Source organism: Mobula hypostoma, chromosome 25 (assembly GCF_963921235.1).
Source record: "Mobula hypostoma chromosome 25, sMobHyp1.1, whole genome shotgun sequence".
In the NCBI taxonomy this organism is placed as follows: Eukaryota; Metazoa; Chordata; class Chondrichthyes; order Myliobatiformes; family Myliobatidae; genus Mobula; species Mobula hypostoma.
This window is the reverse complement of record NC_086121.1, coordinates 19,267,243-19,553,120: the sequence shown is the minus strand read 5'-3', so window position 1 is coordinate 19,553,120 and position 285,878 is coordinate 19,267,243. Positions and strand designations below refer to the sequence as shown.

General features: G+C 43.3%; 2 protein-coding genes and 1 long non-coding RNA gene across 8 annotated transcripts; 1 reads left to right on the top strand and 2 right to left on the bottom strand.

Moving 5' to 3' along the window:
- Positions 1-28,227: 28,227 nt before the first annotated feature.
- On the bottom strand, positions 28,228-40,587 carry LOC134337813 (ERBB receptor feedback inhibitor 1-like). 3 transcript variants are annotated; one of them, XM_063033072.1, is made up of 4 exons: positions 40,450-40,587; positions 33,662-33,857; positions 32,821-32,906; positions 28,228-31,775 (listed from the first exon to the last, which is right to left on the bottom strand). In XM_063033072.1, exons 2-4 carry the CDS (start codon positions 33,781-33,783, stop codon positions 30,733-30,735), a joined length of 1,251 nt encoding a protein of 416 aa, XP_062889142.1. In that variant the 5' UTR covers positions 33,784-33,857; positions 40,450-40,587; the 3' UTR covers positions 28,228-30,732. The 3 variants fall into 3 exon arrangements, with proteins under 3 accessions (XP_062889142.1, XP_062889141.1, XP_062889143.1); XM_063033071.1 differs by having other exon boundaries at positions 40,446-40,578; XM_063033073.1 differs by lacking the exon at positions 40,450-40,587 and adding an exon at positions 39,795-40,402.
- Positions 40,588-142,000: 101,413 nt separating this feature from the next.
- LOC134337881 (uncharacterized) lies at positions 142,001-258,826 on the bottom strand. Of its 3 annotated transcripts, none has more exons than XR_010016102.1 (4): positions 258,783-258,826; positions 159,409-159,480; positions 142,426-142,523; positions 142,001-142,239 (listed from the first exon to the last, which is right to left on the bottom strand). It is a non-coding gene; the product is annotated as an uncharacterized LOC134337881 (long non-coding RNA). The 3 variants fall into 3 exon arrangements; XR_010016104.1 differs by lacking the exon at positions 258,783-258,826 and adding an exon at positions 167,784-168,119; XR_010016103.1 differs by lacking the exons at positions 159,409-159,480; positions 258,783-258,826 and adding an exon at positions 167,784-168,119.
- A 121-nt stretch (positions 258,827-258,947) lies between these two features.
- Positions 258,948-284,203, top strand: slc45a1 (solute carrier family 45 member 1). Of its 2 annotated transcripts, none has more exons than XM_063033461.1 (9): positions 258,948-259,122; positions 261,987-262,418; positions 262,951-263,043; positions 268,149-268,373; positions 268,549-269,243; positions 272,968-273,121; positions 277,266-277,442; positions 279,548-279,753; positions 280,851-284,203. In XM_063033461.1, the coding sequence occupies exons 2-9, from the start codon at positions 262,025-262,027 to the stop codon at positions 281,112-281,114; spliced, it is 2,208 nt and encodes a 735-aa protein (XP_062889531.1). In that variant the 5' UTR covers positions 258,948-259,122; positions 261,987-262,024; the 3' UTR covers positions 281,115-284,203. The 2 variants fall into 2 exon arrangements, with proteins under 2 accessions (XP_062889531.1, XP_062889532.1); XM_063033462.1 differs by lacking the exon at positions 258,948-259,122 and adding an exon at positions 259,265-259,465.
- The last annotated feature ends 1,675 nt before the right edge of the window (positions 284,204-285,878 follow it).

The following is a 285,878-nucleotide window of genomic DNA, read 5'->3' as shown; positions in this document are numbered from 1 at the left end:
ATACAGTACATGCTTCGTTTTGTTCCATAATGCCACACAACTAAATGGAGAAGAGCCTCACTGAGAAAACAGAATTTTCTACTTTTAACCCAACATATCATTTTTCCTTGGATCCTACAGGGATCTTCTTAATTTGCCATGTAGAGCACCCTGCTAAAATCCATATGTACCACATTAAATGCAATACCTTCAGCAACCTCCTTGTCATCTTCTCAAAAAATTTCACATGTTCTCAGAGAGGATACCCTTCTTTAAATCAATGCTTAAAATTCTACCCCTTTAGCCAAGTTTCTCTTGGTTTGATCAAATAATTTATCCAGTACCTGCAATTGTCTGATAAAATTCAAGTGAAATACCTTGCTATCTTTTTTTGGGCTCAACAGTAGTTCAATTGCAAGATATGTGGTTGCTGGAAAATGGGCTTCAAATCCTGGTCTGCACTGTGCTACCAAGCATGTTTGTGACACCTTGATAATCAGATTACACCTCTGTGTTACCTTGCCTGGATTCTCCTTTGCCTCACATGCAGTGAAGTCTGAATTCTCTTCTTCTCAAAATGATCAATACTTTCACATTGTGTCGGAACTCTGTGGTGTATGGAAGATACATGCCAAAAATAAAAGTAGATATATGATATGGAATTTGTATTGCATTTTCTCATACAAGGGGCTACTTCTTTCTGGAAATCAGAACCCAGGGAATGGTGCTAAAGAACAGAGAACAGAGGCAGATAAAATGTACTGCCCTGAGGAAGTCCTGCATCATTGCTGTATGGATGAAGCTATATAAATCCACCCAGTAGAGTCATTTGGCCCATATAGGGCACGGTTTCAAATGGAATAACCAGAACAGATGGAATCCTGTACTGTTTATGGAATCTCACATCTACAGTGCCGTGGGATATTGTTTTACAGGGTGCAGGGATTATCTCACAGGGTTTGAGTTCTAAGGGGTTCTCACATAAGTAGCTCCAGAAAGACTGGGCTCTGCCATGCCCTGTGAGCTTCTGATCTTTGAGTATTACCTTTCCTGGGTCCGAGTCTTAGGCCCCGACAAATCTCCAGTCCCAGCTGCAACTGGGCTCCCGATCGTGGGCCCCAGGCCTTGCATCAAGTGGGTCCTGAGGCCTGCACTGGATGAGTATTTGACAGCACTGGTTGGATTCTGCAGATCTGGACCTGGCACTGGGCACTAGGACTTACTACTGGCCCCACAGACCAAATGACAGTCGCAAATGTCAAGTCCTAGTACCTCAGGGTCTGCAGCCATGGTCACTCGACCGCTCTTCCTGGTCCACAAACAATTTTGCCCGATGAGATGAATGGCAACTTGTTTTAAGAAGATGGAGTAAATTGGGATTCCCAAGAATGTTGAGGCCTAAGTCAATGTCAGACATCCAAAACAATCACACTTTCAGGTTTGAAAAATCCTCTACCACAGGATGCTGTGGAAATCCCTTGGCTGAAGCCAGATCTGACAGAGCTGACTTGTACCTAGGTGTGGTAGTCTCAGTGGTTACATGCCTTTGGGTAGTCTCAGGATTTCCAGTTTTTCAGGATGCAGAATCACACCAGTATAGTTCTACAAAGCATTGATTCATAGCCGACAAGTTCTTGGGGCACAGAACCACAATGCCCTGGCTCGGTAATTCCCTTGGTGATGAGGGTCCAATTTGTAATGTTGTTTGTGTAATAGACAAAAGCTCTCCAATTTCCAAATTAAAGGCAAATTAAACCTGATCCTCACGAACTTTAGCACCAGTACAGGTACTTTGCATAGGTCATTCTCCCACATTTAAAACAAGTGTGATTTCTACCAATTTCTGTTCTGTAACATTCTGGATTGAAGAAAGCAGCCCACGCAAAAATAACCTATCAATGGGGATGTAGGGTTTCAAGGTTATATAGTTCTGGAGTCCTTATTTTGAGCTGCGCTCCACTGGGCTGTGGCAGCTCCTGAACGTATGACTTCTACTACCAATACATGAAAGGGCAGCAAGTAGATGTGATACCCTTGCCTATGGGAACATCACATACGCTAGTTCCCAACCACACAGCACACCAACCTGACTTGGGAATATATCAAAATTCCTTCATCATCACTGGCTCTATATCCTGGAGCTACCTCCTAGCGGCACTGTGGGAATACCTTAATCAGGGCAAAACGCATTGCAGCAGTACAAGTTCAGAACAGCTAGGAACGTGGCATAAATGCAGATCTGGTCTGCCTTGTTCTTATCCCAAAACTAACTGAAGTCAAATTCAATTAGTCCCACTTCACCTGTATTTTTCTTTCATTGCCCTGCAGCTGATTTCTTCTCATATATTTTTCCAGTTCCTTCTAAAAGTTGTGACTAAAGCTGCTACTGCCACATTTCTGTTAAGAAAAACTTCCTTTATTGCTGCTTGTTATTGTTGCTAATCATTATGAACCTGGTTACTGCAGTCAGCCTACCATTTCAGATCCGGTGCCCCAACCACCCTACAATGATCTTGGAAACAGGTTATCAGTGAGATTTGTTTATGCACGATTCAAGGTTCAAGATTATTTAAGGTAATTTCCTATACACATGTGTAAGGAGTACGAAATAATTGTTACTCTGGATTCGATGCAACACGAAAATAAACACAATAAAATAATGAACACAACAGTAATAAAAACACAATAAATATAAGTACATAATAGAACATTTATTGTATGACACTAGGCTGCATATAAAGTGATTGACAGGAAATAATAAAGTAGTGGTGGAGTTAGTAGGTGGAGGTGTTGATCAGCCTTACTGCTTGGGAAAGTAGTTTTTTTAGTCTGGTGGTATGGTAATACAGTGAATTCCAATTAAATGGGCCATCAGTTATTGGGGCAGCCACTTATTTGGAACAACGCCTAAAGAACAAAAACTAATCGAGAAAATAGCCAGGATTCCCTTTGTTTATTTGGGACACTATGCCGCTCAATTGGGACAGGAGACTGTTGCTGAACAGTTTCTAACTAGTGTCAGTCATGTGCATTTGTGTGGCAGTTTGACATTACACCATACTTAAAGCAAAGCAGTTTTAAATAGCATCACTTGCACGTGTTTGTGATCAAAAAGCAGTGATTTTTGTCATTGATAGTTGGTGGAAATAAGCAGTGGTATTATGCATTCTGACTTGGAGATGTCAGAAACGGACAAGAGTGAAAATGGAACAAGTTCACCACTTACAAGAAGTTAGGAACTATGAATAATTTGAAGGTATTAACAATCATACTGAATGTTACAATGAAAATGAAGATTTTGCAGATGCAAACATCGAGCGCATTGTATGAAGGCAATCTATTATCTATCCAGGGAGGGGCAGCACCTCTGGTGAAGGGGCTTGTTGTGTCCATCCTGGGGCAGTTCATTCATATTTGATCCCCACCAGACACTCAGCTCAGACCTGTGGGTCCAAGTAGCTGATTGCATGCGACAGCAGCTGCACCCCAGTATTGCACTTCAACAGGCAAGCTAAACGAGGTGAGGATAGCCAGCGAGCCTCATGCTCCAGTGAGGTAGGAACATGCCTCCACTAGACTGCTCAGCCAGCTCCAGCCGATCGGGCAGATGGGATCGACAGGAAGATTCTGCAACGCTTTGGGGAGAGCGAAGGGCATGAAAAGGCACAGAATTCATGGTCATCCACAGCAACTGAGGAAATCCCCAGGTTGTGTCAACTACTTGTACCACTGGACTCAGACTTCCGAGTCCAAGAGAATGGAACTGCCCCAGTGTAATGGCTTTTCCACCTTAAAGAACTCTGCCGCACAGCTCTCCTGTCATTGACAGATACGACCAACCATCTGCACAAGGTGTCTGCACTGATTTTGTTCATTTAGACCATAAGACCATAAAACAAAGGAGCAGAAGTCGGCCATTCGGCCCATTGAGTCTGCTCCGCCATTTTATTATGAGCTAATCCATTCTCCCATTTAGTCCCACTCCCCCGCCTTCTCACCATAACCTTTGATGCCCTGGCTACTCAGATACCTATCAATCTCTACCTTAAATACACCCAATGACTTGGCTTCCACTACTGCCCATGGCAACAAATTCCATAGATTCACCACCCTCTGGCTAAAAAAATTTCTTCGTATCTCTGTTCTGAATGGGCGCCCTTCAATCCTTAAGTCATGCCCCCTCGTACTAGACTCCCCCATCATGGGAAACAACTTTGCCACATCCACTCTGTCCATGCCTTTCAACATTCAAAATGTTTCTATGAGGTCTCCCCTCATTCTTCTAAACTCCAAGGAGTACAGTCCAAGAGCGGACAAACGTTCCTTTACATTTACTGTAAATAAAAAAGACAGCAGCATACACCTGATGAATTCCTCCGTCTATAACGATTCGGAAATAATACACAGTTTTATAGTATTGCTAGTATTCTAAATTGTTCTGTACTTCATTTCAATACATAATTTGTTCTTCAGTTAAACAGTAGTTTGTCTTTTTTTATACCTATTTAACTATTTTACTAACTATTTAACTATTTTGAGCAACTGTGGCTAATTAGGGCAGCTGCTTAATTGGGCCAAAATGTACTGGTCTGGCTGTGTCCCAATTAACCAGAATCCGGTGTACTATCACCAGCTGTGGGTGAATCATCCTACATGGTGAGCACTCCCTGACTCCTAACATTCTGAGGTCTTAAATTACTTCAGATTTGACTTGCAGAAGTCAAAGATCAAGTACACAGTGGAACGAAATAAATACACAAAGTCAAGAGAAAGAAATGAAGTCATTTATTTGACAAGTACTAAGCATCAATGAATTCCCCAGCCTTTCCTTCAGAATTTCAGTGAAGTTATCCAAAGCAATGGCCATGTCATGACCCTGAATCTGGATTACTAGTTTACAACATCCGTTGGCTAAATGCTGCTAGAAATACTCGGCTAACAATAAAACAAATGGGAAACACCAAGCATTACTCTGTATCTAATCTGCTTTGAAATTACAGATACATATGCCGATAAATCTCTTCCTTCTACTCACCGTCTAGGTTTCACACAAGAACCCCCTGAATTGGATGACTTGAGTTCCCAGGAGAGATAGAATAGGCTGTGTTTGTTTTCGCTGGAGCAGAAGGGGCTAAGGGGTGAAATGATAAAGGGGTATAAAACTGTGAGAGGCATGGATAGGGTAGGTAGCCAGTGTTTGTTTACCATAGCAGACATAACTAAAATATGAGACCACAGTCTTAAGGTGAGAGGGAATAGCTTTAAAGGGGATTTGAAGGTCAAATCTTTCACACAATGAGTATGCATTTGCAAAGAAAGCACAGCAGTGCCTCCACTTCCTTAGGAATCCTCCGAGATTTGGCATGTCATCAAAAACTTTGACAAACTTCTACGGATGTGTAGTGGAGAGTGTATTGACTGGCTGCATCACAGCCGGGTATGGAAACATCAATGCCTTTGAACAGAAAATCCTACAAAAGTTAGTGGATTCGGCCCAGTACATCACAGGTTAAAGCCCTCTCCACCATTGAGCACATCTACATGAAACGCTGTAATAGGAAAGCGGCATCTATCGGTCAGCGATCCCCACCACCCAGGCCATGCTCTTTTCTCATTGCTGCCATCAGGTAGAAGGTGCAAGAGCCTCAGGACTTGCACCACCAGGTTCAAGAACAGTGGCAATCGTTCAACCATCAGGCTCTTGAACAAAAGGGGATAACTACACTCATCTGCCCATCCATTGAGATGGTCCTACAACCAATGATCTCACTTTAAGGATTCTTTATCTTGTTATTTCATGTTCCCATTATTTATTGCTACTTATGTATATTTGCATTTGCACAGCTTGCTGTCTTCTGCACTCTGGTTGATCTTTCATTAATCCTGTTATAGTTGCTATTCTATAGATTTGCTGAGTATGCCCGCAGGAAAATGAATCTCGGGGTTGTAAGTGGTGACATATATATACTCTGATAATAATATTTACTTTGTACTTTAAACTTTTAGTTTGTATTATGAATGAGAAGTTGGTGGCGGCAGGAACTGTAATGGCATTTGAAAGGCACGTGAAAGAGCGAGACATAGAAAGATATGGAATTAATGAAGGTATGGCATTTGTATCAAAAGTCATGATGATTGACATAAACATGGTGAGATGAAGGCACTGTTCCCTTTAAGCTGCAGGGGTGCATAGCCACACGATAACGGAAATGCTCCCGCACACATAGCCTTTGATGCCACACAACTTGTTTTCTTTTATATAATGTTAATATAATTTTGAAATTATTTATATACTGTACAATACTGAAATATAGGCTAATATAATTGTGAAATATCCTATAACTAATTATGTGTTCATGAATGTAATTGAAAAATTTTTATAAATAATAAACATTTACTTTGAAACAGTTTAGAGCTTCAACGTATTTACATTGTTCGTGTTTCAAGTTACAATACTGTTACTAATTGTAACAGAATGGAAGTCGGTGGCTCATTGTTCATAAATTGCTGGCCTGCTCAATACCAATGCTGTCTAGTCAAAGCATTTTACTTTTGCCATTGTGCGTGTCAGTTGGTTTTGATTGCCTGACATCATTCACCTGTGTTGTAACTGTGGTTTGTGTTTGTTTGGTGTAAAAAACTCTATATTCTGACATTATGATAAGTAATCTTTAAATTCTAAATATTCATAGTATGCATGTTACAAAAAAGCCTGCCATGTAGTTTTCAGGCCATGTAAAAATTTCCTCCTCAGAGCAATGGTTGGTCCGCGCAGCTGTAAAAAATTAGAGGGAACTTTGGAGGAATGGTCTGCTTTGATGAAGTAAAAGTCTATAGCTCTAGCACAGTGAGATATAGTGGAGAATATAGAAACCAATCCCAGTGAGAATCAACAAACAGGAGAGGAAATCTAAAACCCAGCAAGTGTCAGTGCCTACCAATGAACCCATCAAAGTGAGTGTGTAATCTGAAATGGAAGGGAACTGCAGGCATTCAGGCTTTAAAGTTTAGTGAGAATGTCATTATTTGTGTGTTAAATTTTATCTGGACTTAGCTGCAAATGAAGAAGTGGCAAGTTGCTCATAACACTGAAGATGTACTTGGCCTTGTTTGCTCAGTGGTTAATCAGTATCTATAACCACATGCAATATATATTGATATGTTAATCATAATTCTATTTCCCACACATTAACCACTGGAACTTTATTGCATTTTACACGACTGTGACCAAGGGGCAAGTTACTCATATTTCCATACAACCTCGGAGGGCATTCAACCCATCAAGACTATACCGGCTCGCTGCAATTCCATGATTCCCTATAACTTCAAGTTCAAGCTAACTGATATTTAAGTCATCTATGAGACACCCAACAACACAGAGTATTTTTGCTGTACAGATTGGAACTCGTGTCTGGCAACCTTGCAACCTGACCAATGCCGAAGCGCGGATAACTTTTTGTGTTTCGTGTTCACCAATCCCTGCAATCCTGATCTTCTTCTATGAGTTGTCCAAACAAAGGATCATTTACAGCAGCCTGGTGACCTACTTCACTTCTCTGGGCTGTGGGAGTTAGCCGGAGAACCCAGGCAAACCCATGCGGTCACAGGAAGAAAGTGCAAATTCCATTCACAGAAATTGGGATCATTAGAGTTAAGTTGCCACAGCAGTGTAATGTGCGTCCCCACACTGTCACCCATGGCAGGTTCCAGGAAAGTGAATCGTTACAGAAAACATCCATGAGAATAGCAAGGAGATTAATTGTACGTAATTGTACTTAAACATTATGATCATGAGTAAGAATGGGCAAAATCAGCAAGTGTTAGTCAAAAACGCTCAAAGAGAAACATGAGATGCTCAGATATGATGAAAATGGAAACATGTCTGAGGAAAGCCCACCCACCCCATCCCACTGGCCAAGCCGCAGTGTTGTGCTGGATTAACGATTCCAATCAACAACGTCCTCAGATGGCAAACCTTCTAAATTATTTCACTTTTTCTACGCCTTCTGCTTGTTCTTTTTGTATTGCTTGTGTTAGGGAAACTGTTGGTGTCTGTGATGTACAGTTTGCGTCTCGATTGAAGGACCCAGTGCTATGCTCTGTCCGGAGAGCTGACTCGTGGAGATCAAAGACAAGAAGCCGACAAGGGCCGAGAACACAAGCTGGCTCGTGGAAAAAAAAACAGACGGGACGCAAGGTCATGAGCGACTCCATCTTGAAGCGGCGATGAAGATTGAAGCATTGAGGTGAAGGTGTTTGGACCTGGTCAGTGAGTGACCGGGCTGAGGCCACCAGGATGATGGCATTCAGCTCGATCAGTGATCACTCCCAACAGAGCCAAAGGGTCAGTGATCACTCCTAACAGGGCCAAAGGGTCAGCAATCATTCCCAACAGAGGCCAGAGGGTCAGTGATCACTCCCTCCGGAGGCCACCATTCAGACGAGGCATGATTTCTGAGTCATAGAAGAACTGTTCAATGTTCTGAGATTTATGTGATTTGACTGAACTTTATATTGGTCTCCTTCAGTTTTTTGGTGTTTTCTTTCTCGTGGCCGATTGGCGGGTGGGTGATCTTCATGTGTCGGGGGGGGGGTGTAGGGATTTGTTGATGCTACTGTCACAATTTTTTTTGCAAGTGAGTGGGTTGGTTGCTGTTTTATTCTGTTTGGGTGGGGATGTTTTGCTATTGTCGCTGTCTTTTTTTCTGCAAGTGGGGTGTTCAGAGATTGTATTATTGCTGTTTTTTTCTGTGGGGGAGGGGGTCGGGATTGTTATTGTTGCTGTTTTTTCTGCAGGCTGGGAGTTGGGGATTGTATTGCTGTTTATTTTCTGTGGGGAAGGGGTTCTGGATTGTATTAATGTTGTTTTTTTCTGCGGAGGAGGGATTGGAGATTGTTCTTGTCGTTCGTTTTCTGCGGGGGAGGTGGCTGGGGGATACTGGGGTCTGCGAGTTTTGTTTCTTTTACTTCTTCATAAGTATTTCATAGCTATCTGGAGAAGACAAATATCAGAGTTGCATACTTTGACAATAAAATGCACCTTGATTAGACTGCTGATCCTGCACACATGCACGCGATCACTGGTTCTTCAATCACAAGCCTTTGTTTTTCCTGCCTTTTGGCCTCTCACGTTATAACGGTTGAGCTTTAAACTGCTTCCGGCTGTACTAGGTTTCATTTGCACTACGGACTGAACTTCATGCTATATAAAGGTATCCTGACGAAGGGTCTCGGCCTGAAACGTCGACTGCACCTCTTCCTACAGATGCTGCCTGGCCTGCTGCGTTCACCAGCAACTTTGATGTGTGTTGCTATCGTTTTAAACCAGGTTTAGAAGTCAATACAGGACAGAGCTGACATCGGTACATTTAGGCATTTGCTGGAAAGTGACAAGAAATATTTGCATTACTTAAGTTACAGGCAGTGACTCGAGTGCATTTAATGTTTCAGTAGTATTTGAGTAATATTGTAAATATATTGTTTGATTAAGCATTCTTTGGTGTTTAGATAATTCATATGGGTTACCAGTAAAAAGTACGTGAATAGCATATGTCATTACACCACCATGTCATATGTGAGTGCCTCACTAAGAAAAACTAAGTAGACAAACCATACCTGGCTCCTGTGTTTTTCATTTGATTAGTTTCTGAAGTTATAAAACATAATAGTGGCGATGAGGACATTTTAAAAACAACTCGAGATGACTACCTACCTGTTGAAGCGCAGTATGTTTTTTTTTCTTCGGAAGGGGAGAGAGACAATCAAGTTTAAAAAAAGGCAGAAAATGGACGAAATTAATAAGCAGTGGGTATAGCCACGAGCTCCTAAACAGTGAGTTTTTAAAAAGCAGAACTGACTGGCTACATTAGAAAGGTAAATGTGTTCAACTGCATGACAGATAATTGGATGATGTATACTGAATGAATTGAACAGTATTTTAAAGCAAATGGAATAGCCGATAAGAAATGAGTGCCAGTGTTGCTGAATGTAATCGGAGGAAAAACAAAGTTTGCACAGACGTCTGACAGCTCCAACCAAAACCAGCCAAAATGAACTTTGCTGATATTATGAACGTAATGCAGGAATGTTTAGAACCAAGACCATTCTTGATTGTAGAACACTTTAGGTTTCATAAGTGGAGTCAAAAGGAAGGAGCGTCCACTTCAGTTTATGTGGCTAAATTGAAGAATTTGTCTGAGCTACAGTATGTCAGTTCGGTAATGGGCTTAAGGATGGACTGAGAAATCATTTAGCTTGTGGAATCTTATAGGGAAGCATTCAAATATGACTTCTAACTGAAGAAAAACTCAAATTCAAAGGAATAGTTGAAATTGCTGTATCAATGGAAACAGCATCCAGAGACACAATTGAGTTGCAATCTGGAATGAAAGTGAGTGTGAACAAAATTGCAAGGTCAAAACAGAAACCAGCCTGGCTGAGCAAATTGTGTTAGCAATGTGGCAGAGGCTCATATAACCCAGACCAACGCAAGTTTAAAGGCAAAAAGTGCAGAAAATGTAAGAAAGTAGCACACATACAAAGAGCATGTCAGGCAGACAAAAATAAATGGACTGCTCAGGGCAGAGGAAAAATAAAAAGTCAAGTTGCTGTTTCAAAAATAGCACTAATCTGCATGCTGTTGATGAAAAATCTGATAATGATGAGAGGGATATATGACTGGGTAGCCTTGAGATTTACAATGTGAAAACTAACAAGAGGCAAGCAATATGGCTCACACCGCAAGTGAACGGTAATTAAAATGAACTTGGAAATTGGCTCAGCTGTTTCAGTCATTACATAAAATGAGTTTGAATGGCATTTCAAAGATACAGGAATATCCTGCAGATATCCAACTAAGAACTTAAACTGGAGAAAAGGTAACTCCTATGGGAAGTTAATTTGTAACAGTGAATTACAACAACCAACAAGCTACATTGGGCTTGCACGTGGTAAAAACAGATGGGCCAGCATCTTGGAGGCATGATTGGCTGAGACAACTACAACTTCATTGGAGATCCATCCACCATTTGCATGCCACAGCCCCTGCAACAAAGTCAGCAGAAAGCAAATTAAGAAAACTACTGGATGATGCCACAGCAGTTCAAGGATGGGATTGGAAAACTCAACGGTAAGATAGTGTTAAGTGAAAATGCCACACCCAAGTTTTTGCAAAGCCCATTTGCTGCCTCATAACATCCGTGAAAAAATAGCCAGGCAGCTAAATCACGTGGAGACTCAAGGAATCATTTCGGAGGTTGAGTGGAGCCCATGGGCAGTGTCAGTGGTTCCAGCAGCCAAGAAAAATGAATTTGTCAGGATCTGTGCTGATTTTAAGATCACCATCAACCCAGCACTGAAAGTAGTTCAACACCCTCCACCCAGGATAGAAGATATCTTTGCGAACCTTTCTGGAGAGAAATGCTTCAGCAAAGTGGACAGCTGAGACTTGCCCACGGATGGAGATAGAGGAAGAGTCCAAAGTGATTCTTGTCATAAATGCTCACAAAGGTCTTTATCACTATAACAGGGTTTTTTTTGAATAGCCTTTGCATCTACACTCTGGCAGAAAGCTTTTGACCAGGTGCTACAAGGCTGTCCAGGCACTCAGTGTTACCTGGATGACATCATTGTTATCGGTGAGGATGTCAAGGAGCATCTCCAAAATCTCAAGAGAGTGTTAAAAAGATTAGAAGATTAGGAGCTCAGGGCATGGCACAACAAGTGTGAATCCTTTAAACCAAGTATCAATTACTGTGGTCATACAATTGACCATTGACGCACAAGGGTTATGCAAGGGTGCCGAGAAGATTAATTCAGTGGTGGATGCCCCGAGGCCAAAGGACGTGTCACAGTTATGGTCCTTTTTAGTATTTGTCAGTTACCGTAACAGGTTCCTGCCAAACCTGGCTACTGTGCTCCACCCGTTGAACTCATAACTACTGATTGGGAAGAAATGACAATGGACAAAGCAGTGTGAGGTGGCTTTCCAAACGATAAAGGAAATGGTGACTCGCACTATACTCACACATAATGATGCACATTGTCCAGTGTAGCTTGCCTACGATGCCTCTCCTCATGACATAGGTGAGTCATGTCACGTGGTATGAGTGACGTAAGTGTAGTCTTTGTATCATACTCCCTTACTGCTACAGAGAAAAAATATGCACAGAGGCCCTGAGTCTGGTTTGAGGTAAAGTGTTTCAACCAGTATTCACATGTTAGAGAGTTTACCCTCATTACTGATCACCAACCACTAGTTCCACTAACAGCAGCAGCATAAATGTAGAGATGGGCTTTGTTTCTTGGAGGACATAACTACAAGGTCAAATTCAAGAGGACGACCAATCATGGAAATGCTGATGGATTGTCTCATTTACCCTGGGAAAAGGAAATACCTGAAAAATTTACAAAAGAGGACATTCCTCTTGACATATTGTCCATATGGCAAATTGAAAGTCTCCCGATTTCAGCAGAGATAGTCCAAAGAGAAACCAGAAAAACCCCACACTGTCTCATATCTACATAGCAACTCGAAATGGCTTTAATGTGCAGTAGAAACTCCAATTCTCCCGTTTTTACCAACAGCAGGATGATCTTGTCCCTCACCCAGGCTGCCTTATGTGGGGATTGAGAGTTGTGGTACCATCTAAGCTGAGAACTGAAGTGTTGGAGGAGCTAAATCTGGTCATCTACATGTGTCAAAGTGGAAGCGTTGGCTCAAGGATTTGTCTGGTGGCCTGGGAGAGATCAGCACCTCGAGCAGCTTGCCATGTACAGTTTGGGATGCCAACAGATCCAGAAGATGCCAAGAGCAGCACCTCTCCATCCCTGGGAATGACTTGCACTGCCCTGGCAGAGGATTCATGTGGATTTTGCTGGACCACTTATGGGCACAAATTTCTTCTTAGTAGTGGATGCAGCCACCAAGCGGCCAGAAGTGTTCCTAATGGCCTCCACTCCTCGCACACTGTTGATGTGTTGAGAAGCCTCTTCTCAAGGACTGGTATTCCAGAAAACTTAGTCAATGACAGTGGACCACGGTTCGTGGTGGAACATCTGAACTGTGCCATCCAGTTATAAATGGCTTAACGGAAAGGTTAGTCCAGAGTCTAAAGAACACACCACACTGACACTGAGTCAGAAGCTCGCCAATCTCCTCCTTGCCTATCACAGTGCCGCACACTCCACATCCAACAACTCACCAGCTATGCTGTTCCTGGGTCGTCCCTTGTGCTCATGCTTGGATCTCCTCAAACCCAATCTCAGAAGGAGTATGCAGGACAAACGGCTGAGACAAATGGAGGGCTCCTCAAACAAGGAGGTTCGATGTTTCGTTCCTGGACAAGCAGTTATGGCAAGGGATTGCAGAGGTGATCAAAAGTGGGTACTTGGAAAGATTAAGGTCAGAACTAGACCACCCTCATACTCAGTGGAGATTGCGTCTGATATCGTCTGGAGACGGCACATCGAACAGTTGAAAGGAGTGGAGTCTGTTGTTAGAGAAGAAAGGTGTCCAGAGCTGTCAGAACCTTTTCCTGCAGACAACTCAAAAACTTTTGGGAGGCCCCAAGACCCGAGATTGATTTACAGCAACAAGTCTCACCTGTGAAGCAGAGAAACCCCTGCCCCACTCTGTCAGGAAAGATACTATCCCACAAGAGTAAGAAATCCTCCACAGTGATTAAATATTTAGGTCTGAGTGGGACAATTTAAAATTTACTATGCTGCGGATGTCTACATAGTAGTTGTGTTATATAGTATACAGTATAGATATGACTTGTGAGCAGTGTGTTACATATTTGAGTTCAGATGCATTCTATATCGAGTTGGAGTTTATAGGTAATCAGGAAGGAGTGCAGTATATTTAATATTTGAGTAATATTGTAAATACATTGTTTGATTAATTATTTGTTGTTTTTTACATAATTCGTTATGAGTTCTATGTAAGAAGTACATGACTGGCGGATGTCATCACACCAGCACATCATATGTGGGTGCCCCACTAAAAAAAAACTAAAGTCAAAACTAAAGGCTGAAGTCTTTTGTCTTTAGTCTCTAAAGACTAAAGGCAAAACTCACTGAAGACAAAACATATCCCCGATCCTGCGTTTCTCTTTCAATTTGTTTCTGAAGTTACAAAGCAGGACAGTGACCTTCTCCAAGAATCTTACCACCTGTTCTTAACACCGTCTTATGGGCGCCGATCAGCATCCTGGGGAGTCACCATTTATTGGTAAATTAACTAGATCAACCGCAAGCTTGTAACGATATTTAAAAGCAGAGAATGGAAAGTGAATCGCTCCCTGAGAGCTGAATACTTTCTACTATTTACATGGTATATTAAGATTGAAATGAAGCACATCATATTTATCTTCAGAGTGCCAACAATCTCAAGAAGTCATCCAGGATGTAGCAGCCTTTCAGAGTGGCAATCCAACCACTGACCTACACATTCAATCCCACTAGTGCAACACAGCATAAATGTACATTTACAAAACGTATTGCAGCCAATGCCTGTCGCTCATCAACTAGACCTTCAAGCCCCACGATATCTTTATTTAAAAGGGAAAAGAGCAGCAGGTGCTTTGGAGTGCCCAGCAGCTTTAAGTTCCCAACAGGTCACACCCTATCCGGACTTGGAAAGATATTGTCATTTATTTGTTGGACTGGATGTAAATCCGGGAATTTCCTATGCAACCATTGCCTTTTAAAGGGAAATAAGGAATGAGCAAAATTGTTGGCCTTCCAAGTGAAATGGATCCAGTAAAGAAGAATTTGATCCACAGGAAAAGGACCAGATTTACCTTATATTAATGGAAAATATGAATGCTGGAATAAAGAAGTGAGAAAATAATCAAGAGTTGTTGAATGAAGTGGTCTACGATAAGGTGGTGAGGACCGCAAGAATTTTAACCAAATCACGATCACTTACACTGAGTGCCTTAGTCAGTCTAACTCGGTGATGAATAACAAACCAGCAGGAAAAAAATGATTTGGCTGCAATTGTAAACCAGAGGTAGAGCACAACCAGCCCTGATTCATTCGGCTACTGTCAAGTGGTCTGAGTCCGGGGCCTACCTAAATCAGGCCTTGGACCAAAGACCAAATGTGCAAGAATCATACTGAATCTTGTACCACAGGACAATGCTGGGCTATGGTACTGCCATCTTGACACTGATTACAGTACTGGTCTGTGCATGGTTGTTTCATATTTAGCAGAGGGATACAGTGATGCTGTACACAACATGCTTAGTTGCATAAACTGTGGTTTCAAAGAGCTCTTTTAAAATGTTGGCACAGCCACAAAGAGGTATATGAACCATTCAATTTGATACCATCCCTAACTTCCTAATTAGCTGAGGATAGTTCATCTTTCTTTTGAAATCTCCCTTCCTCACTAGTACTGTTGAGATTTATGAGATTTTTGCTGACCTCCCATTTTAACCTGTAATCTATCCATATCCAGATTCCAGACCTAGTTGGGTGGGGAAGTGTATTCGTCAAGCCGCGGGGTGGGGAGATGGGGAGTGGAGCCTTGGGACTCTAATTACACGATTGTGATCTTGTGTGTGCTTACTGTGTGTGACTGTTGGTACCGTGTTTTGCACTTTGATCCCAGAGTAACGCTTTCTCGTTTGGTTGTATTCATGGGTATTCATGTATGGTTGAAAGACAATTAAACTTGAATTGAATTGAACATGCTTAGTTGCATGAACTGTAGTTTCAAAGAGCCCTTTCATAATGTTGGCACGGACACAAAGAGGTATATGATTCATTAAATTTGACACCACCCCTAACTTCCGAATTAGTTGAGGATAGTTCATCTCCCCTCCTCACTAGCTTTGCTGAGGTTTATGACATTTTTGCTGATCTACCATTTTAACATGTAATCTATCGAGATTAATGTGTTCAGCTTCCTGATCTAGTCGGATGGGAAAATGTTTCCCTTCTAAGGAGAACGTCTGAACAATTAGACTTTGAAAAAAAACCTGTTACATATTTTGCTCAATGGCTTGTACAAATAAACTGTTTCTTGTGAATAAGCATTGGAAGTAAATAATCTGCCACCACCTGAATTTATGCACCTCTGATTTAAACTGAGAAACCAAGTCGAGGAAACACATCAAAGGACCAGATGTAGAGATTGCTTGCACTCTGTCACCTAATTTAGGAAACACTTACATGGAGCGAACATATCCAGAAGCCAATTACACCAAAAAAATTGAAGCAAGGTGCACAAGACTGCGAATCTGTAAGAATTGATTTGGGGTAAGTTAGATGTAAGGCAAATCTATCAATTTCTTTGTTGCACTTTAGAGAAGTATAAAATATGTACAAAAAGTATATTTTCGATTTTCCTAAGTGTAATATCAGTTGCTACAATCCACTGTCTAAATATCCCATACGAATCTTGTTTTGATCCCTCAGGTTGTGATAAAATCCCAATTATTATTGGCACTTTATTGCTGGCAGTCTTTTTTTCAACTGTGGAAATTTAATTGCATTGATGAGAATTGCAAGTTATACATACTTTCCAACACAAGGTGCAGGACATTTGAAGTACTTAGTTGAGGTCGGTTTAACCTTGTTGTCACTGAGATAAACTTGGTTACAATAGTACAGAGGGAGAGAATGAATCATGTTCATATTTGTACAAGCTTTGTTATATTTTTCTTCTCCTGGATAAGATTAGCATGGACATTGTGAGCCTGGAGGCCCATTTCTGTGACATATGTCTTTATGAATCTATGACGCCATCATATTATGTACAAATAAGTGTTATCTGCCTTGTACTGCGAGTAACAATATGTGAGTTATATTGTCTGTAAATTTTATGAGTAAATTATATTTCTGTAAAAAGATTCTTCGTGAATCTGATCGACTTAATATATGCTGCCATCTTGGATGATCCTAAAGTGGGATTAATTGGGGTATCGGTAGAAGGAATAAAGACATTTACTATTTTCTAAATGGGGAGAAAATTCAGAAATCAAGGTACAAAGGGACTTGTACCTTGTAAAAGTTATCTTGCAGGTTGAGTCAGTGGTGAGGAAGGCAAATGCAATATTAACATTAATTTCGTGAGGACTAGCATACTGTATGAAAGCAAGGATTTAATACTGAGGCTTCGTAAGGCATTGATCAGAGCGCACTTGGAATATTGTGAGCAATTTTGGGCTCTTTATCTAAAGGCATTACAGACAGTCCAGAGGAGGTTCTTGAGAATGATTTTGGGAATGACAGGGTTAATGTATGAGGTGTGGTTGATGGCCTTGGGCCTGTACTCACTGGAGTTTAGGAAAATGAGGGGGGATCTCATTGAAACCTATTGAATATTGAAAGGCCTATAAAGAGCAGGTGTGGAGGGAATGTTTCCAATAGTGGGGGAGTTTAGGACCAGAGGGCACAGCTTCAGAAAAAAAGGACAGAGATAAGGAAGAATTTTTTTAGCCAGAGAATGGTAAACCTGTATAATTCATTGCCACAGATGGCTGTGGAGCCCAGGTTACTGGTATATTTAAAGCAGAGGTTGATAGATTCTTGATTAGTAAGGGCGTCAAAGATTATGCTGAGAAATCAGGTTGATAGGAATAACAACTCAGCCATGGTTAAATGGTAGAGCATATTCGATGGGCCAAATGGGCTACTTCTGCTCCTATGCCATGTGATCTGATAGTCTTATATTTGATGGTTGTCATAATCTCAACTGCTAGTGAAGTGGGAAATCATTTATTTATACAGTGCTTCAGTATTTCATGGTTGCCTCATGTCAAAGTATCCATTTAAAGTTTTAACATTTTTCATCATTGTTCTAGATAACAATGTATATATTTGGCCATTTTTTCATCTGTTAAATATTCTACATGTTCAAAGTTCCATGTTATCTCTTTGCACTCTGCTGAGACGTCTTTAAATGTATTTATTACATGTATCAATGCTGTCCAAATCTTGCCCCTTCTGGATCACCCATATGACCATTTGACTCCCTTGAAGAACCTGTCAAACACCTACTGTTGCCTCCATGATTTTCTCCTTGAGCAAACTTGCTCCCTCAGTCCCCTCTTCTAATGAAACCCTTTGCAAGCACCCTTTAATGCACAAACCTTGCTTCTGGTGTGTTTCCTTAATGATATCCTTTCGCTACAAAGGTAAAAATTCTAGAGGAAAGACCCATTGTGCATCATGTGTAGCATAATATTTGAACCTCCCAATCAATAAGCCAAGTCCAAAACCACTGCAAAAGAAATTCTCTCTATGTGCACAATAGATTGATGATTTTAGTGTATACTAGCATGTGCCAGTCAAGACTGTTCAGCCCATCTTGTCTATGCTATCCTTTTCTTGGGAAGAAGCACCTCCACTGCAGGTAACCGGGAGAGGAATACAAATGAGGAAGGCCAACCCACGCCTGGATGTTAAGAGTAGCACAGTGGTTACAGAAAGAGCAACTTGTTAATGTAAAAGAGTAAGACTTGGCCTCTGATCATTTAAACATAGAACACCATAAGGGGCTGAATAGGTACAACACCTCATTGATATCTACGCAGAAGAGCATATTGAGGATGCTTTATACCAGGTAGTATAGCATGGAGTTTAAAAACTAAACAGTTCTACAGTCCTCTCATTCTACATAGTGGCCTCCATAATGGACCATGTAGTTTGGTTGTTAACTCTGAAGTAACAAAGACCATCCAGTCATTTAAGAAGTGTAGGACAACCAAAAGGAAGATGGACTTGTCTATGGGGAACTGCATTGTGCGGGCCATGCTGAAGAGATATGTTTAGCATATCTGAATTCACGTTAATAGGTAGCATATGATTCATATCATCTCTCTCATTAAGATGTAGAAAGGTCAGAGTGAAAGTTCTTAGAAATCAGTAGCCATTCTTATTTTTAATTGCTGACTTATGATTCTAAGATTATTACCAGTGGGTACAGATTTGCTCCGGATCTCTGACAGCATTGTTGTGCATTCCTTGCATGCAAGTATGTGATAGATGTTCGCACCAAAATAGGCTCTTTTGGGAGCATTGGGGAATCTGCAGTTGGGTCCAACTTCTTTACGTGCACAAACACAATACAGTTCAAGTTCTTGGATCAAATGACTCCCAGTACATGAATCTGAAAGTTGGTGTCGGGAACCGGAATAAACTGGAACTTGGTCTGCATGCGAGTCTAATCTCCACCTCGTAGCACACCGCATGCTTCCATTGCCGTACGATCATACTAAGAGGACATAGCCTTTGTTTTGAGTTGTAACAATGAGCTTTGTAGTCAATTGCTTTGGAACTATCTTTGATTGAATTCTTTTTATTTTTCACTGTGTATAGTGCGTCTGTATACTCTTAATGTGATAAGATTTGTAGAAATTTCAGTTGTGGTCATAGAGCAAGCACACAAAATGCTGTAGGAACTCAGGGGGCAAGGTAGCATCTACGGAGGGGAATGGACAGTTGATATTTTGGGTAGAGGTCCTTCATCAGAGTCTTGATGAAGTGAGTCGACCTGAAATATTGACTGTCCATTTCCTTCCATAGCTGCTGCCTGACCTGTTGGAGTTCCTCCAGCATTTTGTGTGTTTGCTCCAGATTTCCAGTGCCTGCAGCCTCTCTCGAGTCTTCACTTGTGGTCATGCTGCAGATACTGGACACTAGGGGATGCTGCAATATCACAAAGCGGGAAAATACTCTTCAATTCCCATCGTGAAACTATCCAGTTTTGTATTTTCCTCCTACACTGCAAATACTTCAGTGAAGATCCCAGGTGAGCTCCATGCCTTCCATTTTCGCTTTGACCATCAAACCATAGAAGACATTCACAAGCTCCCACAGCCCACAACGACTGTGATATCACTCTCTGAGGCTGACGTGAGAGCATTCTTGGCCGAGTACTGAAGAACTGTGTTGATCGACTGGCTGGTGTGTTCACCAATATCTTTAACCTCTCGCTTCAGCAGTCTGAGGTAACCCATCTGCTCTAAGCAGGCTTCAATTATTCCGGTGCCTAAGAAGAACATGGTAACATAATTCAATGACTATCATCTGGTAGCACTTACATCCACCGTGATGAAGCGCTTTGAGAGGTTGGTGATGAAAGGTATCAACTCCATTCCAATTTACCTTTGGCACAACAGATCCACAGCAGATGCTATTTCATTGGCTCTTCACTCAACTCTGAACATCTGGACAGCAAAGGTGCATACATCAAGATGCTCTTTATTGACTACAGCTCGGTGTTCAATACCATCATCCTCTCAGAACTAACCAATAAACTTCAAGACCTCGTCTTCAATGCTTCTTTGTGGAATTGGATCCTTGATTTCAACACCTGCAGACTCCAGTCAATTCAGATTGGCACCAACACCTCCTTCACAATTACCATCAGCAGAGGTGCATCCCAAGGCTGTGTGCTTAGTGCCCTGCTCGACTTGCTTTATACTTAAGCACAGCTTCAATGCCATATTTAAGTTTGCTGACGACACCACTGTCATTGGCTGAATCAAAGGTGGCGACGAATCTGCGTATGGGGGGAGATTGAAAATCTGCCTGAGTGTTGCCATAACAACAGCTTCTCACTCAATGCCCGCAGGACCAACAAGGAGTAGGTTATTGACTTCCGGAGGGGGAAATCAGAGGTCAACGTGCCATGAGCCATCCTCATCAAGGGATCGGAGGTGGAGAAGGTCAGCAACTTTAAATTCCTCAGTGTAATCATTTCAGAGGGTCAATACCCTACAAAAAGTGGTGGACCCGGCCCAGTCCTTCCCACCATTGCACACATCCACACACAGCACTGTCAGAGGAAGGCAAAATCCATCATGGCCATCCAGGCCATGCTCTCTTCTCACTGATGCCGTCCATTAGGAGGTACAGGAGCCTCATGACCCGCACCATCAGGTCCAGGAACAGTTATTACTCCTCAACCATCAGGCTCCTGAAGGAGAATGGATAACTTCACCCGCACCATCACCGAACTGCTCCTACAACTTATGCACTCACTCTTAAGGACTCCTTGCCTCATGTTCTCGATATTTATTGTTTATTTATTATTATTATTATTTCTTTATTTTTCTTTGTATTTGCAAAGTTTTTTGTCTTTTGCATATTAGTTGTTTATCCATCCTGTTGGGTGTAGCTTTTCATTGATTCTATCATGTTTCTTGTATTTATTGAGTATGCCTGCAAGGAAATGAATCTGTGGATTGAATATGATGACATATATGTACTTGATCGTAAATTTGAAATACATTTGTCATTTTAATAGCTTAGTGCCCAAGTTACTAGACTCGATTCATGGATTTCTGACTTAGAGGCATAAGCTTGCATTTCAATGTAGCTGAAGTAACTAAGTACACCTGGAATTGTAAAGAGTTAGTTTCAGAAATGGGAACAATGAAGCTTTCAGATTGTTGTTAAAGTCCATCTGGCTCACCAAGATCATTGCAGGGAGAAAATCTGCGAAATCCAGCATGGTGTAAATCAGACTGCAGATGCAGGAAACATTGACTCGCAACTATTTCCTCTCAGAGGCAGTAAGGGATTTATTCCTCTTAGAGGCAATAAATGTGGTCACCCCCACCAACGCCCACATATTGTGAACAAATAAATGTAAACAAAAATCCTTCCTAATATCCCTGTTTGAAATGTTCCTTTCCTCCTTTTTTGCTAGTTACTCTTCTGCTTGGTAATTAGAAGTCACTTTAAAGTTAAGTAGATGGACTTGCTCAGCAGTAATGAATGCTGACTTAGGTTACTATATAATTGATGGATACTGGGTTCTATTTGGATGTCACGGTATAGGCTGATCCTTTTTTTTATCTCCTCCTCAACTCCAGTTCCCGGCCTTCTCCTGTAACCTTTGACGCCATGTCCAATCAAGAACCTATCAATCTCTGCCTTAAATACACCCAATGACTTTGCCTTCACAGCTGCATGTGGCAACAAATTCCACAGATTCACCACCTTTTGGCTAAAGAAATTTCTCCGCATCTCTGTTTTGAAAGGGTGCCCATCTATCCTGAGGCCGTGCCCTCTTGTCCTAGACTCTCCCACCATGAGAAACATCCTTTCCACATCTACTGATGAGAGGTGGTGAAGAAAACAGAGACTGGATATGGCCATGTTGGAAGAATGGGAAAAGCTGCAAAGAATTTAGAGCATAGGGGTCTGTTCAAAGACAAGATTTGTTCCAGATTTAAAAACCTAAACACGAGGAATTCTGCAGATGCCGGAAATTCAAGCAACACACATCAAAGTTGCTGGGGAACGCAGCAGGCCAGGCAGCATCTCTAGGAAGAGGTACAGTCAATGTTTTGGGCTGAGACGTTGACTATACCTCTTCCTAGAGATGCTATTTGTTCTGGATGATTACTTTGTTCATTAGTATCAGTGGCTTCTGTGAATGTATCTTTTATCCTTAATGTTTCACTGCTTGGTGTCCAATTACAATAAGATATCGCTCATTACCAGCCTTTCACCAGCCTTTATACTCTGGGCTCCACCTCCCACCCCTCCCACCCTCAATCATTCTCAACCAATGTTTCTATTTCTTTTGTTTTTGTTTTGTTTTAGAGCATCAATTACCTTAAAATACTTAGCACTGATTCTTGGTCAACAGGTTTCTGAGATACGGTTGGATCAAAGTCATCTAATTCTGGACTGGAGGTCTTGAGTAATGAGACTGGATAAACTGAAACCCATTTCTGGAGTGAAAAAGACTGAAGGTCAATTCAGTAGTAACACCTTTTACATGTTAAACAAGGTCCTTTCCCTGAAGACATAGAGAAATACTAACAGTAACTGTGACATATACTTACGTAATTCCTTGTTGGCACAACGTGACCTCTTTGCACCACTTGCTTACCAACAGGAAAAGCACTCAGCAAAATGATTGGGGGAAGCAACAAGCCATAATCTACCTACACACCAGATCAACTTGTTTCTTGAAGGAACACTTGTCAGTCAGGGTTCCTGTTCATTGTAAATGACTAAAATTGAAAGGGTAGAGCAAGGTTACTGGCATCCAGAGGGAGCTTTGGTTCATCTATTTATAGATACGTTGGGTTGGGGTTGATGAAGGATTGTGGGTGACATGAGTTATAATCGTGTGATACTGGCCGCATACTTTAGGACTAGTCACAATGACATACAGAAACAGGTTACAGTTGAAGGGTAAGGCAGAGCAGGAAAGAAATGGGAGTTTCCTAATTACTATTTCCTTAAAAATGGACACTAGTATTTTCATAACAACATATTAAGCTAACTGGTCTTCTCTCTCATTTCCTTTTCTAGATTATAGCCATTTGCAGTTTCTCATTTGACTGGGTCCTTTCCAAAACACAGGGTACAAGGTGTGTACTCTTTTCCCCACTAATTTACCTTTTTAACTACTGACCTTTTTGTTTTAGGTTCCTTCTTTTTTCACATTATTTATTATTTCTTTGTTTGCTTTTTGTGAGCTAGGAAGACAGGTACCAAATGTCTGCCATTTTCCTAGATAATTGCCTTTATTTAAATTGAAGATCCTAGTATGGGACATAATCTTTCAAATTTAACTTCTTTCCATAAACTACTATGAGATCATCAGTTCATCTCATCTCATGATCCATGACCAAGTCTAAAATAATCTGTCCTCTGTATGGAGCCACCGTGCACTGTTCTAGGAAACTATCTTGAATGAGTTTTAAGAAATCAACCTCAAGATTACCTTTCCTAATGCATGTGAAGATTAAAAAATCAGAAATTTCAGATGCTGGGATGCTGAAACAAACTAAAGAAAGATCAGAATCAGGTTTAATATCACCCGCATGTGTTGTGAAATTTGTTGTCTTTGTGGCAGCGGTACATTGCAATACATACATAAAATAGTTAAATTAAAAAAGTAGGCAAAAATAGAGATAGAGATTTTAAAAAGTAGTGAGGTAGTGTTCATGGTTCAACGTCCATTCAAAAATCAGATGGCAGGGGGGAAGAAGTTGCTCCTGAGTTGTTGAACGTGCACCTTCATGCTTCTTCCTGATGGTAGCAATGAGAACAAAGTGTGACCTGGGTTATGGGAGTCCTTAATGACGGATGCCCCCTCTTTGAGGCACCACTCCTTGAAGATATCCTGGATACTACAGAGGCTAGTGCCCATGATGGAGCTGACTAAGTTTACAGCTCTCTGAAGCTCACTTTGAACCTGTACAGTAGCCCTCTCTAATCCCTTCCCCACCACCACCACCCCACTCACCAGACAGTGATGCAGCCAGTTAGAACACCCTCCATGGTAGAAATTTGGAAATACTCCACAGGTAAGTCAGATAGCTACAATGGAGAGAGAAATGATTCAGCAGAGCTGTGGTTTTCTAACCTTCCCCATTTCCTTTGAAAGGTCAGTAGCCTTGAAATGTTAACACTACTCACCCCACAGCTGCAGCCTGCTCTACAATTCTGGGAATAGTTTTTTGTGTAAAGTCATTCACAATTTTTGCATGATCTTTATTTTGAAAACCCTTGATTGATTTTATGTTCCTGTCCCTGACCAATGGATTATTTGATTAAAAGTCTGCCACTTCATCAAGATTTTATTAAGTAAATCTACATTGTAATTTGGTCAAAATCTGTAACAAAATCTCTAAAACTGTTGGTGTCCAATAAGGTGATTTAAGTAATTTAAGATTACTTCCACTAGTGAATTCTTTCCTTTGTTAGCTATTAACTACCTACACTATACGCTCATTTTCTGAGCTAAGACAATCTATTACTATAATCCTTATACCACCCTGTATTATCAGAGCATTTGGTTAGAACTGGGGTTATTATTGTAGCTTCAAATTTCCTGGAATATTCTATTCCCAGCCTTGGTCACCTAAAATAAAAAGGAACTTTGACTTTTTGCCAATTCTGTCTGCTTTGACACAAACTCTTCCCCAGGTTACAGCGGCGTTCCGTTCCTGTGAACTGTTGTAACCTGAACAGCTCGCACATTGGAAACGTGGTCTCAAACCTTCAGCTCAGAAGGCAGAAGATGCCTGCAGCAGCTGGCAGATACATACTGCTAGTCTCCCAAACACTTGTTTGTACGTATGGGCTATACAGAAGTCAGATATTCATTAATTGGGAAGGACCTGCATATCAAAATAAATTCAAAGTTCAAAGTAAATTTATTATCAAAGTACATATATGTTACCATATACAACCCTGAGATTCATTTTCTTGCGGGCATTCTCAATGTAATTTATGGAATAATAACCATAACAGGATCAATGAAAGACTGCACCAACTTGGGCATTCAACCAGTGTCCAAAGGATAACAGACTGTGCAAATACATACATACATACATACATAAATAAATAAATATCCAACCAACCAACCGATAAATATCGAGAACATGAAATGCAGAGTCCTTGAAAGTGAGTCTGTGGGTTGTGGGAACATTTCAATGATGGGGCAAGTGAAGTTGAGTGAAGTTATCCCCTTTGGTTCAAGAGCCTGATGGTTGAGGGATAGTAACTGTTCCTGAACCCGGTGGTGTGAATCCTGAGGCTCCTGTACTTCCTTCGTGATGGCAGCAGTGAGAAGAGAGCATGTCCTGGGTGGTGGAAGTCCCTGATGATGGATGCTGCTTCCCTGCCACAACGTTTCACGTAGATGTGCTCAATAGGGGGGAGGGCTTTACCTGTGATGGTCTGGACGCTATCCACTATCCTTTGGAGGATTTTCCATTCAAGGGCATTGGCGTTTCCACACCAGGCTGTGATGCAGATTATCTACTTATCTTCCTTTGCTTTGTCCCTTTGTGTTATTCTCTGTTTATTATTACCCATTTCAATGCAGCTGTCACGTTCTCCCTTTCTGCTTAACTTCCAGAATTTCCCCTTGTCTCAAATTAACCCTCCCACGCCCCACATTTCACATCACATAAATCAGTGATGATAAATCTGATTCTGATCTATTTAAATCCCAATCTGCAACATATGTTATTCAAATCAGACAAATGTGAAGTGTCGCATTTTGGTAAAACACAGGAGGGCAGGATTTATGCAGTACATGGTAGGGCCCTGGGGAGCGGCGAAGAACAAATCTAGGAGTGCAGGTACATAGATCCTTGAAAGCGGTGACAGAGCTGGACAGGACGGTGAAGAAAGTATTAGGCATGTTTGCCTTCATTGTTGAGAAAATTGACTACGTATAGGAATTGGAATTCCGTGTTTCAGCTGGACAAGACATTGGTAAGGCCACATTGGGAGTATTGTGTACAGTCCTGATTGCCCCACTAGCGGAAGGATGTTACTAAATTGGAAACAGTGCCATTACCAGACTGGGGATTTACAGTTATAAGGAGAGGCTGGTTAGGAATTCCCCCCGGAGCAAAGAAGTTGAGAAGCTTATAAAATCATGAGGGATGTAGATAAGCTAAATAACCACAATCTTTACCCCAGGGTAGGGGAATTCAAAACTAGGACATAAGTTTGAAGTGAAAGGGAAAAGAGATGCGAAAGGTGACTTTTTCTAAGCATTGTCCCTATATAGAATGAACCTCCAGAGGATGTGGCAATTATTACATCTACAGGTATATAAATAGGGACAAGGCCCAAACACAGGCAAATGGGACCAGCTCAGTTAAACAACTTGGCCAGCATGGTCAAGTTGGGTTGAGGGGCTTTTTTTTCCCCCAATTCTGTTCAGCTTCATGATTCTCTTCACCATAACTGTAGTCTCAAAGTAAAGCCAATTCCAATAGGACAGCCTCCTCTTTCTCAGTAGAGGTACCAGTGCCCAGAAATTGAAATTCCTTTTTGCCAAATCACCCTTTGAGCTGTGCATTCACACTGGTTTAGTTTGACTCCTCTGTTATTTTGTATGTAGAACTAAGATTGAGCCACAGATGCTTTGTAACTCTGCTTATGGACTTAAAACTGTCATAGAATTTTTTTTTTGCTTTACCCATATAAGTGGTTCTCCAAATCTTTCTGTAATCCTGAGACCATCACCGTTGCCCTGATGCTGGGTAGGCAACACAGCTTTTGGAACATAGTTGAACAGAACAGCTTCTAGCAGAACTTTCCACATGATAAAATGCTGATAATCTAGTATCTGCTTATTCAGAAATCCATCTGTATGGATGAACATCTGGCTCACACATTACTCTTCTATTTCCCTCAGATAGGTTGGATTCACTGGAAAATTTATTATGCTACTGTGTATCATTTAAAAATAACGAAATAAACAGATGTTTGGTTAATAATGTCCCAAAAATGTTTCAGTCCACTTTCAAATGTCCTATGGGTGCCAGATTTTAATTGGAACATTGGAAATTGATTGTACCCACTACATTCATGACTTTGACATTCACTTGAAGTTGTACACAGAGTTTAGTACAGTTATGATCCAGCAATACTGCCAGATTAGAAATTCAATACTTAGAGAGCATCAGCAAATGGCATGGTGTAATCTCTGATGAATTATTGGGTGAAGAGTCAATTCTACTATGATACTAGAGTTGAATGATATATCAAAGGAGGTCTACTTAGCTGAGCGTTCCAAGGAGAATGCCTGACCTACTGAATTAAGCCATTTTCAGAACTCATTGAGCTCTTGCTGGAGCTTCCTGAATCCCATTGTGAGATGAGAATGAAAGCTGGAATTGGACAATGGGAGGGCATCAAGAAACACATAGAACAGTACAGCACAGAAACAGGCCATTCAGCCCACAGAGTTGTGCCAAACCAGCTGAAAAGCAAATCAAAAACACTCAAATACTAATTCCTCCTACCTACACAATGTCCATATCCCTCTATCTCCCTTACATCCATGTGCCTATCCAAACACCTTTTAAAAGCCTCCAATGTATTTTCCTCTACCACTATACCAAGCATCCATGACTCTAAAAAAAAAACTTACCCCTCACATCCCCCTTTGAACCTTCCCCTCCCCCCTCACCTTCAATACATGTCCTCTGGTATTAGACATTTCAACCCTGGGAAACAGATACTCTCTACCCACTCTATCTATGCCTCTCATAATCTTGTAACCCTCTATCAGATCTCCTCTCAGTCTCCGGTGCTCCACAGAAAACAACCCAAGTGTATCCAGCCTCTCATGATAGCACATTCCCTCTAAACCAGGCAGCATCCTGGTAAACCTCTTCTGAACCATCTCCAAAGCCTCAGCATCCTTCCTATAGTAGGGTGACCAGAACTGTACACACTTATTGAGTCACTTCTTCACATTACTGTCATGAAGAATTTTCTCTGCACAAATTAGCTTCCACTGTATACCAGCAAACACATTTCAAATGGATTGTTAAGTATTTTAGAACAGTGAATAGCACCTTTTTTCTTCTTTTGACCCAATACACACTTAGAAGGAATGAATTATTCTCTTTCACGACATTTAGCTCACGTGTACGCATTTTATTCATTTCCTGTACATCTGCAGACACCAAGCAAGAGGGAACAATTGACTCCTGTGCAGCTGGCTTGTTTTAAAAGGCCCACCCTAGCACATCTGTAATTCATTGCTCTCACTGCTCTTGCCTCCAATTAAACTACAAGAGAACAGAAAGTCTTTAACACGCCCCAAGGGAGATACTTTTCATGAATCATTTACAGGTCAAAGTCAGAGCTTGAAAAATGTGGAGGTGCACTGCGGATCGTGGTCTGAATTTACATTAGGTTGTCACAGTAGCAACTTTATCACCAAATTATGTCGAAAGAGCGGATGTACAAATCAAAAGCCATGAGCAAACCACACACTTTAAAATAAAGACAGCTGAGATTTTTTTTTGTTTAAATATATATAATAATACTGCACAGACCCACAGAAACATTGTTCTGGAGCTTTCCAACAAATATTATAGAAACAAAATATGTTACAGCCAGTGAGTACACAAGAGCAGAAATATAGGCCTTCATTTATGTTACATACAGTTAATTGATTTCTGACATAAAACTTTCCAAATGAGTACCTGCATGATTCTTCATATAGGTTCCTAGTCCAGTCCAAACCCATGTAAACTAGCTTGTAGGTTAGTACTGAACCTCTTACTATGCTTGCCTTTACTCAGTCTACAAGTTTGAGACACAAGCTGTTTTTCGCTACCATTTCCCTCGATATGCTCATAGTCATACATGGGGAGGAGGGAGAATGTTCTTTTAAACTCCAATTGAAGCTTCTTTCCTTTTCATTGGTTTTCAGCAGGGAGGTGAGTCAAAATAGGAAGGCCCAAAACCTTTCCCTCACCCGTTCTGAGAGTCTTCTTGCTTCTCCTTCCTCCTCCCCCTCTCCCCAATTCCAGACGATAAAGTGATGCCAAAGTACCAGATTGTAAGGGTCCAAGCCTTGAATCACTAAGGGGCAGACTGATAGAAATTGTGTCCCTCCATAAACAGTACTCATTTTGGGCAGCAAGACCTCCTGGAGGGTGACTATTAGGGACCTTTGAGGCTCTGGCTTCAAATCCAGTGTTTGAACACAGACACACTATGTATAAAGTGGCAGGTTTGGGCTGTACTCATGCCTTTCATGATTCATTTTATATCATCACCAAGAAAGGGTATTTATACATGATATCAGAGAGTAGCTGGTCAAAACTACACCTCTGCAGTCTTATTGCCAGCAGGGTCTTGGCTACAATAACTCCTGTTAACTGCCATTGGTTATCTACACTTTAAAAAAATATACGTGAAAAATCAGATTGTGCATTGTATTTGAACATGGTAGAACAGGCAAGCGTCCAGTGCTGATATGCAGAGAATAATGAACAATGTGTAGAAACCCTTTCCACCAGCAGCCCCCCACCCTCAACATACCCTCCTTCCTCCCTCAACCTCATTTGGTTTCACTTTTTAAAAAAAAACAAGGAGGGAATGAAGAAGAAATAGCAGCATGCAGATTGCTAACCTTCCGGGAAAAATGGAATACCCACTCCCTTCCTTCTGAACTTTGGGATTTTCCACCACTTAACACAATGCTGCAAATCATTGAGTGGATGGCGAAGAGAGGCAGAAACATGAATTTGTGGCAGTTGTGTGTTTTTAAAAAGTCTTTTAATTCTTTCCCTTCACTTGAACATAATACTTTTTCACTTAAATAGCCATTAAGTAAGAGGTGACCTTCATTAAGCATCCCTGAGCTGAATTGACACCAAGCATAATTGCTTGTACACTGCCCTGTAACAATTGCCAGTTTCTCAACCAAAAGGGTCTCCGAACAGTTATGTAAAGAAGTTTTGGCCAGAGAAACTAATATTTTCAGTATTAGTTTTCTACAAGGTTCATGGTTAATGATGGGCCAAAATAGGCAATGCACCTGCCAGAATATCAAAGGGCATTGTGGCCATGCCCAATGTCTAGTTCATTGTTCATTGCAAAGTTCCAGAAGTAGATAAAGTGCAATATAAACAACAGAGACATCCTGATGAAAAGGTCACAAAAAAATCATATCGCAAAAACCAAAGCAGGCATCCTGTTCACCGTGGATTGTTCAAGGTCTTCCAGTTTATAGATAATGGTCAAGTCATATTCCACATATACATATGTAATATATGGAATTTAGCTGAGGTTTTGGGATCACATTCCGCAATGCTGTTTATTTTTCTGTGGATCCTGCAAGCCAGGAGCCTTAATAAGACTGGGATTATTCTTTGCCACCTTTTTTTTTGTTGCAACTGAGAGGAGTCAACATTGGAAACAAGTTTCTGCTTTACTGTCTCTGGTTTGGTGATTGCAAATGTCTTGAAGTGTTGCACTGTGCAATCAGTTGATTCCTCAGAGGCCTGGGCTTCCACAAATTACTTCTGAAATTTGTCTCTCAGGAAGCAGGTAGTAATGCGTGGAACTCACCTTCTTCCCATCTTCAATGATCGGTAAAATGCATGGTACCCGCAAGGTCGCCCCGTCACTTGCCTGCCTCTGGAGGACTTTGTTGCTGACGTATTTGGGATCAGGTGCAAAGCTTCGTGTTGGGGGCATCACCCCATTGAGGTAGGCTGGGAGACTTTTGGGACTTGGGGTGCGTGAATTGCTTCCGGACATGGGTTCTCGTGGCGGAACCTTCGGTGGTTTGTCCTCATCACAGTGCATTACCTCTGCAGACCACCTCCTGTAGTCATGATTCACTGGGCGTGGGGGTATGGGCACTCGAGGGGGAATCTCAGGCTTCACCTCAATGGAATCTGGCGATGAACTTGACAGGCAGTTTGCATTTTTCAATATGGCGGGCTTGTTGTACGATCCAGCTGGGCCCGAATGCGAACGTCGCAATTTGCGGTGGGGGCGAGCACGATGTTCAGTGACCTCTTTGTTTTCCATTTTAGTATCCTTTATAACGTGGGAACTCTCTGGCACTCGACTCTGACCGACACTCTCAGAGTAAGCATAGTTTGTTTGCCCGCACCCACGGAAGCTCCGTCTGCTTGGAGCTCCATACCTGAAGCTTAGTGGTCTGTAATCCTGCAAGAGCAAGTCAGTTTCCGAGTTCGTGATGGACTCGACCTCACTGTCCACGTCATCGAAAGACACATCGCCCGAGAAAGGCAGTGGTGGAAGTGGCTTGGAGCTTCGGTCACTGGAGCATCCAATGTTAATCAGTGCAGTTGCTCCCCTTACTGGTGTTTGAGGTGGTGCCAGCATATTACCGTTCACTGAGAGTTTATTAAACTGAGGCAACAGCTGATCCTTCTCCAACTGTACTAAAGACTCCTCGCAGTTTTGCATTTTCAGAGGTGCTGCTTGCACCTTGTGGAAGGATGATCTGAGGCAGCTTCCAAAACAGCAGTCTCTATTCAGTCCTAGTGGCTCTGTTTCTTGTCCTGTTCAAAGGGAGGGAAGGAGTACTTTTTTTTAAAAAAAACGAATGTCAATGCCTATCTCAATTTTCTCCCTCCCCTTTACAAAGCCTCGCCTCTTGCCAAGCTGTGTGCTCTCGAGCCACTGGTCATCCCAGTACCTCATGCAAGGTGCCTTTGAGGCCAGCTAAGAATTATTGTAATTGAACAAAATTCAAGGGACCAGGCAACAGTCACAAGCAAGCGGACCTACCTAAAGGAGATAAGTTGTCTCAGGTCAGAGCTAAGATGGCCTCAGACTACATGAAACAGAGTTATAACGGATAGGGAAAGAGTTTACCAAACTGATACACAGAGTAACAAATCAAGACAGGCAGTCCCCAGGTTCCATTCCCAAGTTAGTAGTGAACAAAAGCAGTGTGTGGGAGAGGACCAGAGAGATAGTTGCGACAGGAGGGCAGGCATGTGAAGAGCAGTAAATGAGCGAGTCTGCCCATCTCGGCCCAGATCAACGCAGACCCGAATTTGCGGGGCGTGGGGGGAGAATAGAAAAGTAGGTGGTGTTGGGAAGAGAAAGCACATGGAAATTATGGTATCTGCAGCCCTACAGAGGTTGGCAAGTCATTTCCATTCATCCTGCCAGGATCTAAAATGCTTATTCATATGTGCAGAGTACCCATAAATCAGGCACTTCTAACCCGAATCTATCCATCCCCGGCTGTCATAACAAGCCTTCTTGAACCAGTGGTATTGTACTGTGATAAAGTGGTCTATTGGGCCATTCAAAACACAGTTCAGAGTCAACTAATTTAAAATGTAGTAAAGGAGTCTAATTTGTGTCTGATTCAAGGTCAGGAACTCCCCAGCCCCTACAGAACGCAAGACGAATTTATGATTTTTATAACACTGAGGGGGACTCTGAGCTGCAGTGACGTTTGGAAATGGACAATCAATGTTGGCATTGCCAGTGGCACCCACACCCCATGAGCAAATAATTTACTAAAATCAATTTCTTTATAAACCAAGTAAAAACTTTGGCATTTTTATCCCTTTGAGGTGAAATACGTACTGTTGGTTGAAGGTACAATGTAGGACTGTTTATGGGGAGCAGCGTTCAAAGCACAGGTCACGGCTGTGGCTTCGGCAAAGTAGATGCTAAAAACAAAAGTAACAGAAAAACATTTGTCAAGACTGTCTGAGTAAAGGGTCCATCCTTAGAACACGAAGGCTTTTGATCTCTTCTGATCCCATCCTTCAAGGACAGTGGACCCCATCTCCCTCTTCCCATTATGAAATCCAAATTGTTCCTCAGATGAGTCCTGGGACATCTAACAGTGTCGATCAGGTTTACCTCTCAGGATGTTAAGTAAACACTTCAGGGGTTTGAAAATCCAAAAGCACCATCACAGCTAATCCCACTTAATCCTAGGGATCAGGGATCAGCCCTATTATTTTACTCTGCATAGGAAAATCTCATATTGGTGCAGGCATATCAAGATCTTAACTGTCTGAACCCTGACCAGGGTCATTCATAATATCAGGTCAACTTCCATAACAGTATTACTTTATTGGCATGTTTATTGTATTATTGATGAATCAACCCTTAAACTCTCTAACTTCCCTATGGCCAAGTTTTGCCTTTTTTGTGGAATGTCTTGCTTCACATTCATAATACTGTTTACAACAGCTGCAGTGAATTTTATCTGCTCTCAATCAACCCAGATGTATTCCTAATATAAACCCACACCACCACACTGGGATCTCACCTGTGCTGATAGACACTCAACTTGTTTGCCAACATCTCATTATTTTCTGAGAAATGTTTGCTGGTAAAATTACGCCACATTACCTCCCCCTATCAGTGAAGATACCACCACCCAAACCAAATGGCACACTGTTACGCAACTCACTTGTCCAAAGTACTTGACTGATTCCAGCAGCTCTTGTTTCCGATGACACCATGAGTACCATGCATGAAGCAGTTACTCAGTGGACTGCGGATCTCCTGTGCTGCTAGCCCAGCACTCGACATCTTGGCAATTTAGGAAAGACACCAATCCTTTAAAGTATGTGTGCTGTCTTCAAGTTGACAGGAGTCTTGCATTCCTTAATAAAAGATAATTTTTGAATTATTCATCTGCTCATTTACCTTATTTTAATCAAGGAAGATCAGTTAACAGAGCCTTGAAGTATAGCGCTTTCTCATTAACTTAAGGTTTTTTCTGGCTAGTTGAGATAATACACTAAAAGCATCTGGGAAACCTGATGAACCAAGACAAAGGATAATGTTGATTTCATCCTCTGCATTTCATTTCTGGCAAAAGGTTATTTGTCAACAATAGTATCGGTAGAAATTACCACTGCACAGCTCCTGAAAACAAAAATCCATCTTCATATTTTGGACAACGTCCATCACGTTTTATGACAATCACGCTAAATGGGATAAACTCAGAACGCGTATGGCAGCTCAGAACCGGACATTCTTGGGGTGCTACTCAATTGTCTGTAGCAGCAGAGGTGTAGGTAACCACAATCTGCAGCCTTGTGGCACGGCACAACATCACTCAAGTTTCTGTCAAGTCAGAGGCTCAATCCTGCTTCAGAGTACACAAGAGCATTCTGGGAGCATTGCCAAAAAATCTCAAAACCACAACACTATACTAACTATATGCTTGCTAAATAGTCAAAAACAGCATGCAACAGATCCCATTGTAAATTAGTCCTAGTGTGCAAGTGATTGGCAGGATCAGTGGATGGGGAGGGGATGGGGTGAGACATAAATTGGTAGAAGTGTGGGGAGAATGGAGAAAACAGGTTAGCATGCTATGTGTAGATATATGCATGATAACTTAGACAATCACTGGAAGCCAAAGAACTTTTTCCATGCCTTATGACCCTGTCATGCTAAACTCTTCGATGATTGGAATTTCCTTGGGCAGTTGCTCCACAGACCCGTTGTTTATTTGTTAGGAGGTATTGACGAAGATGTTTTGCATTTCCAGAATTTTATCTTATTTGAAAGACTTTGATCATTTTCATTTTGAGATGTGGGTCTTTTTTGGAGACTGATTTCAACAGCCTTGTGCTGTAGGGTGGAGAGAGGCAAAAAGCTTTCCTCCAACTATGCCATTAATTGTGCAGCCCAATGTGTGCTTTCTAAGGTGCACAGTGGCACCCTTTGGAACAGTAATGATATTGGTCATAGAAAATAGTTATTAACGTTAAACATTCTTTAGTATAGAAAACAGATGAAGTGGATTACAGTAGAGGACTGGACAATAAAATATCTAAAAGACCAGAACTCCCATGAGAGTGAAGTTTCATGCTAACGTCCAGCGCGTTCTCTTTCGATTTAGCAACTTGTACTCAAAAGTCCTTATTTCAAAATAAAGGGATATATCACAAGTTTAAGATCCAGAAATGTATTGTAGGAGCCACGAGCTATGATTTCAATAACAGATTTGGATCTCAGGAAAAGGAAAATTCAGCAATGACAATAATATTGATAATAGAGAGGAAGTAGAAAATATGGAGAAAGAGAAATCACTTTTCATTTCCCCCCTGAAGTGCCCACTAGGTGAAACTTGGTCTATTTTTGGTGTAGATTGCCAATGTCCATATTTCAATGTTTGAAGTAATCAGGTGTCCAAGTTTACAAAGTTTCCTATATTATCCTAATAATTTATTTACTGCTAGGGTATCTTTAAGTTCAAGTCTCTGGGATCCTTGGTTATAAGGAACAAACTTCAAAATACTACATTTCAAAGTACAATGAATAATCTTTTTGTGGAAAGGCCAGTGATGTCAAGGGGAGTGGCAGATTACAGTAACACTACTCACCCACACTTGTGAAGTGAATTTATTTCCTTTCTGTCAGCTGCATTTGCATGAAAGTACAGTATACCAGCTTTAAAAAAAAATCAGGCTGCTGAGAGAAAGCGGGGCATGTGTGGTTTGGGGAGTGTTGCATTTGTGAAATAGTTAGAGCAAGGTGGAGGAGAATGTAACTAGAATCTAAGGATACTTATTGTGTTAGGTATATGTGGTGCACAAATGACATGGAGCCCAAATCCAATCCTATGGTCACAGTATCGTAACAGATCAAATCCTAGGCACTGAGCCAGTATGGCAGACTTATCACAAAATACAGGTGGAATCTCCACAGGAAAATGAAGACAGGTGCAACTTCGATGGAAACACAACATTACGACTTTTATCCTGCTGCTCCCTTCCTGCCCAGGGGAACAACAATAAGGACCCACGTGTCAGAAACGCATTCCCAAAGATCCATTTGCACATTTTCAAATTAGCTAATACTTTCTATTACATCTCCTCATACATTCCATTATTACTAAAACTGAGACACTAATGATATATGGTCCAAAGGAAATTTATTATCAAAAGTGCATACATGTCACCATTTTTCACAGTCTAGGCTCTGCCTCAATTTTCTTCTTAAACCTTTCTCTAATGCAGGCTGCCTTCCCTAGCTTGGAGACCTGTGCACCCGCATATTTCACTGATTTCCCCTCAAGTGAGGTGCATGTCATAGAACTACTGACTATTTCAGGTTCTTAGGCAAGAAGAGGGGTTGAAGTTTCTAAATAGATATCAAAATGAGTAAATTTAGTTAGGAACGGGGTTTAGAATTACAATGCTGTGCAGGAGTTAGGGAACTATGAATATTTTGCCAATCTTTATAACAATATGACTTAATATTGAGACCAGGTTGCTCTATTCTGAGTTTATATTGCAAAGTTAGGGGAAGATAATATTTACAATTTTAAGCAAGAGAGAATCAGCTGGAGATTCAAGCAGCAGTTAAGTTTTAGAATGAACAATCAGGATTTAGACACCACTAGTGAGACCACTATTTATTATCCATCCAGAGAAGAAGCATTCTCCATGTTAGAGAGCATACTGCTGTAATTGATGTAAATAAGATTGCTCGTTTCTTTCTAGGTATTTGCAACTCAAATAAAAAAATGCATTTCTTTAATGTTTCATACAATCTTGCTTTAAGCTGCCTCTTTTAAGTTTGCACTTTAAATAGTCAATAGTAGTGAACAAGCAAGGACAGAGATCGGAGGGATGATACCCAGGGAACAAGCAAGCAATGTCATCTTGGAAAGGGGGAAGAATTTGCAGTCAAATGTGGAACAAAAACTCCCAACTGCAAATTGGGAGATTTTGTTCCACATTTGACTGTGATTTCTGTTGGATTTCAGGTAAAACGAATCAGGTTCTAAATTGATCACGTAGCTTGCTTACAGGGTCTCAGCTTACACGTTAAATGTGTCTATCCGGGCAAGATTCCAAAGAGAGCCGGCAGCATACTGTGATTGGAGATAAAATGGGAGAGCAGAAAAATACCACAAATGTAGAACAGGGGGTACCCTAAAGATCCATACGCACGTCTTCAAACTAGCTAAACACTTTTCTTTTCATACATTCTAAACACTAATGAGATGTTTTTAATCTGGACTAATCGTTTCACCCAACTCGATCAAATCAGTGCCACTCAACTGGAAAAGATCTGCCAAGCTGACAGCAGCTCCTCAGTTTAGAAACATGGTTACAGGCAAAGCTGACAATGCTTGATTGTCAGCTGAAATGCTGCCAGCAATAGATTTAACTTTATTAATTATAGCTTCTGAAAAACAGCAATATTAAGCCCTCTCCCCTCAGTTTAAAATAGCCTGGATGCAGAAATCTGTGCAGTGCAGAAGCCAGTTCATCCCGATTGCTGTGTTTGGATCTAGGCTTGTCTCTATTAATTCAAACACAAGATGAGCCATCCGGTATGGGGGGGGGGGGGGAAACGCAACGATGCCAGGTAATTTGTCACACCTCAGTGAGAAAGAAAGCTGCCAATTTCTTGGTATTGAATACCTCTTTACAATCTCCATTACGCTGGCGAAGCAGTGCTTTTCTCTGACTGATCTTGATGAAGCAATAACAGAGTGTGAGTAATGGCACCAATAATGTCCTGCATATCCAGTGTGGGTGTTGCAGTTTATTAATACTAACAGGAAAAACAAAACCCAGATGACAAACCCTGAGCTGCTCAATGTATCCATAAATGACATTTCCTCTCAAGAAGAAAGGTTTGACCATGAACCGTAAAGTGACCGGGGGAGAGGAGCACAATAATACACTTCAAAAGAAATTGAATTGCAAAGCTCTAGGAAAATATCAAGAGAAAATGCTGGAGGAACTCAGCAGGCCAGGCAGCATCTACAGAAGGGAATAGACTTTCAATATTTAGGACCGAGACCCTTCATTAGGATCTCAGCCTGAAATGTCGACTGTTTATTCCTTTCTCTAGGTGCTGCCTGACCTGCTGAGCTCTTCTAGCATTGCCTGTGTGTGTGTGTGTGTGTGTGTGTGTGTGTGTGTATGAGTGTGTGTGTGTGTATGAGTGTGTGTGTGTGTGTGTGTGTGTATGAGTGTGTGTGTGTGTCTGAGTGTGTGTGTGTGTCTGAGTGTGTGTGTGTGTGTGTGTGTGTGTATGAGTGTGTGTGTGTGTCTATGAGTGTGTGTGTGTGTATGAGTGTGTGTGTGTATATGAGTGTGTGTGTGTGTGTATGAGTGTGTGTGTGTGTGTGTGTGTGTGTGTATGAGTGTGAGTGTGTGTGTGTGTGTGTGTATGAGTGTGAGTGTGTGTGTGCGCGCGCTGCTCTGGATTTCCAGCATCTGCAGAATCCCTTGTGCTAAAGGAGTGGGATTAACTGTAAAACTCAAAGATCTGTCACTCGCACAGTGAAGTAAACAGTTCCTTTTTTATTTTGTTCCAGATTCCCTCCATGCTACAGGTCAGGAAGGAGGTACTGAAGCCTGAAGGTACACACACTCAACGATTCAGGAACAGCTTCTTCCTCTCTGCCATCCGATTTCTGAATAGACATTGAACCATGAACACTACCTCACTACTTTTTATTTTATTTCTATTTTTGCACTATATTGGTTTTTCCCCTTCATTATCATGTACTGCTGCCGCGAAGACAACAAATGTCACGACACATGCCGGCGATATTAAACCTGATTATGATACTGCTAGACCTACTGAATTCTTCCATCAGGTAGCTTGTCACTTCAGATCCCGGCATTCAGAATCTATTGCTTCACCCCTTATCCTAATCTAGGGCACCCTGTACTATAGCCAATTTAAGCACTCTCCGCCTCAAAAGTACAGTCGTGTGCCATTCATTCTATTGCTTGGTTTTAAAGCAAACATTCACTTTCAAGAAAGATTCTCAACATACCATTGGCAAGGCAAGTTGAATGCGTTTTGTGGTTTATCATTGCAGAAACAGTCACTACACATCCAAAATGTCCCCATGTGAGCGATGGTGATTGAAATTGATTAGGCTCCTACATTTATATTGACAGTCCTGTTGTACATACTATTTATTATAAATTACTATAAATTGCACATTCAGACAGAGATGTAACGTAAAGATTTTTACTCCTCGTGTATGTGAAGGATGCAAGTAATAAAAGTCAATTCAACTCTCATTACTCTCGTACTCCTTTTTTCAAGAAATGTTAAGCAAAAATAAATTCGGATGTTTTGGTCCACTCACTGACCGTGCTGATGTTCGGGGTTTAGGCTCGATCGCTGTGCCAGAAGACATCTATGGGAATATTCTGCAACCAGCACTGCAGCATTTCCTCAGGGCACCCGGGGAGGACGATGAATGGCTTGTTATAATTTTTTTAAATTTACTTATGCCATGTGCTCTGAGCTGGTGTATCCGAGGATTAGTAAAATTTATTACTCTCTTAAAAATGAATGCATTTAGGTCTGGTGGAACATAGCCAATAAAAGCAGAAAGCAGACGGCTTAAACTGTATCGTTAGTAAACATTTTTTTAAAAGCAGGCAGCTACAGAAAATAGGTAGGGGCGAGCAAGCCACTTTAAATCGTTATTCATGAACAGTTTCCAAGCCTGAATAGCTTTGCTACTGGGGCGGAAAAACTGATTTTAAAATACCTCATCATACATTAGAAGGAAGAATCTAATCGTGAATTTCACTAACCTTTAACTCGCCTGCAACGATTGCTGATAGATTTACTCTCCGATTGCCGGCTAAAAACGATCGGTAGAGGGACCCGGTCGGAACAGGGAGCGTGCAGATCTGATTGTGCAGACCCTGTAAATCTGCAGGCTGCAGGTAACAGGTTTACTCATTATAACTCAGACTGATTTTAGATCCAACTCGGATGCAAAGAACGTTAAAGTCGGTAACAACCGACTGAGAGAATACTGAATTTTCGTGTACAAAAGTCTGTGGTTAATACGAAACCAGCTTTAATAAACATCAGCTTTGAAAAATTCACTTGCAACATTTTTGCAATGAAAAGTTTTCGTTTTGGAGAGAGTATTGAAATCGTGCAAAGCACTTGCAAGCTCGGGTTATATATTAAACAGATTGGAGTAGCTCACGGCTAATGATTTATAGGATATTTTGTTCATTTGGCAGCGCAATAAACACAATGTCCTGTCGTGCTTCTTGGAAAATAGTGTAGTTTTAACAGAGTAATTTGCAGAAAATTAAGTAGAAGCCGGAAGGCTTTAGTATTAATAAATAGAGAAAGATTTTTTTTAAAGGAGAATTTATGGGTGAGCTTTTCCGATTTGGAACGAGGGACCTGAGACAACAGAGAGCAGTGTGTGGCGAGAAACTTACCTACCTCCTGATGGGGCAGGAAATCCGGCGTAAATTCAACAATCGTTCCGGCTCAGTGCAGCAGTGAATATATCAACATTTCTGCAGACTGCATTCTATCTCTTACTCGCTCTGGTTCCTCACTCAAATTAAATGTATCTCTGTTGCAATATGCCCCGCAGTTTGCTTAATAAAGGCGGGCTCTGGATCCTGATGTCATTCAGGACGTTCCTCCCGCCCACGGCTTCAGTCAGCACACTTACTTACCGCTGTCTTAAAGAGGAATTATCTTTTCAAAAAAAGACGCAGATAAAAGCATCAAAGTTTAAGTCTGTGACAACTTGTACTTCAGCTTTATTTTTAATGCTACGTATGAAAAATTCGCGGGGAAGAGATGAGTGAAGGCATTTTTTTAGGCATAATTTAATTTAGTGGGGCCCACCATTATCTATTACCACAGCTTAAGCCTCGCAGAAGCCAAAACACAAAAGCAGGTTTAAACAACGTTTCTTCAGAGGTAGGTGTTGTGATTTTTAGATAAGTATAAAAATCATGTAACAGTACATTAAGTGTTTAGTCAGCCAGATATTTCTTGGCTGAAATTTATTATTCATATAGTCATAGAATAAGAGAAACAGTCCCTTTCGCCCACCATATCCATACCGATCATTTCATTCATCTATACGAATCCCATTTGCCTGCATTAGAACCATATCTTTCCGTGGCTTATCTATTTTAGGCATCCGTTAGTCTCGTGAGACCATGGATTTGTGACTTGGAAGGTTTCCAGGGCGCAGGCCTGGGCAAGGTTGTATGGAAGACCAGCAGTTGCCCATGCTGCAAGTCTCCCCTCTCCACGACACCGATGTTGTCGAAGGGAAGGGCATTAGGACCCATACAGCTTGGCACTGGTGTCGTCGCAGAGCAATGTGTGGTTAAGTGCCTTGCTCAAGGACACAACACGCTGCCTCGGCTGAGGCTCGAACTAGCGACCTTCAGATCACTAGACCAATGCCTTAACCACTTGGCCATGTACCAACACTGAAGGTAGTAATAGTGATTGATTTACACTACCTCCTCTGGTAGCACACTCTGTGCAAAGGGGTACATACCATGTTCCACCTTCCATTCCCCACTCCGAACTTTTACCTCTTCTCACCTGCCTACCACTTTTTACCACTCCCCCCGCCCCCAAGTTCCCTTTCTCCTACGGTCCACTCTCCCCCCTATCAGATTCTTCCTTCTCCAGCCCTTGACCACTCCGGCCCAGCTGGCTTCACCTATCACCTTCCAGCCAGCCCCTTTCCCCTCTCCCCAGCATCTTCCCCCTCCCTTCTCAGTCCTTGTCTATTGTCGATTGTTTACTCATTCCCATAGGCGCTGCCTGACTTGCGCCGAGTTCCGGCAGCATTTTGGGTGTGTGGATGTGCCTTGAAGGGTTATGTTAAATCTGAAAATAAATCCAGAAGCACTATGCAATATTGCCTGGAAAAGTGTGCAAACTAACATGTATACCATTTTTTAAACCCTACCCCCCCACCACCGCCCCCCTCCAGCTAAAACAGGACCTCTGCAGTTCCTTTTGGGAATTGCTCGGAAAAACTCACACCTTCATTTTCAGTGCCATTTGGGTCACTGCAGATGAATGCCTGCAGAAAAGGCATTTTGGAAGTGTAGGGAAAAGAAGAGAAGAACACAGTAAAGTTCTGTGTTGTTTGATTCCATCCATATGATTGTTGGCTCCTGATCGCCTCCTGTGCTACAAGGGCCATTGCACCGTTAGTGTGTGGGATCACTGTGCAGTCAGCGAATGCTTTGTGCATCTCATTTGTCATTTATATAAGAAAGGCTGCGAACGATGAAGGGACCAAAACTGATGTTGTAATCCTGAGCACTGGAAACTGGGGCTGGCAAATGCTGTGTGCAGACTCAAATCGAAGGCCCTTTAGTTGAAGTCTTGTGATCATTCTCTGCTCCTAGAGTTTCCATGAGTGTTCAGTGACAGTTGAGGTTCTTTGAAAAACCTGTACGTCCATGGGGAGGGGTGTATGTGCACTATGTGACCCGTGACATTATTCCTTGAGTAACTGTCAATGGGGAAATGTCCGCCTTGTTGGAGTGAATTCGCTCATTGAAGCACACTGGTCAAAATCTTGATGGCCATGATTTCAAGAAATGAACTTTTTTTTTCTCTTTCTCTAACCCTTTTCAATTATGACAAAAGGTCATTGATCGGAAGCATGATCTCCGTTTCTTTGTAGGTGTTTCCTAGCCCGCTGGATAAGTTCAAGTTGAATTGTCGTTCAACCGTACATGAATACCCATGAATACAGCCGAACGAGACAGCGTTGCTCTGGGGCCAGGATGCAAAACGCAGTACCTGTAGTCATACACAGCACAAGGCAGGCATAGCAGATATAAGATAGCGGTAAATATACAGCTACACAAAATATAGTCAGTCATAGTCATACTTTATTGATCCCCGGGGAAATTGGTTTTCGTTACAGTTGCACCATAAGTAACAAATAGTAATAGAACCATAAATAGTTAAATAGTAATATGTAAATTATGCCAGTAAATTATGAAATAAGTCCAGGACCAGCCTATTGGCTCAGGGTGTCTGACCCTCCAAGGGAGGAGTTGTAAAGTTTGATGGCCACAGGCAGGAATGACTTCCTATGACGCTCTGTGTTGCATCTCGGTGGAATGAGTCTCTGGCTGAATGTACTCCTGTGCCCAACCAGTACATTATGTAGTGGATGGGAGACATTGACCAAGATGGCATGCAACTTGGACAGCATCCTCTTTTCAGACACCACCGTCAGAGAGTCCAGTTCCATCCCCACAACATCACTGGCCTTATGGATGAGTTTGTTGATTCTGTTGGTGTCTGCTACCCTCAGCCTGCTGCCCCAGCACACAACAGCAAACATGATAGCACTGGCCACTCCAGACTTGTAGAACATCCTCAGCATCGTCCGGCAGATGTTAAAGGACCTCAATCTCCTCAGGAAATAGAGACGGCTCTGACCCTTCTTGCAGACAGCCTCAGTGTTCTTTGACCAGTCCAGTTTATTGTCAATTCGTATCTCCAGGTAGTTGTAATCCTCCACCATGTCCACACTGACCCCCTGGATGGAAACAGGGGTCACTGGTACCTTAGCTCTCCTCAGGTCTACCACCAGCTCCTTAGTCTTTTTCACATTAAGCTGCAGATAATTCTGCTCACACCATGTGACAAAGTTTCCTACCGTAGCCCTGTACTCAGCCTCATCTCCCTTGCTGATGCATCCAACTATGGCAGAGTCATCCGAAAATTTCTGAAGATGACAAGACTCTGTGCAGTAGTTGAAGTCTGAGGGGTAAATGGTGAAGAGAAAGGGAGACAAGACAGTCCCCTGTGGAGCCCCAGTGCTGCGGATCACTCTGTTGGACACACAGTGTTGCAAGCACACGTACTGTGGTCTGCCAGTCAGGTAATCAAGAATCCATGATACCAGGGAAGCATCCACCTGCATCGCTGTCAGCTTCTCCCCCAGCAGAGCAGGGCGGATGGTGTTGAACGCACTAGAGAAGTCAAAAATCGTGACCCTCACAGTGCTTGCTGGCTTGTCCAGGTGGGCGTAGACACGGTTCAGCAGGTAGACGATGGCATCCTCAACTCCTAGTCGGGGCTGGTAGGTGAACTGGAGGGGATCTAAGTGTGGCCTGACCTTAGGCCGGAGCAGCTCCAGAACAAGTCTTTCCAGGGTCTTCATGATGTGGGAGGTCAATGCCACCGGTCTGTAGTCATTGAGGCCGCTGGGGCGCGGCGTCTTCGGCACAGGGACGAGGCAGGACGTCTTCCACAGCACAGGAACCCTCCGGAGCCTCAGGCTCAGGTTGAATACATGGCGAAGTACTCCACGTAGCTGAGGGGCACAGGCTTTGAGCACCCTGGTACTGACACCATTCCGTCCTGCAGCTTTGCTTGGGTTGAGACGTTTCAACTGTCTTCTCACCTGTTCAGCTGTGAAGCCCACCGTGGTGGTTTCGTGTGGGGAAGGGGTATAGTCATGAGAGCAGGGTGGGGGACTGTGAGGAGGGGTAGGAGGGGAGAGTGGAATATGTGCTCTCTTGGGTGATATATATATATCACCCAAGTGTCCTAGTGACATGTCCTGCAACTTGATGGTGCATGGGCAAGCCCACTGCTTTCTGTTTTTACTACACGTACGACCATAAGATCTCCCAGTAATAGTCGAACCCATTGCTCCACCTTCTTCCTATATCACTCAATTATTTCTCTATTCACTGAAGGCATCTTAACCTCAGTTTGGTTCCAATGCCTTCCCTGTTAATCAATTCCATTTGAAACACAAGGGACTGCAGACGCTGGAATCTGGAGCAGCAGAGAACAAGTTCCGATGCAGGGCTTTGACCCAAAACATCAATAATTCCTCTCTTCCCATCAATTCTGCTAGACTTGCTGAGTTCTCCCAGCAGGCAGTAATCAATTCCATTGCACCATCATGTCAGCTTCTCTGAGAAATAATCAAAGATAAAAAAGCACAAATCCTCGAAAGCTAAAATAAGAATAGAAGATGCTGGATAAAAACAATAAAATCTGTTAGCATCTTTTCACCTATAATTTGATTCCCTCCTGCTGGGATTTAAACTCTTACCCCTTGCTCACGAGTTGATTCTGTTCATGATCTTGCAATCTTGCTTTTAATTACCTTGAGGTCTCTTTTTTCCAAGGAGAATAAATCCATTCTCTCTTTATTTATAGGACATAAATTCTCAGTGCTTTTGGAATATTCTTTCTTTGACGCTCTGATCTGTCTCCAAGTTTAAAGTCTCGTTCCAATTATTGAATGGCTTGAACTACAGGCAGTGGCTACGAAAAGAAGTGAGTCTAACATGTTAGAAGAATTAGGATACTCGGAGTAGAAGGAGAGAAGGAAACGGCTGGAGAGGTGAGTTCTACAGTCCACACTCAAGGCCGAGTTACCAGTCTCCAGTCAGCTATGCATCTTGCGTTTCCCCTGAGAAGGAGATAAAGAATCTTCTCTAGGGAGCCTAACTGAATGAATTTGGCTCGAGAAAGGCTGCGGTTTGCCATTTGCTGTTTTGATTGTGACTGTTCAAGAAACCAAAGAGGAACAATATTTATATTTATATATTTATTTATATAAATATAAATATTTGTATTTATAGATAAAGAAGCTACAGAAAGTTGTAAAATTAGTCAGCTCCATCCTGGGTGTTAGCCTCCGTAGTATCCAAGACATCTTCAAAGAGTGGTGCCTCAGAAAGGCAGCGTCCATCATTAAGGACCCCCACCACCCAGGACATGCCCTCTTCTCATTGTTACCATCAGGAAGGAGGTACAGGAGCCTGAAAGCGCACACACAGCGATTCAGGAACAGCTTCTTCCCCTCTGCCAGTTCCTAAATGGACGTTGAACCTGAGAACTCTACCACACTACTTTTAAAAAATTATTTCTCTTTTTGCACTATTTTTAATTTAACTAATAAATGTATATACTTACTGTAATTCATTTATTTGTTTCTATATTTATCATGTATTGCATGGTACTGCTGACACAAGCTTAACACATTTCACGACGTATGCTGGTGATATTAAGCCTGATTCTGATCTATGCTGCAAACCTGAAGCGTGGTGGGGAAAGGATGCAGCATTACATCACAATAGATCACAGACCCTCCAGCCATCAGGATATTTCTGAAAAGGAATCCAGTTTGTGCTTGCTTTAGTTAAGCTGATGGGTTTCACTCTTGGAGGAATAGCAACGTCAGTATCATTAACAAGGGAAAGTCTGCGGATGCTGGGAAGTCCAAAGCGACGCACGCGAAATGCCGGAGGAACTCAGCAGGTTAGGCAGCGTCTGTGGAAATGAATAGGCAGTCGACGCTTCGGGCCGAGGCCCTTCTTTAGGACTGAGAAGGGAGGGGTAAGACACCAGAATGAAAAGGGTGGGGGGGGGGAGGAGAAGCAGGCCAGTTGGAAGGGGGGTGGGAAAGGTCAAGGGCTGGAGAAGAAGGAATCTGATAGGAGAGGAGAGTGGACCATAGGAGAAAGGGAAGGAGGAGGGGACCCAGGGGAAGCATTAGGCAGGTGAGAAGAGGTAAAAGATCAGAGTGAGGAATAGAGGAAGTGACTGGGGAGGCTGGGGGAGTGGGGGACTGGTGGAATTTGTTACCGGAAGGAGAAATCGATCTTCTTGCCATCAGGTTGGAGGCTGTCCAGCCAGAATACAAGGTGTTGCTCCTCCACCCTGAGGGTGGCCTCATCTTGGTACTACAGAACTGACGTGTCGGAATGGGAATAGGAATTGGAACTCTCCAGCTGGATAATAATCTGCCACAAACACAAGAAAATCTGCAGATGCTGGAAATCCAAAGCACCAAGCACAAAATGCTGGAGGAACTCAGCAGGCCAGGCAGTATCTATGGAATTGAATAAACAGTCGACGTTTCAGGCCGAGACCCTTCATCAGGATAATAACCTGCCTTTTATTTTTCTTATTGAAGTGTATGACCTGCCACTTGACCATATTAAAATCCATTTTCGGTCTTTTTTCCACATACTGAATCTGCCCATATCCCATTGCAGGATCACAGTATCCTTACTGTAACATGCCTTGGGGAGACTGAGGTCCTTTAACATCTGCCGGACGGTGCTGAGGATGTTCTACGAGTCTGTGGTGGCCAGTGCTATCATGTTTGCTGTTGTGTGCTGGGGCAGCAGGCTGAGGGTAGCAGACACCAACAGAATCAACAAACTCATTCATAAGGCCAGTGATGTTGTGGGGATGGAACTGGACTCTCTCACGGTGGTGTCTGAAAAGAGGATGCTGTCCAAGTTGCATGTCATCTTGGTCAATGTCTCCCATCCACTACATAATGTACTGGGTGGGCACAGGAGTACATTCAGCCAGAGACTCATTCCACCGGGATGCAACACAGAGCGTCATAGGAAGTCATTCCTGCCTGTGGCCATCAAACTTTACAACTCCTCCCTTGGAGGGTCAGACACCCTGAGCCAATAGGCTGGTCCTGGACTTATTTCATAACTTACTGGCATAATTTACATATTACTATTTGACTATTTATGGTTCTATTACTATTTATTATTTATGATGCAACTGTAGCGAAAACCAGTTTCCCCCGGGATCAATAAAGTATGACTATGACTATGACCTATTTTCATATCATCAACAAATTTGGAAACCTTACACAGTGTTCCTTCCTCTAGGTCAATACGTAAATAATGAAAGTTTGAGGGCCAAGAACTGATCTCTGGGGCTGTCCACTAGTCTGAAAAGGACATTTATTCCCACTCTTTTTTTTCTATAAGATATTCAGCGTTCTGCCCACTCCAAAACAATTACATGAGCTTTACACCTTGTCAAATGCCTTTTGGAAATCTAAATACCCTCTATCCACAGGCTCTCTCCCCCCACCCCCACCATCAGCTCTCCATTACATCCCCAAACAATTTGAACAAATTTGTCGAATGTGACTATGTTTCCTAAAACCATGTTGACTGTGTTTAAATATATTCAGCTTTCCTAAATGATTAGCTATTTCCTCTTCCATTATTGACACGAGCATCTTGCCAAGAACAGCTGTTAAGCTACCTGACCTGCAGTTCCTTGCTTTCTGCCTTTCTCCCTTTTGGAACAAGAAACAACGTTAGTTGTTTTCCAATCTTCTGGTACCCTCCAGGAATTCAGTAAGTTATGAAACTTTTCAATGGAGGAATCCACTCCATGTCTTCAAGCAAACGCCAACATTGGCCATGTATGTTTCATGGCAAAACTGACCACAGGTATCAAGTCAAGTTTATCGTCATTTAACCAAATATGTGTGGGCACGTGGCCAAGTGGTTAAAGCATTGGACTAGCGAGATCCAATTGTGGTCGTGAGTTCGAGCCCCAGCCGAGGCAACGTCTGCGACGACACTGGTGCCAAGCTGTATGGGTCCTAATGCCCTTCCCTTGGACAACATTGATGTCGTGGAGAGGGGAGACTTGCAGCATGGGCAACTGCTGGTCTTCCATACAACCTTGCCCAGGCCTGCGCCTTGGAGAGTGAAGACTAACGGATGCCTTTAATTATACCGTCAAACAAGACAACGTTTCTCCGGACAAGCACAGTAAAACACAATAACTTAGAAAAGTAAGAATTAAATTCACAAATGAATTATGCATAAATAACACAGTGAAGTTGGTAAGTTCAATATTGTAGGGGACAGAACAATTTAACCAGTGACACTTTGAATGTGATGTGGCAGGGAGTTCAGAGGGAAGAAGCTGTTTCCCATCCTGGACAGTTCTTGTCTTGATGCTTTACGCATGTTACGCAGGCCAGCACTTACTGAGCAAGGTTGCCTGTGTCCAGCACTAGGTAGCTGTATGCTGCCGTCTTGCACTGGGAGCTGCATTTTTCCTGGCCAGTAGTGACCATATGTGTCACTGGTCTGGACTGGACACCTTCCTCCTGGGCTCCAGCTGCTGGACTCCTCTCTCTCTACACCATCTGAGCTCTCTGTCTCCTCCTTTAGGATATTTCTTAAAACCTATCGCTGCAGTCAACTTCTTGGTGGCCCGTCTCTACGTTTTTTTAATGTATATAACACAGAACAGTTCAGCACTGGGTAGCCCCTTCAGCCCGCAATCTTAATGTGAAGTTATAGTAAATATTCTCCTCCTATGTACCTTCCAGTTCCATATCCTTACGCGGGCCATCAAATACTTATGTGCTTGCAGTTGGTAAATATTAGGTTTTCTCCTTCCTTCCTTTCCTTTTGTGAGCCGTCCAATTTGAAAAGAACCAGAAACCACTCTTTAATATCCCAGAAGGATGTCTTGTCTGGAGATATATGAATGCTCAACCCAGCTACAGGTTTGAGAGGTGGTGTAGAGGGGATTTGCACTTGAGTAGTGGTGCAGAGGGGGATTTACACTTCTCTACAATGTAATAGAGGAATTGATTACCTTTTCCCACCCTCTGGCTGTCAACATTGCTGTGAATTTTGAAGGGAATTCACAGCTGTTTGGGCTATGGAAAAAAAAAGCATGTTTTATTATGCTTCCAGCTTTTTGATTCCACTTTGCAGCTGTTTTGAATTTTAGAAATATTCAAGCATACAAAACTGGGACCGTTGCACCGTGAATGCTTAAAACAAGATCACATACGTCTGGCAAAAAAGAAAGTGTGACTGAAGTCAGGCAGTTCTCATGAAATGCAACAGCAAAAGGGTTAACGCAGGACTTGTGTTGAAAGGGAATTGACAGCCAAAGATTGACAAAAGCTTTCTCTATGACTGTATTAGTTCACTCCTCAATATAAGGTCGACATCTCTACTGGCAGTACTAGTAATTCGTTTAAGAACACCCCTAACCAAAACAGAACAGAACAGCATGTCCTTACAAAAGGGAAGGTGTGAGGCTGTAGCTGGATTTTGCTTGGGGCAGCTCAAAGGAAGGGGAGGGAGTGGACTGGTACAACTGGTTTAGGGAGAGGAAGGACTGATAGGAATAGAGATACTGAAAGACAAAAAATACCTTACAGCAAAAGTATTGTAAAGAGAGAGAAAATACCATCAAAAGAAAACAGAAAATAGTGAAAAGGGAAAAAAAATAGAGGAGCCACAGGAAGGGAAATAAGGAAAAACAGGGAAAGGGGAAAAGAAAATAGGGAAATTATAAAGGAAATTACAGTAAGGAGACTTGAAAAGGAAAAATAAAATAAAGAGATATGGAGATTGAAGGTCACTGAAATAGAAGCTGAGGGTGAAAGAAAATCAAAAACATACACAAATGCACTAAGTTTCTAGAACATAGAACTGCACAGCACAGTATAAACTCTTTGGCCTACAATGTTGGGCTGACCTTTCAAACTGTTCCAAGATCAATCAAACCACCCCCCCCCCTTACGTAGCCCTCTATTTTCCTTTCATCCACGTACCTATCTAGGAGTCTGTTAAATCTATCAGTCTTTATCATTCTCCCCACCCCCAGAATGTGCACTTGCACGTTCCACACATTTACCACTCTCTGCCTAAAACAGCCCTACCTGTGATATCCCTCTATATTTTCAAAGTTCAAAGTCAACTTACTATCAAGATTCCTCCAGTCACCTTAAAAGTACGCCCTCTTGCATTAGCTGTGGCTGCACTGGAAGTCCTGTCACCACTCTATCTGTGCCTTTTATTATCTTATACACCTTTATCCAGTCACCTGTCGTCCTCCTTTGCCCCAAAGAGAAAAGCCCTATTTTATTCAGCCTTTCCTCTTAAGATATCTTCTCTAGTCCAGGCAGAATCCTGGTAAATATCCTTTGCACCCTCTCCAATCCTTCCTATAAAGAGATGACTAGAATGAACACAATATTCCACGAGCGGTTTAACCAGAGTTTTATAGATCCGCAACGTAACCTCGTGGTTCTTGAATTCAGTCGCCCGACTAATGAAGGCCAGCAAACCATTCACCTTCTTAACCACCCAACTTTCAGGAATCTGTGGATGTGGATCCCAAGATCCCTCTGTTCTCCACACTGCTAAGAAAGCTGCCACTAACCTCGTGCTCTGCCTTCATTTTCAACCTTGCAAAGTACATCATTTCGCGCTTTTCCAGACTCCACCTGTCACTGGTCAGTCAGTTCTGCACCCTATCAGTGTCCCGTTGTAATGTATGCCAACCTTCTGCACTATCCACAACATCGCCAACCTTCATGTCATCTGCAAGCTTACTAACTCACCATTCCACTTCCTCATTCAGGTCATCTATAAAAATGGCAAAGAGCTGGTGTACCGGAACAGATCCCTGCAGAACACCACTGGTCACAAATCTCCAGGGAGAGTATGCTCCATCTAAGGCCACCCTCTGTAGGTGAGCCAATTTTGAATCCACACAGCCAAGTTTGCCTAGATCTCATGTCTCCTGAATTTCTGAATGAGCCTATATGGGGAATCTTACTGACTGCCTTACTAAAATCCGTATCAAAGTTTCAAAGTGCATTTATTATCAAGGAATGTATAAATTATACAACCCTGAGATTTGTTTGCTTACAGGCAGTCATGAAACAAGGAACCCAAAAGAACACAATAAAGAGAAATAAGACAATCCCCCCAGTACCCACAGACAAAGAGAAAGATAAAAACACAAAACGTTTCATATAAACAACAGAAGAAAGCAACAACAACAGCATTCCAAACCAAAATGAATCCTTAGATGAAAGTCCCCAGAGTAGGCCCAAAGCCTCGGTATTCGGTTCATCATATTAGCAAGGCAAGTCGCCACAAAATTCGCAGACACAAACACAGCAACCGGGAGCAGACTCACAGCCTTAGTGTCGCAGAGCGAGACGCCCCCTGACTGTCTGGGCCGGTGTTTAAATTGTCCGAACCTCTCACTAGGACCTGGGCCTAGATCCTACTGCTGAAGGAGCCGTTCTCGACCCCTCCAAACTGGCTCGGCGCCCTGAGCGATTCAACCTCGCCCGACTCTCTTGACACCACTTCCACTGCTCAACCCTCATCAATTTGTTTTGTCGCCACCTTGAAGAATTCAACCTAGATCATGTGGCAAGTAATAGTGCAATCAGTCGAGCCAAGTGTGATGCTCTCCTAAGGGGTTGTCTGTTGGTGGGTCCTCAGGCAGCTGCAGAGGCCAGTCTGGGATCCACATAATCAGAGGCAGTGTGGGCAAGAGAAAGTGGTGGCTCTGGTTAGTGGTTGGTCAGGTCTTTTGGTTGTTGAGTCTCTCCTTTCACAGCCACTGCTTGTTCTCCGTGGCACAGTGGGGATCGCTCTCCCTGTGACTTGCCCCTCAGAAAGACCGTCCCTAATCAGAATATGCTTCTCTAAATGCTTGTAAGTCCTCTCTCTAAGAATCTTCTCTAATGGTTTGTCCACCACTCACGTGTCTATAATTCCCATGATTATCCCCATTGCCTTTCTTGGACAAAGCAATAACATTTGATACCCTTCATTCTTCAGGTACTTGTCCTGTGGCCAGTGAGGATGCAAAGATCATTGCTAAAGGCTTCCCATAGTAACCTGGGCTATACGCAAGGGACTTATAGTATCTATCCTAATGTTTTCCAAACATCCCAGCACATCCTCTTTCTTAACATCGACACGTTCCAGCACATTAGTCTGCTCTATGCAGTCCTCACATCCGTCAGGGTCCCATTCTCTGGTGAATACAGAAGCAAAGTATCTCCTACTTCTCCTGACTCCAGGCACATGTCCTCTTTTATCCCTGATTAGTCCTACCCTCACTCTAGTCATCCTCCTGTTCTTTACATACAGGATCTGTTAAATGCCTTGGGCTTCTCCTAGCTCAGGGCCTTCTCAAGTCCCCTTTTAACTCCCCTAGATCCTTTCTTAAACTCCTTCCTGGCTATCTTATAACTCTCAAGTCCCCTTTCTGATCCTTCCTTCTTAAACTTCTTCCTTTATGCTTTCTTCTTCCTTTAATCTAGATCTCCATTTCTCTTGTCAACTATGGTTCCTTCTTTTCCCTGCTTCAATACAACAAATCTGTCTAGAACTCCGTGCAAGTACTCCTTAAACCTCCACAATTCTGTCGTACATTTTCCCCGACAACATCTGTTCCCATATTATCTTCCAAGTTCCAGCCTCATAGCATCATAATTTGCCCTCCCCAGTGAAATACTTTTTCAAACTGCCCGCTCCTATCCCTGTCCAAAGCTAAGCTAAAGGCCAGGGAGCTGTGGTCATTGTCTCCGAAATGCTCACCCACCACGAGATCCATCACCTGAGCAGGTTCATTACCAAGTACTGGATCCAGTATGGCCTCTCCTCTGGTCGGCCTGTCGATATATTGTGACAGGAATCCTTCCTGGGCACACCTAACAAATTCTGCCCCATCCAAACCTTTTGCTCTAAGTAGGTGCCAATAAATATCAGAGAAATTGAAGTCACCTGTGGCAACAACCCTGTTATTTTTGCATCTTTCCAAAATCTGCCTCCTGACCTGTTCCTCAGTGTCTTTGTTGCTATTGGAGGAGTTGGGGGTGCCTAATAGGGTGGTTGCCCCTTCCTGTTTTAGACTTCCCCTCACACTGACGCAGTGGACAATCCCTCCATGGCATCTTCCCTTTCTGCCGCTGTAATGTTGTCCATCTTCCTCATGAAAGAAATCCTAAAGCAGAAGATCTGAAAAATTGCCAAGGATAAATCATGAACAATCAGCAACAAAGGCTTGTATCAGTGTAGAAAGTAAAACTTCCTGAGGTTTCCGAACGGCAGGAAAATCAGAAGAAATGAATAGGGTTATTGAGTGGACCTTGGAAATTGCGTACCTGCCTGGCAATCTGTTTTGGGGAGTTTAATACTCAATGGGCAAGTACTTTAAATGGGAAAATAAATGCATAACTGAGACAGATGTAGGAACTCAAAGTTCTTGCCTGGTATTAAGTCACGCTAGTCTTATGATGATATTTGTTCACAGTGATCATTCTGTCTCAGTCCAGGATTATTGTTCTTTTTCTGTACAGCTTGGTGACAGTATTCCGTAGGCAACAAATCAGGCAGTTTCCAGCTGATTGCAAACACCTAAAGCAAAACACATTATTTTCTATCTAGGTACCCTCAAACCTGATGGCATGAATACCGACTTCTCCTTCCAGTAAAAAGATTTTTCCCTTCTCCCTCCCCTCTTCTTCTATTCCCCATTCTGGCCTCTTACCTCTTCTCACCTGTCTATCACCTCCCCCTCCCCCTGGTGCCCTATTTCCTTTCTCCTATGGTCCACTCCATTATCCTTCCTCTCCAAACCTTGACCTTTCCCACCCACCTGGCGTCATCTATCACCTTCCAGGGATCCTCCTTCACCTCCCCCCAAATTTTTATTCTGTCATCTTCCCCCTTCCTTTCCAGTCCTGATGGAGGGTCTTGACCCGAAACGTTGACTGTTTATTCATTTCCATAGATGCTGCCTGGCCTGCTGAGCTCCTCCAGCGTCTTGTGTGTGTTGCTTTGGATTTCCAGCATCTTCAGAATCTCTTGTGTTTACTTTTAAAACAAAAGTTGTTCTATATTTCTATTAATATAGCACCAGAGTATTCAAAGGTGTTTTGTGGCCTGTTAAATGCTTTTGAGTGTAGTTACCCCAGAGCAGGGCTTCCCAAACTTCTTTATGCCTTGGAGCCCTATCATTAACCGAGATTGGGAAACCCTGCTTGAGTAAGCTAACTAGTTCGTATGCTTCCATAAAAACATTATGATTATGACAAGGCAATTTTTAAAGTAATGCATAAGGAATAATTATTGGTCAGGATACCACAGATAATTGTACTTCTTCCAAATAGTGCCTTGGGAATATTTATATCTCCCCCAGAGACTAGACAGGAACTGGGTTTAGTTTCTTATCTGAAAGATAATGGCAGCACAACCTCCCTGGTGGTTGACCTCAACGTTGATCTAGATTTTGCTGCTCATGTTTCTGGAGAGAGTACTTGAACCTATAACCTTCTAACTCAGGGACAAGATTTGCGAGTAAGTTTATCCACTATTTGAAACAGAACCAGTGCAAGGAATTGCGCTGAAACAATAGAGGGATTGTGCAGAGAGCGCCTGTCAACTGGAGTCAAACAGGAAGGAGGGACTTGCAGTGCAGCACGTTTACTAACTGCTAACTGCTGCTGTATCATGCAGCATGAGCAAACCAGAGAAGGCTCAGAGCTTTATTTTATTTGCTTAGCATTGAGTAAGAGTTTTTTATACGGTGTGTGCTGTCACGGAAGTCATCATTCCTGCTCGAATGATTCAAATTGGAATCTTTAACAGTTCCTTACCATAACATTGCAGCTTATCCTGCTAAAAAACCAGAACATCCTCTCCACGTAATATCAGTTAGTATAAAATATGTTAGACATGACATTGTAATACAAGCAAAATTATCATTGTAATAGTCAACATGTTGTAATATTAATCAGGCTGTAATATCAGTACATCTATTGTCACATAAATTATGATACTGCAATCAACCTATTGTTATTGCACTCAGTATTGTAGATGAAAATCTTGTTTGGTATGTTATACTATTCATCGATGCAGGTAATAATACCAAGGTGATTGATATATTAAACTGAATATTGTAATGTACTGTAAAATCCTACAATACCAAATCATTAATTAAGCCTTTAAGAACTTAGTTATAACCAAATGATAGAAAGAATGAAATTGTTGGCCTATCATTTCTGTGCTAGCTCTTTAATAGAGCAATACACTGCAAAGCTAATATCTGGTGTCATTTTATTGGTAGCTTACCAGTCAATTTAAATCAGTGGCCTTTTCTTCTTATTAATTTTATAGAACTAGGCATGGTTTTGAACATTGTCATTACAATGTTGATTTAAAATGCTTCACTGGGTGAAAAGTGCTTTGAGACATTCAGAAAGTAATGTGAAAGGCATATTCATTCAAATAATTCCTTTATCAAACACTGTATCTCCTTGTGCTTTCTCGCTGAAGCTGGATCTACCCACGTTCTCTAGTCTCTGCATATCTGAAGTCCCTCGTTTCCACATTCGTGTAAATAGTTTGTAAATCAATCGGGAAATTGGTTGGAATAGTATAATAAAATACTCCAGTGATCTGCGTGGCAGAAATGGTGTAATATCTTTATGATCTCTTATTTGGAGCACAGTATAGCCTAATAGTGACTGTGCTTGGCTGTGTGATGTTGCCATGAAATCTTGTACTTGGCCCTCTGACAAATTAGTATGCTCAATATGACAAGATATGTTCCAAGCATTTTGGCAGGAAAAGAACCGCATTGACATTGGCCTTTGCTGCTGCTTTCGTACTAATCATACCTTGCCAGAGGGGTTGTGTCCCTTATAATCTTGCTGCTGTTGTCAAACAACAGGGTCCGCTGGTCCTTCTCTGGAACATGTACAAGAATTTTTTTTTCAAATCCTCCTTAGCTTATCCAAACCTTCCAAGATTGGGACGTACGGACTGATGACTGATGAATGTTGGTTTTGTGTTAGAATGAGCTGACACGCAATAAAGCATTCATTACTCGGAAGGGATAGTTACTGAGAGATTACTAACTTAAAATTCACTCCTGTGAAGATGCCATTTCTCTTTCCGTTCGCCTCTCCAGACAAAGGTGTACCTATTAGCTTGTTTTTAAAGGCGCAATTTCCGGTTTTCATACCCTAATCAGGGCTGGGGTGTTAATGATTTTTTAAATTCGAATAAATATTATTTAGAAAAATATGTGCAAGAAATTAAAAATACAAAAAAACCTTCCTTAACATTTATTGTGTCTTTCAGTCTTTATGTTCTAAGTGTTATCACTTCAACACATTTATATTGAGGGCAGCTCCATCGACACTTAAGAAGCTGGACACCATCCAGTACCAGGCAGCCCACTTGATTGGTACTCCTTCCACAAGCATCCAATCCCTCCACCATCGACGATCAGTTGCAGCAGTGTGTACTATCTACAAGATGCACTGCAACAACACACTGAAGTTCCTAAGGCAGCACCTTCCAGACCCACGGCCACTACCATCTAGAAGGACAAGAACAGCAGATACCCGGGAACACCACCACTTGGAAGTCCCCCTCCAAGTCGCTCACCATCCTGACTTGGAAATGTATCACCGTTCCTTCATTGTCACTGGGTCAGAATCATAGAATTCCCTCCCTAACAGCACTGTGGGTGTACCTACACCTCAGGGACTGCAGCGGTTCAAGAAGGCAGCTCATCACCATCTTCTCAGGGTAACTAGGGATGGGCAACAAATGCTGGCTCAGCTGGTGATGCCCACATCCCGTAAATGATTAAATTTAAAAAACACATTTATATTGTGAGGACTATCTGTATGCAGAGCAACTTTGTCAACCACATGGGGTTGTAAATTCCTCCCATAGTCGTCATACTCAACATAAGCCCCAGTCAACATAAATGTGAGATTATTCACTTTGGTGGTAAGAACAGGAAGGCAGATTATTATCTAAATGGAGTCAAGTTAGGAAAAGGGGAAGTACAATGAGATCTAGGTGTTCTTGTACATCAGTCACTGAAAGCAAGCATGCAAGTACAGCAGGCAGTGAAGAAAGCTAATGGCATGCTGGCATCATAACAAGGGGAATTGAGTGTAAGAGCAAAGAGGTCCTTCTGCAGCTGTACAGGGCCCTGGTGAGACCACACCTGGAGTACTGTGTGCAGTTTTGGTCTCCAAATTTGAGGAAGGACATTCTTGCTATTGAGGGAGTGCAGCGTAGGTTCACAAGGTTAATTCCCAGGACGGCTGGACTGTCATATGTTGAAAGATTGGAGCGACTGGGCTTGTATACTCTGGAATTTAGAAGGCAGAGAGGGAACCTTATTGAAACATATAAGATTATTAAGGGATTGGACACGCTGGAGGCAGGAAGCATGTTCCCGCTAATGGGTGAGTCCAGAACCAGAGGCCACAGTTTGAGAATAAGGGGTAGGCCATTTAGAATGGAGTTGAAGAAAAACTTTTTCACCCAGAGAGTGGTGGATGTATGGAATGCTCTGCCCCAGAAGGCTGTGGAGGCCAAGTCTCTGGATGCTTTCAAGAAAGAGATGGATAGAGCTCTTAAAGATAGCGGAATCAAAGCTTATGGGGATAAGGCAGGAACTGGATACTGATTGTGAATGATCAGCCATGATCACAGTGAATAGCGGTGCTGGCTCAAAAGGCCGAATGGCCTACTCCTGCACCTATTGTCTCTTGTCAACTAATGAACTAAACAATGCTCCTCTCCCCATTGACCACAACTCAAATGGAATGTAACGGAATACGTCATTGAGGTACGGCGGCAGGCAGGCAAACCTTGTTCACTGTTGTCTTATGAAACAGAAGACCAATGCAATGAAATAATATTACAGAATTTAGTTTACATTTATTGATCTAATCTGGTACACCTTTTCTATCAAGTGTTCCATATCAGTGTGTTCTCCAGGGCAACACCCCAACACTGAGGCACTGGTTGCAACCAGTTAGTTTGGTCGGACAAGCCATGCGGATCACTTGTATATTCTCCAAAGCAGATGCACAGTTCCAACCTCTATTGCAGGAAAGGATGACCAGGGAGAATGGAGGAAAAGATACAAGAACTTATGCAAAGCCTTCTTGAAAAAAATGCAACATCTTCACTGTTTCTTATGAAACTCTTGGCTCGTGTCTGCTCGAAGTGGAAAAGAAGCATTTGAGATGGTATTGAAAAATTGGCTACGTGGAAGCACACAGAAGTGGAGACTAAAACCCCATGTAAATGGCTGTAAGGGTACTCCAGATCACAAATTATTGCACCCGAACTAATATCAGAATCAAAGCCAAGTTTTTTGTCGTTGTCTTATATGACATTGACCTTGTGTTTTGGAGCCCCAGTACAGTGCAAAGACAAAAGATTACTATAAACTAGAAATAGATACGTAGTGTAAAAGAAAGGAATACTGAGGTGCTATTCATGGGTTCGTAGACCATTCAGGAAAATGATTGGTGGAGGGGAAGAAGCTGTTCCTGAATCGTTGAGTGATGGAGAGGAAGATGTTGTTCCAGAATGGAAGCAAGCCATCCTCAATTCCAGGGGATTAAGAAAAATAATTCAATATAAATAAACCTGAATATTGATCTGGCTTTGTGATACTAATTAGAATATTGCCATAACAATGGTGATGCTGCGTACAATGTCATGATAAAAGTGCTAGTATTCTATAATATATTAGTACTCTGTAATAATGCTGACATTACTGTAATGTCAATCACATACCATAACATTAACCAATCTGCTATAATATTAATAAGTATATTCTAATATAGGGCACCACAGTAGATTAGTGTTTAGCACGCCACTACTACATCTCAGAGCGTTGGAGTTCAGAGTTCAGATCTGGCACCCTCTGTACGTCCCCCTCGTGGAATGCGTGGGTTTCCCCTGGGTGCTCTGGTTCCCTCACCCTGTCCGAAGGTGTACCGGGTAGGTTGTTGGTCACTGTAAATTGTCCTGTGATTAGGTTAGGGGTAAATCAGGGGTGGTCGGGGGCTGCTCGAAGGACCAACCCCGCGCCGTGTCGCTAAGCAAATAAAATAAGTAAAATATCAATCGATGTATATTATTCAAAGTTCAGTAGCAGGTGTGGCTGCTCATTTCTTTTACTTTGCCAAGTGGTTATGGAGTACAGGTTTTCTTGCTGATCTCTCCGTGGAGAAATGCAGCACTTGTTCCTTCCGCGCTGTGAGCTTCTTTGAGTTCCTGACTTCATTCATGAAGCTACAAACTGGCCGTTCAATTGAACAAAGAGGGCTCTCGTGCTGCATTGATATACCATGGTGTCATGCGGGCTGCCAGACAGGTTATGCTGCAAATGTTGAATAAATAATTATGGAAGGGTGATCAGGCAGTTTGTTTGATGTTGATTTTTAAAGGCAGATCCTACTATCAGCTGGTAATTTAGCATGAAATCCCCAGGCTTTCCAGCATTGCTGCTGCCCTGTGTCATGGAACTTGATCCCTGGTCCTAGTCCTTAGCTGGATTTCAAAATTGTGCTGCTAAACGTTCAAAGCCGAGGGTGTGTGTGCGTGCGGGCTTGCAGAAACAATGAAACTAGACTGACGCAAACAGCTATCTCAGCTGCAGAAGGTGGCAGTGTTGCTGTGAGAGGTGGCTCTGAAAATGTTGTTCTCAGCTCTGGCAGCAGCAGTGCAGTTCTGTATTAGTGTCAGAGATCTGTAGTCCCTGAGCAGCAAGGTATACTCATTCCAAAGCAGGCCTTAGCTGAAGGATTGCCCATTGCTTCTTTGTTAATTAAAATGCACAAACTTTATCTCGTGTATCCAGGGAATCCAAGACATTGATCTTGTGGTAGATAGATACTTGGTGTTTGCTTTCTTCATTCCCTGTCCCCTAATTTGCTGTTGATGTTGTCTGAGCCTATGTTTGTGTCTCCAATCTATTCTCCCCCCCCTCAGAAAACCTTTGACGCAATTGCGCAACTTACACTCTTCCCAATAACCTGATTATATCTTATCGATGTTGTCCACTTTATTAATGCCCCCCATCTCCACCTCCATCAAAGACACCCAAAAAGGAGCAATAAACTACCATTTACGGAGTGCATTTCAAATCTTCAGGAAGTGATGACAAGTTGTTACATCGACCATTACAGCACAGTACAGGCCCTTCAGCCCACGATGTTGTGCCAACCTTTTAACCTACTCTATGTTTAATTCAGCTCTTCCCTCCTACATAGCCCTCCATTTTTCTATCATCCACATGCCTATCTAAGAGTTTCTTATAAGCCCTGAATGTATCTGTCTCTACTAGCATCCCTGTCAGGCCATTCCACTCACTTACCACTCACTATGTATAAAAACTTATCTCTGACAATCCCCCTCACCCCCCCGCCACCAATCACCTTAAAATTATGCCCACTCATATCGGAGAAAGTCTTTGGCTACCCACTCCACCTATGCCTTTTAGCATCTTATACAGCTCTATTAAGTTTTGAAATGTTCGAGGCAATATCCACATAACAAGGGACAGGGACATTGCAGACGAAATTCAGTGCAGAAAATTATGAAATAATTAATTTAGAAAACTAAACTGATGAGAATAATTGAAATCATACAATGTAACAGTGGTGTAAGACAAAGAAATCAGAGAGAATTAGCTCACTTACAAATTTTTTGAGAATGAAAATAAAGATTCTGCTTAACATGCACAGGATATCCTGATTTTTATAAATATGCAAACATGGGCAAGTTGCAAATAGGAGCTCAACTGGAGTACATTCTAGCTGAAATTCAAAACCATGCAGGAAGTCCAAATAAGTTCTTTCAGAATGTTATCTGTAATAAGGAACTTCATTATGTGAAGAAACTATAAAAGCAGGCACTGTTCCCTTAGAAAAGAGGTTAATGGGGCATGTGAAAGAGGTATTCAAAATTATGAAGTGTACTGATAGACGCAATAATAAACAAACTGAAAAACTTGACTGCGTGGGGCTCAGTGCTTGGTTACTGCGGGTGAGGAACAGGTTTCAGTGATTTTTTTCTTGCCATCTGCCATATTGGGAAGCATTTAAGCACTTGTGATTATCCTGCACACAGAAAAATACGTGGATTGTGATTCAAACAAAGAGCAAGCCTGTCAAATTGCACTATAATGACACAGCTAATGCTAATTGTAAAAATCTCTTTTTAATGTCGGGGTTCCCAATACCATTAAGCAAGGGGTCCCTGTACCCCAATTTGGGAAGTCCTGATTTAATGAGATTGTCGATTTCTTGCTGACTGATTCGTGAAGTATTGGTTAGAGTAAGTTATTATTTATGTTTCCGGGTTTTGCTATAGATTGTGAAGTATAAAGATTAGGAAAAGGCAAAATGATGGAGAATGTTTGAACTTGAAAGCTTCAGCAAAGCCCTGTTAATTGTTGGACAGAGGTGCCGTTTTTCAGAACTGCAATGTAACGGGGAGAATGATGAGAAAGTGCCCCAAACAGAGCAAACCAGGATGAAGAAAGAGGAAGGAGACACTGGCTGAAGAACTTGTCCATGAAATCTATGAGGTGACTGCATTGGGAAGGAGGTCACATTCTGTAAAAGATACCTCATTCCGCATCCACAATAAGATCACAGAATGGATTTTATCATAGCTGGTGCTGTTTGTTCTAAGCCTGTAGTTGAAACAGCATTTACTCAAGTTGCCCACTCCAGCTTAAGCTGGTAACATGTGCAAAAGTTCACAGTTTCCATTGTACCAAAAAGGTCAGAGACGCCACTCCACAAAAGAGAAATGGAACTTATTCTCCCTTGGAGAGGCCACATTACCTTTTCTTGATTGCAGTTTACCAAAGCTTCAAGGTATTATGCATGTTTATCTTGTTTTGCTAGCATTGCAAGTAAGCCACAAGGCACACAGCGACCACAAGGTCTTCCCATTTCAAAATGCTTTGACCATGCCCAATGCAACCTGATAGCATCTGGGAAGCTGCTGCTTTGCTTTTAGTCTGCTATGTCCAGCCAGTTTGGACCACTGTGCCAAACGAAAGAGAGGTCCTCAACCACAAGAGATTCGGCAGATGCTGGAAATCCAGAGCGACACACACACGCACACAAAATGCTAGAGGAGCCCAGCAGGTCAGGCAGCATCTATGGAGAGGAATAAACGTCAACGTTTCGGGCTGAGACCCTTCACTAGGACTTCTGATAAAGAGTGGCAGCTGGGAAAGAAAGGTGATTTTCTCACTAGCTTGCAGCTTTGCAGTTTAGAGTGGAGCCTGATTAGAATTCTGGATCTCCCAATCTACTTCGTTCTGGCCCATGCACTTAATTTGTTTACCCACACTGCACTTGCTCTCTGCAACACTTTCATTCTGAATTCTGTTTTCTTTCTGCTACCACTATGTAATGATGTACAACATAATCAAAATGGATGGTATATTAAACAAGAGCTTTTTATTATATTTTAGTAGATTTGACAATGATAAACCATTACCAATACCAAATACCGTATGCTACATAGCTTCAAAATCATTTAGACTGGCCTTGCAGAGCAGGTGGAAGGGGAAATGGAGGAAAAGGTAAAGAGGAAGAGAAAACTGAACTAGCCACTACACAGTCTGAAACCACTAAAGATGACAGTATAGGTCTCGGCCCGAAACGTCGACTGTACCTCTTCCTGTAGGTGCTGCCTGGCCTGCTGCATTCACCGGCAACTTTTATGTGTGTTGTTTGAAGTTCCAGCATATGCAGATTTCCTCATGTTTGAGTATATTTGGAGGCATTACTCAGCTGAGCCCGTCACAGAAATTTTGTGGCTACACAATTACATCAGGATCCTGCAATGAGTAACTCGCAAAAGAACTTGCTTCACCTGCAAGGTACGATTATGAAGGGGAGAGACAATGTAAATAGCTGTTTATGACTGACTGTCATAATTCAATTTGAATTCAATTCAAGTTTAATTGCCATTTAACCATACATGAATACAGCTAAATGAGACTGTGTTATTCCAGGGTCAAGCTGCAAAACACAGTACCAGCAATCACACACAGCACAAAGCACACACAGCATGTATAAGATAGAAAGATACAGTCCCAACTTGAGCTATCCAATGCCGCCAAAATCTGCAGATGACCACAGCAGAGCTAGTCTTCTGCCAAGCGAACACTAGCGGGGGCCGCGCCAACTCCTGCCTGGGCACCGCACCACACTGCCCCCAGCAGAGGCTCTGGTGCCTCTCTCCTGGCAACTGTAGACAGGCGACACTGCGCCTAGAGGCCTACCCCTCGCACATACACTATAGCAAGCACATATAGGATAAAAGTGTTCATCCTACTGCATTCAAATGCAATTCCATTTCCCCATTCCATAATAGTTCCAATCATACTTTTCCTCTGAGGCTGACCAACAGAGCAAATGCTTCCTCACAATGACAAAATAAAAATCTACTGTACTGTGCAAAAGTACCTAGCTAGGTTGCCTAAGACTTTTGCACAATGCTGTAGTAATTTTATGTATTGCACTGTATTGCTGCCACAAAAAAAAATTCATGACATATGTGAGTGATGACAAACCTGATTCTAATACGGGTCTCAATTCTGGACTGCGAAGGGGAAGGGGACAGGGAGAGGGGAATCACGGTTGGGAAAAGGGGATTGGAGAAGGGAGGGAGCAGGAAGCACCAGAGAGACATTCTGTAATGATCAATAAACCAATTGTTTAGAATCAAGTAACCTTGACTGGTGCCTCAGGGCTGGGTGTGTCCCCACTCGTGCCACTAGCGTTCCTCCTCTGCCACTTGTCCCACACCCCTCCCATGGTGCTGCACCCTGTCCATTCCCAACGTCCTTTACTCCTGCCAGATTTACAAACACGCTGTCTGCTCCATGTTAACAAATACAGGTCTGCCGAAGGGTTTTGGCCTGAAACATTGACAATATATAATCAATAGCTATATATACCTAACTAAGACTTTTGCTAGTGCAGTATGATAAATCAATATCCCAAATAGAAAATGCCAGACAAGCGGCAACTAATGATTCTTGTGCTTTCCCTTGGTGTATACCTTTGCTTGTGTTTGTACTTAAACGCAGTGCACCCTTAGTGTCTGTTGCACAGGTAGTGGAAAGCTATTGAACTTTAATGGAGAAAACAAAGAATTATATCGAAAGACACTGCAAGTTTTCGGTCGTGACACCATATGAGCCCCTTTTAGCTCCAGTTTCCAAAGCCATTCTGGCAACATTTTGACTTTGCATTGCAGCAAACTAAATTTGCATAGCAGAATTCTAACCTTCTACCACTACACCGTGACTAGTGCTTGTGGAGCATTTTGAAGGTAAACATGGTTTGGTCTACAGTTGTTGAAATCAAGGTGACTATCTCATTTCTGCAAAAAAAAAATTGGCTATGGGCTCCCTGACTTTACCTGTTTTTACGTCAGGAATGTTATTGTGTCCACCATCAGCCCCCTTCTATACACTGGCTCATCGTCCCATCTTGAGTCTTGTACTGTTTCAGAAGCTTTGGTGATTGCCTTTAGTACGTCTTGTAGCCATAGTGTGCCACTAGTGGGGGAGAGCAAATATTTCGGGTGTGGATTAGGCGCCAATTAAATTTGCTGATTTGTATTAAATGAGCTGGCTGGTGGTGTAGTGGCATCAGCACTAGACTTTAAGGCAGATGGTCCTGAGTTCGAATCCAGCCGGGTCCCAACCCAGACAGCAGCAGTATCTGTGCGGAAGAAAGGCCTAGCAATCGATTTCCGTATCTTGCCGTGAGAACCCTGTGGACCCATGAGGTCACGAAGAGTCGGACTCAACAACAACAACAAACTGAATGGTGACGAGCAACTTGGGTATTACAGAGTAACAGTCATGTATGCAAGTAGGGAATGCTGCTTCATATTTGTACCTTGCACGTGAAGGAAGTTCTTTTGCGAGTTACTCATTGCAGAAACCTGACATAATTGTGTAGCTACAAAATTTATGTGACTGGCTTAGTAATGCCTCCAGATTGTAAAATGTACTGTCATCTTTAATGGTTTCAGACTGTCATGACTAGTTCAGTTATGGTGAGCTCATTGTCCTCTAGGGCTAAAACATATAGATTAGATTCAACTTTATTGTCATTGTGCCGAGTATAGATACAAAGCCAATGAAATGCAGTTAGCATCTGGCCAGAAATACAAAGAATAGTGTTATATACAAAATAACTGCAAATAAAAAGTAAGTGCTATAGCACACAAGTATAAAAGTATGGGGACAGTACAATATGGGTGCAATACTGCTCAGCGCTGTGATGTGAGGTTCAGCAGGGTCACAGCCATTAGCTTCCCCACAAGTTTCCCCATTAGTGGTTTGCTTCCCGTGCAGCTTGAGGCCACTCTGTCCAGGAACTCAGTGGAAGAATGATTGTGAGAGTTTATAATGTAGAAATCACTGTAGTTTTCTTGCCATTCAGTGTAGGCTGTAGGCTGACACTTGCAGCATATGATGATGTGGTGTCACACATTATGCCAGCTCCCAAGATCAACTCAAACAAAATCATTGGTAGATTAATGATGGAGATGTAGCAAGACAGGTGTGCAGTTGGTGAGACGTGACTTTTGAAGCGAGGTGAGGGCCTCCGTCGTTCAGGGTCATCCATGGATGTTGTGTCCTAGCAATCCGGATACGCAAGTCCGGGCAGTACGATATGGAGAGCAGGCTGTTGCCCATGTAGCAAGCTCCCCCTCTCCACACATCTGATGAACCCAAAGGAACAGCAGACACTGACACAGTTTGGTACCAGCGGCCTCACAGGAGTTGCCAGTCAGTTTTGATCTCAATGTAGGACTGCCTTAGGGACTCCAGCTCCAGATTTTTCCCTCAAGGTTTACTCCCAAAGCCTTCCCATGAGGGGATATAGACGCAAGTCAGTGGAGGTTTGAGATCAGAGTTTACCTTCTCCTAAATGAGCTCCCAACCATGACTGACGAGCCCCATATACCAGAAGCGATTCATTTTAAGGAGCCAGTAACCTGTCTTTTCCCCTTCCCCTGTCAGTAGAAATGGTTACTCTGGGTTTAGTATCTAAGCTACACATGAAGGCCAGGAGCTGGACTTGGTTGTCAGAGGCTATTTGAGGCCCACGCCATCGGGAGCATTTAATAGGTGGTGGAACGTTGTCCCCATTACCTCCCCCGGACATAACAACCTTAAAGAGCCGAGTATGAGGCAATTAAATCTTCATGCCATTACAGCCAGGTCTTTGGGGATACATGTCTGGCATTTACCTCTAATGCTGTCTCCTCCCATTGCTTTTTCAATATGAAGCTGAAGAACCTTCTGGCCTATGCCCTCACAACCACCCATCTTCCTCACCAAGACCTCTCAGAGACAATGTTGAAAAGCTATGAATCCACTTATTTTTAAAGTGTGTTCTTAGCATTTCCATAATAATTGATTATTGTCTCACTTGTCTCACATAACTGTCAGGGTAACTGACTTGTAGTTTTTTCTCTTTCCTCCTTTTTTGTTATAAACTGAGGTCACATTTGCTGCCTTCCAAGCTGTGGTAACTGTTTCAGAGACTATAAAAGTTTGGAAGATGACAACCACCATATCTAATATAAACTATGTATTTCTTTCAAAGCCTCAGGATGCAGTTCATCTAGCCTTTGAAATTTAATGTCTTTCCAAAACCTATTTCTCCAATACTTTCTTTTAACTAATGCTAAAGCTGCTCACTCTGCAGAACCTACTCTCTCCTTGGCATAACGGGAGCTGCAAAGAGAAGAGCCGTCAGGACTGTCACAGTGTGAGTGTGCCTCTTGATGGTTACGAATCAAAAGGTGCGATCCATGGACCAGTGTTGCCGGGACACAAGCCGGGGCCTGGTCAGTTCTGGCTGGGTCGTCTGGGTGAGGGTGTTTGATGTTGAAAGATTCGAGTTACCTGATGACCCCAGGTTACCTCACTAATAATGCGTCCCAGCACATCCTAGGATGTATCTCTGCGTCTGTCAGCTCTTCATTTACTGCAGACTATTTCTGGGAGGTTTACTGTGTATCCATGAAGAGTGATAAAATATTCATTTAATTTCTCTGTTATTCCTTATTCCCCAATTTAGACATTTCCCCCACGTTAACTTTTGGCCTCTTTTCCCCATTTTACACACCTATAGAGATGTTGACGTTATGGTTCTTACTAAATTATTCTCATATTTTGACTTCATTAGCAGTTATAATGGGTGACTTCAATCTACATGTAGATTGGGTGAACCAAATTGGTAAAGGTGCTGAGGAAGAGGATTTCTTGGAATGTATGCAGGATGTTTTTTTGAACCAACATGTCGAGGAACCAACTGGAGAGCAGGCTATTCTGGACCGGGTTTTGAGCAATGAGGAAGGGTTAATTAGTAATCTTGTCGTGAGAGGCCCCTTGGGTAAGAGTGACCATAATATGGTGGAATTCTTCATTAAGATGGAGAGTGACATAGTTAATTCGGAAACAAAGGTTCTGAACTTAAAGAGGGGTAACTTTGAAGGTATGAGACGTGAATTAGCTAAGATAGACTGGCAAATGACACTTAAAGGGTTGACGGTGGATATGCAATGGCAAGCATTTAAAGATCTCATGGATGAACTACAACAATTGTTCATCCCAGTTTAGCAAAAGAATAAATCAAGGAAGGTAGTGCACCCGTGGCTGACAAGGGAAATTAGGGATAGTATCAATTCCAAAGAAGAAGCATACAAATTAGCCAGAAAAAGTGGCTCACCTGAGGACTGGGAGAAATTCAGAGTTCAGCAGAGGAGGACAAAGGGCTTAATTAGGAAGGGGAAAAAAGATTATGAGAGAAAACTGGCAGGGAACATAAAAACTGACTGTAAAAGCTTTTATAGATATGTAAAAAGGAAAAGACTGGTAAAGACAAATGTAGGTCCCCTACAGACAGAAACAGGTGAATTGATTATGGGGAGCAAGGACATGGCAGACCAATTGAATAATTACTTTGGTTCTGTCTTCACTAAGGAGGACATAAATAATCTTCCAGAAATAGTGGGGGACAGAGGGTCCAGTGAGATGGAGGAACTGAGCAAAATACATGTTAGTAGGGAGGTGGTGTTAGGTAAATTGAAGGGATTGAAGGCAGATAAATCCCCAGGGCCAGATGGTCTGCATCCCAGAGTGCTTAAGGAAGTAGCCCAAGAAATAGTGGATGCATTAGTGATAATTTTTCAAAACTCATTATATTCTGGACTAGTTCCTGAGGATTGGAGGGTGGCTAATGTAACCCCACTTTTTAAAAAAGGAGGGAGAGAGAAACCGGGGAATTATAGACCAGTTAGCCTAACGTCGGTGGTGGGGAAACCGCTGGAGTCAGTTATCAAAGATGTGATAACAGCACATTTGGAAAGCGGTGAAATCATCAGACAAAGTCAGCATGGATTTGTGAAAGGAAAATCATGTCTGACGAATCTCATAGAATTTTTTGAGGATGTAACTAGTAGAGTGGATAGGGGAGAACCAGTGGATGTGGTATATTTGGATTTTCAAAAGGCTTTTGACAAGGTCCCACACAGGAGATTAGTGTGCAAACTTAAAGCACACGGTATTGGGGGTAAGGTATTGATGTGGATGGAGAATTGGTTAGCAGACAGGAAGCAAAGAGTGGGAATAAACAGGACCTTTTCAGAATGGCAGGCGGTGACTAGTGGGGTACCGCAAGGCTCAGTGCTGGGACCCCAGTTGTTTACAATATATATTAATGACTTGGATGAGGGAATTAAATGCAGCATCTTCAAGTTTGCGGATGACATGAAGCTAGATGGCAGTGTTAGCTGTGAGGAGGATGCTAAGAGGATGCAGAGTGACTTGGATAGGTTGGGTGAGTGGGCAAATTCATGGCAGATGCAATTTAATGTGGATAAATGTGAAGTTATTCACTTTGGTGGCAAAAATAGGAAAACAGATTATTATCTGAATGGTGGCCGATTAGGAAAAGGGGAGGTGCAATGAGACCTGGGTGTCATTATACGCCAGTCATTGAAAGTGGGCATGCAGGTACAGCAGGCGGTGAAAAAGGCGAATGGTATGCTAGCATTTATAGCGAGAAGATTCGAGTACAGGAGCAGTGAGGTACTACTGCAGTTGTACAAGGCCTTGGTGAGACCACACCTGGAGTATTGTGTGCAGTTTTGGTCCCCTAATCTGAGGAAAGACATCCTTGCCATAGAGGGAGTACAAAGAAGGTTCACCAGATTGATTCCTGGGATGGCAGGACTTTCATATGAAGAAAGACTGGATGAACTAGGCTTGTACTCGTTGGAATTTAGAAGATTGAGGGGGGATCTGATTGAAACGTATAAAATCCTAAAGGGATTGGACAGGCTAGATGCAGGAAGATAGTTCCCGATGTTGGGGAAGTCCAGAACAAGGGGTCACAGTTTGAGGATAAAGGGGAAGCCTTCTAGGACCGAGATTAGGAAAAACTTCTTCACACAGAGAGTGGTGAATCTGTGGAATTCTCTGCCACAGGAAACAGTTGAGGCCAGTTTATTGGCTATATTTAAAAGGGAGTTAGATATGGCCTTTGTGGCTACGGGGATCAGGGGGTATAGAGGGATGGCTGGGGCGGGGTTCTGAATTGGATGATCAGCCATGATCATAATAAATGGCGATGCAGGCTCGAAGGGCCAAATAGCCTACTCCTGCACCTATTTTCTATGTTTCTATGTTTCTATTATCAATGCTTTATTCCTTCTTTGGTCAATTATGACTTTTTTCCCCCAGTCTTTGGGCTCTCTGGTCTTTTTGGCAATGTTATAAGCTTGTTTTAACCCAACATTATAAGCTTACCTTTAATTTATCTAAAGCCTCTTAAATGATCTTGTGAGCTGTTTTTTAATTCTTCATAGGTCAGCCCTGAAGAAGGGTCTTGGCCTGAAACAGCCTCTGTTTATTCATTTGCATAGATGTTGCCTGACCTGCTGAGTTCCTCCAGCGTTTTTTTGTGTGTTGCTCTGGATTTCCAGCATCTGCAGAATCTCTCATGTTTATGGGTTAGCCATTCCTTGTTTCATTATCATTGCTGTTAATGTAGTTTCTCCCAATTCTCTAATGCTAATTCATGCCTCATACCTTCATAATTTGAGTTTTTAAAAGGTTTAAGATCCTGTTAGCAGACTGAACTAGGTCATTTTCAGTCTTTATGAAATTCACTTATATTGTAATCACTCTTTTCTCGTGGTCAAGTCAAATTGAATTCATTGTCATAAGTACAAATACAGGAACAATGAAAAACTTGCTTCTGCAGAATCTCAAGCATGTAGCCACAGATAACACACATAATATAAATTATAAATGTATTTATACATAATCTGACAAGACAGTGAAGAGAAAGACTGTGCAGGACAAAACATTAGTACATGTTTCTATGGTTTCTATAGGTCAGTGGGACTAGGCAGAAAATGGTTCGGCACAGCCAAGAAGGGCCAAAAGGCCTGTTTCTGTGTTGTAGTTTTTCTATGGTTTCTATGGTTTTCTATGTTAGGGCAAGGGGAGCTTCGTCACGTACCATTACTGAGATCAAATTAGATTTCTGCAGGTCGGTTCAAGAACCTGGTAATTGTAGCTGTTCCTGAATGTGGTGGCTTGGAACTTCAAGCTTCTGTACCTCCTGCCCAACAGTAGCAGCCAGAGGATGTGACTTGGACGACGGGGTTCTTAATGCCGCTGCCCTGAGACAGCACCCCATGAGGATGGCAGGGAGGGCTATGTTCATGATAGACAGGGCTGTGTGCACTGGACTTGCTGTACCAGGCCACGGTAAAACACTGGAAGTTAGTTGGAGTACTTGGTGATATGCCAATTCTTAAGCTTTTAAACGCAGCAGTGTCGGCATCTTCATGATTGCATCTATGTTCTGGGCCTAGAACAGGTCATTCAAAATGTTTGCAACCGAGGATTTGAAAATGCTGACTCTCTCCACCTCTGACCTACTAATAAGAACTGGCACATTGTCTCCCACTTTTCCCTTCCTGTAGTCCTTTAACCAGCTTAATGGTCAGATTATTAATTAACCATTTTTCATTGCACCATCTCAGATCTAAAAGCCTGTTCCATCACTGGTTTCCCAGTGTACCAAACTGGAAACTACTTCTAATAGTCTCCATGAATCATCATAATCTGATTTGTTCAGCAAAATTAGATGTAACTCCCCAATGCTTGTTCTGCTACTCTTCTTGCATCTGCATCTAATTTCCTGATTTAATTTATGCCCAGGCTTGCGTATCTAGACAGCTAGGACACAACATCGATGGTCAACGGAAGCCTCACACGCACACTTCAGCAGTATTGTTTGGGGGCCTTAAGATAAGTCCCGATATTTTTTCAGCACCTTATTGTTACCTTAATTTTCTGAACTGAAATGTTTTTTTCTGTATTGTCTCTCTCTCTCTCATCCTTTGTTCTCAGGACTACCTCTCCTCCATTTTCATTTTCTCCATCTTCCTAAAAATTTAAGTATGTGGGAAAACAGTGGATTCCAGTTTATTGGATCATACTGGACCAGGACATTTTGGCCCAATTAGCCAAAGTTCCATGGAAGTAGTTAAAAAGCTATAAAAAAGACAAACCACTGTTTAACAGAATAACAAATTATGTGTTTAGAAGAAATACAGAATAAATTAAAATACGGTACCAAAAATACTACTACAGTACTATAAAACTCAGTTGGACAGTGATAATTAGTTCCTGATAGTGATCAACGGGGGGAATTCATTGATGTGTTCTTATGATCGACTGTAAATGAACAAAGTCAGTACAGACACCCAGTACAGATGATGGACTGTTCTCAAACAGTGATTCTGATGATTGCATCCTCCAAATCTTCACTTTCATTGTAACATTCGAGGTGATTGTCGATACCTTCAAATTTTTCATAGTTCCTATCTTGCTAAAGTTGTTTCCTTCCTGGCCGCTTCTGGCATCTCCATGCCTGAATGCCTGAAACCACAGTGAGCAAAACAGTTCTGAATAGTTTTACTGTTTATTGCTCGGCAACTATCAGTGACAAAAATCACTGCTTTTTGAACACAAGCCGCAAGTGACACTATTTAGAAACTGTTCACCCAAAACACAGTGTAGTGTCTAACAGCCATGCAACGTGCACGCAACAGGCTGACTCTAGCTAGAAATTGTTCAGCAGCAGTCTCCTGTCCCAATTCAGCGGCATAGTGCCCCCAATAAATGAAGGGAATCCTGGCTAATTTCTTGATTTATTTTTGTTGTTTAAGAGTTTTCCCAAATAAGTGGCTGTCCCCAATTAGCCAATGGCCCAATGAACCAGAATCCACTGTATTTAATCTACATCCTTGGTTATACTGCAGCCATGTATCAATGACAGCAATTAGATCATACCTTTTTGTGCTATTAATTCATCAACATGCTGTTCATGCTGTGTACTGTAGAGCAAATAGCCTTCAGTGTTGTCTTTCCGCCAGTTTTCCATTGGCGATTATTGTCCTGTCCTGACAAAATCTGGTTATCTTTGGTTTGCTCACTACTCTGAACTAGTTGCTTGCCCTTTGTCCTTCACTTACTAAATTTTCCTCACGATGCTCTCCACACCATCATTTAGCTTTTGGCTTTACCTGTAGCTCTACTCATTGAATTTGCTCAGGCATTCATCCCAGCCCAGGCAAACCTCGTCACAATGGAACGACTCCCTTTTTCCAGTTAAACCAGTTAGTTACCGGTTCTGGTAAGATGGCAGCGCATGCAATGGCAGCGGCCTCCGGGGGCTAACAAAAGGTGCTTTGCTCTTTGTAAAATTTGTTTTTTTACAATCCAAAGACAATTCGACTCCAAGAACGTCCGGTACTGCGAAGCTGCTCCATCAGTGAGCTGCTTGTCGATCCGAATACCTGGACTGGTGTCGGTGCCAGAGCCGGCTGAGGTGCCAAAGGAGCTGGTTGGGACATCAGAGGAGCCCAACGGGATGTCAGAGGAGCTGGTTGGGATATTGGAGGAGCAGGTTTGGGTACAGGAGAGCTGTCCTGGCTGCAGACTATGCTGCCCGCTGCTCGGGTTGGTGCAGTATAACTGTGGGAGATTGTCGCGGGCTGTGATCACCAGACTCAGTTGGACAGTGATAATGTTAGTTGCTGTAGGCCTGTTACCCTTGTCTGGTGGAGCGACAGGCGACATGGGAGCTATGTAGGCTCAGTTGTAGGGACAACTAGGCCTCAGGCCTCGGGCTTGCCTGCTGCTGCAGACCAGGTGAGAGACGCGGGAGTGCCTGTCTGGGGCCTGGCCTCACCCATCAGTGCTGCCCTCCTGTGTTCAAGCGGTGGGATGACAGGCTGGATTGCATATGTCTGTACAATGCCGGGAGGTGGTACCATTGACAACTGGACAACTTCGCTCAGTGTCTTGGGCTAGATATGTTCTTCTTTTCAAGTGAATATACTTGCTCGATATTTTGAATTACACTACTCGCCATTTTTGAATGTTTGCTTGCTATTTTCAACGTTTTGCATCTTGACCCCAGAGGAATGCTGTCTCGTTCAGCTGTATCTATGTATGGTTTGAATGATGATCAAACTTGATTTGATTTGATTTGATTCTTGCCATCTTCCCAGCTACTGAAACCCACTACTCTCACACCAGTCTTTTAAGCCATGTATTCAACTCTCTGATCTTATCGACCTTCTGCCAGTTTGCACGTACCTCTAGGTGAATCCTCTGTATCTTACTTTGGACTGTAAAGGCTCATGCTTCTTCTGTAAAAGCGTACTAGGTCCTACAAATTGCAAAATAAAAATCACAGCGGTAAGAGGACCTGTATCAGAGCCGGCATAAGAAAATCCAGAGGGCATGCATTGTAGGTGAGAGGGGGTAGGTTCAGAGGGGATTGAGGGATATGGACATGATGTAGGTAGGAGGGATTAGTGTTTGGGTATTTTTGATTTGGTTTTTAGCTGGTTCAGCACAACATTGAGGGCTGAATGGCCTGTTCCTGTACTCTTCTACGTTTTCTTCATTGTCTATCTTTTTTTAATATAATGATTTGTTATGATCTGGAATAGGCTGCTTAGCTTCATTGGGATGGCGTAGCAATAATAGATTGTATAAGTTCATACATGCCTAAATATTCCAACAATCTGTTCAGTTAGGTACTGAGTATTGACCAGGAGGCTACAACAAGCTGTTCCGCTTCGATGAGAGTTCGGATTTTTTACATTCATTTTTGATATCCAGTGGGACTTTAGTGGCACTTTCAAAAGTGTAGCACTCTCTAAAATACCATGGTGTCTCAACCAATATTATTAAAGTCTATAGAATGAGGGGAAACCACTTGACCTTCTGACGTAGAGGGAAGCTGGCTCACATTAATGATTGAGCATCTGACGCTGACCCGATATTTCATGTGTCAATGATTGGTTTGCCTTCCGCTGACCTCTCAAAGCACAACTTGCATAACATCTATGAACTGATTTGTACACATTTCAGCAGATACACTGTGTGGCAATAATTAGATTGTAAAGTGAGACAGTCAATTAAATGTAAGATGCAGATCACATGTCATACTTCCTTCAATGTTGAACTATCTCAGTCAGGACTAAATCTTGTTTTGACTCCAGCTTTCTTCTGCAATTAGACTCACAGCCATTGAAACTCTGAGGACAGCTTCATTCTCTTGATTTAACAACTTACTCTTTGGGAAGGCTGGGTATCATTTTTGTCCTCTTGAAGTTCCTGTTGTCATATATTTAATCATCTGATGTTAAAATCTGGGTGGCAGGGTGGAGATATGTCTCTACCAAAGGATGTATAAGGCGGTCATTCCTTCTGCTGGCCTGCAGGTCACCCTGGGGCAAGGTGTAGCACCCCGATCATGTAAAGCCATGGGAGCAGGTGGTGGATGGCCATATGAGCAGCTGGTGCATATCACAAGTCCTGGTTATACCACCACTCACACCAGGCAGATGGTCTCTGAAGATTATTGATAATGGCTGGGGTCGCCTGTCTAGTAAAGATGCTGCCCAGAAGGCAGCAATGGCAAATCACTTCTGCGGAAAAAATTGCCAAGAACAACCACGATCAAGGATAGGCCACAATCACCTCTGTCATACAATGCGGCACATAATGATGATGTCATAAAACACTACACATAATGATGATGATGTTAAAAGAAAATGACAGTGTAAACCGAATGGAGATGCAAAAAGCCAAAGGACAGATCTGCATCCTGTTTACCAGTTGCTGCTTTAAATTAATTCATGAACTCACAGATACTTTATTCCTTTCTCTCTTCTGGGAAGGGGGCTGTCTTTTGCTGGAATTCAGGAGCAGACCGCCCCTGAAAGTGCTCTCACAAAAGTTCAAGACCCCAGTTTCACCTGAAAGCATAGAGTCCAGCTCGGATACAGATGTCCTTCTCTCCTGAAAGTTTTAACTCTCACTGGGGATTAAGGACTATCTTCGCCTGAGAGTGCTGAGTCCCGATAAGGTCCAGAAGCCTTCCTTTCCTGAGAACTCTGGCTCTTAATACCCTCACATTTCCGGAAGACACTGGTTTCTAGTCAACTCCTAAACTGAAGACACAGACAACATGCTCCAGTTTATTGCTGCTTCTCCAACACTTTCCTTTTCACTACCTCTCATTCACACTCCCATTTTCTTTTCATTGCCCCTCAGACACTGATAATTCCACTCTCTTGGTGAATTCCCCCCCCTCCCCACCTCTGATTAGTATGATCTGAAGCGAGGCTTTGGTCTTGAACAGATTTTAGGTATTTGCGTGGATCTGTTGGAGAGAATACAATCAGTTTCAAAAATATTTTTAAAGTCAGTCACAGCATCATTCTTAATGCTTGAATCACTCATTTCCTGCCTTTAGAAATTCCTGTTTTTCATGGAATTACAATGTTGTAGTCTGGAAAAGAATTTAGTGTTTGAGAAAAGCAGCAGCATGACCGACCATTGAACATTACGCAAACCCCAGGAAGAGGGGGTCATTTGCAAACAGATCCAAATAGAACACCCACCTCAGAGCAGGCAGGACAAATAAACACAAAGAGACAAATGGGTCACTAAATCATACTGATAATGACTGACAGAGTGTGGTGAAAGAGGGGGAAGGAAAAGGAAGGAGTTATTGGAAATAAGAGGAAAGAAGAAGGAAAAAGGAACAGAAAAAAACAATGAGAGAAAATGAGGGAATTAAATCCCAAAATAGAAAAGGAAAGGGAAACAAAAAAACACAAATGTTGCAAACTGGTTAAGCTTGTGTGAACGTTGAGCTTGCTGTCCTAATCATAAGGAGACAGGAAATAATACAGTAGTGGAGATTGAGGGCATGGAGGGGTGAATTAGCGGGTGGAGGCGTTGATCAGCCTTACTGTTTGCGGAAAGTAGCTGTTTTTGAGTCTGGTGGTCCTGGCGTAGATGCTACATAGCCTCCTCCCTGATGAGAGTGGGACGGACAGCCCATGAACAGGGTGGGTGGGATCCTTCATGATGTTACTGGCCCTTTTCCGGCACCTTTCTGTGTAAATGCCCTTGATGGCAGGTAGGCTGGTCCCAGTGAAGCTTTGGACAGTTTTGGCTACCTGTCGCACAGTCTTCCTGTCTGCAGCAGTGCAGTTTCCGTATTGTGCGCTGATGCAGCTTGTTAGGATGATGTGGGTATTGACGTGCAAGGTCCAGCTGTCTTCAGCCTCCTCAGAAAGTAGAGACATTGGTGAACTTTCTTGACTGTGTAGGATGTGTTCTGGGCCCATGACAGGTTGTGTGTGATGTGCACTCCCAGGAATTTGAAACTGCCTGCAGTTTACACTGCTGTGCTGTCAGTGTAAGAGAGGGAGGGGTGAATGAATGGTACGATTTCTCCTGAACTCAATAACCATCTCCTTTGTCTTGCCTGCATTAAGGAAGAATTACCAGGTTATCTGCCTGGTAACAGGCCTCAAGCTCTTCCACCTCCTCTCTGTAGGCTGTCTCGATGTCGTTGGTGACACGCCCCACCACTGGTTCCTATCAGTCTCAGTCTATTGGTCCACATGGGCCAGAAGTTTGCAAAGTTCGTCCTGCACCAGGAATAATCTGTGAATCATACACACGAAACTGGCCTAAATGGCGTTCAGATTTATTTGCATTTGGACAAGAACTGTTTCTTAACATTATTCATAAGGGTGGGTGCTTAGCTGAACTGGTGTTTGAATAGGTGTCACCTGACAGCACACCCAAAGAGAACCTAACCTCTTGCTCTAATTTATTCATCGTGAGATCAATAAGCCTCTAAGAACACTGGATACACTGTGATAGACGCCACTCTTGTTCTAAGGACATGCTGCACCCCAAGCAGCAACCCTAGCTAAGCTGTCCCAGTACACGACAACTTCCACCATCACTTGATAATGTAGAAACTCACCTGGTTACGCTCCTCCATAAAACTCACGACAAGTGCAGTACAGCGTTTAATTGCCTATTTGTCTACGCTGCTCAGTGGCAAAGAAATAAAAAGTATAATTATCAATGCCATCAAGAATATTTATTCGATGATAGCTTGAGCACCGTTATTCAGTTTGGGTTTCCCCTGAACCATTTACTCAAAACCACATTGCAGACCTCAATGAGGTTAAATGAGAGTGACTGTACTTCACATCCAGACAGCGTTTGATCAAGTGTGACATCAGGAACGTTAAGTCATGTTGAAGTTAATGGGGAAATAAAGCTAATTATTGGTTCAAAGTAAATTTATCATCAAAGGACTCATATGTCGCCATATATCCATTATCCAACCCTGACATCCATCTTCTTGCAGGCAAGCACGGTAAATACAAAGAAACGCAATAGAGTCGATGAAAGATTGCACACTACAAGGCAAATAGCTCTGTGTGCAAAGACAACAAACTGCAAATACAAAAGGAAAAAAATAAATAAGCAGTAAATGTTAAGAAAATCAGATGAAGAACCCTTCAAAGTGAGTCTGTAGTGTTACGTTTTGTAGCTTCAAAATATTCAAAGGAAGACATGGGAATCCGTGAACGTGGGTCTAACCAAGCTTCCTTTAAGTGAGGCATGCACACTTCACATAGTAGGTGATGACATATGTAATTAACATATTTTTGCATATAACCCTTAATTAATTATTTAAATGAACAGGAATGCTTAATCAAACTATATATATATATATATACACACACACATACATACACATATATATATATATGTATGTATGTGTGTGTATATATATATGTAAAGGCATCCGTTAGTCTTGCAAGACCATGGATCTGTGCCTAGGAAGTCTTCACTCTCCAGGGCGCAGGCCTGGGCAAGGTTGTTTGGAAGACCGGCAGTTGCCCATGCTGCAAGTCTCCCCTCTCCATGACACCAATGTTGTCCAAGGGAAGGGCACTAGGACCGATACAGCTTGGCACCGGTGTCGTCGCAGAGCAATGTGTGGTTAAGTGCCTTGCTCAAGGACACAACATGCTGCCTCAGCTGGGGCTCGAACTCACTGCCTTCAGATCGCTAGTCCAATGCCTTAACCACTTGGCCACGTGCCCACAATATATATACATGCATACACGATTATGCAAATGTTACTGAAATATAAAATGACTGGAACATATAGGTTGTGGGAACAGTTCAGTGTCGGAGTGAGTGAAGTTCAAGAGCCTGATGGTTGAGGGGTTATAACTGTCCCAGAACCTGGTGGTGTGGGTCCTGAGGCACCTGTGCCTCCTCCCTGATTGCAGCGGCGAGACGAGAGCATAGTCTAGGAAGTGAGGATCCTTGATGATAGATGCTGCTTTCTTATGTAGATGTGGTCAGTAGTGAGGAGGGGTTTACCGTTGATGGACTGGGCTGTATCCACTACTTTTTGCAAGCCTTTCCATTCAAGGACAACAATTGGCACGTTGGTAGGACACCCAACACAAGTAAAGACAAATTTTGGTAAGTAACAACCAGGTCTTTATTTTGTATTCATTAATGTAATAAGGCAAATGTTACTGTATTGTTATTGTGTAGAAGCACTTAACAATAATCTGTTGGATGGTTGAAGGTCAGTCGTTTCAATTTTGGGACTTAAGATCAATGCTTTGGCCTCAGTGATCTTCAATCTCTTCATCAATGCCTTCTCATATAAGGTCTGACCTTGGATGCTTACTGATGTTCGTGCAATGATTCAATTTAATTCAGAATCAGGTTTAATGTCACTGGTATACGTCGTGAAATTTGTTGTCTTCGCAGCAACAGTACAATGGAATACATAACAATAGAAAAAACTGTGAATTACAGTAAGTATATTTAAATTAAATAAGTAGTTCAAAAATAGAAATAAAAAAGTAGTGAGGTAGTGTTCATGGTTCATCGCCCAATCAGAAATCAGATGACAGAGGGGAAGAAGCTGTTCCTGAATCATTGAGTGTGTGCCTTCAGGTTTCTGTACCTCCTTCCTGATGGTAACAATGACTTCAAGACATGACCTGGGTAATGTTGGTCCTTCATGATGGCCACCACCTTTTTGAGGCATCGCTCCTTGAAGATGTCCTGGATACTATGGCGGCTAGTGCCCATGATGGACCTGACTAATTTCTTCAGACAACATTCACACAGGGACCAATAAATGCTGAACAACACATTATATCACACAGGTGCCAAGCAATAACCACCTCCAGCTAGTCTAGCCACCTATGCGTGACATTCAGTGGGATGGAGAGCATTGAATCCTTCGTGACATGTTGAGGATTACCTCAATTGGTGAGTGCAATAATGAATCTGGAATAAGTCATAACTACTGTATGTATCCTGTCTGCACTGACTCACCTGCTGGTTTGTCAAAGTCTTTCCACCATCTACAAGGCACACCAAGAATGGGATGAGATACCCTGTAACACACACACAATATTACCCAAGGCATTGTAGCTAATTAATCATCACTTGCCTCTCCACTTTTGTCATTTGCTTCACTCCTTTCTCACCATTCCCTCCCTTCACCTTAGCTAGGGGGTGTTTATAAATGCATTGCAGCAAATCTTTTCACGGCTTGTCAGATATCACCTCACAATTTTATGACCTCTATTATCTAGAAAGACAAATGACAAGGAGCAAGAGACAAGAGGTAAATCAAGAACAACTCATACAATGGCTTAAAAAGAACATGTTTATTGAATGCAAAAGTCCATTGACTCTCAACTCCCAGTAATGCAGTCCGTTTAAATTACACAAGAAAAAGTAAACTAGGTTCATTGGAGAACGGAGGAAAAAAAGGGTGCGATGCAGTATTGCTTGTCACCGGTAAAGGTCACAGAGGGTGTCTAAATGGCAGACTGCTCTAAACAATGGCATTGAAAAGACAGGAAGGGATTAAAAAAACAGAAATGCCGGAAGGCAGGAGCCATCAGAGGTAGTATGGCATGCTAAATTCCTAAACCAATGCGCTTGTCTGAGACTCTCTTGAAATTATGTGGACAGTCAGGTTTTTGGAAATGACATTCCTCAGGAGTGGAGCATGCACCAGCAGCAAAGAGGCTGCTAGGTCAGAAACAATGAAAATACTCATTGGTTTTTCTGGGTGTATCTGAATTAAAGAGGGTGTGAATGCTAGGAACCTATCAATCTGATGCTCCATTAGGTGTGTTCCTTATGCAACATACCTCAGGCTTGTTTGTTCTGACAATAGTTTTTTTTTGTTCACCTCTTGCCCAAATTGTTGAACATCGGGCTTTGATTAACCCTGCACTGCAGTTCACCGAAATGGGAATATTTGCGCCTTATGGGACAATCACAGCTGATCCCAATTCCACTCCGAATGAATTTTCCTCCACAGTCACTTTACTGCAGAATAGGGATTAGGTTTAGGGAAGCTGGCTGATCTTACTTCCACCAGCTCCGCCATGCCAAATCCAATCAAACCGACATCGTAACACCTTGAGAGTAAGCTAACTCCACAAAGATTGGAATGAATCCTTCATCACATGCCACCCTTGAGTGAGTTGACTGAACCACAGCAGTCCCTGTACTAAAGATGCTGGCATTTTAAGATAAGGAATTCCTGCATTCTGACCCATCCCACAGGATGATGTGTAATATGGAGCAGAATTTGAAACAGATGACCTTGTTCTTCTCATTTGTAGAGGCTGTGGGTAGAGTTGACAAAGAGTGGTGAGTTGCTGTAATATAAGCTGTAACAAGTATGCAGAAATAGACTCAACATCATTTTTTCTCAATTTCTCACTCAAACTCCTAACAAATGTCTGGCCAATGCGGCAGTTCCTAGGTTCTGCTTCCAGTCATTGCCCATTATGATGCAACAGGCCAAGAGAATTTCACTATGTGACTTCGCCTGTGTGTCGATATCCTACTACTGAGTCATGAGGTCTTCCTGTTTGACCTCCAACACAAATCTATAGGCAAACATCACTTGGGATTTTCACATAGTACCAATTTCGGGATGCTTCCCACCTGATCCAATCGCATCCGGCTTACCCTCCGCAATTTCAAATTGAAGTAATATATTGGTACTCAAATTTCCATGTTCATTCACTATATTGACAAAAATATTAATGTTAGTAGAAATACTACCAGAATAATATTGACCGGTTAATATTTCAACACCTTTTATGCCCAATACTTTAAGCAAAAATATATCAAATAATTAAATCACTGCACAAATCTCATCTAAGGCTGTAATCAAGTTAAACAAATAACAATTTTTACATCTGAAAAGAAAAATAAATCATTCTGTATCCTTCTTTCCTCATCCTGTCAGAATTAGGTTTCTGTTGGAGCCCATGATACCTGAAATTATTATGGCAGTATCCTACACATTCATCTCAAGCTGAGGGGTAAGGTGTGAACCAAAATTGTCAATTATCTGTTTTCTCAGACATTTGTTCATGTTTTGTCCTGGAAGTGTGAGCATTGTCAAAGCGAAAATCACTATCAGGTTTATTGTCACATGCTCAAGTAGATGAATATGTTGGTGAAATCAAAATCTTACATGTCGCAGCGTCACAATAACTTTGCGATACAATTTCAGACTTCTTTCACAAGCTACTGACAAACGTAGGGCTCAGGGGCTGGGGAGTGCTAATTAAACCAGGTTGGTGCAGTTGGGGGGCATTGTAAGTTGTTCAAATAAAAATAATGTTCAAATGATCCTGTTCCTCAGAGGGGAATTTGCAGACGACGCTGTTCCCAAGCAACTCCTGCCCTCTTTTCCAGGTGTTGGTGGTAATTGGTACTCTACCCCACTCCTGCTCTGTGCTTTGTAAATGAAAAGGCTTTGGGAAATCAGAGGAGGGTAGCTACACATCAGTGAATACCTAAGCCTGATTTATACTTCTGCGTCAACGCATCGTCATAAGTACTGCGACACCGCAAACCCAGCGCAAGGCTGACGCGGAGCCCTGCGGAAGAGCCCGCGTTGCTGCGATGCGCACCTCTCCCAAAATGTAACCGCATGTCGCAGCAACGCAGACCGTAAGAACTGTGATTGGTCCGCTTGGTAGCATCGCATTTCCTCCTACGCTGCAATAGCTTCCCATTGGGCGACTGAAGGACAGAGAAGGAACTCTGGCTGCAGTGCTTTCCATAAAGCTTTACAGACCTCCAAAATTATGGAGGACACATTTCGCTTTTACGAAAAAAGACACTCGCGTCTTGTTTACCCCGAGAAAGGCTACCATGACCATGAAGCCTTGCGCGGGCAGGTGTGTGCGCATGCGTGACGTGCGCGAATTGCAGAGTGACGCAGACACACCAACGCACAAGTATAAATGCTCACAACGCGTGTAGGCCATTTGCGTAGGTTACGGCATCCAGTTAACGCAGAAGTATAAATCAGACTTTAGCCTTTGAGCTGCTCTTCTGGCCACAGTATTGATGTAGTTAGTCCAGGTCAGTAGTGCTAGCTTGAGACCTTGAGGAAGAGAAACACATGGAAGAGCACAGATTTAGTAAGGTGGTAGTGGAGACCGCAACGTAGGAAAGAGTGAGGTTTTAATTATAGTCTACATATATCCCTGATGTGCTTGATTGCAGCCCGGAAAATAGTTGATATTTTTATAAAGAATAAAATGTAGAAGAGTGAGTTTTATAGTCAGGAATTATATTGCAAAATGGGTGGCTTAGGCAGAGAATAAAGGCACCCAAAATGAAATGGGCAACAGACTGGAATTTAGTCAGGGGGCTTGGATGGTTTATATGTAGACCATAAAACCATAAGATATAGGAGAAGAATTACGCCATTCAGGCCATCGAGTCTGCTCCACCATTCTATCATGGCTGACCCCGGACCGTACTCAAGCCCATACACCTGTCTTCTTGCCATATCCTTTGATGCCCTGACCAGTCAGGAAAAGATCAAATTCCGCCTTAAATATACCCATGGACTTGGCCTCCTCCGCACTCTGTGGCAGAGTGTTCCACAGATTTACTACTCTCTGGTTAAAAAAAAATTCCTCCTTATCTCTGTTCTAAAGGGTCGCCCGTCAATTTTGAGGCTGTGCCCATTAGTTCGGGATACCCCACCATAAGAAACATCCTGTCCACCCAGTTGCAGAATAATTGAGAGCTGGGATAAGCTACAGACTGAAATCTAATTGAGGAATCTGGATGCTTTATGTATACAATAACGAAAGGGTTGATCTACTGGCTAGAGCATAATCTAGGAACTTGGGTGATTTGCACTGAGAATCATGAATATCTAGAATGACTTATGGAATTTTAGCAAGGTGTACATGTGGTTTATGCTTGGAATGAGTAAATTTTTTGGCTGTGAATAGGGAAGTAGGTTTCAGCAGAGCTACTGTACCTCAGAGACTTTTTGAGTAGAGCTTCTTCACCTTTGGACCTGGGCTATAATCAGAGACTTTCACTAAGCATGGATATAGATCTAAAGTCTTGGACTGGACTTTGGTCAGAAAACATTCACTCTGGAGCTGGGTTTCAAGCAAACCTCCTACTCCATTGGGCTTGGATATTGGACAGATTCCATTCACATTTTGGATAAGGCTACAAGCTGTGCCCAGTTACCTCTAGCCATGATCTTTGACCAAACTTTGTTAGCTCTCAGTCTGAGATTCAAACAGAACCCATTCACTTTTTGGACAAGGTTTTTGAGCGGAGCCCATTGACCTCTGGTCCTGGAAGCATCAGCTATCCCTTTTCTTCCACCTCCAGCAGAATTTTTGTGCCCGGTTCCAGCAACTGCAGATTTTTGACTCCCCACCTCTTTAGTAGTGCTGTTCGAGTTTGGGATAATCATAGTATAGTTCCTGGACAATATCAGTGAGAAGTATGAGCCCACAGGAAGTGTGTCCTAGTTTATTGTCTGATTCGGACAGGTTATACGAATGCTTGATGTGGGATGTGTTGGGCTTCGTCCAGTTACCTCAAGGTCGCTAGTTCGAGCCTCATCTGTGGCAGCGTGTTTGTGCCCTTGAGCAAGGCACTTAATCACACATTGCTCTAGTGTCTGTGTGAGGAGTGGTGCCCCACACAGACTTCCAATCTGTGCCTTGTAAGGCATGAAAATGCCCGACGCAGGCCTCTCATGGTCTGAGTTGACATTCCCTCCTGTGATGTGGGAACTGGGAGCCCTCACAATGGCATATCAAGATCAAGGTAACTATTACTGACAAATATTCCCACAACAAATGATCTCACTTTAAAGACTTTATCTTGTTATTTCATGCTCTCGTTATTTATTGCTATTTACCTATATTTGCATTTGCAGTTTGTTGTCTTCTATGCTCTACTTGCTCTTTCATTGATCCTGTTTACAGTTACTATTCTATAGGTTTGCTGAGTATGCCCGCAGGGAAAAGAACCTCAGCGTTGTAGGTGGTGACATATATGTACTCTGATAATGAAGTTTACTTTGAACTTTGAACTTTGAAATTCAAATTGTCTGGGTCCATTTTATCTGAACCTAGGCCTCTTTATTTGAGTAAGAATTCATTGTCTTTTATTGACATATGTCTAATGAGAACTCTAATTACCCACCCTCATTCTGCAGCAGCAACAGCCAACCAAAACCTTTGAAAAAATTGTCAATGCATAGTTATAGTTTCGTTTTAGTCATCAGAAACTCTGACACTGTCTCATGGCATTTAACAGCCTTCTGATTCCTCTGCCTAGGCACCAATGTACTTATAGCTTTAGGGATCAAGGCTTTCAGTTTCGACTGATTGAAAGTCAAATATAAAGCATCCCCAAAGATCAAAGTGAAAGATATTTTTTAAATTATTTATATTGATAACACTCCATGCCAGCAGTAAATATCAACATGCCGAATTTACATTTTCATTCTTGTTGTCTCAGGGATGTTGTAGAAATGGCTCTCAAAATAGTTTTTTTGTACTTTATTTAAAGATACCGCGTAGAACAAGCCTTTCTGGCCCAATGAGCCGCGTCACCCAGCAACGTAGCTATTTAGCCCTAGCCTTAAGGCAATTTACAATCATCGATTAACCTACTGTCCCGTACACCTTTGGAACTGGAGCGCCTGAAGGAAATCCATGCGTTCACAGGGAGGACGTACAAACCCCTCACAGCTGCACCAGAATTGAACTCCCAACTCTGGCACCCTGAACTGCCATAGTGTCGCACTGACTGCTGTAGTACCAGGGCGCCCCATGGTTCTTTTAGATTATTGACCAATGTGGGATACGTTGGTCAGTGGAGTGACTGAACTGATAAAACCCAGAGGAGCTAATGACCAAGAGAAAATAATACTCAAAAGGACAAATTTTCACAATTATGTAAAAGATGCTCTTATTGGAGAAATAATTATGATAAATTCTGGACGAGCCTGTAATAACTTTAGCTGCTGATTATGGAGACTGAAAGTTTTTGCTTCTCTTAAGTGAGCCTTTTTATCATCAAAAAAGCCTGATTTTGGCAAACATTAATAAAATCATTGATCCACTAAAAGAACTCAGCTATTTTTTTTTAATCACATTCTGCTTATTATGCTAGCCAAACGATTCCTGGGAAATGGGTAATCTTCTGCTATAAATGTAACGGTATAAGTTGGCCAAAGGGACTATATCTGTACTCTGCCTTTCTACGTCTCTATAACCCATGCCCAGTTAAATGTAGAATCACCAGCTGTGAGCATATCTCCAGAGATTCCATCATATGGTTTCCGACCTTCAATTGTGCATTTCAGTCAAATGGCCATCATTCCCCTCCTGTAGGGAATAAATATTTTCCAAAAAAAAACGGGAAAAAGATCACCTAATTTCTCTTTCAAATTGACGATTTGCAGTAATACCTTGGCAATTAATCTTTAATTCTGAAAACTCCATCAGAATTAGCATGAATTCTTAGTGTGAAATATACTAGAACACGGAATAAACATTGTGCCAACCTTTTTAGCTTACTCCAAGATCAATTAACCATTCCTTCCTACATGGCCCATGAAACTCTATTCTTCTTTCATCCATGTGCCTAAGCCTCTTAAATGTCCCCGGTATATCAGCCCCAATTTACCGGCACCCTCAGCAGTGCAATTCAGGTATTTACCTCGTTCTGTGTAAAGAGAAACCTACCTCTGACATCTCCCCTAAACTGCCCTCCACCTTAAAAGGATGTCCTCTGGTATTAGCCATTGCTGCCCTGGGGGGAAGGTGCTGGCTGTCCACTCTACCTATACATTATAATCTTAAATATACATACAGATTGAGGGGGGATCTGATTGAAACGTATAAAATTCTAAAGGGATTGGACAGGCTAGATGCGGGAAGATTGTTCCCGATGTTGGGGAAGTCCAGAATGAGGGGTCACAGTTTGAGGATAAACGGGAAGCCTTTTAGGACCGAGATGAGGAAAAACTACTTCACACAGAGAGAGGTGAATCTGTAGAATTCTCTGCCACAGGAAATAGTTGAGGCCAGTTCATTGGCTATATTTAAGAGGGAGATACATAAGGCCCTTGTGGCTAAAAGGATCAGGGGGTATGGAGAGAAGGCAGGTATAGGGTTCTGAGTTGGATGATCAGCCATGATCGTACTGAATGGAGGTGCAGGCTTGAAGGGCCGAATGGCCTACTCCTGCACCTATTTTCTATGTTTCTATGTTTCTATATATCATTATGCTACCACATGATACATGCACTTAAGGTAAAGGCAAAGTTACACCAGTATTGCCAGACCCCCGTGTCTCTCTTTGAATTAGTTTAATGTTTTGAAGTTACAAACCATAAAGTTTCCATTTTTGGAAATTGGACTGCAGCATATTTCAGTGGGGCAGAATTTGGAGAAGAGTGATCATACTTTAGTAGGTTTAGAAAAGAGGAGAAAGATCAGAAAACAGCAGCAATTAAATTTAAAAATATTTATCTGAAGAATTAAAGGACTGAGTCATGGCATAGTGGAATCAAAATGCACTAAATTAAACAATAATTTAATAGTTGGAAGCCATTCTGGAGGACATTATTTAGGTACAGAAACCTCTTTATTTCAAAGAAAAAAAACCCTTGCTTGCTAACCTTTCCACGTAAGACATATTCTCTAATCGAGGAAGCATCCTGGTAAATCTCCTCTGCACCCTAAAGCAGCTAATCCTCAAGGAAATATACTTATTCTGCACACTTCCAATTCAAAAAAAGACAGAGGTGTCCAGCAATATGGGTGTAACCTCATCTTTACTTTAAGTGAAGCGCGCACGCATCATGTGGTAGCGTACTGACATATGTATTTTTGCATATAACCCATAATGAATTATTCAAACAAACAGGAAAGCTTAATCAACCTATATATATAATATTACTCAAATATTATTGAAATATTAAATACACACCAGGAAACAATTCTGCTTTCTTCCGCACTGGGCTGGAAGCTCACAGTTTGAGAAAATTTGAGCAATGATCCACTAAAAGAACCCATCTAAAAATAAAATAACAAAACCACATTCTATTTATTAAAGCTAGCCAAGGTTTCCTGGGAAATGAGTAACCTTATGCTATAAATGTAACAATATGTTGGCCAAAGGGATTGTCTCTTTCTATGACTCTATAACCGATGCCCAGACAAATGTAGAATTACCAGCTGTGAGCGTATCAGAGATTCCATTATATAGCCACCGACCTTCAATTGTGCATTTCAGTCAAATGCCCATCATTCCCCTCTTGTAGGGAATAAATATTTTCAAAGAAAAGGGGTAAAGAAATCGGCCAATTTCAAGAATTCCACCACTTTTCCTTGTCCTTTTAAGTCTATTTAGAACAACTGATCTGTAGATTAATAAATCTTTCTGTCATTTATCTGCAAATCAGCTCAACCATGTTGTGGTCATCTACTGTATCCGGTGCTCCTGCTGCAGCCTCCTGTATATCGGTGAGACCCAACGTAGATTGGGAAACTGCTTTGCCAAGCACCTATGCTCCGCCCACCCAAAAAAGCGGGATCTTCCTGTAGCCACTTGTTTTAATTCCACTTCCCATTCCCATTCCAACATGCCAGTCCATGGCCTCTGCTTCTGTCACGATGAGGCCACACTCGGGTTGAAGAACCCGAGTTATTTTCTGTCTGGGTAGCCGCCAATCTGTTGGCATGAACATTGATTTCTTGAACATATGGTAATTTCCCCCTCTTGACCAGTCCCCACTCCTGTTTCCCTCTCTCACCTTATCTCCTTACCTGGCCATCACCCCCCCCCCCACAGATGCCTCTCCCCCTTCCCTTTCTTCCATTGTCTTCTACCCTCTCTCATCAGAATCACCCTTCTCCAGCCCTTTATCTCTTTCACCAATCAACTTCCCAGCTCTTTTCCTCACCCCCTCACCCTCTCCCTCTTTCACCCATCACCTACCACCTTGTACTTCTTCCTCCCCTACTCCCACCCTCTTACTCCAAATTCTCATCTATTTTTTTTTCCCAGTCCTGATGAAGGGTCTCGGCCCAAACTGTCGACTATTTATTCTTTTCCACAGATGCTGTCTGGCCTGCTGATTTCCTCCAGCATTTTCTGTGTGGTGCTTTGAATTTCCGGACTGCGGATTTTCTTGTGTTTTTGATATAACATGATTTAGGATGGTAACTTCTCTATCATTCCCTAATTCTGACCAAATAGATTCTGTATTTGACCTCCTAATGATTTCTTCCTCTCAAATCTCTTTTGACAACTGTGGCATCCAACCCCCAGTTTTCTCCGTTTCCAGTTTTCCTAGAATATTTTCTAATCAGGAATAGCAAACCCTCTTGGCAACCTCATAAACATCCAAACTGGCAGGGAGAGTTTTTCTTCCTTCTCCCGTCTGCGTGAGATGTGGGACATTTGAGAGACTTTGAACTTTTACTGTGCTCATGGACTTCTTCATCAAGTTATGGTATTGTTGCACTGTTGTAACTATATGTTATAATTATGTGGTTTTGTTAGTTTTTTTCAATCTTGGTCTGTCCTGTGTTTTGTGATATCACACTGGAGGAAATATTGTATCATTTCTTAATGCATGCATGACTAAATGACAATAAAAGAGGACTGCGTGTCTTCATAATCTACAATTGCATTCTCTCCGAACTCACCTTAGCTAGTTTTGCTTTTGGTTCTCATATTCCATCTCCCTATCATCTCAAGTATATTGCAACTGTCTTATTTTACTCTCTCTCTGCTTTCTTTCTAATGTCTCCTCTGCTTCCTTCCCCACACCACTGTTTAGTCTTTCCAGGAAGATATACTGCTCTGTTGAAGTGCAAGCTCCCAACTTTAGCTTTAGAATTGGAATTGGTTTATTATTGTCACATGTACTGAGACACAGTGGAAAAACGTGTCTTGCATACTGTTCATATAGATCAGATCATTACACAGTGCATTGAGGTAGAACAATAACAACACAGGATAAAGAGTAACTACTGCAGAGAAAGTGCGGTGCAAATAAATAATAAGATGCAAGATCAAAGCAAGGTGGATTGTAAGGTCATGGGTCGAATTTATCGTCTAAGGAACTATTTAATAGTCTTCTGACACTGGGATAGAAGGTATCTTTGAGCCTGGTGGTATGTATCTTCTGCCCAATAGAGACTGTCCAGCATGGGTCTTTGATGAATCTGGCTACATTACCGATGCATTGGGAAGTATAGTTAGAGTCCATGGAGGAGAGGCTGGTTTTCCTGATTTGCTGAGCTGTGTCCACAACTCTCTTCAGTTTCTTCAAGTCACGTGCAGAGCTGTTGTCATCCCAAGCTATGATGCATCTGGACAGCAAACACGAGGAATTCTGCAGATGCTGGAATTTCAAGCAACACACATAAAAGTTGCTGGTGAACGCAGCAGGCCAGGCAGCATCTCTAGGAAGAGGTGCAGTCGACGTTTCAGGCCGAGACCCTTCGTCAGGACTGAACGAAGGGTCTCAGCCCGAAACGTCAACTGTACCTCTTCCTAGAGGTGCTGCCTGGCCTGCTGCGTTCACCAGCAACTCTTAGGTGTGATGCATCTGGACAGGATGCTTTCTATGGTGCATTGATGGACAGGGACAAGTCACATTTTTTTAGCCTCACGGGGTAGTAGAGGCACTGGCGAGCTTTCTTGGCCATGACACTTATGTGGTTGGACCCGGGGAGGCTATTGGTGATATTCACTCCCAGGAACTTGAAACTCTCAATCTTCTCTACCTCAACATCGTTGATATAGACAGGAGCATGAGTACCGCCTCCTCTTCCTGAAGTCACTGTTTTGTTGACATTGAGGGAAAGGTTGTTGTTATAGCACCTTGTTACTAAGCTCTCTGTCTCCGTCCTTACTCCAACCTGGTGGTATTATCTGCAAACCTGTAGCTGGAGTTAGAGCAGTATCTAGCTACACGGTCATGGTGTACAGGGAGTGAAGTAGGGGGTGAGGGCACAACCTTGTGGAGCACCAGATGCTGAGAAAAATCGTGGTGGAGGTGTCGCTGCCTGATTGAGGCCTGCTCATCAGGAAGTCAAGGATCCAGTTGTAAATGTAGGTGTTAACTCCCAGGGTCCAGAATACGGTGATGTCTTTTCTTGGAATTACAGTATTGAACGGAGAGTTGTAGTCAGTCAACAATAGTCTGGATTTGTTGCCTTTACTGACCAGGTACTCCAGAGATGAGTGTAGGGCTGTGGAGATTGCATCCGCTGCAGACCTGTACCCTCCCACCTCAAAGCTGAAGGAATCTAAACTTTTCCAATCTGCATAACTTTTCTAGTTATGCTTGAACCTAACTGAAAGATTATTTTGTTATCACAGAGGATCAGCTGTCTAAAGCATTATGAACTTTCATATCAAAATTCAAAACACTTATTATCAAAGGATCTACACCCCATCTACACACGGATCTACACACCATCTACACACGGATCTACACCCCATCTACACACAGATCTTCGCCCCATCTACACACGGATCTACACCCCATCTACACACAGATCTACACCCCATCTACACACGGATCTACACCCCATCTACACACGGATCTACACCCCATCTACACACAGATCTACACCTACACACGGATCTACACCCCATCTACACACGGATCTACACCCCATCTACACCCCATCTTCACACGGATCTACACCCCATCTACACACGGATCTTCAATAGATCACTGGAGCTGTGTGAAGTCCTTCATTGCTTCAAGTGCTCCATTATCATTCCAGTCCCTAAGAAACCCACTATCAAGGGACTAAATGACTACAGGCCTGTTGCCTTGACATCTGTGGTCATGAAATCCTTTGAGAGACTAGTGTTGGCTCACCTAAAGGACATCACTGGCCCCCTGCTGGACCCCCTGCAGTTTGCTTATTGGGCAAATAGGTCAGTGGATGATGCAGTCAACATGGGACTGCATTACATACTACAACACCTCGACAACCCAGGAACTTCTGCGAGGGTCCTGTTTGTTGATTTCAGCGGGGCGTTCAACACCATCGTCCCAGAAATCCTCCACTCCAAACTCACCCAGCTCACTGTCTCCCCCGCCATCTGTCAGTGGATCACAAGCTTCCTGACTGACAGGGTGCAGCAAGTGAGGCTGGGGAGCATCATTTCTAGCACCCGGACAATCAGTCCCGGTGCCCCCCAGGGATGTGTGCTCTCCCCACTGCTCTTCTCCCTTTACACTAATGACTGCACCTCACAGGATCCATCTGCTAAACTCCTGAAGTTTGCAGACAACACAACTGTCATTGGCCTTATCCGAGATGGTGATGAGCCTGCATACAGACGGGTGGTGGAACGGCTGGCCCTCTGGTGTGGTCAGAACAATCTGGAGCTAAATACGCTCAAGACTGTGGAGATGACAGTGGACTTCAGGAGGAGCCCCCCAATACTCCCCCCACTCACTATACTCAACAGTATTGTGTCTGCTGTGGAGACCTTCAGGTTTCTGGGTGTCACAATCTCCCAGGACCTGAAGTGGACACCCAACGCGGACACTCTTATCAAAAAGGCTCAGCAGTGGTGGTATTTCCTACATCAACTCAGGAAGTACAACCTGCCTAAGGAGCTGCTGATTCAATTCTATTCAGGAATAATCCAGTCTGTTCTCTGTTCGTCTATCACTGTCTGGTTTGGATCAGCTACCAAACAAGACAAGAATAGACTCCAAAGAACTGTTAGGGCTGCGCAAAGGATTATTGGTGTGAAGGTGCTTTCGATCCAGGACTTCTATGCATCCAGAGTCAGGAAGCAAGCAAGCAGCATCATTGTAGACCCATCACACCCTGGACATCACCTGTTCCAACTCCTTCCTTCTGGTAGGCGCTTTAGATCACTGTATGCCAGGACAAATAGGTACAAGAACAGTTTCTTTCCGTATGCCATCAGTCTTATGAACACTTGAATTTTAGTCTATTGTAAACCAAGTCCACCTGTACATACACAGGTGTACCTCATTGTATATAGTTCATGATTATTTGCACTATTGTTTTGTTTGCTTTTTGATTCTGTACAATGAGAGCTCAGGGAAACCGGCATCAAATTCCCTGTATGTGTCCACGTACTTGGCGATAATAAAGGATTCTGATTCTGATTCAGATTCTGATATACAACTTTGAGATTTGTCTCCTTACAGGCAGCCACAAAGCAAAGAAACCCAAATAGAACCAATTGAAAAGAGGCCGTCAAACACCCAATGTGTAAGTAGTTACTAGTTTTGTCAGCTTTGTTTGCTATTGATGAAGTTATTGTGCTTTACTAGCGACATTTTAAACCAGAAATCAACGGGCGAAATGAAATAAAACGTTCAAAACTTGTCCAAAACTAAATGCTGACGGTACAATCCCAGAGCAAAGACCAAGAGCTCGAAGAAGGAGGAAGTCAGTAAACTAAGGGTTAAAACGCAAACTCTTGGTTGCTTGGTGACAAATACAAAAAAAAAGAAAGAGAAAATCCCGTCTTTTGTGGATCCAGTAATACCAGTACGGTCAGAACCGAGGCAAAGCACAACTGTGCTTCTAGGTCTTGTTGCGTAAGTGATTTTTTGGAACACAAACAAGTCCAGCGTGGCCCAGCCACCTACCACTTGCATCTGAGGAGCACGCCACACAGACGCAGATAAAAACAAGCAATATGAAATTTTGGATGATGTAGATTTGGCAGCGTGCCCTGGGCACAGCATAACCTGCCACACCAGTCTCGTTGTACAATATACAGGGGTGTTTCTCTGTAAGTCAGCCTTCACCGCTCTGTCTTTATCAAATCATGTCTCCACTGATAAACAAGCGCTGATTCTTGTCTGGTGGTGACTCCACTTGTATTTTTATGTATGCTCTGACAAAGAAGCAGCTAAAGGCTTGCATGTGCTGAAGTCCTTTCATTGTCAGTCGACCACTGGATCCTCAGAATTGCATTCCTGGAAAGGGGAAAATATGACACAGTTTTCAGTAGGTCGAGCTTGTCGGGGAATTATCACTTCCGTATGGCAGTTAGATTTCGTTACTATACCGCTGCGTTATCTGCCTAAGTCAATCGCCCGGCTTCTTGTAGCGCCCTATCACGCAAGGAAGTGTCAGATCAAAGAGAAAGGGTGTCAAGCCAATATTGGACGAGGTGCCCGACAGTGTGCTCTTTGGGCTACCAATGAAGGAGGTGCAGATTATGAAAATGAAATGCAATGAAACAGGGTCAGGAGGAGGAAAATGGAGCAGAAGAGGGAGATAGTGAAGACAGTGGTAGGGGAGGGCATGTGCAAAATTAAGCATTTTGAATAGGGTCACCTTTCAGGGGAAGGTAATTGAGTTGGCGGATTTTGATCACAGAAGAGAAAAAGTTAGAAACACAGGCCAGAAAATTGTAAAATGGTTCTTGTACGTCATATATGGACTGGATGTCTACCAGATCAATGCCACCCCAAGGCCCTTTCTCTAACCCTATAAATTACTGTGGACAACCAAAATTTTGATTCCTAAATACTTTTTGGTGTAACTTATGGATTTTGGGCTGGTGATCATGAAAATCACCAGGAAATTGTCTTTTTTTGAAATTGCCTATATTTGTTATTTCAATTCATAACTCAAGTCAGAATAACTGATGCCAATGTTAAGGAAGGCATTTCTATTGGACCACAAATCAAACAGGCCATCAATGACAGGTAATTCAGAGAACTTCTAGTGGGCCGGTGAAAATCGCATGGAAGGCATTCAAGGATGGTGTTGAAAATTTTCTTGGCAGCTATAGAGCACCAAAATATGTGCAGCTGGCTGACAATACGAGGGGTGATTGATAAGTTTGTGGCCTAAGATAGAAGGAGATGAGTTATACAGCTCTCGTTACATGCACGTGCAGTTTAACTCTTTGAGTGATTATGCAGAAAGTTTGAAGTTAATAACTCATCTCCTTCTACTTTCGACCACGAACTTATCAATCACCCCTGCTGTGGACCACTTTCTGGAGGTCCAAGATGCCGACTTCTACAAAGAAGGGATCCGTATGCTCCACAACCGCTGGACTAAGTGTGTAAATGTAGGAGGGGACCGTGTTGAAAAATAAATGTACTAGGTTTTCTAAAATTCTACTTTAGGCCACGAACTTATCAATCACCCCTTGTATGTTTCAAGCATATAAAACTATGAAGTGCAAAATGTCACTAAAGATTCATTTTCTGCATTGCATTTATTCGACTGCTTCCCTGCACTGTTACTGATGAGCATGGTGAAAGGTTTCACCAGGACACTGCAGTCATGGAGAAACTGTATCGGGGCAACTGGAATCCATCAATGCTGGCTGATTATTGTTGGACACTTAAAGCGAGAAGCCTCGGATCGGACACTGAGTACAAATGAAAATCAACAAAACATTTTTAGCTTAGTTGAACTATTGTAAAGCATCACCGTGGTTATGCAAATAGCATGTTACATTCAATAAAAGTTAATTTTTTGTTTCTCCAAATTCGTACGTGATGCAAGAGGTCTGAAATTGTATTTGTGTTCAGCTTCAAGCAGTCTGCAATTAACAAAATAAGATTATGAGGAAGCAACACTTTTGAAAGAATTTGTTGTCCAGTGTATTTCTCTACTTTCTCTCTTATAAAGCCATGCCTCCACCACATTCGCAGGTGATACACACCAGATTACAGTCATGTACGCATTAATAAGAGATTTTCTTTATAATTAATTCTCTTTCATTTTATTTTATACCTATGATTTCAAGGTCTCAACTCCACCAAAGGCATAGCAGCCCCTCACTAATAGATCACACATCTTCCTATCCAGATTCCTCATCGTTATACATATTCCCATTAAATCTCTCTTGAGCCCTTTTCCTGAAAGGAATCTGTACCAGCCTCATTAATTTATCCTTGTATTTGTAGCCCCTCATCCTATGAGCATCTCTCATAGTTATTTTCTGCTTCAACGTGGTGACCAAATTGAACACTAAAGTTGGGCCAGTGTTTTATAAAATTTCAGCAAGACTCCCTGGTTTTGTTACTTGACACCTCAAATGTTAAAGCTCAGAACATATGTTAATTGGCACTTTCTCAACCTGTCCTCCCTTTAGCAATGATTTGTGCACACAGGTCCCTCTACTTCTATGTTCCTTTTATAACAGTAATCTAAATTTCCTGTCCTAACTTTTGCAGCTAAAATGCAGGAATGGTTGTGTAGGAGTCATGTATCTGTCCGCCATTTGCATTGTATTCTGTGTTGTGCATTTATTATATTTATTATGGTCACTAGTCACATAAGTGTGGGTATGGTAAATGCAAAGGGAATAAGTAAAGTATTCTTGTTTATTTTGTTGCAGTCTGTAACTTGGGACCGGCGGAGGTCATATCTTTTGCTGACCACTGAGATAACGCTCAATAACTGTTAATTGCATGTTTGCTAATTTCTAATACAGGATGGTATAAAGGGTTCAACTCCTTGGAACAATCATTTCATTGGAGCTGTGGGCGTGTCACACAATATAACAACTCTGCGGTTTCGCAGGCTAGCGGAAATTGTATTGTTTTGATTTTAACCATATAACCATATAACAATTACAGCACGGAAACAGGCCATCTCAGCCCTTCTGGTCCGTGCCGAACTCTTACTCTCACCTAGTCCCACCGACCTGCACTCAGCCCATAACCCTTCATTCCTTTCCTGTCCATATATCTATCCAATATAACTTTAAATGACAACATCGAACCTAACTCAACCACTTCTGCTGGAAGCTTGTTCCACACAGCTACCACTCTCTGAGTAAAGAAGTTCCCCCTCATGTTACCCCTAAACTCTTGCCCTTTAACTCTCAACTCATGTGCTCTTGTTCGAATCTCCCCCACTCTCAATGATAAAAGCCTATCCACATCAACTCAATCTTTCCCCCTCATAATTTTAAATACCTCTATCAAGTCCCCCCTCAACCTTCTACGCTCCAAAGCATAAGGACCCAACTTGTTCAACCTTTGTCTGTAACTTAGGAGATGAAACCCAGGCAACATTCTAGTAAATCTCCTCTGTACTCTCTCAATTTTATTGACATCTTTCCTATAATTCGGTGATCAGAACTGTACACAATACTCCAAATTTGGCCTTACCAATGCCTTATACAATTTCAACATTACATCCCAACTCCTATACTCAATGCTCTGATTTATAAAGGCCAGCATACCAAAAGCTTTCTTCACCACCCTATCCACATGAGATTCAGGGAACTATGTACCATTATTCCTAGATCCCTCTGTTCTACTGCATTCTTAAATGCCTTACCATTTACCATGTATGTCCTATCTTGATTAGTCCTACCAAAATGTAGCACTCACATTTATCAGCATTAAACTCCATCTGCCATCTTTCAGCCCACTCTTCTAAGTGGTCTAAATCTCTCTGCAAGCTTTGAAAACCTACTTCATTATCCACAACTCCACCTATCTTAGTATATCTTAGTACCTGTGTGCACAAATCATTGCTAAAGGGAGGACAGGTTGAGAAAGTGCCAATTAATATATATTCTAAGCTTTAACATCTTAGTATCCACATACTAATCGAATTTACCACGCCATCATCCAGATCATTAATATATATGACAAATATTTTTTGGATTGGTTTTGCCGCTACAGGTTGCAAGAATGAGGCGGTACTTTTCTCTACTTTAAACCCACCTGCCTTGTGTCTGCCCATCCGCTTAGGAGAGTGTCAGCAACTTTAAATTTCTCAGTGATATTATTTCAGAGGACCTGACCTGGGCCCAGCACGTCAGTGCAATTATGAGGAAAGCTCGGCAGCACCTCTACTTCCTTAGGGTTTTGCGAAGATTCTGTATAAAATCTAAAACTTTGACAAACTTCTATAGATATATGGTGGAGAATATATTGACTGGCTGCATCACAACTTAGTATGGAAACACCAATACCCTTGTACAGAAAATCCTACCAAAAGTAGTAGATATGGTCCAGTCCATCATGGGTAAAGCATTTCTCACCATTGAGCACATCTACATGACACGTTGTCACAGGAAAGCAGCGTCCATCATCAGGGACCCCCACCACCCAGGACATGCTCGTTTCTTGCTGCTGCCACCAGGAAGAAGATCCAGGAACCTCAAGACTCACACCACCAGGTTCAGGAATAGTTACTACCCCTCAACAATCAGGCTCTTGAACCAGATTGAATAACTTCACTTGCCCCATCATTGAAATGTTCTCACAACCTATGGAGTCATTTGCAAGGACTCTTCATCTCATGTTTTCAACATTTATTGCTTAGTTATTTATTATGATTATTTATTTATTTTTGTATTTGCACAGTTTGTGGTCTTTTGCACACTGGTTGAATGCCTGAGTTGGTGCTGTATTTCATTGATTCTATTATGGTCATTATTCTGTTATGGATTTATTGCATAAGCCCACAAGAAAATGGATTTCAGAGTTTATACAGTGGCATGTATGTACTTTGATAATAAATTTACTTTGAACTTTGAACGTTGAAGTTTAGGTCACTAACATTTATTTTTTTTAAAAACAGCCATATCACCAAATCCTGGATATTGTCAACATTTACCTTTCTTCATTCTGAAAAGTAACCACTTACCGTGACTCTTGGTAATCTGGTCTTTAGCTAACCTTGTACCCCATTCTATGAGTATCCCATCTGCTTCAGCTCTGCTGATAAACTTGCCATATGACACCTTACAAAAATGATCTTAGTGCGCATGTACATTTGGCCAACAGCATTACCCTCTGTTCCCTAACTAAAACAATTCCATCAGATTGGTTGAGCACAATTTGAATTTAAAAATTGGAAACATACAAGCTGAAATTCACTCACTCACAATGGTATGACCATAGAAGGAACTCTTTCAGCAGACTTCGTGATATTTGTGTTTTCCTTGTTATCTACAGAAAGTTTTAGCCTTAAATCTTGCACATAACAATGACTTAGCGTACTTCAATTAGTCTTGAATCTTATCTCATCCCGCTTTAAACTGAGTCAATTTTTCTCATGCTTCCAGAGACTCAGAGTGAGCCAGTCTAACGGTTGCAAAGTTGGCTTGCTGGTAGGAAGCAGAGGGCTATCTTTTCAGGTTAGAGGCCTGTGACCAGTGATATTAATGCCCAGCAGTGTCTTGTGGTCGTAAACAAGACATTTAAAAAAGACAATTATACCTTTGATTGGCCCCATAGAAGCCACAGCATCCGAGCGGCCACTATTTTCCCAGAGGACATTAGAGAAGCAGGTGTTTCAATGTAATAATGAAGAAGATCGTTGAGCCAATGGATATGCTGAAGGTTTAATAACAGAGAGTCATTGAGTTAATTAATGTATGTAGTGCTATGGAAATTACATCCACTGCAGACCTGCCTCAAAACTAATTGATCACGAGGTACTGCTGGACATTAATATCACTAGTCACAGACCTTCAACCTGAAAAACAACCCTCTACTACCACCAGATTGGAAAGGTTGGGTGCGGACCAAATCGAGGCGATGGGCCCGGGCCTGAGAGCATATTGAAGCCACGGGGCCCAGGCCTGAGAGCATATTGAAGCCACGGGGCCTGGGCCCAAGAGCATATTGAAGCCACAGAGCCTGGGTCCAAGAGCGACGAACGAGCCGAGGTTTGGCCAATTTAAGTGCCAGGCCAGATTGAAAAGGTCGGTGTGTCAGATGTGGTGGTGAGAGACAGGCTGGTGTTCAGTTCAGTGAGGTTTACTCATCTCTGCACTGAACGGAGGCCGTGGCCTGCAACTGATGTGCTCATGGATTAGCTGAGACTGGCTTTGTGGCTGTGAACTGTGAACTTCAGTTCTGGATGTTACTTGCTTATCTTTTATTGTTTGCACAAGTTGTTCTTTTTTTTTTGCACATTGGGAGCTTGATGGTCTTTTTTAATGGGTTCTCTTGGGTTCTTTTTTGTTGTTGCCAATAAGGAGATGAATCTCAAGGTTATATATAGTATGCATATTTTGATAATAAGTGTACTTTGAACCTTGGATGTTTTTCTTGTGACCTCAAGATCCTGTTGGACATTGGTAATGTAGAATACTGCAAGCCTAGTTCTGGTTCAGAGGTTTATTGGTGAGACTGACGGTAGGGAAGCTGTGTGGACTTGGTTGTAGGAGAGACAAGGCCTCATGCCACAGTGCCGCCTGTTGCAACCACCCAGGAGAGGTGATGCCTGAGGCGGTGTAGCGTGGCGTCCATAATGGATTGGGGACTGTCCCCTTCCTTTGGTGCTCCCCTTCAATGTTTGCTCAGTGGAAGACAAGTTAGATTGCATTTGTCTGTGGACTGCTACTGGCTTGTTCTTGCCAACAACATCCATGGAATCAGGGACTTGGGCTACATTATATCTTTTTGTGTGACTGCATGTTTGCTACTATCTTATACGTGCTATGTGTGCCTTGTGCTGTGTATGACTGTTGGTTCTCTGTTTTGTATCTTGGTCCCCGAGAAATGCTGCTTCATTTGGCTGTAGAGGTGTCCCCCGCTTTTTGAACGTTCACTTTACGACACCTCGCTGTTACAGAAGGTGTTTTCACTGTTACAAAAAAAGGCAGCGCGTGCCCCGAGCAGCCAAGCTCCTCCCCTAGAACTGCATTCTAGCCGGCATTGCTTAAACATGTGCCTGTGAGCATTTGTGCTTTATGTTGATTTATTTTGAGCATCCATTAGCAAGATGAGTTCTAAGGTATCGGAAAAGCCTAAAAGAGCTCGTAAGGGTGTTACACTTAGCATAAAACTAGACATAATTAAGCGTTTCAATGGTGGCGAACGAAGTAAGGACAAAGTGAGTTTGGCTTGTGGAAGTTGACGAAAATGATGTGAAAAGGTTTTGGCATCCCATGACCAAGAACTGATAGATGAAGAGCTGATGCAATTGGAAGAGGAAAGAATAACAATCGAAACTGAATGCAGTAGTGAACGGACGGGAAGTGAAGTCGTCGGGGAAGTGAACATGAAGCAACTGCGTGAGATTTTCGCTGCAATGATTGCAGAAAAGTACGACTTTAATTTTGAAAGGGTACGTAGGTTTAGGGCATATTTGCAGGATGGTTTGAGTGCTTACAATGAACTGTATGATAGAGAAATGCGCGAGGCCAAGCAGTCAAGCATACTGTCGTTTTTCAAGCCTTCCACATCAGCCACAGCAGACGACGAACCTTGACCTTCGACATCGAGGCAGGCAGACATAGAAGAAGATGACCTGCCTGCCCTGATGGAAACAGACGACGATGAGTTAACAGCCCAGTCTCCTCTACCTCCCACCACCCCAACCCCTGGGCCGCAGACCGATACATTGCCGTGAAGAATGCAGTGGTTCAGCGGTGGTCAGGACACACCCAGCACATCTTTAAGAAAAAAGCCGAAATAAACAAGCTAATTAATTAGGTGCAGCCCGGCACGTAAATGTCGGCCCAGATCAGAGTGCGTTGCCTTTCTTAAAGATGTGCTGGGTGCGTCCCCACTACCGCTGCACCACTGCATGCTTCACGGATTGGTATTGATCCACGGCCCAGAGGTTGGAGACCACTGCACCACCCCAACCTCCGACGACTCAGCCTAACACACCATCATCAGTGTGCTCAGCGCTGTCTTCCCGATTCCGGTAAGTGATACTACACTGTACATACATTATTTCTACTTTATATAGACTGTGTATTTTTATGTGTTATTTGGTATAATTTGGCAGCTTCATAGTTTAAAGGTTACTGGAGAGAGTGTTTCTGCTGAGAGTGCTTGTGTGAGATTTTCGCTACGGTGGACAGTGCGGCTATGATTGTAGAAAAGTATTTCTACTTTATATAGGCTGTGTATTTATCATATCATTCCTGCTTTTACTATATGTTTCTGTTATTTTAGGTTTTATGTGCTATTTGGCATGATTTGGTAGGTTATTTTTTGGGTCTGCGAACGCTCACAAATTTTTCCCATATAAATAAATGGTAATTGCTTCTTCATTTTATGACATTCCGGCTTACGAACCATTTCATAGGAGCGCTCTACCTTCAGATGGTGGGGGAAGCCTGTATTCATGGGTATTCATGTATGGTTGAATGATAATTAAACTTGAACTTGAAGGATGCACTTTTTTATTATTAACATAAGAGATTCTGCAGATGCTGTAAGCCCAGAGCAAAACACGCAAAATGCTGGAGGAACTCAGCAGGTCAGTCAGCATCTATAAACAGTCGACGTTTTGAGCTGAGACCCTTCATCAGGACACAAAGGTGTGGCATTTATTTATTATTAGAACATTTATAAGCAAGTTCCTAGTTTGCTGTTGACAAGTTCAACCCATCCATAAGCTTCTACCTTATATGTCAGTTGAACAATTTTGGATTCCCACTTTAAGTTGGCAACTAATTTCTCTTTCAGTTTAATTGTCACTTCCCCTTTGATTCTCCAGTAAGCACGTTGGTTCTCACTGGTATTTAGAGCCTAGCTTGTCCTAGATAGCTTTTCTTAAAAACTCTATCTTCCTCTACATCTCTGCCATCATTCAGGGGGCCCTGGTTTTGTTTGTTGTTCCTTTGCCCTTTGTGGGCATGTGCCTCGTGTACCCAAGCCCTTTGTTCTACAGGTTTGCCAAGTCAACATTGATTCCAATTTATTGGGGACACATCCAGTCTCATTCAGTTAAAAGCAGCCTTCCTCCAATAAACTATTCTAAATTGTGATTGCTCCTTCTCCTTTTCTGTAGTCAAATTCAATGTTCCTAATATTAGAACTTTCTAAATGTATTTGGGTCTCTTGCATGATAGTTACTTATTGATCTGACATCCTGACTTCACACACTGTTGACTTCTGCTAATTCGCTTTTCAAGAATTGGCCATTTCAGTTTATATTTTTGTCATTTCCCCTGAGGTGGTGGTGGTGAAGCCACTGTCTGAATTCCTTGTGGTAACATAAAAGTTGGGTTAACTAAATAGCTTGCAAGGCCTTAGAGTTAACCACATCACTGTGGGTATGGAGTCAACTATAGGCAAATACAAAGTTCAAAGCAAATTTATTATCGAAGTACATATATATCACCATATACAACCCTGTGTCAGGTCCACACAGGCAGGCACCTCCCAGTTTCCACCCTGCTAACAGGAAGCACCCGCCACTCATTCATTTCCATCTCATCACCTGCAGCCTATTCAAACCCAGCTCTCATCCACAGCCTCTGTTCGCCCATCGAACCAGCCAGCCTCAACCGTTTGCTCCTAGCCTTCGGTTACCTTGCTGCCTGTGTTGTTTAGTACCTGTTCTCCCTTGTTTCATGGCCCTTCGTGGCTTATTTTTTGGCAGTTTATTAATAAAGTCATTGCTCATTGCTAAGTCATCTCCGCTGCTCTGCTTGTGGGTCAAGGCTCCTCTACATTTCCTGACAGGATGACTGAACCAGCGATCGACCTAGCAAGTACGCCCGCCTAAAGGAACTCATCTGTCAACATGAGCACACAATCCAGAGTCAGCAGGAAAGCATTGCCCACCTATTTATCCCTCGCAACCAACTCCCTGTCTCGATACAGCAACCCCGCGCCTGTCTACCTCCACCCTCGGAGCTCCAGTGCCCAAATGTTTCCATGGATCCCCCAACCTGACACCACAACTTCCTGTCCCTGTGCGTCCTGCACTTCGAGTTCCAGCCATCTCTCTATTTTGTGGACGGAGCCAAGATTGTCTTCATCATCTCTTTCTTGACTGGGTAGGATCTAACCTGGGCCACCATTAACTGGGACAATGAAACCACAAACTGAAATAATTATGAGGAATTCACTGCTGAGCTGCAGCGGGTCGTCAACCGTGCAGGAAGTGGAAGGGGAGCAGTGGACTGAATACTTGGCCTGCGTGAGAGCTCATGCCTGGTGCTGAATTACACCGTGGAATTCAGGACCCTCCCATGGAATATGAATAGTATGCTGCTAGACCCATTACCTTCACGGTCTCTGAGACTTCTTGAAAACTGGTCTGTCTATCTGCAAGATGCCCACCGACCTTGAAAGCCTCATCACTCTGGCCCTCCACCTTGACAAGCGTCTTATAGACTGACCTGCTAGATCGCCAACAAGACCCCAGTTCTGTTCCCAGAACCATTTCAGGCTGCAGAACCCTCCTCAGTAATGCCTCCAGAAACCGGGCAGCCGGACAGAGCTCCCTTAATGCCCCCAGAGTGCAAGCTTTGGTGGAGAAAGTATTTGTGTACCTGCTGTGGAGCATCCGACCACCAATTCATCGATGCCCAGTGCTTACGGGAAATGGCACCACCAGTTGGAGGTGAAGCTAAGCTCCCACCAGGCCCTCATTCCAGCACCATAGCCCGACACCCCCTCTGTCTTCCTCCAGACCCTGAGGACTCTGTGCACATAGGAGGCTCCTGTGCATTGTAGGCTCTGTGCATACAGGTTGGGCTTCCTACAGAGCCTGTGTTTCACCCTTTCTGCATAATAGCCATTGATCGACAACCCTTGGGCATCTGGGATGGATAGACCTGTGCGCATGAGCATCAGAGAGCACCACAAGTTCATCCATTTCCTTCTCATCGACTCACCTGACCTGCTGTCATTTTGGGTTACCCCTGGCTCTCCACGCATGACCCTCATTTTGCCTGGTTTTCCGGTTCACTGCTGAGTTGGAGATCCACCTGCCCGCAGCCTCAGTGGACTTCGCCCTGTAAATCCGTGGAGACGGAAGAAACCCTCGACTTCGCCAAGCTCCCACAGAAATACCACAACCTAGCCATCGCCTTCAGTAAGAAGAAACCCTGCACCCTACCACCTCACAGACCACATGACTGCGTGACCGACCTTTGACCTTCTTCTGGGCACAACCCCTCCCTGATGTTCTCCCTCTCCCCTCCTGAGACCCAAGCCAGGAACGACTACATTGCCAAAGTGGTATAGCATGGCTTCATTCGACCGTCCCAGTCCCCAGCTGGTGAAGGATTCTTCTTTGTCAAAAAGGAAGATGGGGATCTTTGTCCTTGCATCCACTACTGTTGACTCAACAAAATCAGCAGTAAGAACTACTCCCTGTCCCTTTGATGGATAGTGCATTTGAAACACTCCACAGGGATTAGATCATCATCCACCAAGGGGGTGAGTAGAAGACTATGCTTATAACATCCATTGGACACTACAAATACTTGGTGATCCCTTTTGGACTTTCCAACATTCCAGCCATTTTCCAAGCCTTCATTAACAAATCCACCGAGACATGCAACACAGGTACGTTTTTTTCAATCTCATCTTCACCAAGAACCCCCAAAGCCATGTCTGTCACATCCGTTCAGTCCCTCAGCATCTCCTCCAAAAACCCACTGTACTGAAAGTTAGAAAAATGCCAGTGCCACACCCCAGTCATTTCCTTCCTTGGAGATGACGGATCAGTTTTGAGGGGATGATAATATTGAATTCTGAGCTGTGCCCAATGCAGAGCATCCTGATGTATTCAGCTTCACTGTCCAGATGTTCTGGGGTTGTGTGAAGAGCCAATTGGAACATGCCCAAATTGCTTCTCAGGTAGGAGTTAATATGTGTCATCACCACCCTCTCAAAGCACTTCATCACAGCGGATGTAAGTGCTACTGCTCGGTAGTCATTGAGACAGGTTACTAGATTCTTACTGGGCACCAGTATAATTGAACTTGCTCAAAGCAGGTGGGCAGCTCAGACTGCCGAAGCGAGAGGTTGAAGATATCAGTGAAAACTCCAGCCAGTTAATCAGCACAGGTCTTTAGTACTCAGGCCGATTCCCATCTGGGCTGGATGCTTTCCGTGATTCACCTTCCTGAAGTATGCTCTCACGTTAGCCTCAGGAACTGAAATTGCAGGGCCATCGGGGAGACGTGGGAGTTCGTGGATGTGCCTCAATGTTTTGATAGTTAATGCGAGCATAAAAGGCATTGAGCTCATCTGGGGGCGAAACAACTCCCAAAGCAGATTTCTTCCATTAATGAACATTAATTAACCAGGTGCCTTTATTTGCAAAGAAAAAAAAAACATTTTTTGTTAAATTCAAAATTACTTGACTAACCAAATTTAAAACTTCACAGCTGCTTTTGGGTGATTTGAATGTGCATTTCTGCAGTTTAATCAATGCCCTTTCAGCATACTTAGACCCCTGTTTTATAGTTGGTTCTGTATCCACCTCAGCAATAAGTTTGTCTTCAACGTGTACCTGTCCTTCGCTTCCTCCAAGTTCCACAAGACATTATTTATTACTGCAAAATCTTAATTCAGACCTGCCAGTTTTGGAAGCTTCTGGCATGAGCTTTCATGTTTTTTTTTGTGCAATTGAAGATCTGCCTTCTCATCACAGTGGGTATGACTGTTCTATGTCACCACGTTCTTGTTCAGGGCGATTTGTACCTTTAACTGTAAAGTGCCTCTCCCAACTGGTACTACTTCTGATAGTGCTGTCGCTGACCTGCTTTGGAAGCCTACTGATCTCAATCCTGAAGCAATCACTGATAAGTCATCGTCGTCTAATTGCAAGGCAGAAATCATGCTCTTGCTACATACATCAGAATCTTCACCAATCTCTTGAATGGTAAATAGCTTTGGGCAATGAACCTCTGCTTTCCTTACCCAAAAATTTTTGTCTTGTAATGTAATTTGCTTGGTGTAGTCGTGTACAACTCTTTGCAATTCTAATGTTTGGCTTTTGTAGCACACAGTACATTGTAAATGAACTTACACCTTTGGTGCTTCACTTGAGTCTGTCTTAGGGTTATCTGTACCTTCAATCAAAAATAGTTTGCAGAATTTCCTGCTGTACATACCTCTACCCTTGACTAAATAATCTGCTGATCTATCAGTCTTTATTTTTAGAACCTGGTTATTTACTTGTAGTTTAATTCTGAAATCTTGCCATTTCCTTCCATTTGTTCCAGTGTTATACACCTAGTCAGATTGGTATTGATATGAAGCTCACTCTTTCCTTAACTAAAGTTGTCCCTCAAATTCATGACTCTGCAGATCAGCTAACTCAGCATAAATTGGTGAAGGGAACTGGAATTTTCTTGACCTATTGAGACTAATTACCAAATATACCGGGAACTGTTTTGAACTAAATCCTAATTACCCAAATTGAGATTGAGATCATGGTATGCCTCTACTGACTCCTCTCTTGTTCTAAGCCTTTTCTTCATATTTTCTTGACAGAAGAATTTCAGCTTATTTTAGGAAGATTTAACACTGGTAGTGTACAGCCAAAAGCAAAATGCAGCGGATGCTGGAAATCTGAAATTAAAAAATACTCAACAGATCAAAGGAATTCAGTTTATATGATCCACAATTCCTAACCAGTTTTTCACATTTCCAGCATTATTTTTTTTCTTCTGTTTCTCTTTCAGATTTCATTCACCTTCTTCAAGTTACACCTCCTCCAGACCCTTTGTCACTCGCTAACCTCTACCATTGTCTTTCAACCGACGCCACTAGGGTTTGTGACACTGAATCGTCCCAGTCTCCACCCTATCAGAACCTTTGTTCATTCTGTTCCTCCCTTTTTTCTCTGTAACTAAAATTGTTTCATTTCTAACTCATCCCAACTTTGACGAAATGTTGACTGCTCCCGTATGCATGCTGCTTGACCTTTTGAACATTTCCTGCATTTTTTGTGTGATCTCGCTGCAGTTAACAGAACTGTCACAGGAAAGGAGCTGTAATTAGGATTATCGCTGCCACCTTTGACCCGTCTGGTCAAAGGTCTTATCTTCATAAAATGGGAAGTCTATGTTTTTTGGCAGAAGTTATAACTATTTTCTGTTTCGTGATTTGATCGACTGAGATAAATCTCCGTGCGTTCCTTAGTGGGTGGGGTATTGATAAACATACGTCACAGTGGTTGAGTCCTACACGTGCCATTGCTCCTTATTTTTATAGCTGCTAACGATTGTTAGCAGTCAGCCCCACCTTTTTGCCGGTGTTAAAGGGCAACAGAGCACGAGAGCAGCACAGTAACTTGAGATTGATGGAATGGAAACAATGCAGGCTGTCCTCTTTCACCGAAATGATATTAAACCTTTCTTTTTACTTTCATAGATTTCTGTGCTAAGTAGCAGGTTAACCTTTGCAACCGAGTGGAGAGATTAGTTTTACCTGTAGCATTGAATCTATGTCGTTGTTTATCAATAGATCAAAGCATCATCCTGCTGGCCTGAAGTGATCAGCTGCTGCTTCTCTGCAACGCGAATTACATTGCAGGATCATGTGACATTTGCATGAAGCATATTATTGGGTTCCAAATGCAGCATACTGTAAATTTTGTTCTCTCCTGCCCCACAGCTAAATTTTATATTACAAAATTAAATCCAATTTTATACATATACATTCGCGTGCATTAACAAATCACACAAAGGCTTAAATTATAGCAAACCACTCCATCATATACATTCCTGGTTGTTAATTATGGGAGAAACTGCAGGCAAAATTTTTTATTAAGTTACAAAAGGATTAAATACGTAATAGGCTTCCGTCACAGATCTATTGTGCAAGAGTGCCCCGCAGTAGGTACTGGGGCTTGAAAAATAATAGGCAGGAAGAATCAGGGATGGTTTCCCCTGCTGGAAGATTAACAGACTCTAACCGGTCTGTGAAGATGCTTTTGTCAAGCTGAGGAGCTTCTGTTTTCTGTTCAGTCACAACGGGCTAACCTTGTTTTCCCAAAAGGGAGGGCAAACAGAATCTCAGTAGTACCTTAATAATGTTTCTGTACTAGGGCTCCATACAATCCCCGAGGCCGCTATACATGAATGAGGCCAGCAGGATTATTACTGCACTGAGAATAGTCTTCCCTCTTCATCTGGATCCTTCTACATAGTCTCTGCATAATTTACCTGTATGCTGACCCATCAAAAACTCCTGGAGACAGCACAGCATGGTTTAGATATAAAGAGAGTCGCTTTCTTCACAGACACACTAAACACTTCCAGATCGATTACAATACTTGTTACACTGACCCAGTAATCTGATTTAGCTTTCAGTTTTGCTTTATTCATGGCATAAACAGTGCAGAAATAGGCCATTCAACCAAAGTTGACAATGCAAGGCTTAAGTTCCATTTGAGTCTACTTCTGTTTTCCCTCAAATTAATCTATCAGCATAACCATTTATTCCCTTTTGTCCTCAATGCATCAAAACCATTCACTCTCTACAGAAGTAAGTTCTACAGGTAGATTCTGTTTTTTAGGCAAAGTTACTTTTTCTGAATTTACTGAAGTTCAAAGTAAAATTTATTATCAAAAAATTTTATTATCATGCACAACCCTGATTTTAAATTTTATTATCATGCACAACCCTGAGATTCATTTTCCTGTGGGCATACTCAGCAAATCTACAGAACAATAACAGGACCGATGAAAGATCAACCAGAGTGCAGAAGACAACATACTGTGCAAACGCAAATTTAAGTAAATAGCAATAAATAACGAGAACATGAGATAACAAAGTAGAGAGTCCTTAAAGTGAGATCATTGGTTGTGGGAATATTTCAATGATGGGACAAGTGAGTGTAGTTATCCCCTTTTTATTCAAGAGCCTGATGGCTGAGGGATAGTCGCTGTTCTTGAACCTGGTGGTGCGAGTCCTGAAGCTCTTGTACCGTCTTCCTGATGACAGCAGTGAGAAGAGAGCATGGCCTGGATGGTGAGGATCTCTGATAATGGATGGTGCTTTCCTATGACAGCTTTTCATGTAGTTGTGCTCAATGGTTGGGAGGGCTTTACCCATGATGTACTGAGCCAAATCCACTACATTCTGTAGGATTTTCTGTTCAAAGACATTGGTGTTCCTATACCAGCCCATGATGCAGCCAGTGAATACACTCTGCACCACACATCTATAGAAGTTTGTCAGATCTATTATGTGGCAAAGTGACGCAGTGGTTAGAACATTGCTTTACAGCTCTGGCTGTAAGGTAGAGGTTCTGTTCCCACCATTGTCTATAAGGAATTCCCCCGTCGCCGTGTGGGTTTCCTCTGGGTGCTCCAGTCCCCTCCCACTTTCCAAAGATGTATGGTTAGGGTTTGTCAGTAATGGATATGCTATGTTGATACTGGAGATGTGGCAACACTTACAGGCTGTCCATCACAATCCTTGCTGATTTATGCATTTCATTGTATCTTTCAAAGTACACACAAGAACAGTAAGAAATAGGAGCAGGTATAGGCCATCTGGCACATTGAGCCTGTTCCATCATTCAATAAGATCATGGCTGATCTGGCCATGGACTCATCTCTACCTACCTGTCTTTTCCTCATAACCCTTAAATCCCCTACTATGCAAAAGTCTATCCAACCTTGTCTTAAATAAATTTACTGAGGTAGCCTCCACTGCTTCAAACTTACCACCCTCTGGGAAAAGCAGTTCCTTGTCATCTCCATCCTAAATCTACTCCCCCAGACCTTGAGGCTATGTCCCCTAATTCTAGTCTCACCTACCAGTGGAAACAACTTTCCTGCCTCTATCTTATCTATCCCTTTCATAATTTTATTTGTTTCTATAAGATGTCCTCTCATTCTTCTGAACTCCAACGAGTACAATCCCAGGCGACTCAATCTCTCAATCTATGCATGACGAATAAAATGAATGTTTGCTGAACTGAGGCTGCGGCCTGCTCTGGCTTCAGGGATGCTTGGCTTCACGTCTGTGGTCTTGCAACGTTTACTCGGCTCTGCGCTGAACTGAGCCTGTGGCCTGCTCCATCTGCTGTGATGTCTGGCTTCACGTCGTTCGTAAAACTTCAGTTCCGAATGCCTTTTTAAACATTCACAAGATACACAAATTTTTATTGTGTATCCTGGTTCTACCTGAATCCATTCAATCAACTTTCATAATTATATGTTAGGTCAACCCTCAAGAGAAAAGAGATCCAATCTGCTCATCCTTGGCTTGGCACATGTACAGTTAATGAGCTTCAAAAATGTTTTATTCATTTATTGCATACTGAGATCATGAAATTACACTGCACAAAGTCAAGTATTTCCTTTTTCCACTGGGCCCTGTTACTCTGATTTCCAATCCTCTTTGGCTGAGGTCAGCCCAGATGAATTTCTGAACAGGGAAAGGAAATGAAGTATCACTTTGGTGACCAGGACCGTTAGTCTGGTTTGATACCAGGGAACAGCAGATCGTGATAAATTCTAACGAGAATATGTTTGTGTGACCTTGTTTTAGAGCAAGTATTTTGCCTGTCATCCAAAGATCATCTATAAGCTTTGTGCAATTAATAGGGGGTAGAGAGAAAGCACTGGTTTCACTGCACGTACTGTGGTACATCTCAAGTATCCCTTGGAATAGATCAGATATTTGGAGAATAAAAGCTCTGTCACGTCCCATTCATTTACGGGCCGAATCATGGCAGCAGGGCCCAGCTCCAGAGTTGTCCGAGAGTGAGGGACAGCCTGATGTTTGGAAGTGCTGGGCCAGATTGAAAAGGTCAGGGTGTTGGGACCAGAGGTGGGAAATGGGTCGGTTCTGCCTGGTTCCGCCCTCTGCTCTGCAACATTTACTCGGCTCTGCGCTGAACTGAGGCTGCGGCCTGCTCTGGCTTCAGGGATGCTTGGCTTCACGTCTGTGGTCTTGCAACGTTTACTCGGCTCTGCGCTGAACTGAGCCTGTGGCCTGCTCCATCTGCTGTGATGTCTGGCTTCACGTCGTTCGTAAAACTTCAGTTCCGAATGCCTTTTTTTTCTCTCTCTCTCTCTCTGTGCATTGGGTATTTGATAGTCTTTTTTAACGGGTTCTCTTGGGGTTTCTTTGTTTTGTGGCTGCCTGTGAGGAAATGAATCTTATACTTGTATAAAGTATGCATACTTTGATAATAAATGTACTTTGAACTTTGATTTGAATAAGGTTGATGAAATGGATGGAAAAGTAATTGAAAAGTAAATAGTGTTTTTTTAAATAAACATTAATGTTTTATTTAATTTATATTAGTTATTTGTGTTTATAATAAAAAACAGTTTAGCTTTTTTTAATTATTTAAATCTATCAGGCTAAGTCTTTATTCCTTGGAACGTATGAGAATGGGCTAACCTTTTAAAAGTGTTGAAGATTATGCGAGGCATGAGGTGGATGGTAATAGTGTTTTCCCCAGGGTAGGGGAGTCCAAATCTAGGGGGCAAAGTTGAACACAGGAATATTTAAAAGACATCCGAGGGTCAGCATATGGAAATGATCACCAGAGTAAGTGGTTGAGGCATGTACAATAGTATCATTTAAGTAGCAATTGGATTGGTATATGGGGGGGGCGGGCAAGACTTGCAGGAAAATGGAAATTGGGAGTTGCTAGTTGAAAGCAAGACTGGTTTGTGGCTCAAACGACAGGAATACTGCAGATGCTGGAAATTCAAGCAACACACGTCAAAGTTGCTGGTGAACTTAGCAGGCCAGGCAGCATCTGTAGGAAGAGGTGCAGTCGACGTTTCAGGCCGAGACCCTTCATCAGGACTAACTGAAGGAAGAGTGAGTAAGGGATTTGAAAGTTGGAGGGGGAGGGGGAGATCCAAAATGATAGGAGAAGACAGGAGGGGGAGGGATAGAGCCAAGAGCTGGACAGGTGATAGGCAAAAGGGGATACGAGAGGATCATGGGACAGGAGGTCCGGAAAGAAAGACAAGGGGGGGGGACCCAGAGGATGGGCAAGGGGTATATTCAGAGGGACAGAGGGAGAAAAAGGAGAGTGAGAGAAAGAATGTGTGCATAAAAATAAGTAACAGATGGGGTACGAGGGGGAGGTGGGGCCTTAGCGGAAGTTAGAGAAGTTGATGTTCATGCCATCAGGTTGGAGGCTACCCAGACGGAATATAAGGTGTTGTTCCTCCAACCTGAGTGTGGTTTCATCTTTACAGTAGAGGAGGCCGTGGATAGACATGTCAGAATGGGAATGGGATGTGGAATTAAAATGTGTGGCCACTGGGAGATCCTGCTTTCTCTGGCGGACAGAGCGTAGATGTTCAGCAAAGCGGTCTCCCAGTCTGCGTCGGGTCTCGCCAATATATAAAAGGCCACATCGGGAGCACCGGACGCAGTATATCACCCCAGTCGACTCACAGGTGAAGTGTTGCCTCACCTGGAAGAACTGTTTGGGGCCCTGAATGGTGGTAAGGGAGGAAGTGTAAGGGCATGTGTAGCACTTGTTCCGCTTACACGGATAAGTGCCAGCAGGGAGATCAGTGGGGAGGGATTGGGGGGACGAATGGACAAGGGAGTTGCGTAGGGAGCGATCCCTGCGGAATGCAGAGGGGGGGGAGGGAAAGATGTGCTTAGTGGTGAGATCCCGTTGGAGGTGGTGGAAGTTACGGAGAATAATATGTTGGACCCGGAGGCTGGTGGGGTGGTAGGTGAGGACCAGGGGAACCCTATTCCTAGTGGGGTGGCGGGAGGATGGAGTGAGAGCAGATGTACGTGAAATGGGGGAGATGCGTTTAAGAGCAGAGTTGATAGCTCCCGATGTGGCCTTTTATATATTGGCGAGACCCGACGCAGACTGGGAGACCGCTTTGCTAAACTCCCGATGTGGCCTTTTATATATTGGTGAGACCCGACGCAGACTGGGAGACCGCTTTGCTGAACATCTACGCTTGTCCGCCAGAGAAAGCAGGATCTCCCAGTGGCCACACATTTTAATTCCACATCCCATTCCCATTCTGACATGTCTATCCACGGCCTCCTCTACTGTAAAGATGAAGCCACACTCAGGTTGGAGGAACAACACCTTATATTCCGTCTGGGTAGCTTCCAACCTGATGGCATGAACATCGACTTTTCTAACTTCCGCTAAGGCCCCACCTCCCCCTCGTACCCCATCTGTTACTTATTTTTATGCACACATTCTTTCTCTCACTCTCCTTTTTCTCCCTCTGTCCCTCTGAATATACCTCTTGCCCATCCTCTGGGTCCCCCCCCCTTGTCTTTCTTCCCGGACCTCCTGTCCCATGATCCTCTTGTATCCCTTTTGCCCATCACCTGTCCAACTCTTGGCTCCATCCCTCCCCCTCCTGTCTTCTCCTATCATTTCCGATCTCCCCCTCCCCCTTCCACTTTCAAATCCCTTACTCACTCTTCCTTCAGTTAGTCCTGACGAAGGGTCTCAGCCTGAAACGTCGACTGCACCCCTTCCTACAGATGCTGCCTGGCCTGCTGCGTTCACCAGCAACTTTGATGTGTGTTGCTGGTTTGTGGCTGAGAGGCTTGTATCCATGCTGTGTAGCAGTATGACTCTATCTCATCTATTTGTAAACCATTATCAGAAACATTTCAAAGCATTAAAACAGTCTGACAATACAAGCAGAAATCTCAGTATCTGCTTCCAGAGGCCCAGTTGCTGTTCACAATCTGTTTTACTCTGCAGACAGTTATGACAATGAGACCTCTAGCCTATTGTGGACCAGCAAAGCCACAAAGTGGCTTTGGGGAGGGGTAGGGTCAAACTTGAGGTGGCTCAAGTACGACCTCTCCAATGAAGTCTTTCAATAAACATAGCAATCTATTGACTCTGCATGACTCAAGGAAGTCATTGTGTGTGGAGTTTTGAAAATAAGGGCCTGAAGTAAGCTGTTTTTCACTAGTTTGTTTCAATGTCCCAATATGAATCATTCATTTACAATATCTTCAAATGTTATCTTACGAAAGGAATCTTATTTGTTGACTCACTTGTGGAATGTGGAGATGATTTCAAATACCTCATCCATATTTGCCCCTGAACTAAGAAAGCAGTGAAGAGTCAATAACATTAACGTCTCTGGAGAATGCATTACTCAGACCTGATAAGGGTGATAGATTTCCTTCCATGACAACTGAATCGTTTATATGAATACACAATAGTCTTATGATTCCAGTTACTGAGGGTATCTTTTTCCTTTACTAATTACATTTATTTAAGTAAATGAGATTAAATTCCCCCATTTGCTACTGTGGTGCTAAATTCATGTCTCTGGATTAGATCCCTGGCTCTGGACTAGTCATTTTGCCACTATTTAACCCATTTACATATTTGAATGGATTGATAATAATTGGAGTTCATCGTCACTTCCTGAAACATACTCCAAAGAATCATCAGTTACTCACTGAAATCTTATTTCTAGGTATATACTTCCAACCACTATTTTGTGACTCCTGCTGGAAAGTTCTCCCAATTTATTGGTTATTGATCAGCTCAGGTCCGATTCATCCATTTCCCTTACTCTCCGCCAAACATTAATTCAGACCATTCAGTCACAATTCTTTCTCCTCACCTTCACAGTATGACCTAGCCCTGAAACTCTCCAAAACTTCAGCACTCTTCCCATTATGGATCTTGGCCATTCCTAATTTTCAGCAATCTACCTGCCACATTGTAAGCTGCAGGTCACCTCAAGTTTTCTCGCATTCTCCCACCTTTAAGGATCTCTTTATAAAACCTCCCACTTTGGCTAAGTTTTTGGCTATTTGTTCCAGCTCTTTGTGTACCTTACTGCAGATTCCATTGCCACTCCTATAAAGTGATCCTAGATGTATTTTAAGAATGATACAGTATTTAATATTCAAACACTATGATTACTGTTGAGTAGCCTGATACAATCTTTGTCCAGGCTTGCAGGTGGTAATTGGCTGTTTGGGTGCGGAACAAGAAGACTAAAGGCTCATCAGAAAAGCTCATTTCCAAGAATACCAACAGCTGAGTTTATTCAAATTTGCAGAGAGTACATAATTATGAGCAAAGTTAAGAAATATTATCCCTAGTGAAACCCAGTTATGCTTTTTCTCCCCTCAGTAAATCAGTAGGTTTGAACCCTTAAGTGTGTAAGTCTCGACATGCATGCTGTAATAACCATTCTTTTGTACATAGATGACCTTAGGACCATTACCTGTATAATACGAATGACCTTCTTGGACTCCATGTAAACAGCAATGTAAATAGAGAGTGGTAACCATGGTCAGAGGGCAACTAAATTAATAAGTGCTGGAAACACACCCAGCAATGCAATAGAACTGAAAGATGTTTGACTACTAATGCATAAGAGGCAGAAGTGATAATCAGGAACATATCACAGCAAACCAGTAAGGCACAAGACAATGCATTGCAGCCAACTGCAGAGACATCGAGACGTGAATTTACTCCACCACACATTGGTGCAAATCCCTCCACTTTCACCAATGGTAAAAACACTCCAATGAAAGTGATTGCGGTACATTCAACACAGATCTAGTAAGCTTGGGTGCACTGTGGGGTTCTTTGCCTACATTTGAAAAGGAAGGTGACGCTTTAATCTCTGTCTCACTGTGGTTCAGTTCCCTCTAATCTCCAAACCCAGTTATCTTCCATATAACGAAGAACAGCCAAATTTCCAAGTAACTCCTGATGATTCTGCCACAAACAAAAAATTCCATTCAAAGTTGATTTTTTTATAAAGAAAAATCTATGAAGTCTATCAGTTGTAAATATATTGGACATGGAAAACTCTGAATGATAGCCAAGAATCATTCAACTGAATATTAAAGAATCATTTTTTCCTATTTTAATAGGGACATGGTGCACTGCATGTGTGGTTACTGAGGTGTAGGGGCAGATCCGTCAGAAGCTGCAGGAATATGTGCAGGTAATATTTGCAACCTTAATATAACCTTTTGAAGGTGTGACAGTTATCGAGAGTCAAATTATGCAATGATTTCTGAAGACCACGTCATGAAATTTACAGAAATTGGAATCCTCAATGTGTCAGCTGGGCAAATATTAGAACTCCCTGGATCATGCGCTTTCCAAGATTCTAACAGACAAGCTAGCAAATAGATACTGAATTCTAATATGACATCAGATATCTGACATCAGCATAACTGAATTAGTATATCAATAGAAACATAGAAAACCTACAGCACAATACAGCCCCTTCGGCCCACAAAGCTGTGCCGAACATGTCCTTACCTTAGAAATTACCTAGGGTTATCCATAGCCCTCTATTTTTCTAAGCTCCATGTACTTGTCCAGGAGTCTCTTAAAAGACCCTATAGTATCCGCCTCTACCACCGTCACCAGCAGCCCATTCCACGCACTCACCACTCTCTGTGTAAAAAACTTACCCCTGACATCTCCTCTGTACCTACTTCCAAGCACCTTAAACCTGTACCCTCTCGTGCTAGCCATTTCAGCCCTGGGGAAAAACCTCTGACTATCCACACGATCAATGCCTCTCATTATCTTATACACCTCTATTAGGTCACCTCTCATCCTCTGTCACTCCAAGGAAAAAAGGCCAAGTTCACTCAACCTACTCTCATAAGGCATGGTCCCCAATCCAGGCAACATCCTTATAAATCTCTTCTGCACCCTTTCTGTAGTTTCCATATCCTTCCTGTAGTGAGGCAATCAGAACTGAGCACAGTACTCCAAGTGGGGTCTGACCAGGGTCCTATAAAGCTGCAACATTACCTCTCGGCTCCTAAACTCAATCCCACAATTGATGAAGGCCAATGCACTGTATGCTTTCTTAACCACAGAGTCAACCTGCGCAGCAGCTTTGAGTGTCCTGTGGACTCGAACCCCAAGATTCCACTGATCTTCCACACTGCCGAGAGTCTTGCCATTAATACTATATTCTGCCATCATACTTGACCTACCAAAATGAACCACCTCACACTTACCTGGGTTGAATTCCATCAAGTGATATTAAAGACCTGATGGAATTCACATCATTGAACATTGGATGTAAAACTCCTTGTTCTATCTATTCTGTGCTTTTCCTACTTTGGGAGAGCTTATACATGATCAGAAAAGTTTGCTGATCATCTACATATTAAAGCCAAAGGTAAAAGACTTTTGCTTTCAGTGTGGTTTTCAAATGTGATCATTCCAGGCCTTAGAAATAGCAATGTCAGGAGGGAGAGGAGATTTTGTCATGGAAGTCAAGTTTCAAGGAATGGGGAACATCACAAAAAGGAAAAGCGATGTTTGGAAATAATTAAAAATTGTGTCCGTCCATCAGTAAGCGATACTGAGGGTGGTGACTGATGTAGGGAAAGGACACACAAGATACAGCTGAATCTGTGACAAGTGATGGAACAGGCCAGTGTAGGGCCTCACTTTTGAAACAGAATTAGAAAATGAAGAAAACATTCAGCAGGTCAGGAAGCATCTGTGGAAAGAAAAGTAGAAGGTAACATTTCAGGTTGAAGATTCTTCTTTGGGATGGGTCTTCGATTCTTCTTCTTGACGGTTATTGTAGATGGGTTGCATTCAGATTAGGTATTTTTGATAAGTGTTTTTTTCCTCTCAGCTAAACGAGATACAATGCCATCTCTGAAATTTACACCACAAATAGGGGCAGTTGAAGTTCAGCCGACAATAAGCCAATACCATAACCCTCAAGATCTTGGTGATATCAGACTGGGAGATTTACCAGTCCATTGGATGTTATTCATATTAATATTCCAATTCACTTTTAATTTACTTTTTTTTTAGATGCTTTAATAGTATAATTTTTATGAGAACCAGCTGAGTTTAAACAGAGCATTGGAAACAAAACCATGTGACAGTAAAGAGGATGAGGGAAATGAGCCCAATAGGATCTATCTGGGCACAGCATATCGATGCAGTTACAATGAAGGCACGACAGTAGCTATATTTCATTAGGAGTTTGAGGAGCTTAGGTATGTCACAAAAGACACGGAAATGTCTACAGATGTACCATGGAGAGAATTCTAACTGGCTGCATCACCGTCTGGTACGGGGCGGCCACTGCACAGGATCAAAATGCACTGAAGAAAGTTGTGAACTCAGTCAGCTCCATCCTGGGCACCAGCCTCCCCTGCATCCAGGAAACCTTCAAGGAACAATGCCTCAGAAAGATGGCATCCATCACTGAGAACCCCCATTACCCAGGACATGTCCTCTTCTCACTGCTACCAATAGAGTGGAGGTACAGGAGCCTGAAGCCACACATTCAACGATTCAGGAACAGCTTCTTCCCCTCTGCCACCAGTTTTCCGAATGGACTTTGAACCCATGAACACACTTTCTCTACTTCTTTTCTCTATTTTTGCACTGCTTATTTAATTTGACTTTTTAGTTATATGTATACTTACTGTAATTTACAGTTTTTTATTACTATGTATTGTATTAGACAGCTGCCGCATGACAACAAATTTCACAACACATACTGGTGGTACTAAACCTAATTCTCATTCTGATTCTCTGAAGGAGCGTTGGAATCAAAGTCAGTGAGTATTGTACATAAGAACTTGGGAAACAGGACCCCGGTGTACTTATAAGGAGTGTGGCAACAGGGTCCTGTGAGTTTTTAAGAAGTGTTGGAAACAGAGCTCCAGTGAATTTATAAGAAGTGTGGGCTGGTGAATTTACAAGAAGTGTGGGAATAGGGCCCCAGTGAATGTTAAAGGAGTGTGGAAAATGGGACTCCGATGTGCCAGATGCTGAACCAGCAGAATTTCTGAATGTTAACAGAGCAGATTATCAGAGTCATCATACATCTTAATAGACTATCTAAATTTTCACCACCTCTTCATGTGAAGCATATCGTTTTGAGTAGGAGAAATAGAGCAAAAGATGAGACTGAAAATGCCTAAATAGAAACTTTGGATTCAGGTGTTAGTTACACCATCTTGTCCCTTCAGAGTATTTTTTAAAATCTCTTTTTTGTGTTCATATCCAATTCAGTTTTGTAAATTATTGAGACTCTTTCTCTATTCATTACAGTCCACATCAATTCAGTGCACAAAACAGATTCTCCTCACCATTTGTCAATTACTTAAAATCTGTGTACCCTGCTTATTGACTTAATTCTTTCTCTGCTAACTCACTGGCAATTAGAATCGATTGTTCCGGTGTGATACAATTTCTTAGTCATAGCATCACAGAGAGATACAGCACAGAAACAGGTCCTTTGGCCCATCGAATCTGTGCTAAGCATCAACCACCCACTTGCACTAACCCCCTACATCAATCATGTGTTTATTCTCCCCAAGTTCTCATCAACGTCCTGTAAATTATAACATTTAGCTGCACACTAGGTGTAGTTTAAAGTGTCCAATTAATTATAGTGTCTCGCCTGCACATATTTGGAATGTGGGAGGAAACTGGAGCACCCGGAGGAAACCCAGGTGGTGATAGAACAAACATGGAAACTCCATGTAGATAGCACAGAAAATCAGGAATGACCCGCACTTCTGGAAGTGCAAGGCAGTCGATCTCCCAACATTGCGACAGTGTCGTTAATTTTTCTTACTTTACATTCCCTTGTTGGTGGCAACGCTATTCACCAGCTATTCACTATCCATCTTAAATATTCACCATCTCTTCTGAATCTGAAGCAAGTCATGATGAACAGAGGAAGGTATGAGTAAAAGATGAGATTGAAGACTTCTAAATTTGAAGTCAGGAAACCCTGGAGTCAGGGGTAATGGTCATGTTTAAAGATCAGGAGGTAAAGTCAGGTCCCTATTCACACACTATCAACCCACATAAGGATGACCTCAATGGAAACACAAGAGACAGCAAATTCGGGAGGCTGGAGAAGCAACCCAAACTGGTGGTAGAACTCAGCAGGTTAAGCAACATCTGAGGAGCAAAGGGATGGTCAATGTTTTGGGTTGAGGCTCTACACTGGCACTCGGAGCATAAAGGGAAAATAACCTGTATGTAGGAAGTGAGAGGGAGGGTAAGAAATAGGCTCGTTATTGATAGGTGGAGTAGTGGGCAAATCGAGCCATGTGGGGTAGCAGGAGGCAGGAATGATGAGACAGAGGCTGGTAGGTGATAGTTGGAAACACAAGAGAGGGACAAAACTATTTTTAGCTAAATGGAACCAGCTGGGGGAGGGGAAGGGTAGAGGAAGAGATTCTTGTGTAATCAGTAGACCAGATAAGGGCAGATGGAATCAGAGGGGGAAACGAAGGGAGAAGATGAAACCAGCACCCCTTTCCATCCCCGCCCTTCCCCTGCAACTGTAGAAGGTACTGCCTTTGTCCCTACAGCTCCTCCCCTACAAACCAGAGAACTTCCAGGTGAGAGGGAGCTTCATGAGCACCTCCTCCAGCTTGGTCTACTACAGTTGGTATTCACAGTGCGTCCTGCTCTACTAGGCAAACAGTTTTGTAGATCACCTGTGCTTTTCCGCAACCTCTATCTTTAGGTTTCCTGTTCTGTGTCATTTCAACCCCTTTCCCCATTCCCACATCAACCTTTCTGTCTTTGTCCTTCTTGACTCCCATGGTGAGGACACCTTATATTCTGCCCAGTGGTATGTACATTGAATTTTCCAGTTTTCCCACTTTCCCTTGTGTCCCATTCCTATTAATCCACCCAGGATCTCTCTCTCTTTGTCCACCTTTATCATCCCTCCCACTCTTTACGAAGACTAAGCCTCCATTACTTCCTGTTACTATTGATGGTGAGGACATGGATGTGGTGAGGACCTACAAGTACTTGGGGTGCACCTAGGTGACCAACATGAGTGGAGCACCAACATGGAGGCTATGTACAAGAAGGGCCAGAGTCGCCTCTAGTTCCTGAGGAGACTGAGGTCCTTTGGAGTATGCAGGCTTCTCCTTCATACGTTCTACCAGTCTGTTGTCACCTGTACAATCTTCTATGCAGTGGTGTGCTGGGGTAATGGCATCAAGATGGGTGATGCCAACAGGCTCAATAAACTGATTAGAAAGTCTTGTTCTGTTGTAAGAGTCAAACTGGACACACTGGTGGCTGTGGTGGAACAAAGGACCCTACAGAAAATCCTGGCAATTCTGGACAATGTTTCTCACCCTCTGCATGCCACCTTGGCTGAACAGAGGAGCACTTTTAGTAATAGACTAAGACAACTACGCTGCTCCAAAGAGTGCTAAATGAGGTAATTCTTACCCTTGGCCATTAGGTTCTATAATGAGTCAACCTCGAGCCGGGGAAGTATTAATCCTCTCCTGTTAGACAGCTTGAGGTAACTTATTTTTTATTCTTTCTTACTTCTCTTCTAATATTTGTATATCTGTGCAGTCGTAATTCTACTGTGACACTGCATTTTCCTTTGGGATCAATAAATAAATATCTATCTGTCTATCTTGTTACCTACATTCATTACATCCAGCACTATGTCCAACTACTATCTCCCATATACCTACCTACTTGGGTTTCTTCTTCTTTGGTCCACCTTTCCCAATCCCCTTCCTACCTGGTTCCACCTACCCATTACTCTTTACTTACCTACCCATCATTTATCTCTTCCCTTCCCTCTCTCCTCCACCACCTGATTCTATCTGCTTTTTTAAAAAAAGTCTCTAACGCTCTCTTGTATTTCCTGATGCAGGATCTCTCCCTGAACATCAGCCATACCTTTGCCTCTTCAGATGCTGCTTCACCCAATGAGTTCTTGCAGCAGTTTATTCAATATTCAGGAGGGATAGACATGAAGGAAGGGGAGGTGGGGTGGCGTTGCTGGTTAAAGAAAAGATTAACGCAATAGAAAGGAAGGACATAAGCCGGGAAGATGTGGAATCGATATGGGTAGAGCTGCGTAACACTAAGGGGCAGAAGACGCTGGTGGGAGTTGTGTACAGGCCACCTAACAGTAGTAGTGAGGTCGGAGATGGTATTAAACAGGAAATTAGAAATGTGTGCAATAAAGGAACAGTAGTTATAATGGGTGACTTCAATCTACATGTAGATTGGGTGAACCAAATTGGTAAAGGTGCTGAAGAAGAGGATTTCTTGGAATGTATGCAGGATGGTTTTTTGAACCAACATGTCGACGAACCAACTAGAGAGCAGGCTATTCTGGACTGGGTTTTGAACAATGAGGAAGGGTTAATTAGCGATCTTGTCGTGAGAGGCCCCTTGGGTAAGAGTGACCATAATATGGTGGAATTCTTCATTAAGATGGAGAGTGACATAGTTAATTCAGAAACAAAGGTTCTGAACTTAAAGAGGGGTAACTTTGAAGGTATGAGACGTGAATTAGCTAAGATAGACTGGCAAATGACACTTAAAGGATTGACGGTGGATATGCAATGGCAAGCATTTAAAGGTTGCATGGATGAACTACAACAATTGTTCATCCCAGTTTGGCAAAAGAATAAATTAAGGAAGGTAGTACACCCGTGGCTGACAAGAGAAATTAGGAATAGTATCAACTCCAAAGAAGAAGCATACAAATTAGCCAGAGAAAGTGGCTCACCTGAGGACTGGGAGAAATTCAGAGTTCAGCAGAGGAGGACAAAGGGCTTAATTAGGAAGGGAAAAAAAGATTATGAGAGAAAACTGGCAGGGAACATAAAAAGGGACTGTAAAAGCTTTTATAGATATGTAAAAAGGAAAAGACTGGTAAAGACAAATGTAGGTCGCCTGCAGACAGAAACAGGTGAATTGATTATGGGGAGCAAGGACATGGCAGACCAATTGAATAATTACTTTGGTTCTGTCTTCACTAAGGAGAACATAAATAATCTTCCAGAAATAGTAGGGGACAGAGGGTCCAGTGAGATGGAGGAACTGAGCGAAATACATGTTAGTAGGGAAGTGGTGTTAGGTAAATTGAAGGGATTGAAGGCAGATAAATCCCCAGGGCCAGATGGTCTGCATCCTAGAGTGCTTAAGGAAGTAGCCCAAGAAATAGTGGATGCATTAGTGATAATTTTTCGAAACTCATTAGATTCTGGACTAGTTCCTGAGGATTGGAGGGTGGCTAATGTAACCCCACTTTTTAAAAAAGGAGGGAGAGAGAAACCGGGGAATTATAGACCGGTTAGCCTAACGTCGGTGGTGGGGAAACTGCTGGAGTCAGTTATCAAGGATGTCATAACAGCACATTTGGAAAGCGGTGAAATCATCGGACAAAGTCAGCATGGATTTGTGAAAGGAAAATCATGTCTGACGAATCTCATAGAATTTTTTGAGGATGTAACTAGTCGAGTGGATAGGGGAGAACCAGTGGATGTGGTATATTTGGATTTTCAAAAGGCTTTTGACAAGGTCCCACACAGGAGATTAGTGTGCAAACTTAAAGCACACGGTATTGGGGGTAAGGTATTGGTGTGGGTGGAGAATTGGTTAGCAGACAGGAAGCAAAGTGTGGGAATAAACGGGACCTTTTTCAGAATGGCAGGCGGTGACTAGTGGGGTACCGCAAGGCTCAGTGCTGGGACCCCAGTTGTTTACAATATATATTAATGACTTGGATGAGGGAATTAAATGCAGCATCTCCAAGTTTGCGGATGACACGAAGCTGGGTGGCAGTGTTAGCTGTGAGGAGGATGCTAAGAGGATGCAGGGTGACTTGGATAGGTTGGGTGAGTGGGCAAATTCATGGCAGATGCAATTTAATGTGGATAAATGTGAAGTTATCCACTTTGGTGGCAAAAATAGAAAAACAGATTATTATCTGAATGGTGGCCGATTAGGAAAAGGGGAGGTGCAACGAGACCTGGGTGTCATTATACACCAGTCATTGAAAGTGGGCATGTAGGTACAGCAGGCGGTGAAAAAGGCGAATGGTATGCTGGCATTTATAGCGAGAGGATTCAAGTACAGGAGCAGGGAGGTACTACTGCAGTTGTACAAGGCCTTGGTGAGACCACACCTGGAGTATTGTGTGCAGTTTTGCTCCCCTAATCTGAGGAAAGACATCCTTGCCATAGAGGGAGTACAAAGAAGGTTCACCAGATTGATTCCTGGGATGGCAGGACTTCCATATGAAGAAAGACTGGATGAACTGGGCTTGTACTCGTTGGAATTTAGAAGATTGAGGGGGGATCTGATTGAAACGTATAAAATCCTAAAGGGATTGGACAGGCTAGATGCAGGAAGATTGTTCCCAATGTTGGGAAAGTCCAGAACGAGGGGCCACAGTTTGAGGATAGAGGGGAAGCCTTTTAGGACCGAGATTAGGAAAAACTTCTTCACACAGAGAGTGGTGAATCTGTGGAATTCTCTGCCACAGGAAACAGTTGAGGCCAGTTCATTGGCTATATTTAAGAGGGAGTTAGATATGGCCCTTGTGGCTACGGGGGGTCAGGGGGTATGGAGCGAAGGCTGGGGCGGGGTTCTGAGTTGGATGATCAGCAATGATCATAATAAATGGCGGTGCATGCTCAAAGGGCCGAATGGCCTACTCCTGCACCTATTTTCTATGTTTCTATGTTTATTTTCCTTTGCTTTAGGAAGACCTTAATCATTGACTATATGTAATTTGAATACCAGCACAATGCAATATAACATTATTGACTTAACAATGACTAAGTGCTTTATTGCTTGGAGACGGCACAATGTTGAAGGATGGACACCTTGGCGCCTGCTGTGTTCATCTAGCAGTCACACCTAGTATTTATTCCCAGATCCTCGAGCAATGTGGTTTTGTACCTAGCAATAAAAAAATCAACAATTTCCTGAGGGAATGATGTGAGTTGTGTGCAGAATGTTAAAACCCTACAATTAGTAATACATCAAAAAGACAACATAGATAGAAGGAAAATTTGCAATTCTTAATTCTTTAACAACTTCGAAGTGTGAAAGTACAGACATTGAAGTATTTTTGAAATGGCATCACTCTTTTAATAGGGAAATGCAACATCCAAGTCAATCTGCTTGAGGTGGATGAATCCTACATTTCTTATCAAAATGAAGGAGACTTGTCTTTCTCATCTAGCAGTCCCATTCTATCACTACTTTTCACTGCCTTCCTCTGCCTGCGCTTCCATTCACCCCACCCGTGCCCTTCACCAGGGGAAATTTAGAGGAGCCAGTTCATATGTTTCTGGCCGGTTGTGTAGTGGTGTCCACATCGGACTTTGAGCCAGTGGTTCCGGGTTCGAATCCAGCCGGCTCCTTGCACGCTTTCCACCCCTGCTGGGTTGACGGCCGCGCTAGCAACTCGGCCTCGTAAAATAAAAGCAGACAAACACTAAAGAAACGGCAAGGTTGCCACCCGATGCGCCACAAGGCACAGAGGGGAACAAAACATATTATTATATTCACCTGTGGCATGCAGCGGAAATCCACCTGGTCACAACAAGAACCTGCAAATTCCACACTGACAGCATCAGAGGTCTGGACTGAACCCAGATTGCTGTCACTGTGAGGAAACAGCTCTAGCAAATTATGCCATGGCACTTCCTTAAATGTTGTATGCTGTGGGGAATTTCCTTTATTTACAACAATGTTAAGGAATCCTTTAAGTTCATCTATAATTTGAATTAGCAATAGAGCCAACATATAACTAGATCAGAAATCTGGTACTCCTCTTCTAACAAAACTGTGCCAAAATCTGTATCAGAAACACAGCAACAGGACAAGAATGCTGAGTTGAGGCCCAGTGAGCAATCGAATTAATTTCCCCAGGACCTTGTGTGACTGATGTGATGTCTAAGTCATTTCTTCAAGGTTTGCAATCTTTCGCAAACACTAAGCTACCAGTGGGTTTTTGTTTCTACAATAGAACAACAAATGTCCGGCTAAAAATATGTATTTAACATGCACAGCACTCAGTCAACCTAATCCGTCACCCTCCAGGAGTAATATTTCACTGTTATGTAGTGTGATTCCCTGGTGATGAGGTTGCACTCTATTCTGAACAATGATTAGCATTAAACAATATCTCAGTTTCATTCATGTTTAGAGTGCAGTTCTCTTCCCAGAGTTCAGAAAGGCCAGCAAAACACAACAAACTTTTATCCTGTTTAACTCTTGTTCAAATTCTTCGCTGTTGGAGGGTTCCTGATGTATAAATTTCCTTCTGTGCCTATGTACCTCGTTTCTAAGGTAATTTGACATTGTTACCTTATCACAATACTGCAACAATGCAAACTTCTTGGCAGGTAGAATAATCAGGACCAAGAAGGGGAAATGAGAAGGCATGCATGCACAGCAGGGAGAAAGAGATGGGTGACATATAGATTAATATTCTCCATTCTCATTCGACTATAAGCACATGTTGATGCAGAGTTAAAACTATGCAGCTTGTTTTGGAGGAGGGCTTGATTTTCTTGCTTACTAAAGTGAGGAGCATAAGCACAGGGAATGGATATACTGACTCTGAACCCAAGGGGTTGCAATTCACCTAGGAAGTACCCTACTTTATGAAACTTTCCTGAGATAGCCACAGCATGGGTTTCATACAATGCAAAGCTCATATAACAGCCAACTGGTTCTCTCAAAACAGATACTGAGGAAAGTTATAGTATACTTATAGATAGTATAACAGGGAATGCTTGCTAGGAAAGTTATATTCCTTACTCTGCCCTCCTACCTCTTCTCACCTGTCTATCACTTCCCCCAGGCCTCCTTCTCTTTCTCTTTCTCCTACGGTCCACTCTCCTCTCCTATCAAATTCCTTCCTCTCCAGCCCTTTACCTTTCCTACCCATCTGGCTTCACCCATCACTTTCTAGCTATCCTCCTTCCCCTTGCCCCACCCCACACTTTTTAATTCTGGCGACTTTCCCCTTCCTTTCCAGTCCTGAAGAAGGGTCTCGGCCTAAAACCTCCGCTGTTTATGCATTTCACAGGTGATGCCTGGCCTGCTGAGTGCCCGCAGCATTTTGAGTGCGTTGCTTTGGACCAGCATCTCGAAGTCTTCTCGTGTTTGTGATATCCTGCATTGACTACTCATTGTGCAGTCACCTCTGCATGTTGGAAGACCAAACAAAGTTTCGGCAGCCTCTTTGCAAAAACACCTTCCTGCGGCTTGCAAGTTGTCCATTGCAGTTGCAACACAGACACCTACCAGCAATCTGGGAGATTGCTCAGGTGTGTGCTGTTCACGAGAACAGGACAACTTCAATTTATATCATAACCAGGCTGAAGAACAGTTACTACCCCTCAAAAACAGGCTTTTGAACAAAAATGCATAACTACACTCAACTATTGAGATGTTCCCACAACCAGTGATCTCACTTTAGGGACTTTACCTTGTTATTTCATGCTCTCATTATTTATTGCTATTTATTTATATTTCAGTTTGCTCTTTATCCTTCATTGATCCTGATTTCAGTTACTACTTATAAATTTGCTGAATGTGCCTGCAAAAAAAAATCTCAGGGTTGTATGTGGTGACATGCATGTACTCTGATAATAAATTTCACTTTGAACTTTGACCATGCTATCAGGCCACTCTTGATCATCAGCGAGCTGATGTAAGGAGTTGGCTGACAGAGGTCTCTGGTGGCAATTACCAAGGTACAGCTTTGGTTCACCAGGATGACCTGATTTCATCACTAACTTGCTTCAAATGTGGAAAGAAGAGTTGAGCTGGGAAGGTGAGGTGAGAGTCTGCTCACCAATGTCTTTTAGGGAAAGAAATCTGCTATTTTTGCCTGGTTTGATCTATATGTGGCATTTAAGACTGACCATAGTGACTGACTCCTTGGCGCCTACTTAGTTACTTCCGGGCACCCAAAATATTCTCCAACCAATTGGCCATTATCTTTGACAAAATCTTAGCGTCAACATTCAGTAATGAAATATGAAGCACAGTCAGTAGGATCTTTATCTTTTTTAAGAATTAAAAAAATAGAGGCCTCATAAAAAGTAGAGGGTAAGTCACCTTTCACAAAAGAATCCTTAAACATTTCCAATATATATGGAGAGAGCAACTTTCCAAATTTTTTATAAAATTCTACAGGATAGCTATCAAGTCCTGGGGACTTACCAGATTGCATTGAAAAAACAGCTTTATGAATTTCGGCTTCAGTAATTTGAGCATCGAGAGCATCACAAAATTTTGTTTTCAATCTTTAAGATGATGTTTTTTTTTGAGGCATTGTAAGTGTTACTTCGATGTACTCATGTTATTTTTCCTATATATGCAATAAAAAGATTTGAAAAGAAAGTTACTTCGGGGCACTAATGGAATCAATAAGTTGCAGAATCAGCAGCATCAGCAGTCCTAAGAAAAAGTACATGGGACCCATCTATAATTTTTGAGAGACCTTGTTAGCATATAATCTTATATATCTGTTTTCCAGTCAAGGGTCATAGAACAAACCATGAAAGCGGGGAGAAACCAAGAAAGGAAACCTTGAGGCCAATTTTAAAACCCCCTAACCTTCTCTTTAATCTTGGTCTTTTTTTCTTACATAATAATGCACCTTGATACACACACACACTCACAGACACGCACACACACTCACACTCTCACACACAGGAACACACACACACACACACACACACACCATACAAAGTTCTGATGCAATGAGAAAAGAGGGAAGGAAGCTTACCCAGGAGGAACGGTTATTGCCTCACTGACTGTGGTAATTCTTGGAGGTGATATGGGTGGACAGGCCAATATCTGTCCCTATCTTCTCAGATTTACTTAAACATGTTGCATAAGGCAACCGGGGTGGAGTTGTGTTTAACACCGTGTGGACGGTTGAGCTTTTTCTAAAGAGAAAGGTATTAGCCATTGACCATATTGCGTAGAGGATGTACTATCAACAGGTAAACAGTTGTTTGCAGCTGATTAAATATCAGTTCAATATTTGTTGTTAGATGTCATCAGTTAATTTAGCAATTTTAGACTGATAAACACTTGGTCGACTTTTCAGCACGATATTAAGATCTGAGCTGTCCAAAACACTTCACTAATGATTTGTATAATGATGAAATACAATACAAAACTTCCAAACAAGGGCAAGCTGGCTGAACTTGAAAATGTTGAATAATATTGGCTATCACTCTTTGCAGTATAATAGACTGAGAGGCCTAATTGCTTAAAATGATTAAGGAAAATTTTTTTTAAATGCTAAAAATGATTCAGAATAAGAAGTCGTCAGCTTTACATTTTTGGGCATTAGCATATTAGGTGACCAGTCCTGGGCCCAGCACATAGTTACAATCATAAGGGAAGCTCTCCTGCATCTTTACTTTCTTGGGAGGTTTGAGAAAGTTCAGCTTGTCACCAAATGTTCCAACAAGCGTTTGCAGATGTACTATCAAACGTATCCTGACTAGTTGCACTATGGTCTGAGATAGCAATTTGAATGCACAGGAATGCAAGAAGCTGCAAAGAGTGGCGGACATCGCTGAACACATCACGGGCACATCTCTCCTCGCCTTCAGTAGTACCTATAAGAGGTGCTACCTCAGGAAGCCAACGTCCATCATGAAATATCCTAACCACCTGGACCAGGGCCATCCTTTTGCAGATACGATTGGGCAGGAGGTACAGAAGCCTGAAGCCCTACCCAACCAGGTTCAAGAACAGTTGCTCCCCTTCAACCATTCCATCTAGAATTAGCTGGCAAAATCTTAATCACCACTGCAGTTCAGCAACACGATGACCATTCTGATCACTTTGTTCCAACTCCCTGTAAAAGTCGTGTATAGTTTATGTTTATGTTGTTCTTGTGAATGCTGCTTGTGTAGATAGAACATCGGCACAGAATAGTTCAGCCCACAATGTAGTGCCGAACCGATTAAATTAGTAATCAAATGGCTAACTAAACTAAACCCTTCTGCCTACACAATGTCCATATCCTTCCATTTTCCTCACATTCACGTCTCTTAAAAGTCTCTAATGTTTCTTCCTCTACCACCACCCCAGGCAGCACATTCCAAGCACCCACCATTCTCTGTGTAAGAAAAACTTGCCCTTCACAGCTCCTTTGAAGTTAACCCCTCTCACCTTAAATGCATGCCCTCTGGCATTAGACCTTTCAACCTTGGAAAATAAACTCCATCTGTCTACTCTGTCTCTGCCTCTCATAATCTGACAAACCTCTACCTGATTGCACCATAGCCTCCACCCCTCCAGAGAAAACAACCCAGGTTTGTCCAACCTCTTGTAGCACATGCCCCCTAAACCAGGGAACATCCTGGTAAGCATCTTTTGCACCCTCTCCAAAGCCTTGACATCCTTCCTATAATGAGGCGACCAGAACTGTATGCAATACTTCGGATGCAGCCTAACTAGAGTTTCATAAATCTGCAGCATAACTTGCTGACCTTTGAACTCAGTCCCTTCTTAACCGCCCTGTCATCTGGGTAGCCACTTTCAGGGAGTTATGAACTTGGACGCCAAGAGCTGCACCCCCCCCCCCACCCCCGCGCATCAACACTGTTAAATATCTTCACGTTTGACCCACCAATGTGCAACACTTCCCGTTTGGCCGGGTTAAATTCCATCTGACATTTCTCACTTTATATGGTGCTATGAGTCTGTGATGTCAAAGGGATTAGCTTTACTTGTCACATAAACACCAAAACAAACGGTGTAATTTGTTGTGTGTGTCAAGTCAATTCATCGAGGATTGTACAGAAGTGTTGCCTCTCTTCCAGCACCGACATAGCCTGCCCACAAACTCACTAACCCTGACCGTGCACCTTTGGACTGTGGGAGAAACCGCAGTAGTACTGCAGAGTGGTCAGGGGGGGAATGTACAACCATAGACAGCGGTGGAATTTGACCTTGACCTTACAGCTAGTGCTGTGAAGCGCTAGCCACAACAATACCGTGCCGCTGCAAGTAAGTTTTCATTGGACCAGGAATTGTACACAAAAGGATAGTCTCAACTTTGACTTTCACTTTTGAATAATCTTAAAATCAGAGCTGGCCATTCAGTAATGAAATCAGTTTTCAGGGAGAAACTGGGTTGGGATGAGATTTGGGGAAAATAGTCAATTCGAGTCATGAAGGGCAATCCGAAGCTGTTGACTGTTATTTTTTAATCCTGCACATCATTTTTTATATTTAATCCTAAGGCTCCTTGTGATGGCAATGTTCTTCATACACACACAATGGACCAGGCAGTCATGATCTGATTGAAACTGGTTCTTGCGGTAAGTAGTAAAAACGTTCAAGGAAGCTTTTGACCCATCATATCCACACCAGCTAGTTTCAGTTTTCAGGGAGACTACATGAGCTGGTCTATTTCCAACTGGTTGTGTGCACTAGAACAGCGGTCCCCAACCACCGGGCCGCGGACCGGTACCAGGCCGCAAAGCATGTGCTACCGGGCCGCTAGGAAATGATATGATTTGGCGATAGGAGTCAGCCGCACCTATCCTCATTCTCTGTCACGCCCACTGTTGAGCTTGAACACACGCGAGGTCATTACCCGCGCGTCATCCATGTCAGCGTGGGAAGAAGATCAACTCCTCGAGCTTGCAAATGACGGCGGGCTGAAAAGTATGTTTGACATAACACCTCTGCCGGCATTCTCAATAAAAGTCAAGGCTAAATATCCTGAGATAGCCACAAAAGCACTGAAAACGTTGCTTCCATTTCCAGCATATCTCTGCAATGAATGCAACGAAAACTAAATTGCGGAATAGACTGGACATAAGGAACCCCCTTCGAGTATCACTGTCTCCCATCACCCCTTGATGGCACCGTCTCGTTGCAGGGAAATAAGCCCAGGGCTCCCACTGATTATGCGATATTCGTGTGCTGCAATGATTTTATATGTTCACACGGGGAAAATATGCGCTGTGTGTTTAATATCCAAACGTTACTTAAAATGTTATGATGCTATTGACTTATAAGTGACTTATAATTGACTTATCACTGTATTATGCGAGGAAAATATGCGCTGTGTTTAATATTAAATTCATTAGATAAACCCTTTTAGAAACGAAATTGAGTGTATTAGCCACTTATCACCTATATTCCAGTTGTGATTAACACCCCCCCCCGAACAGAATCGCCAAAAACGATTTGTAAAAAAAAAATCAGCATGTACACACATGCGCACTGGAGCCCACGCAAGGCTTCATGGTCATTGTAGTCTTTCTCGGGGTAAACACAACGTATTTGACTGCTACCCTTGTCCGTTGGCAACTCTACCCAACCCCCCCCCCCCCACCCCCGGGTCGACTGGTCTGCAAGAATTTTGTCAATAATAAACCAGTCCGCAGTGCAAAAAAGGTTGGGTACCCCTGCATTAGCAGTACTCAATCACAATCAAGTTTTGAAACTAGATCTAGGAGATACTTTTATAGTCTGCTTTCAAACTGGAACGTTCAGAAGTCAGTAGTAACAAGCATCCTTCTATAAAATATTCTAGTAAAATAAATGATTTAATCCAAGACATCGAGGATTTAGGATTAAATCAAACATTATGTGCAGATTAAGGAATAATTTTAAGATCCTCTTTCATGACTTAAATTGACAAACTGATCATTCTTCCCAAATCAGGATATTCAGAATTCATGTGAGCCATTGGATAGGATGGAAACCGGCATAAGCCACCGGCCTGATGGGCCACAAGGCTCGTGACAGACTCTAAAATCTTAAAATTGGATAGGATACTTTGCTTTACAAGTGGGAGTATTCTCATTTTCCACCCCTCCCACTGACCTATTCCCTGCATTATCCCACCAGCTCAAGGCCTTTCAAATTAAGTGAAGTGAGCATGAATGGCTGGGTTGTCCTGTCCGTGGTCTTCAAAGACCTCGTTGGAGGTGGAACAAAATGAATATTTCTTCTCATCAGAGATTGTCCAGCTGATAATTTAATTCCGGAGTCCAACCCATGATAACCTCAGTCACAAATACTGCGAGCTGAGACAAAAGTGCATATGAAAGCAATGGCTCCACTGTGAAAGCTCAATGCTAAAAGTTTGTTCATACTGTTTGTGCAAAATACTGTCCATTATCTTGAAAAGAAAACAAAGTGCCCCACTTTCATTTGCCACCTACAAACCAATAGGCGACAGGTGATTTGATTTCTTTTGCAATTGTGCAATTGTTGCCCTTGTCGTTCTACTGATTAACTCAGTTCAGATCAACAAGAAAATGTATTTGTTCAAAACAAACTTACTGATTTGTTTGTGAGCACCCAATTGTCAGTTAGACTTGTGGTGTGATTGTTGTGTCAGTGCTTTCTGGGTATCACCTCGCTAAGGGTGTGAAGCAAGAAATCATGCCAATTGAAAATCGAAAAAAAGACCTATGGATTCTGAAAATCTAAAATAAAAACAAAAATAACATGGGAGTTCAGGAAGCTTCTATGGGGATAAAAAAACGTAATCAACATTTCAAGGCAAAGACCTTGATCAGAATTTGGAAGGAGAGAAAATAAGTTAACATCAAGCTGCAAGGAGGACAAAGGAGGGTTGGAAAAGACAAAGGAAATATCCTTATTAGGGTGAGGCTAGAGTTACCCAGGAGATAAGGAGTAAACAAAATTGTGTTGTTGGTACGTTAGGAGTGAAATTTAGGAAGGGAGGACATAGTCCTTTGTACATGAAGCATATGATGTTTTAAGAGTGAGAACACAGTAAAGAGCTAAGAGTTACAGAATGCAGAGCCATAGCCACATATCCAGCAGACTGTGGCAATGGAGAGAGAAAACTGAGCTGATATCACAAATGGATGACATGACGCATTCTGATTCTGACAGAGAAAGCCGGTTATCTGAAGCTGGAGAATTCAGTATTAAAACTAGAAGGTTGTCAAGTGCCCAGACAGAAAACGAGGTGCTATTCCTCAAGACGACATGAAAGTTTGCAGGCAGCCTGATGAAGGTCAGAGTGAAAGTGAAATGGGTAATTAAAGTAGCAGGCCATGCAGAAAGCTCAGGGTTGCCCCTATGAACTGAATACGTGCCATTGAAAGCAGTGACCCGATCTACGTTTAATTTCTCCAAGACCATACTGTGAACGCTCAGTGCAGAATGCTAGATTGGAAGATGTGCAAATGAATCTCTGCTTCCCCTCGAATGAGTGTTTGGGTTCCTAGATGGTGGAAATGGAAGAAATAACGAACAGGCGCTGTACCTTCTGTGGTTACATTTGACTGTGTCTGCAATGTCAGAGAATGTGCCTCATAATCTACAAGGACGGTGCAAATGCTTTATGGGTTCTCACAAGCACGTTGCTGCACTTAAAATCCCATTTACTCATCCCTTCTCCGCCTGCCGACCTGCATTTGCTTCAGTTCTGGCAATGCCTTGTTTTCAAAATGTTTCCATTTTTAATAATCTATTCGCGGCTCATTTCCCTTTATTTCCATGGCAGCAATCTCCTGTTTAATAGTCATCAAATCTCTCCCCCGATCAAGACTCCGTGCCAGCTGTATGAGACCAAAACAAGTTATGTTCAAACGTGATGTTGTATTTAACCCTGAGATGAGTTTCCAACTGCATATTCATGGCCTTATAAAGACTATTTCTGTCTCTGCAGCATCATCCAACTCAACCTCGGCCCTTGCTTGTCATGAAACCCTGCTCTGTGTCCATATTAGCTTTTGCTTTAAAAAGTTCTCTGAATGTACTTTTTTCCTCTCCATTAAGTTTAGTGTGTGGGAAACTCTGTGGCCTGTATCTTAACTCATACCAACTCCATTCAAAAACCTCACCTCTATACCTGCTGATCTACGTTGGCTCCATTTAAGCAATCCCTTAGCTTTGACATTCTTAACCATGTTTTAAAACCCCCAGCTCTCACTTCTGATCTAATCAGAATCAAGTTTAATATCACCGGCATGTGTTGTGGAACTTGTTGTTATGCAGAGCAGTACATTGCAATACATAGTAATAAAACCTGTGAATTACAACAAGTATATATATACAAAATAGTTATATTAAATAATTAGTGCAAAAACACTAGCGATGTAATGTTCATGGGTTCAATGTCCAACTAGAAATTGGATGGCAGAGGGGAAGAAGCTTTTCCTGAACCATTGAGTGTGTGCCTTCAGGCTTCTGTTCCTCCTTGCTGATGGTAACAATGAGAAGAGGGCATGTCCTGGATGACAAGGGTCCTTAATAATGGATGCCGCCTTTTTGAGGCATCGCTCCCTGAAGATGTCCTGGACGCTGGGGAGGTTAGTGCCCAGGGTGGAGCTGATTGAGTTTACAACTTTCGGCAGCTTATTTTGATCCTGTGCAGCGCCCCCTTCACATACCAGATGGTAATGCAGGCAGCTGGAAGGTTCTCCACAGTGCAGCTGAAGAAATTTGCGAGTGTCTTTGGTGACATACCAAATTTCCTCAATCCCTTTAATCCTTCAATCTTCTAGGATAAGAATGATCCCAGGAATGAAAGAGTTAATGTGTGAGGAGTGCCTGTACTCGCTGGAATTTGAAGAATGAGGAACGGTTTTATTGAAAACTTTTGAATATTGAAAGGCCTAGATAGAGTGGACATGGAGAGGACGTTTCCAGAGGGCACAGTCTCAGAACACTAGGGCATCCCTTTAGAACAGAGATGAGGAGGAATTTCTTAAGCCAGACGACAGCGAATCTGTGGAATTCATTGCCGCAGATGGACGTGGAGGCCATGTTATTGGGTATAATTAAAGCAGAGCTTGATAGGTTCTTGATTAGTAAGGGTGTCAAAGGTTACAGGGAGAAGGCAGGAGAATGGGGTTGAGAGGGATAGTAAATCAGCCATGATTGAATGGCAGAATAGACTTGATGGGCTGAATGGCCTACTTCTGCTCCTATGATTATGTTCTTATGGATATTAGCTTTACCAAATCTTGTCCCAATTTTAAAGACTTACATCTCCAACTATTAAGTCCCTTGGTTCTGGCATTCCTGCCTTAAATGTCTTTGTTTCTTCACCCTTATCCCTCTTCTAAGATGCTGTTTAATATGTGACAACTCTGAATTGGAAAGGATATTCATGTCATCCAAACCTATTGTATTATTAGCCTTTTCTGGATGAAATTATACTAATTATGAAATTGGACCAGGTCCTTCTCCTCTGCCTGCTCCAAATGATAAAAAAATTGCTTTGCAATAAATACTTAAAGCCTTTTTGATATAAATTAGAGCTTCTGGGTTTAGAACGAGTCCCTCGTTTGGCAGCCATACCAACATGTAAGCAAAATCAACTGAGTTTTCCACTCAGGCACAGGACAGTTCATAAAGCATCTCTGGAATTCACTGGAACCTGCGTAAACATTTCCTCAAGTTCTCAGAATGCCCTGAGGCTGGTAAAGAATGATTGTGGGGGAATTTAATCACTGGGGAGCTTAGTGCAGAGTCATCAATTCAAAGAACTACTATGGCGCAGATGGAAGCTATTCAGCCCATTAAGTCTATGTTAGGTTCATGGGTGCCTGTGGTTCTGTGGCCCACGGGCGTGTTTTATTTCAGCCTTTTGGGCAGTCTCCCCAAAAACCTCTCTTGTCCACGTGGTCTCAATACATTTATAGGCATCTTCTGCTTCATGAAGCATAAAAAACAAATATCCAATATTTTATATATTTCTAAGCTTCATCTATATGTGCTAGAAAGTGGAGGGCAACACCCCGTCATGAGCATAGGTCCTTGCGATGGAACTGCAGGAAAAAGCATTCGTTTATTAATGGCCACATGTACCAAGGTGGGCACGTGGCCAAGTGGTTAAGGCATTCGACTAATGATCAGAAGGTCATGAGTTCGAGCCCCAGCCAAGGCAGTGTGTTGTGTACTTGAGCAAGACACTTAATCACACATTGCTCTGTGACAACACTGGTGCCAAGCTGTATCGGCCCTTGCCCTTCCCTTGTTGTCGTGGAGCATGGGCAACTGCCGGTCTTCGGTCTGGCAGAACTGGTTCTCACCCTCAACAATCTCTCCTTCGGCTCCTACCACTTTCTCCAAACCCGAGATGTAGTCACGGGCACCCGCATGGGCCCCACCTATGCTTGACTTTCAGTTGGCTATGTGGAACGGTATATATTCCAAGTTGGTAGTGCCCCCACGACTCTTTCTATGGTATGTTGGCAATTCTGTTTGTGCTGCTTCCCATGTTGAGTTCATCAGTTTCATGAACTGCTTCCCACTTCCATCCTACCCTCAAATTTACTTAGTCCATCTCTGACACCTCTCTTCCCTTTCTCCATCTCTGGAGACAGACTATCTACTGATATCTTTTATAAGCCTACTGACTCTCACAGCTGTTTTGAGTATATCCCTTCCCAACCTGTCACTTATAAAACTGCCATTCCCTTTTTGCAGTTCCTCCATCTCCATGCATCTGTTCTAAGGATGAGGTTTTCCATTCCAGAATATCCGAGGTGTCCTCCTTCTTTAAAGAATGGGCTTCCTTTCCACTACCATCAATTCTGCCCTCACCTGCACTTCCTCCATTTCCTGCACATCTGCCCTCACTCCAACTTCCTGCTTTCATAATAGGGATAGGGTTCCCACCCCCTCCCCATCCTTCCCTACCAATCCATGAGCCTCTGTATCTAGCACATCATTCTCCATAACTTTTTCCATGTTTTTCATCTTTCTACCACTAAACACACCTTTCCCTCCCCACCATTTCCTGCTTTCCGCCGGGATCGCTCTCTATATTACTCCTGTGTCCACTTGTCCCTCCCCACGGACCTTCCTTCTGGCACAAATGCTACACCTGCCCCTACACCTCCTCCGTCAATCTCATTCAAGGACTCAAATAGTGCTACTAGATGAGGCAACGCTGCAGGTCTGTTAGGATCGTCTGTTGTATCTGGTGCTTTCAGTGCAGCCTCCTCTATATTGGTGAGGTGTGAGGTAGAGTAGGGAACTGCTTCACTCTGTCCACCATAAAAGACAGCATTTCCTGGTGGCCACCCATTTCAATTTGACTTCCCATTCCCATTCTGACATGTCAGTCCATTGCCTCATCTACGGTCATGATGAGGCTACCTTTAGCTTAGAAGAACAACTCCTATTCTCTCTGGGTAGCAACCAAGCTGATGGCTAAACTTCTCTCATTTCTCCCTCTTTTCTCTTTTTCCATTACCTATCCTGGGTCCCCTCTTACCCCTTCTCTTCTCCTCAACTTCCCAGCACTTCTCTTCTACTTCCCTTTCTCCCATAGCCCACTGTCCTCCTCCTTCTTCAGTCTTTTACCTCTTCCATAGACCACAAGACCCCCCAGAACACCCATGAGCTGAATTAGGCCATTTGTCCCATCGAGTGTGCTCTCCCTCTCAACCCCATTCTCCTGCCTTCTACCTGTAATCTTTGACACCCTGATTAATCAAGAACCTATCAACCTCTGCCTTAAATATACCCAATGACTTGGCCTGCACAGCCGTCTGTGGCAAAGAATTCCACAGATTCACCACCCTCTGGCAAAAGAAATTTTTCCTCATCTCTGTCCTAAATGGATATCTCTCATTTCTGAGGCTGTGCCCTGTGGTCCAAGATTGCCCCACTAAAGGAAACATCCTCTCCACATCCACTCTATCCAGACCTTTCAATAATCAATAGGTTTCAATGAGATCCCCCCCTATTCTTCTAACCTCCAATGAATAGAGGTACAGAGCCATCAAATGCTCCTAACCCATTCATTCCTGGGATCATTCTCGTGAACAACCTCTTCCACCTATCACCTCCCGACTTCTAAGTTCTTCCCCCCTCCCCCACGGACCCACCTTCTCCCTCACCTAGCTTCACCTATTACCTGCCAGCTTATCCTCCTTCCTATCCGCCCCCTCCCCGCCACTTCATACTCTGGCCTCTTCCCCCTTCCTCATGAAGGGTCCTGGACTGAAATGTTAACTGTTTACTGCTCTCTATAGATGCTACCTGATCTGCTGAGTTCCTCCAGCGTTTTGTGTATCTTGCACAAGGTAAAATGATAACAGAGTTCAGAATAAAGTGTAACAACACACAGAGAAAGTGCAGTGCAGGTGGTCAGTAAGGAGAACAGTCATCATGATGTAGATTGGGAGGTCAAGAGTCCATCTTATCATACTAGGGAACCATTCAAAAGTCTGAGTAGAATAAAAGTTGTCCTCGAGCCTGGTGGTACAAGATTTTCTGCCCATTTGGAGGAGGCAGAAGGGAGAATGTCCAGAATGGGTGAGGTCTGTAATTTTGTTTGCTGCTTTACCAAGACAACAAGAAGTGCAGACAGAGTCCATGAATGGGAGGCTGGTTTCTGGGATGTGCTGAGCTGTGTTCACAACTCTCGGCAGTTTCTTACAATCATGGGCAGAGTCGTTGCCCATGATGCATCAGGAAAGGATAATGTCTATGATGGCGTCATGTCTCCAGCCTCACTGTCTTCTTTCGGCACAGTGGTAGTTTGTGTGTGTGCGCATGTGTGTGTGTGTGTGTATGCGAACGTGTATGTGCGCATGTGTGTGTGCGTGTGTGAGTGTGTGTGTATATGTGCGTGCATGTGCGTGCATGTGAATGTGTGTGTGACTGTGTGTGCACGTGTGTGTGTGTGCATGTATATTTATGTATGTGTGTGTGAATGTGCATGTACGTGTCTGTGAGTGTGTGTGTGTATGTGTGTGAGTGTGTGTGTGCATGTGAGAGTGTGTGAGTGTGTGTGTGTGTGTGTGTGCGCGCATGCATGTGAGAGTGTGTGAGTGTGTTTGGGTGTGTGTGTGTGTGCGCGCGCGCGCGCGTGTGCATGTGTGCGTGTGAGTGTGCATGTGTGCGTGTGTGAGTGTGCATGTGTGCTTGAGCGAGCATTTATAGTACTCTAGAGATCATCATGAAATATGATATTTTCTTGGCATTTCTCCATTGTATGAGGGTTCCCCCTCCTGGTACTTACCTCATTCATCATCATTTTAATATCTCTTTTAAGAAACCTTGTTTTTCTCATCAGCCTTTTTCTCCTACACCACAGTTGCTACTGTCTGGCTAACATGAGGAATATTCCCTAAAGGGATGAAGTTCTTTTCCAACACTGTAAAGTAGCAACTGCAGCGATGATTTGCGTGAGCTTCAGCGGGGACCATATAATCACAATTTAACAACTTAACAATTCCACCATGGCTTTGGTGGAAACCATAATAACAAACTTATTTTTACAGGCAAATTTCACGACTTTTTCCATTCTACATTCATAGTAGCACACAAAAGAAAAAGTGAAATCTAGTTTCTAGTCTTACTTTTTTGACACAATTTATGTTGAGTTGTCTTAGCGCTTCCTTTGACTGTGTCAAATTTCATCCAATAACATTCCTGTGAAGCATTTTTGGAATTTTAAAGGCAAAGTGTTTATCACTTCTGTTCTCTTTATCACTTCAGTGAAATGCAATGGGAAATTTCATTATATTAAATTTGTAATGTAAATACAAATTGTTGTTTCTGAAGAACTGGATTGATTTATGTATATCATTGTTATATATTTAATTTTCGAATGATTGTTTGTATCTCCTGATGTCTACCTCATTTCCACAACGATTTAATTTTGGGATCCTCCTTGACCTCACTCCCAGCCCTTTTTCACTCACCTGCCAACTAGTAACCTGTTGAAGTTTTGGCCACAATGCCATTCACCCCTAATAACCAGAATAGGCACCAGTGGTTGGATACATTCCTGGAGATTTCTTCACGTAACACCTTTACATAATGACTCTGCATTTGAGGTTTCATTCCCACCACTGTGTGTAAGTAGTTTGTAGCTTCTCCCTGTGACAACTCGGGTTTCTGAACACATTACAAATATGTACGGGTTAGAGTTAGTAAATTTTTGGCATGCTATGTTGGCGGTGTAACCAAGACAACACTTGTGGGCTGCCCTCAAAGCATCTTCGACACAAACTACGCATTTCGCTGTATGTTTTGATGTTTCGACATAGATGTGACAAATAAAACTTACCATTTTTAAAATCTTCTACCACCAGGCAGTTCAGCAGTTTTCCTTTGCATTCATATTAAGAGATATGTGGAGAGAATAGGCTATGGGAAAAAAATGTTAATAAAGGAGTAGGATTACTGTGTGAACTAGTGTAGACATTATGGGCCAAAATGACCTCCTTCAATACCACAAGGAAATATGGTTAGTGAAATTAATTTTTAATGCTCCATACTTTCTTCGCTTGTAGCAGGTGTCCAGGAGACCAACTGCTAACTTCTGAAAACTGTGACATTGACCTTGAGGATGAAAAGTCTTCTTACAATAGAGAGGTTGAAGTGAAACCCAAGCATGTTGTTTTGGTGGTTTCATGGAATTGGAATGGCTGTAGTTATGGGACATATACGTGGCTCATGATATGTCAGCAGGGCAGCAGAAGTCTTAATCTGCAAACTGAAAGGTGAAATAGTGAATTAGGGTTTGGTTTGCTGAGGGAATTTTTTTTAAAACACACAGAATATGCTCCTATGTCTTATAGTCTTATGGAATAACAAAACAAATTGGAAAATAATTAGCTCAGCGGCTGAGACAGAATTGAGTTTTTGCTATATAACGGTGCAAAAGATATCAGCCACTTACCCCACAGCAAGTTCCCTTGCTGAGATTGACAATCAAATAAACTGCAGGGGCTTAAATCCGAAATAAAACGCCGAATCACTCAGCAAGCCAGGTAGCATCTGTGGAAGGAGACATAGAGTTAATATTTTAAGGTTGAAGAGTTTGCCTGATAACTTCTAAATGCCCCTGGTTCATTCTTTCCTGCTCACAATGCTCACCACCTTTCCCTTTCTGATAGGAGGAGCAACATTCACCCAGTTTTCCAGAGCCCCGTGCTCTTTCCGTGTGAAGGAGAGACTTACTTCAACTTCTTTCAATTTGGTGTATTGCAGCTAACCACGGGTCACGTGTACTTAAAAGAGTTTGAAGTGATGTGTCTTAAGGAACATTTCCATTTATCCACATGCATGACCAGGGTTTCATTAATTCTTTATCTCCTCACTTCCCTTGCATTTATGCACAGTTCGAAAGAAGGTCAGTAAATGTTTCAAGGCAATTTACGGCTTTCTGGAAATAATATTGAGTTCAACAGTTGTAAATAATGAATGCTTCTGATATTTTTATTTCAGATATTCAGCTATCACCCGATATTTCTCTATCCCTTTAAATGTCCTCCAGACTCCTGTGCCTTATTATTAATCTCTTATACCTTGCGTTATCACACCCTTTTTCATTTTAGTCTCTTCTGTCTTTTCCCCCTTTGTTGTCTGCTTACCTTTCTCTTTCTCTGTATAGAGTCTGGAGATGTACAGCACAGAAACAGGCCCTTCAGCCCATCTAGAAAGACATTCTTGCCATAGAGGGAGTGCAAAGAAGGTTCACCAGATTGATTCCTGGGATGGCAGGACTTTCATATGATGAAACTGGATCGACTGGGCTTATACTCATTGGAATTTAGAAGATTGAGGGGGGATCTTATTGAAATGTATAAAATCCTAAAGGGATTGGACAGGCTAGATGCAGGAAGATTGTTCCCGATGTTGGGGAAGTCCAGAACGAGGGGTCACAGTTTGAGGATAAAGAGGAAGCCTTTTAGGACCAAGAATAGGTAAAACTTCTTCACACAGAGTGGTGAATCTGTGGAATTCTCTGTCACAGGAAACAGTTGAGGCCAGTTCATTGGCTATATTTAAGAGGGAGTTAGATATGGCCCTTGTGGCTAAAGGGATCAGGGGGTATGGAGGGAAGGCTGGTACAGAGTTCTGAGTTGGATGATCAGCCATGATCATACTGAATGGCGGTGCAGGTTTGAAGGGCCGAATGGCCTACTCCTGCTCCTGTTTTCTATGTTTCTATGTTTCTAGTCCATGCTGAAACCATTGACCTGCACTGGGACCATAACCCTCCATACCCCTACTATCCATGTACCTATCCAAACTTCTTTAAAACACAGACCCTTTTTTTTTATTGTTATGCATTCCTAGTTCTAATAAAAGTCATTAACCTGAAACATTGTCAGACAGCATCTGCAGAGGGAAAGAAAGAGTCAATGTTTCGGTCCGAGACCCTTCATCAGGACTCCTGTGTGTGTTGTACTGCTGGACTGTTGAGTTTTGGATGAGACGTTAAAACCAACATTTCACCTGCTCATCCAGGTGGATGCAAAAGAATTCACAACACCATTTGAGAAAGGATAAGGAAATCCTGTTTCACATTTATTCCTCAATCAGTGTTTCTAAACGAAAAGTGATCATGTCTCGTATCCCATTGATGTTAATGGGATCTTGCTATGTGGAAATCGGCTGCCGCATTCCCTGTATTACAACGATGACTACTTTGAGCTCAGAACATTTTGGAACACTTTGGAAATTGTGAAGTGTGCTATTTAAACACCAAAGGGTTTTTTTTAAACTACCTCAGGTGAAAATGCAATCACCAAGGAAGCAGATCTTCTGGTGAGCTAATCATTTAACACAGCTGGGATGTAAATTATCTTTATGAAATACGTAGACAATTCCTCTCGTGTCCTCTTCTGAAACAGTGGCTACTAAGAAATGGAAGGCAGGTCGTGATCATTGGTCATGTAATCAGTAACTGATACTTTCCACACTTGTTGCTGTCATCAAGAGCTCATCTGGCCAGAGATTAGTAATGATACGTCAAATGTAACTTAGTTTATGTTTAACTAGTTTCTGGTAGTGGAGATAACTAAATAACAGGAAGATGCCTACATGCAACATTAATCACCCTGGTAGCAGTGAACTCTGGAGCAATCATTTTTTCCATCAGTTACCATTCCTCTGAAGGTGGGGCTCAGGTCTTGAAGGTGCTGACTCTCATTGGGGTTCTGGAGGGGATGTAGACGGCGGTAGCCCGCGTTGTTCATCCACGTGTTGAACTGGAGGGGGGAGAAGGGAGGAGGGGAGGTGTCGGTGCTGAGGGAGCATTGGGTGCCTCAGCACCTTGACTGGAGGGCTGAGGGGGGGTGTGAACAGGGGGGCAATTGTCAAACCTGATAAAGAATTGGTTCAGTTTCTCTTTTCCATCGGTGCAGCCTGGCCTGCTGAGTTCCTCCAGCATTTTGTGTGTGGTGCTGGCTTTCACTGGGGTTCAGATCTTCTCTTCCCATAAAGGCACTGACTCTCACTGAGGTTCAGGAGCACTCTTCCGATCATGCCATATTGCTGGAATGATGGGGTTAAGTTGGTGGGATCGTTGACAGTGGATTTGAAAGGGAGAAAGACAGCTTCCAAAGAGAAGATGCAAGGAGAAAAGATGAGAAACGAATCAGCAGGTTTGTAGGAAGTTCAAGGAATCAGGCCAAATAAACATGGTGGGTATGTCAAGCAATAAGAGAACTTTAAGATGACATGGAGTTATGAGTAACCAAGCTACAGTGTGCTGAACATGTTAAAATTGAACGGCAGTTCAGTGCAAGGATCTTTCAGCAATAGATTCATTTTCTTTGACCAGGTGAGGTCATGTGAAATCATACCATCAAGCATGAAATTCTGCTTTGCCAAGGATTTAATTGGTGCAAAATTTTAGTTTCACAAAGGCAAATTTTTTCAAAAATAGACTTTACTCGTAATAAAAATATATTCAAAGGAGGAATAGTGCAAAAACCTGTACGCTCAAGGTTGATACATTGAGTTTTATAAACTTATTTTTAAGGGAATAAACAAATATAACACCATGCCCCACATGTGACCCCCTGAGGTGAAACACCCTTGTCGTTATTTAAGGGGTCTTCCCCCCCCCACCAACTCTTCTCCTCCAAGTGTGGTTGTGAGAGGAGCCTGAACTATGATCTATTAAAAACTGCAGCAGAAGCCACGCACGTTAAAAAGGCATTATCAGTTCATTCCATCTCTCAAGGCTCAGTATAGTATGAGAGTCAATGACTCCCATTGAGACCCAGCATGAACTACGCTGTGTTTCAGTGCATTTCTCCATACGTACCCCTATAGCCGGCATTGTGCATTCCCTTACAGATGAGCATGTTTTGGGTAGGCCATTGGGCATCATTCACCAAGATGATGACATTCCAGCAGCACTTAATGTCTCTCTCACTGTGTTTCCTTGGGAACAACCCACTGACCTGTTACACGGCCGTTGGGGATGAACCCTCGCATCCATCTCCACGCCCTGCTTGTGGAAGAGCAAAGGCACTTGCTCTTCCACAAATGCAGCATCCAGCTGACGGGGATGTGTGCAGCAAAAGAACCAGGCCTATCGCCCACAACACAAGGGGTAGGCAGAAATTTAGCACACGGTGACACCCGATGCCCACCTCCTCCAGGTCCACACACTGCCTGATACAGCCACAGACGAAGGTGGTCATCAGGATATGGGCAATGTTGGGTGCACTTTTGCCCCCAATCTCTGGGAACCGTGACCTGTTGGACTTGCTCCATCCTGGACCCCCAGATAAAACTGGAGGTCGTCCCAGGTGATTACTGAGAAAACGTAACATTGGGAAGGTGACAAAAGACCATATCATGTAATGTTTGCCTGAGCTTCAATGCCTAATTTTATAGTGACAGTAATCATGAAAGTGAGAAGTGCCACATTGACATGCTGGATTAAGTAAACTGCACGATGTCAAATGCCTGAGATATTGTTAATCAGAGTCATTGGCTCCGATACTATTCTGTGCCGAGAGAGATGGAATGAACTGATAATGTGCTTTTAATGTGTGTGGCCTCTGCTGCAGTTCTTAATAAAGTACAGATCCCAAAGTACTATAGATCCTCCCCAGATTATGACAAGGTTCTGTTCCTGTGAATTGTTCGAATGAACAGAAAATAAGAATGTGGGAAAGGATCACAGAAAGAGGTGTGACAAGAGAGTTCGCAGCTGCAAGACAGAGGGCTGCCAGCCTCCTTCACTCACTCACTCACTCACCAAGCCTGCTCATTGCTCCCAGCTCTGCTTGGCTCAGTTGTTGCATCTCATGGTGGTGGAAGGGGAAGAAGATGTGTGGAGGGAAGACATATAGAAGTGTCCCCTTCCCAACCGGCAAAAGGTAGCCAGCAAATCTATCTCACTGCTCTTCCAAATGCACATTCATGCACACAGGCAGTCCATAACCTGGCAAGGGTCTGGCAGATGGAGTACAATGTTGGTAAATGTGAGGTCGTCCACTTTGGAAGGAAAAATGAAAGAGCAGATTATTATTTAAATAGTTAAAAATTGCAGCGTGCTGTTGTGCAGAGGGACTTGGGAGTGTTTGTGCATGAATCACAAAAGGTTGGTTTGCAGGTGCAGCAGGCTATCAGGAAGGCAAATGGAATGTTGGCCTTCATAGCTAGAGGGACTGAATTTCAGAGCATGGAGGTTATGCTGCAACCGTACAGGGTACTGGTGAGGCCGCACCTGGAGTACTGCGTACAGTTCTGGCCTCCTTACTTGAGGAAGGATATTCTGGCATTAGAGGTGGTGCAGAGGAGGTTCACCAGGCTGATTCCAGAGATGAGGGGGTTAGACTATGAGGAGAGACTGAGTCATCTGGGACTGTACTCACTGGAATTCAGATAAATGAGAGGAGATCTTATAAAAATGTATAAAATTATGAAAGGAGTAGATAAGGTAGAGGCAGGAAAGTCGTTTCCACTGGTAGGTGAGACTAGAACTAGCGGACATAGCCTCAAGATTCGGGGGAGTAAATTTAGGATAGAGATGAGGAGGAACTGCTTTTCCCAGAGAGTGGTGGATCTGTGGAATCCTCAACCCAATGAAGCAGTGGAGGCTACCTCAGTACATATATTTAAGACAAGGCTGGATAGATTTTTGCATAGTTGTGGAATTAAGGGTTGTGGGGAAAAGGCAGGTGGGTGGAGATGAGTCCGTGGCCAGGTCAGCCATGATCTTATTGAATGGCGGAGCAGGCTCGACGGGCCAGATGGCCGACTCCTGCTCCTATTTCTTATGTTCTTATGCTGGATATTTAGACTACAGTTATTCATGTGAATAGGCTAAAAAGAAGACAAAGAGTTTCTTTCTATATACTTCAAGAATCACTTGGCTAAGATGGAATTTACAACAAAATGCATGAATGAAAAAACATATGCTATGGATATTGAAATATTCATAAAATTAGGTTAATGTCCACTTTAATATTTTTTTCTGAGATTGTGGTCCGTTTTCACGCTGGAAAGTTCTCTTCTTTCCAATAGGACAACAAGGAAGAAAATGGGGAAAGCCGGCAATTGTTTTGTGCTCTGCACGTGATAACAAGCTGCACATCCTACTTTAAGGTTTTAAGATTTTGACTCCAGCGCAAGGCTCAAGCAAGCCGAGGAAGAAAAGTGACATTAAAGACAGAGAGAAAAGGACAGGAAATGCTCATTGAGTCAGGCAGCCTCTGTGGAGAGAGAAACAGAAAGTGAAAAAAGTCATCAATTTGAAACGTTAAATCTGTTTCTTATTCCGCAAACACTATCTCACCTGCTGTACACTTCTAGCTTTATCATTTCTAAGGTAAGGACATGTTCAGCACAGCATTGTGGGCCAAAAGGCCTGTATTGTGCTGTAGGTTCTCTATGTTTCTATGCTCTATCTGATTTAATTTCAGATTTCCAACATTTGCAGTATTTTCCCTGTGGAGAAGAGCAGTGTGGTAGAGGATTCAGAAGTCTGAATAATGATAAAACTTCATATCTAATCATGCCGGCTGAAAAACTTGCATTCAGTTAGTACATGAATTAATAAGATTAGTCTCAGTTATGGTGACCTTTTTGGCTCGTTCAGCCAGAAAATTAATTTTTTTCAAAGTCGATTTAGTTAGGGGCTACCATTAGGTGTCTTTCTGCTCATAGGGCATTCCCAACATGGTTCTGATAACCCTTTTTGGTTTTTTTGAGTTTCTGGGCATGGCGTTTGGACTGAAATGCAGCACAGACTTTCCAACGGCTGATGGACTCTGTATTAAAAGACTTAGATTTTCTTTTTGTTTACCTGGATGACATACTTGTCACCAGTGAATCCAAATCCGAACACGTATCTCATCTTGAGCACTTAAGCCAACACGGGTTGATTATTAATGCTGCTAAATGCCAGTATGGGTTGTCAACCATTGACTTTCTCAGCCATCGCATCTCTGCAGAAGTTGCAAAACCCGTCCCATCAAAGGTAGCCGCGATTATGGATTTCCCATCACCCCGCACTACTAAAAAACTACAGGAGTTTTTAGGCATGATGAATTTCTATCACCACTTCATTCCATGAGCTGCTTCCCCTGTATAGTGCGCTTAAAGGCAATACTCCTAATCACACGCTTGACTGGTCAGCACACATAACCAGGGCATTTGAGGATATGAACTGAGCTCTTTCTAACGCAACCCTACGGGCACACCCGCTCCCCGACGCACCCATAACAATCACTACTGATGCTTCAGACGGTGCTGTGGGTGCTTTGCACGAACAGTTGGGCAGAGGTGTGTGGCAGCTGTTCCCCTTCTTCAGCCGGCAGCTCCTCTCCCCTGAAAGGAAGCACAGCATGCTTTATCGTGAGTTTCTCAGTCTCCATTTGGCTGTCTGCCATTTTTTGTTTTCTGCCGGAGTGTGGGCTTTTCACAGCACTTGTTGACCACAAACCCCTCGTGCACGAGATGGCCAACATATCATACCTTTGGTCTGCACAACAGCAACGCCTCCTGGCCTACATATCTGAGTTCATAAATGACATACAACATATGAAGGGGAAAGATAATGCTGTGTCTGATTGCCTCTCACAGCCAGCCGTTGATGCCGTACACATAAGGGTCAACTGTGCTGGCGTGGCAGCCGACCAAGTTGCTGGCCAGAGGTCCAGATTTACCAAACAGTGGTCACAGGCCTGGGGTTTGCTGACATTAAGCTGGGGGAAGCTGGGGTTTCTCCCCTGTGCGATGTCTCAACCGGTCACCGTGGCCTCATTGTGCCCACGAACTGTTTTTGACTCCATACATGGCATCTCGCATCCAGGCGGGAAGGCCTCACAGAAACTGTTTGCACTAAAGTTTGTTCAGCAGAGCCTCGGAAAGGACATGCGTGATTGGTCAGCAGGCTGTGTGGAGCGCCAGCGGGCAAAAATTAACCGTCACGTCCAGGCGCCATTGGCACCTTCTGACGTCCCTGAGCGACGGTTTGACCATGTCAAAGTGAAGCCTGTTGATCCTTTTCCCCCTCCCAAGGTTTCACGTACCTTCTTACCGTGGTGGACCGTACCACCAGGTGGCCAGAGTTCGTCCCTCTAGCATTTATGATGGCCGCAGACGTGGCTCGAGTGTTCATCAACACCTAGGTTGCTCAGCTTGGCACCCCATCCGATATTTCCGCTGACCGCGGTCCCCAGTTCATTTCAGGCCTCTGGGCTGCGGTGGCCCAGAACTTCAGCATTAGGCTACATCACACCACGGCCTATCATCCACAGCCCAATAGCCTACGCGAGCAGTTTCACCTCTCCTTAAAGGCTGCTCTGAGGGCTTCCCTGACTGCTGATTGTCTCCCATTGGTCCTGCTGGGGCTCAGAACAGCTCCAAGCGTCGTCTTCAGCTGAGCTGGTATATGGGCAGCTGCTACGAGGACCAGGTGATTTCATTCCTGACACCATGACCCCCTGGTTGGCTTCTCAACAGCATTCCACCCTCGTCAGAGCATTCAATTCCTTTTCACCTATTCCTACCTCCCTTCATGGTGTACAGCACTCTTGGGTTCCTGTTGACCTATGTTCTGCCTGGTTTGTTTTCATCCGCCATGACACACACCAACATCCCCTTGGGCCCCCTTATGACGGCCGGTCCCGTGTTTTGGAAAGGGGAGAAAATACCTTTATCATAGATAAGAGGGGTAAACCTGAACATATTTTGGTAGATTGCCTTAAACCAGCCTGCCAAGATTTGGGGTATTCCACTGACATGCCCCTGGTGTCACAACGTGACCACGAATGTGTCAACACACCTCCAAGTGAGCCAGAGGCACCCGCGGTTCCTCCGCACAAGGAACACAGGACCCGAGCCGGGTGGCGGGTCTGAGCTCCAATCAAGCTCACAATGCCGGTTTTAGTGAATTCTGGGGGTGGGGACTGTGTAAGGTAACATAATTGGGAGAAATGTGCATAATCCACAACCACTGACATTGATTTGGGGTTTCATTTTAAGAGGCCGGTCTAACGACTTGACATTATTACGCAAGGATTTTTAGCGTGCTTTTGTGTTTAGGTTTTGGAGTTCAGTAAAATGTGTCACAGGTTTCATTAAACATAAAATACCTCACTTCGTTTTATTTGCAAAATCCTACACTTTAAACCCACCAAATTTTGTCTTAAGCCTCCACAGCTCTCTTGCGTAGGGAACTCTAAAGATTCAGTAAATTTTGCCACCTTTATTCTCTGACTCCTCTCTCACTGCTGAATGGATCAGTTTTGTTATCCGACAGTACTTTTACTCAAATCCTTATCTTTCTTATCCCTGTTACTTTGCTGATCTTAAAACAAACAGTGCAAGTTCTTTACTTCGTTTACCCTTTTTGTTAAATTCCAAATATTCGCTGTCTTTAACTCAACACTCATCTCCCAGACATGGACTTCAAACTGTAGACTGTGGAGGAGGGGTTTTGGTGGGGGGTGGTGCGGGTGTTATATTCTTGGTGCCACTTGGCTCGTCTTGTTAGTTTTTTTGAGCAGGGGAGGGCGTTTGGGGGATGATGGTGGTGTTGGCGTTCTTTTTTGTGTGGGGGTGGCAGATTGGGGTTGATGTTTTTCTTTGAATGACTACCAAGGTTTTCTTTGTTTTGTGGCTATCTGGAGAAGGTGAACCTCAGAGTTGAATATTGCATGCATACTTGGATGATAAATGAACCTTTGAACCTTTGCGTATGTTTTTGTTTTTATTTCCAAACTGTGATGTAAGATATTAAAGCCTAGCTTACTGTTACAAACATTAGTAATTCCTCTCTTTTCCTTCTCTTTGTCATCACGTTTCCATCAGGCACCGTTCACCTGCCATCTCTTGGGGCAGGTGTGGGTTTCCCAACAGCGAAGGGCCAAAAATGGCCCAACAAGTTCCTGAAAGTTCCCAGTACAAAGAGATGACAATTGAGTAAATGATGTTAATCTTTGCCTAGTTTGGCCCTCAAATACCATTTGGCAGCCAATTTAGGATGTGGAACATTCCTTCAGCACTGATCATCGGAGGTGCATAATTCCACAGGGAAAACAACATGACACATCTACACCAGCGGCAGGGGAACATTCCTAGCAGGTTCTCAGCTTTGGCACTGACATTGAAGGGCTGAGATACCACTATGAATAACATAAACAAAGTACCTTGGCAAGAGACAATACCCAGTAGAAGTGCTGATGATGTAATACGAGGTTTGTGGGCACATGGCCAAGTGGTTAAGGCATTGGACTAGCGACCTGAAGGTCGTGAGTTCGAGCCCCAGCCGAGGCAGCGTGTTGTGTCCTTGAGCAAGGCACTTAATCACACATTGCTCTGCGACGACACTGGTGCCAAGTTGTATGGGTCCTAATGCCCTTCCCTTGGACAACATTGGTGTCGTGGAGAGGGGAGACTTGCAGCATGGGCAACTGCTGGTCTTCCATACAACCTTGCCCAGGCCTGCGCCCTGGAGAGTGAAGACTTTCCAGGTGCAGATCCATGGTCTCGCAAGACTAACGGATGCCTTAAGAAGACAAGGTTTGAACTTCAGTAGCAGTGGATACTTGGAAGAAGGGAAGATTGATGGGAAGTCATCAGTTTAGCATATAGGCTTTTGGGAAAGACTGGGCCACAGCAGGACATTACTGGATGAGTTTTGAGTTTGTTGTAATGCAAGAGGCACAAGAGTGAGCAATGATCAAGTTAGGAGAAACCAGAGAAGGGCTAAGCATTGTTGATTCAATCAAACAGAAAATAGAAGGTCTTAAAGAGAAGTATTAATAGCTTCTTAGTGGTTCATAACACAGCAGAGCTGTCACAAAGTTGTGCCTGTGTTTGCTAAAATCATTTAGCTTCGTCAGTACAAATGAAAGCAGTTGGCTGTATGGGGCACTTACAGGAACACCCTGAACAATAACTTGGATTTCCTCAAATCCTTCAAGGTACTACAACATTGCCATTTCTAATCGGGCTCATTGTCAATTATAATCAGGCTATAATTGACAATGGGCCTGATATTAGGTTTTCAACCCTAGCATTAGGGTTGCAATGCATAATACCAGAGGGCTTGCATTGTAGGTTCAAGGGGGATGTGAGGGGTAGGTTTTATTACTCAGAGAGTGGTGGGTGCCTGGAATGCATTGCCTGGTATGGTGGTAGAGGCAAATATATTAGAGGTTTTTAAGAGACTTTTGGATGGACACATGGATGTAAAGAGCATGGAGGAATATGGACATGGTGTAGGTAGGAGGGATTAGTGTTTGGGTGTTTTTGATTTGCTTTTTAGCTGGTTCAGCACAACAGTGAGGGCCAAATGGCCTGTTCCTGTGCTGTACTCTTCTACGAGCCAAGAAAGAAAGATTAGGATAGGAAGACTGGATAAAGATGTAGATGTTATCAAGTGCAGTAAAGGAAAAGAAGGGAGAAGAGAATGTTTGAAATGAAAATTTCAGAGTTTAAATGTACAAACCCCATTTCCAGAAAAGTTGGGATATTTTCCAAAATGCAATAAAAACAAAAATCTGTGATATGTTAATTCACGTGAACCTTTATTTAACTGCAAAGAAAAGATTTTCAATAGTTTTACCGACCAACTTAATCGTATTTTGTAAATATACTCAAATTTAGAATTTGATGGCTGCAACACACTCAACAAAAGTTGGGACAGAGTTAAAATAAGATTGAAAAGTGCACAGAATATTCAAGTACCACCGGTTTGGAAGACTCCACGTTAAGCAGGGTAATTGGTAGCAGGTGAGTACCCATGGCTGGGTATAAAAGTAGCGTCCATCAAAGGCTCAGTCTTTGCAAGCAAGGATGGGTTGTGGCTCACCCCTTTGTGCCAAAATTCGTGAGAGAATTGTTAGTCAGTTCAAAAGGAACATTTCTCAACGAAGATTGCAGAGAATTTAGGTCTTTCAACACCTACAGTACATAATATTGTAAAAAGATTCAGAGAATTCAGAGACATCTCAGTGCGTAATGGGCAAGGTCGGAAACCACTGTTGAATGCGCGTGATCTTCGAGCCCTCAGGCGGCACTGCCTAAGAAACCGTCATGCTACTGTGACAATTATAGCCACCTGGGCTCGGGAGTACTTCAGAAAACCATTGTCACTCAACACAGTCCATCACTGCATCCAGAAATGCAACTTGAAACTGTATTACGCAAGAAGGAAGCCATACATCAACTCTATGCAGAAATGCCGGCGAGTTCTCTGGGCCCGAGCTCATCTCAGATGGACTGAAAGACTGTGGAACCATGTGCTGTGGTCAGATGAGTCCACATTTCAGCTAGTTTTCGGAAAAACGGGTGTCGAGTTCTCCATGCCAAAGATGAAAACAACCATCCAGATCGTTATCAGCAAAAGGTGCAAAAGCCAGCATCTGTGATGGTATGGGGGTGCATCAGTGCCCACGGCATGGGTGAGTTGCATGTAGGTGAAGGTACCATTGACTCTGAGGTGTATATTAGGATTTTAGAGACATATGTTGCCATCAAGGCGACGTCTCTTCCCGGGACGTCCATGCTTATTTCAGCAGGGCAATGCCAGACCACATTCTGCACGGGCTACAACAGCGTGGCTTTGTAGACAGAGTGCGTGTGCTTGACTGGCCTGCTGCCAGTCCAGATCTATCTCCTATTGAAAATGTATGGCGCATCATGAAGAGGAGAATCAGACAACGGAGACCACGGACTGTTGAGCAGCTGAAGTCTTATATCAAGCAAGAATGGACAAAATTTCCAATTGCAAATCTACTACAATTAGTATCCTTAGTTCCAAAATGATTAAAAAGTGTTATTAAAAGGAAAGGTGATGTAACACAATGGTACACATGCCTCTGTCCCAACTTCTGTTGAGTGTGTTGCAGCCATCAAATTCTAAATTTGTGTATGTTTACAAAATACAATTAAGTTGGTCAGTAAAACTATCGAAAATCTTTTCTTTGTACTTTTGTCAGTTAAATAAAGGTTCACGTGAATTAACATATCACAGATTTTTGTTTTTATTGCATTTTGGAAAATATCCCAACTTTTCTGGAAATGGGGTTTGTAGGTAGAGGATACTAGCAGATGTAAGGTAGTGGACACTAGCGGTATTTATAAATCTCCAGAAGTAGAAGGTACGCAAACTCAGAAGGCTCATCGATGGTGGAGCTTAAGGTATTGGAGAGGGTGAGGCTCTAGATGGATTTTCTACCTGCATCTGTTGTGCTGATGTCCTCCACACTGGTGAAACATGTTTCCAAAGCTTAGTGTTACTTTTATGATATAGATCATGGTTTTAGGAGCTCCCAATAGCAGAGCTTAAAGTTTATGCTCATCAGGAAGCATCAGTCAAAATCTTGGAAGCATGCAGTTCTTTGACACTGTTGTTGCATGAACAAACACACTGGAGAGAGTTCATCAGTAGATCTGAAGTGGTCTCTTTTTTTTGACAAAATGAGACGCAGCAGGCATCAGATAGATCCAATGCTACACGAAATTTTATGTGCTAAAGATCAAAGGACAATTCCATATTTGCAATGCTTCCACAATGCTTTCTTTGAACTACACATAAACTTAACACCTCTCAGTTCACACCCACACCACAGACATCTAAGTGAGTTATAATCAGCATTCTCTGGTCTTCCCATTAACTGTGGTTCACGGCTTTTAGGAACCTATTGTTCAGCGCTGCATTTTAAATTTAATCTACAATCTATATTTAGATTTGATGATTGGTGGCTGAAGTTATTTGCTATGTGTGCTAACCACAAAACTTCCTAACAGAAACATATTCATGATCTCAGGAAGAAGTGTCATGACACCACTTCTTATTCATGCCTATCATATAAAATTCCAGATCCCACAAGCATTCCCCAATTCGAATCAGATCAGTGACAAACCTCATCTTAAAGATTATTCACAAAGTAATACTTTTTCCAGCTGCTATCATCACCTGCTGGGAAAGGAGTGGCACTGCCTCGTGCATCCTGACAACTGTAAAGCCCAGAAGAGAAGGGATATTGACCCTGCAGCAGAAGCTTAAAAGTGTCACTTAACATTGATATTTCATGCCTTTTAGAATTCAGGGACCTTACAGAACTTGGAATTCTGTGAAGACTAAATACCTGATTTGCACATGTAGGAATTCTCTGTATTAATTGAAGTCTCTGATAACTTATGAACATTACTGGGTCTCTCGTGTGAACTCTAGATTGTGTTGATGAGGAGGACCAGCACAAGGCTGAAGAAATTGATAATTAAGGCATATATTTGTTTTAGCAATCATTACTTACAAAGAGGTTGAAAGCACTTAACCTTGTTACAGGTGTTGTAGCTGTTCAGTTTCGTATATGGTGTATGCCAAAATAAAAGTCTGTTTGAACGGTACAGACCTTTCTGCAATATCACACTGCATAGTTTGACCAAATGGTAGAAAGATTCTCCATGCTAACCAAGTGGTAGCAAGGGTCAAACCTGCGATGCATTTGTGGGAAGGCTGTGCATGCTGGTCCAGTAGCAGGTGGATTCCCCACACCGATCCAGTGGCAGGTGGATTCCCTACACCGATCCAGTGGCAGGTGGATTCCCTACACCGATCCAGTGGCAGGTGGATTCCCCACACCGAACCAGAGGCGGGTGGAAACTCCACACCGATCCAGTGGTGGGTGGATTTCCTACACCGATCCAGTGGCCGGTGGATTCCCTACACCGATCCAGTGGCAGGTGGATTCCCTACACCGAACCAGTGGCGGGTGGAAACTCCACACTGGTCCAGTGGTGGGTGGATTCCCTACACTGATCCAGTTGCAGGTCTCACACACACACACACACACACACACACACACACACAGATCCAGTGGCAGGTGGAATCCCCACACCGGTCCAGTGGCAGGTGGATTCCCCACACCAATCCAGTGACAGGTGGATTCCCTACACTGGTCCAGTGGCAGGTGGAATCCCCACACTGATCCATTGGCGGGTGGATTCCCCACACCGATCCATTGGCGGGTGGATTCCCCACACCGATCCAGTGGCGGGTGGATTCCCTACACTGGTCCAGTGGCAGGTGGAATCCCCACACCGGTCCAGTGGCAGGTGGATTCCCCACGCCAATCCAGTGGTGAGTGGATTCCCCACGCCGATCCAGTGACGGGCGGATTCCCCACGCCGATCCAGTGGTGGGCGGATTCCGCACACCAATCCAGTGGTGAGTGGATTCCCCACACCGATCCAGTGATGGGTGGAGTCCTCACACTGATCCAGTGATTGGGCGGATTTCCTACACTCATCCAGTGGCGGGTGGATTTCCTACACTGATCCAGTGGCGGGTGGATTTCCTACACTGATCCAGTGATGGGTGGATTTCCCTACACTGATCCAGTGATGGGTGGATTTCCCTACACTGATCCAGTGGCAGGTGGATTTCCCTACACTGGTCCAGTGATGGGTGGAATCCCCTACACTGATCCAGTGACGGGTGGAATCCCCTACACTGATCCAGTGATGGGTGGAATCCCCTACACTGATCCAGTGAAGGGTAGAATCCCCTACACTGATCCAGTGATGGGTGGATTTCCCTACACCGATCCAGTGACGGGTGGATTTCCCTACAACGATCCGGTGCCAGGAAGGCTCCAGCGTTTAATAAGATACCATGTGGAATAGGCCCTCCAGGCCCTTCGAGCCACATCACTCAGCAATCCCCCAATTTAATCACAGGACAACTTACAATGACCAATTAACCCACCAACCAATACGTCTTTGGATTGTGGGCGGAAACTGGAGCACCCGGAGGAGACCCACGTGTTCACGGGGAGAACGTACAAACTCCTTACAGGCAGCAGTGGGGAATGTACTCATGTGTCTGGCACTGTAAATCGTTGTGCTAACCGCTATGCCACCGTGCTGCCCCGAGGGTGGCCCACTGCGAGAGGACTCTGCTCGTGCCAGTTGGAAGTAATAGTTGTATTGGTTTGAGAGCTGAGTGAAACACTTCCCACTATTCAGCCACTGGCAAAACCCAGCTGAACTATTTGTTTATTCTGACACAAGGCTGCATTTTCTAAATTAGTGAAGGTAAAGCAGCTGAGCCTTCAGCTGGACTTCCACCTTTCGAATGCTTGCAGACAAACTTACTGGTGCAATCTAACTAATTTTAACTTTTGAAGGTGCTTTGTGATTTCTCAAAATACTCAAAGAGATATTTGAAGGCACATCAATATGCCAGTAGAACACGTTTTTGACAAAAATCATTTCTAAAACAAGATGCTGCGAGAAATATTATGATTCCAAAATATTTGTATTGCTTCTCTTCATTTCCGGGTTCTAGCTGGAGTTTACAACACTAAGGTGCTGACTCTCCCAGAGTTGGAGGGGACAAAATAAGAAACAAACATACCCAACAACAATTTAATTTAAAGTGCTTTTTTTAAAATTTGGATTGCAAAGTGTACTTTGTGGTGAGTAGGTAAGTACAAACACTGCAGAAAAATTCAGCATCACCCATTCCTTGCAGGATCCCATGGGATTAAGGAAACGCTAAAATCATTAGGTGGTAAATCCTGGTGTTCTGTAAGAATGGCTGCAGTGAGATTGATGTCCACCGCAATGTGGCCAGAGATTGGCAGCCAGCAGCTTGCTTGGTACAAAGGCTGAAGCTTTTAAAATGCTCCATTTTATATACGTTCTTCTTTTGAATGGAAGTCTGGCATCAATGGATCTGAGTCGAATCTCATCACAATCCTGGACCTTTGATCAGTCCAGCCCTGCGCCCTGCTTAGTTTGCATTGCAAGTTATATTCCAGCATTTGGCTGCCTGGGACAAAGAGGGGGGAGGAACACTGCCAATGTGGAATAGGAGACTACAAATCACCAAGGTTCTAAACAACACACAGCTCACAGGCCTTTTGTATAAGAGGCTGTGCATTTTGTCTCCCAGCAACACAAAGCGAGCAGAGAGAATCTGTTTACAAACAGAACTTAGCCAAAGGGCTTGAATTGGGTACGTTCTGCTGAAGCTGAGGAGCAGAGAGGAAGGAAGGTGTTCAATCGGTTGTAACTTTGGTGTACTATTCATTGCGGTAAACATCTTCCCTCTGTTGTGTTTCAGTACCTCAACTTGGTAACTGCCAATGGGGCCCATCAAAAGAGCTGTGTGAATGAACAAACAAATAGTGATTGTTTGTGCTGGACCAGTGCCAGGGATTATTCATTCTGAACTGTCAGCCGTACCATCACTCCAGTTCACCCTACTGTGCCCTTGGCTTGGGCAGTCAGCCCTTGCCTGATAGCGCCAAAGTAATCCTTCATTGCCTCCTCAGTTCATCTTGGTCCCTAGTGTGGTTCTGAGCCAAACAGGATAGGTTATTGCCCAGCCTGTGCAGAATTGGCTGTAGAGAAAGAAAAAGTTTAAATTAATCCTCTCTTCAAGTACCTTCAGGAGAGTTGAGGGCCTGAACTCCATTGAGAATCAGCATCTTCAAGAGTCACAGAGGAAAATATAAATCTGCAAAGGCAAAACATATTGATAAAATAGAAGGTAATTCTGCTCTGCAATAGTCTAGTACAAAAGGAATGGTGAAGTATAATGCTTCCGGATAGTGTTAGTAGATTTGAATCGTGTTCATTATCTGTTATTATTCAGCAGGAAGACAGTGAAAGAGAAAGAGATTAGTGCTGTGTTCTAGGTAATCATTAACTGTTTTTACTGACAGGCATATTTGGAGCAGATGTAATTATGTCCATAAATAATCTGTGCTGTTTGCCATCAGCTAAATTGATGTGTTATAAAAATATCTGGCACTATCTCGGTTTTGGAGTTTGATATCAGCAGAAGGTGCTTACAGTTGGTGCCTGTCATTCATATCCACATTATCAGGATCCCTTGCAGCCAGATTTCCCTCTCCAACCTTACACCTGTACTTGTTTGTTCTTCCAAAACTTTAACTGCTGTTGATAATTGGGGTTCGGGAATGCCGGTGTACTTTCCCACCAGGAATAATGCCAACTCGTCTGGAGTTTGGGATCACCCATTGCCGCCCCTCAAGTATCTCACAGTCAAGTTCCTAATGTGAGCCCAGGCTAGGGCAAGTCTGCAGGACGCAAGCAGAGGAAGGCAACACAGTCATTGAGCAATCCCTGACTTCACGGAATATCCACTCTCTGGGTACTTTGCAGCAAAGAGCACCCGATAGCAACAGGGAGCAGGTCATGTGGTTTATTGTTTCCTCTCTTTCATGCCAGTTCAGTAATCCTTCAACTACCTTGACTGAGATCAACTGGCTCGATTCACACTGGGATCTGAGCCTCAGCTTTCTGTCATTGCAATGTGAGCGTTCATTTCAAGAAGACGAGAACATAAAAACAAGGATGTAATTTTGAGACTTTATAAAGCACTGGTCAGGCCTCACTTGGAGTACTGTGAGCAGTTTTGGGTCCCTTATCTTAGAAAGGATGTGCTGAAACTGGAGAGGGTTCAAAGGAGATCCACGAAAATGATTCCAGGATTGAATGGCTTGTCATATGAAGAGGGTTTGATGGCTCTATTCACCACAATTCAGAAGAATGAGGGGTGACCTCATTGAAACCTATCAAATAGTGAAAGGCCTCGATAAAGTGGATGTGGAGAGGATGTTTCCTATGATGGGAGAGTCTAAGACCAGAGTACACAGCCTCAGAATAGAGGGGCGTCTTTTGAGAATGGAGATGAGAAGGAATTTCTTTAGCCCAGGGTGCGGTGAATCTGTGGAATTCTTTGCCACAGGCAGCTGTTGGAGGCCAAGTCTTTACATACATTTAAGGCAGAGGTTGATAGATTTTTGATTGGTCAGGGCATGAAGGGATACGTGGGAGAAAGCAGGAGATTGGGGCTGAGAGGAAAAATGGATCAGCAATGATGAAATGGCAGGGGAGACTCAATGAGCCAAATGGCTTAATTCTGCTCCTATATCTTATGGTCTTTTGGTCTTATTAATGGCTCCGTGTACCTTCACTGGTGGAAAGTTCAACTTGCCTCCATTGATCACATCCTCCCAGCACAACAGAAGAACACAAACTTTCCTTTTAAACTGCTGACAGGCAAACAACAAACATAAACTGAGAGGCATTTGGTCCAACCCCCATCAGTTAAATGTTATTTTTACTTTATTGAGAAACAGTGCAGAACTGGCCTCCAAGCCGTGCCACACAGCAACCTCTGAATTAACCCTGTCCGAGTTATGGAACAAAGCACAATGACCAATTAAACTACCAACTTGCATGTCTCTGGACTGGAGGAAACACATGGATCACGGGGAGAATGTACAAACTCCTTACAGGCTGCGCCGGGAGAAATTCCTACCTTCATTCCTCCACCAAAGCAGAGAGAACAAAAAGTTAAGCCTAAATCAGGATGAAATTTGGGAAACTTCTCATCAGCTCCATCAGATAATCAGACCGAATGAGAAATGCCTAGTGGGTTTATCACCTGCTATATGACATAACGTAGACAACTGGGTGGACAATACTTGTTAACTTTGTGTGTGAGTAAACAAAAATAGAATGAAACACAGCTCGACTATATCAATTACAGCTCAGACCTTCATATCCTAGAACAGTGCTATGGAATATCCACCAAGCTTTCAAAACCGTAGTCATATTTCACCATTAATAATCTGTCCTCATCACTGAAGACCAAGACTGGTGTATTGCTCTTCAAGATGCCATCTACTGAACCCCTAAGAACTAATTCAAAGGTCAGCTGAAGGAGTAGCCAATCAGGACTGAGGCAAGCCAAGGGTGGAGGTCTGTATATGTATGAGCACTCCCAGGGAGAAACGCCAACAACTGCTCACTGAGGATATCAGCTCGACTGGTGATGAAAAGTTTGCAAGCTAATTGCCAAGCTCGGCCAACACAGAAATATCCGTTGCTCTCCTTCCTTCTGGAAATGCCCTATCCCCATCATTGGCGGATATAAGAGCTGGCACCATGCCCGTCCCCCACAACTTTCTGAGCCAGTGGTAGATATAAAACAGAGCAAACGTAATCTTAGTGTAGGAATACATTGCTCTGGTAGCACATTCAAGAATGCTATTTACTTTCCCTTTGCCTACCTCACACCATTTGGGAATGATTAGTGATTGTTGGAACCCTGAAAGAGAACATTCCAGCATTTTCTGTTTTTATTACAAATTTCCAGTACTATACTCACATTATTCTTTTGGTTATATTTATTTTTGTGCTGGCTGCAGGATTTCCTAAATTGGCACTGTTTATAAAAACACTTCCAGCAAAGTTTTATTTAATTTTATACATATTTGGTTATGGGCTGCTCTACTTGAGCTGATGTTCTGCAGTGTTCTTGGCAGCCATCGTTCTGTGGTCTTATTCTCCATTCAGTTCAGTAGTCTGCTAAAGCCACCGATTCTGGCTCCATGTGCGCAACTGGTACCTCATTCAAATTAAACAGAATTAATGTCTGACTCTTCAAAGTATAAGCTGGCCATACAACTGTGGCAGTTACCATGAATTAACCCAGTCTTGCTCACATCTGACACACACCTTCATTTAGTTGTGGTGCTTCCAGTTAAACCCTCTTCCCTCCTTCATCAGCATTTAGATCAGTCACTTGCTGTTTGGTCCACAGAAATCCTCTACACCTCATCCTGGCTTCCAACAACAATCTGTTTTTTTTTGAATGTTTAAAATATTATCGATGGGGCTTCTTAAAGAGGAGATTTAGTTAGTCCTGAGAATAAATCCAGGATCATTCAACATTTGAAACCAACAAACCCAGCAGATAAATGGGCATTGTATAGTTCCATGGATGTGCAGGCTCTATACACATCTATACCAAATCAAGAAGGCCTGGAAGCTCTCCATTTCTTTCTCAATAAAATAGCCAACCAGTTTCCCTCCACCACCACCCTCCTCCATCTGGCAAAACTGATCCTCACCCTCAATAATTTTTCTTTTGGCCCCTCCAACTTTCTCCAGACCCGAAGGGTAGACCTGGGCCCCATTATGGGCCCCACCTATGCCTGCTTCTTCATTGGCTATGTAGAAAAGTCCATGTTCCAAGCCTTTCCTGGTAAGAGTTTGGTCCCCAATTCCTCCTCCACTACACTGACAACTGCATTGGTGCTGCTTCATGCACCAATGCTAAGCTCGTTAATTTCATTAACTTTGCCTCCAACTTCCACCCTGCCCTTAAATTCACTTGGTCCATTTCAGACACCCCTCCCCTTTCTTGATCTCTCTGTCTCCATCGCTGGAGACAAACTGTCAACTAGCATCTTTTATAAGTCTACCAATTCCCACAGTTATCTCGATTATATCTTTTCCCACCCTGTCTCCTATAAAAATGCTATTGCCTTTTCTGAGTTCCTTTGTCTTCGCTGTAGCTGTTCCCAGAAAGTGGCTTTCCTTTCCAGGACATCAGAGTTGTCCTCCTTCAAAGCACAGGGTTTCCCTTCCTCCACAATTGATGCTCTCCTCACCCTCATCTCTTCCATTTCCCAAACATCTGTGCTCACCCCATCTTCTAGTCGCCTTTATAATGATAGAGTTTCTCTTGTCCTTACCTACCACCCAATGAGCCTCTGCAGTCAACACAGCATCCTCCACAACTTCCACCATCTCCAAAGGGTCTGACCACCAAACATATCTTTACCTCCCATCATTTCTCCACTTTCCTCAGGGATCATTCCCTCTGTGATTCCTTTGCCCATTTGTTCCTCCCCTCTAATCTCCCTCCTGGCCCTTAACCCTGCAAGTGGCATTAGTGCTACACCTGCCCATTCACCTCCTCTCTCACCTCCATTCAGGGCCCCAAACTGTCCTTTCAGGAGAGGCAACACTTCAGCTGCAAATCTGCCAGGATCGTCTATCGTGTTCGGTGCTCCCAATGGGGCCTCCTCTACACTGGTGAGACCCGTCGTAAATTGATAGATAGATAGATAAATAGATACTTTATTGATCCCAAAGGAAATTACAGTGTCACAGTAGCATTACAAGTGCACAAATACACAAATATTAGAAGAGAAGAAAGAATAAAAAAATAAGTTATCTCAAACAGTGTAACAGGAGGGGGTCACCACTTCCCGGCTAACTCATTATAGAGCCTATAGTGGCGAACCACTTTGCCAAAAGCAGAACTTCCTGGTGGCCAGACAATTTAATTCCGATTCCCATTCCTGTTTTGACATGTCAGTGCATAGTCTCCTCTTCTGCCAAGATGAGGCCATTCTCAGGGTAGAGGGGCAACACCTTATTTTCCATCTGAGTAGCCTCCAACCTGATGGCATGAATATCAATTTTTCCTTCTAGTAAAAAAAAACCTCCCCCTCCCCATATTTATTTTATTCCTTGACCTGTTACCTCTCACCTACCTATCACCTCCCCCTCGGTCCCCTCCTCATTCCCTTTCTCCCATGGTCCACTCTCCTCTCTTATCAGACTCCTTCCACTCCAGCCTTTATTTTTTCTATCCACCTAGGTTCACCTATCACCACCTAGCTATCCTTCTTCCCCTCCCCCTACCTCTTGACATCTTTCTTCTTACTTTCCAGTCCTGAAGAAGGGTCTTGGCCTAAAACATCTGCTGTTTATTCATTTGCATAAACACTGCCTGACCTGCTGAGTTCCTCCAGCATTTTGTGTGTGTTGCTTTGGATTTCCAGCATCTGTAGAATTTCCCATGTTTATAGTTCCTTGTAATTCTGTATGATAGAAGTGAATAGTAAGAGACTTTCTCTATTGGAATTTTGTACAAAAAAGTGAATAGAAACAGATTTGATCCACTGGGATTCTGTACAATAGGATTGGGCCAGTTGAATAAATTTCTATATTCCACCTTATTCTACCTATCACAAGTTGGAGTCTTTCCAAAACTTACCTTCCTATGAATGAACTCACATGATGTCCCATTCAGCCATCATCTTGTGTTCACTGACCCAGATTAGCTTCCATTTAATCAATCCCTCAGTTTCGAGATCTTCAATGTGCTGTGAAATTTCTCTACCTCCAACTCTACTATAACATCTTGCAGAACCCAGTATATTTTTGCCTTCCTGTTTTATTCTCCATTGCATTTCCAATTTCAACTGCTCCACCTTTGGAAAATAGATTAGCGTTGGTTATTTTAGTGTTACATGGCTGAAGATGAATTTAACATAATCTAATGTGTTAGGAATGACCATCAACTCATTTTTGCTAAATCTTGAAACTCAGCAAGTTATTTCTTGGAGCGAATTGCACTTGCAAAGTTGATGTGATGCTTAAGTCAGATGTACATCAAATTATGGTGTATAGCTCCAAGTTGCCCTGGAAGCAAATAAATTTGGCCACTCTCTGGACAATTAAACTTTATAGTACAGTGATAGCATGGGATTTGCTAGGGGAACTTCCAGACATACATTTTACCTCCAGCCTGGGCCTTTTCAACTCTTCGATTGGCTCAAGCCCAACCTCTCCGACCTAACTATCTACCTGATACCAATTCTGCCCTCTCACCTCTACCCCAAGACTCTGTCCCATTCAGACCCATCAATGCTGCTTTCTCTCTCCCTCCAATCCTACCCCATTTTCAGTGGACATAACCTCCATCATAGGAAGCACTTTTTCATCCCTGTAAATTTGTAATACCGTTTCAGCGCTAAATAGATCTGAACTAAACTGAACATTCCTAGACTGTTTCAAGGACTCTGTGGTTTGATGGTTAATATTCTGTGTGTTGTTTGCTCATTTTTTTTTTGCCATGAGCATGATTTGTTCTTTTTTTGTGTGCATTGGGTGTTTGGTTTTCCCTTCAATGGGTTCTATGAGTGTCTGTTTGTTTTGTCGCTGTCCACAGGAAGACAAATCTCAACGTTGTTTACTGCATACTCTACTTGTTTACTCCCATTTCACCACTGACACTTAGGGCAACAGTGAAGGTCCTCCACCTCTATCTGTCCTTGGCCACTCGGATGCAGAAGGATTCTTCATTCATGTATCCATAACAATTTTTTGTTTGACCAGTCAGGGCCGTTAGCCTTGAGCTGAACCCCCAAACCTGGAGGACTGGCAACCACTCTTAGTCTGGCCTCTACCCTTTGACCTGTCTGACATGGGTGACCCTACCAAGAGGCAAAGCATAAAGCCCAGACTCCAGCCAACGTAGCTCTCCGGGTCATTGAGGTACACAAGCCTCCAAACCCAATGACAAGGTTGTAGTTCTCTTGAAGGTCTGCATACATACTTTGATAATAAATGTATTTTGAACTTAGAACTTTCCCCTCCCCCCCCGCCCATTCTCAGGTTGTGTGGGTTGTTAACACAAACAGCGCAATTCAATGTATGTTTTAACCAACACCTAAACAATCATTAAATTATCATCCAGGGAAAGAACGCAGGAGCCTGGGCTTTGATTAGTCACGATCTAGGAAAAGCAGTTTCCACCATGATCCCTATATTGAGGAGAAAAGTGATAACTTTGGGAGAAATTGAAATGAATTTGAAATGGAGAGAGTGGGTCAGCACTCCTAACTTCCCTGTAAATTGCTGAGCCCCTTTAAGAGAAGTTGGAAATGGAGTGTCTGTACATGCTGTGAACCAGAACCACCAACAAAGTGCCGGAGCTGGACCTGAGGGTGTGCTCTGGAAATGAGGTTTTGAGGGTGGGACTCATTGCCCCCCAGACTAAATCACCAGGCAACAGAGAGACGGTGAGTCAGCCGTAATAAACTCTGACATGCAGGAAATGAGGTCATGCATTGGAATGTGCCTCTGGCGCTCAGTGTGGAGACAGTTTTATTTTTAATCCCTGTGCAGTCTTTCTCACTCACACATCACTCACCGGCCCCCACTTAACTCAACCTTTCCCATTTAGTCGATTAAAAGCAGCTCACACTTCCAAGATTCCAGTAACCTGGCCCATTTTGCGTATCTGAGAATCATTTCCTAAAGTTCCTTTGAGGAACAGTAGCTAAAAATTATTCCTCATCTCTGAACTATATTTTAGATTCTGCACTGAGTGGCTTTTGTTTCTGCTGATAGGGAAGTGTACTCTGCTCACATTCTTTCCTTTGCTTTCAATAACCCATCCAGTTTAATTTTACGTTACACCTTATTGTCCTCTGCATTGTTTAATCTGCAAAACAGACAAAGATGCCGTCAGGCCAGTGGCGCCAGGCTCGAGAACGGAAGTTCCGGAGTTCGATCCAGTGAGAGACCGCTCCCGAGCACGCTGTCCATCCGCGCCGGGTTGATATTGAGCTCGCAACTCGACCTCGTTAAAAAAAAACTGCCACCTCCAGTTTAAATTCTCACACGGAATATTGTGGAGGATCAAATACCAATACCCATACCAACTTTTCAAGAGTAGTCTGCTCAAAAGCCAAATCAGGAAAAGCTATTGTCTCCAAGATAGGAGAGTGCTCTCGCTACATATTCCAGAGAAGTTGGTTGTGGATCAGTCAACTTAAATGTTAAGGCCCCTGTCTGGTTTGTGTACATAACTAATATACAGCACAAGGTTAACAGATCAGAATGCTACCAATTCTCCCAGTTTTTTTTAATCAGATTATCTGGATGTAAGTGAAGAGGGTTCCAGTCACCAGGTAGAGGTATAAATTCAAAACCAATAGCCATCCAATACCAAATCCCATCCCATCTCACCTCAAGATACAGGTATCATCAAGGAGCAAGAGTGATCAATAAGCAACAGGTAAATATTCTGCTGCAGAATAGAAGCAAAAACCTAGAGCTATCAAATCAATAATTGTATATACTAGTACCGTACACAAAAACAAGATGGAGTAAGCAAAGGGGCTGGATTCTTTTGCTTACCTAAAGCTGTTACCTTGTGATCTAGCACGTGCTGCTCAGGTACACCTTCTGTAAAGTCAGCATCATGCCAGTGAGTGTCAGCACCTTCGGGCAAGTCGATGACCTGATTCTCATTGGCAGTTAGTGAAAGTCAGCATCTTCAGGATAGAATTGGTTCTTAATCCCAGTGAGTGCTCGTACCTTCATGAGAGGAGCAGGGAGAAAAGCCTGGGAGAGTTCTGTTCTGCGAATTCAAAAGTGTTTTACCCATATTAGCACTTCAAGTGATGTTGTGGCTTGTGGATTAGCCAAGGCCCCTCACCAAAAGCAACCACCAACTTCCTGCCCACACCCCGTTCCACCTTTGCTGTAACCTGCAGTTTTGAGGAGTGGTACGTTCACGGTCTCTGTGTTGATTAAAATGTGGTTTCGCTCCATTTGACTCAACTTCCTGGTCTAAAATTAGATTGCACATACCTGGAACGTGCCTTCTAGCTCACAGTGCAGACCACACTGTCTGTTTCCAAGTCATGCCTGTAGATAGATATCTGTGTACGGTATTAGTTATGAATGTTATGAATAGCTGTTTCACAAAGGATTTAACTCAAGCAAACCATTATTCCTGGAAAAGATTACTCACAGGAATCAGCTGACATAACACTAACCACAAAATATACTTGGAATCTGTTTGCAAGTCTGCCACTGTAGTTTGGATATAGTCACTGAGCTACCAGGGGAGGTTAAACTATCTTACAATATTGGTTCTTGGTAAACCATTTCCTTTCCTGGGCATCTATTGCTCTAAAATTTTATCATAAACAGTGAGATACGAGGGGAATCATCACAGAGGCTTAATATTAAGGATGAGATGCGGTGTGCTGATAAGGACTGGGAAAGGCAAATAAAACCCTGGGTGAAGAACAGTTCAGAAAGTGTAGCATGCCAGATAGAGACTGTGAAATGGTCTAAAATAGATTTGGAATACATCTGTATAAACGCGTGTAGTACATTTTGAATAAAATACACAATATTTAGGCATGTCGTGAAAAGCGTGGTGATCTGGCTCTGACAGGAGAGGATTAGCACATAGTATGAGAAAGTAAAGGAAGTGTGAGGATTGCAGTATTGATCCAAGAAAGCATTGCAAGCACTGATGTGATCGAGGAGACAATGAGAGTCTAATTGGATAGGACTAAGAAACAAAAGGTGAATTACTATGCCACTATAGTCTAACTGTAGGCCATTAAATATTGAGTTTGGGCAAGAGCGCAAACTACAAAAACATGCAAATCGGCACAATAGTGATAATATACAAAAAATGTTGGAGGAACTCAGCAGGTCAGGCAGCATCTATGGAAGGGAATAAAAAGTCGATGTTTTGGGCTGAGACCCTTCTTCAGGACTGGGAAGAAACAGTTGACGTTTCAGGCCAAGATAGAGGGCCTGCAAAGACTTGCTGTGCATTCCAAATGAAAAGCCATGGATGAACCAGGAGGTACATGGTCCGCTGAAGGCCAGATCAGTGGCGTTCAGGGCTGGTGACCCAGACCTGTACTAGAAAATCAGGTATGACTTGCGGAGGGCAAAGAGACAATTTCGAACAAGGTTGGAGGCGACATCGGTTGTACGACAACTCTGGCAGGGTTTGCAAGACATCACTTCCTACAAAGCAACACCCAAAAGCATGAACGGCAGCGAAACTTCACTACCAGATGAACTCAACGCCTTCTATGCCAGGTTGAAAGGGAGAACACAACTACAGCTTTGAAGATCCCCGCTGCACCCAGTGACCCTGTGATCTCTGTCTCCGAGGCCGATGTTAAGCTGTCTTTAAAGAGAGTGAACCCTCACAAGGCGGAAGGCCCCGATGGAGTACCTGGTAAGTCTCCGAAAACTTGTGCCAACCAACTGCCGGGAGTATTCAAGGACATATTCAACCTCTCAATGCTACGGGCAGAAGTTAGAAACATAGAAACATAGAAAACCTACAGTACAATACAGGCCCTTCAGCCCACAAAGCTGTGCTGAACATGTCCTTACCTTAGAAATTACCTAGGGTTACCCATAGCCCTCTATTTTTCTAAGCTTCATGTACCTGTCCAGGAGTCTCTTCAAAGACCCTACCGTATCTGCCTCCACCACCATTGCTGGCAGCCCATTCAACACACTCACCACTCTGCGTGAAAAACTTACCCCTGACATCTCCTCTGTACCTACTTCAAAGCACCTTAAAACTGTGCCCTCTTGTGCTAGCCATTCCAGCCCTGGGGAAAAAGCCTCTGACTATCCACACGATCAGTGCCTCTCATCATCTTATACTCCTCTATCAGGTCACCTCTCATACTCGGTCGCTCCAAGGAAAAAGAGGCCAAGTTCACTCATGAGGCATACTCCCCAATCCAGGCAACATCCATGTAAATCTCCTCTGCACCCTTTCTATGGTTTCCACATCCTTCCTATAGTGAGACAACCAGAACTGAGCACAGTACTCCAAGTGGGGTCTGACCAGGGTCCTATATAGCTGCAACATTACCTCTCAGCTCCTAAACTCAGTCCCACGATTGATGAAGGCCAATGCACTGTATGCCTTCTTAACCACAGAGTCAACCTGCGCAGCAGCTTTGAGTGTCCTATGGACTCGGACCCCAAGATACCTCTGATTCCCACTTGCTTCAAAAAGGTAACAATTATACCAGTGCCTAAGAAGAATAATATGGACTGCCTTAATGACCATCGTCCAGTAGCACTCACATCTACAGTGATGAAATGCTTTGAGAGGTTGGTCATGACTAGACTGAACTCCTGCCTCAGCAAGGACCTGGACCCATTGCAATTTGGCTAATGCCACAATAGGTCAACGGCAGACACAATCTCAATGGCTCTCCACACAGCTTTAGACCACCTGGACAACACAAACACCTACATTAGGATGCTGCTCATCGACCATAGCTCAACACTTAACACTATCATTCCAACAACCCTGATTGAGAAATTACCAAACCTGGGCCTCTGTACCTCCCTCCGCAATTGGATCCTCGACTTCCTCACCGAAAGACCACAATCTGTGCGGATTGGTGATAATATCTCCTCCTCGCTGACAATCAACACTGGTGCACCTGAGGGTTACGTGCTTAGACCACTGCTCTACTCTCTACATACCCATGACTGTGTGGCTAGGCATTGCTCAAATACCATCTATAAATTTGCCGATGATATAACCATTGTTGGTAGAATCTCAGATGGTGACGAGAGGGAGTACAGGAGCGAGATATGCCAACTAGTGGAGTGGTGTCGCAGCAACAACCTGGCACTCAACGTCAGTGAGACGAAAGAGCTGATTGTGGACTTCAGGAAGGGTAAGACGAAGGAACACATACCAATCCTCATAGAGGGATCAGAAGTGGAAAGAGTGAGCAGCTTCAAGTTCCTGGGTGTCAAGGTCTCTGAGGACCTAACCTGGTCCCAACATATCAATCCAGTTATAAAGAAGGCAAGACAGCGACTGCACTTCATTAGGAGTTTGAAGAGATTTGGTATGTCAACAAAAACACTCAAAAACTTCTATAGATGTACCATGGAGAGCATTCTGACAGGCTGCATCACTGTCTTGTTTGGGGGTGGGGGTGCTACTGCACAGGACTGAAAGAAGCTGCAGAGGGTCGTAAATTTAGTCGGCTCCATCTTGAGTACTAGCCTACAAAGTACCAGGACTTCTTCAAGGAGCAGTGTCTCAGAAATGCAGCGTCCATTACTAAGGACCTCCCAGCACGCAGGGCATGCCCTTTTCTCACTGTTATCATCAGGTAGGAGGTACGGAAGCCTGAAGGCTCACACTCAGCGATTCAGGAACAGCTTCTTCCTCCCTGCCATCCAATTGGTAAATAGATATTGAACCCCCGAACACTACCTCACTTTTGTAATATATATTATTTCTGTTTTTGCACGATTTTCAATCTATTCAGTATACGTATACTGTAATTGATTTATTTATTTATCTTTTTTTTTATCTTCTTCTATATGATGTATTCAACTGCTGCCGCTAAGTTAACAAATTTTACGACACTTGCCAGTGATAATAAACCGGACTCTGATTCTGATTCTTATTTATTTCAGTGCATTAGAATGTAGAACGATCAAAGGTAGATGGGCTTCTGTATACTGAAGGACAGAGCTTTCTTATTCTCGTTTCCAGCCCAATGAAACAGAAAGCAATGCTGTATTTGAACTGGGAGTAACGTATGCTGATCATACTACCAAGTTTAAAATAGTTATGGAAAAGGCAGAGTCCAATCAGGCATAAACATACCTAAAAGGAACAGGGTTAAATACAGAGTTGAAATTGTATTTTGCCTGAGAAAGTTTGCAGGTGAAACAGTAATAATAGGTTGCTTTTAATGAGGAGATGGTTCTTGTACAGATTATCCACATCTCATTTTGCGAAATTCTTCAATGATTAGGGATACCAAACTTAATACGATTCAGCATAAAGGGTGAACATTGGATGATGATAGTGTAGGTGGGTAGGATGATCAAAGAAAAGTCAAACAGAGTATGAAAATAGACTGGTATCTAATAGAAAAGGAGACCAGGCGTATTTTTAGAACATTGAATTAATGTAAAAACAGATGAAGGAAAACCAGGGCCAATTTGGGATCTAAAAGGAAACAAACTTGTGGAAGCAGATACGAGGAAAACTGCAGATGCTGGAAATTCAAGCAACACACACAAAATGCTGGTGGAACGCAGCAGGCCAGGCAGCATCTCTAGGAAGAAGTACAGTCGACGTTCATCAGGACTAACTGAAAGAAGAGATAGTAAGAGATTTGAAAGTGGGAGGGGGAGGAGGAGATCCGAAATGACAGGAGAAGACAGGAGGAGGAAGGATGAAGCTAAAAGCAGGAAAGTTGATTGGCAAAAGGGATACAAGGCTGGAGAAGGGAGAGGATCATAGGATGGGAGGTCTAGGGAGAAAGAAAGGGGGAGGGGAGCATTAGAGGAAGATGGAAAGCAGGCAAGGAGTTATTGTGAGGAACAGAGAGAGAAAAAAGAGACAGAAAAAAAGGGGGAATTAATTAATTAATTAATTAAGGGTGGGGTAAGAAGGGGAGGAGGGGCATTAATGGAAGTTAATGTTCATACCATCAGGTTGGAGGCTACCCAGACAGAAATCTCCCAGTGGCCACACATTTTTATTCCACGTCCCATTCCCATTCTGATATGTCTATCCACGGCCTCCTCTGCTGTCTAGATGAAGCGACACTTGGTTTGGAAGAACAACACCTTATACCATCCCTCCCCACTGATCTCCCTCCCGGCACTTATCCGTGTAAGTGGAACAAGTGCTACACATGCCCTTACACTTCCTCCCTCACCACCATTCAGGGCCTCAGACAGTCCTTCCAGGTGAGGCGACACTTCACCTGTGAGTTGGCTGGTGTGATATACTGCATCCGGTGCTCCCGGTTCAGCCTATATATTGGCAAGACTCGCTAAGCACCTACGCTCTGTCCGCCAGAGAAAGCAGGATCTCCCAGTGGCCACACATTTTAATTCCACGTCCCATTCCCATTCTGATATGTCTATCCATGGCCTCCTCCTCTACTGTAAAGATGAAGCCACACTCAGGTTGGAGAAACAACACCTTATATTCCATCTGGGTAGCCTCCAACCTGATGGCATGAACATTGACTTCTCTAACTTCCGTTATTGCCACTCCTCCCGTTCTTACCCCATCTCTTATTTATTTATTTATTTATTTATTATTTTTCCCTTTTTTCTCTCTCTCTGTCCCTCTCACAATAACTCTTTGCCTGCTCTCCATCTTCCTCTAGTGCTCCCCTCCCCCTGTCTTTCCCCCCTAGGCCTCCCATCCCATGATCCTTTCCTTTCTCCAGCTTTGTATCCCTTTCGCCAATCAACTTTCCAGCTCTTGGCTCCATCCCTCCCCCTCCTGTCTTCTCCTATCATTTCAGATCTCCCCCTCCCTCTTTCAAATCTCTTACTATCTCTTCTTTCCGTTAGTCCTGACGAAGGGTCTCGGCCCGAAACATCGACTGTGCTTCTTCCTGTGGATGCTGCCTGGCCTGCTGCGTTCCACCAGCATTTTGTATGTGTTGTGGAAACAGATGACAATACTGGTATACTAAATACGCACTATGAATCTATGAAAAGAACATAAAAATCCCAAGATACAGGACAGAAGTCAGCCAGATGATCCCAGTAGTCTTCTCCACCATTTGTCTAAGTCATGGCTGAACCATCCAATTTCCATTCTAATCAGTACAATCTCTAGACCAAATACTAACCCTAATGCTTGAGACGTAAATTACTGGAATCTAGGGCAAAAAATAAACTGCTGGGAGGACTCAGGAACTGAGCAGCTGCTGTGGAAGTAAAGAAATAATCGACCATCCCTTTGCCTCCACAGACGCTGCTTTGACCCACAGTGTTTTTCCAACTGTTTATTTTTTAATTTCTTGGTCACTCTGAGTTCTAAAGATCTCACCATCTCATCCTTGAATAAGCTCATCTACCAAGCACTCACTTTCTTCTGAGGTGGACAATTTCAAAGATTCACTGTCGTCTGAATGAAGGAAACCCATTTGATCTCCATTTTAACCCTATCACCAGCAACAAGGAAGCTGCTGTCAACCTAGCATTGAAACAGAAATGCAGTAAGGTGCAGAATAAATAGTTTAAAAAGTTACTTGCTTGAAAAGCTCACCTGATTATAGATATTGGGTTGCTACGCGATGTAGAAAGGAAACTTCAGAGATCCTGGCCACATTATACAATCTTTCTTCAATGCCAGGTTACAAGTGGAATTTGAACATTACACTGTTGCACTAAAGCAACAATTCTTCACTCTATCAGCCTAATATCAGAAGTGGGGAAATAGATAATAACAAATCCAAACAATGCTAATTGCTTCTTCAATTGGATCCTGATTCTTGACACTCTTTGGCTTCAGATCAGTATTGTACTGTACTGGCAATACTTTGTCAGATGCTGGTTACAAAGGGATGGGTCTGGGATCTTTCTTTATGACTTCTTTTACTTTTGCCGCGTTGGAATCAAATTCTGTTCTGTTTTGTTCTTTTATCAAGTCACTGTATTCTGACTCTGTGTCACTGTCCAGGACTAATACTCTTTTCACCAAATTCAGTCTCTCACAGGCAGATAAACCAAGTATTGACTTTACATTTTTTGGCATGACCACAAATGAAAGCGTGTGCACAATATTTTTGTGTGATACTTTTGCCACACATGTTCCTTTAATTGGAATGTTTGCACCTGAATACCCAGTCAATTTAATATTTGTCTGATGTAGTTTATGTCTTGGCTTTAATGCATTAACTCAGATTCTGCAAGAATATTTTCTTGTGCTCCAGTATCAAGATTAAACAGAATATTGTTTTGGTTCACTTGCAATGGCATAATCCAGTCACTCTTACTTTGTTTGTTTTCACAAAGTGCATTTATATAAAACTCCTCAAGTTCATTTTCAAGCACTGCATTTGCTTGTTTTATTTTCCTTCTACTTCTGCAACAGCGTGAAAAATGGTTACTCTTACCGCAGTTGTTGCACATTTTCCGATACGCTGGGCACTTTTTTGGTCGGTGGTGCCGTCCACAGCGATCACAAATTTTTTTTCTCTCAGATGACGTCTTGCTCTCTGTCGGTTTCATTGTCGCTTCATTATTTTTTCTAATATGCTCGCGGTTCCCCACAGTGTGTATGTTGTAGTTTTCAATAAAAAGCTCTTTAGCCTGCGACGTCACAGTTTCCGAAGCTTTGCAGAACGCCAAAGCTTTTTCCAAGTCGATGTCTTTTTCTCTCAACAGTCTTTCTCTCAGACCATTATCCAAAATGTCACAAACAATTCTGTCTTTAATGAGAGAGTCTGTCAGTTCTGCAAACTCGCATGTTTTACTGCGGTGTCTCAACTCCGTAACAAATTGATTAATCGTTTGGCCAGTTTTCTGCTTACATGTAAAGAACTTACATCTTTCATATATCACATTATGCTTCGGTATACAAAATGCTTCGAATTTTTCCATTATCGCTTTTAAATTTAAATTATTTCCATCTTCAAAAACAAACTGATTATATACCTCAATCACGTCATCACCTATTACGTGGAGTAGAATCACACCTCTCGTTTTTTCCGTTTTTTATCTGCTCCGTTTGCCAATAAATAAATTTTAAATCACTGTTTAAATCTTTTCCAGTTTTCAGCTATGTTTCCAGTCGGCTGAAGCATCGATGGGGGTTGCAAAACTTTCATTTTTAAAGCTGTTAGCAAACAACAAAAAAGTTTGCGCTCTTTTTTTTCGGTTATCTTCACTTCTCCCATGTTAGCGAAACGTATTATTCTTCCAGACTGACTTCTGACACCATGTTGTGTTCTTTATACGTACTGTGGGTTACTAAGAACAAACTATATTCTGGAAGAATAGAACTAGAACTTCTATTACACAGCTTAAGAGATTACACAGTTAATGAATGAATTAGAAAAGAAGATCGTATTTCATCACAAATGGAAGTGGAAGGAATTACGAAAGCTACAGTACTTGAAGAAGTACAACCAGAATGAGGGGTCACAGTTTGAGGATTCCAGAACGAGGGGTCACAGTTTGAGGATAAAGGAGAAGCCTTTTAGGACCGAGATTAGGAAAAACTTCTTCACACAGAGAGTGGTGAATCTGTGGAATTCTCTGCCACAGGAAACAGTTGAGGCCAGTTCATTGGCTATATTTAAGAGGGAGTTAGATATGGCCCTTGTGGCTAAAGGGATCAGGGGGTATGGAGAGAAGGCAGGTACAGGGTTCTGAGTTGGATGATCAGCCATGATCATACTGAATCATGATCATACTATTTTCGATGTTTCTATGTTTAACCCAGATCATACATGGTCCAAACGGAAGAAGGAGCAGTGTTAAGAAGAAATCGCAAAGACCTCAAGAAAGAACCAACTTCAGAGTTTCAGTTAACTGATGCAGATCAGACAAAACATGGAAATAACAACGAAACACAAGAACTGCGTAAACCACTTGGAAGGTCTACTCATGTTTGTAAACTCCCAGAGAGACTGATAGAGACATGTTAAATTATGTATTTGTTCTGATCAATGTTGCTAATTGTTTTTTTCTTTTTAAGGGAAGGAAGATGTGGTGATATCACGTGTCATGTCTAAGAATGTGATTGGACAGAGTTCAGAGCATGCACAGAAATGACAGAATGAGCTAGAAACTTGTAGGTTAAAAACGTGGTTGCTGTTGCTGTTGTAAATAAAAGTTCTAGTTTTAATTCTTCCAGAATATGGTTTGTTCTTGGTAACCCACAGTACGTATAAAGAACACAACAATGGCAAGTTTTAAAATGAACCCAGGAAGACTATCCATTCGTTGAAGAACAGCGTATTTTTTCTTCACAAGATGAGCGAGCCGGTTGAATATTTGAAAAGCACACCACGTTTTCTTCTCAAGAGGAGAGAAACAGTCAAGTTAAAAAAAAATGCAGCATGTAGTTTCTTTGGAAGAGGAGAGAGACAGTTGAGTTAAAATAAAAGGCAGAAAACAGACTAAATACATGAGTTCATAAACAATGAGTACCAGGTAATTATAATCATAAATTTTTTAAAAAGCAAAAATGGATGACTACATCGGAAAGATAGATGCATTTGACTGTACAAGAGGTAACTAGTTGTTATATACTAAACAAATTGAGCAGTATTTTGAAGTAAATGAAATAGCTAATGAGAAATGAGTACACACAAGGAAATCTGCAGATGCTGGAACTTCAAACAACACACATAAAAGTTGCTGCCTGGCCTGCTGTGTTCACCAGCAACTTTGATGTGTGTTGCGCCAATTTTGCTGAATGTGATTGGTAGAAGAGCATACTGTTTGCTTAGTAGTTTTACTGCTCCAATCAAACCATCTGAAATGAGCTTTGCTAATATCATGAAAGTAATGCAGGAACATTTCGAACTGAAAACATTGCTGATTGAAGAATGCATTAGGTTTCACAAGTGGTATCAAAAGGGAGGGGAGTCCATTTCAGCTTATGTGTCTGAATTGAAGGAATTGAGCATTGTCAGTTCAGTGATGGGTTGAGATATCATTTAGTTTGTGGAATCTCACAAGAAAGCATTCAAAAATGGTTCCTAACTGAAGCACAACTCACATTGAAAAGAGCAGTTGAAATCACTGTATCAATGGAAACAGCAGACAGAGACACAATTGAGTTGCAGAAAGTTAGTGTGAACAAAATTACAACATCTAAACAGAAACCGGCCTGGCTGAACAAATTGTGTTACCACTGTGGCAGGGGCTCGCATACTCGCAGGTTTAAAGGCGAAACTTCAGAAAATGCAACAAAGTAGGACACATACAGAGAGCATATTGAATAGACAAGAAAAATAGACTGCACAGGGAAGAGAAAAAGATAAAAAGTCAAGCTGCAGTTTCAAAAAGAGCATTAATCTGCTTGCTGTTGATGAAAAATCTGATATTGTTGAGAGGTATACAGTACTATGTAGTCCTGAGATTTACCATGTGAAAACTAACAAGATTCAAGTAATATGGCTCACACCAGAACTGAACAGTAAAAAATTAAAATGAAATTGGGCACTGGTTCAGCTGTTTCAGTCATTCCACAAAATAGTTTGAATAGCATTTCAAAGGTGTTGAACTGAAGCTTGCACGTATCCAACTAAGAACTTATACAAGAGAAAAGATAACTCCTATGGGAATGACATTTGTAACACTAAAATACAACAACCAAAAAGCCACGTTGGGCTTGTATGTGGTAAAAAAAAGAAACAGGAGGGGGCCAGCATTGCAGGGCCATGATTGGCTGAGACAACTACAACTTAATTTGAGATCTACCTGCCATTTGCATGCCATATCCCCTGCAATAGAGTCAAATGAAAGTCAATTAAGAAAGGTACTGGATGATGCCACAGCAATGTTCCAGAAAAACTCAAAAATATCAAGGGTAAAATAATGTCAAATGAAAATGCCATACACAAAGTTCTACAAAACCCATCCAGTTCCTTATAAAGTTGCCAACGAGCTAGACCACATGGAGGCCAAAGGAATTCTTTCCAAATTTGAGTGGAGCCCATGAGCAATGCCAGTGGTCCCAGTAGCCAAGAAGAATGGGTCTGTCAGGAGCTGTGGCAATTTTAAATTTGCCATCAACCCAGTACTGAAGGTAAATGAATATCCTCTGCCCAGGATAGAGGATATCTTTGCAACTCTTTCTTGAGGGAAATACTCCAGTGAAGTGGACTTAGATGAGGACTAGCTACAGATGGAGATTGAAGAAGTGTCCGTAGTATTTTTCACTGTAAATACTGGGCTTTATTGCTATAATAGGCTTATTTTTGTAATAGCATTTGTGTCTACACTCTGGCAGAAAGCTATGGACCAGGTGCTACAAAGCTGACCAGGTACTCAGTGTTACCTGGGTGACATCATTGTTATCGGTGAGGATGACAAGGAACAGCTCCAAAATCTCCAGAGAGTGTTAAAAAGATTAGAAGATTAGGGGCTCAGAGCACAACGCAACAAGTGTGAATTCTTTAAACCAAGCATCACTTACTGTGGTCACACCATTGACCATTGACGCACCAGGATTACACAAGTGTGCTGAGAAAATTCAGGCAGTGGTGGATGCCCCAAAGCCAAAGGACATGTCACAGTTGTAGTCCTTTTTAGGATTTGTCAATTACTATAACAGGTTCCTGCCAAACCTGGCTACTGTGCTCCATCCCTTGAACTAATTTCTACAGATCATGAAAAAATGACAATGGACAAAGCGGTGTGAGGTGGCTTTCTAAAAGACGAAGGAAATGATGACAGTAAATACTATCCACATTGTCCAGTGTAGCTTGCCTATGACATCTCTCCTTATGGCATAGCTGAGTCATGTCAAGTTATGAGGGATGTAAGAGTAGTCCTTGCATCATACTCCCTTACCACGGCAGAGAAAAAATATGCGCAGATTGACAGAGAGACCTTGAATCTGGTTTGGAGCGCAAAACTTTGCAACCAGGATTTGTATGGGAGAAAGTTTGCCCTCATTATTACCCCATTAATGAACTTTTTCAATCCGCAGGAGGCTGTTCCACTAACAGTAGCAGCACAAATGCGGAGATGGGCTCTGTTTCTTGGGAGACACAATTACAAGATTAAATTTATGAGGATGACAAATCATGGAAATTCCGATGGATTGACCTGTTTACTCTTGGATTGGTAAATACCTGAAATAGTTACATATAATAAGGACACTCCTCTTGCCGTACTCTACCTAAGGCAAATCAAAAGTGTCCCTATTATGGCAGAGATGGACCAAAGGAAAACCAGAAAAGATCCCACACAGTCTCAGGTCTACACGGCCACCCAAAATGCCTGGAATGTGCAACAGAAATTCTAATTCCCCCATTTTTACTAGCGCTGGGATGAACTTCTCCTTGATGGGGGTTGCCTTACGTGGGAGTTGAGAGTTGTTGCACCATCCAAACTGAGAACTCAAGTGTTGGAGGAGCTACATGCCGACCATCTAGGCATGGTCAAAATGAAAGCGTTGGCTCAAAGCTTTGTCTGGTGGCCTGGGACAGATCGGCAGATCGAGCAGCTTGCCGTGCACTGTTCAGGAAGCCAACGTGTCCAGAGGATGTCAAGAGAATATTGGATAAGAAAGGATAAAGAAAGATGCCCAGAGCTGTCAGAACCACTTCCTGCAGTCCTGGAGTCATCTCCTACAACCACCACAGAGGAGGCTCCAGAACCGAGATTGTATCACAGCCATAACTCTCAGTTGTCAAGCAGAGAACGCTCCCCCACCACCCACCCCTTGTTGGGAGAGGCAGTATTCCACAAATCGTCCACAGCAATTAAATCTTTAGGCCTGAATGAGACAATTCAAAATTTACTATGCTGTGGAACTCTATATAGTAATTATAGTACTGTAATTGTGTTATATAATACACACACACACACACACACACAACACAGAGTATATTAGGCATCCTAGCTTTATATTAACCCCCAGGATTAAATTAACAGGGTTTACTGAAGATTCAGACTTTGCACAGTACTGTATGCAGTGTATCTATGTATTGTGTGTACCTATAAATGTGTATCCGTGACTATGTTTGAACATATGTGTACCTGTGTTTGTGCAGCTGAATGCACATGCCAGTGAGTGTGTTTTGTGTATATATGCGCCTGGGAATGTGTGTAGTGGTTCTTTATGAGCAAACCTGTATATGCGCAGCTGTGTGTGGGCATGCATGCGTGTGGATGTGCATGCATGCATACTGGCATATGCAAGGTATTATCTCCTATCATGATTAATTGGAGGCTTACTGTGGGGACCGTGTCACTATTGATATTAAACAAGATACACTATTCTCACTCTGCAGTAACTTGAGTCTTTTATCAGTCAGAGCAGATACTCTGTGCTCATCACTGAAACTCTGTTGCTTTAGCAGATGCCTGTTTACTTTTCACCAGCACAATTAGAGCATGGCTTGTACGTGAGGTGTGTGCCGTGATTAAAGGTTTACCTTTATGTTGACAGGACACGTAGCCAAGAGGTGGAGCTGGAACTTTTCCAATTAACCAGAGCTATGAAAGGCAAGCAGCAGCAAATGGCAACTGCAGCAACAACTTAACTTCGTAATAGAATAACAAACTTCGTAGCTGTATACATTAAAAAGATTAATCTTGCATGCATGGGACCTTGATTGTGCCACATCAGCAGATTTTCTCTTTTATTGGCTTATGTATTATCTAATTCATGTATATTATACCTGCTAAGAGAAGATATATTGACACTCATAAAACACAGTAGAACAATAAAGTTTCCTATGACTTGGTCATTTTGAAAGACTATCGGAAACAAGGCCACAGTAAGATTCAAGTGAACAACAGAACCAATGCCCTGGTTTGTTTCATGGAGACTTGAAGAGCAGAACTAAGGGGGCTTAAAGTGAGCTCGGAAACAAGGCACTGTTGAGTGAAAATTATACCAGTGCCTAAGAAGAATAATGTGAGCTGCCTTAATGACTATCACCCTCTAGCACTCACATCTGCAGTGATAAAATACTTTGAGAGGTTAGTCATGACTAGACTGAACTCCTGCCTCAGCAAGGACCCGGACCCACTGCAATTTGCCTATCACCACAATAGATTAATGGCAGACGCAATCTCAATGGCTCTCCACATGGCTTTAGACCACCTGGACAACACAAACACCTACATCAGGATGCTGTTCATCGACTATAGCTCAGCATTTAACACCATCACTCACACAATCCTGATTGACAAGTTACAGAACCTGGGCCTCTTTACCTCCCTCTGCAATTGGATCCTCGACTTCCTAACTGGAAGACCACAATCTGTGCAGATTGGTGAGGCGGGAGGAGAAGATGGCGGCATGACGCAGCGCACACAGCTCTCCGGTGAAATTGTATCGTATTTGTAAGTAGGATGCCATGCACAATTCTGATTTGATGGAGACAGACATGAGAAGCACAGAGGAACATCTGGAGAAACTTCTGAAATGCCCAGTTCACTGCTGCTGCTAATGTGTGGTCCGGAATCTCCGGAGGGAAGGCCCCAAAATCCCCAGCTTTGCCTGCTGCTGGCGACCGAGGCTGGGGTCGAAGCATTCAGCAGAGATGATGCTCGGTACTCGGTGTTGGAGGGCTGATCGGAGTTCGAAGTTTTTGGACGACTCAGAGTCGGACTGTGGTCGGGCATGACAGAGAGAGTTTTCTTCCTTCTCCCATCTGCGTGAGAGGTGGGACTTTCGAGAGACTTTGAACTTTTTTACTGTGACCATGGCCTGTTCTTCAAGTTATGGTATTGTTGCACTGTTGTAACTATATGTTATAATTATGTGGTTTTTGTTAGTTTTTTTCAGTCTTGTCTGTCCTGTGTTTCTGTGATATCACACTGGAGGAATATTGTATCATTTCTTACTGCATGCATTACTAAATGACAATAAAAGAGGACTGTGTGTCCTCATAATCTATCTAATATCTTCTCCTCGCTGACGATCAACAATGGTGCACCTCAGGGGTGTGTGCTTAGTCCACTGCTCTACTCTCTATACCCATGATTGTGTGGCTAGGCATAGCTCAAATACTATCTGTAAATTTGCTGACGATACAACCATTGCTGGTAGAGTCTCAGATGGTGATGAGAGGGCGTACAAGAGTGATATATGCCAACTAGTGGAGTGGTGCCGCAGCAACAACCTGGCACTCAACGTCAGTAAGATGAAAGAGCTGATTGTGGACTTCAGGAAGGGTAAGACGAAGGAACACATACCAATCCTCATAGAGGGATCAGAAGTGGAGAGAGTGAGCAGCTTCAAGTTCCTGGGTGTCAAGATCTCTGAGGACCTAACCTGGTCCCAATATTTTGATGCAGTTATAAAGAAGGCAAAATAGCGACTATACTTCATTAGGCGTATGAAGAGATTTGGTAAATCAACAAATACACTCAAAAACTTCTATAGATGTACCGTGGAGAGCATTCTGACAGGCTGCATCACTGTTTGGTATGGGGGTGGGGCTACTGCACAGGACCGAAAGAAGATGCAAAGGGTCATAAATTTAGTCAGCTAGCCTACAAAGTACCAGGACATCTTCAAGGAGCGGTGTCTCAGAAAGACAGCTTCCATTATTAAGGACCTCTAGCACTCAGGGCATGTCCTTTTCTCACTGTTACCATCAGGAAGGAGGTACAGAAGCCTGAAGGCACACACTCAGCGATTCAGGAACAACTTCTTTCCCTCTGCCATCCGATTCCTAAATGGACATTGAACCTGTGAACACCACACTTTTTAATATATATTATTTATGTTTTTGCATGATTTTTAATCTATTCAATATATGTATACTGTAATTGTTTACTTTTTATTTATTTTTTTCTTCTTCTTCTAGATTATGTATTGCATTGAACTGCTGCTAAGTTAACAAATCTCACATCACATGCCAGTGATAATAAACCGGATTCTGATTCTGAAAAGAAGTGCAGGAATCAGCAGCTGATGCACTGCCATTAGCAGAATACAATAGGAAAACTATCTCAAAATTCTGCACAGCAGTGTCCATTGAACAAGATTTTGACACTGAACTATATAATAGCTCTAACATTTGTGGGCAGAGTTGGGTGTTTTCTTTTTATTTTAATTAGATTAATAATACCATTTAAATTGAGTTATATTAGTTAACTGCATTTAATTGAATTTATTATTTTTAATTTGTTGGGAGTGGCCATTGTCAGAGTGTGCCAGTGCAGGAGTGGGATTTCTGAAACTTTGGCTCAGGAGGTTTTGTGAGGAAACACAGACAGAGAGCAGGTACAGTTTTTATTTTTCTTTAATCCATGTCCTTTGACTTAGTGTAGACAAAATAGCAGTTGGGGTAGTTGAATGCTCCTCCTACAAAATGTGGGAAATCAGGGAAACTCACAGTCCTCCTGATGACTACATCTATGAGAAGTACACCCAGCTGCAGCTCTTGACAGACCGGATTAAGGAACTGGAGGTGCAGTTGAATGTACTCACAATCATCTGGGATGCTGAGGACGTGCTAGTTGGGAGCTCCAGTGATGTGGTCACACCCAAGGTGTAGCCTACAGATAGATGGCTCACTAGCAGGAGATCTAAAGGGAGTAGGCAGATATTACAGGGTGGCCAATGTCCTCAGTGACATCGATACCTCTCTGGATGCTACTGGGGGGGAATTACTATTCTGAAGCCAGCACCAGCATTGTGCCAGGTTCTGAGGCAAAGAAGGGAAGGGTGAAGTCAGGCAATGGATTGTGATAGGGGAATGGAGAGTAAGGGATCAATAGGCATTTCTGGGGTCTCAATGAAGACTCCAGGATGGTGTGTTGCCCCCCTGGTGCCCGGGTCAAGGATGGCCCCCAGCAAGTACAGGACATTCTGAAAGGGGAAAGGACTAAGGAGCTGGTGGTAGACCTGAGGAAAGCTAAGGTACCGGTGACCCCTGTTTCCATCCAGGGGGTCAGTGTGGACATGGTGGAGGATTACAAGTACCTGGGGATACGAATTGACAATAAACTGGACTGGTCAAAGAACACTGAGGCTGTCTACAATAAGGGTCAGAGCCGTCTCTATTTCCTGAGGAGACTGAGGTCCTTTAACATCTGCCGGATGATGCTGAGGATGTTCTACGAGTCTGTGGTGGCCAATGCTATCATGTTTGCTGTTGTGTGCTGGGGCAGCAGGCTGAGGGTAGCAGACACCAACAGAATCAACAAACTCATTCGTAAGGCCAGTGATGTTGTGGGGATGGAACTGGACTCTCTCATGGTGGTGTCTGAAAAGAGGATGCTGTCCAAGTTGCATGCCATCTTGGACAATGTCTCCCATCCACTACATAATGTACTGGGTGGGCACAGGAATACATTCAGCCAGAGACTCATTCCACCGAGATGCAACACAGAGCATCATAGGAAGTCATTCCTGCCTGTGGCCATCAAACTTTACAATTCCTCCCTTGGAGGGTCAGACACCCTGAGCCAATAGGCTGGTCCTGGACATTTCCTGACATAATTTACATATTACTATTTAATTATTTATGGTTTTATTACTATTTAATTATTTATGGTGCTACTGTAACGAAAACCAGTTTCCCCCGGGATCAATAAAGTATGACTATGACTATCAGCCAGAGGTTGTGGTTCATATTGGTACCATTGACACAGGCAGGAGCAGGGATGAGATCCTGCAAAGTGGTTTTAGAGAACCAGGTAGAAAGTTGAAAAAGCAGGGTTTCCAGGGTTGTAATCTCAGGTTACCACTCATGCCGTGTAATAGTGAGGTGAGAAATAGAAACACAGTGTCGTTCAATACACAGTTAAGGAGAACCTGCAGGAGGGAGGATTTCAGATTGATGGACTCTGGGCTCTCTTCCGGGCCAGGTGGGACCTTTACAAGCAGGATGGTTTGCATCTGAACTGAAATGGAATGAATATCCCCATCAGGATGCTTGGGAGTGTTAAACTATGGAGGCACAGTGATGACTGCCACAGCAGCAGAACGACAGGGTCAAGGGAAAGAAAGATGAAGTGACAAGTCAGAGGAATAGGCTCATAGATACGTTGGACCGACAAACTGAAATATGTTCATTTTAACGTTAAGAAAGTAGATTCTGGATCAGTACATGGAATTAGTGCTGTTGCTTAATGGATGTGTGAAGGATATGGACTGACAGCTCAACATTCCTGTGTTTTGTTGTTTCAGATGTGATAATGACAGGGAGTAAATGTGATACAGAGATGGGGGGATAGTGAAAACAGAGAGGAGCATGCTAAAATGCATAAATATTTTGATACTGATGAGAAGATAGACATTATCTACATGGATTTTTGGACGGCATTTGTTAAAGTCCCTTGGGGTAGGTTGATTCAGAAAACAAAGATCCACGAGATAAAGGGTGAATTACAAGTTTGCATTCGGAACCGACTTGCCCATAGAAGACCAAGAAACAGGCTGGAAGCCTGTAATTCTGGCTGTGGGTCTGTAACCAGTGCCGTTCCGCGTGGATCAGTGCAGAAACATTGATGAAAGTGTAGATGGATAGACTAGAAAGTCTGTGAATGACACCAGGATTGGTGGAGTTATGCACAGCGCAAAGGGTTGTCAAAAAACACAGTGGTATATAAATCCATTACAAAAATTGGCTGGAAAATGTGAATGGAATTTTATCCTGGCAAGTGTGAGGGGTTGCACTTTGGGAGGTCAATTGAAAGGAGAAAGTACGCAGGTAACAGTAGGTCCCTTATTAGCTCACGTCAAGAGAGCTGACGTGAGTTGGCAACAGCACATGACGAACGTCGAGCTCTATAACAACCTATCAATGCTCACCACTAAAATCTACGCCACCCCGAGCTACCTGCCAGCCTAGTCATCATATGGGAGCCCAAGCACGGGAGGATGAACCCTGGGCGCCCTCCCAAGACTATGGTCAACACGCTCCTAGAAGACAGCGGCGCAGCTAATGTAGATGAACTGAACACACTGATGAGGGAGAGGGAGAAGTGGAGAGTCCGTCATCAGGCCCAACACCCGCCTCCTCAGCCTGAGTCAACGTAGTAGTAGTAGTACCTACTAGCAGTGAAATAAAGAGGGTTCTTGGATCCATAGTTTATTAAAAGTGGCTATGCAAGTGGATAAGGCAGCAAAGACAGCATATGGCATGCTGGTTTTCACTGAGTAGAAAAGTAAGAAAGCTATACTGCAGCTGTATAAACTTTAGTCAGATCACACTTGGAGAATTGTCTGCAGGTCTAGTTGCCCTATTGTATGAAGGATGTGGAGACTGGGGAAAGCGTGCAGAAAAGGTTTATCAGGATGCTGTTTGGATTAGAGGGTATGAGCTGTAAGGAATAATACCTATAACCTGTTAAAACATAAATATTGAATAATTGGTACAGTTTTCCAAAAAAATCTTTAGCAACTAACAGAGACTATGGGGGAGGGGTGTGGGAACTACAGAGGTAAATGGAAGTCTCAAGTGGGCCGCAAGAACTATCACTCTAGTGCATTGGAGGCTAAGAGGAGACTTGATAGATTTTTGTTAAATTGTTAGAAGCATTGAACGGGTGGACAATCAAATTTCAAACAGCAGAGTACAACCTTTTACAGTCAGGGGGTGGATAGTTCAAAGGAGATGTGAGAGGCAAGTTTCTCATACAGAGTGGGGATAGCATTGGGAGCAGGAATTTGGGTTGAGTTTAAGAAGCTGAATATAAAGAGAAAGGAGGGAAATGAATGATACACAGGAAGAGGTTAGCTAATATTAATTGGCATCAAGATTAGAACATCTTGGGTTGAATGTCATGCCCAGAGCTGTGCTGTTCTCTGTTCATGTTTGTATTACATATATGATTTTATTATTACTTGTTTTGTCAATTGTTTCTAAATGTTTCCACTCATTAGTGATATTTAGAAAGAGTGAAAAAGGTCTGTGATTTCACAAGCAGAGTGCTGTTGAATCATCTATGAAAGATGTTTTTACAGGGCTGAAAACCAGATGGGATCAAGAAAATAGACTCCATGTTATCCACCACTCTCATTGGTCACCCTGCTTTGAACTGTGACTCAGAAACAGAGCTTACGATCTCAACTGAGCCCGACTTAATAGTTGAGTTCCACTGTAGCATCTTCTAGATTGTTGTAAAAGATTCTAGGTAGTTTAAGAATATCAATTAGTTTTTACGTTAAATTTAGTAAATTTAATTATACAGGCAATTAGCACATAAGATCTAATTATGGCAGTGTTAGCAGCTCAGGATGTTTCTATTCTGACTAATGAAAACCTCAAGATGGTAATTGTTGCTTTAGTAAAACTTCTGCCATAGGACCAGTTTACAGCAAAAATGTGAGCTGCTTCAAAGGCATTAAGGGATGTTGCAAATCTGTTCAATAATGGCTTAAAACTGGTGCTGGGACCTTTTGGTGCTTAACCAGGCTTGCTGAACTTGCAGGGGTTACTTGGAGTTTCCAGGACATATGACGATATCAACTTAATAATCAGGAACAGAAGATGGTCACTTGGGCCTCAAGGTTGTTCCACCACTTGATATAACTGTAATTTCAACTCCCCATACCCACCAACACTTGGTAACCATTCACCCTCTTACTTTTTGAGAATTTATCAACCTTTGCCTTAAAAACATTCAAAGCTATGCTTCCAGGGAGTGCAGCGTAGGTTCACAAGGTTAATTCCCGGGATGGCGGAACTGTCATATGTTGAAAGATTGGAGCGACTGAGCTTGTATACACTGGAATTTAGAAGGCTGAGAGGGGATCTTATTGAAACATATAAGATTATTAAGGGACTGGACACACTAGAGGCAGGAAGCATGTTCCCGCTGATGGGTGAGTCCAGAACCAGAGGCCACAGTTTAAGAATAAGGGGTAGGCCATTTAGAACGGAGTTGAGGAAAAACTTCTTCACCCAGAGAGTGATGGATATGTGGAATGCTCTGCCCCAGAAGGCAGTGGAGGCCAAGTCTCTGGATGCTTTCAAGAAAGAGAGGATAGAACTCTTAAAGATAGCGGAATCAAAGGTTATGGGGATAAGGCAGGAACTGGATACTGATTGTGGATGATCAACCATGATCACAGTGAATGGCGGTGCTGGCTCGAAGGGCTGAATGGCCTACTCCTGCACCTATTGTCTATTGTCTATTGTCATCACTCTTAGAGAAAGAGAGTTCCAAAGATTCATAACACTTTGACGGAGAAAAAAAAATCTTCTAATCACTTTACTAAATGGAAGGCTCTTTATGTTTAAACAGCAACCTCCAAGTTCGAAGTTCTACCATGAGGAAACATCCTCTCCAATTCAGTCCTGTCAGGACTGCTCGGAATTGTTTATGTTTCAATCAAGTTCTCTCTCACTCTTCTGAACTCAGTTGGATACATGCCTGGCTGAACCAACCTTCACTCAAAAGACAACCTACCCATTCTTGGTATTGGTCTGGTAAACTCTCTCTGAAATGCTTCTGATGTGATTGCATCCTTCCTTTAAAAAAAGAGACCAGTACTGTTTGCAGTATTCCAGATGTGATATCACCAGTACTTGCTTAACAGAAACACATGTCATTTGTATTCATTTCCTCTAGCAATAAACAATAGATTATGTTAACTTCCCTATTTACATAACCAGCAAACTGATCTTTAACAAGTCGTGACCAGAACCACCAAATCACACTGTCTCACTGAACTGCAATTCATTTTGATGACGTTTCCTCATTATCTTTGCTGCCAAAGTAGACAATTTGATGTTTTGCTACATTTTACTCCATTCACAAGATTTCCCCCATGTGTTCCACAAATGTCCCTGTAGCATCCAATATCCTGAAAAAAAAATCATGCCACATTCCTCCTCAATAAAGCTCTATCAATTTATTTGAATGCGTTAGTTAGACAACTATCAGAAATTTATCTTACAATTGACTCAGGAAATCAATGCACTACAAATATGTGCTTTGTTATTTGAGATTAGAGATGGCAAGAACAGAAACGATCCTAACAAAAGAACATCTGCAGATGCTGAAAATCCGAAATGACACACACAAAACAGTGGAAGAACTCAGCAGGTCAGGCAGCGTCTCAGGAAAAGAATGAACAGTCAATGTTTTGGGCTGAGGCCCTACTTTTAGGACTGTGAAGGAGGGGGGAAGATGCCAGAATAAGAAGGTGGGGGAAAGAGGCTAGCTGGAAGGTGATAGGAGAAGCAGATGGTTAGGAAAGGTCAATGGCTGGAGAAGAGAAGAAAGAATCTACACTCCCACTGCAATTCCCTTGTCCATTCATCCCTCCCCACTCATCTCCCTCCAGGCACTTATCCCTGCAAACAGCCCAAGTGCCACACCTGCCCATACGCCTCCTCCCTCACCCCCATTAGTCAAGTCAAGTCAAGTCAAGTCAAGTCAAGTCACTTTTTATTGTCATTTCAACCATAACTGCTGGTACAGAACATAGTAAAAATGAGACAACGTTTTCCAGGACCATGGTGCTACATGAATCAATACAAAAACTACACGTAAGACAAAAACACAAAAACTACACTAGACTACAGACCTATCCAGGACTGCATAAAGTACACAAAACAGTGCAGGCACTACAATAAATAATAAACAAGACAATAGGCACAGTAGAGGGCAGTAGGTTGCTGTCAGTCCAGGCTCTGGGTATTGAGGAGTCTAATGGCTTGGGGGAAGAAACTGCTACATAGTCTGGTCATGAGAGCCCGAATGCTTCGGTGCCTTTTTCCAGATGGCAGGAGGGAGAAGAGTTTATATGAGGGGTGCGTGGGGTCCTTCATAATGCTGTTTGCTTTGCGGATGCGGCGTGTGGTGTAAATGTCTGTGTTGGCGGGAAGAGAGACCCCGATGATCTTCTCAGCTGACCTCACTATCCGCTGCAGGGTCTTGTGATCCGAGATGGTACAATTTCCGAACCAGGCCGTGATGCAGCTGCTCAGGATGCTCTCAATACAACCTCTGTAGAATGTGGTGAGGACGAGGGGTGGGAGATGCACTTTTCTCAGCCTTTGCAGAGAGATGCTGTGAGGGCCCAACCAGTCCTTCCAGCTGAGGCAACACTTCACTTGCAGATCTGCTGGGGCCATCTATAGCTTCCGGTACTCCCGTTGTGTCCTCCTCTCCGTTGGTGAGACATGCTGTAAATTGGGGGACTGCTTCATCAAGCATTTTCACACCATCCACCTCAACCGGGACTTCCCAGTGGCCAAACATTTTAATTCTGGCTCCCATTCCCATTCTGATGTGTCGATCCCTCGCCTCCTCTCGAGGCCACCCTCAGAGTGGAGGAACAACACCTTATGTTCCATCTGGGTGCCCTCCAGCCTGATGGGGAATATCGATTTCTCCTTACGGTGAATAAATCTCACCCCCCGCCCCTTCCACTATTCTCTATTCTCCACTCTGACCTTTTACTTCTTCTCACCTGCCTATCACCTTCCCCTGGGTCCCGTCCTTCTTCCCTTTCTCCCATGGTCCACTCTCCTCTCCCAGCAGATTCTTTCCTCTCAGCCCTTCACCTTTCACACCCACCTATCACATTCCAGCTAGCCTCTATCCCCACCCCCCACCTTTTTACTTTGGCAGAAATGATCCTTCCTGCTCTTGGACCCACATCACACCTAATGGACCCTGAGATAAAACAGGTACAGTTGGTGAGACTTAATTCTTTGTTCGTGCTGGACGCCTTTGGAGGTGACAGTAACCAGCAGCCATCTTGCATGTTTAGATATCAAAGACTGATTCAAAGTTCAAAGTAAAGTTAGTATCATCTACAACCATGGGATTCATTTTCTTGTGGGCATACGCAATACATCCATAGAATAACAACCTTAACAGAATCAATGAAAGACTGCATCAACTTGGGCATTCAACCAGTGTGCAAAGGACAGGTGTGCAAATACAAAAAGAAAGAAATAATAATAATAAATAAATAAGCAATAAATATTGAGGGCATAAAATAGATTGTCCTTGAAAGTGAGTCCATAGGTTGTGGGAACATTTTAGTGATGGGGAAAGTGAAGTTATCCTCTCTGGTTCAAGAGCCTGATGGTTGAGGGGTGATAACTGTTCCTGAACCTGGTGGTGTGAGGCCTGAGACTCCTTTTACCTTATGGCAGCAGTGAGAAGAGAGCATGTCCTGGGTGGTGGGGGTTCCTGCGACAATGCTTCATGCAGATGTGCTCAGTGATGGGGAGGGCTTTACCTGTGACGGACTAGGCCACATCCTCTACTTTTTGTAAGATTTTCTGTTCAAAGGCATTGCTCCTGATGAACGTAGGAATCGAGTTACCCCTGTACTCAATTGAAACTTGAAAAATGCCTAATAAATTTTGGACTCCCATGTGTGAACTAAGGGTATAATATCTGAATCAAGTTTTATTACCATTGACATATGTCTTGAAATTTAAAAACGCAAACATGAGGAAATCTGCAGATGCTGGAAATTCATAAAAATTGCTGGTAAACACAGCAGGCCAGGCAGCATCTATAGGAAGAGGTACAGTTGACGTTTCGGGCCGAGACCCTTCGTCAGGACTCAATGACGGTGTCCTGATGACTCCACTCAGAGTTAAGGGCTTTCTTCTTCTTCTTACCAGTGGTGGGGAGGCTTGCAAATGTTTCAGTTTTACTTTATTATTCTCGTTCAATATTTAATCATTTCCTGAAAGATTAAATAGTACAGATTCAGCTGACCACCATTAACAAAGAATCAGTACCACCCTGCCCTGAAGAGGATGTAGGTGAATATTACCTTAGCTTCAATGTGTTTGGAATGTACTGCTAGATTCAAGCACACTTATTATCAAAGAATGTATAAATTATACAGCCTTGAGATTTGCTTGCTCACAGGTAGCTACAAAGCAAGAAACCTGAAAGAACCCAATTAAAGAAAAAAAAATAAAAAGCCGACACTCGATGCACAAGAGAAAGAAAAAATACAAGTCATACAAACTATTGAAGCAAACAACAGCATTCCGAACCAAAAATGAGTCCTCAGATCGAACCCCAGAACAGCCTGGAGTAGGCCCAAAGCCTTATTTATCAGTTCATCATATTAGCGGCCACAGAGTACAACAACCGGGGCGGTCTTCACAGCCTCAGTGCCACGGAGATGACAATTATGGAGGACAACCGAAATTGGCTCCTGTCCTAACCAACGCTGTCTTTTCTGGGCCGGCGTTTAAATTATCTAAACAGTGAATTGTACCTTGCAATAGGATCCAGCTGTAGCGAAAGGCTCCGGGCCTAGTCCATGCCACCCAGCGACTCGTTCTGGGCCCAGATTTTGCCACCCAGCAACTCACCCCAGGCCTAGACATGCTGCCTAGCAACTTGCTCTGGGTCCAGATTTCATCACCCAGCCCGAAGCTGCTCTCAAGCTCTTCAAATCAGCTCAGTGCCCAAAGCAGTCCAACCTCGCTCTCCCAGGCCAGCTGTATGGGCATCGGAACTCCATCTACAACGATTCATCCCCCGAATCTGCCTCACCATCGCTCGCCCCTTCACTGTTTGCAGCGATAATTTAACACAATTTACCTCAGAAAAGGTATTTTTAGTGATGTTTTTAGTCAGATTGCTTTGCGCTTTGACTACCAGGAAGCTGTCACACACGTTCGGTAGTGCCATCTTAACCAGATATATTTGATGCCAGCCTCACACATCTTTGTCTCTAGCATCGTTTTTCAAAATAGACATGCATCCAAAACCCCAGCAGAATGTGTGCATAGCAACAAACCTCTCTTAACAAACAGCATAATGTTATCGATGTTTATGGAATCATGCTATGTGCAGAAAAGTTGCAGAATATACCTGCAGTTGTTACATTTGAAAGTGTCTTAGATATGAAGGTTTTTTTTTGAGTTATATAAACAATCATCCTTATCTCACTGGATGCAAAACCTGTGTTTAATTTTTCAGTGTTTCAGAAATAGCTATTTTCCTTGTTAAAAGAAAACGAGCCTTTCTCCATTTTGGCTCGTGTTCCATGCATTCATCAATACCAGATTGTTTTTTGTGACAGTAAGTATAATGATGATAAGTTGCGTTGAAAAATGCTGTTTAAATATATGAACACTTCCTACAGTCGAAAAGGAGTCCAGTTGGAGATGGTGCCAGATAAAATGACCTCACAGTTCTAATTCTGAGATTGCCAAAGGGCCTCTGGAGTCCACCAATGATTTCTCTTTTTTATTTCAAAAATTAGCATTATTCAAAAAATATACACAATAAAATCAGTAGATGTTTCTCTTTAATTCATGGTGGCATCAAAACAATAAATTCATTGACTCATCGAGACAAAACGTAATCTTACAGAGCAACAATGCCAATCATGATTCATCTTTATACAGAACACCAGCCAAGTGTTTGAGAGGTTCCTGCGCAGGACCCTGCCTTTTGGTATCCCATGACGACAGGATTTTAGATTGGGGTCTTCCCCACTATCCTTGTAATGACTGCACCAAACTTCTGTGAATCTCTCAGGGTATACTGAAAATGATTCCGGGATTGAAAGGCTTGTCGTATGAGGAGCATCTGATGGCTCTGGGGCAGTACTCTCTGGAATTCAGAAGAATGAGATTGAAACCTAGCGAATGTTGAACGTCGATAGAGCAGATGCGGAGAAGATGTTTCCTGTGGTGGGGGAGTCTAAGACCAGAGGACACAGCCTCAGAATAGAGGCTTTTAAAATAGAGATGAGGAGGAATTTCTTTAGCCAGAGAGTGACGAATCTGTGGAGTTCTTTGCCACAGGTGGCAGTGGAGGGCAAGTCATTGGGTATATTTAAGGCAGAGGTTGATGGATTCTTGATTGGGCAGGGCAGGAAGGGATACAGGGAGAAGGCAGAAGATTGGGGCTGAGAGGGTAAGTGGATCAGCCATGTTGAAATGGTGGAGCGGACTCGATGGGTCGAATGGCCTCATTCTGCTCCTATCTCTTATGGCCTTATGGTTTGATATCCCTGAAAATAGAAACGTGCCATGTTGCAACATTCACTTATGGAAAACAAGTTCCAGGCACACCAAAATGTGTTTTTCACTGAGTCCGTGATCTTCTAGCTGCAGTTGTCTCAGTTGGGATGCATGGCAATAAATTTCTCTGTTCTGCAGCTCCTTGGGGTGAACCTCAACAAGGACCTTTTCCAGACATTTGATTTAATGAATGCTCAATTTTTATTTAAAAATTACATACTGTTTATAAAACTTAAGAAATACAAAGCAGTAAATGTTCTTCATTCTATACATTAGTGATGTCATTCAGTTAATGCATTGTGTGCACAATGTGCCTGGAATGTACGCAGCAACAACATTCCCTGCCATACATCTTATTGTACTAGAAAAACAACAAACTTTTGAGCAGATCAAAGTGCATCTTTCACAAAGCAGTTTCCCTGCTCCGTCTGACAAACTAGTCCTCGAACTCAGCAGTTCCTTCCACAGTCCAAAGACGTACCAAATAGTACGTCATTGTGAATTGTTCTGTGATTAAGCTATGGTTAAATAGGTGGGTTGCCAGCTGGTGCGGTTCGTTGGACCGGAATAGCCTGTTCCGCGCTGCATCTCTAAATAAATAAAAATAAACAAAAAGTGTCTCTTTCAGCTCCTCCCACTTTCTTCAAACCCAAGGTGTAGCCAAGGGCACCCGCATTGGCGTCAGCTATGCCTGCCTTTTTGTCGACTACTTGGAAAAGTCCATGCTCCAAGCCTACACTGGAAATGCTCCCCAACTCTTTCAGCACTACATCGATGACTGCATTGGTGCTGCTTCCTGCACCCTTGCTGAGCTCATCAACTTCATTAACTTTGCTTCCAACTTCCTCCCTGCCCTCAAGTTTACTTCTCTGACCACTCTCTCCCCTTTCTTGATCTCTCTGTCTGCATCTCTAGAAATAGACTGTCTACTGATATCTTTCATAAACTGACTGGCTCTCACAGCTCTCTTGACTACGCCTCTTCCCTCCCTCTCTTTTGAAACAATGCCATTCCCTTTCTTCAGTTCCTCCATCTACGCTGTATTTGTTCTCAGGATGAGGCTTTCCATTCCAGAACATCTGAGATGTCCTCCTTCTTCAGAGAATAGGATTTCTCTTTCTCGACCATTGACACTACCCTCACCTACATCTCCTCCATTTCCCAGACACCCACCTTTACCCCATCCCCCCATTGCCATAAAAGGGATTGAGTTCCCCTAGTCCTTACCTACCACCCCACAAGCCTCCACATCCAATACATCACTCTCCATAACTTCCATCACCTGCATCAGGATCCTACTACTAAACACGTCTTTCCTGCCCTCTCCCTCTCCACTTTCCACAGGCATCACACTCTACCTGACTCCTTTGTTCACTTGCCTTTCCCCATTGATCTCCCTCCTGACGCTTATCCCTGCAAAGTGGGAAGTGCTGTATCTGCCTCTTCTCCTCCTCCCACACCACCATTCAGGGCCCCAAACAGTGCTCCCAGGTGAGGCGACACCTCATCTGCAAGTCTGTCGGAATCATCTCCCGTAACCGGTGCCCCTGGTGCGGCTTCCTCTACATCAGTAATACCCAACGTGGATTAGTCAGACACCTTGGCTCCGTCTGCCACAAAAGGCAGGATTTCCCAGTGGCCAGCCATTTTAATTCTGCTCCCTATTTTCATTCCATCATGGCAGTCCACGGCCTCCTCTACTACAATGATGAGGCCTCTCTCAAGTGACAGGAGCAACATCTCATATTCTGTCTGAGTAGGCTCCAACCTGATGGCTTGACCATCGTTTTCCCTAACTTCAGATAATTTCTCTCCCCTCCCACTTCTGCCTTTTCTCATTCCCTATTCTAGCTCCCCCCTCACACTTATCCTTCTCCCCACCTGCCCATAACCACCCTCTTCCGCCCTTCCTCCTCCCCTTCCTCCCAGGGTCCACTCTCCTATCGGATTCTTTCTTCTTCAGCCCTTTACCTTTTCCACCTATCACCTCCCAGCTTCTTACTTCATTTCCCCTTCCCCCACCCCACCCACCTTTCCCTTCTTCCTTTCCGGTCCTGATGAAGGGTCTCAGCCTGAAACATCGACCCTTCGTAGATGTTGCTGACCTGATGAGCTCCTCCAGCGCTTAGTGTGTGTTGCTTTGGTTGCTAACTCATCAGCTGTAAGAACAATTGCTGAAAATGGGCAATAATGCTGTGCCCAGCTCCTCGAGGGCAGCGACACAAAGTGCTGGGGGGAACTCGCTTCATTTGTCTTGGCCCGCATCATCAATGGGGGGGGGCAGCACGGTGGCATAGCGCTATTGTAGCGCCAGCGATCCGGGTCCATGCGGAGTTTGTCTCCCCGTAATCGCATGGGTTTCCTCCGGGTGCTCAGGTTTCCTCCCACATTGCAAAGACGTATGGGTTAATGGGTTAATTGGGCGGTGCAGACACATCGGGCCAGAAGGGCCTGTTACCCTGCTGTATCTCTAAACAAATGAATAACTAATATGTTTATCCCCTTCCATACATGCAGAGTTCCTCCAGCACAATGTGTCTTTTGCTCCAGATTCCCCGCATCTGCTGAATCTCTTGCACCCTTGACTGCAGCATCTGTGAAGGGTCAAGGCTGTTCTACTTTGCAGTTAGATCGCTGGTTTTAATCAATTAACTGCAAATGGCTGAGCAGAAGTACCTGTAGATTAAATCTCAGGAAGATGCAGGGCTTGTGCAAAAGTCTAAGGTACATATATATAGCTAGGTTGCCTAAGTCTTTGGCACGGTAATTTTATGTATTGTACTGTTTTAAGGCATCCGTTAGTCTTGCGAGACCGTGGATCTGCGCCTGGAAAGTCTTCACTCTTCAGAGCACAGGCCTGGGCAAGGTTGTTTGGAGGACTGGCAGTTGCTCATGCTGCAAGTCCCCCCTCTCCACACCACCGATGTTGTCCAGGGGAAGGGCATTAGGACCCATACAGCTTGGCACCAGTGTCGTTGCAGAGCAATGTGTGATTAAGTGCCTTGCTCAAGGACACAACATGTTGCCTCGGCGGGGGCTCGAACTCACGACATTCAGGTCGCTAGTCCAATGCCTTAACCACTTAGCCACGTGCCCACACTGTACTGCGGCCGCAAAATAAAAAATGGATTTCATGACATATGTGGGTGATGATACACCTGATTCTGATATGGGTCTCTATTGAGTACTGAGAGTAGGAAGAGAAGAGGGGAATCATGGTTGGGAAAAGGGGAAGGGAGAGGAGAGGGAGTGGGAAGCACCAGAGTGACATTCTGTAATGATCAATAAACCAATTGTCTGGAATCAAATGATCTTGCCTGGTGTCTCAGGGCTGGGTGTGTCCTGGCACTCCTTCTCTTCCGCTTATCCCTCATCCCTCCCACGGCCGCCCACCCTCACCATTCCCAACATCCTTTGCTCTCGTCAGATTTACAAACTCGCTCTCCACTGCATGTTGACAAATACAGGACTGTGCAAAAGCCTTTGGCACCCTGTCTTTATATATATATATATATATATATATATATATATATATATATATATATATACGTCCCTTAGACTTTTACACAGTACTGGATGAGCTGTTCAGTGGGGAGCCTCATCCTGTCAACATTTTGATGCCCAGTTTAACATAATGCACCCAATTTAAGTAAAGAAGAAATACTTGCAAATTTCTACCCAAAGAATTACAAAGCAGCAGCAGACCCCAGTCATTTTGAGGAGCTGGTTGACGGGCACTGGGAAGTGACTAGGCGACAGGTGGAGGAAGGGCGAGCATCATTTTTATTGTTGGCTGAATTTCAGATGGTGACGATGAGCCATGCAGCAGTGAGCTTGATCAGCTGGTCGAGTGGTGTCGCAACAACAACCTCGCATTCAACGTCGGTAAGACCAAGGAATTGCTTGTGGACTTCAGGGAGGGTAGGTCCAGGGAACACATACACCAGTCCTCATCGAGGGATTGGAACTGGAAAAGGGTGAGCAGTTTCAAGTTCCTGGGTACCAACATGTGCGAAGGTCTATCCTGAGATCAACTACTAAGAAGACAATGTTTCATTAGGAGTTTGAGAAGACTTGGTACAATATGTCACAAAAGACTCTCACAAACTTGGAGAGCATTCAACGGGTTGCATCAACATTTGGCATGGAAGGGCCACTGCATAGGACCAGAAAAGGCTGCAGTAAACTGCTAACTCAGCCAGCTCCATCGTGGGCGCTAGTCTCCCCAGCATCCAGGACATACATTTTTCTCTTTTTTTTGTTCTCTTTTTGCACTACTTATCTAATTATATTTCTTATTGTAATTAAAGAAAAATTCTAATAATTGATTTTGATTTCAGTTTATGTTTGATCAATTGTTGGTGTTGTTCCTTTCCGCGCATTGTTGGGCATCAGGCGACATTTTTGCAATTTCTGTAGCAATTGACTGTTTTTTTACGTGGCCGAGTTGCTAGCTCGACACCCAACCCAGCGTGGATGGAATGCGTGCAAGGAGCCAGCCAAATTCGAACTCGGGACCATTTGCCTCAAAATCCGGTACTGATGCCACTACACCACTAGGTGGCACCAGTCCTGGCAAAAGGTCTCAGCTCAAAACGTCGACTACTTTCTTCCGTAGATGCTGCCTGGCCTGTTGAGTTCCTCCAGCATTTTGTGTGTGTGTGTGTGTGTGTGTGTGTGTGTTGCTTGGATTTCCAGCATCTGCAGATTTTCACTTGTTTGTGATTCTTATTGTAACTTATATATTTTTAGTATTTTGCATTGTAATGCAGTGCTGCCACATATGCCATTAAACCTGATTCTGATTCTGAGGCTGGTTTCTTCTCTGCTGCTGTTTTTTTTTAACTGGAAGCTCATCTTTGTGATCCAACTTGGTTCTGCCTGATAAATACACTTAGGGTCATTTCAAACTGCTCTCCCAAACAGGATGCCCATCTGTTAAACCCCACAAATGGGCTGGAAGTGGATTGAAACCAACAAGGAGCTTACCAAGTTGAAAGACTATTCAGAATGAACCAGGACACTAAGTTCATCCATCTTTCTACACCACCCGTTACAATCTACACACTACATTGTGTAAGAGCCCACGGGGTGTACCAATATCAATAGGCACAAGTCACCATCATATTTCAAAATTCTTTACACATACACCCCTTTGGAGAAGTACCTCTTCCAGCATATGCATTATGCAATTTCTCCCCTCTAAATCCCAGACTGTCTTATTTCATCATGCTCAGCCTATGGCTTAGTGGATAATAGACACAATTCCTTAATCATAATGCACTTGGAGTTGTTGCAACCAAGATGTTTCACGACTTTGGTGGCTACTAATCTGAAAGTATATGATCAGAGTTGAAATCATCCCATCTTGAAATGAGTGAAATGATGGTAGATTTTGCAGATGCTTGAAACCCAGAGCAACACACACCAAGTACAGGAGGAACTCAGCACTTCAGGCAACATCTATGGAGAGGAAGAAACGGTCGATATTTCTGGCCAAGACTTATAATCAGGACTGGAATGGAAGGAGGAAGAAACCAGAACAGGTAGGTAGGGGGTGGGGAACGAGTACCAGCTGGCAGGTGATAGGTGAAACCAGGTGAGGGGGAAGATGGGTGGGAAGGGGAGGAGGGGAGAACCTCACATCACAAGTAACAGACCGAGTGTACGGTGGTGCATTACAAAATTTGCACATTTTGCTCTCTTTTTATGTCAAAGGAAACATCCGAATACAAACTAATTTCTACCCTTACACCTTAAGAACTGAACAGATTAAACTCGTGGGGCTGTCCAAATCATCATTGTGTGCCGGTTATCTTTTGTGAGCTTGTAATCACCAGTTAGTTATAAGTGTGGGCAGAAGGAAATTATTTGAACAAGAATTGCTGACAAGCAACCAATACCAGTTGATATGCACAAGTCATTGCGGAGATTGAGCAACAAACAGTTCAAGCTAGAGGCAGATCTATTGACTTTAGCTTTTTAATTAATTCTGTTTCAACACAGCTGGGCAGGAGGACAATGTACCTTAACTTACCTAATAGTGTCTTAACTTGCAATATGGTTAGTGCCCCTGAGGATATTGAAGGGAAATACTACAAGCCAGCAGTCACGTATCATGTATAAAGGTAGCTGTTGACGTTGGGTGATGGTGTAAAACAAGCAATATCGAAGAAGCCACACACAAAAGCTGCCTTTTACCAGCAGACCAGGCAGGATCTATGGAAAAGAGCAAATAGTCGACGTTTTGGGCCGAGACCCTTCATCAGGTCTCTGCTCAAAACAGAACTGTTTACTCTTTTCCATCAATGCTGCCTGTCCCGCCGAGTTCCTCCAGCAGTTGTGTGTGTTGCTTTGGATCTCCAGCATCTGCAGATGTTCTTGTGTTTCTGATAATGACATAGCTGCCTGTGTTACAGTTCCAGTTGAAGTCAACGAGGCCATCTAGCCAATTATTACCTCCCCAACCTGAGCACCACTGACTCAACTGAAGGTGATGAGCGGTTGCTGAATGTGCTGTTGCACTACTTGTAGCGAATCTGTGGAACTCATTGCGACATACGGCAGAGGAGGCCAAGAAACTGGGTACGTTTAAAGCGGAGGTTGACGGGTTTCTGATGGGCCAGGCTGTGAAAGGTTACAGGGAGAAGGCAGGAGAATGGGGATGAGAGGGATAATAAATCAGACACGATGGAATGGCGGTGCACACTTGATGGGCAAAATACCCTAATTCTGCTCCCGTGTCTTACGGTCTTATAGTCCAATAATCTACTCGATTTCTCCCATACTATTAACAGCCTGAATCCTGACATAATAAGATGCTGGTAAAACTCAGCAGGTCTTTTGGAATCATGGCATCCTTTAGCTCTTATGCCTCTGTTCCTGTATTGATAGCTAAACTCAAACTAGAACTTAAGAACATAAAATCAATGAATTAGTAGTTGGTCATTAAATTTGGACACATGACTTCAAAGCAATACTGTATTGATTCATCTTAAATCCCTCAAGTTAGGAAATAAAAATAGCCTTGTTAGTCTCGAGCTTATATTTCAAACAAATATTTATACAGTTTTTAGAAGTTTCTTTAACCCTTGACAGATCTAGGATTCTCTATCCATTTGATCAGTATCAAAAGATATGAACTTCTAATCACAAAAATGACACACTGAAGGAGATTTAAGCTGATACTAATATCATAAGACCATAAAACAGGGGCAGAATTAGACCATCTGGCCCAGCGAGTCTGCTCCGTCATTCAATCATGGCTGATCCTTTTTTTGCTCCTTCTCAACCCCAGTTCCCGGCCTTCTCCCCGTAACCTTTGATGCCATGTCCAATCAAGAACCTATCAATCTCTGCCTTAAATACACCCAACAACCTGGCCTCCACAGCTGCATGTGGCAACAAATTCCACAAATTCACCACCCTTTGGCTAAAGAAATTTCTCTGCATCTCTGTTTTGAAAGGGTGCCCCCTATCCTGAGGCTGTGCCCTCTTGTCCTAGACTCTCCCACCATGGGAAACATCCTTTCCACATATACTCTGTCTAGGCCTTTCAACATTCGAATGGTTTCAATGAGATCCTCCCTCATCCTTCTGAATTCCAGCAAGTACAGATCCAGAGCTATCAAACGTTCCTCGTATGATAACCCTCTCATTCCTGGAATCATCCTTGTGAACCTCCTCTGGACCCTCTCCAATGCCAACACATCTTTTCGAAGATGAGGGGCCCAAAACTGTTCACAATACTCACGGTGAGCCCTCACCAGTGCCTTATAAAGCCTCAGCATTACACCTCTGCTCTTGCATTATGGACCTCTTGAAATGAATGCTAGCATGGCATTTACCTTCCTCAACACTGACTCAACCTGCAAATTAACCTTCAGGGTGTTCTGCACAAGGACTCCCAAGTCCCTCTGCATCTCAGATTCCTGGATTTTCTCCCCATTAAGAAAATAGTCCATACATTTATTTCTACTACCAAAGTGCATGACCACACATTTTGCAACATTGTATTTCATTTGGCACTTTCTTGCCCATTCTCCTAATCTGTTAAGTCCTTCTGCATCCTATCTGTTTCCTCAACACTACCTGCCCCTCCACCAACCTTCGTATCACCTGCAAACTTGGCAACAAAGCCATCTATTCCATGATCTAAATCATTTATATACAGCATAAAAAGAAGTGGTCCCAACACCAACCCCTGTGGAAAACCACTAGACACTGGCAGCCAACCAGAAAAAGGATCCTTTTATTCCCATTCGCTGCCTCCTACCAATCAGCCAGTGCTCTAACCATGTTAGTAACTTTCCTGCTATACCATGGGCTCTTAACTTGGTAAGCAGCCTCATGTGTGGCACTTTATCAAAGGCCTTCTGAAAGTCCAAATATACAACATCTACTGCATCCCCTTCATCCATCCTACTTGTAATCTCCTCAAAGAATTCCAAAAGGTTCATCAGGCAGGATTTTCCCTGAAGGAAACCATGCTGACTTTGTACTATCTTGTCCTGTGTAACCAAGTACCCCGTCATCTCATCCTTAACAATTGACTCTAAAGTTTTCCCAACCACTGAGGTCAGGCTAACTGGTCTATAATTTCCTTTCTGCTGCCTTCCTCCTTTCTAAAAGAGTGGAGTCAGAACCTTAGGGTGCAGTTCATCTGGTCCGGATGACTTATGTATCTTTAGATCTTTCAGCTTTTTGAGCGCCTTCTCTCTTGTAACAGTAACTGCACTCACTTCTCTTCCTTCACACACTACAATATCTCATCTGAACTGACTAAGTTCAACATGGCATCAACCAAATATAGGTTGAGTACCCCTTATCTGAAATGTTTGGGATCAAAGTTTTTCGGTTTTCCAGATTTTTTTGGATTTTGGAAGATATAATGAGATAGCTTGAGATTACCATAAATTCTGACTCGGAATTACCAGTAAGCAGTCTTTGCCTTACAGTTGTTTGTCACACATATACACTGATGCAGCCTTTAAGCATGTTAGATTCTCATCTCCAATGATCTTGGCAAACTCATCAATGAATTTCTCTGCTTCTCTGTGATTAGCAGATCACCACAAATCTTTAAGAATATTATGCCATGCCTTTTCTCAAATTTCTGCAACTAGCCTACTGAAAATTGACAATTATCTTCAACTTTCAGTTCATTGTGATAGATCTTTACTTGTTTTATCATTAACATACAATTATGCGACACATGTTCAGTCCGACACTGATAAATCCACTCTTTCAACACACAATCTGGATCTTCATTTCTTGTTTTTTGCAGTGTTTTTCGATTTTTCAGTAACTTCTATTCATTACATATGTGAAATCACTTCTCAGAACTGTCTGTGGTGCACAGAGACCTGCACATCACCTGGGAACCTTCCCAGCACCTTGTGGAATTTTCCATTTATGACTCCACGTCAGCGTTCAAAAGAATTTTGGATTTTGGATTTTGGAGGTTTTCAGATTTTGGAATTTCGGATAAGATAATGCTCAACCTGTACCAATTTTAACTTGCTCTCACTTTTAGACACAACGGGTTGAGGCCAAGATGAGAACTATTAGGCAAACATGTAATGTTAACACAAAGGAGAGCTAATTTGAAATGTAAACACAATGGCTAGAGATATTGAGCAGACAATCGAAGGCAGTGCAGCTTTGCCCAACTAATTCGAGTCTATTTGAGTCTGTCTTTCTGGTCTCCATACTCTCAAGAAGAAAGTGGTAAGCATCCTCACCCATTTTATGGTGTATTTCTCAGTCAACTTTCTTGCTTGTGTTCAGTTACTGATAGCCATGATCTAGCCAGCAAAGGCTCAGCTCCAAGTGTATCAATCCTGCAGTAATGAGCTAGTGATCACCAGGAAAGTTCACTAGGACTCCTTGCAGTCTCATTGGCGACAAAACGGCATGTCAGATGATGGAAGATTCAGACTCTCATTCCCCTTTGACCCATAGTAGTTTTGGCTGGTGAAGCCCCAGTGGAAATTGTCACATTTGTGCTTTTTCAAAGAGTTTTCCCAATTTAGATCCACGATATCTAGATTTAGAGGGAAATCCTGCAAGGAAAATGTGCCCACAATAGTGAATAGAAACACTATTCATGGTGGTCCCTGCAATTCATTTAAAAGAATTAATCCCACAAATAGGATTCCAGATGTGTCAGACACCAGACTATGAACTAAATTAATTTACTGTTTTCAATACCCTCAGGTTAAGGAGTTCCCAACTAGAATGGCCTTGCCTTTCTTCACACTTCGCTAAAATGCCTTGTTGATAGGCTCACAGTAATCATCCCTGTTAGCAAATCTTGCTTATGTTTAAATGAGAAAAATGTGCCAAATGATGGGAGGCATTGAAAGATTTTCAGGACCCAGTGAGTCAGTGCCTTAAAGGATTGAGAGTTCTCCACCTCAGGTGAGAGTCAACATCTTCAGAGGAGGGGGGATGGAAAGCAAGAAATAAATAAACAGAGGTGCTTCTGGGAGAAGGGAGTGTCCAAAAGAATAAGTGAAATATCTATGGGAGAGACGCATAACTATGCTGGGAAGTGAGTAGACCATCGCTAGGAAAGTTTTACATTTTTGATGGGGCAAAGAATGATGCAACCCTGGGGAAAGAGTTACCCCGGGAGCAGAACGTGGGTGCTTACCCCAGGGAAAGTGTGAGGCATTGTTGGAGTAAGAGTGAGGCATCTGGGGTTTGAGTGGCACATCCGTGGGAAGGGAGCAAGGTGAACGGTAGGGCTGACACATCTCCAGATTGGAGTGTGGTGCTCTAAGAGTAAGAATAAAGGTCCCAAGGGTTAGGAGTGACGCATCCTGGGGATGGAGTGAAGCATCACTGGAGAGGACTAATCATTTCACAGGGATTGGAATGCGCCCCAATGTCAGAGTGGGGTGCGTGTTGGGAAAAAATGAGGTATCCATAGGGAAGAATGAAAAGTCCATGGGGCATGTGTGGCTTTCGGACTCTTTCTAAGAGTGGTGAGGACTTCAACCTTTACCACTCTTTCAGGCAATACAAATCCTACCACTTACATGTGGTCTTGATTTTCAAAGCCTTTTTTTAATTGACCAAAGATTACGCTGACACATGAATGACAATGGTAATTTTCGTCATCAATGGCTACTTCAGTTTTGACATATGGGAAATCGTCTACAGTGTTTAGTGTCTTGCCATGAGCCTGCATTGTTGCGGAGAAGTATGGTGCAACAGAGTAGATTGGTGGGGGACGATTGCTTTATAGACATTGAGTATAAAGCTTATCCTCTCATGCTGATCAGTGAACAAGCTGGTGAGGCCTTGGAGCTCAGTCTCTGCAACCACTAGCACTACCTACACACTGCAGCTCGACAACTGAGTTTTGGATAGTCATCGTTTTGGAGTGTGATTGGTGTAGGTTAAATATTTCCCCATTTTTCTGAAGGTTAGCACCACTCCTGTAGAAAGAATTGAATTGACTTTAGGAGGTGAGGTGTAACATTGAGAAAAAATAGTGAGGCTGTGATAAGCAACACACGTCAAAGTTGCTGGTGAACGCAGCAGGTCAGGCAGCATCTCTAGGAAGAGGTACAGTCGACGCTTCATGCCGGGACCCTCCGTCAGGACTAACTGAAGGAAGAGCTAGTAAGAGCTAGTAAGCTAGTAAAAAGGCTGTGATAAAGCCTTTTTTGACACCATCTTTCACTGAGATTGATTCTGCTGGTTTACATGCCATCGTGGAGTAATCATAAATTTGGAGAGTCAAATTTGGGGAAGATAATCCCACCTGCTTGTTGGAGTCAAAAGGCAAAGCAGGCCAACTATAATGGCTGGAGCTACTTCTTGGAGTTGTGTCACAGTGAAGCCAACATCCATTATGTCTCCAGGTTGATGGAAGCCAAGCTGTGATTTCAGAAGCCAGCATTGTGAAAAAGCAATTGAAGAAGACCTTGACATTGACTGTCCCTATAGCAGGCAGCAGGGTGAATCCTGGAGACAGGTTGGAGCTTAAATAATGATAAACATGAGAAAGTCTGCAGATGCTGGAAATCCAAAGTGACACACACAAAAAACTTTGGAGGAACTGAGCAAGTCAGGAAGCATCTATGGAAAAGAATAATCAGTCAACGTTTTGGACAGAGACCCTTCTTCAGGACTTAATGATAGCTGGGTAAAAAGAACTTGATGCATGTAGCTTTTATAATCTAGTACTACCCATTAGCAAGGGAAAGGGAAAATATTAAAATGTTTATTCTCTCTGCACACCTTCAACTTTAGCCCTTATCACAATTCCATCTATATGTAAAAGGGTGAAAAGCTGAACCAGCCACAATCATTGTCAAATATTTTTGCACAAATAGAACAGGCAAAACATTGAGTCATAGAGTCTTGCAGGAGACAATGAGACCCTGTGACCTATCATATCCATGCTGGCCCTTTTACTCACATACTCCAAACCCTGAACACATGAATACTTATTGAGGTTTATGAGGTTCTCCTACTTGTTCATAATTAAAGTGGACAAAGGGAAGAAATTAGTTCTGCCATTTAGACTTTAAGACAATAAGACATGAGAGCAGAATTAGGCCATTTGGTCCATTGAGTCTGCTCCGCCATTCAATCATGGCAGATCGTTTTCTCCCCTCCTCAGCCCCACTCCCCAGTCTTCTCCCCATAACCTTTGATGCCGTATCCAATCAAGAACCTATCAAGCTCTGCCTTAAATACACCCAATGACCTGGCCTCCACAGCTGTCTGGGGGTAATCAATTCCACAAATTCACCACGATCTGACTAAAGAAATTTCTCCGCATCTCTGTTTTGAAAGGGCACCCCTCTATCTTGAGGCTGTGCCCTCTTGTCCTAGACTACCCAACCATGGGAATCATCCTTTCCACACCCACTCTGTCTAGGCCTTTCAACATTAAAAAGGTTTCAATGAGATCTCCCCTCATCCTTCTAAATTCCAGCGAGTACAGACCCAGAGCCATCAAATGTTCCTCGTATGATAACCCTTTCATTCCCAGAATCATCCTCGTGAACCTCCTCTGAACCCTCTCCAATGCCAGCACATCTTTTCTTAGATGAGGAGCCCAAAACTGTTCAGAATTCTCAAGGTGAGGCCTCACCAATGTCTCAGCATCACACCCCTGCTCTTGTACTCTAGACTTCTTGAAATGAATGCTAACATTGCATTTGCCTTCCTCACCACCAACTCTACCTGCAAGTTAACCTTCAGGGTGTTCTGCACAAGGACTCCCAAGTCTCTTTGCATCTCAGATTTTTGGATTTTCTACCCGTTTAGAAAATAGTGGGCACATTTATTTCTTCTACCAAAGTGCATGACCATGCATTTTCCAACATTGTATTTCATTTATAGGGACAAGTGTACATATGTACGCTGCAGTTTTGAATATAATCATATTATGGGAGCTCATTCATATGTAGAGGGTGCCCATAAATCCGGTGTTCTTAATCCAGAGGTGGCCAATATCTAGAGTTGATAAATCCAATTACCCAGCAGAATACAAATGCACTAAAACCCATACACCAATTTTCGTGTCTTATAGCACACCCATTGAACTAATTAAAGAACTGGTTACCCATTTTAATTCAATTTCAAGAATTTGCTATCTCCTTTCCCTCCAACTCCCTCTCATCAACAATATGCTGCGGTTGTTTTGCTCAGTCCTTCAACGCCTTAAGTTGGTTTCAAAGGTTTTTTCACATACTGTGACATTCTATCCCTGTAAGTCCCAGGCTCACTGCGACCTGTAATTACCCCATTCGGGAGTTGCGTTGTTCGCCCCATCAATAGTTTGTAGGGGGCTGAGACCCGGTGTGCGGTTTGGGTTGCTCACAATCTCATACAATTCCATATTTACAATGCTTCCTTTGAATTACACACAACCTTTACACCTCCCTCTTCGCACCCACACTCCAGACACCCAAGTAACAAATTTAAATCAGCATTGATCTTCCAATTAACTTGGGAACCCATTGTTCAGAGTTGCATTTTAGATTTAATCTGCAGTTCATATTCATGTCTGAAACCCGGTGGCTGAAGTCAGTTGCTGAAGTTATTTGCTATATGTGCTAACCCTAAAAAAATGCCCCTACAATTGTTACATGTACCAAGACACTATAAAAACTCAGTTTTTCTTGCAGATCATTTCAAAACATAAGTACATCAAGGTGGTAGAAAAGAAAAAGAATCACAGATTGCAGCTAGTTACAGAGAAAGTACAGTGCCATGATGATGTAGATTGTGAGGTCAAGAATTCATCTTGAGAATTTCATTCAGGAGTTTTAACAATGGGATAGAAGCTATCCTCGAGCCTAGTGGTGCATGTTTACGAGCTGTTTTATCTTTTGCTTGATGGAAGGGGTGAGAATGTCTTTGATTACATTTGACAATGCTGAAATCATTCTGGTTTAATCTTCCATTTCTCTGCAAGGATCCATCTGTGGCAAACTTTAGCACACAAAGTATCAAATGCAGACAGGGTTCGAGTCGCACAGACACAGGCCGCATGGTAGCATAGATTTTAGTGCAATGCTTTACGGTATAGGTGACCCGGGTTCGATTCCTGCCCCTGCCTGTAAGGAGTTTGTATGTTCTCCCTATGACAACTTGGGTTTCCTCTGAGTGATCCAGCTTCCTCCCACAGTCTAAAGATGTACCGGTTGGTAAGTTAGTTGGTCGTTGTAAATTGTCCAGTGATTAGGCTTAAATCGAGGGATTGCTGGGCCCCACAGCTCGAAGGGCCGGAAGGCCCTATTCTGTGCTGTACCACAATAAGTTTTTTTAAAATGGTAGCAACCCTCAAAGGAACATGTACTGCTTGCTTGCCACATTCCCTATAGCACGGTATGGAAGGAGAATCTAAGCCTCCATGCCATGCTTTACGTTCTGCCCAGTAATTTAGGGGTACACTAGCACTGACTGCCATATTGGATCATAAGAGGAACCCAGCAGGTCAGGCAGCATCTATGGAAATGAATAAATAGTTAACATTTCACGCTGAGACTCTTCTTCTGGACTGGAAAGGAGGGAGGAAGACGCCAGAATAGATAGGTGGGGGGAGATGTAGGAGGCTAGCCAGCTAGAAGGGGATGTGAAGCCAGCTTGGTGGGGAAGGTGAAAAGCTGGAGAGGAGGGAATCTGATCGGAGAGGAGAGTGGACCATAGGGGAAAGGGAAAGAGGAGGGGCCCAGGGGGAGGTGATAGGCAGATGAGAAGTGGTAAGAAGACAGAATGAAGGAATAGAAGAAGAAGGGAGTGGGAGGGAATTTTTTTTTATAGGAAGAAGTTAATATTCATGTCATCAGGTTGGAGGCTACCCAGACAGAATATAAGGTGTTGCTCCTCCACCCTGAGAGTGGCCTCATCTTGACTCATGTCTAAACGGGAATGGGAATGGGAATTAAAATGTTTGGACACCGGGAAGTTACGCTTTTGACAGATGGAGCGGAGGTGCTCGATGAAGCGGTCCCCCAATCTACGATGGGTCTCACCAATGTAGAGGAGGATGCATGTAGAAGGAGCCTTCTCTACTCTATTTCAGCAGCTAAGTCTTCAGCCCTTGAGGTCATGTTTTGAATCACTTAAATCCCCCCAGCTTTTCTCACTGCTGCTTCTTAACAACTTTTTAATAGATCAAGCTTTGATCATCTGCTGTAACAGTTTCTTCACTGAGTCAGTGTCAAAACTTTTTCCAGATAATAATCCTCTAAAGCACTGAGATACACTTATTTCTGGAAAAGATACCATTTAAATTCACATGGCTGGAGTGGGTGGAAATGACCTTGACGTGCTGGAGGGTGTTTTGGTTTATTCACCCCCCCCCCCAAAAGGCAAACATGACACACGTCACTGGAGCGGAGTATTGGTCAATAGCAGTCTGTTTTGCAAAACTTTGAGATGGTTCAAGGATCAGAAGTTTAACTTTACTCTACGCAAATAAACTATATCATGATAAACCCACCAAGGACATATTCATTCCAAAACATTTCTTAGGTATTGTTGGGTGCTGTGGATTTCACAGTAGCTTCAACTGGTAGGGCTAAGCAAAGGATTCCTTTTTGCTTTGACAGTGGTTACGGGCTGCGAACATTGATCTAAGGTTTGACTTCACAGATATTAGATTGGACTCTTATATTTTGTGTCTCCACAGAAGTATGCCACAGAGTTTGTCACAGAGAGAAATGTGTTTAATATTATGCCTCAGAAATTTACAAGTTTTTCGTTAAAATATTAACCTATCACAGGCAGCATTCTTCAGCACAAAGTGTAGTGGAATCGAACATGGCAATCATAGAAAATTGGCTACAACACATAGCCACAGAGTAATGAGGATACAGCCAGACTCTTTGACCTATCAATGTAACTTTATTATCAAAGTATAGACGGTATTATTATTATTATTATTTTAGGCATCTGTTAGTCCCGTGAGACCATGGATTTGCGCCTTGGAAGGTTTCCAGGGCGCAGGCCTGGGCAAGGTTTTATGGAAGACCGGCAGTTGCCCATGCTGCAAGTTTCCCCTCTCCACGCCACCAATGTTGTCCAAGGGAAGGGCATTAGGACCCATACAGCTTGGCACCGGTGTCGTCACAGAGCAATGTGCGGTTAAGTGCCTTGCTCAAGGACACAACACACTGCCTCAGCCAAGGCTCGAACTAGCAACCTTCAGATCACTAGACGCATGCCTTAACCACTTGGCCACGCACTAACACATAGACAGTGTACGACACCATATACAACCCTGAGATTCATTTCCTTCTGGGCATACTCAATAAATCCATAATCATTAGAAAGGGATGACATAGGATCAGAAGGTATAGAGTCTCTATGGGTTGAGTTAAGAAATGACAGGGGTAAAAGGACCTTAATGGCAGTTGTATACAGGCCTCCAAACAGCAGTCAGGATGTGGATTACAAGTTACAGCAGGAGATCAAAAAGGCATGTCAGAAAGACAATGTCATGATAATCATTGAGAATTTTAACATGAAAGTGTATTGGGAAAACTAGGCCAGTACTGGATCTCAAGAGAGAAAATTTGTAGAATGTCTAAGGGAGGGCTTTTTAGAACAGCTTGTTGTTGAGTGCACTAGGGGATTGGCTGTGCTGGATTGGGTGCTGTACAATGATCCGGAGGTGATAAGAAAGGTTAAGGAGCCCTTAGGGAACAGTGATCACAAAACGATTGAGTTCACTTTGAAATTTCAGAAGGAGAAACTAAATTCCAATGTATTGGTATTTCAGTAGAATAAAGGCATGAGAGGGGAACTGGTCAAGGTTGACTGAAAAGAGACAGAAGCAGGAAGGACAGCAGAGCAGCAATGGCTGGAGTTTCTGCGAAAAATGAGGGAAGTGCAAGACAGATATATTCCAAATAAGAAGAAATTTTTGAATGGAAGAAGGACACTACCATGGCTGACAAGTGAAGTCTGAGCCAAAGTAAAAGCAAAAGAGAGGGCATACAAGGAAACCAAAGCTAGTGGGAAGGTAGAGGATTGGGAAGCTTTTAAAAATTTGCAGAAGGAAACTAAGAAGATCATTAGAAAGGAAAGGATGAATTATGAAAGGAAGCTGACGACTAATATCAAAGAAGACACTAAAAGATTTTTTAAGTATATAAAGGGTAAAAGGGAGTTGAGGTTAGATATAGGACAATAGAAAATGATGCTGGAGATACTGTAATGAGAGATGCAGAGATGGCAGTGGAACTGAATGCGTATTTTGCTTCAGTCTTCACGGTGGAAGACATCTACAGTATACCAGACATTCAAGAGTGTCAGGGAAGTGAAGTACATGCAGTGAAAATTATGACTGAGAAGGTGCTCAGGAAGCTTAATGGTCTGATGGTAGATAAGTCTCCTGGACCTGATGAAATGCACCCTCGGGTTCTGAAGGAAGTAGCTGGAGAGATTTTGGAGGCATTAACAATGATCTTTCAAGAATCGATAGATTCTGGCATTGTACCGGATGACTGGAAAATTGCAAATGTTATTCCGCTATTTAAGAAGGGTGGGAGGCAGCAGAAAGGAAACTATAGACCTGTTAGCCTGACATTAGTGGTTGGGAAGTTGTTGGAATTCATTGTTAGGGATGAGATTACAGAGAACCTGGAGGCACATGACAAGATAGGCCAAAGCCAGCATGGTTTCCTGAAAGGAAAATCCTGCCTGACAAACCTACAGCAATTTTTTGAGGAAATTACAAGCAGGGTAGACAAGGGGGATGCAGTAGATGTGGTGTACTTGGATTTTCAGAAGGCCTCGACAAGGTGCCACACATGAGACTGCTTGGCAAGATAAGAGCTCATGGAATTACAGGGGAGTTACTAGCATGGGTGGAGCATTGGCTGGTCGGCAGAAACCAGAGAGTGGGAATAAAGGGATCCTGTACTGGCTGGCTGCCAGTTACCAGTGGAGTTCCACAGAGGTCGGTGTTGGGACTGCTGCTTTTAATGATGTATGTTAATGATTTGGACTATGGGATTAATGGATTTGTGGCTAAATTTGCTGTGATACAAAGATAGGTGGAGGATTGGGTAGTGTTGAGGAAACAGAGAGCCTGCAGAGAGACTTAGATAGTTTAGGGGAATGGGCAAAGAAGTGGCAAATGAAATACAATGTTGGAAAGTATATGGTCATGCACTTTGGTGGAAAAAATAAATGGGCAGACTGTTATTTAGATGGGGAGAGAATTCAAAATGCAGAGATACAAAGGGACTTGGGAGGCCTTGTGCAGGATACCCTAAAGGTTAAGCTCCTGGTTGAGTCAGTGGTGAAGAAGCCAAATGCAAAGTTGGCATTCATTTCTAGAGGTATATAAGAGCAGGGATGTGATGTTGAGGCTCTATAAGGCAGTCATGAGACCACACTTAGAGTATTATGTGCAGTTTTGGGCTCCTTATTTTAGAAAGGATATACTGACATTGGAGAGGGTTTAGAGAAGGCTCACGAGAATGATTCCAGGAATGAAAGGGTTACCGTATGAGGAATATTTGGTAGCTCTTGGGCTGTATTCCGTGGAGTTCAGGAGAATGAAGGGGGATCTCATAGAAACACTCTGAATGTTAAAAGGCCCAGACAGATTAGATATGGCAAAGTTATTTCCCATGGTAGGGGAGTCCAGGACAAGGGGGCACGACTTCAGGATTGAAAGACGTCCATTTAAAACAGAGATGCGGAGAAATTACTTTCATCAGTGGATGGTAAATCTGTGGAATTTGTTGCCACGAGCAGCTGTGGAGGCCAAGTCATTGGATGCATTTAAGGCAGAGATAGATAGGTTCTTGATTAGCCTTTTTGTATTTGCAGTTTGTTGTTTTTTGCACACTGGTTAACAGCCTAAGTTGGTGCCGTCTTTCATTGATTCTATTATGATTATTATTCTATTATGGATTTATTGAGTAAGCCTGAAAGAAAATGAATCTCAGGATTGCATATGGAGACGTATATGAACTTTGATAATAAATTTACTTTGAACTTTGATTCTTTCATTCTTGGTGAGATGGTGTGTCAGAATTGCTGTTGCTGAAGCCAGAGTCAGCAATACATTTGAATCCATTAAAAGAGTATCTGATACTCTTTAATAATCCTCTGCCGCCCCCCTCCCCACTCCCTATTCTCATTTGGACTCGCAGACTGCAGATGATATAAGCTGTGCCTTTTTCCTCTCCCATATCCAAGAAGTGCAAACGGTTTTGCTAATGGAGATGGGACAAGGGGATAGTGCTGGTGAGAGCCCACCATCTATCATTTGATTTCACTCATAGCCATCAGCTCAACTTGGGCACTAAGCATTCCTCAGATGCAAACATACAGGATTTATAATGCACTACCAAGCAGATGTATACTTGGAAACAGGGAGCCATAACCCAGGTGCTACATGGCCAAATCTGAAGTCACAGCTAAGTTCTGTTGCAAGGGACCAAGTTGAGAAATTTAATGTCAGGCTATGAGCCATACTGATGGTTTTATATAATGAAATGTTCAGTGAATTGAAAACCCCATCACCAAGCATGGAGGATTCTGGCACCTGCTTGGCACAGGCCTTGATCTGGACCCTGAGGCCTAACATTTCCATCGTGCTATAAAGTCCCAGCTGGAGAGAATGTAGCCCTGGTGAGCTTTTAGCGAGGAAAAAGGTTAATTAGGGTTGCTATACCCAAGAATGGCAGTGGAGATAAGCTCCCACTTATTAAATGCTCCCAATAGTGTGTGTCTCAAATAACCTCTGACAAACAAGTCCAGTTCCTGGCCTTCATCTGTGGCTTACCAACTAAGACTGGTGGAACTTTTTCTACTGGCAGGAGAATGGTCAAAGGCAGGTTACTGGTGCCTTAAAACTAGTCATTTCAGGCAGATGGGACTTGTCAGCCATGGTTGGCAGCTCATCTAGGAGAAGGAAAACTCTAATCTCAAACCTAAACTGCCTTGCAACTATACCCACTAATGGGGAAGTCTTCAGAAGTAAAGCCCAAGGAAAAGTCTGGAACTGGAGTTTCTAAAGGCAGTCCTAGGTTGAGTGCAATGCTGACTGGCAGCTCCTGCGACGTTTGGCCAATGTATCGGTCTCTGCCGTTCCTTTGGATTCATCGGCTGCATGGAGAGTGGGAGCATACTACAAGGGAAACATCTTGCCCTTTGTATCGTACTGCCTTGGCTTGTGTATTGTTGTGGTAGTTAATAGTGGCATTTGTATGCCACGCAGTTAGCACTCACTCATCGGAGGAGTCCACATACTGTACACCCAGTGTTGTCAATAAAACTCAGTTGAATAGTCATAGTCATTAGTCATAGTCATACTTTATTGATTCCGGGGCTGGCATCTGGGTGTGCTCTGTACTCTCCCTCAATATCGAACACAACACGTAGGCATTTAGGATGCAAAATCCATGGTTGACCCAACCAATGAAAGGAAGGCCTCAATTGAGGTAGAGAGAGCTCTCACCAGACATATGTAGAATCTGATGCTATCACACAAGCTCTGATAGCAGCCGTCGTCACTCTGTGGATGCCAGTTTTCAAACAGGAATATCACAGCAGTCCATCAACCTCTCTCGGATTGTAACTCTTCTGAGATCTTCTGTGACTTGTGCTCCTTTGTATGCCACAGTTTGCGTCCTTCCTCTGCATCACGATGCTGCTCACACCTGGGGTTGCAGGGGCAGCATCTTGAGGGAGCAGGATCGATGCGGGGAATACAATATCTGTGTCCATTTACAAAACGCCAGCATTTACTCTCCCAGTTGTGTTGTTTCACCAGCGCCCCCCGTCCTCTGCCACAAATCCCGATTCCTACTGACCGCGCCAAGACGGTGTAGACAGAAGCCAGGCTCCCTCAGCTTGGAGCCACAACAAGACCACCAAAGCTGCACTGAGTTCAGCAACCTTCTATAAACTGTGTGGCCACTGAGGAAGAAACACTGAACTAGTAAAAGGGATGCCGCCTAAAGGAATGCATTAGTGGTTAGAAGGTTTGCTTAAAATGCAGCGTTATTTAATTATTAAATTTGCTTTGGAATGTTTAGTTTGTGTTGGCTTTTATTGATTTTGCAGGGTTTACACAACCTACAACAGACCACCACAATTTTTGAGACCTGCAGGTTTGAATACCACAAGGCCCCTCCAGAACAGTTCAGACAGACGAATCAGTGTGTAGGCTGTTCTCATTTCATTCAAGTTGCGAGTTTGTTTGTGGGGATTCTGTACCAGAGTCACAGCAGTGGCCAGCGCCCGTTCTTTATTTTGCCATGGTGGTTGAAATCATCTGCGGGACAATGAAAGAGGCCATACCTTCTGAAGCCCGACCAGCGTTTGCTGCAGTAAACCTCATTCATTATGGTCTTTTCTAACTGGAAGTTGTTTGACATGCCGAAGTCATATTCCTGCCAGTTGTAATCAGAAATGTTCTGGTTTGTCCAAGGCCTTCATGCCTGCTCCCTGTTGGGAAATTACACGCAGGAACAGGATGGCAGACCAGCTTAGTTCATAATAGCATGCATCTGGCGAGTCTGGTCACTTCCCGGATTGCTGCAGATATTGGCTATTGAGCTGCCATGTAGTAACAGCAGAGTAACAAATGTACAACCAATAGCACATGGAAAAAACAGAGAATCTTGTAAGCCCCCATGGATAGTCCACTAGAGTCGTAAAGTCAACAGCATTGGCCCAACCGGTGCATGTCAACTGCATTGCTCAGTGTGTTAGTCCCATCCACCCACATTCGTCTCATAGATCTCTAAACCTGTACTATTCTGTACGTGTACCTGTTTAGATGTCACTATTTCTGTCAGCTCATTCCAAATGTACCATATGTTCCTTTTAAATCTCTTACCTCCAATCTTAAACCTATGTTCTCTCATTTTTAGCAACCCCACCCTGGAAAGAAGACTATGTGCTTTCACCTATCTGTGCCCCTCCCAGTATTATATATCTCTATCAGATCACCCCTCAATCTCCTGCATTCCAGGGAATAAGGTCCTAGTCTACGCAACCTGTCCTTGTAACTCAGGCCTCCAGTCCAGGCAACATCCTGGTAAATCTTTTCTGCATTCTTTCCCATTTAGTAACATCCTATACATTATAACAGTGTGACCAAAACCGAACACAGTACTACAAGCATGGCCTCAACAATATGCAACATAACTTCCTGCACCTGGAATATTGTGTTCAGTTTTGGATATCAAGGGGAAATATTTATATATAGGCATCCGTTAGTCTCGTGAGACCATGGATTTGCGCCTTGGAAGGTTTCCAGGGTGTAGGCCTGGGCAAGGTTAAGTGCCTTGCTCAAGGACACAACATGCTGCTGCAGCCAAGGCTCAAACTAGCAACCTTCAGATCACTAGACAAATGCTTTAACCACTTGGCCACGCGCCAACACATGGGGAAATATTACTAAACTGGAAAGAGCACCATGCTATCTACCTGTGATGCTACTTTCAGCAAACTGTGTAATTGCACTTCAAGGTCCCTCTGCTCCATAACACTCCCCAGGTTCTTACCATTCACTCACTGTGTAAGACCTTCCTTACTGCTTTTCCTGTTAAGCCTCTTGCATTGAAATAAGGATAAGTCTATCCTAATGACTAAGCTCACTCTCATTGGCTACAGTCTTATTCCTTGATTTCTCATCAGCCACTCTACCGCCCAGAGTCCCAACCCCACTCTCACCCCAGTTAAAATCCTCTCAACTAGCACCACTTGTCTCCGGAAAGAGGGAGAAGAGGGGAACTAGACTGTAAAAGGCTAGATGCTGCACCTATCTCCATCTCCGCATGGAAGAAGCTATATTTCTTAAAATTCAGAGGCATATTCAACTTCATTGCCATTTCAGTGGTCTCCAGATTTAAATGAGAACACTTTCTGAACCTGAGATATTTTGAATGTTGCTTCTTGCTGAGATTTAAGTGGGAGAGTTCCTTCCTGAATGGTACTGAGAGACTTTCCTATATCCTCCATATCCCGACAGCTTGCCTCTTCGTGCCTTTTTGCTCATTCTTCTAATTGTGCTCGGTTCCAAGAGCAATGCCTTCCGGTGCACTCTGCCAGAGGGAAACTGGTTGATGCCCAGGCATTCAAAGTCAGCAAAAAGCACTTTAGCTGCTACCACACCACTCCCTGCAGGCATCTGAAACTTGAGACCACGATGAAAAACACCAAAAAAAATTGCAGAGTTGACACAAAAACCCGAAGAAAGAACATAGCAATTACCCTGATTGTTGATGACCGCCTTAAATAGCATTAGTGGATGGGAAGGGTGGGACAGGAGGATCCCTCATTTGGTGCAGCTACATCCTGCGGTTTGTAATCCCCTGAGTCTCTCTAATTAAAGAAAGATGCGCAAGAGGTCATCGCTGAAGAGTGGAGTTATGAAACAGCAACAGTAGTATGAAACCAAACTAGGACACAGAACAGAACATCACAGGAGCCAGCCTTCAGGACCATGATTCTTTTTTTTTCTTTCTTTCTCTCTTTTTCTTTCTTTCTTTCTTGTTCTCTCTCTCTCTCTCTCTCCCTCTCTATCTTCCTCCCACACTTCCCCCTCTCTCCCTCTGCATGCAATAGGCCCTTCCAGCTCTTTGAGCCACACTGCCCAGCAAGCTCGATTTAATTTTGGCCTGCTGACGGGACAATTTACAATGACCAATTAACATCCCAACTGGTACCCCTCTGGACTATGGGAGGAATCCGGAGAATCCGGAGGAAACCCACGCAGTCACAGGGAGAACGTACAAATTCCTTCCATATAGCAGTGGGAACTGAAGCGTTGTGCTAACCACTACACTGCCTGTGCTGGCCATGATGGCAAGCAAAACTAATTCCATCTTCCTGCAATGATCCATATCCCTCCTTTCCTTACCTTTTCGTGTGCCTATGTAAATATCTCTTAAATTTTGCCATTGTATCTACAGTCCCCTGGGAAGACAACATCGATGAAGCCCATGAGCGCAAGTTAACCAGATATGCAGAATTAAGATCAGAGTGCAGAGACAGAGGGTGGAAGGTCTCATGCTATCCATTCGAAGTGGGCTGCCGTGGATTTATTGCGTTCACTTTCCAGAAGTGGCTGCGTGACCTTGGCTTCACTAGAGAGAGATCAAGTCAACCAGCAGGGCTAGCTGAGGCAGCAGAGAAAGGATCAGCATGGGTGTGGACCAAGTATGTCCAGAGGGGCAGATAGTCAGACAGTGTATACATATCTTGCAAACCATTCAGTAGTTGCATAGACACCTGAAGAGCAGACTCCCTGTTGGATGGAAGTGACCAACAACTCTGATAGAGGCAGATGCCAAGTTTTTAAGCTCACCAGTGGGAGATGGTGCTTTAGCACTGCTGGCCCACCACCTCGAGGGAGTCTTGATCATAAGCAGGCCGAAACTCCTGAAGACAGGTGGCAGATCAACTGATGATCCCACTGGTGATAGCACAGGACAGTTAACATCTTAGTCCATGTGTATTTTAAATTATTAATACTTCCAGCACTTCTCCAGGTAGTGTAATGTAGGCTCTTACCACATTCTGTTTAAAAATCTTTCCTCATAAATTTCCCCTTCAGTTTAGAGCTATGCCCGCTAGTGTTTGACATTATCCCCCTGGAAAAAGACTCTAGCTACCCTATCTGTCTGGCATAATTTTATCAACTTATATCAGGTTGCCCCTCTGCTGATAACACTCCAGAGAAAACAGCCCAAGTTTGTCTAATGTCTCCTGATAGCTAATGCTCTCTAATCCAGACAATGTCCTAGTCTAACTCTTTTGTACCCTCTCCAAAGCCTCTCCATCCTTCCTGTTGTACAGAGAGCAGAACTGCTCACTTTACTCCAAATGAGGCCTAATTAAAGTTCTGCACAACTGCAAAAGATTTCCTGACTTTCATACTCAGCACCCCAAATGATCAAGGCAAATGTGCCATATGACTGTTTTACGGCCCTGTGTCCTCATGTTGCCTCGTTCAAAGAGCCACAGATTTACACACCAAGATCCGTCTGAACATCAACGCTCCTCATGCTGGTGGGCTGATTAGTAAGTTTGCAGGAAACACCAAAATTGGCAAGGTTGTATATTGTGAGGAAAGTTGCCCAAAGGGTCCAGTAGAATGTTGACTAGTTGGAAATGTAGGCAGATTAATGGCAGAGGGAATTTAGTCTGAGCAAAGAATGAGGTAAAACAGAAGAGGAGGGTATACTGGAGTGGTAGGATGTGTAAGATCATTACTGACTTGCCTTGCATCAAAAATGTGCATGTGGGTTGCAATCACCATTTTGTGTCTCTACTCACAGTCGTAAATGTCAAAAACAGGCACTATCAGGAGCATTATCTTGCTGACTACATATCCTAAAACTGTATATGCTCATCTTGTGAGTAGCTACTTTAGGTTGTGAAGTCTCTTGTTACAGTGACGATGCATTGATTCATCTACATAACAAGTTGCATTAAATCTAAAGGAGACTTTTCAACATGAGCTGATATTGAAGGTATTTTAACTATTTGACTTTGTTTACTCAAAATTTGATACTTGTGAATATTTCAGTCTTCCCTTACATTCTGAAACAGGATAGTTATTGAGTTTAAAGAAAGATAATGCAACTAGAAATTCCTGTCTCACACCAACTTCCAACACCTCTTGCGCAATATCTACTGTTTATCTATAGGCTATTTTCTTCTGCCTTGAAACCTTAAATGCTACAATCAACGCATTTTTCCTCTATTGCGATTTTTTCTCTATGCTGGGTGGAAAATCCTACCATAGTGGTGGGTACAGCCCAGAAAAGCCCTCCCACTAGAATCAGAATCAAGTTTAATATCATTGGCATATGTGGTGAAATTTATTGTTTTGCAGCAGCTATACATTGCAATATATAATAATTTTTAAAACTATGAATTACAATAAGAAATACATTTTAAAAATTAAATAACTAATGCAAAAAGAGAGCAAAATAAGAAAAAAATTATTGATGTAGTGTACATGGGTTCATTGCTCATTCAGAAATCTGATAGCGGAGGGGAAGAAGTTGTTCCTAAAATGTTGGGTATGTGTCTTCAGGCTCCTGTACTTCTTCCTTGAAGGTGACAATGAGAAGAGAACAGTTTCTGGGTGATGCAGGTCTTGAATGATGGATGATGCCTTTTTGAAGCATCACCTTTTGAAGATGTTCTCAGTGCTGGGGTGGCTAGTGCCAGTGATGGATCTGGCTGAGTTAGCAACTTTACACTGAGTGCAGTGTTATGTGTTTTACTGAAACGTGGCCGCACGAGGACATACCCGACCAAAGCGTTTCCATAGATGGCTTCCAGAACGTTCGGGCTGACCAGAAGTGCACTGAGAGCGGTAAGCGTAAAGGAGGGGGGCTTGCTGTTCTGGTTAACAACAGATGGTGCAATCCTGGTCATATTTGTAGCCGGATATTGAACTTCTTGCTGTTGGACTCCGGCCGTATTCCACCGAGATGCAACACTGGGCGTCACGGGAGGTTATTCCTGCCTGTGGCCATCGAACTTTGCAGCTCCTCCCGTGGAGGGTCAGACACCCTGAGCCAATAGGCTGGTCCTGGACTTATTTCCATCTGGCATAGTTTGCATTTTGTTGTTTGATTGTTTGTGGTTTTGTATTGCTATATTTATGCTCTATTCTTGGTTGGTGCGGCTGTAACGAAACCCAATTTCCCTTGGGATCAATAAAGTATATCTATCTATCTATCTAACTTTCTGCAGCCTTTTCCAATCCTGTACAGCCGCCCTTCCATACCAGATGGCTATGCAACTAGTTAGCACGTCTGCTGGCAGTGCTGCCACAAGAAAGCAGCACACTCATCAAGGATGCCCGGTATCCAGGTCGTGCTCTCTTCTTGCTGCTGCCATCGGGAAAGAGGCATCGGAGCCTTAGGTCCCACGCCAACAGGTTCAGCAACAGTTATAACCATCAGGGTCCAGAACCAGCATGGAGAACTTCACTCAGTTCAACTCTGAACTCATTCCACGATCTGTGAACTCACTTTCAAGGACTCCACAACTCATTTTCTCAGTGTTATTCATTTACTTATTTATTTAATATTATTATTGCGTTTGCACCCATTTTCTTCTTTTGCACATTGTTTGATGTCTTTATGTGTAGTTTTCACTTTTTCACTGATTCTATTGTATTTCTTTGTTCTACTCAGAACAAAAAATGAATCTCAGGGTCAGTATGTGGTGACATATACTGTACACACTTTGATAATAAATTTACTTTGAACCTTGAACCTTTAGGTCAAAATGCAACTCTTTGCCTTTGATTCTGACTTATTCTGAACCAGATGTAGTAAGTCCCCAGCGGAAGTCTACGCTGTTATCTCTGCTATAACAACTCTTTCACCCCGCAACAAAACAGAGCCCTCGCTCTTCATTACAGTAAAAATTATGGACAATTCAACAACATCACCATTTCCCCTGAATTACAATGGGTCTTCACAATAGTTACAACATCAATCATAAATTGTGATCACTATTTCTAAAAACTTCAGCCTTGGAGATGAAAAGGTGAAACCATATCACTAGACTTAAATCTTATAAATACTTCTATTGTTCTGTGCTTTTGTGGTTTGTAATGTTGTCTTATTTTGTTCATCTCATCCTGTTTGTCATTTAACACCCCAGAGTCTCCTTCCTGTTACCATAGTAATTCAGTTAAGTGTCTTTGTCAGCTGATCGCACCCAATCTACACTAAACAATAAAAAATGGATTAAAAGCGGCCAAATCCACTGGTAATATGTCTGTCATTAATCTCAAGTAGAATGACTCTGGGCATCAATCCTTAAATTAATCCGGAATATAAAAATCAACACAGAAATACGAGATGACTGATGGGCACACAGCCGCACCCAGTGGATGTCATTAATCTCCAAGACAGAAACACACTCCCTTTGTCTCAGAGTCAAGAGCAAGGGGACTAAAAATAAAGCATTCACATTTACTACATGAAATAAGCCTTCAATGTTTAAAATACACAATTCTCTTGGTTACTTAGTTCGAGCTCATAGGGCTAGATGGTTCAATCCCTGTGATCCTAACTCGGGTCATAGCATAGAGATCTTAAGGTGGGGCTGGGTGGGTGGCAGATGCTTCTCAGGGGTCATCAGGTGGGCACTCCTCTTCCCCTTCTTAGATGTTTCATCAGATTAAGCCCACTATGTCACCAGAGGGCTCAGCAGCGCGACCCGGCGTCCGAGTTGCACCCCCTCCCCCCTTCACGTCTGGCCACGCATGGGCCATCTTAGGGCCCAGCTGCCGTCACCCCTCTTCATCCATAACCAGTGGCTGCTTCGCTCGGGTGCCTCCGGGAGTTCCTTTATAGCTTGCCCTGGGCCCTGGCTTCGGACTTCAGCAATCTGACCACAAACCCTCTGCAGCCAACCTCCACTGGGAAAATCTGCACCTTCCATCCACGCTGCTTGGCGTCTGTGACCAGCTCAGTGTATCTATACTTTAAAGTTCAATTGATAATACAGTTTTCTGTTGTTGCTGGCAAGCCAAGGGTTCCACACAAATATTTGTCATCCCAAATTGCACAGGAATGTACTGGATAGCTGCCTTCTGAACCTGTTGTCAGTATGGAAGACAGCAGTGCAGTACTGTAAGTAAAGGCATACATTAGTCTTGCGAGACAATGGATCTGCACCTGGAAAGTCTTCACTGTCCAGGGCGCAGACCTGAGCAAGGTTGTATGGAAGACTAGCAGTTGCCCATGCTGCAAGTTTCCCCTCTCCACGACACCAGTGTTGTCCAAGGGAAGGGCATTAGGACCCATACAGCTTGGCACCAGTGTTGTCGCAGAGCAATATGTGATTAAGTGCCTTGCTCAAGGACACAACACGTTCCCTCGGCTGGGGCTCGAACTCACGACCTTCAGGTCGCTAGTCTAATGCCTTAACCACTTGGTCACTTGCAGTACTGTACGGTGCAGATAAGTAGGGAGAGCAAAGATTTGGATCCAGGCCATTGAAGGAAAGACCATACATTTCCAAATGGAACGTTGTGTGACTTGAGGAGAAATTTGGAGAAGTTGGTGTCCCCATGCACTCAGAACCTTTCTCTTTCATACACCTGAAGGATGGCCTTTAGGACAAAGTGAGTCACTTGGTGCAGAATATTCAGCTTCTAATCGGTCTCATGTGCCCAGTGTTTATATGGCTGGCCACTTTGCCATTTTTGTTGCTGGTGACCACAGGATGCTGATAGTAGGTGATCTGGTATTGAGTGTAAAGAGGAAGTCTTCACCCTCTTCCTTGTTGGAGATGGTTTGTTGTATGGCAGATGAGTAGCCCCACTTGTACTTGCCACCAGGACTTGATGTGTGTTGCATTCATGGACGGCTTTGTTAGTTAAGCAATTTGGAACAGAACTGAACACAAAGAAATCATAACAACATCCTTTCTAACCTTACTGCACAGAAATTCACTGCACAAGAAAATCATACTGGCTAAGAAAAGTCATTCCACCTAAATTCTACATTCCATCTTAGTCCATGAGCAAAAATGAACTTTGTACACACATCCAAATTGTAAATGTGATGAAATATCTGCTTCTCCTTATCTTTCAAGCAGTGAATTCCAGATCCCAACAATCTGGTTGAAAGCATTTCCCCTCAGTATCTACCTGTGGGAGAAGGATAATCATGACTGAAATTGGGATGATCTGCAGCTGAGGTGATTGATCGTGAGCTTCCAAAGACCATTACCTTTGCACAATTTATGACTCCAGTCAATGGAGGATATCTTACTGAATCCATAATTTTAACTGAGGTCTTTGTTTTCAGAATTGGTCAAAAGCTACCTCTTTGCGCCCACTTTCAAATTACTCCTGCCACTGTCAACTCATTCCAGAATTCAGCTCTTCTATTCCTTTACTGGATTAACGTTGTAATGAACCATGAAGCTCAGTGATTCTGGTGGAATTCAACTGAGTATCAGATTAGATTAGACTAGATTATAAGGACACTCAGTCCTTATTTATTGTCATTTAGAAATGCATGCATTAGGAAATGATACAATGTTCCTCCAGAGTGATATCACAAAAAAATACAGGACAAACCAAAGACTAACACTGACAAGACCACATGATTATAACATATAGTTACAGCAGTGCAAAGCAATACCATAATTTGATAAAGAGCAGACCATGGGCACAGTAAAAAAAAGTCTCAAAGTTCCCATCGACTTCCGATAGTTCCGACAGCAGGCGGCAGAAGGAAGAAACTCTCCCTGCCATAAACCTCCAGGCGCCGACAACTGTCGATGCATCGAAAGCACCCGACAACAGCCAACTCTGAGTCCGTCCGAAAACTTCGAGCCTCCAACCGGCCCTCCGACACCGAGCGCTGAGCACCATCTCTGCCGAGTGCTTCGACCCTGACCCGGCCACCGAGCAACAAGCAAAGCCGAGGACTCGGGGCCTTCTCCTCCGGAGATTCTGGATCACACAGTAGCAGCAGCAGCGAAGAAGGTATTTCAGAAGTTTCTCCAGATGTTCCTCCGTTCTCTCACGTCTGTCTCCTGACACGGATTGTGCACGGCACCATACTTGACAGATAACGGATATTATCATTCACCGGAGTCATTCATCGCGCTGCCAGCTTCTCTTCTGGCTTTTGAGGAAAAGCTGCAGAATTGTTCTATTGCTGTCGCCTCTCATAATTTTGTTGATCGATAATAAAATGAAGGAATGATATTGGCAAAATTGATTTCTTTTTGCATTTTATTGCAGTTTGTTACGAAACAACTTTTCCTTTATTGTAATTCTCCCAGAAATGTATGGCTTATTGTGATGCTTCTCTTAAATACTTAGGGAGCTGATGCACGTTGATTTGGAGTTTAGCGTGGCTTCTTGGTGTCAAGGATGGTCTCTCGTCACTGGAATGCAACTATGTTTCCGTGTTTCGATCAAGGCTACTTTGACATCAAGAGCAGAGTGGTTCTGTCCAAAGCCAAACTAGACATCAATGAACAAATTATTGAAGAGTGTGTTCTGTTTGATAGCATTCCTAATGATACATTCCAAGATTTTGCTGACAACTGGAAGTAGACCAGGTGGTAATTTGTTCAATTGTATTTGGTTTTTTTTTTGGTAAGCAAGATACACCTGAGCAATCTTCCACATTGCCAGGTAGATGCCAGCATTGTAACAATGGTCCTTATCTAGTCGCATAGCTCAGCGGTCCCCAACCACCGGGCCGCGGACCGGTACCGGGCCGCAAAGCATGCGCTACCGGGCCGTGAGGAAACGATATGAGTCAGCTGCACCTTTCCTCATTCCCTGTCACGCACTGTTGAACTTGAACATAGGGTTGCCAACTGTCCCGTATTTGCTGAGACATCCCGTATATTGGGCTAAATTGGTTTGTCCCATACGGGACCGCCCTTGTCCCGTATTTCCCCCGCTAAGGTAAAACATTCCTATGAATCCTTTCGTGCTGAAATGGTGTGAAAGGAAGAAGCAATTACCATTAATTTATATGAGAAACATTTCTGAGCGTTCCCAGACACAAAAAATAACCTAACAAATCATACCAAATAGCACATAAAACCGAAAATAAATAACACTAACATACAGTAAAAGCAGGAATGATATGATAAATACACAGCCTATATAAAGTAGAAATAATGTATGTACAGTATAGTGGGGAAGATGAAGGCAAAACCGATTTGTGGGGGAAAAAATCAGCACATACGCGCATGCGCAGACAGGTGCCCGCGCAAGGCTTCATGGTCATGGTAGTCTTCCCTGGGGTAAAGTGGTCTCAGCCCGAAACGTCGACTGTACCTCTTCCTAGAGATGCTACCTGGCCTGGCCTGCTACGTTCACCAGCAACCTTTAAATGTGCTGCTTGAAATTCCAGCATCTGCAGATTTCCTCGTTTTTCCGGGATTTTGACTGCTACTTTTGTCCCTTATTTGGGAGTGAGAAAGTTGGCAACCCTAACTGTAAAAGGCATGTTGAAGTGAGTTTAACCCTACTTGAACACCCCCCCTCCCCCCCAGCCGGCCGGTCCGCAAGAATATTGTCAATATTAAACTGGTCCGCGGTGCAAAAAAGGTTGGGGACCCCTGGCTTAGCTGGTGTAGGAACATCTGTGTTCAGTACTATACAGAATATTGTCTTTGTTGTATCTAGCACTTGGCTATTTCTGATATAACACAGAGTGAATTGAATTGGCTGTAAACTGCTTTCTGTGATGGTGAAAGGACCTGGAGTAAGCTAGGGCCTAGGATGGATTTTGATGAATAGTCTACTGCTCCCCGCAGATTGGGAGAGAAAGAACATGTACACAGGCCTTCATTGGTCAGGATGCTGAGTATAAAAGAAGGGAAGCCAAGTTTCAGCCGTATACTTTATTGTCGCCAAACAATTGATACTAGAACGTACAATCATCACAACGATATTTGATCCTGTGCTTCGCGCTCCCTGGAGTACAAATCAATAGTAAATATTAAAAATTTAAATTATAAATCATAAATAGAAAATAGAAAAGGGAAAGTGAGGTAGTGCAAAAAAACCCGAGAGGCAGGTTCGGATATTTGGAGGGTATGGCCCAGATCCAGGTCAGGATCCGTTCAGCAGTCTTATCACAGTTGGAAAGAAGCTGTCCCCAAATCTGGCCGTATGAGTCTTCAAGTTCCTGAGCCTTCTCCCGGAGGGAAGAGGGACGAAAAGTGTGTTGGCTGGGTGGGTCGTGTCCTTGATTATCCTGGCAGCACTGCTCCGACAGCGTGCAGTGTAAAGTGAGTCCAAGGGCGGAAGATTGGTTTGTGTGATGTGCTGGGCTGTGTTCATGATCTTCTGCAGCTTCTTCCGGTCTTGGACAGGACAACTTCCATACCAGGTTGTGATGCACACTAGAAGAAGCTTTCTATGGTGCATCTATAAAAATTAGTGAGGGTTTTAGGGGACAGGCCAAATTTCTTTAGCTTTCTCAGGAAGTAAAGGCACTGGTGGGCCTTCTTGGCAGTGGACTTTGCTTGGCTGGACATCTGTATAAACCTGTGGTCAGGCTGATTTTGGAGTATCATGTCCAGTTCTTCTCAACGTATTACAGGAAGGATGCAGGGGCTTTGGCGAGGGTACAGAGGAGGTTCACTGGATAAAAGAATATAGGAGAGGTTGGAAAAATGTTTCTTTGGAGCATCAGGGGCTGAGGGGCGACCTGATATAAAATTATGAAAGGTATAGATAGGTTAGATAGAGTCCTTTTCAGGGTGGAAATGTCAAATATTAGTGAGTGTAGCATAATGGAGAGAGGGGGAAAGTTTAAGGGAGATGTTTGAGGCAAGATTTTTAAACAGGGAATGGTAGATGCTTTGAAGTGGTGGAAGCAGATATGCTAAGAGGAATTTCGATAGACACATAATCAGGCAGAGAGATACAATGTTTGCAGGCAGATGGGATTATATAACACAGTAGAGCACATGAACCCACATCAACCCACCACGTCTGCACTGAACAGAATGCCAAATTAAATTAAATCTCCTCTGTCTGTATGTAATCCTCTACTCTTGGCATATTAATGTATCTACCAGTCTCTTAATTGCCACTGTTACAACTGCTCCCCCCTCTACCCTTGGCAGCTACCATTCTCTGTATTAAAAAAAATCCTTCCCGGCCGGCTGGTGGCGCAATGATATCAGGGCTGGACTCGGGAGCGGAGGTTCCCGGGTTTGAAACCAGTCGAGTCCGCTTTCCATCCGTGCCGGGTTGAGTGTTGAGATCGCAACTCGACCTCGTCAAACAAAAGGGGAAAAATACTGCGAAAATGTCTGTGAGGAGGGGCGTGCCACACAGTCTCTCTATCTCTCTCGCTCCGTCCCTTGTAAAAAAAAAGCCATGAAAAAGACTTCATCACGGATGCACGCATGCAGACTCACAGACTCGCACGCACACAGGCACACGCCAAAAAAAAATCCTGACCTTTACCCTTTCCCCCCCTCGCCTGAAGTGTGCATCCTCCTATACCAGACACTTCTACCCTGGGGAAATTATTCTGACTGACTACCCTATTTATACAGCTATCTTCCGCAAGTTCTTTGACAAAGCTGGTCTGGAATGTTAGGAACCAGAAAGAGCTAGTCAGGTGGATTCAAAACTGACTTGGAGGTAGGAAGCAGAGGGTGGTGGTTGAAGGCTGGTTCCCAGAGTGGAAGCCGGTGACCAGCACTGTGCCGCAGGGCTCGGTGTTGAGCGCGTGTTATTCATTATTTATATAAATGATTTCGAAGCAAATGCACAAGGTTTGATCAATAAGTTTAATCAAGATTATGAGGTATTGTTGATAACGAAAAAGGTTATCATAGATTTCAAGGGGATCTTGATCAGTTAGGGATGAGGGCCGAGCAGTGGGAAATGGATTTCAATACAGATGAGTATGAGGTGATAAACAGGAGAAATTCTGCAGATGCTGGAAATCCAAAGCAAATACACAAAACGCTGGAGGAACTCAGCAGGCCGGGCAGCACCTGTGGGAAAGGGGACAGTCGACGTTTCGGGCCAAGACCCTTCGGCCGGACTGGAGGAAGAAAGCTGAGGACTAGACTTGAAAGGTGGGGTGGGGAGAGAGAAGCATCAGGTGATAGGTAAAACCTGGTGGGGAGCAGGGATGAAGCAAAGAGCTGGGAAGTTGATTGGTGAAAGAGAAAGAAGGCCGTGGAAGAAAGAAAAGGGGGCAAGGAGCACCAGCGATGGGCAGGCAAGGAGAAAGGGGAGAGGGGGAAAATGGTAAAAGGGGAGGGGTTGGGGTCATTACTGGAAGTTTGAGAAATTGAACTCAGCAGGTCAAGCAGCATCAATGGAAATGAACAAACAGTCAACAGTTCAGGCCAAAACCTTTCTACAGGACATTTTGGAAATTCACACCCATGTAGGAGTTGTACTGTAAATGGCAGGGCTCTAGAGAGTGTAGTGAAACAGAGGGATTAGGAGCATAACTGCATAATTCATTAAAAGCAGCATCACAGAGAGATGGGCAATGGAAAACGCTTTCACCACGTTGAGTAGGGAACATTAAGCTGCAATTGTTTAAGTCGCAGGTGACGCCACACTTGGCGTATTGTGTACAATGCAATTCCCCGGTATAGGAAAGATGTGGATAAACTGGAAAGAGTGCAGTGAAGATTTACGAAGATGTTGCCAGGACTGGAGGGGCTGAGTTTTAGGGAGAGCTTGGCCAGGTTAGGCCTTGGAATATAGGAGAATGAGAGGCGAAGAAAAGATTATTGGAAGTGGTCTTTTCTCCAGGGGAGGGAAGTCTAAAACCAAGGGGGATAGATTTAGGGTGAGAGGGGTTAAGATTTAAAAGGGGCGAGGGGCAATTTTTTCACACAGAGAGTTGTGAGTATATGGAATGAGCTGCCAGAAGAAGTGGTTGAGGCAGGTATGATAGAATCATTTAAAAAGCACTGGATCAGGTATATGGAGCGGAGGGGCTCAGAGGGGTACGGGCCGAACACTGGATATTGGGACCAGCTGGGTGGGCACCATGGTCAGCACGGGATTCTTGGGCCAAATGGCCTGTATCTGTGCTGTATTGCTTTATGACTCTATGCCCAGTTGGGTGGGCATCGTGGTCAGCATGGGATTGTTGGGCCGAAGGGCCTTTATCTGTGCTGTACTGCTTTATGACTCTATCCCTCTCATAATTTTATCAATTCCTATCAGGGTTTTCCTCAGCCTTCGCCATTACAGAGAGAACCATCCGAGTTTGCCAACCTCTCCTTAAAGTTCATGCTCTCTAATCCAGGTAGCATCCTGGTGAACCTCTTCTGCTCCTTTTCCAAAGCCTCCACATTCTTCCTGTCAAGTTTAGCAACTCTCTCTAACTCTGTTGGCCAGGGCTATTTCATGTCCTCATCTGCATCTTTAATTGATCCTATATCCTCTGTAAACCTCAAAAGACTCTCTTGATAACAATTTCCCACACCTAAAACACACTTCCTTCTTTTTCCTGATTAAAACTTCAATTTCCTTCGCTAATCAAAGTTTCCCAATTTTACTATCTTTGCTTTTTACCTTTTATCAGAATCAAAATCAGGTTTAATATCACCAGCATATGTTGTGAAATTTATTGTCTTTGCGGCAGCAGTACGATGCAAATCATAATAGAAAAAACCTTGAATTACCATTATATATTAAATAGTTAAATTAAATAAGTCGTGCAAAATTGGACATGAAAAATAGTGAGGTGGTGTTCATGGGTTCAATGTCCGTTCAGAAATCGGGTGGCAGAGGGGGAAGAAGGTATTGAGCGTGCTGAATCGTTGAGCATGTGCCTTCACACTTCCGTACCTCCTTCCTGATGGTAGCAACGAGAACAGGGCACGACCCGGGTGATGGCGGTCCTTAATCGCCAGAGCCGCCTTTTTGGGGCATTGCTCCCTGAAGATTCCTGGATGCTGTGGAGACTGGTGCTCATGATGGAACTGACTAAGTTTACAACTCTTTGCAGCTTATCTCGATCGTGTGTGGTAGCCCCCCCTTCCCCCGTACCAGAGGGTGATGCAGTCAGTCGGGGCACGTGCTTGACATGGCACATAATAATGATGATGAGGGGTATACTAACTCTAAGCTCTTTCTATTTGGCTTTTGAACCCCTCCCCTTAATGGATTTTTTTTCCCTCCAGCATAGGTATTCCCAGCCTGGAGGTCACAGACTCCTCAGTTAATGGCAGGGGTCCATGGCATAAAGAAGGTTGGCATCATCTGTTCTAACAGCTACTTCCAGTCTAATTTTCTAGTGACCTGTCTTATACTATTGAAGTCAGTCCTTACCCAATTTAATACCTTAACTAGAGGTTCAGGGCCGAATGGTGGTGCAAAGCCATCAGTGTCAGACCCAGGAGCGGAGGTTCCCGGGTTCGAAACCGGTCGGGTCAACTCCCGAGTACGCTTTCCACGTATGTGAGGAGTGGCGTGCCACACGGTCTCTCTCTCGTTCTGCACCTTGTAAAAGCCATGAAAAAAACATCATCACGGACGCACGCAGGCACACGCCAAAAAAAAATAACTAGAGGTTGAACCTCATCTTTAGTTTAAACTGGCATCATGGTTGGCATGGACATTTTGGGCCGAATGGCCTGTTTCCTTGCTGTACTGTTTTTAGTTTAATACTTCTGACTGGACACAGCTCCAACTTCATCAGTCTTCTATTTAGCGTTCACCCACAGGGATCATTGCCCTTGAGGACAGCGCCATTACACAACGTTATTTAGTTTTTCACCATCATCTGTGTTTGAACATGGCTGATTAGTGCCCTGTTCCAGTTTTACAGTTCGCAGACTGACAACTCCCCTTCAAAAGCATCGCCCTCCCACCCCAAACCACCCATCCTACCTCTGCCACAGACTGACTGCTCCCTTCCCTCTGACCTCATCTCACAGTTCCCCTCTATCCGTAGTCCCACCCCAGTCTCAACACAGATTAACTGCTCGCGCTGTCAGCACCCACTGCCACACCAATTTCTCCATCCATACTGGCTGCTTCCATCAACTGGCTCCACTCCCTCCACTTCCCCCAGCCCAGTCGGCTTGCTTCTCTCACTCAGTACCACTCCCTGATCTTTATCCTCTTCTTGTTCAAATCACTTCACAGTTCAAGCCCTTTGGAGACATGCTCTATTATTTATGATCTGGGAGCTGTTATTGGATATCTGACTCACTCGCTATGTGGGAGGACAAGTCATTCAGGAAATGGTGTACAACACAGAGAGAATTATGGTTTTGAGGGCAGGGGTTGCTTTGAGAAATTGTTTTGAAATTTTCAGCTTGAGTTTCATCTTGATTAAACATCAGATTTCCATTAATTGTTTAAGATCTGCTATGTTAAGATTTCCTCCAAGGGGACCACAACCTTATCGTAGGCGTGTGTGCCTCAATGACCCAGAGAGCTACGTTGGCTGGAGTCAGGGCTTTATGCTTTGGCTCTTGGTAGGGTCACCCATGACAGACAGGTTAAAGGGTAGAGGCCAGACTAAGAGTGGTCCACCGGTCCTCCAGGTTTGGGGGTTCAGCTCAGAGCTGACAACCCTGACGGGTAAAACAGAATTGTTACGGAAACAGCAATGAAGAATCCTACATCTGAATGTGATGGTGTTCCTGACCCTCCAGTTAGGACTTGCATGACTGACAGTAATTAAAACTGAGAGGAAGCTACTGACATGATGAAGGAAGCTCTGAACATCGCCAGAGATGGAAAACCTTCATTGCTGCCCTAAATGCCAGCAGCATAACGGGCTAGAAATAAGTGTAAGGGGGTTTCGACTTTTATGTTACTGCGGAGGCTAATTAAAATGGCGTCTTTGCTATGTTAATGTGGGGAATGCGGCTCTGTTGTGTTAAACGCTGAGAAAGTTTGCGCTAGCAGCTTGTTTTGGTTTAGAGGGTGATAAGAGGGTGATATTAACCAATTGGGATAGTTGTTATGGTTTTGGTGTATTTGAAGATAATGTATGCGCGGGGTTTTGGGGCAGAAGGCGGGAGAGCGAGACAGAGGATGGACGAGGTGCTGTGATGTCCGCTAGCGGGGTCGGACCCCGAGGAGGGCGTTCGGGGAGGATACGGAGACGGACTTGTGTGGAGCGTCTGGTCGACCACCGTTGGTGGTCCCAGGCGGCCGGTCGAGGTGGTCCGAGGGGTCGCAGGGTGAAGAAGAAGGTCCTTGATCTCCAATGGTTTTGTGCACGAAGAGATTGAACTTTGATAAGTGTGGCGCCTTTTATTTTCCTTTTATATTTTATTCTCTTAATTATATAGTTCCAGTAATATCTATAAACTGTAAATCATTTAAATGCATCTGGTGTATTGTCTGTTATTTGGGCGGGGTGGGGTACATCACACAGCATCCACACAAACGAATATCCAGTTTGGCGGGGCCGAGGCGGTTTCCCTAGACGACAGCAAGCCGAGCGACCCTGAGGGTGGCCGGGGGGGGGCTACGTAAGTATATTAATCTTTGCAATGAAATCAAAAACAAAGATCCAGTCACCATTCTTAAGGAGAAGTGCTTAGGCTAGGTTCTGGCTATATCTAAGGAAATGCCCAATTTGGGCTCAGAGTGACTAAAAATAAGGAATAAAATCTGTGTCCCAATGTATAAAGTGCAAGGTTTGGGTTGAATCACTCACGTTGTCTTGAATGCTGCCCTACTGATGATTACAATGGAAAAGAGATGATTGCCCCCCCTTTCTAGAATGGGAAGTGATTTAGAAGTACTTATTGAGACTTGGTGCAACTGAGGAGCCATTAACATGGTGAACAATGCTCTCTGATATGCATGGAGCTCACTGGTATTTCAGAGTATCATGTTATTCACAAATGAATGCTGCGGACCGGCACATATTGAAGAATATGGTGAAATGGGATACAGTGTTTCAAAGGCTCCATAGGGACGGACCACAGTTTAGGGCTCTCCCGCCCTTACACACTATTTAACTGGAATCGGTATCATAACCCTATGCATGATTTGCTGAAAGGTCATATACTGTATAGAAGATAACTGATAAGGCTGGCAATATCTCCTCTTCCCTCTCAATCTTAATGCAGGGTTTCGATCTGAAACATTATGTCACAATGTACACTGGCAATGTCGGAACCCACGTACAGAGGAAAGACAGATGCCGATATAGAGAAGGCGACCAAAGTTTATTCATAGTAATTCCAACAGAACATCGATGACTCATCTGAGCGATGCTGCGAGGCGTAACATTCTCACAACTATGACCCCACGATTAGCACTAATCGGGCATCCGTTTAAATAATACAGGAAACACAGAATCCCCGAGTCTATCAAATTAAAGTTAACAAGTTTATACAGAAAGCACCAGGAGACCGCATTACAAAGAGCAAGTCACTCGATAAAAACACAAGGAAATCTAAATGATTAATAATTCTCATTGAACAACACTAATCAATTCAAGTGCTCTTAAAAACCTTGGAGCCCAGTGCTCTCCGGCGCCCTGCACAGGCCCGAAGAGATCATTACACATTGACTTCCACCTTTGCCTCCATAGACGCTGCTCTACCGGTTGAGTTCCCCTTGTACTGAACTGTGTTCCAGATCCACAGCTGCCATCTCTTTAGTCTTCACACTAACATTTATCTCAAAGACTTGGTTTACTTATTTATTTATTTATTTTTTTTTAGTCTATTTATTATTTTTGTTCTCTTCTACATTATGCATTGTATTGAACTGCTGCTGCTAAGTTAACAAATTTCACGTCACATGCCGGTGATAATAAACCTGATTCTGATTCTGAAATGAAATTCCCAGTACAACCTTAAATCTTTTTCTACTTAATTTAATCCATAAAGTCTCACTATCTCCTTGTTTTTTGTTAGCTCCTTTAATTGAAGTGATTTCATTGTCAATCATCAAAGCTACTACTCCCACTCTATCATTTTACTTATCTTTCCTGTGATGCATAACATGGTATATTTAAAGTTCAAAGTAAACTATTATTGAAGTACATATATGTCACCATATACAACGCTGGGATTCATTCCCTTGTGGGCATACTCAATAAATCTATAGCATAGTGCACCATATCAGAATCAATTAAATCCTGCCCAACTTATTTATCCAACTAGAGTGCAAAAGATAGCAAACTGTGCAAATGCAAAATGAAGAAACAATAATAATAAATAAATAAATAAGCAAAAAATGTGAAGAACATGAGATGAAGGGTCCTTGAAAGGGGGTTGTGGGAACATTTCAATGATGGGTCAAGTGAAGTTATCCCCTTTGGTTCAAGAGCAGGATGGTTAAGGGATAGTAACTGTTCCTGAACCTGGTGGTGTGAGTCCCGAGGCTCCTGTACCTTCTCCCTGATGGCAGGAGTGAGGAGAGAGCATGTGCTGGGTGGTGTGGGTCCCTGATGGTGGATTCTGCTTTCCTGCAACAGCATTTCATGTAGATGTGGTCAATGGTTGGGAGGGTTTTACCTGTGATGGACTGGGCCGCGTCCACTACCTTTTATAGGATTTTCTGTTCAAGGGCGTTGGTGTTTCCATACCAGACTGTGATGCAGCCAGTCAATATCCTCTCCACCGCACATCTATAGAGGTTTGTCAAAGTTTTAGATGTCATGCTGAACCTCCTAAGGAAGTAGAGATGCTGCCGTGCTTTCTTCATAATTGCACTTACATGTTGGGTCCAAGACAGGTCCTCCAAAATTATAACAACTAGGAATTTTAAGTTATTAACCCCCTCCACCTCTGATCCTCCAATGAGGACTGTCTCATGGACCTCTGGTTTCCTTCTCCTGAAGTCAATAATCAGCTCCTTGGTCTTGCTGACATTGAGTAAGAGGTTCTTGTTATGAAGTAATTCAGCCAGATTTTCAATTTCCATCCTATATACTGATTTGTCACCACCTTTGATTTGGCCAACAACAGTGGTGTCATCAGCAAACTTCAATATGGCATTGCAGCTGTGCTTTAAGTGTAAACCAAGTAGAGCAGGGGCTAAGCTCGCGGCCTTGTGGTGCAGCTGGGCTGACGGAGATGGCGGAGGAGAGTCGTTGCCAATCTGATCTGGATACGCAAGTGAGGAAATCGAGGATCCGGTTGCACAAGGAGATACTGAGGCCAAGGTCTTGGAGCTAGTAATCTAGCCAATATACGTCAGTGATGACTTGCACTTCATATCCTCCACATTGTCCCTTTTGTATAAGTTGTTCCCTACATTCCATGTGTTTGTATCAACAACACTTATTGGTGCACGCTTTTTCACTTCCTTTTTCTCACTTAATAATTTCATATCCTTTAGTTTTCCATCTATCTATAATCCCTAAAGCTGACTTTAAGAATTTTAGTCAACTCCTCTCCTTTAGAACAATGCTTAATCGTACCTTGGGTCTCTGCCATCTCCCCCTCCACTCAAGTTGTTATTTCAATATCCACCCTGAAGACTCTTTTGATTCCTTTCCCTCCAAAAGTTTGCCTCACTTTCCCTCTCCTCCTTCCATCCCTTTCCTTTCGACACTATACCATTCTCTGCCACCCTCACCATTCCCACTCCCCTCCCCCTTCCTTCACTCCTATCTGCTCCTCCCTTTGCTTCCTCTTGTCACGTTCCCCTCTTCTCTCCTCTCGCCTCCAACCGTTCTTCCTACATGCTTATCTGAGTATGGGATAGTTATGGACTTGGCACTCTGCAAAAGTGAATCTACCGATTCAGTATCTCCAAGGGAAGAAAAAAATTAAGGACCCTACAACTGTTTCCATAGCTTTGAAGACCCGAAAGAGTTAATTCAGTTCTGCTGTACGCACTTGTCAGGCCCTTGAAGAAGGTGGCAAAAATTGGAAGCAGGAGAGGTGCTAGCAAAAGCATAAACCTTATCATGGAGTGGAGCAATAATTATTCTCCCTCAGGGCGGACTTTGAAATTTATGACCGAACTATCATGGTTAAAGAACTGCACAATGTCCTGATGACAGCTGGGAGGTCTGGTGCAGACACGTGCCAGGGTTACATTCCATTGACTGCACTCAGCCCTATAAGTGAGTCCAGAATATGTACTTCATTGAGGGATAGGTGCAGTTTAGCTCAAAGATGCAGGCAACAGATTAGGAAACACCACACCTAAAACTAAGAAATCGGAATATATTACATAATCAGCTTTGTAAACAGTAAAAACACAAGTATAATGATTAGAGTGAAAAGAGTAGTCATTTAGATTCAAAATAACCTGGGCTAGTAAGAAAGGAAACAAAACCACAGAGATTAGGAGTTGGTTCTCTGGGCATGAAATATCCCAGAATTTAGTGAAAAGACCTAGCAGTTTTGTAATCGATGCTGAGCAAGGTTCATGTGGGAGTCTTAAGTCTATGACGTGAATCATGAGACCACAAAAGCTATATCCATAGATCTCTTGATGGTTCGTGAAGCCTTTCTGGAAACCTGGTACATGTCTTGCCTCATTTCACTGTCTAATTACTTTTAACAAACTACCCAGCAGGCAGCTGTTGCAAAGGTCGATTAGTTAAGCGTATCAAAACATTGAGCTTCACGCAGGCGGAGGTCAAAGGTTATTTTTTAATAGCATGTCAGGTACAAGACATAGTTGTCTCTTACACACCTGTCTACAGGATATTATGAGGACATGTGCCCTAATAACTCCCGCACGCAATCGTAAAAATACCACTTAGCTCTCAGCAGATGCTCTGTGAATACTGACACAGCTGCAGACACCACCACATCCCCTCACACAGCCCCAGGCATCCCCTATAATATTGGCATATTAACAGCCATCATCTGTAATGATTAACACACCATGAGTCACCCCTTATAAATAATGACAAAGCCCCAGCCATTCCCTGCAAATACTGCCAGCATTCTGGTCACTTCCAGTTAATAGTGACACTCCTGTACCAGGGTGTTTAGCTAAGGGAGCTGAGTCGAGAGGCTGGCGACTTCGATGTTAAGGCTGGGTGAGAGGGAGGTTGGACAGCAGATGCAGTGTAATTGATATTGTTCTATGATTATTGAATGTCGAACTGGAACTAAAATGCAATGTAGGTGAGTGAGGGGCTCGCACAAATTTTTCAAGTTGAATTATTGGAAGGATGAGCTTCAGTCATCGATTCTTCCCCTTGTTTTCCTTTCCAAGTGTTTCTTTTTATTTGGAACTTTTGCCTGTGCCAATTATTGGATCATTCTTGACTGACAGTTGTGTCACGGTATCCACTTAGAAGTGAATACCGGATAACAGGATGTCTTTGATCTTAGATTATCAGTTACTGCTTTACAAACACTGCCCCTGCACATCTGTAATTGACATTTCCTGTCATGAACTTACCTGAAAGGCTCATTATGAAAGATTCATTGTACGGGTGAATGCTGCATGTTCTTTCATCTCGAACCTTCTTGAATGTTGGTTTTGCTTAGTCAGTGTAGTGTTTTCCTGTCACAAACAAGAGAAGATCTGCAGATGCCGGAAATCCAAGGCAACACACACAAAATGCTGGAGGAGCTCAGCAGGCCAGGCGGCTTCTGTGGAAAAGACTACAGTTGACGTTTTGAGCCGAGACCCTGCCTGGCCTGCTGGGTTCCTCTAGCCTTTAGTGTGTGTTTCTTGGTGTTTTCCTGATTGCTTCCCTGGTGCCCACTGCCTTACCAGGGCCTTGTCACTGGAATGTCATCAAACCTTTCAGCTGTAGAGAACATTGTATCTGCATCAGATCTTGTCCTCATGCACATTTTTCAGTGACAGTTCCCACACAGTAATCATCATGCTGAATACCCACCAACTTTTTGATGAGATACCAAACCAAATCTCCATTTGCTCCCTAAATACATGAGAATATATCACTTTCCTACATTGCAATAGTGACTGCATGCAGACCGTTAATTGTTTGATGCACTCTAAAGGTCTTGAAGTTATGAAGGCCTCCATAGAGACCCTAACCGTTTTCTTTCCCAGCGCACAGTATAAAATGAAGGTGACATGTCGATAAACTCCTTTAAAGCAGCAGGCATTTAGGATGTAGGATACACTGCTGAAGATAGGCTGAATTGCTCGTGGCAAATTATATTGTTGTGATCAAATGAGAGCTGTAAGAAAATTAGTTTTCAGAGCTACACTAAGAGGGTGATGGAACAGAATTAGCTGGGTAGGGTTCAGAAACTCAGACACATAAATAGCAACATTTCTGCACTGGGTGAGGAACAACAATCAGGAGATGGCCAGCTTAAAGAACAAGATGGTGGAAACACTTTATTATGGAGGAATAACTTGGCGGAGCAACTCTGCCTTCACAAAATGAGATTTACCATCAAGAATGAGCTAACCCAGCACCCCGCTGATAGCTTCTGTGGAACTAGTGAACCTTTCAGCTTGGTTTGACACAGAACTATCATGCCATGGTCATCAGTATATATATACAAAAAGCCCCAAAATTGAAATTTTGGATAAGGCCAAGGAGGACTTCTATTCCAGTCTTCAAAACATCCCAAAGGAAGACAACAGATCATTCTTGATGACTTCAGTGCCACCGTGGCCAAAGACCTAATCCTCTGGCATAGCATGGTTGGCAAGGAAGGAATAGGGATGTTCCTCTCCTCTCCCCACCTTCTTACTCTGACTTCTCATCTCCCTTTTCCAGTCCTGACGAAGGGTCCCGACCCGAAATGTCGACTGTTCACTCTTCTCCATTAATGCTGAGCTCCTGCAGCATTTTGTGTGTACTACATTATATGGAAGTCTAATCTCCGTAGGGCACTTCTCATAGGAAAATGCTCGGAGTAAACACCATGTTTCATCAGAGGATCAAACAGAAGATGTGATGGAAACACCCCTATTTCTAGTTCAGTATTAGCATCTACTAGTTTACCTCACCGTTCAGGTGAGGATCAAGGTACTCACATCATGACAGGTATTAATGATTACTAGACTGACCACTGGAAGTTTAAGACACTTAAAAGACATTCAGGTGCATGAATGAAAAAGCAGGGGTTCGCAACCTGGGGTCCACAGACCCCTCGGCTACTGGTAGGCATCCATGGCATTAAAAGAGTTGGAAACCCCTGGCTCAGAGTGATATGGGCCAAACGCAGGCAACTGGTCAGTCAGGCAAATTGGTCTCCAAGGAGGAGATGAGCTGAAGGGGTTTTTTCCTTACTGATTAACTCTGTGACTCTATGAGCCCTATGACTCTTTAATGCACTCTATTATTTTACTGTAGTTGTCAAAATATCAACAATACAAACCTATGTAATGCGTAATACACTTTATAGAATTAACTGTATATAGAACAATTTATAATATTCACTATAAGGAATGAATAATCTACGTAAAAATAAACATATTGCAATATATTGTATTATATAGAAAAACAATAATCAAACTGCCTATATACATTTGTACATAAAAGCACTATGTATAGGAACAGTATATGTCATACATATACAGTATGTATATACAGCACAGTATGTGTGTGTGTATATATATATATATATATGAAATCAGTAGGTGAATTTGTGTTTTGAAATCTGCACATCTCCCAGATTTTTATTAGATTATTTTATTTTTGGAGATTCTGTGCTCCACATGGTTTTGATCTTGTTGGCTCCCAGTATTTTGGATCCCTGAATGTTTTTCTCCTTTACAGCATAACCAATGACTTTTAGTGTATTCAATATATCTGGAGGTGCTAAGAATGAGCTCAGTGTTAGTCACTGACTGAAAGGAAATGACTATTTCTCAAGTTCTCGACATGAAATGCATCACTTCCAGTTTTGTGAAGAGGGTAATGACTCGCAGTGTAAACTGCTACTATACTGGAGCCAGGGTGAGTCACTCAGTTACTGAGAGAGAAAAATACATTGCAATAGCTCCATCTAGTGCTTATATCCATGTAGACATTTTTATTCCAGACACAATGGGTCAAGAAATTCAGATACATAAGCTGTTTTTAATAGTAACAAATGAACATTCAAAATTGTAGCAGGTGTAATCCACTCAACCCCTCAATCCTGCTCTGTGATTTAATAAAACCATGGTTAATCTGATAGTAAATACAGGGCTACAGTAGGACACTTTGTCACATGGAGTGAGCAGAATTATCTGCAGCTTAATGTGAAAAGACTAAGGAGCTGGTGGTAGACCTGAGGAGAGCTAAGGTACCGGTGACCCCGGTTTCCATCCAGGGGGTCAGTGTGGACATGGTGAAAGATTACAAATACCTGGGGATACGAATTGACAATAAACTGGACTGGTCAAAGAACACTGAGGCTGTCTACAAGAAGGGTCAGAGCCATCTCTATTTCCTGAGGAGACTGAGGTCCTTTAACATCTGCCGGACAATGCTGAGGATGTTCTACGAGTCTGTGGTGGCCAGTGCGATCATGTTTGCTGTTGTGTGCTGGGGCAGCAGGCTGAGGGTAGCAGACACCAACAGAATCATCAAACTCATTTGTAAGGTCAGTGATGTTGTGGGGATGGAACTGGACTCTCTGACGGTGGTGTCTGAAAAGAGGATGCTGTCCAAGTTGCATGCCATCTTGGACAATGTCTCCCATCCACTACATAATGTACTGGGTGGGCACAGGAGTACATTCAGCCAGAGACTCATTCCACCGAGATGCAACACTGAGCGTCATAGGAAGTCATTCCTGCCTGTGGCCATCAAACTTTACAACTCCTCCCTTGGAGGGTCAGACATCCTGAGCCAATAGGCTGGTCCTGGATTTATTTCATAATTTACTGGCATAATTTACATATTACTATTTATGGTTCTATGACTATTTATTATCTATGGTGCAACTGTAACGAAAACCAATTTCCCCCAGGATCAATAAAGCATGACTATGACTATGACTATGACTATTTCTACTTTCCTGCTTACTCCTGGTAACCTTTCATGTGCACTTTGTCAAATATCCATCTATCTCTTACTACCCAAGAATTTTACTAATTTGATTGAGTTTTTTGACAAGGTGATATATGAAGGTAGAGCTGTGTGGATGTTGTCTACATGGATTTTAATAAGATGTTTAACAAGGTCCCACGTGGGAGGCTTGGCCAGAAGATTAAGATGCATGGGATCCATGGTGAATTGGCCATTCGGATTCAGAACTGGCTCGTCCATAAAAGACAGAGTCACGGTCGAAGGGACTTATTCTAGCTGGAGGTCTATGATTAATGGTGTTCCACAGGGATCCGTACTGGGACTTTTGCTGTTTGTAATATAAATGACCTGGATGAAAATGTAGATGAGTGAGTTAGTAAGTATGCAGATCATACAAAGGTTGGTGGTATTGCCAACAGTACAGAAAACTGGCAAAGAATACAGCGAGATGTAGATCAGTAGAAAAATGTGAAGCGCTGCACCTTGGGAGGGCAAATGTGAAGAGAGAATACACTGTTAAAGGCAAGACCCTTAATAGTGTGGATGAACAGAGGGATTTGGCGTCCACGTTCATAACTCCCTGAAAGTGGCTACTCAGGTTGATAGAATGGTTAAGAAGGCAAATGGCATGAGTTCTCAGGAGTTCATCAGCTCTGGAGAACTCCCATCACTGCCACCAAAGACACCATTACTGACATCATCTCTTGGCACCATTTCTCTTCCCAGCTCTAATCTGGGCCATGTCTTCAACATTCCTTCTGGCCTTCCCCTCTTAGAGGCAGAACAAAGGGCCTTACCTTTGCTCTCCTTCGCCCGCACTTCATAGAGTTCCGTGCCCACTATGACTCCAAGCTCTTCTTCCGTTGTCTGTGTCTCCAAACCAACTTCTCTGGCAAGAATTCCACACTCCGCACTGATGACCCCTTCTCCCGTCTCCAACCCTCCTCTCTTCTTGCACACCCCGCTCTGGTTCTCTGCCTACTCTGGATCTTTTCATCTCAAATTGTTAACGAGTCATCAACCATGTCGACTTCAGCATCCCCCTCTCTTTCTCGAACCTTACCTCTCTGAATACACTACCCTCCACTCTCTCCGCACCAATCCCAACTTTACTATCAAACCCGTAGACAAAGGGGGTGCTGTGGTAGTATGGTGCACTGACCGCTACCTTACCGAGGCCAGGCGGCAACTGTCAGACACCTCCTCATACTTACCCCTTGAAGAGGGCAGTAATCCGAACCATCAGAAAACTGTCTCTGACACCATGACTGACCTCATCAACTCTGGAGAACTCCTATCCACTGCCAACAAACTCATAGTTCCCTTGCCCTGCCCTGCTCGCATCTACTCCTACCCAGGCTCCACAAACCTGACTGTCTGGGTTTGTCCATTGTCTCTACTTGCTCCTGCCCCACTGAACTCATGTCCGCATATCTCAGTTCCATTCTATCCCCTTGGTTCAGTCCCTTCCCACCTGCATCCACAACACTTCTCATGCTCTTGATCTCCTCAGTAGCTTTTAATTCTCTGGCTCTGACCGCAACAATTTTTCCTTTCTTAAGGGGTAGTCATGGGCCCCTGCCTCTTCATTGGCTACATAAAACAATTCATGCTCCAAGCCTTACCCAGTAAAGCTCCTCAACTTTTCCTCTGCTACATCGACGACTGCATTGGTGCTGCTTCATGCTAAGCCAACAATTTCATCAACTTTGCCTTTAACTTCCACCCTGCCCTTGAATTCACTTGGTCCATTTCTGACACCTCTCTCCCCTTCCTCGATCTCTCTGTCTCCATCTCTGGAGAAAGACTGTCAACCGACATCTTTTGTAAGCCTACCGATTCTCTTGTTTATCTTGCCTATACCTCTTTCCACCCCATCTCCTGTAAAAATCTATTCTTTTTTCTCAATTCCTTCATCTCTGCTGCACCTGTTCCCAGGATGTGCCCTTCCTTTCCAGGACATCAGAGGAGGGGATGCCCTCTTTCTTCAAAGAACGGGGTTTCCCTTCCGCACTGCTGATCCTGCCCTCAGCCGCATCTCCTCCATTTCCCAAACATCCGCGCTCGCCCTATCTTCCCACTTCCTTAATAGTGTGTCCCATCTGGCTGATATACGCTGCTCCGCATTCACAGGGAACCCTGTAAGCACCAGCTGACCTGAGTCCCAGATTATCTTTGACCCACATAAGCTGTGATTTGAGCTTCCTTACAGGCCAGACGGTGCAAACCCACATCAAGGAGTGCAGGACGTGTATCTGTTTGGGTTCCCAGAGAAATTGGCAGTAGCAGAACTTTGCATTCCCAATGGCCATGGGATTGACTTCAGCAGCAAAAAGCTACTGTACCAAGCCAATGGCTTTTGGGACCACCTGGTAAAGGAAGCCATTGAAATAAAACTAGAGGAAAAGAATTTTAACAAAGATGAAGAACTGGAATTTGATTATAAACAAGGTGGGAGAGCAGAAACCTGACTGGATGAGGACTAACCAATCAGGACGGACGGAGTGCAGGGGTCTAAATACCATCAGACTAGTCATTGCCAGGTATCATCCCTGATGAAGATGGCAGAGTTTGTCATCGAAACGTCATTCATAATCGATACCCGTACCTGGCTGAAAGCTTGAGAAGAATATTTTCGTCATACATGCCGAGAGAGCACTAGATCAGATTTAATTTTAATTCTAATTCCCATTCCCATGCCAACATGTCAGTCCATGGCCTCCTCTTGAGCCAAGGTGAGGCTACCCTCAGGGTGGAGGAACAACCTGGGTAGAATCCAACCAATGGCAAGAATATTGATTTCTCCTTCTGGTAAAAAAATTCTTTTCCTCCCCTCTCTTCTTTTACTCCCCATTCTGGCCTCTTGCGTCTTCTCACCTGCCTATCACCTCCCTGGATTCCCACTTCCTTCCCTTTATCTTATGGTCTCCTCTCCTCTCCTGTCAGATTCCTTCTTCTCCAGTCCTTTATCTTGCCAACCTACCTGGCTTCACCTTTCACCTTCTAGCTCTCCTCCCTCCCCTTCTCCTACCTTTTCATTCTCGCGTCTTCCTTCTTCCTTCTCAGTCTTGAAGAAGGGTCTCAGCCTGAAACATCGGCTGTTTGTACAGCTCCATTGATGCTGCCTAACTTGCAGAGCTCCTCGAGCATTTTGTGTGTGTTGATATGGCAATGCTTGCCTTTGTTAGTCAAGGTATTGAGGTCAAAAGTCAGGAAGTTACATTGCAGCTTTATAAAACTTTAGTTCGGCTGCATCTGGGCTATTGCGTACAGTTCTGGTCACTCCACTGTAGGAAAGATGTCGAAGCTCCAGAGAGGGTTCAGAAGAGTTTTACCAGCATGCTGCCTGGATTAGAGGGCATGTGCTACAATGAGAGGTTGGACAAACTTGAATTTCTTCTCTGGAGCGACAGGGGCTGAGGGGGGAATCTGATGGAGGTTTATAAGTTTATGAGGGGCATAGATAGAGCAGACAAGGGGTATCTTTCTCCCAGGGTTGAAATGTCTAATACCAGAGGACATGCACTTAAGATGAGAAGGGGTTAATTTCGAAGGAGATGTAAGGGGCAAGTTTTTAAACCAGAGAGTGGTAGGTGCCTGGGGTGGTGGTAGAGGCAGATACATTAAGGGCTTTTAAAGGATGTTTAGATAGGCACATGAATGTGAGGAAAATGGAAGGATAAGGACATTTTGAAGGCCAAAGAGTTTAGTCTAGTTGGCCATGTGATTACAAATTTGATGGGTTTGGCACAGCATTGTGGGACGTAGGGCCAGTTCCCTGTGCTGTACTGCTCTATGTTCAAGATCTGTCATAATCACATCTGAACCTTAGGAAGAGGGTAACAAGTCCATGTCTGCAGTTATGACCCTTTGAGTTAAATCACATCTACTGAGTTCACCAGGATTACTTAGAGGAGCTGCCAGACACAATTCCAGCCCACTGTTGGGTACCATTTCAATGTTGGCTCCATTCCTGTTCTGTACTTTAGCTGTGGTCCTTTACTCCGGCCTCCATCCCCAATATCCTGATGACCCCCCCCACCCCCAGTGAAAATGAGCACTGAACCTTCCCTGTTCCCAGCTGTCACCTTGTGATGCAGGCTTCAAATCCCAGACAAACACAAAATCTCTGGGAAGTACCCCACTCACCAGAGATCAATTGGTTCTCCAGCACATACCGCTCAACCCCCAGTAGCCACGTCATGGACACAGGTCCAGCTTTGGCCTTGCTTTGGGCCTCTACTAATTCTGAATATTGAAACTGAAGGCATATAAACTAAACAGATTTATTCACGTTTATTAATCACATGTATATTGAAATATTAGATTATGAGGACACACAGTCCTTTTTTATTGTCATTTAGTAATGCATGCATTAAATGTTTTTCCAGAATGAAACACATGACAAACCGACTGAAAAACTGACAAAAATCACATAATTATAACATATAGCTACAACAGTGCAAAGCAATACCGTAATTTGATAAGAACAGACCATGGGCACGGTAAAAAATCTCAAAGTCTCTGGAAAGTCCCATCATCTCACGCAGACGGTGAACCTCCAGCGCTGCAGACTTGCCGATGCAGCATCCTGGAAGCATCCGACCACAGTCCGACTCCAAGTCCGTCCGAAAACTTCCAGCCTCCGACTAGCCCTCCAACACCGAGCACCGGCCACCATCTCTGCCGAGCGCTTCGACCCCAGCCCCGGCAACAGGCAATAGGCAAAGCCGAGGATTTGGGGCCTTCCCCTCCGGAGATTCTCGATCACACAGTAGCAGCAGCAGCGAAGCAGGCATTTCAGAAGTTTCTCCAGGTGTTCCTCCGTGCTCTCACGTCCGTCTCCATCAAATCAGGATTGTACATGGCCCCCTAGTTAACACATACGATATCATTCGGAACGGCCGCGTGCACTGCGTCGCGCCGGCATCTTCTTCTCCCTCCTGCACCATTCAAATATATAGTGAATGGGTCAGTTGCATTAACAACCAACACACCCAAGGATGTGTTGGGGGCAGCCTGCAAGTGTGCCCACACATTGCAGCGCCAACATACCATGTCCACAATGCGTGGCAGAAAAATACAGAAGAGAACAAAACAGAATGTACCAAACAACCAAGCAACGAAAGAGGAATCAGCCCCTTTCCTCCCTTCCTTGTACACACCCATGCACATACTGTACACAATCCTCTAACCTCAGGACAAGCTAACTTCAGCTTCCACCCTCCGGAAGATTCGTGGACTCTTAGACACTGGGATCTGACTTCCTCAACAGACATTGCAGAGATTCATAGATTTGGCCATTGGGCCTCAACGTCTGGACCTGATCGACCTTCGCGCTTTGATCAGGACCTCTGACCAAACTTCAATCTTCAGTACTGAGTCAGAATGTGCAGATGATGACCAGTAAGGAACCCGGATGAAGTCCCAAACTCCAGGCCTCGAAGGCCGGACTTACCGAGGATGGGACCCCAAAAACTAGGCCTTGACCCCCAGTCCTGCCAATGATGGGACTCCAAACTCCCTTGCCGTTCTATTGGCTCAACATCTGACCACACTCACACTGCTGGATTTCGAACGCAAAGCAGAGGATTTGACTTAGACTTCGACCTAATTTGACCCTTAACTCCCCGCTCTGTTCCTGGGTACTGGTTTCTCTTTCTTTGAGTTTTCTGAGTAGTTTGATCAGGGCGATCGACGCAATCCAGGGTGCTTCAGCTTTGCGGCCAGCAGTGGGCCGACAGCGCGATGCAGAAATGAATTAAACTGAACACTGGACTCCTGGTATGATGTTTGCTATTCCACTGTATGCAGTGTCCACTTGCTCTTTGCCATTTGCGCAATTTGTTCCTTCTTCCCGCATTGGGTGTTTGATGCTTCCTTGATCGGGTTCTTTGTTTCATGGCTGCTTGCCGGAGGACGAGTCTCAGAGTTGTATCGATAATAGACATACTTTGAATCTTTATCCCCAAAACCATTCCTGTGAACCTAAAGAACCCCCTAAAAACCAATCTGAGCCGCAACTTCAATGAAGACCACAGCTCGGCAACATCTTGATTGTTGGTGTTCCATGCAATAACTTTCTAAACACTGTAGGCCAATTATAGGCAGACATAACACCTTTTTGGTGTTCTCCCTTAATACTTTTTTCTGTTTTCTTCCATTTTATCCTGAAGGTGCTAACTCACTAGTATTTGTATTTTCCCTACGGAAAAGTGGTTGGTCTGAAACCTGGTTATCAGATTGTGCTTATTCCATTGGGTATCATCAGGGACGGTATGCCCTGCCAGAGATAGTGGCAGTGTGTGCAAAGAGCACTCAACTGAGGCTCAAACTTCTTTCAATATTCAGCAGCACCTCAGGTTCTTCCTTTGGGTTTGGGTACTCGGTTGAAGTTTACCTAATACCTGATCATTAAGGCTGATCAGATCCTTTGTGTACACGTGTCGACTTTGGAAATATTTAGCCTGATTCCTTTGTCCAGTTGCCATGAGCATTAGTGAGAAACTGCATGTTACTCTTACTGTGACATGGACATTTCTTCCAGTGTTTTCAAGGCCTGCAAATGGGGGTCAGACTCCCATTAGTAAGTAGCCTTAATCCTGAGATTTAAACCCTTCTTTGGTGTTAGCTGGAGACATTAGAACATTGGACTGCACGACACAGGAGCAGGCTCAGCCCATAGGGTCTGTGCTGAAGCATGGTGCCAAATTAAACCAGAGCAAAAGCAAGAAGCACAGGAAAATCAGCCGGGCGGGCAGCATCCATGGGGAATGTAAAGGGTGGAACAAGAGCTGGTGGGTGATAGGTGATTCCGGGTGAAGGGACTGATGGGAAGGCAAGGGAGAGGAAGAATGAGAATGATTTAAGAAGCTGGGAGGTGATAGGTGGATGTGGCAAAGGGCTGACGAAGATGGGATCTCATTTGACATGATGCTGACGATGAAATAAAGGGAAGGAGGTGACGTTGGGAACTGGTGGGAGTGATGAATGGGTGATGGACAGATAGCAAGGGCAGGAGAAGGGAGAGTGGTGGGATGATGAAGCTGGTGAGATAAGGTTATAAAAATGGGGGCATGGGGATAGAGTCTGGAAGATAGCAAAGCTGATGTTCATACCATCAGGTTAGAGACTAGCAAGTGATGCCTCAGCCTACCAGCAGAGAAGGCCATGGGCAGACATGTCAGTGTGGTTTTGGGAAGAGGAATTAAAATTGCTGGCTTCTTGGACATCCCGGTGGTACATCGGACAGTGCGAAGGCGCTCCGCGAAGTGATCCTCCAACCTACTTAAGTCCTCCACTACATTAGTGAAAAGATTCCATTTTCTTCAGCTCCTTGTGACTGCCACCAATCACCTCTCAGCTTCTTACATCATTCCCGATTCCCTGGCCTTTCTATCAACCCCACCCCACCAAGATCCACCTATCACTTACCTGGAGGACAACTCATTTAAACACCCATCCCCCAAATTTTTCTGAGCAGTATTTTGCAGACGGGGCTCTTTTTGTTGTATCCGGTCTAACGCCTAATTTGATGCAGGATAATCTGTGATTGAGAATGAAATGACTGAGGCGGATAGGACATTGCTTGGCCACACAGGATGTACCCTAATACAAACAAGAGAAAATCTGCAGATGCTGGAAATCCAAGTAACACACACACACACACACACACACACACAAGTGCTGGAGGAACTCAGCAGGCAATTTGTGGGAAAGAGCTGAGACTCTTCAGCAGGACTTTGTGTGCTACCAGGATGTACCTTGGTTTTATGGATTTTTCTCATGTTTCTTAGTTTGCTGCACACCATTGTATAAGCATAGTCAGTGATGTCAGGGGAAAGAGATTTACTTACATTTCATTGAGCAAAAGTAATCAGACTAAGAGGCGAACAACAGGAATTCTGCAGATGCTGGAAATTCAAGCAACACACATAAAAGTTGCTGGTGAACGCAGCAGGCCAAGCAGCATCTCTAGGAAGAGGTGCAGTCGACGTTTCAGGCTGAGACCCTTCGTCAGGACTAAGAGGCATGTAGATTTGAGAGGATTGCAGGTGTCCATACATTTCAGGAAGTGACAGACTTCATTTATATGATGCTTTAGCCTTCTTTCAGAATGCAGAGCTCCACGTGAGTTGCAAGGATGATCACTCACTTAGCAAATAACTTCTGGTCAGCTGTAAAAAGTAAGTGTCCAAAACCTAGACCTTCAGCAATGCATGATAATATGGACAGCAAACTGTTGGGCATATCAAATGGTCTTTACAAATTTGGGAGAGCAATTACAAATAAAGACCCTTTATTACCTGGTAAAGGTCTGAAGTTAGAAAAAAACCCTTGAGGTTTCGAAGTTCAATACCATGTTAGTGTGGTTCTTTTCATCTTAGGCAATCTGGTTTGCCATTTTTTAGCTTCTTTTCTACACACAGTCCTGCTTTGTGAAAATTAAGGGATCTCCCTTATTCATAAATTCTGATTCCCCCCAGAACAGCTGGGTAGGAGATCAAACTCTGTACTAACCTCTGCCTCAAGTTACCAGTTGATCCCAATGGTTTGTCATTAATGAAGGACACGGGAGAAATACAGGTTTCCCCTGCTATCCGAAAGTAGAGCCGTTCGTAAGCCGAAATGGCGTAAAGCGAAGAATCAATTACAATTTATATGGGAAAAATTTTTAAGCGTTCCCAGACCCAAAAAATAACCTACCAGATCATACCAAATAGCACATAAAACCTAAAATAACACTAACATATAGTAAAAGCAGGAATGATATGATAAATACACAGCCTATATAAAGTAGAAATAATGTATGTACAGTGCAGTTGCACTTATCAGAATCAGGAAGATTTAGCCAAAACCAATTTGTAGAAAAAAATCGGCACGTACACACATGCTCACACGCCTGCCCGCGCAAGGCTTCACGGTCAGGGTAGTCTTTCTCGGAGTAAACACAAGTTTAAAGCGGGCGCCTTTATTCGTAAAAGCGAAAATCCTCTTCGGATTTCTTTAGGTTAGCAAAAACATGTACTAATGTAGGTCTTTCGTAAAAGCGAAGTGGCGTAAAGCGAACTTTCAAAAAGCCGGGGACACCTGTAGCTTTACTATCTACAGATCTGTTCAAGGATTTCTCAGCATAGAAAAAATCACTCAGACTAGTCAATTAGATTAATTAAAGACCCTTACCGAGAAGTTATATCATTAAAGTTTATACGATTGAGATGGAAATGACACACATACAGTTGTCAGTGATAGAACAAGCTGAGCTTAAAAAGCTTGAATGTGAGATTCTCGGTCATATAACTCAGACTCAGCTCTACTAGCACTGTCATGCGTAGGATAGGAGGTGGAATCTGAAGACACTGCTGTGGGTAGGATAGAAAGAATTTGACTGGAGCTGGTAGGTGGGTATATTTGCCAAAAAGTGAAAGGTTACCAGGGATAAATCCAAATATGGAGATGCAAGAGACTGCAGATGAGATCTGGAACAAAAAACAAACTGCTGGAGGTCAAGCAGCACCTGTGCAGGCAAAAGAATAGTCAACATTTTGGATTGAGACCCTACATCAGGATCAAAGGTATAAAGGAAAGACAGCCAGTAGAAAGAGGTGAGGCATGGTTTAATGAGCATTCGGAGCTGGGTGGAGGAGGGGCAGAGGCAGAGAGGTGATTGGTCAAGACAACAAAAGGCTGCAGAAAGCAAGATGATGTGTGGAACCAGATAAGGGAGGAATGCAGGGCAGCTGGAAACAGAGATTAGAGGAGAGGAGAGGTGGGGGAGGGGAGGGGAGGAGGTTGGAGACAAATTGGATTGCGTGTGAATGATAGACATATGGAACCAGGTAGGGCAGGAGAAAGAAACCAATTCACTTCCAATTCCCATTCCAACACATCAGACCATGGCCTCCTCTACTGCTGTGATGAGGCCACACTCAGGTTGGGGGAGCAACATCTTATATTCCGTCTGGGTAGCCTCCAATCTGATGGCATGAACATCGATTTCTCGAACTTCTGGTAATTGCACCCCCCACACCACCTTCACCATTCCCATTCCCCGCTCTCACTTTATTTCCTTATGTGCTCATTACCACCTTCTGGTGCTCCTCCCTCTTCCCTTTCTTCCATGGTCTTCTATCCTCTCCTATCAGATTCCCCCTTCTCCAGCCCTTTATCTCTTTCACCAAGCAACTTCCCAGCTCTTTACCTCATCCCTCCCTTCTCCTGGTTTCGCTTAACATCTACCACCTTGTACTTCTTCCCCTCCTCCCTCACCTTCTTGCTTTGACTTCTCTTCTTTTTTTCTAGTCCTGCTGAAGGATCTTGGCCGGAAACGTTGACTGTTTGCTCTTTTCCAGAGATGCTGCCTGACCTGCTGAGTTCCTCCAGCAATTTGTGTGTGTTGTGAAAAAACTGATCACTACAGTGGGTGTGTGTGGTTGGAAATAAGGATATGAGTAAGAGGGCTTGCTAGAGAAAGGAACAGAGGTTACATGAAATGGAAAATTCAACGTACATGCTGTTGGGTTGTAGATGACCTACACAGAATATGTTTATGTTTGGGTCTTGCCCTGGCAGTGAAAGAGTCTAAGGATGGACAAATTGGTGTAGGAGAGGAGTTGAAATGGCTTGCAACTGGGAGCTTAAGATGGCAGGAGTGGACAAGGCCCAGATACCTGGCAAAGCAGTTGCCCAGATTGTACTTGGTCTTGCCAGTGCAGAGGAGGTCACGTCAAGAGCACCAAATGCAGTAAACAAGTGCGAATCTCTACCTCACCTCGGACAGTTTTTTGGATCCCTGGGTGATGGTGAAGGAGGAGGTGTGGGGCAAGTGTCCCACCTCCTACGGTTGCAAGCAAAAGTGCCTGGAAGTGATGGACAAGGGTGTGGATGAGCAAACTATGGAGTTATGGAGAGTATGAACCCTTGGGAAAGCAGGAGGTGGGTTGGGGGAAAGGAGATGAGACTGGTGGTGGGATTGCGATGCAGCTTATTGAAATAACAGAGCAGTGTGCTGGATTTGGGGGCTGGTAGGGTGAAAGGTACGGATCAAGGGAACTTTAGGTGAGAGCAGAAGTTCAAGGAATGGAGGAGATGTGAGTTAGGGCTTCATCAATGACTGTAGATGGAAAACCACATTTCCAGAAATGGGGGACACTTCACATATCATGGAATGGAACAATGGTGTCCTTACAAGAGACAGGGTGAGAGAAGGTGTAAGCTACGTAGCTCTGACCGTCGGTGGGTTTATTATGTGTCAGTGGACAGTTTGACTCCTGAGATGGAGGCAGAGAAAACCAGAAGGTGGAGAGAGGTGTCAGAAATGTACCAAGTGAATTGCAGGTCAGGATAGAAGTTGATAAAATTGACAACTTCTGCACTTGCAAGAGGCAGCACCGGCACAGTCATCAATTTAGCAGAGGATGGTAGATGGATATTGATGGAAGAAGAGTTAAGGAATAGTGCCAAAGTAGGTTTGGAACAAGGTCTGTCCCAGGTAGCCAATAAAAAGGCAGGCATATCCAGGGCACGTGTGTGCTCATAGCTACATCTCTAATAGGTACAAAGTGAGGGGAATAAAAAAATAAGTTATTCAGGATGAGAACAAGTTCAGCAAGGTGGAGGAGAGTGTTAGTAGAGGAAAATAGGTTGGATGTGATCTAGAAAAGAACGGAGGGCCTTAAGTCCTTCCTAACAGAAAATAGAGGTACACAGGAACTGGACATCCAGGGTGAAGATGAGGTGGTGGGGCCAAGGAATTGGAAGTTGTTAAAATGGTGTAAAACATATGAAGTGTCCAGGATGTAGGTGGGATCAAAGTTGACAAGGGAGGACAAGTTAGAGTTGAGCTAAGAGGAGATGAATTCAGTGGGACAAGAGTAGACAGATGCAATGGGCCTACCAGAGCAGTCTTGTGTGTAGATCTTGAGAAGGAAGCACCACCATGTCGGAGGCTGTGAGGGAAGATGTGATTAGATCTATGTTACAATGAGAGATAGTAGCCTGCAGTTCATTGGTGAAGCCATGATCCAAGTTTAAGTATGAAGAAGTGTCCAAGAGCATCTGCCTAGGCTCTGCAAGGTAGAGACGGGAATGTAATCCGATCTTTCCTGTTCTGAAGGAATAAAAGACTTAAGGTGCTGAGTGGAATATTCCTATAAGGCCATAAGACATAGGAACTGAATTATGCTATTCAGCCTATCTAGTCTGCTCTGTCATTCAATATTAGCTGTCAACCCCGTTCTCCCACCTTCTCCTCATAACCTTTAATACCCTTACTAATCTAAAACTTCTGCTTTAGATATACCCAATGATTTGGCTTCCATGGCCATTTTTTGGCAGTGAGTTCCATAGATCACAATCCTCTGGCTAAGGAGATTCCTCTTCATCTCTGTTCTAAAGGGACATCTTTCTATTCTGAGGTCCAGGTATAATCTAAGAGGTCCAGAAAGCCATCTCACGGGTGAAGTGGCAATTCCAGTCCAAACCTGAATCAATGAAGGATGCTCGACAGTTGTGGCAGGGCTTCAATACGATCACTTCTTATAAAGTTAAATCAAGTGACATAGGCGACATGGGGTCTGCACTTCCATTTGAGCTCAGTGCCTTCTATGCTGACCTTGACCATCAAATCATGGAGGAACCATCGTGAACTCCCATATCCCCTGATGATCCTGTGATTTCAGTCCCTGAAGCCAATGTGCGAGCAGCCTTCAGAAGGTTGAACCCACAAAAAGCGTCTGATCCAGATGGGGTATCTGGCTAAGTATCAAAGACTTGTGCTGATGAACTGACTGGTATGTTCACTGTGATCTTTAACCTCTCACTTTGGTGGATTGCTATTGTCAGTAGCACTTACATCCACAGTGGTGAAGTACTTTGAGAAGTTGGTGATGAAACATTATCAACTCCTGCCTGAGAGGCGATTTAGATCCGCTCAGATTTGCCTACAGGAGCAACAGGTCCACAGCAGACGCCATCTTATTGACTGTTCACTCAACCTTGGAACATCAGGACAGCAAAGATACATACATCAGGATGCTCTTTATCAATTACATCTCAGTACTTCACACCATTATCCACTCAAAACTAATCAGTAAACTCAAAGATCTTGGCCTCGATACCTCCTTGTGCAATTGGATCCTAGATGTCATTACTTGCAGACCCCAGTCAGCTATGATTGACAACAACATCTCCTCTACCATCTCCATCAGCACAGGTGCACCACAAGGCTGTGAGCTTAGCCCCCTGCTCCACTCACTTTACACTTATAGCTGTGTGGCTAAGCACAGCTCCAATGCCATATTCAAGTTTGCTGATGACACCCCTGTCACAGTCTGATTCAAATTTGTGATGAATCAGTATAGAGGAGGGAGGTTGAAAATCTGGCTAAGTATTATCATAACAACAATCTCTTACTGTCACGGTCCGGTCCGTTGACTCTTCATTTCAGTTAGTTTCCTTTTCCCCGTGTTCCACTAGGCTCCTTGATTAGGGCACCCAATCCTCAGTCAAACCAGCAGCATAAAGACTCCGGCTTACGTCTGCTCGCTGCTGGTTCGTCACCTCAGCAGTGTGGCTATGCTCGTTTCGGGCCGCCAAGAATGAGTCAAGTTGAGAGCCTGCCATCCGCAGTTCCTGGGTCAAGTCGAGAGTCTGCCATTCACTGTTCCTGGGTCGAATTGAGAGCCTTGTGTCTGGCTGAGTATTGCTGGCCGTTTGCCGCTGCTCCAAGCTGTGATACAAATTGTCTGTCATTGTTTGTTTTTGTCGTCTTGTGTCTGGCCGAGTATTGCTGGCCGTTTGCAGCTGCTCCAAGCCGCAATAGGTTGTCTGTCATTGTTTGGCTTTGTTGCTCTGTGTCCAAGTTCGAGTCCAGGCTTGGTGTCCAAGTCAAGTTCGAGTCCAGGCTCGGTGTCCAAGTCAAGTCCAAGTCCAGGCTTCGTGTTCCAGTCAAGTCCAAGTCCTGGCTCCGAGTCCAAGTCAATGTTCAAGTCCGCGTAAGAATCCTAACCTGCTCTCCGTGCCTGTGTCCTGCACTTGCGTCCGCTTCCCTACACTCCTTTGCAACACTTAGTCAATGTCAGCAAGATCAAGGAGCTGATTACAGACTTCAAGAGAAGGAAACCAGAGGTCCATGAGCCAGTCCTTATTGGAGGATCAGAGGTGCAGAGGGTCAGCAACTTTACATTCTTATATGTTATTATTTCAGAAGACCTGCCCTGGGCCCAGCACATAAGTGCAATTATGGAGAAAGCACAACAGTACCTCCACTTCCTTGGGAGTTTGTGGAGATTTGGCATGACACCTAAAAGTTCAGCACACTTCTATAGATGTGTATTAGAGAGTATACTGACTGGCTGCATCACAGTTTGGTATGGAAACACCAACGCCTTTGAACGAAAATCCTATAAAAAGTAGTGGATATGACCCAGTCTATCATGGGTAAAGCCCTCCCAACCATTGAGTGTATCTACATGAAATGCTGCAGCATCCATCATCAGGGATCCCCACCACCCAGGACATGCTCTCTTCTCACTGCTGCCATCAGGAAGAAGGTACAGGAGTCTCAGGACTCACACCACCAGGTTCAGGACCAATTACAATCCCTCAACCATCCTGCTCTTGAACCAAAGGGGATAACTTCACTCAATTTCATTTGCCCCATCATTGAAATACTCCCACTACCAATCGACTCACTTTCAAGGAGCCTTCATCTCATGTTTTCAATATTTATTGTGTATTTATTTATCTATCATTATTATTTCTTCATTTTGTACTTGCACAGTTTGCACTCTGCACTCTGGTTGAATGTCCCAGCTGGGTGGTATTTTGTGGATTCTGTTATGATCATTATTCTGTTGATTTATGGAGTATGCCTACAAGAAAATAAATCTCAGGGTTGCATCTGGTGACATATACATATGTACTTTGATAATAAATTTACTTTCGACTTTGCCCTCTAATCCTAGACTCTCCCACTTTTGGAAACATCCTTCCTATATTCAGTGTGTTTTAATGAGATCTCCCCTAAACTCCCAACAAGTTCTGGTCCAGAGGCATCTCTCTGGACTGTCTCCAATGTGTTAGATATGGGGCCCAAGACTGCTCACAACACGCCAGATGCGGTTTGACCAATGCCTGCTCCAGGTTCGCATACAGAGACAAAGAAAAAGAACCACACAGTCTCTCTATATATGTTTTCATCTTGAAAATAATATAGTGAATTCAAAGGGTGTGAAGATTTGACAGAAGGGAAGGGAAAGAATTTCAGTGTTGGGTCATTCAGTTATACACCATGGAAACTGTTCTTTGACCCAACTCATTCATGTTGACCAAGATGGAGATGATGGGGTTAGTGAATGATGAGGAAGATGTTGATAAAGCTAAGGTTAAAAGGCCGGAAGGGGCTGTTAGAGGTGAAAGGTGTGGGAAACAAAGTGGTAATGGGAAAATGGCGCAAAAAGCAAAGGGAAATTAGGAAGTTGAGCTTATTGCCATGGCCTAATTCTGCTCCTATGTCTTATGGTCATATACACAAGTATGTGTATGCACAGACTCAACTGCACATAGCATTAAAGATACAACATTTACAAAGACATATATTATACAAATTTATGCCAAGAAAGAACACAATTAGAACCAAAAGAGTTCTATCCTAATGCAAAGTGGTCATAGAGTTGTTACGGTGGTAGTGATTAGGATTGCGCCCGATGATTCAAGAACTGAATGGTTTAAAGGCGATAGGTGTAGTATAATACTTTAAACTTCTGTATCTCCCGCCCTATGATAGCTGTAAGAAGACGGCATGGTCCGGGTAACGGGGATCTTTGATGGCAAATGTTGCCTTTTTAAGGGAGTGTCTGAATTGAATACTTTCGACGGTGGGGAGGCAGATGCTGAGGGGGAAGATGACAGAGGTGGAGTGTGTGGTACAAAGAAGAGTTTTAAATAGGAAGCGGTGATATGCTCCTTAAATTCCTTTCTTTTTCCCCTTTCCTGTACCGCGTCTTCCCACGTTAACCTCGCCCACCGCACTGTGCTTTCTCGCCCTGGTCTGTTTTTTTTACCTGTTTCAATTCGGGGAGCTTTGAACGCGGCCGTTCCCTCTGCATCCTGTGATTGGTAACTATGGGATTTATTATCCACCCACAAACTTTGTAACATGGGAGCCATGGGGTCTGAGTCCTGCTTCCCCATTGGTTAGTGGTGCTGCACCTGCCGCTTGTGTTGGATCTGCTCGCGTGTCCGAGACGGGTCTGCCTGCAGGAATACTCGCTGCACTGCCGTGGCATGATGCGTGAGGAAAGGGGACGGCGTGATTAAAGAAAGGAGGCACGGAGAATGAAGAGGGGTCAGGCCAAAGCTCCCCGCCCCGGGGACAGGATGCTAGTAACGGCCTAGTCGGAGGTAATTACAATCTTTATCACGCTGAGCTTTTGTACGCAAGCTGCTGTAAAAGATGAACAGCCGGAGCCAGCGAGAGGATGGGCTGATGGAGGTGGTGGTATGGTACAGCGAGTCTCCCTGTCATATAGGAAAGCGATGAGGGAGCTTCACAGATGGGCTGAGCTTTTTGTTAATTTTTTTTAGCAGCTTGCGGCCACTTTTGATTAAGAACAAGTAAAAAGCTTGAAATAGAGAGAGAGTGGGGGAAGCAGACGGGAGTAGTCAGAGATGGACAAATTCTAGGGGTAGTAGGAAAGACGGGAAGTAATTAGATCAGGATGTGAAATGCCGCTAAGGACACACGGTAAGAAATGGTATCAATTATCACAGGAAAGATTATTTCGCGCTGAAAGGGTCGGTGGCCGATTATGTTGTGAATTCTCAGCGGCGGTTGTATATTTCAAAGGCACTGTGTGTTGTATGCAGCAGTGTCGCCGGGAAGATGAACTGGGATAGGATGCTACATCATAGGCCTGGTCGCTTCACTTGGCCGCTTCCAGTATCCTTCACATACACAATGTGTCAGCTCTTCCCAGGGCAGTCGGCTGTGGAAAGCTGTTAGCATTTCGGACCTGAACTGAAACAGCATTTTATTGGAACCCTGTATATAGCATTATAGGGGCATGTGCATTATAGACCGTACAAGCAGTTAAAGATAGAAAATGTTGGAAACATTCAGCGGGCCATACAGCATCAGTCGAAAGAGAACCACACAGCTAATCCTTTAGGTCAAAGAACCTTAGTCATTTAAAGTCTACTAACACATTGTCCTGAATATGATGTATTCAAATTCTTGCGTGTGTGACTTTGTGTGAGTGTATTCAAGTGTGAGGAAATTATTGTGAATTTCTGGATGGGTAAGGTTGCAGGTATGTGGAAAATGAGTGCACGACTGGCTATGTGTGAATCTGTGAGGTGTGTGAGTGAGAAAATCGCCCAGAAATTGGACAATGGTATTTCTGTTGCGCTCAACGGGCGCTGCTTACAGCGTTATAACAAATCTGAAGCCACGGAAACGCGAAATTGGAAGATGTGATTATTGTGATTTACTCTCTGTTCCTCTGATTTTAAACTCCGGCCTATGCGTGCCACAGACGGCGCTTATTTTCCCAACAGCAGCAACCCGCGGCCTTCGTATTCTGGCCCAAGGGGAGAGGGCGAGCGCTTTTTACGGGATCTCTGGACGGTAAGGTGAAAAACGCGAGGAAGAGGGAGTTAACTGCGACTGGATCTCCAGGGAAGTCCCCTTTTCCCCCCCAACAATAATTGCCCTTTCACCCCGAGTTCACTGAAGTCTGGGTTTTACACAGGGCTGAACGCACCAATTCTTTATGTCTAAAAATAATTATGAAAGGAATTTTGAGGGAGCCATACATATTTTATTTTAAGCTATACATGAATATTGCAAGTCATAATTTGGTCATTAAACATTTAAAAAGAACTGTGCATGTTCATGATATTGATTACATGTAGGAAATGGGCTAGCTAAAATAAACGTGTTAGCCTGAATGATACTAGATTTTCTTTTCACATGGTAGGGGTGTGGATGGTATTCGGGGTGTCCCTGGCAAACATGTATTTCCCTAGGCATAACAGCCCTTGTAAAGATGGGGAGCCTCCCTGCAGTGAAGGTGAAATTCTAAGATTTCCATCCAGTGACTGGAAGGAACAGCAAACCATCTTGGAGGAGAACATACAAATGGTGATGTGCAAGTAGACCTGGTGATAGAGCCCATGAACTTCAGGGGAATTGTAGGAGTAACCTGGACAAATAACTGCAGTGCGCTTTTGTAGAAGGAGCAGGGTGGTCACTGTGCAAGTGGTAGGAGGACTGAATGTTTAAGAGGTGAATTTGATGCCAAATAAGCTGCTGCTTTGTTCTGGATGGTCTCAAACCTCTCTAGTGAGCTGCAGCCAAAATGGCTAATATCCCATCCCGCTGCTGACATGTGTCCATGTAGGTGATGGGAAGTCCTCAAGCTTGCCACAGGGTAGTTAGCCTTTCACCTGACTTTTAAGCTGTATTCATGTGGCTGTTGCAGTTAAGTTTCTGGTCAATAGTGATGTTGTTGGTAGGGGAACTTTGTGATGGTTATACCAATGAATATGAAAGGTGATTGGTTTTACTCTCACTTGTTGGAGACAAAATTGTCTGGCATTATAAACTGCGAATGTCGGCAACTGATGCTATCCAGGCCTTAGTTGGCTGAGGAGTTGTGAATAGAATTGAAGAGTCTGCTTCTCATCCGGCGAGCATCCCAACTTCTGACCTTGTGAATGAAGAAAGATCTTTGTGAAGCAGCTGGAGCTAGGATGTCTAATTGATTCTTGCAGAGGTATCCTGGTGCTTACCAACAGCTCCAACTACATTCTGCTGTGCACAAGAAGGCTCCAAACATTGATACCCATAGATTTCACTCAACTAGACCTAACCAGCTTTTCATTGAATCCATCCTCAACCTTTAGATGTCACAAGTTTTACACTTTAAAGACTTCGCTATCTGAAATATGACCAACCTACACCCTGGGCTGAGCTCTGCCTTTTGGAAACATCATCTCTATGTCTGTGTTAGGAAATCCTTCTTCATTTTAAAGATTTCTGTCAGGTCATTCCTCTTTTCCTCTTTAGAGGATTGAGGCTCTATTGTTAAGTTCGTGGGGAGGAGGAGGAGGAGGAGGAAGGAAAATTCTCTGTGAACACCCTAAATTGGCAGGATTTTTGAGAGAACGTGGAATCTGTAATGATGGTGAGGACTGGATTAGTAGCAGTTGTTTGTGATTGGATGACCCTGTTGATAATTCAGTCTTTGGTCTTTCCTCCGCAGGAAGAAATCAATCAGAAGAAATCAACTGAGGTGATACCATGAGCTCCCCAAATCCGACTACGCCCAGCGATGCCCTCTTCCCAAATCCAACTACTCAGGAAAACTGGTGTCCCTCAACCTGCACCTTCCCCCATTCCACTGCCCAACATATCAGTCACCGAGCCAATAATTACAAGCGACATCCCAAGAGAAGGAAGTTGATCCGGCCTTCCCCTCCACCCCCTCCCAATACTCCAATTCCCATTGAGCTTCTTGACTTCAGTGATATCCCACTGCGACACTCCTTCTGGAAGCTACTTTTTAACGGATGCATCCTCTTTGGGATTGAGTTCAGCTATGCAATGGAGACAGCCTACGTCACCCCCATCCTCCTGCAGATGGGTCTACCAGATGAACTATATGGCATGGTTTGGTTCATCAGTCCCATCTTAGGTACAGTACATTCCACTGTATATATTCCGGAGGGGTAGATCAGTTATTGTGTTGGCCATAGAGCATGGGGTTCTTGCAGCTCTGAACCTGTATACAAAAGAAGTACTTGCAGCCTAAAAAACTTGCATTTTTTAACATCAAGAAGTCCCAAAACACTTTACATTTATTTTGAAGTATTTTAAGTAACTGTAAATAAATACCAATTATTTGGAACAATCCAGACCCATCAGGTGGTCACAAGGAGCCACAGGTCCATTTATTCTCTTGCACACTTCGATTTCTTCATTTTCTTTCTTTAATTCTTTCCTGTGCATTTCTCCCCCCCCCCCGCCCCACTCTAAGTTTTGGCTTTGTTCTGCACCACAAAACAGACACTTTGCCGAACGGTCCAATCCAGAAATGCATGCCTTGTATCAGTCCGCACGTACCTCTTCATCTCACCCTGTCAACTCAGTGTGGGAGGTTCTTGTGGGGGCGATTCACCTTTATCCCTTTGTGAGAAGGTCTCAAGTCTGGTTATTTGTGGTTGCAGGTTTCCTGGTTCAGCCAGTGCTGGGTGCCTGGAGTGATAGCTGCTCCTCTCGTTTTGGCCGGCGCAGACCCTTCATACTTGTGCTGGCTATTGGTGAGTTATAGGTTGATGACATCACTTAAGAAAATTTCAGTCCCAAGAGTAAGTTGGCAGAATTGAACTGGGCTTCTGAAGCTAAAATAGTGTATGACTGGTTCCCAGAAATGCAAGGTTGAAGACCCGGGGACACAATAACAATTAGAGTGAAAGGATACTGGAAAACTTTTCCATTCATAAGAAAATTAAGTTGTGGAATGAATGATAGAGAGAATGAATTTTAGATGGAGGATAAATTGAGTCATGGTGGTTTTGTGTGTGGGGAATGAACCCGAGCATATGGGAAGCAGATAGGAATGTTACTGGGGAGGAAATGGGTTGGTAACATAATAAAAGTGAATCACCCCCACAAGTACAGAAGGCAGCCTGTACCTACAAAGCTCCCCCCACACTTTCTAACACTGAACCATCTCCCGTAAATAAACATAACACAGCCTGTCCCTGAAAATATCTTCCATTGTGACTCATGTCCTAAATATCTCTGACAGTGTAGAGGTGCTGCCATGTAGGAAGGTTAATCGGAGGATAGGGGGTGAAATGGGTAGATGAGGTGAACTGATATGGGAGAACACAGATCGATAGGCTCTCAGGATATGAAGATTAGATGGGGAGTATGTGGAGGAGGTGAATGGATGAAATAGAGGGATTTGGGGGATGGTGGGTTGGTGGAGTTACTCTTTGACAAAGTTTCTGACTGATTTGTGGGCAGTGTTCCTCCTGGCTTAATTTTATTCACAATTGCCCAGTTTTGGTTTTGGTTGCAAGTTTAGATTTAGAAATTGGATCCAAGTTTGATTCAGAAGCTGAGTGTTTTCCCTGCGTTGATTCTTTTTCTGGATTTGAATCTGTTTCTAGGCTCAGTTTTGGCTGAATGTTATCTTCCCGGGTGAGAGTTGTGTTCCAGCAGGCAAGGGAGCAAAAGCTTTCTGTGGTGGGTGTGTCAGGCCTGCTATGAAAGCCATGGTAGTGACATGGACACAAGAGGTACTGCAGATGCTGGAAATCCAGAGCAATACACACAATGTGCTGGAGGAGCTCAGCAGGTCAGGCAGCTTCTACGGACGGGAATAAACAGTTGATGTTTCGGGCTGAGACCCTTCATCAGGACTGCTTCCGGGTTTCCCAAGCAGTTAGGTTGATGGAGTCTGATGATAATGCATGTGACTCAGTTTTACATTAACGGTTTAAAGTCTCATTGTACACATGGCTTTTTTTTTGATTTATGACGCGAGGGCAGAATATGGACTCCAGATTTGTAAAAAAAAATGAATGATGCCTCAGTGGATGTCACTGTCAGAGTTGTAAGGCATCACAGTGACATTAGGTCTACGGGTGAATGGAGAAATTAGTCTTCTAGTATCTCCAAGGAAGCATGACAGGAGGTTGACATGAAAGTGAACAGCAGGAACATGGCACTTCCACTCAATGCAGTGTCTAGTGACTTGATCAGATCAAATAAGGTAAGAGTTCAGTTTGTACTGATCAATTTACGTATAATGCTAACCTTGTCAAAGTCATCGTACCAATGTGCCTTGGAGGTACATTCATCCTTTCCTTCTATGCCCATATTTATTCAGCTAGTGTTGAAAATTACCCTGATCTTTATGCATGTCAATCTCTCTGCCTCGTTATCACCATCAATAGATATTTTTTAGACATCCATTCAATACATTCATCGTTTTTTTTCTCTCACAGTATATTTTGTTGCTTGTGGTAAAGGGAAGTACAGCATACCAAGGAGAGGCAGAGAAATGAGTGGGAAAAAGTCCTTCATTCATCTCACAACTTGCACTTGCTGAGTTGATCCTTGGCATAGCAACATGACATAACTCGTGTCCACCATCCACCAGTTTTGATGCTCGCACTACAATAAATTGGGCAAAGAAAGGGGACTGAGGTTTTGTATGTTGACTTTCACACCATGAGTGAACAAGAACACGTAGCAGAGAGTGGGACGCCGATGAGGAGACCCTGCTTGAGGGCTCGGGACGCTCCAGGCTCCGTGCAAGTGGGTTCAGGTGCCGCACTTTGAATCCCGCCGGCAAGCGAGGTTGTGTCTGGAACTGCAGTAAAGATTGTGCACTCACTGAAAATGATGACAGGAAGAATGGAGAGGTTGGCCTTTACTGTGATGTTCCAGGCCCTTGCAAAGGTATTGTCCTTCATCAAAAGTGTTCCACCAATTTTGAGCTTCAAATGTAGACCTTGAATGAGATGAATGGTACCCTGGCCTTGACCGTATCAAATGTTTAGAAATTCATTGCAAGTAGAGAAGTGGGTAAAGAATCAGAATCGGGTTTAATATCACTAGCATGTGCCATGAAGTGTTTTTGTTTTGTAGCAGCACTACATTGCAATGCATCATAATTTAAACTGTAAGTATATGTAAAAAAATAAATGTAAGTAAGTAGTCTTCGTGGGTTCATTGTCCGTTCAGAAATCTGATGGCGGAGGGGAATATGCTGTTCCTGGGACATTAAGTGCGTCTTCAGGCTCCTGTATGGCAGCAGTGAGAAGAGGGCATGTCCTGGGTGCTAGGGGTCTGTAATGATGGATGCCACCTTTTCGAGGCATCACGTTTTGAAGGTGCTACCCATGATGGAGCCAGCTGAGGTTACAGCTTTACAAGCCACTAGAGAAGCACCAAGGAAGTGCAAGGTTAAGTGCTTCTCGCCCGCTCAACCTCACTCTGTCCCTACCCCACACCTTGCCCAGATTGCTACCTGCCCTGCATAATTGGAAAAGGCCGTTGCAAGATTCCAAAATATAGGACATGAGCCAAAAACAACAGACCTGTACAGCTTGCTGCCACTTCTGCAGAAGTGCTGTATCATGTAAAAACACCAGCATAAGGGAAAATCAAGATTTATAGTTGCTTCTGGATTCTAACTTGGTGTTAAATTTCTGTTCTTGGCCTCGTGTAACGTTAGCTTCTGGTGTGAAACAGGCTGATTTTAACTTGTATGAAATGGTGAGAAGGATTTTTACTGAACATTAAGAGTGGGCGAGGGATATGTGCCGGTTTTGTTGAAGGAAACTGGGGCAGGAATGAGTGGCTGCCATGTGGGCATCACATGGGCAAATTAATGGTCCTGGTGAAACCTGCAGTGATGTGGTTATCCTGCCATTCTGTACAGTGATCTGAAATCTCATCTCACTCTCTCACTCCCTCCTTCCAACCTGTGCGTCTAACCACACTGCAGTGCCATGTGGGTTTTTTTTCGGAACATAATGGGAACAACAACATCCCAGAAAATGTCTTCCTACTGAAGGCTGCTTCTATTCCTGTTAAAGTACCTGAAGCATATCGTAACATGCCGATGACTTTGAGACACAGCCTCAAAATTGAGGGGTGACCTTTTAGAACAGAGTTAAGGAGAAATTTATTTTAGCCGGAGAGTAGTAAATCTGTGGAGTGCTCTGCCGCAGACTGCGGTGGAGGCCAAGTTTGTGGGTATATTTAAGGCAGAAGTTGATCGTTTCCTGATCGGTCAGGGCATCAAAGGATATGACAAGAAGGCAGGTGTATGGGGTTGAGTGGTATCTGGGATCAGCCATGATGGAATGGCAGAGCAGGGTTGATGGGCTGAATGGCCTAATTCTGCTCCTATGTCTTATGGACTTAATGAATGTTCTTGGCCTGCACTGTTGGGCTGCTTTGATTGGGCTCCTCATGACGATCATCAGCCATGTTGAAACTGCTCCCCACTTTTTCAGCAGCCAGCTGGTTTGTCTGTTTGAAGTTTAGGAATATTTCACACACCGGTGTGAATATCTTTTATTATAGGGTAGAGCAGAAACTATTCCAATGGATGAGCAGTAGTGGATCTCCAGAATGCTTGATTACTTGCTGTTAAGATCATCCTACACCTGTGGGACACCAGCTGGAGCTATGAACGCAAAGCCTGCGCATTCTGACTGACCTCATTAAAAGTTGATATGATCAGCTGTCCTTAGAAGAAGACACAATTCCTGCCTCACTTATTTATGCACATTTGGTAGTGAGATGCCACTGAAGTCTCTGACAGAGCATTTGAGAGCAGCAGTAACTTGCAGCCATCAATGAGGTACGGCTACCAGATTCAGCAGGAAGCTAGTCTGAGATCTTCATGCTCCAAAGATCTGCTAACAACTGGTAGCATGAGCCACCTTGTAAACTCCCGCGAGCTGGATTTCTTTGCTGCCCTTTTGTCGTCTTTGCAGCTGTGGGTTTCAAGGAGCTAATGCTGCTGTCCCAGAGGCTCTTGCTGTCGTTATTGACCATTTCTAAACTCACTTGTACCACAGGGTAAAGGTGATGAGGCAGCTGAGCGCTTCAAAACCTACTTGCCTCCCTCCAGATCTCAAAAAAGTTATCGTTTGTAAAGATAGGTAGAGAGATACTTTATTGATCCCAAAGGAAATTACAGTGTCACAGTAGCATTACAAGTGCACAGATATACAAACATTAGAGGAAAGCTAAGAATAAAAAAAGAAGTTACCTCAAACCATCTAACAGGAGGGGGTCATCACTTCCCCAGCTACAGGTTGACTCATTATAGAGCCTAGTGGCCGAGGGCAAGAATGACCTCATACAGCGCTCTTTGGAGTAGCTCAGTTGTCTTAGTCTATTACTAAAAGTGCTGCTCTGTTCAGCCAAGGTGGCATGCACAGGGTGAGAAACATTGTCCAGGATTGCCAGGATTTTCCGTAGGATCCTTTGTTCTATCATGGTTTCCAGTGTGTCCAGCGTGACTCCTATAACAAAGCCAGCCTTTCTAAACAGCTTTAAAGAGCTCCCTGTCCAGCTCCTGTGAAGCAAGTCTTTCACAGGGTCACTAAGAAAACAGGTTTTCATTGACCACTGTCCAATGCTGTTGTATTCTCATCTTGACTTAACCAGGAAGCTCCGGGAAGCTCAGGAAACATGATACGCACCAAGCTGAAACGCCGAAGCCTGTAATTTTGGCCTTAATGAACTGTTGCCTTATTGAAATTGCTAAGTAGCTTCTCCTCAAAGGTTGCACATGTGGCTCCAATTTAAAATACATGTAGGGGGTCACGTTTCCAATTTTGTCAATTTTAGCAAAGGTAAACTTGCCCACTTTGCTGCTTTGTTTCAGGTGCGCTGATCGGCCTCTCGCTGCTGCTGAACGGCAGGGACATGGGCCTTGCAATCGCTGACACAGTCACTAATCACAAATGGGGCATCATCCTGACCGTCTGTGGTGTCGTGCTGATGGACTTCAGCGCCGACTCGGCAGACAATCCAACCCATGCCTACATGATGGACGTCTGCTGCCCAGAGGATCAGGACCGGGGCCTGAACATCCACGCGCTCCTGGCAGGTTTGCTTCCTTCCAGCAACATATCTGTCACTGTTCCGTGACTACAGGCGGGTTCTGGGTCTGGCTAGAAATAACCCTTGTGTGACGTTTCCTTTCCTGCACTCTATAGGAATAGAGTTACTGTAGATTTTCCAGTTTCCTTTGCTGATTATGCCTCTCTTTTGACTTGATGCAGGTCTGGGAGGCGGGTTCGGTTACATCATTGGTGGGATCAAGTGGGACCAGACAGATTTTGGCAAAGCTTTAGGAGGTCAGCTCCGGGTTGTCTACATCTTCACAGCAATAACGCTGACCGTCACTGCTGTCTTGACACTGACAAGTATTCCAGAGAAGCCACTGATTGCACAGGGCAAAAGGAAAAAAGTGATGAAAAGCCCCAGCCTTGCTCTACCTCCCTCGCCACCAATGGCTTTTGATGAGGACAGAGACCAGACCAATAACCACAATATCACCCAAGTCTATAATGGTATGACCAGCCCCATCTCCCCACAGAGCCCCCTCACCCCGAAGTACGGGAGCTTTATGAGCCGGGACAGTTCTCTGACTGGCATTAACGAATTTGCTTCATCATATGGAACTTCTTATATTGACACAGTGCTGATTGACTGCTACACAGGAGCCAACGATCAATACCTCAGCATGCCCAGACATGCCCTGAGCTCCAGCCTCCCCCGGATACCGGATGAGGCGGAAAATGAGGAAACGGGGTCTCCAACGGTCGCTGAGAATCCTGAGAACCTACAGGGTGACGCTACACGAAATTCGACGTCGGGAATTCTCAAGAGGCCAGAGACCTTGAGTATTCCAAACAGTTACCTGGCAAATGGTGGCGACAGCAGTCGGAGGAGGACGGTGACTTTCAGTCAACAGGTACAGGGGGAAAAAAAAATCAAAGAAACGGATAACCTGGTGAGGCATGGGGTGGGGGACGGGAGAGTGGAGGTGTGGAGTGCTTGGCCCAGAGAACTGGCAAATGTTAGGTTTGAGTAGTCAAGCACTCTAATGAGGTTTGTGGTACAGGGCTCATAAGTACAGATCATTGGTCCGTTTTGGAACATATGAAAACCCAACTGGTTTCTAATGATGTTAAAGATATCACCTTTACTTGGTCTGGACATTGTAACTGGCCACTCAAGTGGGTCACTTAGACCTGAACCTTCCCACTCGGTAGCATTAGGACAATCCCTTCTGGTCTGCCTCGTTTCAGGCTTCCCCAGTTGAGGAATTCTATGAACACCCAGTGTCCATGCTTCCGGGAAATTAGGCTACACTCAGCTTGCATCCGGCATTGTCGAAGAATTTTAAAGAAGTCGGGTCTTCCCTCATGAGTTGTCAATCCCACTACAAGTCCACCAGTTCTTGGCAATGTATTATCAGTGTGAAATACAACAGGCCGCGTCTGAAAAACTCAGTAACTGACAATGTTCATGGCACTTTGAATACAGCATGTCCTACTTGAAAAGCAGGATGACACCTCTCTGGAATTTGGGAATTCCATGACCAGTCTTGGATAGTGTCTTAGGTGGCAAACCCATCCCTCCCTGAGTTAGGGACAAAACTATCCCAGGGTCAGGGGAGCAATAATCACCCAGGCTCGCTCATTATTTCAGACCCTGAGCTCAGAACCCTTCAAGTTAGCATGTTCCAGTGCTGTCATATTATGGAACAAATGCAGCTTTTGCAGCCCTGACCTTGAACTCTGTTCGGTCCCAAACTTCGCAATTCCGTTGCGGATTGTGGATGTCGCAGTTCAGCTGAGCTCAGCCGATACTTTCTTTTTACTACACATACAACCTTGAGGGTTCACCTATCCTCCTGGTATGGTTATGGGTTCAGAGTGAGATCTAAGCCCTAAAGAAATATTTTGAAGTTAGTCTTCATCTCTCCAGGTCACTGTCCATTGACTACTTGGTAGGATTATTTACATCTGGGCATCGAAGATGAACTGAACCTCTTGGTCCTATTTTTTGTCTGAGCTTCTGAATCAAGTAATATAGAATAAAATATTGAAAAGATTTAACATTCGCAGGATCAGGCTGATGCGTTTTAGAAACATATAGTACTCTAAATTTCTGATCCCCAGAGCTTCATAATGCATGTACACGATTCAAGAGCTGGATTATGTAATAGTTTGGCTAATTATTGCTTTGTTGTTACTGTGCCAAGCCTGAAATCTGCTGCCGTGTAATCAGCCATCGCGTTATGGGAAAAGTCCCAACGTCGGCAATCTCAGACCTTTAACAAAACAGCTGCAAAAGTGGACATCTAATTTTTTTTTTTGGTTTTTTTTGGCTGGTTTTGTGAAAGGAAAATCATGTCTGACGAATCTCACAGAATTTTTTGAGGATGTAACTAGTAGAGTGGTTAGGGGAGAACCAGTGGATGTGGTCTATTTGGATTTTCGAAAGGCTTTTGACAAGGTCCCACACAGGAGAGTAGTGTGCAAACTTAAAGCACATGGTATTGGGGGTAAGGTATTGATGTGGATAGAGAATTGGTTGGCAGACAGGAAGCAAAGAGTGGGAATAAACGGGACCTTTTCAGAATGGCAGGCAGTGACTAGTGGGGTACCGCAAGGCTCAGTGCTGGGACCCCAGTTGTTTACAATATATATTAATGACTTAGATGAGGGAATTAAATGCAGCATCTCCAAGTTTGCAGATGACATGAAGCTGGGCGGCAGTGTTAGCTGTGAGGAGGATGCTAAGAGGATGCAGGGTGACTTGGATAGGTTAGGTGAGTGGGCAATTTCATGGCAGATGCAATTTAATGTGGATAAATGTGAGGTTATCCACTTTGGTGGCTGAAACAGGAAAACAGATTATTATTTGAATGGTGGCCGATTAGGAAAAGGGGAGGTGCAACGAGACCTGGCTGTCATTATATACCAGTCATTGAAAGTGGGCATGCAGGTACAGCAGGTGGTGAAAAAGTCAAATGGTATGTTGGCATTCATAGCAAGAGGATTCGAGTACAGGAGCAGGGAGGTACTACTGCAGTTGTACAAGGCCTTGGTGAGACCACACCTGGAGTATTGTGTGCAGTTTTGGTCCCCTAATCTGAGGAAAGACATCCTTGCCATAGAGGGAGTACAAAGAAGGTTCACCAGATTGATTCCTGGGATGGCAGGACTTTCATATGATGAAAGACTGGATCGACTAGGCTTGTACTTGTTGGAATTTAGAAGATTGAGGGGGGATCTTATTGAAACGTATAAAATCCTAAAGGGATTGGACAGGCTAGATGCAGGAAGATTGTTCCCGATGTTGGAGAAGTCCAGAACGAGGGGTCACAGTTTGAGGATAAAGGGGAAGCCTTTTAGGACCGAGATTAGGAAAAACTTCTTCACACAGAGCGTGGTGAATCTGTGGAATTCTCTGCCACAGGAAACAGTTGAGGCCAGTTCATTGGCTATATTTAAGAGGGAGTTAGATATGGCCCTTGTGGCTAAAGGGATCGGGGGTATGGAGGGAAGGCTGGTACAGGGTTCTGAGTTGGATGATCGGCCATGATCGTACTGAATGGCGGTGCAGGCTCAAAGGGCCGAATGGCCTACTCCTGCACCTATTTTCTATGTTTTATGTTTCTATGGTTGCAGACTGCCAAGGTGCAGCCAAGCCAAGGCCCTTGCAGTACGTATGTACACAGCACCAGGTTGGTTCATGGTTCACCGTTAACTGCTGCAAAAATATTCAGTTCCAGTGCCAAGGTCCCCAACTTAAGGAAGATGGATGAGAGGTACATGGGTAACTGGGACAAGAATCACTATTGAGACAGATCAGAGAGAGAATTACTCTGCTTCTACAGTATATGCTGTACATGGCCTGGGAAATATAAGTTGAAAAGCAAAAGGACACTACAGTTGCTGAAAGTCTGCAAATAATGCCGTAGAAATACAGATTATTCTTCCATTATGGGTTCAGCTTGAATGGGTCACCTCTGTGAGGACCACAGCCTTGTCATAGGGTTCGGAGGCTTGTGTGCTGGCTTGTATGTTGGCTGGAGTCAGGGTCTTGTGCTTTGGCTCTTGGTAGGGTCACTCAGGCCAAGTAGGTGAAAGGGTAGAGGTCAGACTAAGAGTCCTCCACAGTTCCTCCAGGTTCAGGGGTTCAGCTCAGGGCCAACAGCCCTGACTGGCCAAACAACAATTGTTACAAAAACAGAAATGAAGAATCCTTTTATACAGACGGAGATGGAGGACTGTCATTGCAGCCCTAAAAGCCAGCAGTGTAACAGGCAGTAAGTAAGTAATTTCAATGGGGCACGATTAAATTAGACATAAAAGAGAGTGTGATTTTTTTTTTAACCAATTTGATATTGGAGCTGTGTGTGTAAATAGAATCGGAAATTATTACTTGTCTGGACGAAGAAATTACCTGTATCCTGAGAGGTTCGCCAGAGGGGCTGATGGGTATACTGAGAACTCCAATGAATGTCAGAACCTTCTGGGGAAGAGGTGGGAGAGGAAGGAGGAAGCATAAAGATGCAGACATATAGAATAAGTGGATCTATATATGGACATATAGAATAAGTTTTATATGGTGGAGAAGCTGATATATTCAGATTGCAGTGACTGGGCTTAATCTTGTTACAGGTTGCAAACATCTTGCTGAATGGCGTGAAATACGAGACTGACTTGAATAGCTCAGGAGAATTATCCGAGAGGACGCTCTCCGCATCCGTCTTGTTCTCATCAATTTGTCAGATGCCTAAACCGCTGCGGAATCTGTGTGTCAATCACTTCCTAGGTATAACTCTCACTGTCTGATCAGCTTGTCAACAAGGGCTGTGCTCTAAATACTGATCTGTGGAAGGCCGGGGCAGGAAAGGGGATTGAGAACAGAAATTAAGAGGCAAGTTAAGTATGAAAAATGTGGCCATACTGCAGTTATGTGATATCTGGTCGTCTTACTAAAATGATAGAGAAAGTGCAATGAAAGTTCAACAGACTGATTCCTGGAACGCTGAGTGTATCCCACAGGGAGAGACTATTCATTCTGTGCTACACTCCTAGGCTTTAAGGGAATGGCGATCCCATTGAATCATATAGATCTTTTATAAGACTTGACAGGGATTATATTTACCCTGGTTAGGATGTCTAGAACCACCCAGGACAGAGATGAGAAGAAACTTCTTCACTCAATGGGTCATGAATCTTTGAAGTTCTGTTACCCCCTAGAGCTCTATTGACGCTCAGTCACCAAATATATTCCATTGAAATCAAGGATATGGAGTTAGTGCAGGAAGACAAGGCTGTGCTAAAAACTAAGCTATGATTTGGTTGAATGCTTGAGATGATAAGAGGAGCTGTATGAGTCCATTTCTTATGCTCTAAAACATGCTAGCGAGATAGCAAGGGAAGAAGATCTCTTCCCATAACACTGAGTCAGCCCTACCAAAAGTCACAATGGATATTCTTTCGGACATGAAGCATGGTGCTCAACTGGTACTCAGCTTTGATATGCTTCACTGTGCCTGCCTCTTTCAAAGCCTTTCCTCGCTTGTCCATCCCAGAACTACTGCACTTGACTGTGTGACTGGTTCTATTCTTGCAAATCCATTCAGACACAGCATTTGTAGCTGTGGTTTCACTTCCTGTGTGCACACACAAGCATATGCAAGAGTGTAACCACTTTTAGAATTTCATTTCAGGCAGGTGCGTATTTTACAAGTACAGTGCCAACCTCTTTAATGTGCAAAGTGATTGTTGGGATTGGGAAGGGGAGTGTCGTGACCCTGACCCTGACCCTGCATACTGCTCTGCCAACCTTTTGTCCCAGAATGGCTTCTTCAAGGCTGGGAAACAGCGTACAAGATTATAAATGTCTTTCTTGCACCTTCCAAATTGCACTGAGCATTGTTTCAGTCTAGGAGCCTGCAGACTTGCTACCAAGTATCATCTGACCATAGGAAACCTACCTCCCACTTCATTTGACCATTGACTTTATCCCCACAGCCCACTCCCAGGTTCCATATTGGAAATGTTGCACAACACGCTGGAGGAACTCAGCGGGTCGGGCAGCATCCGTGGAAAGGAACAGTCAACGTTTTGGTGCCGAGACCCTTCGTCAGGACTGAAGAGGGAGGGGGCAGGGGCTCTATAAAGAAGGTAGGGGGAGGGTAGGAAGGAGAAGGCTGGTAGGTGCCAGGTGAGAAACCAGTAAGGGGAAAAATCAAGGGGTGGGGGAGGGGAAAGGAGATGTGGGCTTTTTCCAGCTAAGCCAGCATTTTTTTGCACATCCTTAGTTGCCCTTGAGAAGGTGGTGATGAGCTGCCTTCTTGAACTGCTGCAGTCCCTGAGGTGTAGGTACACCCACAGCAGATCTAAATGCAACACCAACTAAATGCTGGAGGAGCTCAGCAGGTCGGGCAGCGTCCGTGGGAATGAACAGAGTTGGTGTTTCAGGCTGAGGCCCTCCTTCAGGACTGGAAAGGAAGTGAGGATGCGCCAGAATAAAGAAGTGGGGGCGGGGGGAGGAAAAGATGAATGCTGGAAGGTGATGGGTGAAGCCAGGTGGGTAGGAAAGGTAATGGGCTGGAGAAGAAGGAATCTGTTTGGAGAGGAGAGTGGACCACCGGAGAAAAGGAGGGAGGATGGTCACCGGGGGAGATGATAGGCAGGTGAGAAGTCAGAGTGGGGAATAGAAGAAGGGGGGAAGGGGAGAGCGGAAGGGACTTATCTCAGTTCCATTGCAAGTCCTAGCAGCAAAGAAGCTACTCTTAGGTGTCATGAAATGACATGGATAGTCGGATAAAGCAAGGCCTGAAGACTTTTGATGCAGAACTACCCATGCCTCTGGCCCAACTGTTTGAGCACAGTTACAATACTCACATCCATCTGGTATTGAGGAAAAGTGCCCAGATATATCCTGTATTTATATAAAAAAAAAAGCAGGAACAAATCTAATATGGCTACATTTGATTCCATCAATCCTGTCTCAATCATAAGCAAGTGAATGGAAGAGCTTGTCAACAATGCGATCTGAAGGCACCTACTCACCGATAACCTGTTCTGAGTTTCAGTTTGACGGCTTCAGCTATAGATTTAAAATACAGGCAAAAGAGCTGAATTCCAGAGTGATAACCCTACACACAGACACAGTCACACCTGATAGTGGCTTTAAGGAGCCCAGGTAAAGCTGCAGACAGTGAAGATCGGAGTACAGTGTTCTCATGGCTGTGGTTATTGAAGATCAATATGAGCCCCAGACTATCACAAGGAATTTCTCAGGCCATTGTCCTAGACACAGTTATTCTCAGCTATTTTATCAATCACCTTCTATCCATCAGAAGATCATAAAGTAGAATTGTTTGCAAATGATTGTGCAACATTTAATGCCATTTGCAATTGATCAAAACATGAAGCAGTCCATATCTGCAACCAGCAAGCTCTGTCATGAGCTGATCATTTAAAAGTAATAGTTGGGCCAGGTAATGATTGTTTCCATCCAGAGAGGGTCTAACAACCTGTCCTTGGTATTCAATTCCATCACCTTTGCTAGCTCTCCACTATAAACAGCGTGGTAATTACTATTGATCAGAAAAATAATACACAGATATTGTGGTTTCAAGAGCAAGTTAGAAGTTGGATGTTCTATTACATGTTGCTCATAATCTGATAGATCAAAGCCTTTCCACCATGAATGATCACAAATCAGGAGACTGATGAAATATTGTCCATGATAAATGCCCCTTCAACATCACTAAGGAATCTTGTGCCTATTTAGCACAGAGCAGGCCTCGACTGACAACCCACTCCTCACCCTAAACATTTATTCTTCTCACTATGTCCCATCAACAAAATGCACTGTTGATATTCACAGGGGTTATTTTTTTAACATCAACCAAACAGTCAAACTTGTAAAAGGACAAGAACAACCCCTTCAAATGTTTGCCATTACTGCAGGTTCCCCTTCAAAGTACATTCCATCTTGGCTTGAAAACACACCAAGAGGCCACTCTATTAGGTACTTCCTGTACCTCATAAAGTGGCCAGTGAGTGCATGTTCATGGTCTTCTGCTGCAGTAGCCCATCCACTTGCAAGGTTCAACGTGCTGTGCATTCAGAGATGATTTTCTGCACACCACTGTTGCAATGCGTGGTTATTTGAGTTACAGTCACCTTTCTGTCAGCTTGAACCAGTCTCCTCTGAACTCTCTCATTAACAAGGCATTTTACCCCACAGAACTGCTGTTCACTGAATGTTTTTCTTTGTTTCTTGCACCATTCTCTATAAACTCTAGAGCAGAGCTTCCCAACCTGGGGTCCGTGGACCCTTTGCTTAATGGTCCATGGCATAAAAAATATAGAGAACCCCAATCTAGAGACTGTTATGCGTGAAAATCCCAGGAGATCAGCAGTTTCTGAAAATACTTAAACCACCCCATCTGGCACTAACAATCATTCCACAGTCAAAATCACCGAGATCACATTTCTTCCCCATTCTGATGTTTGGTCTGAAAAATAACTGAACCTCTTGACCATGTCTGCAGGCTTTTAAGCATTGATTTGCAGCCAAATGATTGGCTGATTAGATATTTGTGTAACCACGCAGGTGTGCTTAATAAAGTGGCCACTGGGTGTATATTGCCATTCCTGCCTCATTACTGAGTCCAAGTGTTAGATCAAACTTCTCAGGGGAGTGCTTTCATCCACTGGGCTGAAGGGGTCCAAGAGGTTGTCTCACTACCTCCTCTTGAGGAGTTAGGAGTGGTCAATACATATTAGCTTTGTCAGCAGTATCCACAGGCTGTAGATAACTTTTAAAGTGGCTTTCAAATGGTCTAACCTGTCCGTATGTCTCGTTCTGTATTGCATGTTTAAGTGAGATTCACTGAACCCTTTTCATGAGCTTCTCGTTTATCACCCGTGTGCTCTGTCTGTCTCTGCAGGATGGCTGTCCTTTGAAGGCATGCTGCTGTTTTACACGGACTTCATGGGGGAGGTAGTGTACGGGGGGGACCCCAAGGCACCCCTCGACTCGGAGGCATTCCAGAAGTACAACACAGGAGTGAGCGTGGGCTGCTGGGGAATGTGTATCTATGCATTCAGCGCTGCTCTGTATTCAGGTAGGGTGCGTAACCTCCTGGTATATGGGACCTGGCTCAAGCACTGATGCTAACAACCCAGTGACAAAATGCGTTACATGAACTAGAGTTAAAATATCCATTACATCAGCAAAGCCGGAAGGTGTGTCATAAGCATGAGCAAGTTTACAGATGCTGGAAATCCAAAGCAACCCCCACAAAATGCTGGAGGAGTTCAGCAGGTCAGGCAGCATCTACGCAAGTGAATAAACAGTCGACGTTTCGGGCCGAGACGCCTCTTCAGGACTCAGTCGTTTGTTTAAAAGACCCATCCCTCCAAATCCACCATGGGGCCGCTTTTCTGGTACCACCTATCATATAATTATGCATCCAGTTTCCTAATTGACCCTGCCCATGGCTTGTCCAGCTCCCTGATGCTCTGACCTTCCCCTCATGTCCCTCTATCCCCTAACCTCCCTGATTCCCCTGTGTGATCCAGTCTGACCCCACCCTCACAGTCTTAAACCTCTGGGCTATCTGACAGCCTCTGCTAACTCACCAGTAACAAACACAGCCAACCCAGCAATAGCATGGCTGCCTTATTTTTAATTGTTATTGGAGGAAAGGCCTTTGGGCTCATTTACTGAGAGCCTCTGTTGTGCTGGGTCCCTGCTCTGTGCAATTATTAAGGCAGGGAGGATTTCGAGACAACTGATCCTATTTCAGACACAGTACAGTAATGAGTCCCCAGTAGCTTCAAGTCATGATGGATTTGTCCATCTGTTGTTAATGAGCAATCAATGGGGAAGATGTTCAATTCCGGGATATTGTTCCTGAGATCCTGCTACATAAGGGAAGGTAATTGTAGCTTATTTGGAGTGGGAGAAACTGTTGATTTCAGAGTGATTTTTTTTTTTAATTGAAGGAATTGGGTAAAGTAGTGAGGTCCTTTAATCCCACGCAAAAATAGTCTTCTTGTGGGCAAGAAGGAAATGCTCATGATGATAGAATGGTCACATTTGTGGTGGGTGCGATGGACATTTTTGCCCCAGGCAGGGTGACCATGGGGGCAAACTGATCCTGCTGTTTGTGGCTGTATCTGCCGTTGTGAAAGATGACCGTGTTTGCTGTGATGAGCAGGGTGGCCACAATTGTTTGTGTACTTGTTATGGAGTATTTCCTGTCAGGGTGCTTTCAGTGACTAGGGTATCCATGTGGTCAGTTTTTAAAAAAAAGTTACCCTGAGCTGTTTCTAACTTTGGCACTTCATAGAGGATTTCCCTGTAAAAAGAGGACAGGAATGGACAATAGGATGTATGAAGTCAATTCCGTTAAAATCTAGAACATTAAGCGCTTTCTTCAAGTATGACTCGTGTCTTAAGATCTCAAAACATTTCTCTAGAATTTTCTGGTGAAAATTGGCATAATTTTCAGTATGTATTTCAGTTTCTTCTTGCTTTCACTATGATTTTGTACAAGCTATGGGTTGCCCCAGTGTGTAGCTATCCCTCCGTTGGTCAATCACCACCGAAGAGCAGAGTTTCTGTGCAGAGATTGTGAAACCCATTTTACTATGAGAACAAGAGCCGAACTTCAGCAAAATTGAACCACAGCCTCTTTCAGAGGCAGCAGTCCTTATCAAAATGTGGAACCAAACCCGGGGAGTGAGCATTCTTTCAGAAAGTGTCTAAATCTGGAATTCTGGATCTGAAATTCTCTGCTCGGAGCATAATTCTTGTAATTAATTTGCCTGCAGAGTGTGTGAAAGCAAGGTACGATGCCCATTTAACAGCTGTCACCCATCGTGCCAGCACTCCACTTGGGCACATCTACAGCAGTGGCCAAGTGGAGTATCATTCAGTGTGCCAGTACTGCACGATGCACCACCACTCATCACACCCGAAGGCAGCAAGCCGTAATCCATTGCACGAGCACTTGCTCTGTTTCTTCCTCTTCAACTTCCCTGCTTTGGTTTTTGCAGATTTCTCATTATGTAGTATTTTGATTTTCTACAACCAACTAATCCAGACCATCCAACACACACCACACTTAAAGCCGTTTCAAAGTATGACCACACAATAACCCTAACCATTTCCGCCAGCAGCCATGTATCTAGCATTCTATCACGTTTTCCTTTTTCTCTACAGCACTGTTGGAGAAGCTCGAAGAGTACTTCAGTATCCGAACTCTCTACTTCTTTGGCTACCTATGCTTTGGAATTGGCACTGGCATTGCCACTCTGTCCCGGAACAGTTATGTTCTTTTGTCTCTTTGCGTAACATATGGGGTCCTGTTTTCTTCGCTCTGCACTCTGCCCTACTCGCTGTTGTGCGAATACTACCAGAGCAAAAAGGTATAAACTCAGAGCAAAGATGTGCACTCACATCATGCAAATGATACGGTTAGAAACTAAGCTGCGTCCAACCAGCCTCGGAGAGCAGTCTTTGAGTTATTTTTGTTTCTGCTTATTTTGCGGTAATCAGACACAGGAGTTGGAACCAAGTGTTTAATGTTACTCACGCTTGTTAGGATTCACCAAGTATCTGATCACCAGAGAGAGGCAGAAATGGCGAATCAGAGAGAGAGAGATCGATCCTGGGTCATTCCAGTGTCAGAGTTAAACAATATCTTGAGGTTGTGAAATATTCTAATAAAAGTGGGATAACTTGGTAAGCGATTTAGAAGTTTAACAATGTGAAGGATTTGTGCTGTAAGATGGTGAAGAAAATGGTAATGCCACTCCCTTTGATTTACACTTGCCCTGAAAGTGTTTAATGGGACAGAGTTTGAATCTAACTTTTGTTGTACTTGGACTGTTTTATGAAGCAATATAAAGGGAACTTTATTCTGTGACTAACCCATCTTTAATCTGCCTTTAATATGACTGTGTAACTTTACCCTGTGCTGTATATATGTGGGATTGCTAGGGTATTTTCTCTGACTGGAATTACTTACTGTTCATTACTCTGCTGGTATTTAGGGCGACGATGAAGGTCCTCTATCTCTCTCACACAGATATAGAAGGAGTCTTCATTTCTGTTTCTGTAACAATTTTTGTAAAACTGGTCAGGGTTGTCAGCCCTGAGCTGAACCCCTCCACCCCGCCCCCGACCTGGAAGACCGGTGGACCACTCTCAGTCTGGCCTCTACCCTTTGACCTATATGGCATGTGGACCCTACCAAGATCCAAATCACAAGGTCTTGACTCCAGTCAATATAGCTCTCCAGATCACTGAGGCGTGCAAGCCTCCAAACCCTATGACAAGGTTGTGGTCCTCTTGGAGATCTGACTGGAGTGGATAATATTTATTTGGGTATCACTTTGATTCACTCTAGAATTTTTTTCGAAGGTTATCATTGGCTTTTGTTTGATTGGTTATTCCGTTGTTCTTCTACAAAGACTAGTGCAGATAAACGCCTGTCTCTAACATGCAGTATATTTTTGTCTAGTTTGTAGGACCACACGCGAATGGGACTAAACGAGGGATGGGTGTGGACATTTCACTCCTCAGCTGTCAGTACTTCCTGGCGCAGATCATCGTTTCCATTGTAATGGGCCCACTAACGTCAGTGGTTGGCAGTGCCAGCGGGGTGATGTACTTTGCCAGTCTGACCTCTTTCATCGGGTGCTTGTACTCTTCTTTGTTTGTTATTTATGAGATCCCTCCTGATGACGAAGGCGAGGAGCACACTCCGCTCCTTGTGGACAACTGACAGTAGAAGTTCCACATACAAACCATTCAAGGAATTTACTGCTGAGATATCCAGCTGAAGGTTTGCATTTTTCCGAGATCTCCACAATCCAAGTCTTCATTGCACAAAAAGAATTAGAAATGATGGACTAATTTCTTTTTTTTAATTGGTGCCAGTCCCTCTGGAATATAAATGCATAAATATATATGTAATACAGAAGCTAAGAGAATTAATTAATTAGTGCCAGTCATATGCATGGGCATGGGATACAATTAATATGTCTCCACTTCACTCAGACTTGAATGACAGCTAGTGTGGGTCCCCAGACACGGATTGTGGTTACATAAGATATATTACCAAGGGATAGTCAACAAGAATTGAAGTAGCCGTGCATCCAAGTTTATTTCCAGCACTATCACCCGTTCAACCTCATAAGATGTTCCCTAAATCAACGCCCTATTCCGTGTGTTGACAAGGGCTGGTAATAGGATAGAGTTGATAAACTGTGAGTGTGAAATACTTCCTTTTGAATAATTCGTCATCTTCATATGAGGCACTGCATTTTAATACTACATTCATAACCTCCCAGCCTACAGTTCTTGTGAACCTCAATCAGTATAGGAGATTCCTTATCCTATGTAAGATAAAGAAGGTAGGTTAATGAGGCAATGAATTCAGAATGAGGTGAGTGTGGCCAGTGATTTACTAAAGGAGATGACAGTTCCAGGTTCCATCTCTGATCTTGGCTTATAGGCAATAGTGAGTATTGTTCATTGCAATTTGAGTCAGGGAAAGAGAAGCTAAGCCATTGTCCCAATTTAAAGACCGCAATCCATAGTGCTGGTGCTGGGCAATGGTCATGCTTGGAATTCGAGTAAGGATAGGTTAAGGGTGCTTCTTCTCTGTGGCCAACCAGGTGGTTAACACTTTGCTTGTTTCACAAGGTGCTTGCTAATCCTGATGCCCACCATCGACTTTCTGAGTGGTGCCTCAAGGGATCATCAAACAATGTACCCAGGAGAGGGGTTCACAGGGCCCTGCTTGCCTCTTCTGCTGAAGAAATCTTACAGTTAAATAAATTGTGTTAATTCAATGCATGAACCCACCGACAGTTCACTAAGAGGCAAGTGATGTACAGGCGTGCATGGGTTCATGCATTTGTGCTGTCTTTCTCAGGGCAGGTTTGCTACTGGTTTATTATCGTCACACGTACCAAGATACAGTGAAATGTCTTGCATGTTGTTCTTACAGATCAAATCATTACACAGTGCATTGAGGAAGAACGAAGTAAAACTATAACAATGCAGATAAAGTATAACAGCTGCAGAGAAGTAGCAAGATCATAATGAGGCAGATTGTGAGGTCAGAAGTCCACCTTATTGTACGAGAGGTCTGTTCGAGAGTCTGATAATAGTGGGATAGAAACCGCCCTTAAGCCTGGTGGTAGATAAGCTTATTGTTTCTTCTGCCCGAAATGAACTTCTTAATCACAGAGAAGCTTCATCTAGTATTGCAGTGTATGGTTGTATCCAACCCTGGCACTTGTTAATTAGATTCTGTTAAAATTTCCACCAATTAGTGTGGCACTATAGTTAGCTTTTTAACATTAACTTGTGCTCACTAACAAGTTGGGCAAACCCTTTTTTGGGATCCTTGGAGCTGAGACCGAAAAGAGGCATCGGCATTCCTTAGATAGCAATATAATTTTTTAAAAAAACAGAATCTGAGCTCTGTTACTCAGAAAGATCATGGCTGATCCAACACCACTTTCCCAATATTTCTCCTTATCACTTGAGTCCCTTGTAGTTCAAAAATCTGTCAATCTTGATTAGCTCTGGGTTTAGAATAAATTCTAAAGAGCCAAAAGACGTAGGAGAAAAAGTAGGCCATTCAGCCCATCGAGTCTGCTCCGCCATTCCATCATGGCTGATCCCGGATCCCACTCAACTCCGTACAGCTGTCTTCTCGCCATATCCTTTGATGCCCTGACCGATCAGGAAACGATTAACTTCTGCCTTAAATATCTGCACGGACTTGGCCTCCACCACAGTCTGTGACAGAGCACTCCACAGATTTACTAGTCTCTGGCTAAAAAAAAATTCCTCCTTACCTCTGTTCTAAAGGCTCACACCTCAGTTCTGAGGTTGTGCCTTCTAGTTCTAGGTTCCCCCACCATAAGAAACATTCTCTCCACATCCACCCTATTTAGTCCTTTCAACATTCAATAAATTTCAGTGAGGTTCCCCCCCTCCCGCTACGTTTTTCTAAATTCCAGTGAAAACAGGCCCAAAGCTGCCAAATACACCTCATGTGTTAACCCCTTCATTCCAGGAATCATGACCCTCATAGAAATGAACAGCATCACATTTTTCCACTTAATATTCCCTCTGTCAGCATCACGCTCACTTCACCTAACCTTTCTACATAACTCTTTATTCTTGAACAAATTGAAGCTTGAATCCTATAGAGCAAAAGTCACTGCTTCATAAAATACACAAGTCACTGCTTTTTCTGGAATGTCTTGATGTTGAGTGCTGTATAAATGCAAGTCTTTTACACTAACAAGCTTCCCAATTATGTGGAAGCAGGTAATTAAGTCTTGGATGCTTGGATTAGGTTAGCATGCCGATATTTAACATCTCCCCATAAAACAGTCTTAGGGGAGGAGGAAGGACACGTTTTTTATTACGTGATGGGTAAATATGAAAATGTTGTCACTGAGGCAAAGAATAATACTCAGTAGGAGTCATCAGAAAGTTCCAAATGAATGCCACTGACTTGAACATTAACTCTGATTAACCTGCTGGGCATTTCCAATGTTTCATTTTTATTTCTGACTTCCAGAATCCACAATAATTTCTATTGCAGAGATCGAAGAGCCTTGGCAATTTACTGTGATGGTTAACTGATTGTGTTGATGGAGTGAAGTCATTGAAGGGAACAGGACAACAGGGGCATTAATTAGCTCAGCAAAACCATCTTTTAACCAAATCAATCCCACAATTGGAGTAGGGAAGGAAAAAATTTTTTATAACTATATTAATCTTTACTCCGACTGCTAGATAAGAATCCATTTCACTTGTAAATGTTTGTTAACTTGAATATGAATGACACAGTAAGGACCTTGGTTAAAATGAGATTAAATAGGTCCTTATATGTTGCTCTTCTGAGTCATTTATTTAATTACACTGAAACACAAGAGATTCTACTGATGTAAACATGAGGAATTCTGCAGATGCTGGAAATTCAAGCAACACACATCAAAGTTGCTGGTGAACGCAGCAGGCCAGGCAGCATCTCTAGGAAGAAGTACAGTCGACATTTCGAGCCGAGACCCTTTGTCAGGACTAACTGAAGGAAGAGTTCCAGTAAGAGATTTGAAAGTGGGAGGGGGAGGGGGAGATCTGAAATGATAGGAGAATATCCACGGCTGCTTCTACTGTAAAGATGAAGCCACACTCAGGTTGGAGGAACAACACCTTATGTTCCATCTGGGTAGCCTCCAACCTGATGGCATGAACATTCACTTCTCTAACTTCCACTAATGCCCCACCTCCCCCTCGTACCCCATCCGGTATTTATTTACATACACACATTCTCTCTCTCCTTTTTCTCCCTCTGTCCCTCTGACTATACCCCTTGCCCATCCTCTGGGTTTTTCCCCCTCCCCCTTTTCCTTCTCCCTGGGCCTCCTGTCCCATGATCCTCTCATATCCCTTTTGCCAATCACCTGTCCAGCTCTTGGCTCCATCCCTCCCCCTCCTGTCTTCTCCTATCATTTTGGATCTCCCCCTCCCCCACCCACTTTCAAATCTCCTACTAGCTCTTCCTTCAGTTAGTCCTGACGAAGGGTCTCGGCCCGAAACGTCGACTGTACCGCTTCCTAGAGATGCTGCCTGGCCTGCTGCGTTCACTAGCAACTTTGATGAGATTCTACTGATGCTGGAAATCTATTACATCAATCAGGAACAATCCACATTCAGTCAGCAAGACCATTGACCTCAACTAGTTCTCCAGCTATAAGTGACAATTTTTCTCAGCATCTTTGGGATAATGGTTCAGTCACTGAAGGTCTTTTCTCCAGGTTATCAGGTTGGACTGAAGAGCTTGGTTTGAGAACGTGAGAAGGTTTGCAGTTAACCTATCTATAGAACTGCCTTGCCCTGCCTGGACTAGTATAAGTCTTTCTGAATTATGGTTTCTCCAACCTTGAGCAGGTTAAGGATCTCTGGTGTCTTTGTACTGAGATTCTATTTGCCGATTACCACGTGGTTTCAGAACAGAACGCAGTTTAATCCATTTCCTCTTCAGTAATGTTAATGCTCAACACCAGAGGGAGCCACAGGTACATCACTTTGGCTACCACGTGTTCTGATCAGCTCATCCACTCGCTCTTCGGATTGACCAATCCCAAACAACTAACTGAGTTTAGCCTACGATTAACAAAATGCACCAGCTGATGGTGCCAGAAGATAACATTACTAACGTAGGAAAGAAAAGGGAGGTGGGGAAAGGAGAAGATGGTGAAGTTTGACGTAGTATTGGTTCCTACACATATAATTTCAATCTCATTTTCCCTAATCTCTTCTTTATTGTTATAGAAATGAAGATAAATTACTATGTTGTCACCACTTCAAAATGCATTATAATACCCAGAGACCCAATAATCCACCTTCAGTATTGGATAGCCCTGGTTCTTGTCTTGTACTTGTTCGCAGTAATGAGTAATTAGAACAGTTTTCAACACAGTCTCCCTAATTTCTGCTGTGTTGGATCCAGTTTGCA

What these genes read in the sequence shown, in the direction of transcription:
- LOC134337813 (XM_063033072.1), bottom strand. Translation starts at nt 33,783, where the DNA reads ATGTCGAGTGCTGGGCTAGCAGCACAGGAGATCCGCAGTCCACTGAGT. An exon ending in CAGTCAAGTACTTTGGACAA is followed by an intron (nt 32,907 to 33,661) that starts GTGAGTTGCGTA and finishes TTTTGTTTTTAG; the next exon opens with CATCTACTTTGCCGAAGCCA. An exon ending in CATTGTACCTTCAACCAACA is followed by an intron (nt 31,776 to 32,820) that starts GTACGTATTTCA and finishes CCCTTTGAACAG; the next exon opens with GACAAGAAACAGAGCCACTA.
- slc45a1 (XM_063033461.1), top strand. Translation starts at nt 262,025, where the DNA reads ATGAGCTCCCCAAATCCGACTACGCCCAGCGATGCCCTCTTCCCAAAT. An exon ending in CGGTGACTTTCAGTCAACAG is followed by an intron (nt 269,244 to 272,967) that starts GTACAGGGGGAA and finishes ATCTTGTTACAG; the next exon opens with GTTGCAAACATCTTGCTGAA. An exon ending in CAGCGCTGCTCTGTATTCAG is followed by an intron (nt 277,443 to 279,547) that starts GTAGGGTGCGTA and finishes TTTTCTCTACAG; the next exon opens with CACTGTTGGAGAAGCTCGAA.